Here is a 243,549-nt window from a genome sequence, read left to right as displayed (position 1 = left end):
CATGGAACCCAATGCATGAATATACCTCTAGGGGCATCATTCAGTTTGTGTGAATATCCGGGTGGAGGCATTAAGGGGTTAAAGGTGTATGACAAAGATGTTTCACCTGACCATTGTTCATTGTAGGGAAGAGTATTTGTCCATTGAAATACTGTACAGATGGTGCTATTCCTAAGATAGGTGGAGAACATGTTTGTTCATGTAATGCCAGTAGATGCATTTGATTATGTATTTTTACGATAGTAGGTGCAATAACAAAATGCTGAGTAAGTGTTCACAAAGGATCCTCATTTATCCTAGTTCCACAGATGTATAGGAATTGTGCATTGAATGTTCCCATCTACTAAACTAGCTATTATCATTACTCCCTTCCCAGTTTGATAAGATGAATCAACAAGGACATCACACTCACATAATCTTAAACCTGTACCCCATGTGCTGGTGAAACATTGATGTAACACATAAAATGTGCTTTTTATTTTTTCTCTTTACATGTCAATTGAGACAAGTCTTCAGTCACACCATCCCTATACACAAAATGCTCCCACTGATCTGATCCTCTCTCCCATAGCACAAATGATTATCAGTCGAAGTGCCCCAACAAATCAGTGAGCTGCAGATGCATTTCTGATGTGCCAAAAAAATTTAAACATGGTCATACAGCATTTTTTTTCAGAATGGCACAATTACAACAGCTTTTACTGTTATTGTCATCATATTGAAATGCCTTATATTACATAGATGAAACACGCAAGAATCTGGACTGTCATTGCTTGCAGAAGGCTGTGGTATCCATGCTGTGCCACTGTTTTCAATTGATACATCTAATACCCAAGTGATTCATGTGGTGGTGATGCTCAAGCAAACTGCCACATCACCTAGGCAGCCAATATGTATCTAACCCCATACTGGTAAAGTTCACCCATTTTATAGATGCAACTGAGAATGTGTTAGGAAAGGTATATGAATTTCCTCTCCATTACCAAATCCCTTTCCATCATCCACATTTCAACCTGTACCTTTCCGGCCCAAAATTCACATCATAACTACAATCATTTTTCATTGTGCACTATCATAACTTTGACCACTGTACAGTCTTCTCTATTGTCTCAACAATTTCACATTTTTTTGTATTTGCCATGATTATTTTTATCTTTATTTCCTTTGTAACTGAACCCCTAATGACACTTGGCTGGTATATACCTTATTGATGCTGGTAGATATCATTGACAATGAAATGGTGGTGCCACACTAATATGATGAATAAGTTTAGTGGGCCTTAAAGAAGGTTTGAATATCATTGATCAATTTTCTCATTACATCTTTCCTTTTCTTTCATCTGATGTCCTGCTGTTTATCTTCTTGACCAAACTGACTTTTGCCATGTGTTTTATGTTACTTTACCATCCCAAGGGACTTTCATGTATTCGCCCTTCTAATGACTTCTTAGCTCCACATAACCTTACATTTTCATTCTGTCTCTCCTGATTCAACTTATGCTATGCAAATTAGCCATCTCTTACGCTTTGATTTTTTCTTATCCTGACTTTCACACTCTTGGTTTTACTACCAGACATTAGCTATGGGGAAAATTTTCCTCTTCAGCCTCAATTTTTGTCCTTTGCATGATGTCTTCAACTTCAGCAATCTCACAGTCATCCCTATTAAACTTCACTCCCAGATATTTAAACACATTCCTAACTTCCAGTTCTTCAGTGACTTTGCAAATTAATTCCACAATTACAATCTAGATCCCATCCCTTTCAGAAATGAGCATCTTACCATTTTTCACTTTCATCAGCAACTTGTTTTAACAGACTTTTTTTGGAATGGTTACACCACAAATGAAAGGTCACCTTCAGCAATGTTTTATCATTGTTAGTGTATAGAAAGGACCTATTTTGAAAAGGGTTATAGAGTTACTCCAGGACCCCTTTTCCGGGAGCTCCTGCAGCTCCAAAACAATGCTGCTTCTGGTAGCAGGGAAATGATGGATTCCCTAGGAGCGACAAGTTCTTTGACAGTGCTGTTCTTCCAATGATATAGCCTCACAAAAGGTGGCTATTCACTTGCAGTGCATCTGGCAGCTTCTTCGTTGCATCTACAACTGTGTATAGGGGTTAGTGTGGCATCTTCCCTGGCAAGTGTGCAGACAGTAGATAGGACTTCCTTTTCATATATATTAGTAAAGCTAGAGGTTGACAGATGTAAATCACTGATGATTATTGAATTAGAAGATAGTATTTCAGAAAAAGAGGAAAGGGAGAAAGAATGCTGATCAAGAGTACTGGAGGCTTAAGAAATGTTAGGTGCAGTGTCTGTGAAGAAAGAAAGAATAATTGAGATATAATCAAGAGATAAGGAGATGACCAGTTTTGGTTACATTCATACTATGAGTCATATAGCCAGGAGGTACTAAAGCAAGGACTGTTCTGGACCTCATATAGGGCTGAATGGTTCCATCCCTCATTTGAATTCATAACTGATATATGACCACCTCTTATCCTCAAATGTCACAAGGAGTATGGCACAACAGGAAAAAGTCACACATCTTAGTTGCCCATAGATTTTTAGATTCATATTTCTTCATGGCCGGAAGCCAGGTTTATGCACACAATATTGTCATTTATAAACTTTCATTTTAGTATTTATATTTTTGATAAAAGTCAGGTATTTATTTTCATTTATTTGCATAAATATTATTCTGTTTGTGTAAATGATATTTGTTTAGCTCAATAACCATATAGTGAATTAAGAATATATACAATTAAAGAATATGCAAATATTCATGAAATCACACCTGGAAAAATGTATAGAGAGGTAAGTAATGTTTATAGGTGTATGATGAATGGAATTATTCCTGGAACAAGCCATAATTATTGAATACTTACATGAATTAGGAGTATCCATGCCACCAGATAGGGCCTTCCTGCATCCACTCATCATCGTCTCACACCAGTTAGAGGAAAGTATGGTACTTTTCTGGGAACTTTCTTCTATTGCATGTGATACAGAATTATTCTTTAAGGAGACAAATTGTCTTTTTTTTTTCACACTGTGGGAGTATCCTTTCAGATGAATTAACACCTCAAGGGTTAAGAATAAGGTGAAAGGCAGTGGGATGTTTATCAGATGTGATAGATCAAGGAGAGGAGAGACATCAAATGAGTTAAGAGGACGAAACAGCCCCACCAGAACCAGCAAGAGGTCAAGAATGTTAAGCAATGGAATTGTCAAACTGAAAAGTACACAAACGTGAACTGTTAGGAAAAGGCGAAGAGGTAGTATTCATAGACTGATATAGAGATAATGTGCCTTCTGTTAATGGGGTTCTGGAAACAAAACTTATTTAAAGGTATAAGCTGTAAGATTTCAACTGTTCTGAGGAATGCATAATAGTAAGCAGGGAAAGAGAAGTGGCCTTTCTAATAAAAGAGCTTTCAGATTCAAGAAATTCCGGTTTGTATCCCAGGGATTTCATACAAAACCTGATGGGGAGAGAAACTCTAGGAATGAAGAGCTTAGATATGTTAATGTATAACTTTCCAAAACATTCAATGAACCAAAGAAAATGTATTGATAGCAATGAATAATTATTCAGTGTGAAGCAAACTCAAACTTATCATAGATGGTAAAGCATTAATAATGGATTTCAAATAAAGAGATTGACCCCAATGAGACAGACTCATGGTGAAAAGTTCTTACAGGATGATTTCCTCTACCAGAATGTGACCAGGTACTACTAGGATCAGGGGACTGATAAACCTTCAATACTGGATCTTATCTTCTTGTTTAGTAGCATGAATAATACATGTATCACAATGGTATACCAATAATTTGGAAGTGATCATGTAATGCTGGAGTTTGATTATGTGGTAAATTAGTACAAAAAGAGCAACAATGAAACCTGCCTCAATGAGAATGTAAAATTGAATTTATACAGAACCATGGCTTTGTGTTAAAAAGTTTTGTGAACTTTGCAAGGAAAGAATAGGAACAAAGGTACCATTGACTTCATGCAAAGTCAAGGGAAGAAATTATTCAGTATAAGATGTCAAAAAGCAAAGGAGCTTCTCAAAGTGTTGTAGAAAGATACAGTATAGATCCAGCCTGCCAACATTCAAAAGGTACAATAGCAAGAAATGACTATTGCAGGTTAAGAAAGGAGAAAGAAATAAACTGCAGAGATACTGTAGATAAAGAAGGAGACAGTCCTAAACTTTTCCACAAATTCTTCAAGAGAAAATTATCAGTTAAAAAGCATCTAATAATGCTAGGGGATGCACAAGATAGGGCTGAAGAATATATAAGGATATATGAGGAACTTAATGACAAGTTTATAAGTGTTTTCACAGTGAAATGTTCTAATGACCCAGCCCCAATGAGATGAAACGATGAGACCCTAGAAAGCAATGAAATATCTAGAAAAAACAAATAGGATTGTAAAGTGTCTCTCCCTATATAAGACTCATGGTCTTGATAAAAATTCTACATATGTCTATCAGAAGCTCCTCACAACTCTCGCCTCTCCTTTGATGAACATACTTGGTAATACTGTCACATCCACTCTTTCTTGGAAACCCCACATTACAGGAATAGCTAATTCTGCCATAAAGGAACTGCATTTGCTGTTTAGATTTTAGAATTTCTTCCCTTCTGAACAGTTGCTCTGCTTAAACAAGGGATTAGTTCATCCATATATGGAGTACTGCTCTCACATTTGGAGTGGTTCTATCTCTGTATCCTTACTTGACATAGTTGAGTCAAAAGCAGTTCAAAATAAAAACCTGTCCCAGGCTAATTTCCAAATTTGACCCCTTGCTGTATGCCACAATGTTGGTTCACTTTCCCTCTTCTATAGGTATTACTTTGGTTTTTGCCCCCAAGAGCTGGTTCCTTGTGTTCCCCCACCACTAGCTAGACCACTCAATGCTCTGCAAGCAGCTGCCTCAGACGATTATTGTGTGGCCCTGGGCAACTCAAGTGTGGGCCGTTTTGATACCTGCTTCTTTCCTTACACATCAAAGCTTTGGAACTCTCTACCTTCTTATGTCTTATCCAATTCCTATGACCTAGCACATTTCAAATGACAGATTTCTCACCTTAGAAATTCTTAAGTACTTTCCTTTGTCATTTCTTTTTCCACTTCATAATTGTCTTTATTTGAATTAAAGCCCAGCTTTGATGTGGACTTTTGTCTGTGACTGGAGCCTTCTACATGAAAAAAAATGGATGAACTTCCTGTGGAGAAGAAACTACCTAAATGAGAGACTACAGTTTCAAGGAAAGAAATCTTGTGTGGTTCATTTTAGACTTACTGAGAAGGCTGGGTGGAATGTTTGTATATTGACTGCTAAAATGTATTTAAAAACACTACCACATGGGAGAAAAGAAGTTGGATCTCCAGACATGAATAAAAGGAAGACCACTTTGTTGGAGAGATTGTATTAAAGGCTACAAAGTATGCATGATAGGAACCTCAAAATGGCCTCAACTCACCAGTGACATGCTACAGGGGACTGTTCTTGAACCATTGTGGTTCTTGATCTACATAAGTGACTTGCTAGAAGGATTTGACTTCTACTTCAATATATTTGTGGATGATCCCAACATCCTAAAGGAAGTAAAAAGTTAGGAGGATTGTGTCCACCTACAAGGGAACTTAGACAAGCTCTTAAACTTGGCCTGAAATTCAACTCGAGTAGATTCAAGATATTTAGGATTGCCTAGAGTGAAAGATGGCTTCATTATGATTATTATCTGAATCATAGTTCTAGATTATTAGAGGAGAGTGATTTATAAGTAGTGCAGAGTTCTGGGATATGAAAGAATAAAGATAAAACATCTATCTAGAATTTCACTGCAAGGGTCTTTGAGTCAGAAGGACTTGGTAGTTGACATCGTCCCTGTCACCAGAATCCCAGTCAGGAGAATAAGAGAGGGGATGAACTGTTTTCTGGCAAATATTAGAATAGCTATGAAGTTGATGGATAAAGAAATGCTCAACAAGCTGTCCACATCCTAAATTAAGGCAAAACTAAATTATGCTTAGCATGTTTGATCAGTGCACTTAAAAAAAACAAAGAACTACTAGAGGAGGGAAACAAAGATGATACCAGAATTATAAGAGTTGCATTACAGGAAAAGGTTAGAGACCTTAGACTTGTCCAGTGTTGGAAAAAAAAGATGGGTGACCTGATCACAGCCTATTAGTTTTTAAACCAGTGTGATGTGAAGATCCATGGATAGATCACCCAGAGGCCATAGCATGGAATTAATGAAGAAATTTGTGGAAAATTCTTAAGTACTTCTATGGCATTAGAGTAGTGGATGAATACAATAAATTGAAGGATGAAATTTTGAATAACATCATATAGAAGTTTAAAAAGTTGTTTGATTGTAAAGTTCAAGAGATGGGGGCCCTAAGATAGAAAATCCCTCCTTTTGCTGTACAAATAGGTAATTACATACACATAGGGTTAATGCAGACAGCATACATAAATTTAAGAGATTGTGTGACAGTAGATAGTTGAAAAGATGGGGCCCCTCAGGTGTAGAATGCCTTCCTTGTACAATACAAATAGGTAATTAGTTGGACTCGCACTTGAATATGCTTTCAGATGATGCAAATGTCATGGGAGAAGTGAAAAGCAAGCAGGATTGCATCAGATTACAGGAGAACCTAGACAGACACTGAAATTGGCTTGGTATATGGTTGATGAAATTCAACCCAAGCAGATTTCAAGTAATGGGGATAGGACAGAGTTTAAGAAAGCTTGATTTTTATTATCCTTTCATTGAAAATAATTGTCAGGATTCTGTGTGAGGCCTTCGGAGTTGACAATGTTCCGCATTAATAGTAAAGGAGGCAAACTGTTTCTTGCAAATATTAGAATAGCTTTCAAGTATATGGATAAGGAAATGTTTAACAAGCTGTTCATATCCTACTTAAGGCCAAAACTAGAATATACTTATCATGTTTGTTCAACATATCTCAAGAAACACTAATAACTGAGTTGTGTGGGGTGGCAACAAAGATTATACCATTACTAAGGGAGCTGTGTTACAGGGAAAAGCTAGAAGCCTAAAAATGTTGATTGATCATCTAGACAGTGAATAGTTCTTCAAAAAATGTAGATATTGAACAATCAGAGGACATCCAGAGTAATTTACAAAGATTTTACCTCCAAAATCCTCACACTTTATCATAAGGTACCCTGTGGAGCAGTTTTTCTCCAATCCTCTTAATTTTTTTCCCAACATGACCTCCCATCACTTGCAGACCATGGTTTTTAAAGTCAACCCCATGTGCAGACAACGTCACGGCCATATCACAGCACCATGACCCGACCCAAGCAACAACAAACATGCAGCACATCATGTAATTAGAACACTGACTCACTGAGAACAGAATATATGGATCCTCTCGGAGATCCAGTTCCAATTTCTTATCCTTGGACAGACATGAATCCAACCTACTCTGTCACATAACCTTGATTGGTTAACCTCTCCCACTCAGCAGAACGCTAACTATCATAGGTGTCACATATAACATACATGAAGCACACCTCATACCACCCACATCAACACAAAGGCCATAAACAAACTAAATGACCTCAGAACAATTACTAGCCCTAGTTTGGAACCTCAGAACAATTACCAGCCCCAGTTTGGAAGACAAAAAAGACTTTTAGTATTCATATCGTTGATGTACTATGCCCTTAAGTACATCTCACTTGCCTGGTCAGCCACCCTGTCAAGAGTAAATACATCAGAGCAATACAGCACAAAACAAAGTACACAGAACAATTATCAGCTGCTTTGGCAACCACTAACATACAACAACTAGGTAACGAAACAGAAATACCTCCAATACAGTCTCACCCCCCAGTATGCATAACACATTTCTTTGCAACAGCATTAAACTTTTCCCACCCAAATTGCTCCTTAACCAACCAGTAACTCCCAAAGAAAATGCTTTTCTTGCTTCATTCTTAAGCACCCTATACTTACAGATCCCCTTTTCCCAACAAACAGGTCATAGACAAAACACACACCATAATAACATGTACTAACCATCCTCCTTAACCCAGTCTTAAACTCCACTACACTAGAGATACACCTGCTTTAAGCAATATTTACTTGGTATGTATAAGTTATGCTTCTCACCTGCATTCTGGTCATGACCACTCTCCAAAATTAGAAACACCAATTCAATATATTCACAAGATTCGTAATGCCAAAGATGCAATTTCCATATTGAAGACAAAAAACCCACTCCTCTATTGTTCTGCACTCATCCCATGCAAACATACACACATCACCACATGACATGTGGTCCCACCCAGTGGATGTGGCCATCTTCCGGAGACTGTCGGTGTCTCATAAAAGAGAAACTGGGGTAGGAAAGAAGTAATTGAATAAATGTCCTGGTTTTGGTACATTATTTTACATGACAGCCAGATGGTGGATGTATGCTAATGTGGCCATTGTTTGTTTGTTTGTTCCTGACACTAAATAACTTAGGCAGGGGAGGAAATTGTTGAAGGATTGTATGATTAGTTTAGACAATAACTAAGATGTGTGTTATAGCAAATTGGCTAATACCATTCATGAGATGTGAGGATGTCAAATGGATGATAGAAACAGAAACTTTGTGGAGAAATCCAAGTGAGTATGCACGCATCTTTTTTGATGTACAGTAATAAAAGTGTAGAACACTGTATATCTCCCTTGATTCACAGAATGGGAGATGTTTTAATTGAAGAGAAACTGCAGTAGATAGCTGATTATGTATTTATATATATTATTTTTTTTTGCTTTGTCACTGTCTCCCGCGTTTGCGAGGTAGCGCAAGGAAACAGACGAAAGAAATGGCCCAACCCACCCCCATACACATGTATATACATACACGTCCACACACGCAAATATACATACCTATACATCTCAATGTACACATATATATATACACACCCAGACACATACATATATACCCATGCACACAATTCACACTGTCTGCCTTTATTCATTCCCATCGCCACCTCGCCACACATGGAATACCATCCCCCTCCCCCCTCATGTGTGCGAGGTAGCGCTAGGAAAGACACCAAAGGCCCCATTCATTCACACTCAGTCTCTAGCTGTCATGTGTTTTTTTTACTTTGGTGTAATAGTGATTTTTCATAAAGTATATGCTCAAATATGTACATCATTGCAGCTCCTCCTAAGGGTGATAAGACAGAGAGAGATCACTCAGGAGAACCAAGAGAAGAGACATCAACAAAGCAAGAAGAAGATTTCTTGGGATTTTCTCCAACTCTAGACAAAGTAGGTATATGATACATAGGTATCCAGTTAATCATCGTAATTAAACAACTCTAGGACCTCTTTTATGGGGCTCATGAAGTGTGACAAGTTAGCTTTAGTGAATGGGATTGCATTTGAAGTTCTCAAGAAAGGGGGTGAGTGTTGTTGATTGGTTAGTCAGTTCCTTCAACGTATGTGTGGCTCAGTGTGAAGTATCTGAGGAGTAGTAGGATGGCTTTGTAGTGCCTTTATATAAAGGCAAGAAAGACAAAGGTGAATGATTGAATTACCGAGGTATAAGTTTGATGAATGTACTGGTAAGCTGTATGGGAGATTGATGATTGATAGGATGGTCTCATGCACAGAGAATCAGACATGGGAGGAGCAGTGTGGTTTCAACTGTGGTAGACATTGTGAAGACCAGGTGTTTACTTCAAGGAATTTGAGTGAAAAGTACTGAGAGAAAGAGAAGGATTTGTATGTCGCATTTATGGGTCTGGAGAAAGAGGGATTTGTATGTGGCATTTATGGATCTAAAGAAAACATAATGGGGTTGATAGAGATGATTTGATTAGGATGTTATGAATGTCTGATGTGGGAAAAAAGCTAAGAGAAGCAGTGAAGAGGTTTTATCAAGAGATTAAGGGTCTACGAAGAGAGAAGGATGAGTATCTCTGGATGAAGGTGGGTCTGCAGCAAGGATGACTGATGACACCAGGATTGTTCAGTCAGTATGGATGGAATGGTGAGGGAGGTAAATTTATGATGATCTTAGATCTAAGAGGGGTGAATCTTCAGTATGTTTTGGATGGAGGGCTGGGAGGTGAGGTAATCACTTTTTGGGGATGTTTATATCTCTTAGAGCAGACTTGAGAAACTGTAGAAGCTGTTCTCTAGGTTTTGATAAGTGTTTGAAAGGAGGAAATTAAAAGTTTATTCAAATAAGAATAAGGTTATAAGGTTTGACAGAGAAGAGAAACAGGTTGGTTTGAGTGTGAATTTGAATGGAATGAACCTAGAGGAAGTGGGGTACTTTAGATACCTGGGAATGGATGTTGCAATGGATGGAACTACAGGAATGCAAGTGAACATAGGAATGGGGAGGTAGCGAAGGTCCTTAGTGCATCAAGGTGTATGCAGAAAGAAAGGTCACTGTCTGTGAGGGCAAAGATGAATATGTTTGATGGTATTGCGATTTCGACGGTGCTCTGCGGATGTGAGTCATGGGTGCTAAATGCAAAAGACATGAGAGGGTAAATGTGTTGGGAATTAAGTGAATCAGAACAATGTATGGTGCATGGAGGATTGATTGAGGAAGGAATGGCGATGAGAGAGGGGTGCAGTCATAAGTAGAGTATGTTTGAGAGAGTTGAACAGGGTATGTTGAAATAGATCGGACATATGGAGGAGATGAGTGAGGAGCAAATGACAACTAAGAGGATGTACTTGTGAGAGATGGAGGAACAAGGATAAGTACCTACTGCCTCCATGTACCTACAACAAGATATAGCCATAATGGCAGGGCTAGCATGAAGTTCTTACCACCCATCTTGCTTGATGAATAAGAATGGAGTGAAAGATGCTTTAAGTTATTGAACCCTGAACATAAAGAAGGGTGTGAGACATGAGAGGGATAGAGCAAATTGGCATGATGTGGTACACATTGTGTGTTAAGATATCAGTGGGCTGAACCAAGGTATATAAAGTGGTCCAGGGAAGCCACAGGAAGTTCTGTAGGTCTTGGCTATGGAAAAGGAACTCTGCTTTCGGTATATAATACATGATAACAGGAGTGGTGAGGAGCAAATGAGGCCATTCTTTTTCTGTTACTGTTGCTACATTGCTAACACAGAAAATGGCTAATTTGTGTAAAAGAATTATCAGTATTTTTAATATTATAAGTGGTAGTAGAAGTAGGACAATATTATAAATGTCTTTAGAGTATATGGTGTGGGAGGTAAGTTGCTAGAAGCAGTGAAAAGTTTTTACCAAGGATGTAAGGCATGTGTATGAGTAGGAAGAGAGGAGAGTGATTGGTTCCCAGTGAATGTCGGCCTGCGGCAGGGGTGTGTTATGTCCCCATGGTTGTTTAATTTGTTTATGGATGGGGTGGTTAGGTTCTGGGAGTGATGAAGAATGTGTGGAAAGAGAGAATGTTATCTGGGAGAGCAAAATTGGATATGTTTGAAGAAATATTTATTCCAACAATACTATTTGGTTGTGAGTCATGGGCTACACTAGATAGGGTTGCACAGAGGAGGATGGATGTGTTGGAAGTGAAATTTTTGAGGACAATATGTGGCGGGAGGTGGTTTGATTGAGTATGTAATGTAAGTGTGAGAGAGGTGTGGAAATAGAAAAAGTGTGGTTGAGAGAGCAGAAGAGGGTGTGTTGAAATGGTTTGGACATATGGAGAGAATGCGTAAGGAAAGATTGACAAAGAGGATACATGCATAAGAGGTGGAGGAAACGAGAAGTGGGAGACCAAATTGGAGGTGGAAGGATGGAGTGAAAAAGATTTTGAGGATCTGGGTCTGAACATGCAGGAGGGTGAAAGGCATGCAAGGAATAGAGCGAATTGGAATGATGTGATATACCAGGATGGACTTGCTGTCAAGGGATTGAACCAGGGCATGTGAAGCATCTGGGGTAGACCATGGAAAGTTTTGGGGAGCCTGGATGTGGAAAGGGAGCTGTGGTTTCGATGCATTATACATGACAGCTAGAGACTGAGTGTGAGCGAATGTGGCCTTTGTTGTCTTTTCCTAGCACTACCTCATACATGTGTGGGGGGAGGGGGGTGTCATTTCATGTGTGGTGGGGTGGCAACGGGAATGAATAAAGGCAGCAAGTATGAATTATGTTCATGTGTATATATGTATATGTCTGTGTATGTATACATATGTATACGTTGAAATGTATAGGTATGTATATGTGCATGTGTGGATGTGTATGAATATACATGTGTGTGTGGGTGGGTTGGGCCATTCTTTCATCTGTTTCCTTGCACTACCTCGCTAATGCGGGAGACAGTGACAAAGCATGATAAAAAGTATAATATATAATGTATGTATAAAATATTTTGCAGTGATTGAGTGTAATAAGTATTGGCTTTATAACTCATAAATATGATTGTTGTGAGTTTTTGCTTAACATAGTATTTACTAGTACGTGAAATTGTTGAAATGGTTGTCTGAAAATTTTCGCTTAGTATTAGATAACAGGGATCATGATTTTAGGTGTAATAGGTAGCTGTGTTGCTGGCAGAATACATGTACTCAAAATCTAAAATAGCAAATTTTGAATTATAACTTACAACTGTTGGGTTGATATTTATCATTTGAGAACTAAAAAGAATTTGAATTTTTATTCTCTTTCCCTCTCAATATAGTGATTTAATGACTTGTTCCTGACTATGATCATTGTTTTTGTAAATAATGTGCTGAATCAGTGTGTTGCTAATTCTCCTTGGTCACAAACTTGAACAGTTATCCTTTAAGTTATGAGTTTTTAAAATTTTCTATATGGTTTTTCTCTGAAGTTTTTTTCAGCTGCAGATATTAACCCAGTTCCCACCCTTGTTAGCTTACCACATTTCTTTCTGCATCCCTTTTAGATAAATGCTAGATTCTTACTCCTCAATGTTAACATAGTGACATGAGATTTTCTTTCAGGTAAAATCAGATGTAATGATCAGCAGAGCTGATGTAGCACAAGCCAATGCTATGGCAAGACAACTTCATGTGTACAAACCTGGTATCGACTTTGTCCCTGGAGCTAGACTAGAAGTGCTGGAGTCAAGAGATAATAACTGGTAAGACCTATTAATTCAGTCAGTGGAAGTTCTAAGATAAAGAAAATATAAATTAATATGAAAGAGAAAGCTATGCAGTCTGTAGAGGATGAAGGGGCCTGAGAGAAGAGTCATTGTTGTTTGCTGATGACTTACTTGGCACTGGTGGCAGATAAGGGTGAGACATTCAAAAATTTGTATCTGAATTTGGGAGAGTGTGTTTAAGAAGAAAAAGTTGAGAGTAAACGTGAATAAAAACAAGGATATCAGGTTTAACAGTGTGAAGAGACAGGTTTCTTAGATTAAGAGCTTAAATGGAAAAAACTTAAGGGAAATGAAGTGTTTTACATACCTGGGAGTGGACATAGCAGGGTATGGAAACCATGGAAGCAGAGGTGAGTCACAGGGTGGGTGAGGGGGGGGGGGGCAAAGGTTCTGCACAGGATAGAGTGAATGGGGATGATGTGCTGTCATTGGACTGAGCCAGAGCATATAAAGCAGCTGAGGAAACCACAGAAAGTACTTTGGGGCTTGCCTGTAATCAAAAGGTTGTTTTTTATGCCTTACACATGATGGCTAGAGAATTGATATGTACATATGAGGCCTTTTCTTCATCATTTTCTGACACTAATGCAGGAAACAGCAAACAAGTATCAAGGAAAGATAAAGAAAGGATGAAAGGAAAAGCAAGCCTATTGTGGTCTGTATCTTTCATTCATGGTTAATAGTCTATTTGATTATGACTACATTAAAACTATGCTTAACCCATTCTCTGGCATTTTACTACATTAAAACCATACTTAACCCATTCATTGGCATTTTCTCTATAGCTGCTAGCCCATTTTTTTGAAGGTTATTTTGAAAAGTTAGAAAAATCAAGATACCTGTTGTTTACTTGTAATCATGATATGAGTCTGAATAATGATTGCAATAAATACTCAGTAATGCATTGGTATAGTACATGCCAAGGACAGAGCTGCAATTTCTTTTGGATTAATAAAACTCAGTCATGTACAGATTGGCATAGCCACCAGCTATGGAGCTCTCTCAGGATCCATATGAATGGTTTATGTTACCCCTGAATTAAGCAAAATCAAGCTTACATTTTTCATTTTCATGGGAAATGGCAAACAAGTGTAAAGAAAATCATATATTTTCCTTTTTTGTTATCTGCTCTTACCTACATGTTATGTAAATAGTCATCACTTGAGCAGTGTTGTGATAACTAACCTATATTTTAAAACTTATTTCCTCATCATGTGCATTACGACTCAACTTCCAATAAGATTCACATTGAGAATTGTACTATACATTTAGAAATCATCCTGTTATATTCATAGAAATTGAAATATTGATAAATTCCTGTACTGCCTCTCTATTTTCAGGTACCAATGCAAAATAGTAGAAGTAGACTGGGGTGAACTGGATATCTTAGTTCATTATGAGCGCTGGTCCAATAGGTTTGATGAATGGTTGAAAATGGACTCCACAAGAATTAGGCCACTGGTCCGCAGTTCTCAAAGGTACTATAAAAGTTACATCTTATTAATTGGTACAACTAACAATTTTCTTAACCCTTTGTTGTAGCTTTGACCTTAGCCTGCCCATTTCCATTAGGTAGAAGCCTTTAAAAGCTCTACACTGTTAATGGTGAAGCAGTAAAGGCCAAGAAGTGGGGGTGGAGTTCACCATATATGAAGACTCTTTTGCCATGGCCACTCCCCTGAGGAAGTGAAGTGGCACTGGATACAGTTATAGGACTATTACTCTTCTTGCTCTCTCTTCATGATTAACCTGAAGAAATGGACTCCTGCTTTAATATGTTTAAAGATGATGCAGATCTCATAGGGGAAGCATTATATCAACTTACAAAACCTAAACAGACTCCAAAGTTGATCTTATTCTTGTATGATGAAATTCATCTTGAACAAATGTAAAGTAATGAGGATGGGACAGATTAAAAGAAAACCTGTGAATGATTGTTATCTATCAAGACATAGACTTCAGGATTGTTTGTGTGAGAGAGACTTGGGAGTCAAGATAGCCCCAGCCTGTCACCAGAGTCCCACATAAGAAGAACATTTAAAGAGGTAAACTGCCTGCTGGCAAATATCAGAATAGCTTAGAAGTATATAATATTTTTTTTTTTTTTTTTTTATTATACTTTGTCGCTGTCTCCCGCGTTTGCGAGGTAGCGCAAGGAAACAGACGAAAGAAATGGCCCAACCCCCCCATACACATGTATATACATACGTCCACACACGCAAATATGCATACCTACACAGCTTTCCATGGTTTACCCCAGACGCTTCACATGCCTTGATTCAATCCACTGACAGCACGTCAACCCCGGTATACCACATCGCTCCAATTCACTCTATTCCTTGCCCTCCTTTCACCCTCCTGCATGTTCAGGCCCCGATCACACAAAATCTTTTTCACTCCATCTTTCCACCTCCAATTTGGTCTCCCTCTTCTCCTCGTTCCCTCCACCTCCGACACATATATCCTCTTGGTCAATCTTTCCTCACTCATTCTCTCCATGTGCCCAAACCACTTCAAAACACCCTCTTCTGCTCTCTCAACCACGCTCTTTTTATTTCCACACATCTCTCTTACCCTTACGTTACTCACTCGATCAAACCACCTCACACCACACATTGTCCTCAAACATCTCATTTCCAGCACATCCACCCTCCTGCGCACAACTCTATCCATAGCCCACGCCTCGCAACCATACAACATTGTTGGAACCACTATTCCTTCAAACATACCCATTTTTGCTTTCCGAGATAATGTTCTCAACTTCCACACATTCTTCAAGGCCCCCAGAATTTTCGCCCCCTCCCCCACCCTATGATCCACTTCCGCTTCCATGGTTCCATCCGCTGCCAGATCCACTCCCAGATATCTAAAACACTTCACTTCCTCCAGTTTTTCTCCATTTAAACTCACCTCCCAATTGACTTGACCCTCAACCCTACTGTACCTAATAACCTTGCTCTTATTCACATTTACTCTTAACTTTCTTCTTCCACACACTTTACCAAACTCAGTCACCAGCTTCTGCAGTTTCTCACATGAATCAGCCACCAGCGCTGTATCATCAGCGAACAACAACTGACTCACTTCCCAAGCTCTCTCATCCCCAACAGACTTCATACTTGCCCCTCTTTCCAAAACTTGCATTTACCTCCCTAACAACCCCATCCATAAACAAATTAAACAACCATGGAGACATCACACACCCCTGCCGCAAACCTACATTCACTGAGAACCAATCACTTTCCTCTCTTCCTACACGTACACATGCCTTACATCCTCGATAAAAACTTTTCACTGCTTCTAACAACTTTCCTCCCACACCATATATTCTTAATGCCTTCCACAGAGCATCTCTATCAACTCTATCATATGCGTTCTCCAGATCCATAAATGCTACATACAAATCCATTTGCTTTTCTAAGTATTTCTCACATACATTCTTCAAAGCAAACACCTGATCCACACATCCTCTACCACTTCTGAAACCACACTGCTCTTCCCCGATCTGATGCTCTGTACATGCCTTCATCCTCTCAATCAATACCCTCCCATATATAAATAAGGAAATATTTAGCAAGCTGTTCATATCGTACCAGCCATTATAACCTATAGAAGCACAAAGAGCAAATAGAGAGAGTCCAAAACAGGACAACAAAGATGGGACCAGAATTAAGAGAGCTAATGTATAGGGAAAGGTTAAAGGCTTTAGATTTGTCAACCATGGAAGCTAGAAGAGTGAGGGGTAACCTGATCACAACATTTAATTCTTTTAAGTAGATCCATGATATGGATAGTGAGCAGTACTTCAAGAGGTGTAGGAATAGATCAACTAGAGGACATAACATGTATTTGAGCCAGAATCTTCTTAAAAAAGATGTGAATAGATACTTTTGTAGTACAAGAGTGGTGGATGAATGGAATAGAATGACTGAGGGCATGGTTAATGCAGACGTAAATAAATACTTTTATAGTACAAGAGTGGTGGATGAATGGAATAGTGACTGAGGGCATGGTTAATGCAGACAGTGTACCAAAATTTAACAATCTGTATGATAGAAGAGAATATTCAAGAGACTGTGACCCTATGAGTGTATAATTCCATCCCTGTACAATACAAATAGGTAATCATTACAGTACTTCTGTAACAGAGTCTTATAGGCTACAGAAAATGTTTCTGAGCAAGTCTCCATACTCACTGATGATAAGTTACCAGATATGATAGCTTCTATAAACTGTTGCCACTTTTATCTTAAAAACAAATACAGTACCCACAGCATATGATAGCTACATTATTGAAAAAAGGTGGTTGTAAGCATGAAGGTATATGTGTGAGCCATAGTGTGATGCACATGTAGCAAAGGTATACCTGCTAGAGAATGCTATGGCATTAGTAGCACTTTCTGGACAGTTTTGTGGTTGATTTAGATTTGTGGACTTGAATTTTTTACATTCAACATCAACATTGTTATCTTGATTAGTCACTTGGTCTTTTTATTGGTGTAATGCTGTATTTCATCCTGAATTTTTTTTTTTGTCTCGAGAACTTTATTTTCAAACTTACGAATGTCTTGTTTAGTTGTTTTAAGTTGTACAAAATCTGCAGACATGAGTAAGTTAGCAGTGGTGTATCTTCCTTAGTCATTAGATAAAGATTGAATTCATATGAAATCAGTCATGCATATGATACTCTTTTTTGGTGTATTTGCATAAGTCTTGTTTTTACATTTGGAGTAGGGGTTTTCCTATGTTTCTGAGTTTTGATACCATGGAAGTTAGTTGCATTTGTTTGTTATGTATTTGATGAAATAATCAAGACATACTGTCAACCTTTTCATGATTTCGAAGATTATTTGTAAAGGGCTGATCCGGAGAAGTAATGGCATTTGAAAGGAAAGAGTGAAGATATAGATTTTGTAAAGCCATATAGAGTGAGAGAAGAAAATGTACTAAACTGTGTTATAGATATGGAGGGAGAAAGACTGGAAGAGGTGGCAGAATTTAAGTATTTGGGAGCTATCTTGGATAGGTTTGGTGATATGGAAGGAGAGATAAGGGAGAGAGCAGTACAAGATAGAAGAGTCATTGGGTCACATGATAGAATAATGAAGGATAGTGGTGTAAGCATGGAAGTGGAGTATTAAGGGACAGCATAGTCCTCCTGACCCTGACCTATGTAACCAATAAATGGACATGGATTGAGTCACAGAGGTCGAGAATCCAGGCTGTGGAAATTAATATTTGAGAGGAGGAAGTGGTATGAATAAATAGATTGAAGAAAGTAATGAGAGAGTGTATATAAGGTTTGATATGACGGAATGCAGAGTGAATGAATTGTGGAATGGAAGAGTGGGTGGAACTTAGTACTTTGAGGTGGTTTGGTAATGTGCAAAGAATGCAACATTGGGAGTTTACAAGGAGAATGCATGCTAGTACGATTAAAGGGGTTGGTGTGAGAGGAAGACCTCCTGTGACATGGAGAAATACTGTGGAAGAGCACTAGAGGGAGATAACTAGTGGAAGAATGTGTGGAATAGTGTATTCACAGGAGGCATGTAAGGAAGGATAAGTGGAAACTCTTTTGCCATGGGCACCCCCTTGATGGGAGTTTCCAGAGGGAATAGACGCTAGAGATATTAGATAGATAGATAGGCTGATAGCTCCATAAGATATAATGCCTGGGTTAGAAACAATCTCATTGATACTTGAATAGAAATTGTTCACTACTAATTTGTCTGTTTGTAGTCATCCATCCTGTCAATACAACTGGGAATCAGCCCTGGAATGCAAACTCTCAAAGACAGGAAAATATCCTTAATATATGATAATTTGCAAGTGGAATTGGGTTATCCAAGATGCATATATCACGAAGTCCATTCCTGTTAATTTTTAGTGGATGGAGGTTCATAAACAAGAGCATATGTAGATCCCCATTTGGTCCTTCCTGAGTAGGGTACTAAAGGCATATGCAGGTATTCCCAAATCACTCTTAATTGCACTCGTTTGATGAAAAGATCCCTTATGATTACAACTTATCAGAAGTATTTTCTGTTGATGTTGCACAATTGATAGAAAACTGTGGTTGAATTTATATATTTTTTTTCATTCTCTTTAGGAAAGATAAAAGGAGCAGTCACTTTCGTGTTGGGGATAGAGTAACTGCACGCTGGGCTGCTGATGGGAAACGCTACCAGGCCAGAGTTACAAAGATATTTGGAGATGGTAAGTGTTTCCCTTTCTGTACTGAAGTTAGCATGAAAGATTGTGAACCAGTTGCAAATTTCTTTACAAGAAATGCATGCGGAATTTTATCTTTTTTCAAGATGCATGAAGTGAATAGGATTTGGATGATATGAAGTAAGTGCTGACTGAAAAGATATTTTTATATTTTATTTTTTTTATTATACTTTGTCGCTGTCTCCCGCATTTGCGAGGTAGCGCAAGGAAACAGACGAAAGAAATGGCCCAACCCCCCCCATACACATGTATATACATACGTCCACACACGCAAATATACATACCTACACAGCCTTCCACGGTTTACCCCAGATGCTTCACATGCCCTGCTTCAATCCACCGACAGCACGTCAACCCCGGTATACCACATCGCTCCAACTCACTCTAGAGTTCTAAAAATATTGGTCTTTGAAAAGAATTGTTGTATTGTACTGTAAGGAGCAAGTTAATAGTTAGAGAAGTGCTTGTTACTCCAGCCTCTGAGGTGAGGGAAACTGATAGGGTGAAGAAGCTTCTGTTTTTGGCTCACAGGGGAAAGAAATCTTAAGAGAATAAAGACTTTTTGGACACACAACAGTAGCACAGATCCAGATGACCTCATGCCATGCCTAACTACCAGCATACATTTTGATGTGATTTGATGGTATAGAAAAGCCTTTTCTGTATGAGACCTTTCACCAAAGAATAAGAAAAATCATATATGACCTAATTATAAGTTTATGATTATGAATCATAAATACAAGAATCATTCATGGTTTATTTAGTCTGCAGTTTAGAAATTCCTCATGTATTCACCTATATTACGAGGAACCACATGGCTAAGAAGATTGACCAGTTCCTTCCCACTTTAGATGTTGATCATCCTTCCCTTCAGCTAATTCATCCAGGCTCATATGTCCAGGAGGAAAAAGCTTCTCAGAACCTAAAAAGCTTTGGAAAAATAAGTAATGAAGAACATTTAAAGAAAATGCAACTCTTTGATGACAATAGTAAATTGCAGCAAGATATATTTTTAAAACAGCTAAAAATTGTGTTTCATGGAAAAGAAATAGAATTGTTTTTATGCTTTAATTTCATGAACTTGATGTATCTAAAGTTAAGTAAGTAAAACAATAACTGCAAAGGGTACTGAGGAATGTGTCCAGCACTGTTTGTACTCACTGAGACTTGTTCCATTTTTCGTTAGGAATTCTTTGTTTTTCATAAGGAGGGCCTTTTAGCCACATTCTGAGTTAACATTGTTTCTTATATCAAAGAGCATGTGAATTTGATTAAAGTAACATTTCTTTGAACAACATAAACCCTGTTATAAGTGTTATGGAGATGAAATGTGAAGCTGTAATCTTTACCCATTAATCAGACTTTAAGTATATCTATATAGTCTGCTAAAATAGACTGCATGTAGATCTGCAATTTACGCTTTAATGTCAACATTCAAATTTCAGCTGATATATGGTGGTGGTGTGAGATGTCAGGCCTCTTTATACAAATGTTACACATGAATTCTTCAGTTATCCTTCAGCCATGGTGTGGGCAGAATGTAAAAGTAGAATGCTGAGTGTAGAGGACATCAATCAATAATTGTTTAATTGTAAAAATTTATTCGTTGAAAGAAAAAAAGAACTAAGTGCATTAGAACCCTACATTAATGAGGTGTTGACAATCAAGATTGTCAACATTATGCTGTGTAGTATTTAAACCTGGCTCAGCAGTGTGCTCCCACAGAAGTTTTTATTCTCTTATGTTTCACCTTAGGAAAGTTAAGGCCTATATCACTTGTTTTTCTTTGTTTTTTTATTTATATGATGTTCTTTTATTTCATGAGATTTTTTTTTTTTCCTTTTTCTTGGAAAACATCCATTTTTGAGGAAGCACATGAATTTCAAATGCCTGCTCAAGGGGTGAAGGAACTGATGCATCAAATTTGATTATTATGATATGGTTAAAGTAGGAACACATGCCCCAGAATTGATTCCCACAAGATATGTTTGCAAGTATGTCTTTGATCAATAGAATTCAAGAGAGGACAAAGTTGAAGATGGTAGATGTAGGAAGTTATATTATTTGAATATATATGATTTTAAGGGTAACTTGAATATTAACAATAGAAATGATCATATCCTGCTTTAGACATCATCAATGAGTGATCTTCCATTCAAAAAAGCAGTTTTGATACTTGATTGATTCTTTTCATTACTGAAGGCCCCTTTAAAATGAATACCTCCATTCTTTTCCCTATAATGTTTTACTACAATTCATTGATCAGAATCCTTATGATATTTGTAGGGTTGAAGCTTTATTTTGCTGCCTGTGCCAGCTATGTGTCTAATTATGGAATTGCATGTGAGCAGTTTCTTTGTTCCCATTAATATTCATTCATGTTTTTTGCCATGATTTTAGGGTTCACTAAGCCATTCTGTGCCTCATCTAACGAAGGACTAAAGCCTCAAGTGATAATTTGTACAGTTAGAAAACTGCTTTTCAGAAAAGATAATAGCATATTTTTTTTTTTTTGTCGCTGTCTCCCGCGTTTGCGAGGTAGCGCAAGGAAACAGACGAAAGAAATGGTCCAACCCACCCCCATACACATGCCTTGATTCAATCCAATGACAGCACGTCAACCCCGGTATACCACATCGCTCCAATTCACTCTATTCTTTGCCCTCCTTTCACCCTCCTGCATGTTCAGGCCCCGATCACACAAAATCTTTTTCACTCCATCTTTCCACCTCCAATTTGGTCTCCCTCTTCTCCTCGTTCCCGCCACCTCCGACACATATATCCTCTTGGTCAATCTTTCATCACTCTTTCTCTCCATGTGCCCAAACCATTTCAGAACACCCTCTTCTGCTCTCTCAACCACGCTCTTTTTATTTCCACGCATCTCTCTTACCGTTATGTTACTTACTCGATCAAACAACCTCACACCACACATTGTCCTCAAACATCTCATTTCCAGCACATCCATCCTCCTGTGCACAACTCTATCCATAGCCCACGCCTCGCAACCATACAACATTGTTGGAACCACTATTCCTTCAAACATACCCATTTTTGGTTTCCGAGATAATGTTCTCGCCTTCCACACATTCTTCAAGGCTCCCAGAATTTTCGCCCCCTCCCCCACCCTATGATCTACTTCCGCTTCCATGGTTCCATCCGCTGCCAGATCCACTCCCAGATATCTAAAACACTTTACTTCCTCCAGTTTTTCTCCATTCAAACTTACCTCCCAATTGACTTGACCCTCAACCCTACTGTACCTAATTACCTTGCTCTTATTCACATTTACTCTTAACTTTCTTCTTTCACACACTTTACCAAACTCAGTCACCAGTCACAAACTTATACCTCTGTAATTTGAGCACTCACTCTTATCCCCTTTGCCTTTGTACAATGGCACTATGCACGCATTCCGTCAATCCTCAGGCACCTCACCATGAGTCATACATACATTAGATAACCTTACCAACCAGTCAATAATACAGTCACCCCCTTTTTTAATAAATTCCACTGCAATACCATCCAAACCTGCTGCCTTGCCGGCTTTCATCTTCCGCAAAGCTTTTACTACCACTTCTCTGTTTACCAAATCATTTTCCCTAACCCTCTCACTTTGCACACCACCTCGACCAAAACACCCTATATCTACCACTCTATCATCAGACACATTCAACAAACCTTCAAAATACTCACTCCACCTCCTTCTCACATGCAAAGGTTAGTAATGTGGCAGTTGAGGGAATAATTGGTATACATGGGGTGTTCAGTGTTGTAAATGGAAATGGTGAAGAGCTTGTAGATTTATGTGCTGAAAAAGGACTGGTGATTGGGAATACCTGGTTTAAAAAGCGAGATATACATAAGTATACATATGTAAGTAGGAGAGATGGCCAGAGAGCGTTATTGGATTACGTGTTAATTGACAGGCGTGCGAAAGAGAGACTTTTGGATGTTAATGTGCTGAGAGGTGCAACTGGAGGGATGTCTGATCATTATCTTGTGGAGGCTAAGGTGAAGATTTGTATGGGTTTTCAGAAAAGAAGAGTGAATGTTGGGGTGAAGAGGGTGGTAAGAGTAAGTGAGCTTGGGAAGGAGACTTGTGTGAGGAAGTACCAGGAGAGACTGAGTACAGAATGGAAAAAGGTGAGAACAATGGAAGTAAGGGGAGTGGGGGAGGAATGGGATGTATTTAGGGAATCAGTGATGGATTGCACAAAAGATGCTTGTGGCATGAGAAGAGTGGGAGGTGGGTTGATTAGAAAGGGTAGTGAGTGGTGGGATGAAGAAGTAAGATTATTAGTGAAAGAGAAGAGAGAGGCATTTGGACGATTTTTGCAGGGAAAAAATGCAATTGAGTGGGAGATGTATAAAAGAAAGAGACAGGAGGTCAAGAGAAAGGTGCAAGAGGTGAAAAAGAGGGCAAATGAGAGTTGGGGTGAGAGAGTATCATTAAATTTTAGGGAGAATAAAAAGATGTTCTGGAAGGAGGTAAATAAAGTGCGTAAGACAAGGGAGCAAATGGGAACTTCAGTGAAGGGCGCAAATGGGGAGGTGATAACAAGTAGTGGTTATATATATATATATATATATATATATATATATATATATATATATATATATATATATATATATATATATATATCTTTCTCTTTCTTTCAAACTATTCACCATTTCCCGCATTAGCGAGGTAGCGTTAAGAACAGAGGACTGGGCCTTTGAGGGAATACCCTCACCTGGCCCAATTCTCTGTTCCTTCTTTTGGAAAATTAAAAAAAACGAGAGGGGAGGATTTCCAGCCCCCCGCTCCCTCCCCTTTTAGTCACCTTCTACGACACGCAGGGAATACGTGGGAAGTATTCTTAATCCCCTATCCCCAGGGATGATATATATATATATATATATATATATATATATATATATATATATATATATATATATATATATATATATATTTCATACTATTTGCCATTTCCCGCGTTAGCGAGGTAGCGTTAAGAACAGAGGACTGAGCCTTTGAGGGAATATCCTCACTTGGCCCCCTTCTCTGTTCCTTCTTTTGGAAAATTATAAACGAGAGGGGAGGATTTCCAGCCCCCCGCTCCCTTCCCTTTTAGTCGACTTCTACGACACGCAGGAAATACGTGAGAAGTATTCTTTCTCCCCTATCCATAGGGATAATATATATATATATATATATATCTTTCTTTTTCTTTCAAACTATTCGCCATTTCCCGCATTAGCGAGGTAGCGTTAAGAACAGAGGACTGGGCCTTTGAGGGAATACCCTCACCTGGCCCAATTCTCTGTTCCTTCTTTTGGAAAATTAAAAAAAACGAGAGGGGAGGATTTCCAGCCCCCCGCTCCCTCCCCTTTTAGTCGCCTTCTACGACACGCAGGGAATACGTGGGAAGTATTCTTTCTCCCCTATCCCCAGGGATAATATATATATATATATATATATATAGGTTTATATATATATATATATATATATATATGTAGGTTTGCGGCAGGGGTGTGTGATGTCTCCATGGTTGTTTAATTTGTTTATGGATGGGGTTGTAAGGGAGGTAAATGCAAGAGTCCTGGAAAGAGGGGCAAGTATGAAGTCTGTTGGGGATGAGAGAGCTTGGGAAGTGAGTCAGTTGTTGTTCGCTGATGATACAGCGCTGGTGGCTGATTCATGTGAGAAACTGCAGAAGCTGGTGACTGAGTTTGGTAAAGTGTGTGGAAGAAGAAAGTTGAGAGTAAATGTGAATAAGAGCAAGGTTATTAGGTACAGTAGGGGTGAGGGTCAAGTCAATTGGGAGGTGAGTTTGAATGGGGAAAAACTGGAGGAAGTGAAGTGTTTTAGATATCTGGGAGTGGATCTGTCAGCGGATGGAACCATGGAAGCGGAAGTGGATCATAGGGTGGGGGAGGGGGCGAAAATTTTGGGAGCCTTGAAAAATGTGTGGAAGTCGAGAACATTATCTCGGAAAGCAAAAATGGGTATGTTTGAGGGAATAGTGGTTCCAACAATGTTGTATGGTTGCGAGGCGTGGGCTATGGATAGAGATGTGCGCAGGAGGATGGATGTGCTGGAAATGAGATGTTTGAGGACAATGTGTGGTGTGAGGTGGTTTGATCGAGTAAGTAACGTAAGGGTAAGAGAGATGTGTGGAAATAAAAAGAGCGTGGTTGAGAGAGCAGAAGAGGGTGTTTTGAAATGGTTTGGGCACATGGAGAGAATGAGTGAGGAGAGATTGACCAAGAGGATATATGTGTCGGAGGTGGAGGGAACGAGGAGAAGAGGGAGACCAAATTGGAGGTGGAAAGATGGAGTGAAAAAGATTTTGTGTGATCGGGGCCTGAACATGCAGGAGGGTGAAAGGAGGGCAAGGAATAGAGTGAATTGGAGTCATGTGGTATACAGGGGTTGACGTGCTGTCAGTGGATTGAATCAAGGCATGTGAAGCGTCTGGGGTAAACCATGGAAAGCTGTGTAGGTATGTATATTTGCGTGTGTGGACGTGTGTATGTACATGTGTATGGGGGGGGGGGGGGGGTTGGGCCATTTCTTTCGTCTGTTTCCTTGCGCTACCTCGCAAACGCGGGAGACAGCGACAAAGTATAAAAAAAAAAAAAAAAAAAAAAAAAAAAAAAAAAAAATATATATATATATATATATATATATATATATATATATACATAAGCTCGGACCATAACTTGAGTAAAAAAATGAAGCAGTGCAGCAGCTAATCCTCAACTTTGGAAATTCATTGATAGTTTTAGAAATAAGATTATACTGCTGACAGTAAGAATTGATGGAAGAAATAGCATTACTCTGGTTTATATTTTTGAAGAAATGACAGAACATAACTTTTAGGTAACATTTAAAATATTTTCAGATCAATATGAGGTCCTGTTTTTTGATGGTGTGACAAAGGTTGTCCGCTCCGGAGCTCTTACAAAGGTTGAGCCAAAGGTACTGTGAATTTTATTTCCACAGTTACAACTTCATACAATTGTCATGCTGGACATGTCTCTTTCTGTATGTTTGTCTTTATGTTGTTTTATATGTTAATGGACATATATAATTTGCATCTCCTTTGTAGTTACCACTCACAGAATTCAGAAAATTTTATACTTCTGAGGGAGATAACTGGTGGCTATATGGAATTGATGCTGATCTATTAATATTTGATTTTAAAGAAATTTTGAATGAACTCATGCATCAGGAAAAATTTACTCTATGAATTACCTCAGTAACTCAGGTTGTATGTCTGAATGTTTTCTTTTATATATCATTAGGCAAGTGTTTTGGGAGCAGCTGAATGAGTGTGTTAGTGGTTTTGATGCACGAGACCGGGTTATAGTGATGGGTGATTTGAATGCAAAGGTGAGTAATGTGGCAGTTGAGGAAGTAATTGGTATACATGGGGTGTTCAGTGTTGTAAATGGAAATGGTGAAGAGCTTGTAGATTTATGTGCTGAAAAAGGACTGGTGATTGGGAATACCTGGTTTAAAAAGCGAGATATACATAAGTATACGTATGTAAGTAGGAGAAATGGCCAGAGAGCGTTATTGGAATACGTGTTAATTGACAGGCGCACGAAAGAGAGACTTTTGGATGTTAATGTGCTGAGAGGTGCAACTGGAGGGATGTCTGATCATTATCTTGTGGAGGCTAAGGTGAAGATTTGTATGGGTTTTCAGAAAAGAAGAGTGAATGTTGGGGTGAAGAGGGTGGTGAGAGTAAGTGAGCTTGGGAAGGAGACTTGTGTGAGGAAGTACCAGGAGAGACTGAGTACAGAATGGAAAAAGGTGAGAACAATGGAAGTAAGGGGAGTGGGGGAGGAATGGGATGTATTTAGGGAATCAGTGATGGATTGCGCAAAAGATGCTTGTGGCATGAGAAGAGTGGGAGGTGGGTTGATTAGAAAGGGTTGTGAGTGGTAGGATGAAGAAGTAAGATTATTAGTGAAAGAGAAGAGAGAGGCATTTGGACGATTTTTGCAGGGAAAAAATGCAATTGAGTGGGAGATGTATAAAAGAAAGAGACAGGAGGTCAAGAGAAAGGTGCAAGAGGTGAAAAAGAGGGCAAATGAGAGTTGGGGTGAGAGAGTATCATTAAATTTTAGGGAGAATAAAAAGATGTTCTGGAAGGAGGTAAATAAAGTGCGTAAGACAAGGGAGCAAATGGGAACTTCAGTGAAGGGCGCAAATGGGGAGGTGATAACAAGTAGTGGTGATGTGAGAAGGAGATGGAGTGAGTATTTTGAAGGTTTGTTGAATGTGTTTGATGATAGAGTGGCAGATATAGGGTGTTTTGGTCGAGGTGGTGTGCAAAGTGAGAGGGTTAGGGAAAATGATTTGGTAAACAGAGAAGAGGTAGTAAAAGCTTTGCGGAAGATGAAAGCCGGCAAGGCAGCAGGTTTGGATGGTATTGCAGTGGAATTTATTAAAAAAGGGGGTGACTGTATTGTTGACTGGTTGGTAAGGTTATTTAATGTATTTATGACTCATGGTGAGGTGCCTGAGGATTGGCAGAATGCGTGCATAGTGCCATTGTACAAAGGCAAAGGGGATAAGAGTGAGTGCTCAAATTACAGAGGTATAAGTTTGTTGAGTATTCCTGGCAAATTGTATGGGAGGGTATTATAGAGATGCTCTGTGGAAGGTATTAAGAATATATGGTGTGGGAGGCAAGTTGTTAGAAGCAGTGAAAAGTTTTTATCGAGGATGTAAGGCATGTGTATGTGTAGGAATAGAGGAAAGTGATTGGTTCTCAGTGAATGTAGGTTTGCGGCAGAGGTGTGTGATGTCTCCATGGTTGTTTAATTTGTTTATGGATGGGGTTGTTAGGGAGGTGAATGCAAGAGGTTTGGAAAGAGGGGCAAGTATGAAGTCTGTTGTGGATGAGAGAGCTTGGGAAGTGAGTCAGTTGTTGTTCACTGATGATACAGTGCTGGTGGCTGATTCATGTGAGAAACTGCAGAAGCTGGTGACTGAGTTTGGTAAAGTGTGTGAAAGAAGAAAGTTAAGAGTAAATGTGAATAAGAGCAAGGTTATTAGGTACAGTAGGGTTGAGGGTCAAGTCAATTGGGAGGTAAGTTTGAATGGAGATAAACTGGAGGAAGTAAAGTGTTTTAGATATCTGGGTGTGGATCTGGCAGCAGATGGAACCATGGAAGTAGAAGTGAATCATAGGGTGGGGAGGGGGCGAAAATCCTGGGAGCCTTGAAGAATGTGTGGAAGTCGAGAACATTATCTCGGAAAGCAAAAATGGGTATGTTTGAAGGAATAGTGGTTCCAACAATGTTGTATGGTTGCGAGGCGTGGGCTATGGATAGAGTTGTGCACAGGAGGGTGGATGTGCTGGAAATGAGATGTTTGAGGACAATGTGTGGTGTGAGGTGTTTTGATCGAGTAAGTAATGTAAGGGTAAGAGAGATGTGTGGAAATAAAAAGAGCGTGGTTGAGAGAGCAGAAGAGGGTGTTTTGAAATGGTTTGGGCACATGGAGAAAATGAGTGAGGAAAGATTGACCAAGAGGATATATGTGTTGGAGGTGGAGGGAACGAGGAGAAGTGGGAGACCAAATTGGAGGTGGAAAGATGGAATGATAAAGATTTTGAGTGATCGGGGCCTGAACATGCAGGGGTGAAAGGCGGGCAAGGAATAGAGTGAATTGGATCGATGTGGTATACCGAGGTTGACGTGCTGTCAGTGGATTGAATCAGGGCATGTGTGTATCAGGGCATGGATGTAGGTAAGCAAGTATGAATATGTACATGTGTATATATGTACATGGCTTTGTATCTTTAGTAAAAGCCTTATAGATGTAACCTCAGAAATATGTTTAACAGTCTCCTCGAGGATTAAATGAGGTAGATGGAGGTCTGGATGATTCCAGTAGCAGTAGCAGCCCTTGCAAGCATTTAGGACCAGATGATGAGGAACTGATGCTACTGTCACCTGCTGCTACCACTGCTAGTTCCACAGATTCAAGATCATCAAGTCCAGAACCAGATCAACACTGTGTTGATACCATTAAGGGTGTGTGATACTTACCTTTGTAGATATGCTGGAGCACATGTTATCGAGTGCTTGTTTGGTTCTTCTTCATTATGTGTTAGACTAATGGTAAGAAATTGAGTAAGGGATATGTGAGGAGTCTGCACAGAGAAGCATTTGTTTCTTTCTTATTTTCAGATGTGATATTTTAGGTTTCCAGCACACAGATAGGTAAAAAAGGGCAATTGATATCATTAACCTGAGAAGCAATGTGAAGTTTAGTTGGGGGGAGAGACATATGGTTCAAATGGAGAGAACCTGGAGAGAGTGTAGGGTTTTAGACACCTAGGAATGGACATGGCAGCAGATGTATCTAAGGAGTTGAAGTGAATCATACAGTGGACAAGGGGACAATAGTCCTGGGTGCATTGAGAAATGTGTGGAAAGAGATATCAGTGTCTTTGAGGGCCATGAATATGCTTGATAATCCCAATCTGCATGTGTGAATTTGAGTAACAGACCCTGATTAAAAATGTATGAAAGAGGGTGGCTATGAGGAGGGAAAGTAATAAGATCATAAAAGAGAGGTGTGTTAGTAAGCTAAGTATGACTGAGATAGCTATATGGGGTATGTTGTAATGGTTTCAAGACATGGAGGGGATTAGTGAAGAGAAACTGACAGTATATGTATCTAAAGAATATCCATCAATCCAAACAGCATTGGCATGTTGTAATAGACTACTTGCAATTGGCTCTCTTACTATTAGATGAATTAATTTTCTCCAAATTTCATTGTTCATTTTATAATCTTTTACCCAACTGCTTTTACGTGAAAAGTATGTATCATATTTGTCATTTAGGTTATTGAGATCAGTGTTATCTAATATTGGTTCAAAGACTTTAAGTTTCCGTTCTGCAGACTACCAAGATCATGTGCTTGAGCTCATTTCAGTCAAAGGCTATATAATGATTCAGAATATGGGTTTTGGGTCTTTAAATGCTGTCCTTAAAAGCTATATTTTCCCAGCTCTTGAAATGAAAATTCCTTAAGCATTGCTGAAAGACATCAAGTGTGCATAAAATCTTGTATCACCTCATAATCTTGAAACCTTTGAGATTTCAACACTTACAAAGAAATTGATGGCGTTGTCATCATTATATTTCGTAGGTCATATACCCATTTAATGGATTAAATTATCTGTTCTCTGCTGTAACTATTGTATCTTGGTCCTCTGTTGGATTAAAAGAAGGGTTTTATCTCAAAAGAAGACTCATTTTGAACTTAATTGAGTACTAATCAAGGACATCTCATTGACGCTATATATGTATATATATATATTTGTTTATGGATGGGGTTGTTAGGGAGGTGAATGCAAGAGTTTTGGAAAGAGGGGCAAGTATGAAGTCTGTTGGGGATGAGAGAGCTTGGGAAGTGAGTCAGTTGTTGTTCGCTGATGATATAGCGCTGGTGGCTGATTCATGTGAGAAACTGCAGAAGCTGGTGACTGAGTTTGGTAAAGTGTGTGAAAGAAGAAAGTTAAGAGTAAATGTGAATAAGAGCAAGGTTATTAGGTACAGTAGGGTTGAGGGTCAAGTCAATTGGGAGGTGAGTTTGAATGGAGAAAAACTGGAGGAAGTGAAGTGTTTTAGATATCTGGGAGTGGATCTGGCAGCGGATGGAACCATGGAAGCGGAAGTGGATCATAGGGTGGGGGAGGGGGCGAAAATTCTGGGAGCCTTGAAGAATGTGTGGAAGTCGAGAACATTATCTCGGAAAGCAAAAATGGGTATGTTTGAAGGAATAGTGGTTCCAACAATGTTATATGGTTGTGAGGCGTGGGCTATGGATAGAGTTGTGCACAAGAGGATGGATGTGCTGGAAATGAGATGTTTGAGGACATTGTGTGGTGTGAGGTGGTTTGATCGAGTAAGTAACGTAAGGGTAAGAGAGATGTGTGGAAATAAAAAGAGCATGGTTGAGAGAGCAGAGGAGGGTATTTTGAAATGGTTCGGGCACATGGAGAGAATGAGTGAGGAAAGATTGACCAAGAGAATATATGTGTCGGAGGTGGAGGGAACGAGGAGAAGAGGGAGACCAAATTGGAGGTGGAAAGATGGAGTGAAAAAGATTTTGTGTGATCGGGGCCTGAACATGCAGGAGGGTGAAAGGAGGGCAAGGAATAGAGTGAATTGGAGCGATGTGGTATACCGGGGTTGACGTGCTGTCAGTGGATTGAATCAAGGCATGTGAAGCGTCTGGGGTAAACCATGGAAAGCTGTGTAGGTATGTATATGTGCGTGTGTGGACGTGTATGTATATACATGTGTATGGGGGTGGGTTGGGCCATTTCTTTCGTCTGTTTCCTTGGGCTACCTCGCAAACGCGGGAGACAGCGGCAAAAAAAAAAAATAATAATATGTATATATATACACACACACAGACATATACATATATACACATGTACATAATTCATACTGTCTGCCCTTATTCATTCCCATCACTACCCTGCCACACATGAAATAACAATGCCCTACCCCTGCATGTGTGCAAGGTAGTGGTAGGAAAAGTCAACAAAGGCCACATTCGTTCACACTCAGTTTCTAGCTGTCATGTATAATGCACCGAAACCACAGCTCCCTTTCCACATCCAGGCCCCTCAGAACTTTCCATGGTTTACCCCAGACGCTTCACATGCCCTAGTTCAATCCATTGACAGCACGTCGACCCCGGTATACCACATCATTCCAATTCCCTCTATTCCTTGCACACATTTCACCCTCCTGCATGTTCAGGCCCCAATTATTCAGCATCTTTTTCACTCCATCTTTCCACCTCCAATTTGGTCTCTCACTTCTGGTTCCCTCCACCTCTGACACATATATCCTCTTGGTCATTCTTTCCTCACTCATTCTCTCCATGTGACCAAACCATTTCAAAACACCCTCTTCTGCTCTCTCAACCAAACTCTTTTTATTACCACACATTTCTCTTACCCTTTCATTACTTACTCGATCAAACCACCTCACACCACATATTGTCCTCAAACATCTCATTTCCAGCACATCCACCTTCATCCGCACAACTCTATCTATAGCCCACGCCTCGCAACCACATAACATTGTTGGAGCTGCTATTCCTTCAAACGTACCCATTTTTGCTTTCCGAGATAATGTTCTCACCTTCCACACATTTTTCAATGCTCCCAGAACTTTCGCCCCCTCCCCCACCCTGTGACTCACTTCAGCTTCCATGGTTCCATCTGCTGCCAAATCCACTCCCAGATATCTAAAACACTTCACTTCCTCCAGTTTTTCTCCATTCAAACTTACCTCCCACTTGACTTGTCCCTCAACCATACTAAACCTAATTACCTTGCTCTTATTCACATTCACTCTCAGCTTTTTTCTTTCACACACTTTACCAATTTCAGTCACCAGCTTCTGCAGTTTCTCACCTGAATCATCCACCAGCACTGTATCATCAGCGAACAACAACTGACTCACTTCCCAAGCTCTCTCATCCGCAACAAACTGCATACTTGCCCCTCTCTCCAAAAGTCTTGCATTCACCTCCCTAACAACCCCATCCATAAACTAAGTAATCAACCATGGAGACATCACACACCCCTGCCGCAAACTGACATTCACTGAAAACCAATTACTTTCCTCTCTTCCTACTCAAACACATGCCTTACATCCTCGATAAAAACTTTTCACTGCTTCTAACAACTTGCCTCCCGCACCATATATTCTTAATACCTTCCACAGAGCATCTCTATCAACTCAATTATATGCCTTCTCTAGATCCATAAATGCTACATACAAATCCATTTGCTTTTCTAAGTATTTCTCACATACATTCTTCAAAGCTGCTACACCACAGAAGTGTATCCAATCTGCTGCTTAGCTAAACCAGGGCCAATGCCTTCTGATGGTAACCATGAGATAGATGGTTCCATGTCATGGCAAATATTTCACTGTGACAGACTTTTGTTTATGTAGTGTGTTGTTGGCTAACCATCTGCAAATAGTTGTTATTGGTAATAATTGAGGCCACCATGCTGTATTGTAGGGCAGATTTCTGAATAATCATATAGCCTGATAAAACTGAATGGGAAGCCCTAGAGCAGCTGTATCCATGGTATGATCTGACTAAGATTGAAATAAGGATTTTCCAGAATTAAAACTCATTTTCTCAGGCACAGATAATTATGACATTTCAGCTGAGGAACTCCTAGAGATAGAGACAACAACTCCAATTAAGAAAAGTATATTTGATGTAGAAATAATTGACCAGAAGAGAAAACCAAAGAGAAAAGCTGCCGTTGAAGAGCTCTTCCAGTCACTGAAAAAGAAGCGCAAATATGAGGTAAGGAATAGTTGAAGTGTTTTATGTTAGGATTTGCCTTTTCTGAAACTGAAAGCCTTTACTTTGTGTATCGGTGAGTTAGGCATATTGGTATTTAAGAATAATGATTCTATACTTTTATCATGTATAGTGCTATTGTACAAAGGCAAAGGGGATAAAGGTGAATGTTCGTATTACAGAGATATAAGCTTGTTGAGTATTCCTGGGAAATTGTATGGAGGGTATTGATTAAGAGGGTGGAGGCATGTACATAGCATCAGATTGGGGAAGAGCAGTGTGGTTTCAGAAGTAGTAGAAGATGTGTGGATCAGGTGTTTGCTTTGAAGAATGTATGTGAGAAATACGTAGAAAAACGAATGGATTTGTATGTAGCATTTATGGATCTGGAGAAGGCATGTGATAGAGGTGATAGAGATGCTCTGTGGAAGGTATTAAGAGTATATGGTGTACAAATAAGTTGCCAGAAGCAGTGAAGAGTTGTTATCAAGGATGTAAGGCATATGTACGAGTAGGAAGAGAGGAAAGTGATTGGTTCCCAGTGAATGTCAGTTTGCAGCAGGGATGCATGATGTCTCCATGGTTGTTTAATTTGTTTATGGATGGGGTTGTTAGGGAGGTGAATGCAAGAGTTTTGGAGAGAGGGGCAAGTATGCAGTTTGTTGTGGATGAGAAGGCTTTGGAAGAGTCAGTTGTTGTTCGCTGATGATACAGCGCTGATGGCTGATTCAGGTGAGAAACTGCAGAAGCCAGTGACTGAGTTTGGTAAAGTGTGTGAAAGAAGAAAGCTGAGAGTAAATGTGAATAAGAGCAATGTTATTAGGTTCAGTATGGTTGAGGGACAAGTCAATTGGGAGGTAAGTTTGAATGGAGAAAAACTAGAGGAAGTGAAGTGTTTTAGACATCTGGGAGTGGATTTGGCAGCAGATGGAACCATGGAAGCAGAAGTGAGTCACAGGGTGGGGAAGGGGGCGAAGGTTCTGGGAGCATTGAAGGATATGTGGAAGGCAGGAATGTTATCTCAGAGAACAAAAATGGGTATGTTTGAAGGAATAGTGGTTCCAACAATGTTATATGGTTGCAAGGCATGAGCTATAGATAGGGTTGTGCGGATGAGGGTGGATGTGATGGAAATGAGATGTTTGAGGACAATATGTGGTGTGAGGCAGTTTGATCGAGTAAGTAATGAAACGGTAAGAGAGATTTGTGGTAATAAAAAAGAGTGTAGTTGGGAGAGTAGAAGAGGATGTTTTGAAATGGTTTGGTCACATGGAGAGAATGAGTGAAGAAAGTTTGACAAAGAGGATATATGTGTCAGAGGTGGAGGGAATGAGGAGAAGTGGGAGACCAAATTGAAGGTGGAAGGATGGAGTGAAAAAGAATTTGAGCGATCGGGGCCTGAACATACAGGAGGGTTAAAGGTGTACAAGGAATAGAGTGAATTGGAATGATGTGATATACCAGGGTTGACGTGCTGTCAGTGGAATGAACCAGGGCATGCGAAGCGTCTGGAGTAAACCATGGAAAGTTTTGTGGGGCCTGGATGTGGAAAGGGAGCTGTGGTTTCAGTGCATTACATATGACAGCTAGAGACTGAGTGTGAACGAATGTGGCCATTGTTGTTTTATCCTGTGTATGTATATTTATGTATACTTTGAAATGTATTGGTGTGTATATGTGCGTGTGTAGGCGTTTATGTATATACATGTGTATGTGGGTGGGTTGGGCCATTCTAACATGTTTCCTTGCGCTACCTTGCTAATGCAGGAGAGAGCGACAAAATATGATAAAATAGATGAACATTATAATATCCCTGGGGATAAGGGAGAAAGAATACTTCCCACATATTCCCTACGTGTCATAGAAGGTGATTAAAAGGGGAGGAAGCAGGGGCCTGGAAATCCTCCCCTCTCGTTTTTAATCTTCCAAAAGAAGGAACAGAGAAGGGGGCTAAGTGAGGATATTCCCTCAAAGGCTCAGTCCTCCATTCTTAACGCTACCTCGCTAACATGGGAAATGGCGAATAGTATGAAAAAAATTATCTTTTTTTTTTTTCATACTATTCGCCATTTCCTGCATTAGCGAGGTAGCTGATATATATCTATAAATATATCTATGTATTTGAGTGGATGGGCCATTCTTTGTCCGTTTCCTGGCGCTACCTTGATGACGCAGGAAGAGGCAATCAAGTATTCATTTATTTATTATGATTAATAGATTCCATTTCATTATTGACTTTCTTTAGCCTCATTGGATTTTTTTAAACTTTAATTCATGCTTTGCATTATGCAAACTTCTTTTAAATTGTAATTTTTGTCTGTTGATTTCTTTTTGCATACTTAATGCCATTTTACAGTTTGCGAGGTGGCATCAAGAATAGATGAAGAATGGCTTTATTTGTTCACATCCAGTCTCAAACTGTCAAGTATAATCTTTATAATCAAATATGGTCTGTTTAATTCTGAAAGGAACCCTTATCTGGTCATTGATTTTTTGTATCCCCTGTAAATGATATTGTGTCATTATAGTGGCAGTTATCACCGTTAGTTTGAGCTTTCTTTTATTTTATCCAGTTTCATGGAAAGAAAGAAGATACTCCAACATCCCCCAAATGCCCACAATCTTCTCGCACCATATCGTCATCCCCAAGATATCAACATTCAACTCGTTCTATTCATACCAGAAAAACATCAGTCTCTAAAAAAAAAAGTAGAGACTCGTTATGTGGGACTGAGGAAGAAGGACCATTACTAAAGCAAACTGAGGGTCCAGCCTCCTCTGAGACACCTGAAAGTGGGGCTTGTGATAGTCCCATGCCAATGCAGTGTAAGCTATTATCCATAGTTTAGTTATTGAAGATGGAATAAGTATAGTATTAAACCATTGACTACAGCAGAATCATTGTGTACCCCAGTGTGGCACTTTTCAGTGAATATGAAAACAATATGTTTTTGCCTTTTGAATCAACAGATCTTTTTTGTTGTGAAAAAAATTATATGTTTATGTGTCAGAATAATGAAACTTTACTTTCATGAATTCCAAGTGAATAAATGTTCAGACTGTGATTCTTCCAAACATATGATGTTCCTCTCTTTACATCATAATGTATGCACATTTAACAGTTAGTTATGTTATGATTTACCATTTTCAAATGATATGTGTTTCGTCATTTATATACATTTGTTATAATTAAAATTTTCTATTTTCGAATGATATGTGTTTCATCATTTATATACATATGTATACATTATTCATATAAATCAAACTGCTTTATTTATTGGAATTTTTACAAATTATTAATGTGTATTTCCCTCCTCAGTCATTTACGTAATGGATGTTTTAGACTGTAGATTTTCATATTGCAGATCCTGTATGAGAGGTTTAGCAAGGACAAGTGTTCTTAAGTTCTAGAATCAGGAGAAATATAAACTGAATGAATTTATTTGATGATTAGGTTTAATGAATTTTCAGTGTCACTGCTTTTGATATTAGACAGAATTGTTAACTTTTCTCAATCCATGTTTTTCAGCCTCTAACCATGTGACTGTTGAGCTAGAAGATGGCTGGAAGAAGTGTTGCACCCGCCGCACTCATGGGACAACTGCGGGCAAGTGGGACATGTTTTATATTGCGTAAGTCTTGAATACATCTTGCAGAACCTTTTCCGTGTAATTTACTGGGGTAGCATCAAAACTTTAATGAATTTTTTATTTCACTAAAATTTTTCAGGATAGATGTAATGAATTAGTCTGTCCACATGAATGGGACCTAAATGAGACCATTGATAGCCATAATTTTCTTGCCACAAGTAAATAAAAGTAGACAAAGGAGCTTTTGAAAGGATTACGTGAAAAGCAGATTGAAGGACAACATAAAGAATATGGACTTAAAGCAGTAAACCTTGATGATGAACAGAACTGTGTGATCTTAAACTTTGGAGCTTCAAACATTCAGCTGGGGATCACCGTAGAGCCATTATCAACTGATATATATATCTTGCTACAAAGAGAACTTGCCTAAAAAGCAAAGGAAGAACACAAAGAGAACTTGCCTAAAAAGCAAAGGAAGAACACATCCTTGTTGTCTCAAGGAAACAAAATGAAAATGTGCTTGTGGCCAGACTAACCTATATGAGAAATCTTTGAGATCTTGCACGAGAGATGATGACAAGAAAGTTAGGAGAACTTCTATAATCATTCATAAGTTGTACAGGAATATCACAAGTTGGGCTGCATTTAAGTTGAACATATAACGTGTGTTCATCGTTTCTTCTTCTTGGAGGCATGTCGTGGTGCAGACTGTCCCGAAGAAAGGATGCTGTTCTTCTCATGCAACTAATCTCCAAAGCTTTCACTTTTTCAGTCCCCATAGTCTTTGAACTTTTCATAGCCCTCACTTTCTCATTTTCTGATTTAAGATCACCAAGATAGCTTTTGTGGTGCAAAATCTTTTGGTGATATCTCAGATCCTCATCTTTCAGGATTTTAATTAATCTTTGTTGCCATAAAAATCTACATAGCATTTGACAGTGTGTGGTATAAGGCATTGCTTTCAAAATTTCCCTCCTTCGTTGGCTTGTTGCTCCCAGTTTTACAATTCATTGTTTTTTTTGTAGCCTTTCCATATGTGATAATCATTGAAAGAGCAACCTCTCCCTTTTATCTTGTCAATGGTGTTGTCCTTCATGATTTTGTCCTATTGCCTATTCACTTTCTGTTCATTTTAAATTATTTTCTTTCTTCAGCCTCTAACTCTGTTCCCTCTAGTGCCGATGATGGCACTCTACATGTTTCAACTCTACCACTCCTCCCCTTCCTACTTTCTGACTCATCTCTCATTCTTTTCCTTACGCTGAGCATATTTCCTCTCTTTATTCAGATTTTTGTAGCATTTCAATAACAGGAAGGCAATAACCTGGCTAGATAACGCTTTACTAAGGGCTATTTCTATCTATGTCTCTTTCTAAATATCTCTCATTTCCTTCTATTAGATTTTAAAGCACTTTACAGCACTGGACCCATACTTCAGATGACAGGCTGTTGCTTTCCATAGTTTCTGTATAAAAACTAACTTTTATGAGGATTGACTTATGCTGCCCACTCCTTTCCTCAGAATTTGAAGCTGTGGGATTCTCTTCCTTTCTTATCTTTCCCTCTTCCAATAGCCTTTTTTTAGAGTCTGGTCTGCAAACATCTACGAGCTCGAATTAATTTCTTCAATATTTTCTTTATATTCATCAGTTTTCCTTCATCTAATATGAAAAATTCAGTTAGTTTGAAATTTGATTACTCATATGAGTGTTTTGCCTCTTGAGCAAATGTAGAGTGATTGTATTACAGCCCTAAGAGCTCACAGTTGGCAGAGTACACCAAGGGAAGGGAAGGGTTGTTTACATCCAATCACCTTAGATGATTTACTTAAGAATCTTTTCGTTGATTTTGATTATGACCTCTTAATGTTTTGAGGTTCCTGCCCACTTGTCGAAATCTGGAAAGTACAAGCCAGTTAGTTAAGATTTACACATGGGAAAGATCTGTTCCCTGACCATATTGCAGTATATTTCTTCCATGGTATTGATATACAGTTATCCAAGTTCTTATGACATTCTGTTTAAATCCATATTTATAAAACTCATAAGCTTATGTATAAGATTATTAATGCACTTTGTATTTTATTTTCTTTAATAGATTTTACCCTCTTTTTTTATAATGCATATTTATCATATTTGTTCAGGCCTGAGGGGAAGAAGATTCGCTGTAAAAATGATCTCATTCGATACTATGAAGAGACAGGACTTCCTCCTGAGACAGAAAAGTTTGATTTTTCTGTTAAGAATATGAAAGGTAGGCCATTTATATAGATGTTGGCCTTGTTGATTTTCTGTTTGCAAACTCTAGATCAGTCTTAGAATTACACTAATTATGAAAAACTGTTTAGTATATTCATAATTCAAATCTCTGACACTGAAATATGTTGAGGTTTATGCTGTAGCCTTATTTATTTTGTTTATTGTACTTAATCACTGTTTCCTACATCAGCGATGTAGCGCCAGGAAACAGACAAAGAATGAGCCATCCACTCATATACCCACATATATATATTTATTATTTATTATGCTTAATCACTGTCTCCTGCGTTTGTGAAGTAGCACAAAGAAACAGACGAGGAATAACCCAACCCACCCACATACACATGTATATAGATAAATGCCCACACATGCACATATACATACATATACAAAGACATATACATATATACACATGTACATATCCATACTTGTTGCCTTCATCCATTCCCGACACCAGCACGCCACACACGAAATAGCACACACACACACACACACACACCCAGCGAGGCAGCACCAGGAACAGTCAGAAAAGCCCACATTCATTCACACTCAGTCTCTAGCTGTTATGTGTAATGCACCGAAACCACAGTTCCCTTTCCACATCCAGGCCCCACAGACCTTTCCATGGTTTACCCCAGACGCTTCACATACCCTGGTTCAATCCATTGACAGCACGTCCATCCTAGTATACCACATTGCTCCAATTCACTCTATCCTTGCACGCCTTTCACCCTCCTGTATGTTCAGGCCCCGATCGCTCAAAATCTTTTTCACTCCATCCTTCCACCTCCAGTTTGGTCTCCCACTTCTCCTTCTTCCCTCCACCTGTGACACATTTGTCAATATTTCCTCACTCATTCTCTGCATATGTCCAAACCATTTCAACATACCCTCTTCTCCTCTCTCAACCACACTCTTTTTATGTCCACACATCTCTCTTACCCTTTCATTACTTACTCAACCAAACCCCCTCACACCACATATTGTTCTCAATCATTTCATTTCCAACACATCCACCCTACTCCGTACAACCCTATCTATAGCCCATGCTTCACAACCATATAACATTGTTGGAACTGCTATTCCTTCAAATATACCCATTTTTGTTCTCCAAGATAACATTCTCTCCTTTCACAATCTGTATGCCTCAGATGGATGAAAAATACTTTTAGCCCTTGATCCACCTTTTTAGATAGGAATGGAGTTAATTATAATGTAGACAGAAAGAGTGTTTAGTTCTCTTCAGGTATGCACCAGCACATCAAACAACTTCACAACTGATATGGTTAATTCAGTCAATTTTTGTTTGTAACATCCACCATTTGATGGTTTTTTTGATGAATAGAAAACATATGTGGGAGTTACTTCAAGTCATTCACTTAAGATGTTTGAATTAATTCTGGTCATAATATGTTCCATAAATCCCATCATTTTTGCAATAAAGTGCTTAGGTCGAAAATATACCAGAGGTTTGGTGGCAATTTCTGTTGACGTAAGAATACTCCACATTGCTTACAATAGCACAGCCAGCAAGTGTCAAATTATCTCATTGTGTAAATTCTATCTGTCAATATCTCTTGACACCTGTTCCCACCTCAAGGGGGTGGCCATGAATGGGTTAATACTGTTGATCGTGACATTTGCCTTTAGTGGTCTTTTTTCTATTATCTTTTCAGAATAAGAGATAAATGAAATATTCCTGATGTATTGACCCTTAACCAGGATGAAGTTATAGTCAGATTGATGACTGGTGGTTAGTTACATTTTTCCTGTGGAAAGATTAGAGGTAATTGTTTTTGCATGATAATAATCTCCTCCCATCAACAAAGTGCCATTAGGATTTAGATGATGGACTTCCATGCCCATTTTAACTGCAGAAAATAGCTTACCTAACCTAATATCACACATTTTGATGAGAAGCACTGTTGGGTGTTCTTTGCATGCCTTTGCAATCTCTATTCCTCTGGAATTCCTCTCCTATGGATAGCCAAAACAGAAAAGTTTCTTGTCTACCCTACCTGAACACATTTCCTAAGCATGTTCCATCCCTCTCACACCTGGGTCCTCTCCCCAATATTTTCCATTGTCTTCCCTTCCAGGATGCTGGATATTTTCCCCTGTATATATTTGTGAGGCTGTCTGTCATCAAGCATCCTCACCACTCATCTAAACTACTTAAAGGTGTTTCATTAAACTACAATGTAACAACATTCCATGCCTTTCTCTTGTCAGATATTCACTTTAAGACACTCCATCTTTTTAAATTTCTCTTTTCTCTCCATAAGCAGTATCAAATTATCTGCAAATAAGCCAATTCTCAATGACCATATCATACTGTCCAACTTTTCACCTCTGTACCAGCATACATCAAAGCAATACAGATTTTCTCCTTGTCACAACAATTTTTTTTTCTTTATCAAAATCCTGTCACTTTGTATAATGTTTTCAGATGTCATTGAGGCTCATTTACAAGAAACAGACTTCAGAGAGGCTCACAAGGCTCAGACATCAGTTAAGGACCAAAAGGAACCATCAAAAGATGTGGGTCCTGGTGAGGTATGAGCTGAGACAAGTTATTTTTTATTCAAGAGATTTGATTTTATTCTTTGACAAATGAGTGCTCAGACAACATTAGCTTCTCTTAATATCATTCATGGGCTTATGATCTATTACTAATAATCTTATAAACATTACCACCACAGTTTCACTGGTAAATAGTTCAACAAACATGGAGCTAAGAACAGTAGCAACACCTCAAAGAGGGCTGACTACATAAAGTCTGGCATGACCATTTAGATGATAACTTTATGCAGTAAGCACTTACTCAACTTTACCCTTCCTACACTCAGGAGGTCATGACCAAGTGATGAATCCAAATGACGATACCTAATATTGAGTGTAAAACAGAGTTTTAACCCCCATTAAGCAACTGCTTTCTTAGGTATTTGTAAGGCTCTGACTATGATTGAGCAATAACCTTTCATCCTTCAAATCTACATTTTTTATTGCAAAAGGGATTTTTTTTAAGAACAGAAATGTTAAGTATAGGTAGCTTGTGCATCTTCACTCTGTCTTTCATTGTTATTACCTTGGATAATTTCATCCCAGATGATGAATATAGAGATGGCTTATATGTATGGTATTCATTTTAGATTAAAGAAGAGAAGATTGACCCAGATGATAAAGTTAGCATCTTGGAAACAGCAGAGAACAGCAAAGCCTCTGCTGTAAAAAAGACCGAAGTGAAGAAACCAGAGATTAAACGAACTGAGGTCAAGCTGAGTGACTCCCCAAGAATGAAAATAGAGATTCCCATAATACCAAAATCGGAGAATATAGGTACGTTATCATCATCACTACTGAGCTCTACAGCCAGCCCTTGGTCTCCCACTATGTCCTCAGCACTACCCCGATCCTTCTCTGCTTCAGCAGCTGCCCAATCAGGTATTCATTTTATATTTTGTTGTTTTTTTATTTATTTTATTTTTAGTAACGCAGTTGGCAGAACTATTCCTTTGACCTAAACATCCATCTGTCCATTGTTTGATGTTTAAAAGCTTTTCACTTTTCAGAAGCCATTTGCTGTGTTATATGAAACATGATATGGATGCACAGTTGACTGGTTCCACTAAATAGCTCATGAGATCTTTACCCACATTTTTATCAGTTTTTGCATTTTTTTTTTTTTTTTTATAAAGAAAGCAGCTATCTGAGTTCTTGATCATCATTGGTGTCTTGTTTTTCCCTCAATACCATTCAAGTTTTTTGTGCATGACTCAAATTGCTGCAAGACATGCCCTTTTGTGCTTCCTGGTGAATTGTGGTGAACTCTAGATAGCAGGCCTTACAGTTTTGTTATGTCACCTGTTTAGCATGGTACTTAAGGAATGCTTTGTCATTGTCATCATTTTACTAGTCCGTCCATCTTTCTGTCCATCATCCATCCATTCATCCAACATCAGGAGTTACACTATGACATGCAAATTAACCTTGATCATGATATCAAATGTCTTAACCAGATAATCATGAAACTGTACCTAGTTGTTTCCAAGCTTTTGAAAAAGTGAATGGCATAAGATCCATGAATCTGGTTAGATTTTTGTCAGAATTATACCTCATATGCCATGGAAAGGTCTGTAGGGCCTGGGTATGGATAGGAAGCTGTGGTTTTGGTGCATTGCACATGACAGCTAGAGAATGTTTCCCGTGTCTGTGAGGTTGTGCCAGGAAACAGAGGAAAAATGGCTCATCCACTCTTATACACATATATATACATAAATGCTCATATAGGCACATGTACATACATGTACATTTCAATGTTTATTTATTTATTTATTTTGCTTTGTCGCTGTCTCCCGCGTTAGCAAGGTAGCGCAAGGAAACAGACGAAAGAATGGCCCAACCCACCCACATACACATGTATATACATACACGTCCACACACAGCACATATACATACCTATACATCTTAACATATACATATATATACACACACAGACATATACATATGTACACATGTACATAATTCATGCTGTCTGCCCTTATTCATTCCCGTCGCCACCCCACCACATAATAAAATACTTTGTTGCTATATATATATATTTTCTTTTTCTTTCAAACTATTCGCCATTTCCCGCATTAGCGAGGTAGCGTTAAGAACAGAGAACTGGGCCTTTAAGGGAATATCCTCACCTGGCCCCCTTCTCTGTTCCTTCTTTTGAAAAATTGAAAAAAAACAAAAAAACAATAATACTGTCCAATATTTATATTTATTTATTTTGCTTTGTCGCTGTCTCCCGCGTTTGCGAGGTAGCGCAAGGAAACAGACGAAAGAAATGGACCAACCCACCCCCCTACACATGTATATACATACACGTCCACACACGCAAATATACATACCCATACATCTCAATGTACACGTATATATATATATATACACACACAGACACATACATATATACACATGCACACAATTCACACTGTCTGCCTTTATTCATTCCCATTGTCATATATTAATAATAACATATATATATATATATATATATATATATATATATATATATCTTTCTTTTCTTTTAAACTATTTGCCATTTCCCGCGTTAGCGAGGTAGCGTTAAGAACAGAGGACTGGGCCTTTTTTGGAATATCCTAACCTGGCCCCCTCTGTTCCTTCTTTTGGAAAATTAAAAAAAAAAAAACGAGAGGGGAGGATTTCCAGCCCCCTGCTCCCTCCCCTTTTAGTCGCCTTCTACGACACGCAGGGAATACGTGGGAAGTATTCTTAATCCCCTATCCCCAGGGATAATATATATATATATATATATATATATATATATATATATATATATATATATATATATATATATATATATATATATGTGGAGGATGGAGAGGATGAGTGAGGAAAGATTGACCAAGAGGATATATGTGTCGGAGTTGGAGGGAGCAAGGAGAAGAGGGAGACCAAATTGGAGGTGGAAAGATGGAGTGAAAAAGATTTTGTGTGATCGGGGCCTGAACATGCAGGAGGGTGAAAGGAGGGCAAGGAATAGAGTGAATTGGAGCGATGTGGTATACCGGGGTTGACGTGCTGTCAGTGGATTGAATCAAGGCATGTGAAGCGTCTGGGGTAAACCATGGAAAGCTGTGTAGGTATGTATATTTGCGTGTGTGGACGTATTTATATACATGTGTATGGGGGGGTTGGGCCATTTCTTTCGTCTGTTTCCTTGCGCTACCTCGCAATACGCGGGAGACAGCGACAAATTATAAAAAAAAAAAAAAAAAAAAATATATATATATATATATATATATATATATATATATATATATATATATATATATATATGATCCCTGGGGATAGGGGAGAAAGAATACTTCCCGCGTATTCCGTGCGTGTCGTAGAAGGCGACTAAAAGGGAAGGGAGCGGGGGGCTGGAAATCCTCCCCTCTCGTTTTTTTTTTTTTTTTTTTTTTTTTTTTTTTTTTTTTTTTCCCAAAAGAAGGAACAGAGAAGGGGGCCAGGTGAGGATATTCCCTCAAAGGCCCAGTCCTCTGTTCTTAGCGCTACCTCGCTAATGCAGGAAATGGCGAATAGTATGAAAAAAAAAAAAAAAAAAAAAAAAATATATATATATATATATATATATATATATATATATGGACATGAGGATGGGTCTTTCTTTGACTCTTTTTTGGTGCTAACTAGCTAATGCAGGTATAATGAAAAATGAAATAAGTTTAACCTATGACTTTACCTTGGTCTAAGTCACATACTCATGAATCCTCTTAAAGAGTTGTTTCCCACCATATGAAGAATCGAGTAGCATGATACTCTTAACCCTAGTTTGGATTTTGCTTGAGTTGTACCCCTTAGAAAATTGGTTTAGCCCAAAACTTATGCTAGTTCTTAACATGAAAATTCCACCATTAACTGTGGAACTTGATACAAATATTTTTATATCTCATACATAGTGTCCATCTGTTAGTTCTCTGTCTGTTCATTCATACTTCATCATTGGCAGTTATTCTTTGATTGCAACATGACTTTCCCTTAACTTCAAATGTTTGTATCAGATATTCATGCAACTTTAAACAATTGTTTTCCACCATCAAAGGAATTGAGTGGCATAAGACGTCTTACCTTACTTTGAATTTTGTCTGTTATGCCCTTTAGGGAAAGGTTTGTTAAGGAACTTGAACCATATTTGTCTTAAAAATGCTATCTTATTGATGTGCTTCTTGAATTCCAGTTTCTCATTCATAATAATTTCTAGATCTTTGTCATTTTTTTCAGTCACTATTTCTTTTATTGTGGTGCTCATGTAGAAAGATGCCAATATATTGTTGATTTTTCCATAACTGAGAGATAGGTAGAAGGATGAAGTCAAAGAAGCTTTGGAATATTGGGGACTGAACATTTAGGAAAGTAAGAGGCATTCATTGGATAAAATGTATTGGATCAGTGTAATGTATAAGGGAGAACGTGCTGTCATTGGGCTGAACAGGTGTATTTATAACAGTCACTGTAAACCATGGGGCTTGGTTGTGGATGGAAGACTGTTAATTTGGTAAATTATACTTGACATGTAGAGGTTGGATGGCACCACTGTCCTTTTGCTTCTGACTGCCTTGCTAGAGCAGGAAAGACAATTAGGTTTGAAAGGAAAAGTTATATCTATTCATGCTAGCTATGTTCTTACAGAGGAATCTGTAAAAGAAGAACCATCCACTGTAGCAACAGAAACAACAGTAGCAACAGATCTATCAGGAGGACAGTCAAAATTAGAAGCAACACCTCCTGCACGTCAAAAGCATGTCCTGAAAAAGGAACCTGTCCGTAAGTAACACCTTTCTTTGATTTCTTAATTGATTTGAAGACCTAGCACACATGTTTTTAGTAGTAAAGAGTCATATTTCCTCTTAGAGTTTATAGAAATGATTTTGAAATTGTAAATGGTCAGTTTGGATAAGGGTTATGAACTATATATTTCATAGTATTGTCATAAGGAATGTTGGTGATGAAGATGAAATAAGAAAATATTTAGTAATAAGCAGTAGCTCCTAAATCATTTCAGAGCAGATTCAGAGGAGTTTTCACATTTCCCATATTTCCTCAGAGATCATGTCCTCTTCTGTTATTTCAAGGAGTATAGGAGATATCAGAGAACAATTTGTTGAAACAGTTTGGAATTGTAACACCTGCTTCATCCAGCTTTATCATTTTGTAACTTGACCTGAGCTTGTATTGCTTCAAGTATCCTAACTTTGTAAGATAATATAGGATCCTCCAAACTAGGACTATAACAACATAGGATCTCATAGTCTGAAACGTAGTATCATGATATAGGATCTCATTACCTGAAACGTAGGATCACATAAACCTAGTGTATATAAATAACTTACCAAAGGATCACATAACCTAGACATAGGATCACATAGCCTAGTATATATAAACAACTAACAAAATCACATATCCCAGTACAAAGTAGGTAAACATAGGCAGCTTAATATAGCCTATTTTAGCATAATGTATTATAGGCTAAATTAGTGTAGCCTGTCTCACCTATGAAAATAGTATGAGTTTTATGAATGAAGACTGGTCTCAGTTGATGAATTAGCATAGTGTATAAAGTGAAGGGCTTATCCATGTTTCACTTTGAAATGCTGGGCATGGGTTGAGGGTGTGCTTTAGTGATGTTGAAGAGGCTGTATGTACCTGATCCACCCCGTCTAATTGGATATGGAATAATGATGATATACAGATGGATATAGATAGATGATATACTATTTCCTTCACTTGTCAAACCTCATTAAGCACATTTTATCCAGACTAGACTTTGCCTTGTTTGTTCTCAGTTACCAGACTAGTTACATTGCCTCAAACTAACCTAATTTACTTTCACCCTACTTGACCAAACATACCACAGCATAACTTATTTTGACTGGTTTTAGGTGAGAAATTGATGAAAGGCATTTTCTTTTATGCTCCTGAATCCCATCCTCTTGAAAGTAAAAGCCCTCCTTCATATGAAAATACAGCATTGAAATTAGTGTTTGTCTACCTTATAAATGAATTCCTTTACTGCATGTCACTTTTAGGATTATCTGGTCCATTGGAATCCCAGTTTTGTAATTCTCTATGCCTATATTTGAATGATGGTTTTTCTTCCCACCCATCTGTTTCCTTTTTCATTACACCATGGTTGGGATCTGTTCCCTCACCAAGTATGGTTATAAGGAATGGAACTGTTTCTATGTTGGAAAACATACAAATCCTCTAAAATCTTATGCTATATTTCCAACCCATAGAATTTTCTCAGGTAAAGGGAAAGTCCATCTAGGTTCTTTTGACCAGACCAAGACAGAGTGAATAATGAACAAATAGAAACGTGTTGTTGAGTTGTGGATAAAGTAGCTGATAAAGTATGAGTTACTGAATAAGGTATATATTGTGCCTGCCTTTGAAATAGGTGCAAGGGGGCTGCGGCACGATGATCAAGGATAAATGTGAAATAGAATCCTGAAACTGTATTCATCCCTGACTTGTACTTTATTGGTTTCTCTTTCCTCTTTAAATTCTCTGTGAAATAATCAGGAATGGAAACATCAAGGTTTTGAAGCCATTTAGGGTCCAACTTTGTGCTCATTTCACAATTGGCCTCCTTCAGCTTAGGCAAAGATGAAGTGATCCCGATATGTAATTTTGTTTTCATGAGTGCCCACAAGTTTTCTATTGGATTCACTTCCTACGAATTACCAGGTCAATTACTGAAAAAGTCCACTGCACAGAACTTATGCCTGTCATTGACTAGTTTGACAGTATGGCAGGAAGCTCCATCCTGCATGAAGACTTCAGCCTTGCACTTTTTGAATGAATCCGAAGGATGGTCACACAGTAGTTTAAGGTAAATATGTCTGTTCATTGTTTCATTCTTTGGCAACACTACAAGGTACCCAAGACCATAATGATTGAAACAGTTTCATACCATAAGGAACTTTTAAAGTGCATGCAATGTACTTAGGGTCAGATGGGTCACAGCCTGGTCGACTGTATACACTTCCACCCTGATCACCTGACACAGAAAAAGTGGACTCATCACTCCACAAGACACTTCAGAACTTAGTTGTATCCCACACTACACATTTCTTACAAAAATTGACTATTCTTCTCGTGCCTACAAGTTACGAGTGGTTTGTAATGCAGCCTGCAGCCCCCTGTACTTCAAGGTCCTTGTACAGTGTAAGCATTGCTGCATTGTCCTTACGATCACATCACTGAACAGCTTATTGTTTTTTACTTTCAGTTCTTTTACACTCAAGCATGGATCTGCACCCACTTGATGTTTAAGAACATTCAGAGTATGTGGAGAGAGTTTTTCTGGTCTTCACAGGGCGTTTCACATGGGTTGTTTAAGCATTGCCACTGCTTTCATTACATTCATTCACCCATCATTGTACTGATCTCAAGTTCACATCAGTAATATTAAAAATTTCTTAAAGTGGCTTATTTCTCTTTGTAAAGTGCTACTATAGAAGCTATTTTGTCACTTACAAGGTGAGTATTTACAACCACAGTAGGTGACAGAAGTATGGAAAGGGAAAAAGCAACGAAAATTCAGGGCATGAGTGGGGAGCACTACAAGACATTCCTACCTCGTACAACAGCTAAACTGCTACTTAGGCAAGCTCATTTGGTATGCCAGCACATCACATAGTTGCCACTGCTCACTAGAGGGTGCCAACTTCACTTACGGGATAAAGTGATTTGCATCAGTATAATTGCTGTGGGCCTGCTTGTGCTTACTTCACTGGCAGGCATTATATAATGTGGCACATTAAATTTTGATGTGGCAAGTGATAGTAATAGTGCTCTCCATCTTGTCTCTTAGGAAAGATCTCATTACTCAATTTTTGTTAGATAATATATATACGTTATGTAATAAGTTGAAGACAACTAACCTTCTTCTATTTTTCCTGCAAGGTGACAGACCCTCTGGATATGGTAAGAGATTTACTTTCTTGTGATATGCATTTTCTTCATAACAGGTGTCAGCTAGTGAGCAAGGGGGAAGAGGGAGCCCAGCTGTTCTGGGGAATAGTTGGCACATTTTCACTAATAACCAGTGGTTACTTCCACCATCTGTCTTTGAGGATATGATCACTTTTCACAAACTACTGCTTGCCACCATCTCCTCTCAAGGAACAGTGTTTACGTCATGAGCTCAAATGCAGATGTATAAATCACACCTAATCCATTCCCCACTATACATTGCATATATTCCCCACTTTGCACTCAGCAACAACCTCTGGCTTGTTTCTTAATATCATGCCCTTTTTTCATGTACAATAGACGAATGATAGTCTCAATTGCTCCCATGCATTTTCTAGCTATAATATATAATGCACCAAAACCAGAACCCCAGTATCTACAGCCAGGCCCCACATGCCTGTCCATGGTTTCCCCTAATTTCTTCATATACTGTGGCTCAGCCCATTCATAGCACATTGCCTTCTTTATACCTAATCACTCCAGTTCACTTTATCCCATACATACCTCACACCCTTCTGCATGATCAGGCCCTGATATCTCAAAGCAACTTTTACTCAATCCCTCCATCTCATCCTTGTCTTCACCTTTCTCCTTGTTCCCTCCACTTCCGACATGTATACTCTGTTAGTCAGCCCCTCCTCATTTATCCTCTCCTTATATCCAGACCATTTCAAAATACCCTCTACAGCTTTCTCATACATACTTTTCTTACTAACACATCTCTCTTCTTCTGTCATTCCTAATTTGATCAACCCTCCTAACACGTGTCTTTTTTATTCATTTCATTTTTAACTCATCCGCATTCTTCAACACTTTATCACCTATGGCCCACACCTCATTTCAGTACAACACCATCAGAAGTACTGTACCATCAGTGCATGCCCATCTTTGCTCCTCAAGGCACTTAGGACATTTTGCCCCCTTACCCACCTTATGGATTGCTTTAGCTTTCATGATGCTGTGTACTACCATGTTCAGTCAAACTCATGCTCCAACCAGCCTATCTCACTCCCCTGATAAATTTAATAACCTTACTTTTATTCACATACACTCTTAACTTCCTCCTTTCATACACTTTTCCAAATTCAGACACCATCTTCTGCAGTTTCTCACTTAAGTGTTCCATTTGGTCCGTAACAGCAAACAGCAACTGACTCTCCTCCCAGACACCTCATATGATATATAATGAATTTACTTTTTTCTAGTCTGTTATCTTCACACTGCAATTTATATTCAGTTGAAACCAAGTTCAGGTATTTCAGTCCATGCAAAGTGTGCTCTCTTTAATTTGTACATTAAAGGGATGAAGCTGGGTTAACATATATTTTGCTGTTTTTGTATTAAGATAACTGTTAAGATATGGGGTAAAGGATGTGATAGTATCAAAGTCAGGGGGGGGGGGGGATAAAGTATAGCCTTATTTAAAACTTTTACATCACTTGCTTATGTAAAAGGTGATTAACCATGCAAGTGAAAATTACAGGAACAGTTGTGATGTGCTTTTTTGACAACTTATTTTGCAAAATGTTTTTCTGCTTCTCGCTGTGTTCTTTTGGGCTAGTAGAACTTACATGTGCTAGTTGATTTATCTTGTAATTCATACTTAAAACTGGATTATGCATACTTCAGTATCTCATTTGATTCTCATGTTGATCATAACTTATAAGTCATTAAGTACAATTTTACTGTAATCTCATAATAGAACAGAATGATATTGTCAGTATCTTTATCACAGTCGCACCAAATGAGTTTGTGGTGAGGGCTGAGCACAATGAACACCAATGCCCCAAGGATGGTTGTGGAAAAGGCTTTCGCAAAGAAAACCTCCTGCAGGTGAATGATGTTTTACATATTTGACTTTTTGGATTGTGATTTGGATTTTGAGAACATGTTTAGCTTAGATTTTGATGGTTGATGATTTCTTGATTATGATTATCCATACAGATATGAAAACATAATGGATGCACAATATAGAGGCCAGTACCTTGCATATGAAATGTCATATTTCCATGAAAGTTTTTGGTTTTACACTAGTTTAAGATTAGTATTCTAATTCTGCATTGACAAAGTAACTACATTTAGATATGTGGGTTATGCAAGTAGATTATTTTCTCACTTATGGAACTGATAGCTTCTTCCCATTATTGTACCTCATCAGTAATCTCCTAGTTAATTCAGTAAGGTTCATTGACAAAGAAGAACTTGCTATTTAAGCACATGTCTTGCATTCATTTACAGTATTATTTATTGTAAATACTTTGCAGAGTTTAAATGTTCATATTTTTCAGGTTTGTAGAATATGCCAAAATAGATTTCACATTATGATTAGCATCCATTAAGATTTAGTGGATAATGAGCTCCTCTTTACTTAGGAAAACTGTACCAGTTATTACTCATCATTATGCTTTTATAAAGGTTGTTTTCATTTACCTGTCCACATCCAGACCCCACAGTACTTTATGTTGTTCACCCCAAATGTTTCACATACCCTGGTTCAGTCCATCGATGGTGTGTTGACCCCAGTAACCACGACGCTCTAATTCTCTCTATCCCATGCACACCTTTCACCGTCCTGAATATTTGGCCCGTTGCTCAAAATCTTTATCACTTCATCCTTCCATCTCCAGTTAGGTCTCTCCGTTCTTCTTGCTCCATCTGATGTATATCCTCTTTGTCAACCCTTCCTCACTCATTCTTTCCATATTTCCAAACCATTTCAGCTCACCCTCCTTGGAAGGGAACAGGCATCACATGTATAGATAGTTAGAAAGACATATGATTTGATGATTTCTTAAGAATACCTGCTCAATTCAGAGTTGCATATCCTCCTTTGATACTGTTAAGATAAATACCTTGCCCTCTCTACCTAACATACTGTAAGATATGTGTTAGTACATTCTTCTTGATCAGGGATGTTTAATTGCTTGATAATTGATAAGTAATTTTATTGCTGGTAAGAGTGAATGAGTAGAAACAAGGCATTTACATCCAAGTAGAAGAAATAACTTGAATGGCCTTTGTTAATGGAAGGTTAAAGAGAGAACAATTTGTCTGATATTGGAGCAAGGTATTTAGATGGAACTGTGAGCCTGTTTTAATTCAGTAATGATAGAGAGTGTCTTTTATCTTCTACATAGGAGGATAGTCACCCAGTGTGTCCTTGTGTTTGTTTCTACTGTTAGATTATTTTTTTTTTTTTTTTTTTTTTGCTTTGTCGCTGTCTCCCACGTTTGCGAGGTAGCGCAAGGAAACAGACGAAAGAAACGGCCCAACCCACCCCCATACACATGTATATACATACGTCCACACACGCAAATATACATACCTACACAGCTATTGACGTTTGTGTAAATAAATTATACATTTCCTTTTTCCATAGCCAGAGGTTGAACCAGTATGTGACATTCATTTTTCATTTCATTTCAAGCTAGAAGTTTCAGTTTTCTAAATTGTTTCTTACATTTTTCATATGTATATATATGTATGTGTGTGTGTGTGTATATGTGCGTATGTGTGTGTATGTGTGTGTATGTGTATATCATTTATTTATTTTTTTATTTATTATACTTTGTCGCTGTCTCCCGCGTTTGCGAGGTAGCGCAAGGAAACAGACGAAAGAAATGGCCCAACCCCCCCCCCATACACATGTATATACATACGTCCACACACGCAAATATACATACCTACACAGCATTCCATGGCTTACCCCAGACGCTTCACATGCCTTGATTCAATCCACTGACAGCACGTCAACTCCGGTATACCACATCGCTCCAATTCACTCTATTCCTTGCCCTCCTTTCACCCTCCTGCATGTTCAGGCCCCGATCACACAAAATCTTTTTCACTCCATCTTTCCACCTCCAATTTGGTCTCCCTCTTCTCCTTGTTCCCTCCACCTCCGACACATATATCCTCTTGGTCAATCTTTCCTCACTCATCCTCTCCATGTGCCCAAACCACTTCAAAACACCCTCTTCTGCTCTCTCAACCACGCTCTTTTTATTTCCACACATCTCTCTTACCCTTACGTTACTCACTCGATCAAACCACCTCACACCACACATTGTCCTCAAACATCTCATTTCCAGCACATCCATCCTCCTGCACACAACTCTATCCATAGCCCACGCCTCGCAACCATACAACATTGTTGGAACCACTATTCCTTCAAACATACCCATTTTTGCTTTCCGAGATAATGTTCTCGACTTCCACACATTCTTCAAGGCCCCCAGAATTTTCGCCCCCTCCCCCAGCCTATGATCCACTTCCACTTCCATGGTTCCATCCGCTGCCAGATCCACTCCCAGATATCTAAAACACTTCACTTCCTCCAGTTTTTCTCCATTCAAACTCACCTCCCAATTGACTTGACCCTCAACCCTACTGTACCTAATAACCTTGCTCTTATTCACATTTACTCTTAACTTTCTTCTTCCACTGACAGCACGTCAACCCTGGTATACCACATCGCTCCAATTCACTCTATTCCTTGCCCTCCTTTCACCCTCCTGCATGTTCAGGCCCCGATCACACAAAATCTTTTTCACTCCATCCTTCCACCTCCAATTTGGTCTCCCTCTTCTCCTCGTTCCCTCCACCTCCGACACATATCTCCTCTTGGTCAATCTTTCCTCACTCATTCTCTCCATGTGACCAAACCATTTCAAAACACCCTCTTCTGCTCTCTCAACCACGCTCTTTTTATTTCCACACATCTCTCTTACCCTTACGTTACTTACTCGATCAAACCACCTCACACCACACATTGTCCTCAAACATCTCATTTCCAGCACATCCATCCTCCTGCGCACAACTCTATCCATAGCCCACGCCTCGCAACCATACAACATTGTTGGAACCACTATTCCTTCAAACATACCCATTTTTGCTTTCCGAGATAATGTTCTTGACTTCCACACATTCTTCAAGGCTCCCAGAATTTTCGCCCCCTCCCCCACCCTATGATCCACTTCCGCTTCCATGGTTCCATCCGCTGCCAGATCCACTCCCAGATATCTAAAACACTTCACTTCCTCCAGTTTTTCTCCATTCAGACTCACCTCCCAATTGACTTGACCCTCAACCCTACTGTACCTAATAACCTTGCTCTTATTCACATTTACTCTTAACTTTCTTCTTCCACACACTTTACCAAACTCAGTCACCAGCTTCTGCAGTTTCTCACATGAATCAGCCACCAGCGCTGTATCATCAGCGAACAACAACTGACTCACTTCCCAAGCTCTCTCATCCCCAACAAACTTCATTCTTGCCCCTCTTTCCAAAACTCTTGCATTCACCTCCCTAACAACCCCATCCATAAACAAATTAAACAACCATGGAGACATCACACACCCCTGCCGCAAACCTACATTCACTGAGAACCAATCACTTTCCTCTCTTCCTACACGTACACATGCCTTACATCCTCGATAAAAACTGTTCACTGCTTCTAACAACTTGCCTCCCACACCATATATTCTTAATACCTTCCACAGAGCATCTCTATCAACTCTATCATATGCCTTCTCCAGATCCATAAATGCTACATACAAATCCATTTGCTTTTCTAAGTATTTCTCGCATACATTCTTCAAAGCAAACACCTGATCCACACATCCTCTACCACTTCTGAAACCACACTGCTCTTCCCCAATCTGATGCTCTGTACATGCCTTCACCCTCTCAATCAATACCCTCCCATATAATTTACCAGGAATACTCAACAAACTTATACCTCTGTAATTTGAGCACTCACTCTTATCCCCTTTGCCTTTGTACAATGGCACTATGCACGCATTCCGCCAATCCTCAGGCACCTCACCATGAGTCATACATACATTAAATAACCTTACCAACCAGTCAACAATACAGTCACCCCCTTTTTTAATAAATTCCACTGCAATACCATCCAAACCTGCTGCCTTGCCGGCTTTCATCTTCCGCAAAGCTTTTACTACCTCTTCTCTGTTTACCAAATCATTTTCCCTAACCCTCTCACTTTGCACACCACCTCGACCAAAACACCCTATATCTGCCACTCTATCATCAAACACATTCAACAAACCTTCAAAATACTCACTCCATCTCCTTCTCACATCACCACTACTTGTTATCACCTCCCCATTTGCGCCCTTCACTGAAGTTCCCATTTGCTCCCTTGTCTTACGCACTTTATTTACCTCCTTCCAGAACATCTTTTTATTCTCCCTAAAATTTAATGATACTCTCTCACCCCAACTCTCATTTGCCCTTTTTTTCACCTCTTGCACCTTTCTCTTGACCTCCTGTCTCTTTCTTTTATACATCTTCCACTCAATTGCATTTTTTCCCTGCAAAAATCGTCCAAATGCCTCTCTCTTCTCTTTCACCAACACTCTTACTTCTTCATCCCACCACTCACTACCCTTTCTAATCAACCCACCTCCCACTCTTCTCATGCCACAAGCATCTTTTGCGCAATCCATCACTGATTCCCTAAATACATCCCCTTCCTCCCCCACTCCCCTTACTTCCATTGTTCTCACCTTTTTCCATTCTGTACTCAGTCTCTCCTGGTACTTCCTCACACAAGTCTCCTTCCCAAGCTCACTTACTCTCACCACCCTCTTCACCCCAACATTCACTCTTCTTTTCTGAAAATCCATACAAATCTTCACCTTAGCCTCCACAAGATAATGATCAGACATCCCTCCAGTTGCACCTCTCAGCACATTAACATCCAAAAGTCTCTCTTTCGCGCGCCTGTCAATTAACACGTAATCCAATAACGCTCTCTGGCCATCTCTCCTACTTACATAAGTATACTTATGTATATCTCGCTTTTTAAACCAGGTATTCCCAATCATCAGTCCTTTTTCAGCACATAAATCTACAAGCTCTTCACCATTTCCATTTACAACACTGAACACCCCATGTATACCAATTATTCCCTCAACTGCCACACTACTCACCTTTGCATTCAAATCACCCACCACTATAACCCGGTCTCGTGCATCAAAACCACTAACACACTCATTCAGCTGCTTCCAAAACACTTGCCTCTCATGATCTTTCTTCTCATGCCCAGGTGCATATGCACCAATAATCACCCATCTCTCTCCATCAACTTTCAGTTTTACCCATATTAATCGAGAATTTACTTTCTTACATTCTATCACATACTCCCACAACTCCTGTTTCAGGAGTACTGTTACTCCTTCCCTTGCTCTTGTCCTCTCACTAACCCCTGACTTTACTCCCAAGACATTCCCAAACCACTCTTCCCCTTTACCCTTGAGCTTCGTTTCACTCAGAGCCAAAACATCCAGGTTCCTTTCCTCAAACATACTACCTATCTCTCCTTTTTTCACATCTTGGTTACATCCACACACATTTAGGCACCCCAATCTGAGCCTTCGCGGAGGATGAGCACTCCCCGCGTGACTCCTTCTTCTGTTTCCCATTTTAGAAAGTTAAAAAAAATACAAGGAGGGGAGGATTTCCGGCCCCCCGCTCCCGTCCCCTCTAGTCGCTTTCTACGACACGCGAGGAACGCGTGGGAAGCACTCCCTCACCCCTATCCCCAGGGATAATGTATATATATATATATACACATACACACACATACACATACATACGCACATATACACACACACACACACACACATACATATATATACATATGAAAAATGTAAGAAACAATTTAGAAAACTGAAACTTCTAGCTTGAAATGAAATGAAAAAATGAATGTCACATACTGGTTCAACCTCAGGCTATGGAAAAAGGAAATTATGATTTATTTACACAAATGACAATAGTAGTTCTCATCAATTTAACCACTGTATCAATAAGCTTCAATGTCTAAGCTACATTTTTTCCAATTTCACTATTTTCTTGTCAAAGCACCATGTATGAAAACTATCACTCCAGTAACACAACTATAAACATTTACTTCCCCTTTAAAAAAAGTTCTGGGGAAGTCTGTCTCGATACACTGTGGGACACTCTACCACCTGGCGAGGTTTGTGTTGCAATGGTTCTTGATTCACAAACGTATTGTTCCCACAATAAAAGAGCTTTAAATCATAACCTATTTTTCAGAAATTTTTGGATAATTTTACCTTCTTTTCTGCCATGCTGTCTATTCGATTTTTTGTAAAAAGTGATCAAGACCTTTTATAGAGAAAAACCTGCTCTGATTCAGTATAGATGATTTCTTTGTGCAAAGATGTTTACATTTAATGTGGCTTGTTTTTCCAACAGGGTTTGTCTTTCCTTCCCTACCATTTTGGAGAATTTAGTTTAACTTACAAAGATCATTGGATTTGTGTTGACCCCTAGGAAAGACTTCTAGTGCCTATGAGAAGGAAGGGAAAGAAAGTTTCGTGTGTGCATCTGTAGGTTTCTTCTACTCTGTTATGTGCTTGTCTTGCAGAAGGAAAATTCTATCATCTGATCTTGATGGTTCTTTAGGCATTGTTAGAACTAGACTATCCCTCTATCTGTCGTAGGTTGGATTTTCCATCTATTACTCTCCTTAACCCCCAAGTTGTTTGCCTGTCTTGCAGCATCTTCTTTTGCATCTAAGTTTCCATTCCACTGTCCATATGGAAAGTATAATCAGATATCAAAACTTCTGTAACATCCCAATTTTCCATCTTCAAACCACATCCGACTCCAGTTCCCCATTTTACAGAGGCAGCCACCTTATTCTTATATGCTTGTACCTTCAGTTCTGTAAACATATTCAGACTCAATATCCAACTGTATTTCACCCTTCTGGTACCTATTTCGTAGATGTGACCACCTCATTTTTAATGTATATTCAGTTCTGTTTGCCAAAAAAAGATTTTTAAAGTACTTTGCCACAGTCTATAAATCTGTATGTGTTTAAAGAACATCACTATCATTTACATAATTCTGTTACATGCTATAGTAATCATTATCTTTCAGTTTTCTCTGAAAACATTCCTCACATCAGATATTCTTAAAATGTTATATTACATCTACATAAACTCAATCATTGGTTTAACTTTATCAGTATGTAACAGACATAAGGATTGCCTTTATTTCAATCTGATTATATCAGTAAACTTTACCATGTATATGCCTTCATATAATGAGCCCTCTCTCCTACTTTGCAGATGCATATCAAGCACTATCACCCAGAGATCCTAAAGAAAAGCAGCAGCTGGGCACCAAATGTGGCTGACTTGGCGTATGCTCGCACAGTTGGAGATCATTTAGATGTTAATGCATCTCCCACACATGCATCTCCACCTGCAGACAAAGTGTTAAAACCAGAAACTTCCTCAAAGAAATTGCCACGTGGAATTGTAGCTGGGAGTTCAAGTGAGGCTCGAACTAAGGTAGGAGAGAAGAAAAATCAAGGATCATTGAAAGGGGCATCAACTTCCAAAGAAACCAAGAAAAAAGATGTTATAAAGACAGAATCTGAAGTGGTAAGGAGCTTTGCTTGAACTACATTTTTGTGTCACCTGGGCAGTTTGATAGACATTTAGGAATTGCTTTGCCCATTATTGTTTTCATATATTCTTCCATCCATCTTTCATTCATCCATCTTTTAAAGCTTTACTTTAACCTTCAGTGTAACTTTGGTCATAAAAAGCTAGAATTAGATGCTAGTCTGTAGGGATTTCTGGTACTGTATAATCTGTGAGAGATTTGTTTATGTCAAAGTTTTACTTGTAGCAAATGAAGTTTACTTTACCTTTAGGCCAGGTCTGGAAGTGATTTATATTCTTTGCAATTTTAACAGACAAAATCTCTCTCTGAGGATGAAACAGAAGTAAAAGAAGAAATAACTGACTATATAGATGATCTTGAAGAAGAAGGACCAGTCCTTGGGGATGTTGTCCATGCAGAGGATCCAGATTATGTGCCATGTGAAGGGGAACTGTCACAGAAAAGGAAAGACAGAAGGGAAAGAAGGAAAACCCGAGGAGATTCAAAGACCAAGAAGAGAAAATCAGGTGGGCTGATTGTCACACCAGAGAAGGGGGCCAAGTGAGGATATTCCCTCTAAGGCTCAGTCTTCTGTTCTTAATGCTACCTCACTAATGGGAAACAGCAAATATGTACGAAATTTGTTTTTCTATCATATTTGAATTTTGTTTCCCGCTTCAGCGAGGTAGCGCCAGGAAACAGGCAAAGAGTGGCCCATCCACTCATATGCACTTATATATACATAAACGCCCATACACACTCATATACATATCAACATATACACATACATATACATACACAAATATATACGTATACACATATACATATTGATACTTGCTTAGCTTCATCCTTTCCTGTCGCTTCCCGGTCCCACAGGAAACAGCATTGCTGCCCCCTGCTTCCGCATGGCAGCACCAGGAAAAGAGACAAAAAGGGCCACATTCGTTCACAGTCAGTCTCTAGAGTTAGGGAAGGGGGCAAAGGTTCTGGAAGTGATGAAGAATGTGTGGAAGGAGAGATCATTATCTCAGTGAGCAATAATGGGTATGTTTGAAGGAATAGTAGTTCCAACAAAGTTATATGGTTGCGAGGCATGGGCTATAGATAGGGTTGTATGGAGGAAGGTGGATGTGTTAGAAATGAAATGTTTCAGAAAAATATGTGGTGTGAAGTGGTTTAATTTTGTAAGTAATGAAAGGGTAAGAGAGATATAAAAAGAGTGCGGTTGAGAGAGCAGAAGAGGGTGTGTTGAAATGGTTTAGACATATGGAGAGAATGAGTGAGGAAAGATTGACAGAGAGGATATATGTGTCAGAGGTGGAGGGAAGAAGAACAGGAGACCAAATTGGAGGTGGAAGGATGGAGTGAAAAAGATTTTGAGCGATCAGGACCTGAACATACAGGAGGGTGAAAGGTATGCAAGGAATACAGTGAATTGGAACGATGTGGTATACCTGGGTCACCGTGCTGTCAGTGGATTGAACCAGGGCATGTGAAGCATCTGAGGTAAACCATAGAAAGGTCTGTGGAGCCTGGATGTGGAAAGGGAGCTGTGGTTGTGGTGCATTATACATGCCAGCTCGAGATTGAGTGTGAATGAATGTGGCCTTTTTGTCTTTTCTCAGCATTACCTCTCTTGGGGGGGCTGTTTCCTGAAATATAGAGAAGATTATGAAAGGGAAAAAGAAGAGACAATGGAAAGTATTTATGAATTTTGGAGGAAGCAAAAAAACGCTTTTAAGTTGTGCTGTATCATAGTCATTAGGAAAGACATGAGAGGACAGAGAGTTCCAAAGCTTCAAGGTGTAGGGAAAGAAACAGTTATCAAAATGGCTAGATACAAGAAAGTAGTCTTGAATACAAGTACAGTACCTATAATGTGACAGGTGTGAGCTACGGAAACTGTGATTACTGTCCTTCACATATTGTATGTTTGCTTAGTCTGAACCATGTCAGAACTGATAGTCAGTGTGTTATATGACCTAAGACTGGTATAGCACTTTAGCAGGAGGCAAGGTGGTTGGTTATTGGTGGATGGTAGTCACTCTTTCACACATGCTGCTCTGATTAGGGTCCTGTTAACTATTCATAAGGCTACCCTGAGAGATCATCTATACTAAAATTTCTGCTGTTAGCATTTTATAAGTTAAAGAAACAAGTCTTTCTTAATAAGAACAGTTTTTCTAGCCCATCATTTCTGTTGTAACAGCTCCCTCAGAAAGTATGAGTGAGGATGACCTGCAAGAAACCAAGGCAGCAACTAAGTACAGATACAGCAAACGCAAAGGATCTGCACCATCCAAAATGAATGTTTCAGCCTCTCATGGTAAGATAGAAATGATAATTTCATATCTTCCTTTCTGTTGATCACACGGTATTTTTATTTTTGTACTTTTTCTAAGCATGAAAATTCATTTTTTTTCTTATCCGCATAATGTTTTATCTTAGCTATTTGTTTTCATTGTTCTGGCCTCATTTGTTGTCAACAAAGAAGCAGGGTAGACCATGCATTAGATGGTAATATAGAAAAAAGTCATATAAACAGAACTAGTACACCAGCCTTAAGGAATTATTGTGGAATTTTTTACTACCCTGCTTCATTACACCCCATGAATGGTGACGCACCATCAGTACTGTAACAGAGTAATTTCATCCATATTACCTGATTCATGTGAGAAACTGCAGAAGCTGGTGACTGAGTTTGGTAAAGTGTGTGGAAGAAGAAAGTTAAGAGTAAATGTGAATAAGAGCAAGGTTATTAGGTACAGTAGGGTTGAGGGTCAAGTCAATTGGGAGGTGAGTTTGAATGGAGAAAAACTGGAGGAAGTGAAGTGTTTTAGATATCTGGGAGTGGATCTGTCAGCGGATGGAACCATGGAAGCGGAAGTGGATCATAGGGTGGGGGAGGGGGCGAAAATTTTGGGAGCCTTGAAAAATGTGTGGAAGTCGAGAACATTATCTCGGAAAGCAAAAATGGGTATGTTTGAAGGAATAGTGGTTCCAACAATGTTGTATGGTTGCGAGGCGTGGGCTATGGATAGAGTTGTGCGCAGGAGGATGGATGTGCTGGAAATGAGATGTTTGAGGACAATGTGTGGTGTGAGGTGGTTTGATCGAGTAAGTAACGTAAGGGTAAGAGAGATGTGTGGAAATAAAAAGAGCGTGGTTGAGAGAGCAGAAGAGGGTGTTTTGAAATGGTTTGGGCACATGGAGAGAATGAGTGAGGAAAGATTGACCAAGAGGATATATGTGTCGGAGGTGGAGGGAACGAGGAGAAGAGGGAGACCAAATTGGAGGTGGAAAGATGGAGTGAAAAAGATTTTGTGTGATCGGGGCCTGAACATGCAGGAGGGTGAAAGGAGGGCAAGGAATAGAGTGAATTGGAGCGATGTGGTATACAGGGGTTGACGTGCTGTCAGTGGATTGAATCAAGGCATGTGAAGCGTCTGGGGTAAACCATGGAAAGCTGTGTAGGTATGTATATTTGCGTGTGTGGACGTGTGTATGTACGTGTGTATGGGGGTTGGGCCATTTCTTTCGTCTGTTTCCTCGCGCTACCTCGCAAACGCGGGAGACAGCGACAAAGTATAAAAAAAAAAAAAAAAAAAAAAAAAAAAAATTACCTTTTTACCAAGATTACTGACAAACGTGGAGGACATATAATGAAATAAGTGCATATTGAGGCACACATCCATAGAATATAATAATACCACCAGTGAGAAATGAACCACTTGGATAGTGAATGGCATGGTACCAACCATGCTGCAGATGTGCCTCCCTCTTGCCATGTGAATGGTGGTTCCAGTCTCAGTGGCAGAAGTGTTTTCATTTTCTGTTTATGTGTGCATTATCATTCATTTATTTTTTAATTGTATGTTCTCTGTGATTGCCTGTGAACATGGTAAAAAGGTGTTATGAGGTGTAGGGACTGGCCCCATCAAAGACCCATGTTATCTAATAGGGTGAGTGGATATGATGTAGGGTATTCCATTAGTTGAATAGAATGCTTCCCTTAAATGATATACCCAATAGTGGCTTGGTTGATAGCATGCCTACCTCTCGCCACATAAATTGTAGTTCAAATCTCGCTGTTGGAGGCATTTGTATGTTCTATAGATGTGTGCATTGTTATACTTTTATTTCAGGATCATATTTCTTGTCTAAACTTGAGAAGTTATTACTGGGTTGTTGGGTGTAGGGATAGGCCTCATTTGAGACTCACATTAGTTATAGGATAAATGGGAAATCAGGTATTCAAATAGACTTTTCCCTTTTCTAGCCTAATCAAATAGGCTTTTCCATTTTGTAGCCTAGTATCCTGGTTGGCAGCATGCCTACCTCTTGCCATGTGAAGAGCAAAGTCTCACTGGTGTGGGTGTAGAGGAAGAATAATGTGGCCTCAGGAGTGGTAGAGGGTTCTGGAACAGGTATTTGTTTTGAAGAATGTTTGAGAAATTCTTTCAAACTATTCGCCATTTCCCGCATTAGCGAGGTAGCGTTAAGAACAGAGGACTGAGCCTTTGAGGGACTACCCTCACCTGGCCCAATTCTCTGTTCCTTCTTGTAGCATTTATGGATCTGGAGAAAGCCTATGATAGGGTTGTTAGATATGCTTTTTGTAAGGTGTTATGAATATATGACGCAGGAAAAAAGTTATTAGAGGCAGCGAGGAGTGTTTATCAAAAGGGTATGGCATGTGTGCAATAGGCAGAGAGGAGGGTGAGTGGTTCCAGGTGAAGGGAGGTCTTTGATAGGGGTGTGTGATGTCACCATAGCTGTTTGATTCATTTATGAATGGAGTGGTGAAGCTTGTTAATACAAGGGTCTTGAAGACAGGGAAAGGAATGCAGTCTGTATGGGTTAAAGAGGCCTGGGAAGGGATTCATTTGTTTGCTGATGGCACAGTAATGGCAGAAGATTCAAGTAAGAAACTGCAGAAGTTGGTGTCTGAGGATTTGAAGCCAGGGCCTTTTCTGTGGTATTCAGGATCACTAGCCACATGACTGGCTGTTAGAGGGTACTATGTGTTCTTTGGAAGAGCACTTTTGTATGCAGTATATTTGTGTTCATGTATCTCAGCATTTGTGCAAGGTTCTGTAAAATGCTAACTGCTGGTAATGTAAGCCTGATGGGATTTGACTGGTGTAGACCCTGTTGCTCATGGATGTGAGATGAAGGGTATTCTATTACATGTAATCAAATATTCATTTCCCTATTAGGGGCAATCATAGCCTAGCTTTTAGTGTCCATGATACCATGCAAAAGGTCCTGGGTTCAAATCCTGACTGTTGAAGAGTATTGCATGTACTATGGAAGTGTGTGTTCATATGCACTATATTCAGGTATATACATATACATATCAACAGGAAACAGACAAAGAATGGCACCATCCATTCATAGTCACATATGTATACATAAACGCCCATACAAGTACAAATACATACACATACACATACCAACATATACACATATACTTACATATACATATATATACATATAAACGCATGTACATTTTCATACTTGCTTACCTTCAATCCATTCCTGGTGCCACCATGCCCCACAGGAAACAGCACCTCTACATTGAGACTACAACCATTGCTCACATAAAAAGAGACAGATAAACTTTTTTCTGAGTGGTAGAATTCGAGTTCTTGGAAGCTCTCTTGATAATTCAACTGTACCATTCCCTGAGCTTTGCTTGTGAATTGTTTCTGAATTCTTTCTGAATTCTTTCCCCTGTGTCTTGATGTTGACCACATAATGCAGCAGTATTCAAGTTTGCTTTTGATGTATCTAATGAGCCTCGTCATCAGTGCTCTCTTAAGTTGAATGTTGTCATTTTCATTACTGGAAAATATAATTTCTTATCATAATTTTGAGCTTTTTAATTACCATAATTCCCAAGTCATTAATTGAGTCTTTTTAACAGATTTCCTAGTTTGCTAGGAAAATTTCCAGCCCCTTTTAGTTATCTTTTGTGACATACAAAAGATAGAAAGGTTCTGTTCTTTCTCCCATGTCCTAAGGGATATAAAGTACCTTCATTCCTCTGTTTTCTACAATATTTTCAAGTCAATTTCTCAAAACCCACTTAATCTGCTTATTCCCTATTATTCATGCTTATGCCATTGACCCACATTTCACTTTCTCACTTTTTTAAACAAAGAAGTTATACACCAATTCTTTTTTATTGTAAAGTGTATTATGTGCTACTGCATGTGAAGAGCCTCAAAAACAGAAGACTGTGATGAGAAATGAATATGCAATATTAACTATTCTTCATCCTTATTCTGAATGCTTTCAGATTCTTTTGTATCTGAAGCCAGTGTCTCAGCTTCCCCAGTCAAGAAAGCTCATAGTTCTGAAGGTAAAAATACTCATCAAAAATTTGGATTAGGATAGGGGTACAGTTTTGGGTACATTTGAAATTGCAACTGAGTCTTACTGGAGAGATTGAAAATCTCTTCATATATAATGAATTGAGCAGTGTTTTATATGGAAGATCTATTCATTACATAATAGAAATATGTATTAAAGTTTCCTTGTTTCCCTTCTTTAGAACCTCCAAACTTAGAAGTAGAAGAGGACACTACTGATACTTGGGCTGAAGGAGCAGAGAATTCATGTGTTCAAGAGTCTTCTGCAGAAATCATCAATTGTGGCTGTGGATCTACTGAGGAGGAGGGACTCATGCTACAGGTGTTTTGTTTACCAGATTAACTCATGTTATAGTTAGGAAAAAAAAATTTTGATAAAAGTTTGATACACCTTTATATCACCACAGCATCTTCATATGAATGATAAGACTTTATTACTACCATATGTTTAATTCAGAAGTTCGTCACTTATTTCATACATTTAACCCTGTAGTGTGATGTATGTCTGTGCTGGCAACATGGTGCTTGTTACAACATAGTTGGGGAAGACCAGGTACCAGACAAATACATTTGCTCCCTTTGTGACCATCCAAAGCTGGAACGATCCTCACACAAGTTCAGGCATCACCAGGACTGGCTCAAGGAAGGCCGTCTACCAAGGTTAGTAGAGAAAGGTATTGTACAGTTAACAATGGTAAGGATTTTTAACCCTTTAATTTCTTAGAACATACAAGTTTGTGTGCTTGGGAAATGCCATGAATGTACTTTTACACACCTACATTTCTTGGTACAATTTCAAGACAGAATTCTTGAGAAGAGTATGGATGGGGTTGACACAGATATGGGTATTGAATGTCTCCATAACACATATCTTTTCAAACTTTTTTAAGTCACTCTCAAGACTTCAGAGAGAGGAAGTATAGTTCTAATGTTGGTGACATCACTTCAGATTTCACCATTTTATATGTCATATTCTTGATAAAGTATATTCATAAATTATGAATTGATTTTATTGTTATAATAGAATAAATACTAAATAATAATAATTCCATGATTTAGCAAAGGAGCAGGATGTATTGGTTTGAGCATGAGTCTGTGAAGAACCTGGAGGAAGTGAAGTGTCTTGGGTGGACATAGCAGAATATGGTACTGTAGGAAGTGAAGTAAACCACAGCGTGGATGAGGGAACTAAGGGGACAAAGATACCCAGTGGTACAGTTTACTGTGCAAGAAAAAGAGATAGTCCTAAATTACACTTAGTTCTGTTCCCCTACTGAAGTATGTAATTCACCCAGGCATATGATCTCCTTACAGTCCATACAGTGTAACAATTGCTGATTTTACTTGTAAGTGTATAATGCATACTGATGTGACTTTTGGTATTAGTATTAGAAATTTCTTATTCTTGGAACTTAGAAATATATTTACCCAAACTTGTTCTTCAGGTTTTCATTTTCTCGAACCCTTGGTGATGCCCGGTTGGAAGCCTGTATACGAAGGGGTCATGAACTGACTGCCAATGTGCTGCAGTTATCACAAATTCTGCATTCCCTTAGACTTAAACTTCATATTGCTAAGTATGATTTATGATATATTAATGTTCTTACACAATTTACCATAATACTTTATCATGATATATAATATTCAAGAATCCTTTCACACCAAAATCATTGCTTTTAGAGGGTGTTGGGTTAATGGATATATATGGTTTATTAAGAAAATGCTTAGATGAATGTGTGTCATTTAAATGAAACAAACATACAAAAGTACTGTGAGTCTAAATTATGAAGGAATGTATTTGTGTTATTTTCCTAGGTATAAAAGCTTAAGAGTTTGGAATGATTACTAATCCACCATCATTGAAGCATATAAGGGATAAACAGTAACAAAACTAGTTTTTACAGAATCATTAATGAGTAGTTGTTGAACAGCAATTCTTTTTTTATACTTGATCACCTTTCCCACCTTTGCAAAATAATGTATGTTGATTTTATTTGCTCATCCAGTCTCTAGCTGTCTTGTATGATTTACCTGAATACAGTAGTTATAATTTTGAAGTTTTAGAGAATTAAAAATGGTATTATCAATCTTAGAGATATCCATTAAATTATTTTTTTTTTTTTATTATATTTTGTCGCTGTCTCCCGCGTTTGCGAGGTAGCGCAAGGAAACAGATGAAAGAAATGGCCCAACCCCCCCCATACACATGTATATACATACGTCCACACACGCAAATATACATACCTACACAGCTTTCCACACACGCAAATCCATTAAATGTCTGGTGATTTTTTATTGATAGCAAGGATGCAAGTATTGACAGAAAGTGTATGAATATTAGTGAGTAATAGATTAGATCCTTTAAATTGTTATTTTGAGCTGTTAAACTATATGTTGTATATTATCTTCTGCTCCATAGTGTTTATCCTTAGAACTCAATATTTATTATTGAGGTGTTGCAGATTGATATTTTTTCTCCGTATTTTAGGGAAGCAGACCATCCCAAGTTTGTCATGTGGCACAAGAAGTGGGATGAAAAGAAAGAAGACAGTGATCAAAATAAAGGAGCATCTACATCTGTTAATGCAGACATAATGGCTCCCCTGCATGAACTAATGAACATAGTTGAACATGATGGTTCAAATCTAAATTCGGCACTAACTAACCCAATGATGGCAGATCCCAACATTATGACTGGAGGTATAAGCAGTGCAGATGTGCCTGACACCTCACGCACCAGTTCCCCAGTAGAGAGTAGCATAAAGCCTAATCATTCAGGAGTTTGGGATACATCTGGTCAGATAGTCAATGTGGAACAGTTTTCTGTTCAGTCCGATGTCCTGAAAACTGATGATACTGATTTACCCCAAAAAGGACACACTGACATTGTCATTAAAGTAAACAATGATAAGCAAAGTAAAGAAGGGGGTGTGATGGATAGTGTTAAGACAGATAATACTTCATCTGAGACTCCTATAACAGATGAAATGTCTGATTTTGAGGAGCATGCACCAGCTGCCCATTCACTAAAACAGATCAAACAAGAAAAGGGTGATGTTAAGAGCAAGACAGATGATATTCCTGTAACTGATGATGGATGTCAACCTGTTTCATGTGCTGATCACAGAGATATATCCACTTTATCTCATGATCAGGTAAAAAGTGACATAACTGATACAAAAAATGCAAGTGAGACCAATGTAGATTTCAGCTTAATGAAAGATAGTGGAAGAATTAGTGATTCCCCAAAAGAAAGCTTATATATCTCTACTGCAGCAGAAACAGAAAGTGGTCTTGGTGAAAGTAGCAGTATTTTGCAGACTAAATCAGAATCAGTAGAGTCAGAACTAGGAAGTAGAACAGACAGTGATATAGAGCATAGAGAGAAAACTGAAGATGGCAAGAGAAATAACTTAGTGAAGGTATCTGCTGAACATGCACAAGAAATCTCAGTAGATATAGCAGAAAATGATAAGACCACAGAAAAGGCAGCAACTAGAGAGACATCTCATGAGAGTCAGTCTGCTTTAGAGTCTTCACAGCAGTCTCAAAAGTTGGCAACACTTCCAAATAAAGAACCAGGAGAAATTGCCCAAGATCCATTGCTGGATAATGTTGATACTATTCTCTCAAAAGATTGTACTCATGAGAAAATGGACACAGAAATGAAAAGTGAGGTTATATCTAAGGAAGAAACCATGAATGAGACAAATATTTCTTTGCAAAAGAAGCTTGAAGCAAGTTTTGACTGTGGAGATGAAGAAACAGTGTCTGCTTTTAAAGACGGAGCTTCTGAGGGAGATTTTGTCCTGAAAGATTGTAAGGATGAGACAAAAATTTATAAAGAGGAAGAAATTAATCAAAGAAGTATTTCAGAAGATAAAGACAAACCAGACGCAGAAAAGAATGAAACAGATAATTATGAGGGCGAAAGTAAAATCATGCTTTCATGCAAGGAGGAAAAACCTGAGGCAGATGTTCATGAAGATAAAACAAAGATTAGCAACGAAAACAATGTAGTCAAGGGAGATGATGAATGCGAAACAAAAGACTCTCTTAAGAATGTTGATGCTATAAAGAAGTGTTCTCCTGAAGGAAGTGTGGATGAGAATTATGATACTAAAACCACTCATCCTAAAACAGAAGATGAAACTAAAATTGCCCACCCAAGGGAAGAGGTAGAAGTTAAGATACACCAACCAAAAGAAGCAAAGAGATCAGTTATGGAATCTGAAGATACAGAAGATAAAGAGATGGGCCAGAATAAAAGTATTGAAGGAATGGAACTCTCTCAATCAGCAGTTATAGATGCAACAGACCTTTCCCAGCCAGAGGATATGGAGGGAGCAGGAGGTGCCTTAGATGATGATGATACACAGTTGGATGATGGTGATGACCTTGCACTTGACCTGGGAGGATTAGGAGCAGCAGGAGAGGGAGGTATGCCAGGTGGTAGTGACCTAGCAGCCCTCCTGTCTTCACAATCTGAATTAGAGCAGTTAGCAACTCAAGCAAGCTCAGCCCTTGCTTCTCATGTTCCTTCTGCTGGTATTGTTCAATCTGGTATGTTTATTTTCCTGAAGTTAATGCAGCAGTAAGAGTAGTATGAGTTTTCATTTTTAAGGTTGGAAAAGGTTTTCTACATCAAATTTTTATTAGTAGATGGATGGTCATTGACAGAATAATTTTGAGAAGATTTAGCAATGGACATTCTTTAGTGAATATTAAAAGAGGCTTGCATTAGAGAAAAGAGCAACATTTTATGTGAGATTAATATTGTGAGAGGATATATAAAAACAATGGTTCTTTATGTGATATACTGAGTGAAAAATATGATTTACTGAAAGGTATGAACGTAACTGTATGAAATATGGAGTACATACAGTGTAATGGATAGAAGAATCATTTAAGTATTGTATCTGTAGATACTCAAGATGTTTTGAATTATTTATAAAGCAAGGCAACACATGCCAGATCTTGCTAAGAAGTCTCATATGTGGGAAGAGTGCAAGTAATTGTAAGGAACACCCAAGTGAAAATAATTGTCCGTTAGGAAATCTGCATTCATTTTTTATGAAGGTAAATAAAAGCATAGCTTCGTAAACAAAGTATTAAAATGTGAACTTTGGAAAGTCTATCAAGTAGGAATACAGTCTTCAAAAGTGAGTGTTTATGCATGCATATGCTTAGGAGAAAGAAGAGTGAAATAACAGCATGAGAATGATGCCAAAAAAGAAAAGTTTCCCATTTAAAATGTTGTGACTGGTTAGGGATGCAGGTTTGCCTTATGGACCTGATTGTCTCTGTTCCTTAACAGAATGTGGGGTTACAACCCCACTACTGGAAAATTAATTCCAAGAGATGATGCATGCTTGCGTAGGATTCATTCATCCCAAGTAAATGGAGTTGCTAATAATAGATAGATATACAAATAACCCTATCCATCCATCTTTATCTCTGATGTCTGTATCCTTTGGGAATTCCCATAAGGGGATGGCCATGGCAAAAGAGTCTCCATAACTGTTGAACTTCCGTGCCACTTGTTAGTCTTTAATGCCTCACCTTTAACAGGCCACTGGCAGAGGTCAACTCTAGTGCAGTGTTTTTAGAGGTTCCTGCCTAATGTTCCTACCAACTACTTCTACCTGTCTTTGATTCAGATGTTCTTGCTTAATGTTATTGTTAACTACTTCAACCTATCTTTCCCATGGTATTTCTTCTAAAGTTAAATGGGATTAGTCAAGCTAAAACTTTATATATGATAAAACATTTGTTTTATTTAGAGTTCTTTTTACAGTGCCTGCACCTATAATTCCTGAAGCAGAGAGGATTGAACCAGTCAACTGTAAGCTTAACCTTTTGGAACATGTACAAGTCGTTCAAACAAAAATTACCAAGCGCTTTGACCAGATTGAAAAGCAGCTTGAAGGTTTGACCATTTCTTTTTGTTAGAAATATCCAGAGGATAGAAATATATGTGATATGCATATAAATGAATTACAGTTTGATTTCTTCCTGTAGCTTTGAAAATTATCTCCTGCTGTTGTCATACATTCTTATATATATATGTTAGAAGCAGTGAAAAGTTTTTATCGAGGATGTAAGGCATGTGTACGTGTAGGAAGAGAGGAAAGTGATTGGTTCTCAGTGAATGTAGGTTTGCGGCAGGGGTGTGTGATGTCTCCATGGTTGTTTAATTTGTTTATGGATGGGGTTGTTAGGGAGGTGAATGCAAGAGTTTTGGAAAGAGGGGCTAGTATGAAGTCTGTTGTGGATGAGAGAGCTTGGGAAGTGAGTCAGTTGTTGTTCGCTGATGATACAGCGCTGGTGGCTGATTCATGTGAGAAACTGCAGAAGCTGGTGACTGAGTTTGGTAAAGTGTGTGAAAGAAGAAAGTTAAGAGTAAATGTGAATAAGAGCAAGGTTATTAGGTACAGTAGGGTTGAGGGTCAAGTCAATTGGGAGGTAAGTTTGAATGGAGAAAAACTGGAGGAAGTAAAGTGTTTTAGATATCTGGGAGTGGATCTGGCAGCGGATGGAACGATGGAAGCGGAAGTGAATCATAGGGTGGGGGAGGGGGCGAAAATCCTGGGAGCCTTGAAGAATGTGTGGAAGTCGAGAACATTATCTCGGAAAGCAAAAATGGGTATGTTTGAAGGAATAGTGGTTCCAACAATGTTGTATGGTTGCAAGGTGTGGGCTATGGATAGAGTTGTGCACAGGAGGGTGGATGTGCTGGAAATGAGATGTTTGAGGACAATGTGTGGTGTGAGGTGGTTTGATCGAGTAAGTAATGTAAGGGTAAGAGAGATGTGTGGAAATAAAAAGAGCATGGTTGAGAGAGCAGAAGAGGGTGTTTTGAAATGGTTTGGGCACATGGAGAAAAATGAGTGAGGAAAGATTGACCAAGATGATATATGTGTCGGAGGTGGAGGGAATGAGGAGAAGTGGGAGACCAAATTGGAGGTGGAAAGATGGAGTGAAAAAGATTTTGAGTAATCGGGGCCTGAACATAAAGGAGGGTGAAAGGCGGGCAAGGAATAGAGTGAATTGGATCGATGTGGTATACCGGGGTTGACGTGCTGTCAGTGGATTGAATCAGGGCATGTGAAGCGTCTGGGGTAAACCATGGAAAGTTGTGTGGGGCCTGGATGTGGAAAGGGAGCTGTGGTTTCGGGCATCATTGCGTGACAGCTGGAGACTGAGTGTGAACGAATGGGGCATTTGTTGTCTTTTCCTAGTGCTACCTCGTACACATGAGGGGGGAGGGGGATGGTATTCCATGTGTGGCGAGGTGGCGATGGGAATGAATAGGGGCAGGCAGTGTGAATTGTGTGCATGGGTATATATGTATGTGTCTGTGTGTGTATATATATGTGTACATTGAGATGTATAGGTATGTATATTTGCATGTGTGGGCGTGTGTGTGTGTACATTGTGTATGGGGGTGGGTTGTGCCATTTCTTTCGTCTGTTTCCTTGCGCTACCTCGCAAATGCGGGAGACAGCGACAAAGCAAAAAATATATATATATATATATATATATATATATATATATATATATATATATATATATATATATATATATATATATATATATATATATTCTTTTTCTTTCTTTTCTGAAACTGGAAGCATAGTTTCAAAATGTTTTCACTGTAATATATATATATATATATATATATATATATATATATATATATATATATATATATATATGTATATGTATATATTACAGTGAAAGCATTTTGTAACTATGCTTCCAGTTTCAGAGATGCATATGAAGTTTTATGCTGCTTCAAGTCATGATTTTTGTAGAGAAAGTTTCAATTTTTATGAATGCTATTTGTTTGCTTTCATGCATTTAACTCACTCTGATATTTGTATTATCATTCTTCTGTTTTGCAGAGTTAATGGTATAATTTTAATATTTTCAGTGCTTGAAGCAGAAATGGGACTGTCTGCAGACACTGCAGATGATGACTGTGAAGAGGATAGTGAAGAGCGTGATCCAGCTACCCTCCAAGCTCGAGCCCTCATTAAGCTCATTCTGAATGATGTAAATGTTGTCCAGAGGATAGCAGAATTCACCCACTAAGCAGATAATACATTCATTTTCATTATTAGTGTACTGCAGTAGTTTAAATGTGTGGAATGAAACTAGTGTGAAATATTGCCTCTGCATTCCAAGAACCTAAAATTAGTGCTGTATTGAAGGTTAACAGGAAACTTGCACAATTTTTTCAGACTTTGATTTTGTAGCTACATCTGGTAGTCACTAAATTAAGTACTACATTTTGTAGCTGAAGTGCAGTATTGATGTACGAAACCTTTTCAGTGATGTGATTAAAGTACAAAACTTGAAAAGAAAAAATACTGTCTCCCAGTGAAAGTATATAATGGGAGTTGGTAATCTGCCACACTTTTTGTGATGTAACAGGAGATAATATTAGAAGACTACATGTATACTGAATATCCTTATGTTATCTCCTGTTAGACTCTGCTGTAGAGCAGACTGGTTAGTGTTTTGTGTTGAGATATGAAAACAGTTGTGTTCCATCATTTGAAAATGATATTTAACAAATACTTTGAGATGTGCAATATTGGGAGTTGCAGTTTCATTCTCAGTGAATCATATTACTACTAAAATTCAACAGGCAGTTTGCATAATTTTTTTCAGACTTAGTTTTGTAGCTACTGCTGTTAGTTATTTAAACCTCTCCTTTTTGTAGTGAAAGATCAATAATTAGACACGAACTTAGTATAGTGATGTAGTGAAAGTACAAAATTAGAAAAAAAAAATCAAAAGGATTGTTGTTGCAAGGAGAAATGTAAAGGAATTGTGTATATTTTGTAATGCAACAGGAAGCATAATCAGAATATGAAAAAGTTACATAATTTAATGGATATGAATTACATCAATTCATGTCAGAATATACTGTGGAACAGAGTGGTAATGGTACCAGACTGCAGACCTGAAAACAGTTATAGTTAAATAACTCAGATATAAATGAAATACATGCTGTTATATGTATTTGACTGAAATTCTATAAAAAAAAATTGCTATCTTGTAAGTGGTGCAAAAGCATGTGTGAAACACAAAAACAGATACTGTATGTGATAAATGATCAAAACTACTTGAAAAAACTTCAGTGCAGTACAAAAATTCATTTGAGATATTGGTTATTACTGAATGTGAATTTCTGAAAATATAGAGATATACACAAAAGACCTGGATTTCTTGTATTTCATAGTTTCCTATGATACCACCCACTGTGGAATGAGCTGTGTGCAAAGAAAATGTGTTTAGCTGAAATAGAGTTAGCTGGAATTTGCTAAGAGGACTATTGAAAATGATAGAGTGTAAGCATGCAGTTATCAGTATATGAGGATGGATTCCTTGAGGAAATGATAAATCTGATGAGTTGAAATTTAAGAAAGTATTTTTTCCAGTGTGATATGGAAAGACAGTTTACTGCTTATTCTACCTGATACAGATAAGTTCACTTTTCATTAATTACATAGGTCTGAAACAGTTGTGAAGATGTAAATGATACTATTAAATATACCAGAAGCAACTAAATCTTAAGAAGACACATAGTTTTACTCTGAGTAGACTTACATTTTCTTGTACCAGTAATATGTAGCTCCTCAGATTAAAGATTTATGAGGACACTGTGCAGTGACACTATGAAGAAAGTCAGACACAAGTCTATTGTGAATGACATAAGTATGCATCACAAGAACAGTATTGTGAACCTACCTTGGTGTGAGTAACCCTCACCTAGTGTATAACTTGTGTAACATAACCTTATCTGTTGTGTAAATTTAAGGTTGAGTTCAAAACTCATGAACATTTGATTTAATGATTACATGAATGAAACTTTCCCTAATGTTTTTCTTAATGGAAGACTTAGGGTGACATAGAAGCCTCAGAGGTTATCATTAATGTAATGTTGTAAAATGAAAGCAGTATTTATTTTATTTCTACACCTTATATCATGTATTTGCTACAACTTTTTTATCTAAGTATGTCTTTCAGTTAAGACTTTCTATCCCACATTCTGTGAATTTCTTAATTAGAATGGATCACTTTTAATTCTTTGGTTGAATAAAGTAAGTTGCCTTTCATGATATTATTCTTTAGATTTTGAAACTACAGTCAGTAATTGTATTGTAATTTTAAGGTTTTCTAGGTAATGTTTATCAATATTCACTGAAGTGAATACTAAAGATCACCTTTTATAGAGTATCTGAAAGAATACCTGTTGAAATATTGTAGTGTAAGTATGAATAATACAGTGAATTTCTTCAGTTTTTATCCTCAAGTTGCTTTGACTGCTTAGAAAAATATTCATATGTACTGAGAAATGGTCTTCCCTAATGTTGCTTAAAGTCCATCATTTCATAGCAGTTACATTGTACTTTCCATCAGTTCTTGAAAATGTATCTTAGTATGTCGCCATGTAATTAATGAAAAGGAAAATTCTAATCTTTACCTCATTGCTACCTTAGTGGCTCTGCAGTCCAGCCTTAAAGATGATATACACAGTCACTAACGGTGTTGCTTCATTTCACCAACCAGCAACTCAGTTTTCTGTAGCTTTATTGCAAGTGATCAGTGAAAGTTCTTACTGATATGACTTTAATCATAGAAATTTTGGGGTTGAAGCTTATGTCAATTATCCTTGAGCAATGCAAGTTTGGAGGTGAATGTGATTACTTTATTAAAAAAAAATTTAAGACTATAGGTCTCAAACTGCCAAAATGGTTTTGTCATAGTTTTCATAAGCTTTGCAGGAATCATCAGCTTGGTACATCTTTACTTCAAGCCTCAGGCTATTCATTCGTTAATGCAGAGAACCAGGAAATGACATAGCTGCCACTATTTAAACATTTTTTTTCTTTTTTTTTTCATACTATTCGCCATTTCCCGCATTAGCGAGGTAGCGTTGAAAACAGAGGACTGGGCCTTTAAGGGAATATCCTCACCTGGCCCCCTTCTCTGTTCCCTCTTTTGGGGAAAAAAAAAAAAAAAAATAAAAGCGAGAGGGGAGGATTTCCAGCCACCCGCTCCCTCCCCTTTTAGTCGCCTTCTACGACATGCAGGGAATACGTGGGAAGTATTCTTTCTCCCCTATCCCCAGGGATAGGGGAGAAAGAATACCTATATTTAAACATATAGATATGATTTAAGTGATGCACAAAACCAAGACTAATAGGAATTTAGATGCATCTTTTTTTCATGGAATAGGGTCAGACATAAAACCTCCTATAGATTAGGCCTTGAAAATTTCATAAGAATTATGGAGAAAATAAAAACCATAAGATTTTTTTTCTAAAAGATAGAAATCTTGGTTTTTTGAAAAGAGGGAGTTTGTAGTTGAGGAAAAATGAGAAACTAAGTTCCAGAGTCTATTATTAATGGGAAAAGAACAAGTGTCAGTGTTTAAACCTTGATATGCCAGCACAGTCATCAGTCATGTGATTCAATAGTTTGTCAAGTGTTGCATAGTTTAAATAATGGTAGGCACATCAGCAGCCACATCTTGTGAGTGGAAACTAACACAGTATCCTAGGAGGGAAAGAGAAAGAACATATTGGCATAGGAAAGATGGATAAAGTTTTGGAGTGCTTTAGCCTCAATTTAAGATGAGAGAGCTATACTGAACTCCATAAAGGATGAATCAGTCCTTCATAGAATGGGATCAGCTATTCAAACGAGAAAAATCCTTGGCATTTGAGTAGGACCTCTTAATTAAGCAATTTATCTTCACACTCTCGTACCAGAATAATATGACATGTTTGCATACATAGTCAACTTTTCCCCACATTAAATTTTTCTATTAAGATCAATCTCGGTTTTATTGCATTCAAACTTGAGATATGAAAAGCTTGAATATAAAAAAGAAGGTGAGTTTGCCAAGAGAAATAAAATTAATATGAATATATGTTTAGAAAACACCTGAGATTAAATATAACAATGAACTGATACATTCAACATAGGTTAATAGAATTGTCATACATGAGACTACTACCAATCACACGTAAATACAATGTAACTAGTCTGCATATCATATAACATTAACACCCTCACTGGAAAAAAGTGGGATTTATAGTTATTCCTAGTTTCATGACTTTATAGCTGCAAAAAATTTCACAATATTCTTTTTTTTTTTCCATACTTGATCACCATTTCCCTCGTCAGCAAGACAGCACCAGGAACAGACCACTTAAGGGGAAACCATGTAAAGGTCTATAGGCCTGGTTGTAGATGGGGGCTCTAGTTTTAGTGAGAAAATGGCAAACATACAAAAAAAAGAGGAGTGATTCGTTCCTAGTGAATGTTGGTCTATGGCAGGGGTGTGTGATGCCATCATGGTTTAATTTGTTTATGGATGGGGTAGTTAGGGATGTAAATGCAAGAGTTTTGCAGAGAGGGGCAAGTACGCTGTCTGTCGGGATGAGAGGGCCTGGGAAGTGTGTCAGTTGTTGTTCACCGATGATATAGCACTGGTGGCTGATTCGAGTGAGAAACTGCAAAACTTGGTTATTGAGTTTGGAAAAGTGTGAAAGGAGAAAGTTGAGCGTAAATGTGAATAAGAGCATGGTTATTAGGTTCAGTAGGGTTAGGGGACAACTTAATTAGGATGTAAGTTTGAATGAAGAAAAATTGGAGGAAGTGAAGTGTTTTAGGTATTTGGGAGTGGACTTAACAGCAAATGGAACCATGGTAGCAGAAGTGAGTCACAGGGTGGAGGAGGGGGTGAGGGTTCTGGGAACAATGAAGAATATGTGAAAGGAAAGAACGTATCTTGGAGAGCAAAAATGGGTATCTTTGAAGGAATAGTAGTTTCAACAATGTTATATGGTTGCGAGGCATGGGCTATAGATAGGATTGTACGGACAAGAGTGGACATGTTGGAAATGAAATGTTTGAGGACAGTGTGTGGTTTGAGGTGGTTTGATTACGTAATATAAGGGTAAGAGAGATGTGTGGAAATAAATAGTGTGGTAGAGAAAGCAGAACAGGGTGGGTTGAAATGGTTTGGACATATAAAGAGAATGAGGGAGGAAAGATTGACGAGAGAGGATATATGTGTCAGAGGTGGAGGGAACAAGAAGTGGGAGAAAGAAGAGAGAGTATTGAAATGGTTTAGTCACATAGAGAGAATGAGTGAGGAAAGATTGACAAACGGGATATATGTGTCTGAGGTGAAGGGAACGAGTAGAAGTGGGAGACCAAGTTGGAGGTGGAAGGGTGGAGTGAAAAAGATTGTGAGCGATCGGGGCCTGAACATGCAGGAGGGTAAATGGCGTGCAAGGAATAGAGTGAACTGGAACGATGTGGTATACCAGGGTCGACGGCATGTGAAGTGTCTGGGGTAAATCATGGAGAGTTTTGTGAGGCCTGGACGTGGAAAGGGAGCTGTGGTTTCGGCGCATTACACATGACAGCTAGAGGCTGAGCATGAACGAATGTGGCCTTTGGTGTCTTTCCTAGCGCTACCTCGCGCGCGTGCGTGGGGAGGGTGCCATTTCATGTGAGGTGGGGTTGCGACGGAAATGGCTGAGGGCAGTAAGTATGAATATGTACATGTGTATATAGGTATTTGTCTGTATGTATGTATATATATATATATATATATATACACTGAAATGTGTATGTATATGTGCGTGTGTGGGCGTGTACGAATATACATGTATATGTGTGGGTTGGGTCTGTTACCTTGCGCTACCTCGCTAACGCGGGAGACAGCGACAAAGTATAATAATTGAATAAATGGATAGATAAATATATATATATATATATATATATATATATATATATATATATATATATATATATATATAATGTGTGTGTGTATGAGTTCCTGGCGCTACCTCGCTGATGCAGGAAACAGCAATTAAGTATAATAAAAACTAATAAGATATATATGGTGAAATCGCACTTTAGTAGGAGTTCATATAATTTCATTTAACATAATTTTTCTACACATGTGGTACATGTTTTGTGGAGACAATCCACCTCATCAGGTGCCACTACTTAAAGTTATTTAAATTCCGACATTACACTTTAGTCCCGCCATCCAGTACCAATCTGTATTCGGGATTTTCGATTGGTATTTACCAATTGACGTAATAGCCTTCAAAATCCTGGCACACATTGAGTCTAGTACTGAAGAGCCATATTTACACTGAGAGCGTGTATGGTCTGAGAATTTAACTGAATGCCTGAAAAAGGTGTTCAGGGTTTTCCATTGTTTATAAGTATAATATTGATGGCCGACCTTAATGACCCTAGCAGGCAATAGGCCTAAAGCCCAAATAACCAATCAACCAATCTTACGTTAGCAATTTTCTATTATGGGAAAGATATAAACTGACTTGCCATAAACTTGGATAACGTTCGCTTTAATTCTCTAGCCCCTTGATAACGAGTAAGAAGCTGATGATACAAACGGCGGAACAAAACAGTGGACCCTCAATCCCATAAAGGATTTAGAAAGCCACTATCCTACAGTCCTTGTCTCAGTGTTGATAGATACAGTGATGTGCAAGATATGCGGCGCTAACCACTCAACAAAACTCCTGGTGAGACAGATACGCTGATGATGCACGTCAGTAAGTCATCTTCATTCATGTGTACCACCCACACCTTGATCTTTCTCCCGTTTCACCAGGCACGTTTGTGGAATATCTATCACTGTCAAACACTCGTATTTTTAATCAGTATGTCAAAAATACAAATTGGCATTAAACGTGGTACGCAGTCGCGTGAGAACACATATGCTCACTGAAACGCAACATAAGCTCAAGCACAAAAACACATGCACGCAAAAAAAAAAGAAAAAAAATGCATTTAAACACTGGCACAGACAGGACGGCGAACACGTGCGAATGTTTAGTGAAGCGCCTCCTTCCCTCTTTATACTTGTCTTGAAAGCTTTAAAGCACAAGTGTAAAATACATCTGTGTAACGTGAACATTATGGCATTGCAACTGATGAGGCTTGTAACTTTTTATATGTCATCATTACCATGAACTCATTTCTGTGTACGCGTGCATGGTGTGAATTTTGTGCATATAAGAACGTATATATGGAATATATCAGCACTGTATGGTATGTCGGAAAGCTGTCAATGGTCAGGTAAATGTACGAAACACTGTGGAACAAATTAATGTATGGAAAGGGAAGTTCATGTACCTTTTGATTAATCCCTTAAACCTATGCTAAAGTGTAATCGGACTCTGCCTGTATTATGTCACATCACGTGTGAAAAATCACGTTGGTAGGGCTGTATCACCGGAACTACAGTCTCGCGAGAGAACTTACTCCAAAGAAGTCCACATTTCCCTGCTAATGGAAGCAGCGCATCCCTGAGCGGAAGGGACCTCTTGAAAGAGGACCTAAGTAACACCAATATTTTTTTTTTTTTTCTAGAAGATCTTAGGGTATTCATGTATGAGCAAACCCATAATGATGACGCATATGTGGTAAAACTTCACCTCTCGATAGTATTCAGGTATTGCTGTGTACACAGGGTAGGTCTGGGGCATACAGCCTCTCAGTTCTCATATTCTCCATTCTTAGCCCACTGACGTAATTGATGTCTCGTTGCTGTTATTTAGAAACTAATTCTATTCATTCAGTTTCGTATAATACGTCACAAGCATTTCTAATCTATTTACACGTCTGTTACATTAATTCTATATATTCACAGACAGGTAATATCCCTGCATACGACCCTGTAATAGAAGTTCTATAGATCATGAACATATTGTATTTCACATTAGTTTGAAATGTTATATAGATTATTACGATTACGTATCGTGTATACGGTGTCCGTATATATACTACCTGTTTCTCATACTAGCCAGAATTCCTTTAACTATGGATTAAAGAAAATGTTTACCTCGACAACGTATGACTCTGGCCCTTACCATGTTTACGAACATGATTCCTTATTTGTGCTAATGCCATCGCTATTTCAGCCTTCTGTTTACATACTCAGCCATTTTTACGATGCAGCGTGAACAGTTATGACTTCCGCTTAACAAAAAGGATTTAGACTGTTAGAGAAGAATTCAGGTCTAGTGTTTGACCGTAACACATAAAGAGCGCCTGAATTGTCATAGCACTAGTTCCAAGGTTTCTTTACATTACGAGAAGGAATTGAGAGAGACGGTGGGAAAAAATTAGCTAGATTCCAGACACTACGCAGGTATACTCATATTATATTGCTTTACTTATCTTGCCCAGTCGCAGCCGTCCAACAACTGGTAGCGGAAGCTTCGCTAGTATTGCTATACTTTAGTACACTATTATGCCACTCACTGCAAGATGAATATACGGTATGTCAGGTAGGTAAAACACAGGGAAAATGGTGGATAGTTAAGTTAGGAATAATGCATCATTCACTTGAGTAGTTTAGTGGTGTGAAACTTTATGTTGATAATGACATCGACAGGTGAATTATCGTTTCATTAACTGCTTGTACGTCATAGTTCGTGAATTATCGTTTGAAAAGATACACAGTTTATTGGAGCTATCAATGTATATCAACTGACTGTTATATTTCTCTCTTGTGTCTCCCCTGATGATTTGATTATTACACGAAAGTGCACTTGGGAACTTTTCGTGTTTCATTTTCCCCGTGGACTCATAGGAATATCTTGATCACGCGCAAAATTGTGATCCTTTCCAATATATATATATATATATATATATATATATATATATATATATATATATATATATATATATATGTATATATATATATATATATATATATATATATATATATGGATCTGGAGAAGGCATATGATAGAGTTGATAGAGATGCTCTGTGGAAGGTATTAAGAATATATGGTGTGGGAGGCAAGTTGTTAGAAGCAGTGAAAAGTTTTTATCGAGGATGTAAGGCATGTGTACGTGTAGGAAGAGAGGAAAGTGATTGGTTCTCAGTGAATGTAGGTTTGCGGCAGGGGTGTGTGATGTCTCCATGGCTGTTTAATTTGTTTATGGATGGGGTTGTTAGGGAGGTGAATGCAAGAGTTTTGGAAAGAGGGGCAAGTATGCAGTCTGTTAGGGATGAGAGAGCTTGGGAAGTGAGTCAGTTGTTGTTCGCTGATGATACAGCGCTGGTGGCTGATTCATGTGAAAAACTGCTGAAGCTGGTGACTGAGTTTGGTAAAGTGTGTGAAAGAAGAAAGTTAAGAGTAAATGTGAATAAGAGCAAGGTTATTAGGTACAGTAGGGTTGAGGGTCAAGTCAATTGGGAGGTAGTTTGAATGGAGAAAAACTGGAGGAAGTAAAGTGTTTTAGATATCTGGGAGTGGATCTGGCAGCGGATGGAACCATGGAAGCGGAAGTGAATCATAGGGTGGGGGAGGGGGCGAAAATCCTGGGAGCCTTGAAGAATGTTTGGAAGTCGAGAACATTATCTCGGAAAGCAAAAATGGGTATGTTTGAAGGAATAGTGGTTCCAACAATGTTGTATGGTTGCGAGGCGTGGGCTATGGATAGAGTTGTGCGCAGGAGGGTGGATGTGCTGGAAATGAGATGTTTGAGGACGATATGTGGTGTGAGGTGGTTTGATCGAGTAAGTAATGTAAGGGTAAGAGAGATGCGTGGAAATAAAAAGAGTGTGGTTGAAAGAGCAGAAGAGGGTGTTTTGAAATGGTTTGGGCACATGGAGAGAATGAGTGAGGAAAGATTGACCAAGAGGATATATGTGTCGGAGGTGGAGGGAACGAGAAGTGGGAGACCAAATTGAAGGTGGAAAGATGGAGTGAAAAAGATTTTGAGTGATCGGGGCCTGAACCTGCAGGAGGGTGAAAGAAGGGCAAGGAATGGAGTGAATTGGATCGATGTGGTATACCGGGGTCGACGTGCTGTCAGTGGATTGAAGCAGGGCATGTGAAGCGTCTGGGGTAAACCATGGAAAGCTGTGTAGGTATGTATATTTGCGTGTGTGGACGTATGTATATACATGTGTATGGGGGGGGGGGGTTGGGCCATTTCTTTCGTCTGTTTCCTTGCGCTACCTCGCAAACGCGGGAGATAGCGACAAAGTATAATAATAATAATAATATTCTGCTTCACACTGCAGTTACATCTTTTTAAACTATGTAAAAACATCTGACCACATTTAGATAACAGTAAAATCAAGAAAATACTTTCATTTAAAAACCATTATTTTCAAATGAGCAAAATGACACTCGTAAGAATATTGTTACAAATCACTGCTGAATGTCTTTTCTTTTCAAATACTTATAGGCTTAGAACTTCAGTCAACAGCTTTTTTTGGATACTTATAGATTTAGAACTACAGTAATCAGCTTTACTTTCTCCCATTTTCGGGAATGAGTGAATAAGGAAGTGATGATACACTACTGTATTCCACCGAATTTCAGCAAGGAGCAAGTGGTTAGCTTTATTGCAAAGTAAGGTAGGCTCTATGTTCGGGTTTGGCCCGACTAAATGAATGATACAAATGACCAAGCATCTCTGTACAGAGATCAACATGCACATCAGATAACTTGACCATCTCAGGCTTTGGTAGTCTCCGTTCTTAGGGTGTTTCTGTTTACGAGGAATGTATATGGTGGAATGTATATGGTTAATATGAACATGCGCGTGTGTTGCCCGGCACCTATACGTGACACCAGTGTAAGTGAGGTTTGCTTGCCTCGCCCTGCGCTGTGATGGGCGGTGGGTGGCAGGCGAAGAGGGCCCGCCGCAACACCCTAGCCCAGTCGTGTATTTGCCGGCGGGGAGTTAGGCCACTCTCCACGCATCACATCGCTCTCACTGAACTTCATTATGGGGACCCTGACACCACTTTTTCAGTATTTTACCCTGAGTGATATGTAACCATTTGCGTAAACGTCAGAGTAAGTTTTGAAGAACAAACTGCATATCCTAGAAAGTCAAGGAATTCAAGTTAACGGAAATAAACTTAGACAAGAGGCATCTTTGATTACCACTAGTGAGCAGCTCAACACGTCGTAAGTGTGAACTCTTCCCATTCCTCTACAAAGGTGACCCCTTTCCATTAATTCCTGCCAGTGTGTCTATAGTTCGCAAAATGCATCTTCAGTTAACCTCAGAATTACTCGGTATTCCTTTCAGTTTTCCTACGGTTGTGATATTCATTTTGTCTTGTGTGCAGAGCTACTCGCAGTAACATGATATAAATGAAAATTAACTTGCGAAATCATTTGTGATGAAACTCAAACCAGTATATGACTGACGATTCTCGTTTGGTGATATCAAAGTCCAGATAAGCAAACCTCACGTTTTTCTCTATTGTTTTCCCTCTTATTGGTCACTATTTGTAAGCGGAATGGATGTTTCTTTTTCTCTTTCTCATAAAAGAAAAAATGGGTGCGCTTGATGGGCGTCCGACCAACTTTTCTGGCCACAAGGAGTGCCACTGATCAGTATCGTGCTGCAGGCAAGACGAACTAGGATACTCCCGCCCCAGCACGTCGCCCGCCTCGTCTGTTGTACACCGAGACCAACACTTCACACACCACTCACTGCTCTACAGCCCTTCCTCTGCCTGCTAATCCAACTGACAACCTCCTTCTGAAAGCTGTTACGCTATAACACTTCTCTCATTACCTGTATGTATGGATCTCCACGTGTGTCCTCGTTGCCTTAACACTTGTTTCCCCTTGTCTTCAACCGCAGTCTCTCCACTACCCTTTAATCTCTATTCTTTATATCGTGTTTCTTCACGCCCACCGCCTACATCATGCTTCACGACCAGCCATATATCTCAGTTGCCTGTTCCTAGTGGCACCAGAATATTCTAATGTTCTTTTTCTTTCGAATTCTGATATTCCGTTCCTTCATTTTCATTCTTATGGGAAATTCTAGCATGTAAGCGCGTAAATGTACATATTCTTTATGTTCTAAAGGCGCATAGTTAACGTCTATGGAAGGGGGGGGGGGAGAAAACGTAAAGGGTGGCGATGAAACACGTGTTATCAATTCATTTAGGTGTCACATGTGGAACTTCGATTTAATGGCAATATCTTTGTCCAAAGGGCCTCATTAGATACGCCTTAAAATGTTTCAAACATGCATGTCAAAGAAGCCTTGCTTAACGTCCCCTAATCCAACTTTATGAGCGTAACTTTATGCTCAATTAATGTGACCTAATCCAAGCTATGTATCTGAAGGCAGCGCGATGGATGCCTTTGGGTGAAGTTGGCAGATATTTCTTGTTACACAGAATCTGTCAAAAGTATTTCACAGCATGGAGAAGTAAGTAACTATATTTTACATATCGACAGATAATTTATTCATATAGAATCTTAACACAATAAACGTAGACAGGTAGGGTGAATATGATCTTTTGAACATAATCTTTCCTTCCGTATCTGATCCATGGTATAATCAGATCCGGGTTAAGAGTTTCGTTGGGCTGGCTGCGGTGCTCGAGGTGTTGGAGTAAAGTGGGCGGGAGTCGGTTAAATATAGGGGCAGATGATCAGTGGTGTTGCCCGTCTAGAGTGAGAACCCTAACTGTCCTTATGGTTTAATATTTATAAGATGTTCAGTACAAAATTCTTCAGCGATGTACTGTTGAGATGACGTCGCTTCTTGGTTAATGTCTACTCGTAGACTAACATTCAGTCTATGACAGTACTGTCCTGTGAATATCTAATTGACAACGTAAAACATAACTAAGTTCCCTATGGACAAGGCATTAGTGACGATCATTTTTGATACTGGAAGCCAAATACTTTATCATTTTTCAAGAGGACATTTAGATTTTTAGGGGGTCCGATTGTTTAGATTGACACGTCGTGCATGAGTCCTGTTTTGAAGCAGAATGGTAACAAAAAATGTTTCTCTGTGAACAATTTAGCTTTTAACTGCGTCTCATTGAACTTTGAAATGAATCACATGTTAAAAAGTTTAAGTAACTTGTGACGGCGAGAGGGTAGCAGGGTGCCTGGAGCCAGGAAACCTCTCTAAACTGCTCCCACCACACACACACACACACACACACACACACACACAACACAACACTACTTGTCTGTCAGACTCAGGTGGTCGAGATGACAACGGAGAAGGAGGGGAGACAGTCAACACAGACTTGTGGATTCACGTAGATGTAAAATTTTTGGGCTACACATCGTACACACAGAGTGTGTGACAGTGCACAATAAATCAGACGAGTTTGTGGCAAAAAATGAAAAAAATGTTACTCTCTCTCTCTCTCTCTCTCTCTCTCTCTCTCTCTCTCTCTCTCTCTCTCTCTCTCTCTCTCTCTTATATTTGATCGCCGCTTCCCGCGTTAGCTAGGTAGCGTCAGGAAACAGACGAAGAAAGACATCCACTCACGCGCTATACATATACGCACCTACACGTACACATACGAATATACATATGTATATATTCATACTTAGATGCTAGGATATCATGAATTATGTGCTTACAAAGGTGTTTCCGCAGTATCTTGGGTCAACGTTGGCGCACTCTACCGGATCTCAAGTATGTTTATATTCTTGGTCACTTTGGGATACTCAAGATATCTGACGTCACGCACATCCATGTCTTTCTTTTCAGGTCAGTTTGAACAAAACATCCGTGAAATATTGAAATACATGTTCATGAGACAATAGGTCGGATATAGATACAGTAAGACAAGGAAATACTGGAGACGCACAGTGAAACATACACGTACGATATTTGGCCAGGTAGAATAAAACGCTGAACGATAGTACTTCGTGCCGCTGAAAGCGAACCCACGTCAGCCAACAACAACAGTACGCTACCACGAACCACCACACGTTGGTTTCCAAGGTTCAAGCGTCTCTGAGTAAAAGGAAGATTTCTTTGCCAGCAATTCACCAGAGATTGTGAACATTTCCGGAGGGCTCAGCTCTCAAAACATTCATCTTTCATTTTTCAATATATTTGTATGAAATTGTGGCCTGATATTTCACCAAGAATTTGACCGACTTCAGTGATCTGATATGCTAGTGGCAGGGATTGTTTTTCTTGTGAAAACGTGTAGTCAGCGCAAGCAACCTGCGCTGTTTTGTGAAATCGCAGTGTTTGTCTGACGCTGATAGAAATGTTGTTGATGACGGTTGGAAAACAAGTTTTCATCGTTGCATATTTACAAGTTACTAGCTATGGGTCTTTTCTTTTCCTTATGATGAGTGACCTATCACCTTTCACAGGGCGTGTCCAGGTGGCTGTCCTGCACCCTAGATTGTGTACCGATACCTACTCTGTAGTCCTAGGAAGTATCCCGGTAAAATACTGTCTGTTGCGCGTCTCAGTGATGCAACGTTCCTAGCAAGATGAGAGTTAGGAAACGTGCCAGGCTGAATAACTTTATTAATTGGTTATTTGATTAAGCATAGAAGAAACGTATGCTGGGAATCTAAACCAGGTGGTAGTTCACAGGATGAAAGAGTCAGCAAAACACGGTTAATGAAGAGAATCTGTCAATACTTGAGGAAAACCCTAGGGAATTTTGCTGATGACACAAAATCAGTACACGGTAAAGCAAGCCATGTTAGGTTTCACAGCTAAAAACATAAACTATGAGACAACGCCCCGATCAGACCCCATCTAGAATACGCTGTTCACTTCTAGACGCGAGACTTGGTTAAAGAGGAAGAAAAACTGGATGAATAGAGCAGAACAACAAAACTATTCGTTGCTCAGGCATCAACCTTACGAAAAGACAGAGTTCTTGAATAACGTACTAATGCAACAAACAGCTCAGGTTAGCTCCAGGGAAATCTAAGTTTCTGAAATAAAAATTCTTGACATATCACTCTGGAAATTTCATCACATCAAATAGAGGTTCAATAACAACAAATGATAAGATGTGATGATACAGAACATATAATTAAACCTAACTCTATTCATACATAAAAATCTGTGTCATTCAACACTTCTGTCATATTCGTCATGAGTAAATAATCTATGCGTGAGTCTCTCCCGAGAGAATTCCACAGTCATTTCATGTCCTGTTGAACTCGGTGTGTCCTGGGAACAACCAGTTGCTCCCAGGACGTATCCCGCGGTGGACAAACACGTATCGTAACATTCTCACCGCTGATTGACGTCACAGATGGCCAGCTGCTCAGCTGGCACAGCTGCCGACCAGCTGACTAGTGCCTTTTTGACTCAAGCCTCGTGCCACGTTTCCTCCTGTCATGGAATCAGTATTTGCCTGCTCCTACAAAACGGGCTTTAAGTCATTAGTTTTCGCTTCAGATATTTTTTATGAACCTTCAGACGTACTTTCAAGAGAAAGACATTTTTACTCAAGTTCTGTGGATAATCAATTTACAGAAAGTTCGTTGAAGAATTACTGTATGAACATGTTTTGCTTTGAACGTAAACACTTGTGTATTCACAGTAAATGATGCTTATACAATAAGTCCTTGATTTTGTGTAGACTATTTAAGAACAGAACTAGACTAAAGGGATTCCCTCTGAAAACATACCAGAATGCATATAACAAAAAGTTATCTTTATAGAGCAAGTCTTTGACTTTGTGTTAAATATATAACAACAGAATTCGACCAAAGAGATCTTTCTTCTTGAAGATATACCCGAACGTTTAAGGAAAGCACCTGAAAGGAGAAGTAGTCCTCGTAAGCTCCTTTGATGGGATCATGAGGTGAGAAGTGTTGTTAGTGGGTGGTGGAGGCTGGCGGACGTGCTCCTGCTGGGGAGGTGTTAGTTCTCTCTCTCTCTCTCTCTCTCTCTCTCTCTCTCTCTCTCTCTCTCTCTCTCTCTCTCTCTCTCTCTCTCTCTCTCTCTCTCTCTCTCTCTTTCTGGGAAGGTCATCAGTTAGGAGGTTGGTGGGGGAGGGAAGCTGTCTGGGGGCGGGGCAGTATGCAAGGAGACCTGGCGTTCCTCAGGTCACGAATATGTTGAGGATCGTGTGTGTAGTGTATAGTTCGATGTGCTGGGAGGGGAGAACATATTGGGAGTTGATAGTCTAAGAACTGAGTCCTTGTCAGGGTCAGTTTATGACCTGTATTGTAAGACGTGATTATGACCGTGAAGTAATGATTTATGATCAATGACCGTCTTTATCCTATATCAGTATATAGTTAATTAGAAAAGATACTGGTCTTTACCGTTCAGCCAGTGAACTGCATCTGTATTAAGTGGATCTGAATTTTAAAGAGCGGTTTGATTTCTTCGTTATGACATACAATATCGCTGACTGCAGGAGATACAGTAACGTAGCAAAAACGAAATCATTAGTGTTTACTGATGATTATATGTGTAACTATGCATAACTAATGATAACAAGCACAAACACAAGCATATAGTCACAACTACAGTGGTACGCACGCGCGCGCACACACTCAAAATAAGTGATTGTCGCTATGGGCGTGTGCATGTGTGTGTGTGTGTGTGTGTGTGTGTGTGTGTGTGTGTGTGTAAGTTTCTGGGTTTATAATTCTAAGTATCTCTACAATGTACGTGTCTGTGCATGTGTATCTAGTAATTGCCTATTTAAATAGTATGGGGAGAGTGTTCTACACTTGTGAGTCCTCATATATTGAACTTTCTTTACTAATGACGAAATTGTACCTTAAAGGAAGGCTAGCGTGTATCACTCACCGCTGGGGTACTTAAAGGTAAGAATAAAGAGACGTGTGAGATGGGGAAAGTGTTTGTTTATGGACTGATTACCAGCAATCCGCGTGTGTGTGACAGAAAGACAAGGGGAGCTTGACAGCCAAGATAGTGCGGGTTTACTGTTGCCTAAGTAGCACTGAGTCCTGAGAGAGAGAGAGAGAGAGAGAGAGAGAGAGAGAGAGAGAGAGAGAGAGAGAGAGAGAGAGAGAGAGAGAGAGTACAATTGAGGACCTTTAGCGTGGTGCGGAGCCCATCTTGAACATCTTCAATAAGGTAGAATCAAGCGTCACCATTGGACAATAGCTCACCTCTCTCCTTACCCTACCACGTTGTCTGCCCTCTCACCTCTCTCTAACCCGTCTCAGGTCTCCTTCGCCCCTTTGTCTCTCTCTCCCCTTTGTTTGTTGCTTCTTCATCCCTCTTTACGTTGTCTCCAACTGCTAGTAATCGCACCCAGCACGTGCTAATCTGATAGTCACATTTTACTAATCGTGACTTTCATTGTTCGATTATCATGTTATTCACCATCGACTAATACTATTTACTCACTAATGCCAACTCTCGCACAATGTTAATCCTTCTTTTTTCCTTCATGTCGATCCTCATCACTCGTTATGCCTGGTATGTGCCGTAGCCACTCGATAGACCTGACTCCTTGGCAACTGACCACTCGATAATCCTAAGGCTTACTAATCTCAGTCCTTACTATTTATCAATCCCAACCTTTACTAGTCGCTAATCCTAACCCTTCCCGCTTTCCAATCTTTATCCTCTAATTACAAACTAAAATGCCAAAATAAAGTTATCTTCACCAAAGCCAGAGAATTCCATATCTTTCCCACACAGAATTTAAATCAACTAAATCAAATCCGTCAATCCAGATGTAATCTTTCCTCAGTCCTTTTTATATTACAAACAATGAATGAGGTTCCCCACCTTTCACTTTCTCCTTCCATGTCTGTTTTCTTCATCCTATCAAACAGTTTCGTAGATGTTTATTATGCTTACATATGCCTAAATCTCTGTCGAGGGCTAATTCCCTTTCCTCGGTAGTGGCAGGAGCCTGAAGTTGATGGTTGGTTGCTTATCTATTTAGGCTTCAGGCTTGTCAACCGCCAGGGGTCATCAAAGCCGTTAACGTCAAATGACAACTACCAATCGAAACATCTTGAACTCCTTCTTCAGGTGTTCAAGATGATTCGAAGACCATGTACATCTTCAATACACGTATGGTCCTTGCTGAAACTGTGCAGTATTCATAGCTACAGCTGGGCCTGCCTTTTCTCCTGTGTGCACTAACAAATGCCAGACAGCATTTACTTTCGGGTTAAGATTCAAAGGAATCTTGTTCTTTACGAGGCTGTACGATGCAAAGAATCTCGTAATTTTCAGTTTCCTTATTTGATTTGCTTCAGCTCAGCTGTCCGTGTACTTGTATATTTTGACACCTTTTCCCATTGTTACAGAGAGTGTGTTGCTGGTCGCTAAGTGGTGACCTGTGCCTGCAGTTTGAGCGACCCAAGTGATGACCTGACCCAGTTCGGTGTGGGAAGAGAGTGACACCATATACTCCATTAGGACCTGGACACCTGGGGTAAATGATGGCCAGAACTTGTGTACAGTAAGCCCACGACACTGAATCGTGGACAAGTCTATTGCTTAACATTCCACTTACGCTGGTACAGTACTGACTGAAAGAAAACAGATTGAGAACCAAGTATTATTGAGTTTTTACCTCTGTGGTTTAGACAAAGAAAAAAAATCGTCGCTCCTCTCTCAGTGACGTTTGTGGTTAAGAAAGTATTGCAAGTTTATTTCTAAAGCAAACTGGTGTTTAAACTCGAGAGGAGTAAGTGTATGAGAGCAGCTGGTGATATGTGTTGAGGATGATTGAAAGGATCCAACCCTGAGGCAGCCACGCTCATGTTGTCCGTTCAAAAGGACTCGACCATATCCTCCAAGATGTCTGACTACGACAACGTCCCCGTCCTGGACAGAAACTACCACAACCACACAGGTCCCACGCCAGGCGGGGGTGGGGAGTACCACCACACCCACCTTAACCACACCGACTTGGTCCCCGACGGAGACTACCACAACCACATCAACCTGAATGATCTGGCCTCACCCATGACAATCTTCAGTGGCTTCCTGGATGACCCTCCTTCCTCTGTGAGCACCCAGCAGGTACTCCTTGCTACCCCCAGCCTGCCCCAGCATTGCCACCACCACCACCACCACCACCAACACCAGCAACAACAAACAGCTTCACCGCGACCACTACCATTCCCTACGGAGGAGAATCAGGAGCTGGGTGGCGGCCAACAGCCACTAGAACAGAGAGGGTATGGCACCCTAGACCAGGGCGGATCCCTCCACCAGCAGACCACACCACGGACCATCAAGACCCAGCTTGAGATACGAGAGTGAGTATTGATATTTACTGCTGGTTGTAACATTTAGGAATATTTGATTCATAGGGAAGTCTGTTGTTTTACGTTGACCGTTGAAATGTTTCCTTCCCCCGCTACTCCTGTTTTGATGTGGCAGTGAATTTCCTATCCATTTTATTTTGACGAAGTGATTTATTTGCAATTTCCATGTTGGTTGAAGGGATTTAAAACGACTTATTATGGCAGGGAAATTTCCCACCTATTTATTTTGACAAGGAAAATCACTGCCCTTTAGATTTTAGCAGGGATTTCATTCCGTTTTTTTTTTTTTCTTTTTTCATTCTGACAGGACTCTGGTTCATAATTTGACAAGGGATTTACTTTTCTTTTCGGCGAGGGATTTTCTTTGCATTTTGACAGGAAGATGTGCTTCTTTTATCATTTCGGTAGAGGGATTCACTCATTCTTATGTATAACCAAAAGGACCCCCTTTGGGGGTTTTGCCAGTTTTGAGGTTGCGCCCCAAGCGGGAGCAGGATAAGGTGGCCTCCTTTTGAGTCAGAAGATCCTCGAGGACGATGTCTGAATCTATTTTTTCCCAGTCCAGTAACAGCCTCGTTGAAGGTGACTTAACGTAAGTGAAATTTCACATAACTGAACGTGTATACTTGCTTATGACTATTTGCATATAACTTTGCATAAAAGGGCAAACTGCAGAAAATATAACTGGGATAATGATATATCTCAGTTACAGGTGAGTGGTGAGGGCGGCCGATGTGGGCGGGCGTGAAGGCCGCCCACATCGTCGCCGGCTCGCCACCACCTTCCTCTCTTCATTAATTATTCAGCCAAAATTATTCCGGAGTATAGAGAACTATTTATATCTACGTTTCTGCTGATCTGCCTCAGTGGAATAACTTCCATCTATGTCACTATTATCACTGGAAATGTCTTGTTTGTGTGTGTGCATTTGTGCAGGTATTTTGCACTACGGCTTGATTACAGTTCGTCTGTTTACGTTTTAGAAATACGAGACGTCAGTCTGTGACGTTTTATAAATGCAAGCTCAACCTTGGACGAAAATGGACTTTCATGCAAAACAAAACCACCCCATGGGGAAAATTTGCTGTAATAATATATCTGCAGTTTTGGTTTTTGTCGTAAGAGAAGTGATAGTGCTTACCAACGAGAGAATGAATGGGTGAGGTTAGCCTGTCAGCCATGACAGGCTTGGACGCCCACCTCTCACAATGTCAGCAATGATCACCTCCGGCGCTGCTGACCACACACACACACACACACACAGGGGGTAGTATGCTTTATTGCTTCTAAGCCAGACAGATCTGTACATATCTATACTTTACTGACCTAAAGTTTATATGATCATTTCTGTTTTTAATTGACTGAAGGACTTCATCTAAATCATTTTCGGTGAAAATAAAGATTGACCCAAGAATTCATTCGATGTGATTATTCTGATTCGCATGATAGTTTTGAAACCTCCTTCTACGTGCTGGTCAACCGTCTTGGGCCTAACTCTGGCGTCGGGTGTGCGTTGACCGAAGATTTTCCCATTGCTCCAAAAATGAGATGATGTTCAATACATTTACAGTTACTTCAGTATTTTGGTATCTTTTCAAGTAACGTACTAGCTTTGGTTGTTCATGTATCACATTAGACCGTTAGTGTCCTCTGGAAGTTTTCATTTCCATCAGATCGTTGTATACCGTAAATTAGGTTACTTGTTTTATCTGCATAAATCAGACGACATACAAGGTGTGAGGAGGATGAGGCATGTTGAAAGCGAGAGTGGGCTGCCTGCCCTTTCCTGACTCCCTGGCAGTTCACCACAACGTCACATGATCACCACAATAAAGCATGCATTATTGACACCATCATAGAGCTAAGTAATTAGTGCAGAGCTCTCTGATTATAACAGAGCTTAACCAGCCACTGGTTAAAAATGAATTGTTGAAGAATTCAGAGCTTTAGAGTTAGAAGACTTTTATCTCATTTTCATTGGTTGGTCCAAACGTCTAGCAGTGAAGATGAGGGTGCAATGACGAATAATATAGAGAACATGGCCGAAGGCTGCCCTTGAACCTAACTTAGTGAAGATAAGGGTATCTGAAGATGAAGGTGTAATTAAGTATAGTGTACTAGGTTTCAGACCGACCTTGAACTTTGTAAAGATAAGGGTATTGAAACAATGAGGATGTGATGTGTATAGTAAATACAAAATAATCCAATCTCAGTCAAAAACCAATGAAAATAAGAGTATGCTGAAGATGAGGATGTAATGAGGTGAAAAAATGATCCAAGTTAGGTTCAGAGCTGGCCTTGGACCTAGTCTAGTGAAGATAAGGGTATAGTGATAAATGTCCTTAGAAGTAAAGATGAGGATGTAGTGAAAAATAGTGAACACAAAATGATCCAAGTTATATTTAAGGCCGGCCTGCCTCCGGCTTTGAGCATAGTCTAGTGAGATAAGGATATCGTGAAGAATAAAGTTGTAATGAAGATGACGATATAAAAGATAAAGGTGTAGTGGCGATGATGTAGAGAAGATAAAGGTGTAGTGAAAATGAGTTTGTAGGGAATGTAATGGTGCAGTGATGAGGGTGTTGATAAAAGTGTGTAGATGTGAGTTAGTGAAGATGATGCTGTGAACCTGGTGCGCGGTCCGGGATTCGAACGTGCTGCTGATGATAGCCCATTAGTGTTATTGCTAACCAGTGCACCATGGAGGTTCATGTGTGTGTGTGTGTGTATGTATCTTTGTAAGTGTATGTGTGTATGTTGAATTCTGGCTAATCGCCACCGTGTTAGCAATACAACACAGCTGTAATGTGTTACTAATACACATACAACATACGTCTGGCAGAGCAAATCGAGTCGCTCACAGTGAGGGTTATTTATGAAGGATATAGGTAGAGAGATTATAGTTTCATAGAGTAATACATCAATACGTCACTTACATATATATCTTAGGTTTACCTTCGACTTCCCGAGAATAAGTTATCGTAGTATAACAGCATTAAAATCTCGTGTAGATGACGGACGTGGGAAGGAGCCTTGTCTCGCCTCTTGGCTCTTAGTTTGACCTTACAATCAGTGATAAAGTAACTTATTGTCAAGTTGATACAATTTCATATAATCAACAAAACCATTATTGTTACCAAACGTTGTGAACCTATGAGGTTCGAATGACTGGAAAATAGAAATGACGTTAGGCAACTGAGGAGACGACAACGAAACTGTTTCGTGGGTGCTAACTCTGCGGGCCGCTTATTCAGTGTGTGTCAGTGCTTTGGTGTGGAGTGTGAAGCGGGGTAGGACTGTAGTGGAGTTTTTGTTGTAGCTGGTTATATTGACCAACGTTACGTCAGGATGGGGTAAGTGAAGTGACATTTATTATCATTAGAATGCTATCAAAAATTTACGTCAAATGTTTATCTGTTAAATGTATGAACTATGGAAACATGTTTTCTGCCAATTATCCATAAAGTGGATCACGTAAGCGGGGTTTGTAAGTACAAGTGTCAATTTCTTGTCCTTTTTTGAGGGAGGCAGTGACCTTCCAGAAGCACGTGTACGACCAGTTGATGTTTTCACAAAGATAAGGGTAAACACACATCAATTGTGAGGCCGCACCGTGTCCCACCTCGCTCCTCAGGTCAAACCAACACACGTATCATTATTAAGGTCAGACCACACCCATCATGATTTAGGAAAGACGTTTTCATGTGTTATGGGTAAGGACAGGCCACAACACCAGTCATCACTGAGGACAGACCACCACACCGGTGTTGTCACCAGTGAGAAGTGACCACTTCAAAACAATTTTCACTAATGAAGTAAAAATTCATGCGTTTTACTGCAACTGAGACTTCACCTATGTATATGTCTATATCCAACAGTTTACAAATGCAAGATTACTTTCAAATGACTTTCTTAATTTACTTAGCTTTCTCCCCAGTGCCCAGCATTATTCTTGCACGGGTGTAAATATACGATGGCCAAGTCTGCTTTCGGAAAGTTGGCTTTTGTGTTCATAATGTGTGGTGCCCACGATAGAGGAGAGGATATTTAGGGAAAATGAGGCTTGGTGACCTTTTCCAAATCTAATTAAGATTTAGCATGCACGTATTAACATTTACAAAGTTTTCTTATAAATCAAGAAACATTTAGTTCTGTTTACAACGGTGGATCTGTTTTATGAATCATCGGATACGGGAAAATATAGCCAAGGTGGTTGGTTAATGATGTTAGGCGTCAAGCAGAATCACCGAAGTGTAAATCCCTGACAGGAGTGAGGCTTGTAAGGCTGGAAAAGTGCCACTCTAGGAACAACCCCACTCAAATATTCGCAGAATATTGCTCCCACCCCCACCATGGTCAAAAACACTAGGGAATTAAAGCCTTCATGCTTTTGCATGTACAGTCCCTCTCCCTGTATATTCCATGCTTCGTTTTTTGTTTTTCTTTTATATAGTGACCGGCATAGCTTGGACAAAATATGCCCCTATCATGGCTCCTTCGGTTGAGAGGCAAATAGGGTATCGGTATCTGGTTAGAAATTGGAGAAATTAATCCGAGCTCTACAGGTGTTTGTAGACCTGATCCTCAAAGGTAGAAAGGTTGCAGGAAGAGGGAAAGACGAAAATGGATGAGGATTCTACACGTTCGATGCTCAAAGAAGAATTTATCGTAGCATTCAATCCTCGTGTGTCAAGTCTCCACACAGAAACAACAGAAAGCAGCAGAAAAAAAGCATAGCGCGGGTACAAACATTGGTATCAGGGACACGCTCAGACAGCTTACAAAAGCAGTGACCGAAATAATACCCGCAGAACAGGGAATGGGCGGCAACATTACAGCGGACCCGGAGAAATGGGTGGAGAAAAGTGATGCCTGGAGAATGAATGAGACAGAAGGCTTTTGATTCATCTCTGGCTAATAAGAGAGGTGAAGAGCCACTTCATACTGGGATGAATGAAACTGTTGTACATTTGAGATATATGCTTAAAAAATGCTTTTGGAAAGTCAGCTTTTTTGTTGTCAATAATGTGGTGTGTTCATGATAGAGGAGAGGATATGGCTATGCTTAGTACGTTTGTGTTATCATAAGGATGAACTGTTTGTTTTAAAATTGAACAGAGGGATACAAGTGGCAAATAGAAAGAAAAATAGGAGGATTGCATTTTGAATGTAACCAAGTTACTGCTTTCACACCCAGAGATACAGCTTAAGTTCAAATCAAACGGATGGCGATATGTTAAATGCGAGAAAACGAATGTTCTAGTGAGGAGATGAGGGATTTTAAGTTAAGCGTAAGATTGAATAGGGTTAAAAGACTGAAGAGAAAAGAAAGAGAGTAGGTGATAAGACACAACCTCGAGGGAGACCACAGTTGATAAGATAAGAGGAGGCAAGTCGCAACATCCACTATTGCAGTGCGCCGATTGTCGAGGAATGTGTCATAGCATTATAGAACAGAGAGAAGCAGAAAACCAAAAAAGTAAAGTCAGAAAACAAAAATTTATGGCACACGTCCATATGTTTACAATAGATGTTAAAGATCGAGTGTCGTCAGCTAAGTGGTTCATGTTCCGACAGATACACAGAAAAAAAAAAGAAAATCTTTACACTTTCAGAGTTAAATATGACATTAATACGAAAAGATCTGAGAGCATACCAGTCTCAAAGTTACCAGGTGATCATTATGAGACCACACGTTCACTGGTGTAAAGATCATTCTTGTGCCGTGTGTACTAGATTGAGAAAGCGTGGTAGTCCCTACACTTCCCTTGTTGTAAGCCGGTTTAGTACCTACACTTCCCTTGTTGTAAGCCGGTTTAGTCTTTTGTTCTGCCGATATCAGCGTAGGGTTTTAACTTGCAGAGGTTTTGTCACTGTTGTTTACCCAGTATCTAAAATCAATGATGTGATATTCCTCATTGATATGAAATAATGTTTTAAGTAAGGAATGTATGGGCATAGCTCTTGAGCAACGACTTGCACTTGTAACACAAAGATGGGTCTCTGATGAAGAAGGAAATGTACAACCAACAAATATATACCAAGTATATTACGAAGACATTGTCATCTCAACAGTGAAATTAGTCGAACTATATCCCCACTAGTGTTTGTCTTTCGCATCACCATCCCCAACAGCCTCCCCAGTACCGCAACCAGCCTTCACCATTCCCCTCCTCAACTTTGAGTCACGGATCAATGTGTGTAATAGCGAGGGTCTCGTCCTGTATTCCAAACTCCGCTGTTTCGAGTGTCGGAAAGACGGCCGCATTGGGTTAGGCTTCATTGTAGCATAACAAATTGTGAGGCGGAGGGAATATAGCCAGTACATTCCCTCAGCCACACACCAAACACTGGGAGACTTGTGGTGGAGGAGGAGCAGGAGAAAGGTTTAGAGGGTAATGAGTAGTCTACAGTCCGGGAGGGTTTACCGGCAGGCCCTCGGGCAGGGGCTTGGATGTTATGGGTGGGGGTATCCGCAGTCCACATCAACTGTTTGGCATCTTCCACTCTCAGCCTCCATATAGAAATTTCCAGGAATATAAACATCCGTTATAGCAGAATTCAACGTATTTTATTAATGTCACAGAGGCGTACTAAGGCGTATGTTCATATGCTGAACTTTAGGTGTTGAAAAGGACTTGAGTATGATATAAACGAAGACGTTTGTATCAATGGGGCGGTGGTTGGTGGTCGTCGAGTATTGACAGTAGATTATATGTACAGTTTCTAGTTGCCCCGGCCCAGTCCACTTAGTTTATGTTCCATATAATTAGCGCCGAGGAATTTTGATTGCTCTGGTAAACATTAGCGGAGACTGTCTTGGAAGCCTATTTAACATTTGTCGATGCGCAGAGAAAAGTATCCTCATTTCTGTAAGTCAACAACGATATGATGAATGTAATTCGAGCGGTAAAGCCAAGTCCCGAGGCACATCTTCGGACGGCGGTGTTGGGTGGAGGCTATGCTACCAGGCTCCGACTCTCTTAACACTTACGTTGGGAACTTGTGACGTACGTAGACTCCTTCTTCCAGGCATTGTGAGGCCATTTCCACCTTGCCCACACTTATGAGCTCACTTTTTGCTTTATGATAATGAGAACAAGACCAGCCTCTGTGAGCATGACAGTCTTATCGAAAGTATGACTCCAAATTGCAACTTTTGGTATGAAACTAGCTTCGTGACATTGTCATTGCTTAAACTATATATCAGAAATGTATTACAGTAGCGTGAATGAAAAATAATGTAAGTTGAAAAGCACTGTTTACACTTGAATCTACAGGGGAGACCACTACGGGAAGTAAGTCGTATCTCGTATTTCAGTTCCAATGTTGAGTAACAGATTAACATCCTTACATCACCGTACTTGGCATTTCATAATCATTTCTCTAAAGCTCATATTTCCTGATGCACTACACTGTAACGTGTACAGAGAAAAATGTGAATAATGAGACATTAGAGGCATTAGCGAGGCGTAAACAGTGTTTAGGGTGCGGCCTGTCATGGTGTTGCCATCGAGGGACACGCTGCTGTGACAGACGTCATCCGCGGTGTTCATGCTAACTTACCTCTACTCTGAGGGCCGTCAAGCGTCAGCACCGCTCGCTCATGGCTCTCAGATCATCACCCGGGAAACACTGGGGTTCTTTTGTTTTGATAGGTTGTTCCTAGGTTGCTGATAATGCTCAGCTGCCTGAGGGGAAATATGGTGCTGAGTTCTCTGATTACATTTGTGAAATAGAAATATAACGTATGTTAGATTATAATATCGGTAATTAGTTCTTTGGGTGATGCTGGATAAGGAAAGGTTACAGTGCAATATCTTCCACGAAAATTCGCCAACGATTTAGTGTCCCACTTACCTTCAGGATCAGATAGACACGACCATCAGTTGTGTTAGACATATGCTGATGTATTTTAATCTCCATGTGTTAAGCAGTGGAAAGCCAGCCTTTTCACTGGCTCATTTGTGAGCTGTCCACAGGTTATGGAACGGTGAAAGTGTAAATAGAAGAACCGGCCCTGTAGTGTAGCTAGGTCAGCGTTTTCTTTAAACATAGTTGCTCAAACGTTAGCAAGCATATTTACTATCGTTTACTTTGTTTATATTAATACTTAGATGACAGTATATTCTTACGTACTCAAGTTCATCGCCATGCAGTTGTATGTTTTAAACCTGCTTTCTCATGATCATATCTTGTTTATTGCTAACCTATGGTAGCATGTTTACCTCAAGACTTTGGTAATAGTCATAAACTGATGTTCCGAGATCTTCGAGATCTGAGCATCGTTTGTAGTGATTTTATTTCTTTTCAAGTCTATTGAAAACGTTTTATATGATAACAAGATCAGATTATGCCAGATCTAGTGAAAAGCATAGTGCATGATGCCATTGGTCTGAGAAATGTAGTCATCTTAGGAATTTCTCTGCGAAGGAAGGGTGAATTTAAGTCAAGGTGAGATCACCATCACAACACCAGTGTCATGGTTGGCAGGCAGGGAGTGGAGGGATCAACGCCACTGGTGTGGGTGTAGTGGGTAATTACCTGAAGGCTCAAGGTTCAGCACTGGAGGTCGTGACAAAGCTGGTGTGTCTGCAGTGGTGGTTCGTAAAGAGGTAGGTGTTGCTTCGCTGGTAACATTGGGAGGTCGTGAAGAGACTAGTGTTTATGCACTGGTAACACTTGGGGAGGGGGTGGAGGGTGTTGTTGCTGCACAGGTAACACTAGGGGTCGTTCTGTTGTTAGCTGAGCGATATTTTCGTACCATCGTTACGACCGTCGACCAAGTGGTATCAGTTGAACCTTTCACACTTTACAACTTCAGTGTAGTACCACCGTCACAACTCACGACCCTCTGTCAGTCTTGTGATGGCAAATGTTACCTCGTCCATCACGTGTTATCACCATATGGTTGGTCTTGTGACGTTGATACGTGACGTGTGTGAGAGAGAGAGAGAGAGAGAGAGAGAGAGAGAGAGAGAGAGAGAGAGAGAGAGAGAGAGAGAGAGAGGTATATGTTCACTTGATGAGCTTTAAGTCGGCTGCGTTTGAGGTTGTTGTGGGAGTTGACGGCTTGTTACAGTGTGAGTCAGGACGAGTGTCCCCAGTGTGATCTTTGACCCGGCCTCTTCCGTTGTTAGCACCCGCCTGACCTTTGACCAATCCTGTGCGGTTCTTAGTACCCTCATGACTTTGATCCTGCGTGTGCTGCCTTTTAGCCCCTGTACGAGTGTCTCGCTCGTTGGTGACTTAGTGGTCATGATGTCATGTTGCTTGGTTGTTAGGTCGTGACCCTGTACTGTGTGAATCGTTGTCTCATCATTCTCGTCCTGGCTGGTCGAGCTGGTCAGGGTTGGTCATCCTCGTTTGTGGTTACACTGAGACGTAACCTTCGATGATGCTGCATCATCGTCACTGGACGGGAAAGTAATACAATCTCGTCGAGGAACTTCTCATTCCAATAGGAGTCCATCATTTCCCTGCTCCTGCGTGGAGCGTAGGCTTGATGTTCAGAAATTTCCCCTCATTGTAAACTTAGTTTATTTATAACCCAGTTTCTTCTAGTGAAGTTTCTTTTTGATAGATCGGGAGATAATGGTCGTAAGTTTTTTTTATATATAGAGCCAGACACCGGCGCCAGTTGTCAGTCCACCTTACAGTTACCAGCATCCCTCAGATCACAGGTAGTGTTGGTATACTGGAATGTGTAGTCTGAAAATAGAATCAGACAACGTTCAGGGTCGACGAACGGTACCTGTTTCCTGAGGTACCCAGGCTGGCTTGTAGTGGGCGGCTACCCACCCACCCAGGGCCTGTGGTGGGCGGCTCACCAGCCCACCCACCACCCACAGCTAGATGGGAGGCTATCCGTCTCGCTAACTTCCTGCCTCTTGTTGAACGCTCTTGCCCAGCTGCCTGGATCCCCTCAGATATTATACCTTATTGTTGTCCTTATCAGAATGAATCAATTACTTAGCATATTTCGCATAATATAGTGCATACGTGTATATTTGATGAGCAAGACTGTGAAGCCCTATTCAACGACCGTATGACTGCGGTCAAAATCACTGTTTAGCTGTGGTCAAGCTTCTTGTATAGCTGTGTTACAGGTCCCTGTATAGGTATGGTTCTCGCCTTCGTGACTCTTCCAAGAGATCTGAAATATTTTCAGGGAATGTAAACATATTTGTGGATATGGTGGTGAATCTTGTATTAGGTGTCTTAGAACGTCTGTTTGTCCATGCATCAGTCTATAATAAATCTCATTCATGATGAGTATTTTCAAAATTGATGAAATTTCTCATCTCAGTTTTCAGATATAACAGATCGTTTGTCATGTCGCCCTCCGTATTTGTATGCTGATCTCAGGTTTCCAATTACAAACGTTGCTAAATCATGTTGTACCTTGATCAGGTTGGTCATATTACCTACTTATGTGTTCGTCGACTCATGCCTGAGAATGAGGCCGAATCATTCATGTCCACTTATAGATGAAAGTGGAACGAACATAAATACATCATCAGTGCTGAGATACTAGAGCGGCAACTAGCAGGGAGAGTTGGGTCATGATGGTAGTACCAGAGAGAGAGAGAGAGAGAGAGAGAGAGAGAGAGAGAGAGAGAGAGAGAGAGAGACTACGATGTTAAGAAAAAAAATGTAGGCAACTTCCCTCTTCTCAACATCTTAATTACGATGTTACCTGCTGAGAAGAAATTAGATAAGTCAGCTTCTTAAAGTCATTCGTCTTACTGTAATCAGACGAAGGTAAACAAAAGCAAATTCAACATGTTACTGGTCGACAGGAGGTGTCCGGGTGACACCAGGGTCAAATTTGATTTACGAGAAGGAACAACATTTATTTCTTTTTATTGAAATTTTATCTTCATGAGAGATCCGCCTTTATAGGTCTTAACCCTTATGATTACGGTGATATAACTTTATTTTTTTTAACGAGGATAACTAAACTGTTTTTAGCTGTCCAGAGCTGGTTAATTACTGCTTAATTGGCTGGCGTCCCTGCTTGCTCCTTCATTGGCTACCCTCCCTGCCTACTTCCTCCATCATTAACACCATGTGTGAGGTTCTCCTACATCAGCAACCCTTGAGAAACACACTGGAGTGGCACTTCCCGGGATAACTGTAAACAAGTGTGATGCGCGTCTTCAGGACTCACACTCATGTAAGCCCTCAGATAATTCATGAAGTGTTGTAGTTCTTGCCACACATCCTTGGGTCCTCCTCAGGTGCCATAATTATTCCCGCTGGAAACTTTACATATTATAGGTGACAAAAATTTGCTTTACACTGTAAACCAACTTTAAGTAGACTTCATAGTTTACCATATTCATTTATTTACGATTACTCTGGGACCTTTTTAAAGTTTTTGCAGCCCAAACTGCGATTATTGCAGTAGCAGGGAAATGTAGACTACTCTGAAGTTCAAAGTCTTTAATTGAGACAGCACTACCAGTGATGCAGCGTCGCCAAAGGCTGCTGCTTGTACTCACCCAAGATGAACTTTGTAGTTTATGTTCGATGTCTAATTACGTATGTTAATACGGTCACGGGAGCCCGAAAAAAACTTGACCTCTGACCTGTTGGTTCTGTGAATTTAGTGGCGGTGGGAACACCGCTTGTCGAAGGTCCAGACGGAGAACTCATTCACTAAACACCGTAATTCTAGACTCGATAGAGGATTTCATTCCAAATCATCCAGACTTACTTGTGAAGACGGGTACTTGCACGTAAACAAACACACAACATATACATGTACACCCAAGTTTACTCATACACTTGCAAATAAAATACAGTCACTTCATTCATGATTCTCTCTCCTATATATATATATATATATGTGTGTGTGTGTGTGTGTGTGTGTGTGTGTGTGTGTGTGTATTGATGACTGAGGAACGAGGGAGCCAAATATACAGTCGTCCGTGTCGTGCAGCTCCTGGCTGGCTACTCCATTATCAACGGGTCGTTCGGACCCACTCCTGCTACCCCATTGTACCTTGGTCGTGTACCTCGGATTATATTGATAATCCGGTTTACCGTTTGGTTGAAGTCATGTTCAGGTGTACCGTTTGGTTGCGTTCATGTTCCTGTGTACCGTTCAGCTGGTAGGGTGACCTCACGTCTGGCTGGCTGGCTAGACAACCTTTCTATTACTCAAGTACTACATAATGTTGCTTGACTACAACTTGTTTTTATCAATTTTGGGTAGTACTGTCGTGCTCCAGGGTCGCACCGTCGTGCTCCAGGGTCGTACGTCAAGCTCAAGAGTATTTTCAATTGGGTTTTCAGGAGAGAATTACATAATTTCCTTATATTTTTCTGCCTTGGTCATAACGTGTGGTGCCAGCGGTCAACTTGATCTCTTCACTCACATAACTTCTCAAGTATCTCTTCTCTGTTGTGTTTGGTTGTGAAAGTTACATCATACACAAAAGGAAGCTACTGATGTCAGGGACTCGATATGATGATAATGAAAAAAATAATTATAATAATTTTGATAACAATAATACTGATAACGATAACACGACAGCCAGAAACGAATGTGAGCGAATGAGGCCTTTTCTTCGTATGTTCCAGGCTCTACCTCGCTTACGCATGAGACGGTTAACACGTATGAAGAAAAGGAAAAGAAAGAATGATCATGATGAAAACATCATTGATATTGTAGTGAGATGAATGAATGAAACAAATAAAGGAAGAAATGAATGAAATGAGTAGAAAGTAAGCAATGAATGGGTCAGTGGTGTAGTGGGTCACCCCCGTCCCACTCCACCTACCAGACAAAATCTCTCTCTCTCTCTCTCTCTCTCTCTCTCTCTCTCTCTCTCTCTCTCTCTCTCTCTCTCTCTCTCTCTCTCTCTTTTTCTCCATCTATCTATCTATCTTTCTTTCTTTATGACTTATTTTTGTCCATTTTCTGTTCTTCCTTTGGGTTTCATTTGACCGTTTCATTTATTTCTCTTTATTCGCTTTCTCATCAGCCATATAACTTACCCCCACTGTGGTGGAACGCCAGGGTCACCTTCTATACACAGTGGTGGTGGCCAAGCTCACCCACCTCCCACTGTGGTGGAACGCCAGGCCCACCCAATACATGAGAGTGTTGAGACGTTCCTCTCTGTCATGAGCATCATCTCTGGCCGTGTTCCCAGCCCCACGATGACCATGGTTGATAATGTCATCAGCATATTGATGGTGGTCCCGGTCGACAGCCTGAGCTATGGGTCGACTGTATAAATCTCTGAAGCTGAAATAGGAAATCGGTGAAAGAAAGATGCACATTCCTGATGCAGTACGTCATCGTGTAAGAGTGAAGGACATGGTGGGGGTAACTGCAGCGTGTTCTGAATATTGAGAACTTGATGAGTAATGGATCAGTACTGATGTTTTGTATGATAGAAAAATTCTTTTATAGAAATAGATTTTTATGGTAGTTTCTCAAGTTGCCTTGAAAATTTACATCCAAGTTTGCCATGTATGCATCACGTTCCACCAAGCTGCGGTCATAAGTGCCTTTATATGGCACATTACTCTCGATTTCTCTCGTTCATTACACAGGATCGTCTTCATTGCACAAAACAGCTCCTAAGTTAAGTAAGACGTGATCAGCTAATTCCAGCCGTTAAACCACCAGGAAGTAGACAGTTGATTAGCACTAAACACAACGTCCTCGTTGAGGTTAAGTCTCCCTTTCAGTAACACATGATTACCTCTCGTATGGTCCCCATCCTGCTTCCCTGTTGACCTCCTGTAACCTCTGGGTGAAAGGGTTACGTAGGTCCCCGGGCTGGCATCAACGACAGTGCCACACCCGCCGCTCGGGTCCTACCCTCCTGTTCTGCCCTAAAGAGCCACCTCACTGATGACCGAGACCTTTGACTGACGGGTCGCGACACTCCGCGCTGGGCCCTCATCCTTAACCCGGCGTCGCTGTCAAGAACCCTTAGGAAAAGGCGTTTTCAAGGGCATCTTAGAGGGGGACTTTTCCGGGGGTGTAATCAGTGTACACACAGTATTGTTCAGGGCCATGTGAGCGATCCTGCTCAAGGAGGGAGTCTTTAACGTCGTCAGTCCGATATGCCACTAGATCCTGTTGGTGGGGTGCGTGTCGTGGCCGTGATGGCCCTCAAGGATCCCGCAGGAAACGATTATATTTAGTTTTTTTTATTAATGTGTGTGTGTGTGTGTGTGTGTGTGTGTGTGTGTGTGTGTGTAAAGAGGGGGGAGGCTGTTTTGGTGGCGTGCTCTGACTTGTCTTATTGTTAGAGTGTGGAAATAATAGTGATTATAATGTAGAGTGGTGAGGTTGTAGCAAAGAATGTAGGGTTTTCGTGTCGGTGGTAGAGGTGGTAAGGATGATAAGGTTACATTCTAGACAGTGAATTCGTCACTGTGGTTGGTGGCAGACGGGGTGAGTCTGTGGTTGACATAGTAGGGGTGTTGTGGTAAGTGATGGCGGGAGAGTAACCAAGGTTTTGGCTGGGATGTTGTGAAGTATCTTTGGGTTCGTTCCAAATGTAATATTTCTTCCACAGAAGCAATATGACGGCATCGGATTCAATATTATACCGCTATTTTTGTTTCCTCAGAATTCTGCTCTGCCGCCAGACTTCCAAGCCATTACTTTTTGATTATTAGTTATGATGAACGAACTGGACCCATCTGGTACCAGCAGACGACAGTCGGGTTCCCTTCTCCGTCCAGTCAACTAGTAACAAACATTTACTACTCTCAACTTGATTATTTCTTGTTTTTCATCATGATTTGTTTCTTGAGGATTACGGATAGTTATGAGAGAGATAAAGGTCATTAGAACGTAAATTGATTAGAAAAACTTCTTATAGTATTTATTTAGATGAGTTGAATTTCGCTGGAGACGTCTCTTTAGGTTTCAAAGATCATATGAACTCTAGCGGTTGACAGTGACACTAATCGTGTGTGATGGCGTGATCACGATCATGAGATAACCTTGGTGGGAGAGTGTGGTGGTGATGTATACTGATCATTGTGGGGTTAGACGTAATTCTGAGGTGCGCGGGTCACGGCCGGCCGTCCATTCCTCCCGCGTCTTATGCAGGTAATGCCGTGAGAAACGTCTTCTGTCTGGTGCAGTGACGTGGCTCATGTTTTGGTACATACACTGGAGTACGTGAAGAGGACAGATAGCGGGAGACCTTATGGTTCATGACGAGGTTATCTGCTGGAGGACTCTCATGGGAGGGGCAGATAACAGGAGACCTAATGGTCCATAACGAGGTTATGTATGGTTATGAAGGAACTTCCCTACCCACCACTCTCTCCTGCCCAGTAGTTGCCATTGAAAATGATAACAAGGAACAGCTGCTATACAGATAATTTACTTTTTATAATCTATAACTTTTATAGGAAAGAGTGAATAGGCTCATGGTAATGAAGCTGCTTCATGAGCTGGTGCGACGCCCTGCATGAAGGTCATGGGATGTCCTCCCAGGTACAGAAGTGATTGGATAAATCCAGTCCTGGACATGGTCCTTCCGGAGCTAAACCGGGGGATGATTTCGGGGCAGCTGGGTTACTCGTAGATTCTTCCTTGCGATTATATCTACGTAGCGATTACGGTGTCTCATCCCAGAAGGAAAGTTTCAAAAATCATATTTCAAAAATCATATTTCAAAAATATGGTCGACTGTGAAATCCAAACAGGCCTCAGAGATGTAGGACGAGCGGTAGTTACCAACATCTATCATCAGTTTCATATTCCGGTGAGAAAATGTTTACTTAAGATGCAGAGAATGGTAGGCTCGTTCTGTGTCATGGCCGGGGAAGTATCAGACATTCCATTCCTTCACTACGTCAGATGTAAACAGTGAATATTGGATCAGTTAGTCATGAGGTTGATTAGTGTCTCATGTAATCAACGAGAGAAAAAAGAATAGAAACCCATCCACTACCAACTGTATTTGTTCGTTTACTTTCGTTAATTCTTAGTAAGAAAAGAGCAAGAAATATTGGTCTAGGTGTCTCGCTGACACTGGTACTATCAAGGTGCGTCTCCCGACCTCGACATTCGTGTCATTGACACCCCAACTTGGCGGTACGATCTTTGTACTCTCTGTACGATCCTTGAGCACGATGTTACGACCTTTGAGTACGATGTTACGACTCGAGCACGGTGTTACGACCCTTGAGAACGGTGGTACTACTCTTGAGCATTACGGTACGAACCTCAGATATGATGGCCAGGCCTGGCCTTTGATCTGGTCCCTATGAGTAAGGTCAGAGGCCAGGCCATCATAGCCAATGGTACTGTCGGGCTTAAGGGTCGCACTGCCGTGCTGAAAGGTTGTGATGTGGCTCATGAAGCGTGACGGGCCGGCCAGTGATCAGCGCGATGAAATCGTTACTGGAGGCCAGATGTAGTTCTTCTTGAGCGTAGCAGTGCAAAGTTCCCTGTGCCTTAGGTCCAGGCGCAGTGCACCTAGACCCACACATCTCAGGGACTCGCGAATTTGGGCAACTCAATCGTCAGGCCCTTGAAAAACCAGATTCCTTGCGAGGTACTCTTGAAGTCATAAGTGTAGCGAGAACAGATCATCTAGCGCTTCGAGATCACCCAGAGATGTTTCCCGGCGTACCGAAGGAGCCATGAGTGTAGTGAAGACAACAGATATCTTGCACATTAACGTCACCCATATAGAGAGAAATCCTCACTGTTGTCGTCAGGAACGATGGTGATGGTCGTCACATCACCAGGTGCCTAAAACGAGGCTGAAAAACTGAACCCACAGTACCACCTCACCTACGACTGGCTGGGTGGTGTTGGGGCACCAAGAACGCCATGAGCACACATGTACGACCCAGAGGGTATGGTGACCTGGACCTTGGCATAATGTAAGGGTCAGGTTTAAGTCTAGGTTCTCATACCCAAGGGCCGTGCCGACGTGCTTAATAGGTCAGTACAGTGAGCGCCCTCCAACTGCGTCCAGTGAACCTCCTGCGTCACTGCCAGGCACGTTCCTGGCCGGCCAACATTGTCGACACCTCAGCACTGCAACATCACTGAGAAAGCCAGTTGTCTGGTGCTAAGTAACTGGATGAGAAATCTGTGATTCATCGTTTGAGGTTGTACTAAAATTTGCTTGTGACATTAGTCCCATTTTCCTCGACTTTCTCTTGTCTCGTTATTTCCAGTGCCATGAGAAGTTTATTCTGGATTTCTTATGTGGTGCTCGTAGTGTTTCCCTTCACTGCCGCATATATTCTCCGATATTTCCTCACTACACGCCAGCAGCAGCAGCCTTGTGGACTGACATTTGTATCTGTATTCGAATTATTACGGCTCCATGAAACGTTCTGTTGTGGTGGCCTTTAGCAATCAGTTTTTCCTTTCCCTCACAGTTTGATTTCCACATGATAACTGAAAAACCCGGTGTTTGATTTTGTTAGAATTTGGTGTGACGATACTTTGGAGGAAAACAAAGAACTCTATTGATTTTGGGGTCAAAAAGTTAAATGTCAAAGTTACTTCTGCATTTTTGAATTGATTTACGGAGATGATGTCGCTCCTGCACAGTAATTTATATTCAACTTGGTGAAATTCTCCAGCATTTATCATGAGGGTTTCCGTACTTTGGTTCTGGAGGGACTTCAGAACTTGATCCTTGTATTACCCCCGGGGTAAGAAAGGTCTCTTATCTCTTCAAAACTTCAAAGGTCAGAGTTCACTGCTGAACATGAAGATGTTTCTGCAGCATCATCCAAATTCTAATGGGTTAATGTCATTAAGACTTTCAAGATTAAAAGAATTCTATCATAACAATTTCAGTGATACAGAACATCTCGGGAATCTAATCTCCGTTTCTTTTTCTAATTTTCCGGAAACTCGCCTTCGATATGCAAAAAGCAGGTCGTTAGAGATGGCTTTGTGCCACTTAAAATTCTAGTTTTTATGACTGGAAGTTTATTGACAAATAGATACGTAATTCATCACAAATATCTGGACATATTGCTGAAGCGTTGTGTTCTAGATCCACAAGCCACAGAAATAGTGGTCATGTTCCATAAAACCCTGAAGGAATGGCGTCTGAATCCATAAACCATGTTATAGTGGCGTCCGGATCCATTAACCATTGATATAGTGTCGTACGGATCCTTAAAACACTAAGTTGATGGCGTGTAGATCCGTAGACCACTGAAATAATGGCATCTAAATCCACGCACTTCTGTTGTGGTTGATCCCGTCCTCCATAAACCACTGAAAAAGCGGACATCTGGACTAGACTCCATTGAACAGCGGATCCCTTAAGACCAGTAAACTACAACGCTCACAGATTTCAAGGAACACAGGAACTCCTCATCGTTGCACTAATATTATGACGCGTACAGACTTGTACACCCACTGAGCCCGGCCATACCAAGGTGTAGGCTGCTCGCGGGAAGGTACACAGACGATTTGCTAACAGTTAAGACTTTTTGGGAATTTGACACATCGCGGGGAAAGTGTGTCAAGTGGAACCACGTTGGTCATGACTCTTGTTATATATGTGAGTTTTATGTTTAGTGAATATCGGGGAAAAAAAGTCGAACCATCCGTGAGCAGCTGATGATTTACAGCCAGACGTGAAAATGGGTTTTGATGAGCAAGAGAGGGGGCACTCTGTGTGTGTGTGTGTGTGTGTGTGTGTGTGTGAGTGTGTTTGCTTGCACTCATTTTATGTGGCCAGTTGAAACTGTTTTATGATCATTCGTACACTGGCAGGAAGTGGCCAGGATACCTGTGCTATCCAGCCCATTGTGTGGGAAGTACTGGTATCGGACCCAGTCCTCCCAACTGCCACCGCCATGCATGGGTGCGACATCGTACCTAAGGCCATCTTTGTCATACTTCTTAGTCGTATGATGACGAGAGGAGTCGCTTGGAAGGTTGCTGGAGTTATCATGAAAATCTGAAACGGTGGCGTCCAGGTTGGTTCTCTCAGTTGGACAGAGTAGGGCCACCGACTCAGGGACGAGACCCTCGCCACACTGCCCGCCGTGTCCTCCGGCGGGAGAAACTTTCTCTGTCATTAACACGGTCTTCCTGTGGCCGGCCCTCATGGGGATTTGCCTTGGGCGTCTCCACCATGACGAGGTGTCTTCACGCTTCATCACTCTGTGGGATGTAGTCCTCCTATGATATATATGTATATATATATATATATATATATATATATATATATATATATATATATATATATATATATATATATATATATATATACATTGTGGTGTCAGTTTGGTGTTTGGCGGACCACAGGGGGGGGGGGTTATTGACACGTCCAGAATGCAGCAACTCTCTTCCCGAGGTAACTCTCGCCATTGTAGTCGACAGAACACTTGGATTGTCATGACCGTTCTCTTTCCCGAAGGGGTTCGTCTGAATGAGGAACTTTCACAAATAAAACCAGAAGCCACGTACTTTCACCTGATATCAATTTCCTCGTATTCTTTTTCCTGCTGTTCGCTTGTGATAGTGAGAGGGTGGGACAGAGAGACCGTCAGAACAACAGACTGGATACCTGTACATACAGTCATTGATGGGCAGTAGACTGACTCGAGTGGACAGTAGCTTGGTAGCTTGAGTCCATGGTTAGCAGTGGTGTGACTTGTCTCTAGTGGGCGTTCAGTAGAGGTAAAGCTCAGTTGAATCCATGGTGAACAAAAGTGGCTGTGTTCATTGCGAAGAACGCGTTGCATGCCGCTAATGACCCGAGCAATGTAGGCGACGGTTGTCTAATGTCCCGTAATTCCTGTGGCACAGATTAGCCCTCCTGCCTGTGGAGGACGCACATGCAGCACTGCTCATTGCGTTGTTTACACAAGATTGAATGGTAAGATTGAGGTCACCCGGTGAAGATAGTGTTCCTGGACGTCACCTCGTATAAGTATGGGGGGCGAGTGCCGTGGTCGCAGCCGACTTGCCTGTGAGAGGAGTCAGCAATGTTCCGCAGGTCATTACAATGTCGTGAAAGCAGATCACCCCCGAGTCTTGGTCTGGCATCACAAGCAGTCAGAGAGAAACTTTTGGATCTTTTGTTATACGGAGGCCAGAAATATTACGAGAATTATCATTGTCATTTGGCTACAGTTCACTGAATTGCTTCTCCATCTTGAATAAACAATATCCGTACTGGTATTGACGAGCACACAGTCCCTGTTTTTACCATGGAAATTTAGTCTACATCCTGATATGTATCTATAGAAGACAAATTCGCTGGATCACAGGGCCAGAATGCTTTAATTAAGTCTGCCTACTGCACTTGACTTAATATGCCATAAAGTAAACTGCCCCATGTTTCACACCATTAGCAATCCTCTGAGCCAGTTCGTACTTGGAGCGTTTGCCATATAGAAGATAGAGTATACATCTGTATGATATAAGCACAATATTAAGAGTGTACATCTATATGATATAAGCACATTACTAGCAATTCTTTTTTAGTTTCGTCGGGAATTAGATTTTCCAACACCACAGGAAGTCTAGACCGTGTAGCCTGGTCGACACCGAGCTTTTCCTGTGCCACGGAAACCTCCTTTATATTTAGTTATAAATCATCTATAATAAGGACGACGTTCACCGTGAACTTCCTGTCATGTATCGGTACCTTCTTTGATGGATTGCTAAATGTAAGTGAAATTTCTTGAATATAAGATGGTGTGTGAAAACTGTGTACAACCTAGCTTTGAGGAGACTGTTATGGTAACTTCCTGTGGCCGAGGAGTTCGAACTTTTTATCCTTTCTTTTCAAGACATATATAATTCATCAGCATGAGATTGAATCGTTCTTTTTCTTGATTTGCAGTTATATTGTAACGTACATTTTTGTAGAAGAAAATGGGGCTTATGATACTTAGCTTTTATATGAATTGTGTTAATATTCATAGGAAATGAAAAAATTTCTTAAGTCCTTGAGCAAGACGGTCAAAGGTTAGGCTATCAGCTCAGTCGTATGGGTCCTTCACAAGACTGTTCAATGACCAAACTGGAGGGTAAGTGCAGGCAATGTGTGACCTGGAGACGGCAGGTCAGATGAAACCAAAATGACCTAGCACATGGAGGCTGCAGTTTAGGTGGAGCCAGTGAATGACCTGAAGGCAGCAGGTCACATGGAGCCAGTAAATGTATTATGTGAATGCTTTTTCTAAGCATATCCAGAATGTAATAAACTCGAATTGTAAAGAAAACTAAGAACACATCTTTCCTCTGTACCCAACCTTCACAGCCCAGACTTATTACCTGATATACCTGAAAACATGACGAATGCATATGTGTTACATATTTTATTGGCTTAATCTAGCGGTATCTCCGGCCACTGGAACTGATGTATAGTGTTTCCCGTTGCTCCCAAAAGTGAGTACTGTGGTTGTGCGTTTCGATGCACCAACTCCCCGCTTGGTAAGCAAGGGCAAGGGATATTTCTGCAAGACTGCTGTAGCATGACAGCATAACTTGGCTTGTACGGGCGAGAGTGAGCTCAGTAGCACAACAAGGCTGGGGATTTAAGAGAGACAGCTGTGTGTGAGGCGTGACAGGTGTGACCTTGGCCAAAGAGGCAGCACTGACCGACCGATTGTGTACCTCGCTGCCAGGCGTGCGGGTAGGTGAGACAGTCGGGGCACAAGTCAGCTAACGGAGGGTACGCTGGGGCCCGCGAGTCACATGACTAGACCATTGGGGTGGCAGTGGTCGGGAGGAAGGTAGGGAGGGACGGCACAGACCAGCCCAGACTCCAGCTGCTATTTCCCATCTACTAGAAGTCACAATAGAAATTAGAAACCTCCTCTGGGGCTATGTGTTGGTAGGGGAGACTGCGGTACACATTAGATTTCTTCGAAGATCAATTATTAATCCAGAGAGCGCATTCTCTGATCTGCGGTGTTATGTTCACCTGATAATAGTTATGTTTTTATTTTAGCCATCCAACCAAGGATTACTTAAGAATCTACTTGATACATAAGGTATAATTTGAATCGAGTATTTTTTTCTTTGTGTGTGTGTGTGTTGTGTGTGTGTGTGTGTGTGTGTGCTTGGTAACACGTGAATTTAATCTTGACAGATGTTGTATGGACCAACTCTCTAGGCCTTCCATCGCTATAAGGAACCAAATGTGACTGACCAAGTTATACAGAAATTTATAACAGAGAGAAAGTCTTAATGACGGAAAATGACATGGACAAATTTGTTACTCTCAGTGAGTACGGCAAGTTAAGGGCAGCGAGCGTGTAGCGAGACGCGGCCTCCCACCCACCCCACCCCACCCGGAAGCTTATTTACTCCAAGATACACAAAGACCAGTCTTCACGTCTGTTTACTAAATACTGTTTGAGTTGGTTTAGATATTTTTTCGTTGTGATATATGTATTAAAGTTGCTATTGTTGGTTAACTTGAGCAAAGGCGTAAAACTTAGTATGTATGCATGTTGATGGATTTAGGTCGGTAGTCCTCGAAATTTAAGATCATTCTCTCAGACTGAGCTCGTGCTTATATTGTGGGAAAAACTAGGGTGTGTGGGGGGAGGAGGAGTATCTCGCGAATGGGAGAATGCCGCCCATCCACCCGCATGGGTTTATTCCCACTCCCAGCCGCCTTTGGAGTGTGTTCACCTGCTTTTGTCTAATTTGAGTTTCAGGATGTGGCCACTGATAATCTTTGTGTTGAGTGTGTATATGGTTTGTTGTTGTCATTGCTTTGAAGCAGATAATAATGTTCCCGTTCGCATCTTTTGTCTCACTTGGTGAGCTACTGTCAACAAGTCGCCATCGTATGTTACGACTGGGATATCGAATGCATAAGGAACTGGCCTATTTGATCCTAATCAAGTCCATATTGATCCTGTCGTACAGTGGGTCTCAGAGGGGCAAGTCATGACACCCCTAATGCCTAAGATGCAACCTTCATATTTGAGACAACGGATGCTTACTCCTCGTGTGCCCTCCACTTATTTTACCAAGACAAACACACGTCATCCCACACTTCTTGACCCGTGCTCCCGGCTGGTGGACTTCCTGAGCACTGCGTGAATTCATTCAAAGGAGGTCTTGAGGCAAAATAAGTAAACAAGGTATTCAGTTTCGAAGATATATGCCAGTGCGATTAAAACATCCGGTAATTTAATCGGAATCGGATTATGAAACCCATTTCCACAGATCATTATAAGGACTTAAGCGGTAACAATACCCTGTATGGACATGTCTTTCGAAAAAGTGAACCAGTGAGAGCTTGATGTTCGTCGGGGAAGACATATCTACAGGGAAGAGGAACGTACCAGCAGGACCTTACGGCAGGGAGGGGTGGGCGCACTTATCCACACTAGGGAAGGACGGCGCGGTGCGACGCGACGGAAGAACCCTGATTATCGTTGCCTGGTCATGAGGAGGTAGGAGCGAAAAAGAACACAGGCAGTTGGCTGGCAGTAAGGGCATTATGTAAAGACTTAAACAATGGAGAGAGGTCCTTGGCATACTGCTGTGCTGGGAAAATAATGCGCTAATATGCTATTGTACGGAAAACGATGACGTGGCGTAGGGCTAGGCACCGTTGCTGATGGAAGATTATTACATCATAAAATATTTTGCTTGATTTGGAAGTGGAGAAAAGTAAGTACTTGAATACTTTTACGAATAGAAATGATTTGAGTATATCATCTGGGAGGAGAGGATGTTTAGAGACGCCAGAGTTGTGGGAGATCGGTCAGGGCGGGCAGATTGGCGCCGGAAATCTGGTGAAGGCTGACTGATGATGCCATGCGGAGCGCTACTGTTGCTGGTGTTCGAATCGTCGGGTATTCTTTTATGTGCCACAGTTGTATCCTAATTAGCGCATTTCATCGAAGTTATGAAACAGGCACTAGAATAGCAGTGAAGGCGTTTGCGGATTGGCGCAAATTGCGATCGTTGACTATGTGGACGTACTCCATTGACTAGATTATGTGACCTGACTGTGTGACTGTTCACGATGAGGGTGGATGTATTGTGACTGTTAACTGTGTGGGCGGGGGCGGGACCGCTTCCGCCGGAACTACCAATATCCATGGGCAGGTAACCCGGCGTCTGCCTGCTGCCGCGCCGTCACACGCTCAAATGATCAAGTTCTCGTACAGGACGGCGGCTCGGGTACTACGGTAGGCAATCTTCACTACCATAGGTGTGCATGGCAGGCTAGTGTTCTGTATCTTTGTCATCATAGGGCAGTAGAACGTATATGCCAGGAAGGGAAGTAAGTTTTAGGGTATGACAAGGAGGAACGTTCATGGGGTTAGAGAGGGCGCTTGGGTCGGTGGTACCTTCAGCAGGCTGGCGGGGCAGGGTATCGCCGGAGGTCACAGGCTGGAGGCCTGCTTTCGTCCGTGGCCATTTCTTTTGTCCATAAACAGTTTGATGAATATTAAGGGCTAAACCTAAAGGCAAGAGCGGTCCTTCTTGAGGAGGTTCTCAATCAGTGCATACACATACGATGAGTCCCTTCCCAACATTTTCCTCGACATATTTAGCGGAAGATTTTGGCCTCATATCCAGGTGATTTATAAACTGTGAAAGAACTGTGTTGGGAACCAGTTTTAGTTCCCTCCCAGGCAGCTGAACCTCGGGACGTCGCCGCACATTCCAGGACTTCCCTGTCCTTAGGACTCTCTGCGGGTCTGGGCCCCGCCACCAAGCTCCAGGACGGCCAGGAGGCTGCGTCTGGAAGACACATAATTGATTTTTTCTCCAATCACCGAACACCAGAACTGGTGATCAAGCCCGGGTAATTGCATCTGGATGATAATGAATTTTGAACTGTATTTTTGTAACTTGTTTCCGCGAAAGACTATTCAGCTGCGTTTTGCCTGGCAGACAAGATACACACGCCACCACAATTGTTGTCGTTTTCGAGGAAGACGAAGAAGCGACGAAGCTCGGGTCTCCCTGGCTGGCCGCGTCACCACCGGCCTCGGGACTTGAAATAAAAGTACAGCCACTGGTAACCTGAGCCAGAATCTCTTACCTGACGCAGATTTGATTTGTTTTTCTTTTTTATGGATTGAAATATTTACGACAGCAATAATTGCTAAGGAAGACTAAATTGTCGTGAGGTCCCTCAAGGAAACCAGCCTAACGTAGGTGAGGTTTGGATTGATGAAATTATTTTGGAATAAGTAGAGAGTGATGTGCTTATCCTTCATGAAAGATACTGAAGCTGAGTGGGAAGCAATGGCTATCAGTGATGACGTCGTGAATTTAGGCGTACCCGTTTGCTGCCGCTGATGCGTAAGTCCGATATGGCGTAAGGAAATACTGATGAGTTGACGCAGACTCGACTATAAGTGCACGCCGTCGTAAGCGCTTTCCAGATACAGTATGACTCATGATGACGTCTCGCAAGCACCGATCATGACGTGTTGATGACGTCACTTCTCCCAATACACTTGTTGCATAATGTAGACTATCAAAAAATAATGCTGTGATGACGTCACTGTCACTATTGTGATACCAGTAACCAAGAGGAAGCCTGCGCCCTCTGCTGGCTGGTTGGTACCTTGGCCTTCTGAAAACAACGACGCACTTTACTCCTAGGCTGGCAAGACGTCAAGACATAAAGATGAGGCAGCGTTGAGATCAGAGATGGAGAGAGATGATGTCAGCCGAATGACCAGGCACACAGAGGCAACCTGTAGTTCAGGATATGCTCGGCATATCTTGAATCCTCATAACGTTGGTGCGGCATTTGAGCACGACAAGACGATGACCCTTAAGCATGACGGTGGACGCTCGAGTACGACAGCAGAACCCCTGAGTACGACGTCACGACCCTTGGGAATGATGGCTGGGCATTTCACCTGACACTTAAATATAATTATATTCCGACTAAAAGACTTCGTCATTCTTGAACATAACTGATGACTTTTGTTCTGTGTGTTGGGTTTTATTCATCACTTGACTATACATCGAGGTAGGGAGCAGGAGAGCGGACGCAAGCTTCGAGCACAGTAAGCTTCGTGCTTGAGGACAACGGATAGACGAAGGCGCCAAGCACATGAAGGCAAATGCTTGAGGGCAGTGGGCAGGAGAGACCACAGCTCCATCCCTGGAGCGTGACTGGACACAGGGGTCTCGTCCACAGTCCGGGCAACACACACACACAAATGTCAGGTGCCTCATTTCCTCCGGTATTTCCTAAGGTCACTTGGGCTGTGTGTGGGGGGAGGTGCTGCAGTGTGGGAGGCTGTTGGGGGAGTTCTTGCACTGTGGGAGACTTTTGTAAGCTGTCGGAGAGGTGCTGCAGCGTGACGGAGGAATTATTGTGGGATTTGGGAAATTCAAAGCAGTGTGATAGTTAGAGGTGGAGCTGTTTGGGACGGAATTGTATAGAATGTTGTGGGAGGTATGTGGTAAGTGTGCGTCATGGATGAGGTTGGTGCGTTGTGTGGGAAAGTTTGAGGTGTACAGTGTGGGAAATAAAGTTGACGTCAGTAAGGTGGGTGAAGCTGCTTGGACACCGCTGAGGGTTGGTGTTAAGACAACACTGGGGCAGGTGTCCGTCGGGCAAACGATACAATGTTGGTCAATCTCACGCCCTGGTTTGTGACGCAGTTTGTATTTCCGTTTAGTGGCAGTTATGAAATACTTTGCTTTTTTGAATTCTTAATTCACTCTTATCTAAAAAAAAATTTGTGCAATTCGATTAATTTATATTTTACACGTCGTTATTTTAGTTCGAAGCCTGTTCGTTCAGTCCTCCGGCGAGAGAATGAGCAGCAGCGACAACAGATCCTACACCGGTAACAACAGTAAAATTACCCTCAACAAGTCAGCCTGCGGCGTCTGTGGCCGCGGCGGTGGAAGTCAGACATACACACTTAACGTGCCATAATTTGCACTTACAACACACATTTACAACATATCCACACTTACCGCAGACTTACACTTGGACACACCCAAGCGAGCCCCACCTTCACACACCTTTTGTAAAGGTCTCACGCCAGTCGCTACGTTCAAACGACTGACCATATATATATATATATATATATATATATATATATATATATATATATATATATATATATATATATATATATATATATATATATTATTGAATCATTCGTTTCATTTGTCTTACCTCTTGTTTTGGGATTTCAGATAAGTTTGTATAGTTTTATGCAAAATCTAGGGGTTTCGGATGAGTTTGTAGGATTTATACAGATGTAGAGGTTGGGGGAAGTGTGTAGGTGATACACAGAGACACCACAGACCAATGTATCCACCGGGGGTACAACAGACGAGGTAACATGGTCGCTACAGACTTCTGTACGTACAACAGATGGGGCACTATAGAGACGTTACAGGGGTACTACAGGTGTGGTAACAGACACCACAGACCGGTGTACCCACCAGGGGTACAACAGACGGGGTAACATGATCAGTTGGAGGAAGCGTGTGTCGGAGACTGGTACCCGCCCACTGGGACCTATCATGTTCGCGGGCCGCTGGTTCCTCCTGGTGGCGGCGGTAACGCCGAGGCCACAGGTTTGACCCCTCCCCCGGTGTCGCCTTCGGAAGGAAGTGCGACGCAGTGCCGGTACTCGACCCCAGGCATGGAGCTCATGGCTCAACAGCGCTTCACGACCGCGTCACGCTGCGGTCGGTGACGAGATGTAACCACGATGAAGTAGGAGGCATGGAGAGGCCCGCGACGATGAAGGAGGAGGCAGGGTGGGGTAGGGTCGAGGGGTTGGGTGCTGGATTGGATGGGGGTCACGTAGCTGGGGAGGTGGGACATGACCGAGCATGGGTTGGATAAGCACTACCTCCCTCCCACATAGGGGTGTCATGATCTCTTCTTCCGCTTTATTTGTAACATCCTCGTTATTGGCGGGTCCGATGTAGACAGTACTGAGAGACTTCTATGATCATAAGGCCTCACCTCGTGAACCTTTTACAACATAAGTGTAGTCTTTTAAACCCTTGTAAACATACACACTTTCCTAGTTTAGAGTCTTCCAGCCAACCACCACACTTGCTGTAGAATCATACTACTTGCTCGTGTTGTTGTTAGTTTTAACTCCTAACTTATAGTTGATACCTAACTTAACAGTATTTTCTACATATCTTTGTCCAGGATGGTGGAAATCGTTAACTCACTCCACACTCCCGACCAGTAGCGTGTCCCCATTCGTGCAGGCCTTCCTCCTCCTCCCTTGTTAAATAAATCCCTTTCTCCCCGACTCATTCTTGCTCTAGGCTGCTGTGATTTTCTCACGGTACTGGCTGCCCCTCCTTCCCTCACACTGATGCAGGTCGTACCTGTGGGTCGTGGCTACCACTGGATGAGGGGTAGCCTCACCCTCAGCGTCGTCCGAGGCTGAGCCAAGGACGCCCACCAGCCTGCCTGCCTGGCGTCGGCACTCCTGTAGTATCCTTCACGCCATCTTCGACGCGTTTTTTGCGCGCCACACCTCACAGTACAGAAAGATAAGCTGATCGTAATTGTAACAAAATATGGAATTAGTCTTCGCATTTCTCCTTAACTTCTGGGCGTAGTAGGTAGGATAAATGTTTATTGTCATCAGGTGACAGTACGGATACTTTATTACATTAACTAATATGACAATTTGTGATTATAACATCAAGATTACAGAATTGAATTAGATCTTTCCAGGAGAATACTCTTACGTCATGATTCCTCTTCTATGGAAGTTTGGTGCCTTCATCCGGCTGACGGCTTGATGCTGGCGGTAAAAGAAGTTACAGCATTTAGGGAGACGCAAAACCGGGACGTTGACGACGGTACACGTGTATAACAAGTAAGGCAGGGTGGTTACTGCCCTGATATATCCATCCGTGTGAGAGTTCGTCTCGTTAGCCGTGTGTGTGAGGTGCCAGCCGTTCGTTTAAGAGGCAAGATTGTCAGCAGCCTATGTAAGGTTACCTCGCCTCACTCCTGAATCATCGTTGCGTCACACGTCTCGAGAGGAACACACGTCATCCTAGTGGTTAACCACAAAGCTCAGCCGGTTATTAACACTACAGGTTTACCCGTACATAACATGGCTGAGAGGAGAACTACAGGCACGAGAAGAACATGGACCCAGAAACCCCAAGGCTCGTATCTCGCATATATCATCTTAGATTTTTCCATCTCTCTCTCTCTCTCTCTCTCTCTCTCTCTCTCTCTCTCTCTCTCTCTCTCTCTCTCTCTCTCTCTCTCTCTCTCTCTCTCTCTCTGACCTCATGTTAATTCTGTTGTGTCACACGTATTCAGAGATGTTTGGGAATCGTGAAATATTGGTTCCTTTTGAGGACACTGAAAGTCAAGTCGACTCCCGTGTCTTGTGTTATTGTTGCCAGAGCCAACACCAGGGGGGGGGGGGATCATACTGCTGTCGTGCTCAAGCTCACGGGAGGGTTGCCCTCTCTCTTGCCATGGAAAACGTCATGTCTAATATATATAGACTAAGGAAAATTCTAGACTAAAGGAACTAGAAAAGAAGTATACACTTACAAAAGATGTGAAACAGAATCTCATATAGATGTTTTATGTTCGTGAGGAGAGAGATAATGATGTTTGATGTGAGTAGACTCAGAGGTATTAATTCCTCACCATGGCCGTGTAAAGACTTTGTTTGCTCTTTGAAAAATAAGCGTTATGTTTACATCGGGATACATTCATGCGATCTTTTCGTTGGAAAATTCAGTGGAAATTTCTCCGATGAGAACATGCAGGTGTGACCCAGGCTGAACACTGGCCTGAATGTTGACCAGAAAACCTGCTGATGATACCTGTGACCAGAAACGGACTAACATAAACGGACAGCGTTATAACCGCCAGGACGTTGACCTAACATGATGATATAAAAACTTAACCTGATTAGCAAGAGGTCATGTAAGGTTGAGGTCAAGAAGAATGTGGTTGTTGTGCCACGCTAATGATTATAGTTGATCCTCTGCCCCTGGCCAGTCCTGGAGGGAATATAGTGTTAAGTCATACTGATTGATCCCAGGTTTCGATATGTTCGGTCCTCCTCGGCTCACATTCGAAGCAGCCGATTCGACAGTTCCTACCTTACGTTGATACGTTCGCCTTGACCTCTGTGTCCGATCACTTACCTTCCCACATGATAATGAGTGTAGCTCAGACTCTGAGTTTCAATGATTTTTTAAACATTTTCTTCAGTGAAGCTAAATAGTACATCCTAACCTTCGTTCACTCGTAAACGAAGATGGATAGTGAACCTCAATGTCCTTTTTCATATACGTCGAGAAGTTTCTGTTCCTGTCTATGTTTCAGATCTTTGGTTCTCAGTCCTTAGTTTCCATAAAGACCTCTTACAAGAACTTCACCTCGAGAGGGACTTAATAATACCACATTAGACAATGTTAAAACTAGTTTCTTGATAGTGACATTTAGTCTGATACCCCTAGTCCCTCGAACACACACACGGACCAGTTTTTCTTTGATATGTTTGAACCAGTTTCACAACACACAAGTCTACTTCTTGCATACTGTTCAGTCACCAGTTAGAAACTGCATAGTTGTATGTCCTCTTCTCCAAGGGCCACATGTTTAGTGAGAACGCGTTTGGCCTTAGATTTATCTTGAACACTAGAGGAAGGTGTTCAAGTTCTTTGGATTGGTGGTTACAACCTGACGTTGATGGCCTTACTGACCTTGGTAGTTGAGTGGTTTAAAAAAGCAGGTAACGAACACCGTTTCGATGCACTGGATTAGGTCAACTGACATCTGACTTCTCACTCTCAGCTTTTATGAACGAAGCCAAAGTCGATGATGATGATGATGATGATGATGATGATGATGAATTACATCCCTCATGTGAGTATTGAAGGTTGTCGTACAAGGACAAAACGCGTGTACAACTCTTTCCCTGTAACACACAAGTAACAACCACATTTTGGCTCACTAATGATGTAACGACGCACATTAAAGTTTGTGGTCGTTGTTACATCCTGTTCTGAGTTTCTGATGATACCCTTCATACACCCTTGTTTACAGTACACACACAAACACTCACACACACACACACGCGCATGTACAGCATCCCAAAGAAATCTGAAGTGTTCACTATTATCGATTTAAGTCTGGAATACGTAAGTATTTTTCAGAATCGTCATAAACATATAACGTATAAACAAGTAGCCACTATAAGCAGTGACTAACGTAAATTTACACACGACCAATGTTAAGCAGATGAATGGTATTGGTAAACTAACGTTATAGCAAGTCATTTGCATAGATAAGTATAGTCAGTGAGACGAATGGTCGATATGAGTATGGTTCAGTTATACACAGATTACTGCTGTACGTATATTTCCGTTGTAAACAGTATGTCACTGTAGCCAGGTGACCGCCAAAGCTGAGTTAACAGTAAACAGGTAACCGATGTTGATAGTTTCTCGTTCCATACAAGTGGTGGGTGTAATGAGGGGCCTTTATAACGGTATGGTAAGAACCTTATAACAGAGTGACCGTTAAAAGCGGACGGAAGAGGGTGGTCTTTTTGTACGTCTTTTTGGAAATGGAGTTAAAGTCAAGATTTGGCTTACCTGAAGGTGTTGCTGTGAGGCGTCTCTCTGAGTCTCTTCATCTTGCTTGCCTCTGTGCATCTGTTTAATATCAGCTGAAGCCGTTATCCGGCATTTCAGTGTGATATACTTTATCGTACGTTTTACTTCTTGGGTTTGACAAGGTCTTCTTTTCCTTCATTTGTTACTTTTTGTCCCCTTATCTGGACGACTCACATACACCTCATGAGTGTTTTATGTCCCTCTCATACGAATGTGTTTTTCACAGCCTGGTCGCCACGTCCTTCTGCCATCACTCTATAGTACTTTACGCGTACTGGACATATTTTGGACGTGTGCTCGGGGCTTTCTACAAGCAATCACGTCTCTGTAGTCTTTGCAGTATTGCGTACAACAGACTGATATGGTTTTCATAGGCCTGGCATTGCGCAGTAGATACTTGCCCTTCAAAACTTAGGTTTGGCAAGTGCGCAGTGGACATTTGTGCTGCAGACTCCTTAACATTTTACCTTGAGTTTATCTTTATGCCTTCTCGTGGAATGTGTTGGGATTTAATGCCTTTTCAGTATGAACCAGGTGTACAGTATTATATAAATTGCTTTTGTAAAGCACGTGTGTATTAAGAAGTCTATTGAGTTTATATTAGTTTAAGTGTACTCTAAATTCATGGGCAATTTTAATGAAATTCACTAAGTTTACTCCGGGTGGTGGTACCTCTGAATTCTGTCTGGTCTCGTCAGGTTTAGGAATAGACAGTAATGTTCCTCAGTCATGCGGGTCAGTAGCTTAGGAACGAGCAAGATGAGACCCACTCTGCCTCCGGCATCGCGTTCGTTCCCAGGTTCCCACACAACCCAACCACTGTTCCCAAACTTGGCCGCAAACTGTAAAAGGCAGGATCCACATTGAACCCAGTTTAAAATGTGTGTCTTACAAAAATAGTTTTGTCTTGCACAAACGAGGTAGAATGGAGAATAGTTAGGTTTCCAGTGATATGACCTGGCTCCCGGCGGGGTCGTGGAAGTCCCACGGTGCTGCTGCAGGGGAGAAGGTCGAGCTGGCACCGCCAGTGTTTACATCACTGCTTCAACAAATGGATCGTCTGGGCCACAATGGACTTCTGTGTTTGATCCCACGGAGGACTGAGCTGTACCGCTTTCAGTGTTGAGTTTTATGTCAACAAGAAATTGGATGAGACATTATTTTATTACGCCATTGTGCTATGATTCAAAAACAGTTCTTGTGGAAAACGGACATTTTGTTTAACAAGAGGAAGCGTCAGACTGATCAAACTTGGTCAGCTGAATAAAGTTGGTCTTTATGAATTTTTGACATCTTTCTTCTGCAGGAGAAATAAGATCTAAGACTGTTCGTGGTTATTTCAGATGACATTTGATATGTTTGTTAAGAATGTAGTTGTTGTTTGTGTGTACATGTTGAGAGTTAAGGAAGTAGGATCTTACGGACGCTGAAGTGACCAGGCAAAGAGTGAAGAGAGTCCTAGAGACGGTGTAGAAGACGAAAGCATCCCTCAGTCTTATTTCCTTGGTTGTCTTAGTGTGAGCGCATCTCACATCCCTTGCCCACCCTGGCAAGTTTGAGTGGGAGTGAGTGCGTAGTTAGCACGGGGGGGAGGGGGGGGGGTACATGGTAAAGACGTAAATCAAACAACAGAAACCATGATGGTGTTTTATGAGGTTATCTGCTGGAAGACAGTCACGGGTGGAAGGCAATACAAAGGAAGTACAGATAAGTGACCTGATGGTCTCAAACGAGGTTAACTGCCGTATGGAGGACAGTAATACTTTCCCAGATTCCTGATCTATATGAATGGAAACACAATAGTAAAGCAGAAGGTCGAGGAGGGGTAGCTATGGAAGTGACGGGGTACCTACACTACCCTAGAAAGGTTCCATCCTAACATTACGCTGCTTTAAGCCTTCATCAGAACTCCTTTATTTTTGGTCAAAGAATTACAGATCAATTACATGGTAGTAAGACTGTCTGTACATTGGATGAAAGAGGGATACAGGATGGCGTGATAAACCACCTATAAATTCCCAACAGGACTCAAAGACTTTGATGTCAACCAGTACACTGAGGACAACGAGGAATCCAACACAAAAAGACGGTATTAAGGCGTGAATGTGAGCAGGGACGTCAGGAAGTTGCAAATGTTAGGAGGAACGTCAGGAAAGTTTAAGTGTGAGGAGGAAGGACGTCATGGAATATTTCTACAGCAAGGAAACTGTGGACGTGAGGAACGACCTGCATAAAGATGAAATGAGGACAGGCTTGGGAGAAATGAAGTTTTTTTTATGTGGATGAGATTTCAGACTTGGAGCCCCATGAGTGAAAAGCTGCCTCCCCCCAGATGTTACATATGCACGTGCATATATGTGTGTGTGTATATATATATATATATATATATATATATATATATATATATATATATATATATATATATGGCTGTAAACCTAAGCCTTGGAATTGTCTTAACTTTCACTACTCGGCCCTTGGCTTTAACCACTGGCTGAGAGGGGCCGGTGTTCGGTGCGTTGGCAGGGAGGGAGGGAGAGATCCCCCCTCCCCCCTTTCTCACACACACACACACACACACACACACACACACACTGATGACTTTGAAACTCTCGCAAGAAATTTTTTTTCCAGCCGGCGTCTGGTCCTGGTCTTACCAGGTACTTGTTTCACTGGTTTTTCGTCGCCTTACAAAAATACAGGAAGAAAAGTGTTTTGAAAGCTGAAATGTGAAAAGAAGAAATGAAATGTCTTTACAAAAACTTTTAGATAAAGTTTTCTAACTGAACAACATCATTGTGTGTACAGTTGTACTGACAGTAAGTATGATGTTGGCTGATAACTACAGCTGTTCCTTTCATCAGTTTTCTTGGTGTTTTCATCAAACGTTTCCCTTCTAAAGACTATGGCCGAATCTTTTGTAGTCATACAGATAATATTCTTGATTTCTTGAAAAATGTATACATAAGATTATATCTATATTTATCTATCTGTTTACCTATTGATCTATCTATCTATCTGTCAATCTCTGATCATTACGGTCATTGCACAGGTCAGGCTATAGCACTCAGAGGGTCGTATCGTCGTGCACGAGTGGTTCAGTACTTCTCACTTTGTAATTAGTCGTTTGTGACGGTGGCGTGACGTCATGTAGCACTGAACAAGGCGTCATGCACAGGAGTCCAGATCATGAGCCATGACCTGTCGCAAGGCGCAACACATGAGTCTCTGGTAGTGTACCCCCGACCTGTGAAACGACCAGGACACGACTGGTCATGAGTCTTGACCAAGGATCGTTCTTTGCTAATCTTTTAAGGATAGTGGTACGACCTTTGAGCACGATGATACGACCCTTGAGCACGACGGTACGACTCTGAGGTTCGATGATATATCCTAGGGCTTAACGTCACTACCACTGAGCACAACTTCATGGCTATTAAGCTCAACAGGACGACCATTGAGCCTAACCTTACACCCAGCTGACCCTTATGTCTTTCTGTCTTCCTCCGATAAACGCTCCATGAATTTCCGTAGCTTGTACTGAGACGAGGCAAGAGTTGTGCCCCCTTGGTCTGGGCCTCTTCCTCAACTCAGCCTTGACCTCGTTTGACACCCCTTGTGGTGATCCCGGGGCCCAGGCTCTGGTGTCATTGAGGGTAGTTGGCTCTGCAATGAGGTCACAAGTATTAGGTGTCAGGTCAGGTATGGCATGGTGGGATTGTTGATGTTTACCACCGTTGCTGACCCTTGTGTGTGTGTGTGTGTGTGTGTGTGTGTGCGTGGTAGGAACGGTGTTGGCTACCGTGTCTAGTGTCATGGGTATGACTTCAACACACCTACCCGACCCTTGAGCTCGACGTTACGGCCCTTAGGTATGATGGCCTGGCCTTTGACATGAACCTTAAGGGTCATATCAAAGACCAGACCATCATATACCCGAGGGTCGGACTGTAGTGATCACGAAATTGAAATTTATGAGAGAAAATGTGGAGGTTGCTGTGCACTGCAAGATGCACTGGATGTTGTGCTCTTGACTTGTAAGGAACGAGACCTACTGACGTGTGGGCGGGAAGACCACAGTGTCACTTTCTCCACTGTGGGCGGACGAACAGTGTAACTTTCATCACTGTAGACGGACGAACAGTGTCACTTTCAATACTGTGGGGGGACGACGATTACGTCACTTGTCACTTTAACGATAGTAAGAGAGCGTCCGCTGACATTTTTATCAGTGTAAGTAGGTGGCTGGTGTCACTGTCGCCACTTATTTTTCAGTGTAAGTAGGCGGCTGGTGTCACTGTCGCCACTTATTTTTCAGTGTAAGTAGGCGGCTGGTGTCACTGTCGCCACTTATTTTTCAGTGTAAGTAGGCGGCTGGTGTCACTGTCGCCACTTATTTTTCAGTGTAAGTAGGCGGCTGGTGTCACTGTCGCCACTTATGAAGGGTCGATCTCGTGTTTTCACATGTGGACGGACGAACACAACGTCACTTCACAACTGTACTGTGGGCGGGGCACACAGGAAATTATCCTATTTTTTTTTTTTTTTTTGTGCCAGTCCAAGGAATGAAGACGATCATCATAATCTTTTAGGGATGGAATTGTTTTTCATTTGAATTTTCGTAGAGTTTTTGATACTGTTGTCAGGAAGTAATAAATGAATTACCCCAGGTTTTAACTATTGTTCTCAGTGAACCTTAATTACAAAGTTTAGTCAAGTTTCTAAGTATTTTTGAAGAATATATCGTAGAGTGGCCAACCACATGTAGATTTTACGCCAGTGAGTTTAGTGCTTTCCTGCACTGTGGCTGCTGAAGGTAACCTTATTCTCATATATATATATATATATATATATATATATATATATATATATATATATATATATATATATATATATATGGTGGCCTCACCAGCTGTTCTCAGTTACACCAACAGTTGTGGTGTGATGAGGATGTGTGCGGCGGGTCCTACCTGTACATCAGGGACAACAGGGAAGCCCTTTACTGAGGCATTACAGACTTAACACTGGATGATCTGTGATTTAGTACATAATGCTTAACAGCGAATGTCTGAGATAAGTTACCCATTTAACAATGAAGAAGACGGGGAAAACAAAAGTGGTGGAACTAGGGGTCAAGTTTCTGATATTCAAAACTTTCTCTGAGGCGTGTGGGGCTGCTTGCCAAGCGCCCGGAAAGGTAACTGTGTTATTGAGGTAAACGTGGGCAGGGGAACGAGATGGGGAGAAACTATCGGGGGCTGGTTGAGTGGGCGGTAGGGAAAGGCACTAAGATGTACCATGCTAGGCTGTAAAGGCTCTTGGGAGGAGGTGCTTCAGGCTGCCAGATCGAGGGTTCCGGTGTCAGGTCGCGTATCAGACGCTAGCTCTCGGTGGCTGCACTGCGCGTGTGCCAGAGTTCATGTTTCACGTGAGGCCAGAGTCAAATGTATCCTATTTAAACTTTCACAAGCTTCAAACCTTCCTAATGTTAGGTTAAGAGAATACGCTTCACGAAGCGTGACTATGATATGTATTTCATCAATTCTACTGAATCATCGTTTTACCTTCATCACTTCCACCTAATCTTTGTAACAGCTTTAAAACTTTAAGAAAATCCTACAAATTAACCTCCGTGACTTGGCCCGACGCACATGCGTAGTATAATGAATGAAAACGTTGGAGTACACCTAAACCACTGGTTCGCCTCACAGACGTAGGTCAAATTTCATGTTTTTCAGAATTTTTCAGCCCCATTTAGACAATTTTTGGACCCATTTTTGCAAGAGGCTTAACTTACGCACAGAATACAGTTCTTGATCGTTCTATGGAACTAACATGTTACCATCAGAGCATTAGATTAAAGATATATTGTTTCATAGTTGAAAATATGCGTTAGAAAAAACAAGAATGTTTTACAGAAATTTAGAGGATCATCTCCCAGGGTGATTGTCAGACCAACAAATGTCAAGTTTCAGACCGTTGTTGAGACTATTTAGGCTGTTTTTCTTTCTATACTGCAATACTCAGGCATTTGAAGACCTTTTATGAACCCCGTAAGTCGAACCCCAGCCCGTTGTAGTCTGGCTAGACTCCACCGGTGGTGTGGTAAGACATCGTACCCTGGCATTCTTATCTGTGCTTTAGTCTGCCACCTGCACTGTTGTTTAATTATGTTTAAAAGGATAAATATTTCCAGGGTGTGTTTTGGCGTTTACCAATTTCATTTTAGTTGTGTAGATGTGGAAGTGTTCATCCCACAGTCTTTTTTGTTTTTTTAGGATGGAGTAAGAAAAGTTCAATTTTATTTCTAAGAAAGCTTTTGTTCATAAATTCTTATCTGTATTCATATTTAATTGATCTGATTCACTCACTTTTTAAGACAGATACATGAACGCTCTTGTGAAGAATACAAATTGGTATTGCAAGGTACAGACTTAAACCCTGGTGGTGAACGGTACAGTTAACCACTATGGTACAGGTGGAATGGGAAGGGAGAGCGAACCAGATGGGTACGTCACCACACGGGGAGGCGGGGCACCAACATCCGGAGGCAGAGTTAAAAGCAGAATTAACGTGGGAGGCACAGCAGTCCCGCCTGCTTGCGTGGGAGAAGGCGGCCGCTGGCGGTGGTGGTACAGGTGGTGTAGAGAGTAGATACATGAGGACAAGGAAGTGAAAGTGAAAGATAAGATAAAGATGACTGAATATGAGAGTTTTTGATAATGATGATGATGATGGTGAGGGGTGGCTATTCATGACGGATGTTGATGATGAAGGTATAAGTGAAGAGTGGAAATGGAGAAACAAAAAAGAAAAAAATGTAAGTGAGAAGGAAAGCGAAGATAATGTTAGAAGAGCTCAGTAGAAAGTCATTGGAAGGGGAAAGGGAAGAGAGACTGGTGGAGAGAGATGGAGGATCATCTCCACCACCACCATCGTTACGATGACCAGTGGGAGGTATGGTGGAGAGAAGTGTTGGGGGGTCATTTCCATCATTACTAACACCATGATCATAGGGGCAGGGGAGCGGATATGATACAAATACTGAGGGTTGATTTCATGGTCTAACTGGGGGGAGGGTTTGTCTTGGAGGTGGGGGAAGTTATGGGGGTTGACCACTGCTTGAGGGATCTCTTTCTCGGCTCACCACCAACCTCGCCAACCCCTCACAGCACATACTGTCTATGTATTCCTTATTTGTGTTCTGGCAACCTCGCTAGTTCCCAGGTGTCGCTATACTGTTCGCTCCTGGGGTTTATAGTAATGACCTGAGAACGATGTTTTCCAGGTCATGAGTGAGAGTGCAAGGCGGGAGATAAGCCAGGTTAGGCCATGACCTCGTCTCACCGGGTCAAAAGTCACGCCTTTCTGTCGTATACGTGAGCACCGTCGGGCCTCCCTTGGCCTCCTCTCTGCTGTAGGAACCTTTCCTTGCCGTATTAACTTCAGTAACAGTGTGTTACAGGGGGTTACCTCCTTACAGGCCAATAGGTCATCTGTTACCTAACCTGTGCAGAGTTTTTACTTTATTTATGTGTTCTCTCTGTCTGTATACTCTCTGAGTGATCTGTGTCTCTTTGTAGAAAACCGTAATTCAACAGAATCTAATATTATTTTGGCAACCCTCAGAGGTGTCTGGTGGTCGTACATTCGCTCTGAAGGATCGTGCTGTCGTTCGTAAGGTTGTGTCGTCATGCTCAAGGGCCGTACCATCGTGTTTGATAATCGTACTGTCGTGCTTTAGGATCATACCGTTGTGCTGAAGGATCGTACCGTCATGTTCAAGGATCGTACCGGCATGTTTAGGGACTATACCGTCATGCTCAAAAGCTTAAATCTTACCCATTTTTTCTAATCTAAATCTTTACATAGATTCAGACACATTATGTAAAAAGGAAAATGGGGTCCACGCGTTATCAAGCCACATTTGTTTGGTTACACTGCTCACAGAACAACGTTAAGTGAGCAGCATTTACCATCATCTACTTAGATTCACTTACAAGCACTGAGGAGGCAGCGGTGGCCTGACTCATCGATACTAGTGAGTTGTGTTCTCTGGGGGTCTTTGTGGAGGTTATTGTTGATCATGTAAGTGTTTACGGCGCAAATAGACTTATTATGTGACTCAACTGTTGCTGCTGCTGCTGCAAAATGTATTATGTCGTGAAGACGAGGAGATGCAAAAGAAAAATTATCGATTAGGTTTATGACGGAAGGAGATAGACAATGAGTTTAGGATGATAGATATAGTGTTGTAAACAGAAAGATAGACGAGGGTGCATTCATCATGTGTACGTTAATATCACACAAGTATAGTTCTAGTTGGGTATAGACTGGAAGTTATATAGTACCCATGTTGTGCTGATGAAGATATAACATCAGTATTGTGATGAAGGTATAAATTGAAGCCAGTAAGACGGTTCGGTTGGTCATGAATTGTTTATGGTGTTCTTGCCACTATTGATGTATATCAGCTGTTTAGGAGGAGATATGTTTCTTTCACTAAATCAGTTCGTGTCTATTATAGTGAGTGAGCCCTTGAATACGTCGGTAGGAACCTTGGTCATGATGGAGTAACCTTTGACCTAACTGTCTTTCAAGGCTAATATTAAAGGCCAGGCCATCATAGCTAAATGTCGTACCGTCTTGCTCAAGGACCTTGAACGTGGGGAATGTAACTGGTATGAGAGAAACAAGCGAAGCTGAAGGGAACGACCAACTTCTGCTTGATGGAGGAACAAAAAAAAAAAAAAAAAAAAAAAAAAAACGGGGCTGCTGCTGCTGCTGCAGGACTCGGCCCTCACATACAATCGAAGGACTTCCTGGGGTGTAGTGCAGGTGTTGGGTGGTGGGGAGGACTGCTGCTGCTGCTGCTGACGCTGGTGTGGTTACTATTTGTATGTTGGCAGAGAGAGAGAGAGAGAGAGAGAGAGAGAGAGAGAGAGAGAGAGAGAGAGAGAGAGAGAGAGAGAGAGAGAGAGAGAGGTTTACACTTGTGTTTCCCCGCATCTTGATCTTGTTTATATGTACAATGCACATATACATACCCCAGCCTAAGCCAGGTATCCATTTATCGACCACTCCCGAGGGGAGGATGAACTCCTTGAATGGATGTGGATTGGCTGCCTCGCCAAGGATTCGAATCCATGTGAGTCCTACCCCGAACTGGCCCGTGCTGTCCCATGGTCAGTAACTCTAACCACTCCATCATGGAAGCCCGTGGTGGAGGACTTTTTTGGTGGTTTGGGGGAAGGCTGACGGTGATTATATGGGGGACTGAATGGTGTTACCGTTGTTGTTGTTGGTGTTGGTGGTGGTGGTGTGTTGAAGGCTGTGGTGGGAAGGGATCCATTGTACAAGCATACTGTTGTGTTGGACGGTGTTCGATTACGCCGCACTGCTCCTGCCCACCTCGAGTCCAGATTGATGCTTGCTATACAGCTTATCTACCCCTCGCCACCACTCGCTTGCTCATATATTCCTCTTATGTTCTTCCTCGATGACATTCTTATATTTCTCCTGTTAATCATTCTCTGAGAACTCTTTCACCATGTTTGTTATTTCCTTAGTTTTGTTTCCTCAGTATCTCCAGCTCCGTCTCCGTTATAATTCCGTCTTTCAGTTCTCATCTTTCGCTCTTGACTGACGTATAATCTTATCTGATTTTCCCAATGCGGTTCAAACCCCTTCTCTCCCTCTTTTCTGTTCTAGTAAAGTCAAACGTATGGTACTGCCGTCTGACAGAGCTGACACTTCGTATTTGTTCGTTATCAGGTGCTGACATTTTTATAATCTCCCGCAACCTAAAAGAAAAAGTTTGTAAATTGTCCATCACAGACTTTTGTGGTTTTAAGATCGCGAATTAATTCAAATATTACTTTATTGCTTCGTCAGGATCATATGTTTGTACACCATGACCGCAAATGTGGCACAAATGACCTGGGAAATCTGTTATATAGGTTATCTAAATATAAAGCAAGTAAAGTAAAACAATCAAGTTTTGAAACTCTGAGATCAAAACCCATAGGGCTAACCATACGAGCCGAAGCCTGGCATTGGTAACTGCTTGTTAGCAATATCACTAGACCCATAATATGTACATGGGACAGCTTGAAGAATATTTTGTGAAGAGAATTTGATGTTTGGGACGGATGCCCAATCCTTATTGTGAAATATGTACATAGAAAGTCCTGTTGGCCGCTCCTGTCATATAAAGAAAAACTGGATACAAATACCAAGATCCAAGCAAATTTTTTCTCTCGTTTTCTTCCTCTTCTTAGCTTAACATTATTTTGTATTACTCAGTATATTTTTTTTTCAAACTGCAACACTGCCGTACTCTTGAACTGGAATAGGAAATCGCAGTTATTTTTCAAATAAGTTTTGTTGAATGATATTTTCATGTCATTCTGGGAAGTTCAAGCGAACTTTCAACTGAAGGGAAATACTGTAATTACTAATATAGTAGATATTACAGCTACAATCTTTTGTAGAGATGATCGTGCGAGTGCAGAGAACACCTTACATCTTAAAGATACTATTTCGTTCATCTTGGAGGAATATTGTACATCTTTGACGTAGAATATCATATATCTTGGGCAAAAAGTATTGTACACCTTGGACGTAAGCTATCATGTATCTTGGGCATGAAATATTATACGTATTGGACGTTGAATATCGTACGCTTGAAATAAAATACCGTGCAACTTTGACGTAAAATTTTGCTCTCATTAGACGTGTGGTATTGTAAACTTTGGACATAGAGTATCCTACACTAGACATAAGGTATCGTACATTTTGGACGTAGAATATCGTGCACTGTGGACATGTAATACTGTACTCTATGGACAGAATATCTTATACCATAAATAGAAATGTTGTACACTTTGGAGGTAGAATATCTTACACCGTGGACATGAAATATCATACACCATGGACACGGAATATTATGCATCTTAGAATATCGTACACAACGTGGACACTTAGAAGTAAAATATCGTTCACCCTGCCCTTGAAATATTGGGCACCTTGCATGTAAGACATCATACACTTTGGATATAAGATATCATACACTGTGGATATGAAATATTGTACACCTTGGAAGCAGAATATCGTACACCTTGGGTACAAGATATCGTGCTCAGCGAGAGTCGTAATTGCGGTGTTGTACAGCGGAACATGCACTTGACTGATGGACCCAGGAGGCGTGGCTTGACAATAGGGACCTGATCCTTGAGGCACGTGGTTGGCTCAGAATGCGTGATTGAAAACGTTTATGTCACTGGGTGTGGTTGTCGGAGGACACGAGGCTGACTGAGGACGCGTGGTTGCCTAAAGGAGGCGTGCTTGACCTTTGGAGACGTGATTGACTGAGTAGTTTACAACTTCATGATTTCATATTGCATCTACATCTGCTAAAACGAGAGCTGTGGAAAAGTCGAAGAACAGCAGACGCTGTCTGATAGGTGAAGTGAATATAGCAGAACGACCTAGATTTCATTTCTTGATTTCATGACATCAGATGCATGCAATAGGAGCAACAAGGTGAGGTAGCAGGGATAGTACGTCGATTGTTGCGAAGACTATTTTGTAAAGTGGTAGTTTTGTGTGGACATTACCCCATTCTCTCTCTCTCTCTCTCTCTCTCTCTCTCTCTCTCTCTCTCTCTCTCTCTCTCTCTCTCTCTCTCTCTCTCTCTCTCTCTCTCTCTCAGTCAGCCAATCGCTGCGGTGTTACTTCACAGGTTATGAGGGTGGCTTTGTGTGTCTTACATCCTGTAAGGGATACTGTGGCCTCTGAGTGACGACGAATCAGTATTTATAAACCTAAGGATTCCAGAGTATTTGTTTAAATTATACGAGTATTACAGTATAATTCATTTATTTACGATAACATCCTATATAACGATGTTATCCTCCTACGTTCAAGATTTTTACTTGTGAAGCTCAGTTTTGTTGCAAATGATGATGATGGCGCGTGTGACGATCCCTCCTTCTCTGGCCAGCAGTTAAGGAACCCCCCAGGGCTAACCCTTCTCCATCACTACACAGTTGACCACACTCCGCCACATTCACTCTCACCACCGCACCCTCCTACAACTCTACTACTTCACACTCTGTCGCCCAACATAAACGTATTTCAGGCAATGGCAGTCACTGGGTCATATAATGCCTGTGTTACATCACCAATCCAACCGTAAGTTTGTGCCTTGTCAGTTGACTCCTTCACCAAGTGCTTCCCCTCACTACACATCGTATCACTCGTCTAAAGTCCTTAATCTCCTCAGAATACGTAGACAGGTTTCAACCGTTTACTGAACGCCCTCGAACCGCTTCACTTGTCTTCTACGTACTTTCACTCCACACACGTAAACCACTACACCTTCATCACTCACGGCGCTTCTTGTATATTGATTGATTCTTTGCCGCAAAATCTAATCACATTTTAGTCTCTCAGGCTTGTACTTAGTATTTTTTTTTTCTTTCGTGGTAATCACGCGACTTACTTTCTTGCTTGGCCGACCCATTTCCTCTGCCCACACTCATCATCCACATCGTCAGCACAGGTTGTGTGGAGTCACTGATTCAAGTATTTTCCACACCGGTTAGACGGCGCTTAGGACTGGTCCTCCTGTGTTACAGTGTCAGTTGTCGAGATGCATAGATTCGCATCTCTCTCTCTCTCTCTCTCTCTCTCTCTCTCTCTCTCTCTCTCTCTCTCTCTCTCTCTCTCTCTCTCTCTCTCTCTCCCCCCCCCCCCCCTAGAAATGTTGTCATCGTGAATAGAATTACTACAGCCGATGATGGGACTTCTACATCCACGCACGCAGCGCCTGCCAGTGTGGAGCAAAGGTATGCTTGTAGCCTTATCTCGAGTGGATATGTTGCACAAGACGGGTCCAGACCCCAGTCCTGGCACCACGCGTGGCCACAAGTAATTGACATTTCTGTAGCAACCTTGTCTAAGGTGTGTGAGTGATAGTGGTCACAGGTGGTCTGGAGTAAGTGGGTGTCAATTGATGATAGCTAAGTGGACGAGCTGCCAGGACGAACTTGATGATGGGACGGACGGGGTGGGTATATCGATGACCCCAGTGGTGGGCCGGACGGGGTGGGTATATTGATGTACCCAGTGGTGGGACGTAGGGCTGGACAGCTGCAGGTTCAAGGATTAAGGGTCAGCATTACAGCACCAACCAAAAGATCACTGCTGGAGAGAACATAGAAACAATCTTAGCCAGCGTGGACGCTCTTTAGTCTAGGCCTTGGTCTAGAGGCGAGCGTGACGGCCGGGGTGTGACGCTCATGTAACGGTTGTGGTGATGTTAGTGGGGTAACGGTGTCAGTGATGCGACTTTATGTGTTGAATGATTCGGTGACGCGTGCAGCCGAACAGCAGTATGGAACAGGTTCGTCCGTGACGACGCGAGACACAGCTACACACGAACCTCAAGCCGTCGACGCTTGGCAGGAAGTCGCTTCCTCCTGCCTTCCACCGACTCCTTCCCACCCGCTCCCCTACCTAACCCCCCGGAACATGATCAGGTTCTCAGGTCGTGACACAGTTAATGCCAGGAACGGAAGTCGGCCGACCACAGAAGGTAGTATCACGGTCGGGCGAGACGGCTACAGCCTAGCTCGTATCCGGACATCAGCTCCAACTGGCCCACTCACCACCACCCCTCACGTTACTGCCAATACCAACGTGAACCTTGCCTTTCTCACCTTTCGTTAATACCGATATTCTCCACTTTCATGCACAAATGTTCACGAGTCCTACATCAATACTTTATACTGTATAAATGTACACAGGTACTACGTACTATCCCTTTATGCCAGCTTAGATAATGTTTTCATTTGCGTGTACTTGTGTGTGTGTTGAGCTGTGTTTACTGGAGTGTGTTGTGGATTCGACTCAATATCCTATTACAAGTAGAGGAGGTCTTCAATCTCACCTCGAGGAACTTAGTAGCGACGCTCTCCCCACGAGACACAGCCACACTTCCAGGCACCAACACCTGGTAGGTATGTAGAGGCACAATTTGAGACGGCGACCACCAAAGTCACCTAACGCCCAATGTGTCACAAGCTCTACTAATGGTAAAGAAATATTCTTATTTTCTGTGTGAGGAGAGAATTTTACGCTTTAGAGGCAAGAGCAGTGTCTTGTTTGGTGCGGGACACTGCCGGACTGGCTGAAGTGTCTGTCTGCCTCGGGTGGTGATTGTAGCGCCTTGATTTTGCCTGTTTTGTAAGCCATGTCAGTCACCGGGTGTACGGAGGGTCGTCCTCCAGTCACAGAGTGTCGTCGTCGTTTTCTCTACGGTGGTGGTTGTCGTCCGTCCTGTTTTCTGTCCCTGGTGAGCACAACCTCGGAGGAAAACTATGCCGTTAACATACATGTGGTTTCTCTCTTGACCTTGCCTTTGACTGTAACATCTCAAGGACAGACATACTCTGTGTACAGAAGTTATATGGAAAATGCATTGCTATAATAGTACCAGGTTTCCTGCAGTGTGTTGTCGCAGTAAATGTTGTAATGACTCTGCAAATAACTTGCCATCAGGACCAGTTGACAAAAGTAGAATATACAGGGTTTCATTGGTCCTCTGACGCACGACCAGCTGTTATGATGAATGATAAAACGTCGTCAATTAGAAAATAAAGCGCTCATGTGCACTCAGGCTGACTAACAATTCACACTTACAGAAGGATCATAAAACAACACCGTCCAACTAAATGTAAGGTTTTTTTTAGACACTCGAATCGTGTTGTTATTGGTAACTTGATCAAGACCTGACTCCTGACTAAAGGCAGCGTTAAGGTTGCGGGTAGTATGTGAGAAGCGACTGATGCAGGACGAGCAATGATGCCCCCAGACAAGTCACCTCCTTCTGTACCGAGGAGAGTGGTACAAGTACCTTCTGATGTCACCGGACAAGTGGTATAGTCTCCTCCTTAAAAGGAGGATGTTCATCAGATCATTACGCTGTGATTACCCCATAAAGACGGCTTCTGTCGGAAGAGATGCGGCATGACGCACATCCTCACGCATGAACCCTAATTTAGGGATTATTAGCCCCGGCAATGCTTAATTATCCAGCGGTACCGTCATAAGCGAGTGTATTGGCTAAGTGACCATGAGCAATGTTTAGGGGTGAGATGAGGTCGCGAGCTGTGAAGAGACAAGTCTGAAACGAGACTGTAGCGACACGAATGAGGCAAAATAAAGAGATATGATCACATGATTATAATAGTACATAAAGAATTCTTCTTAGTTACGTGATGTGCCACAGAAGTTGCTTTGGTCTGTTAAGAAAATGTTTTCTCTGTTGGGTGTTGTAGTTTAGCATGAACTTACACGTTATAACTACCACACAACTCACAATACCTCTGATTGGATGCACATACCCAGATCCACACACACACACTGGCGTTACAATGGAAGACAGGACGCACCATGGAGGCAGCTGTCACACTGTAAGAGTTATCCTGAACCTCATATTACAACATTAGCCACTTGGCCAAATTACAGGGAGGTTTTCTGATGGTGTGGTGTGTGACGGTTCTCCGAAGCTCGGTGGTTCTCCACTGCTGTGGTGAGTGGCCCTGATCTGAGACTAGTGGTTGTCTACTGGTGTGCTGAGGCGGTACCCTGAGATCAGTGGTTCACTGCTGATATAATGTATAGCAAATAATAAGTGTATGCTAATATCAAGATTGAACGGTTCTCTGTGTACATTAGTAGTCAAGAAATGTATTAATACTGTAAGATTGAATGAAAGGATAGATACTGAGAAACTGAATGGCTATACTGATAGACCACGAGTAAACAGAATGATATGATTTGTGAAATGAAAGGTTGTGTAGTTATATAGAATGAAGAGATGAATGAATAGTGTATGTGAACCCTGAGTAGTGGGTTTATGAGAGGAACAGCAATGAGTATACCGAGACTAAATGGATGTCTAAACACACGAATGATATCTCTTACTGTGAGGTAGAATGGCGAAGGGACTAAGTGTACAAATAGCCAGTAGATAATGATGGGTACATATTTGGAACCCCCAAGATAAAGATAGTTACGTGGATGACGAGGCGTTAATGCGAAGGGGGAAAATGGTCTGAGCTGAGTACAGGACAGATTTTCACCTCAGAAACTAAGTTTTTTTCCTGCAAGTTCTGGCCTCGATGAGGATTTTCCCTTTGACTGGAGCTTTCATCTTCAAGATAAAGCCACTAAGAGTCATCTGATAATGAAAATATAAGTTAAAGAAAAGGAATCCAGGAGCCACGGGAGTACAGAGACAACACACGGAGAAGGTTCTGTTGTCCGGCGAGCTGGCAGGAGCAGAGAATTGGCAAGTCAGGAAGGAATGACGCTGGTGCTGGAGTTGAGGTTAACCCAAACCATGTCATCCCATGTGATGCCGACCTCAGACTTTGCCCGTCGTTTCTCTTGCCTTCTTCTCAAGGCGCTGCTCCTAACTTGTTCTTGATTATTAAACTCTCCAGGTTACGTCTTGCCTGAGGCAGATGTGGTGGGGACTGCCCTTTCTTAGAGGTCAAGCTATAATTTTGCTATATGTTGACGGGGGGAAAGGATTAGAAGTCGACGAATTTAGAAGAAAAGTATGAAAGATAGAGACGTAGTGTATCGGTTAGCGTTCCTAACCGTGACGCATTCACAGGCCGCCCATGGTCGAGAGCATAGGTTCGAATCGTTGTTGTGGCTGGCGGTCCACAGTTTACCCAGCTGTTCATCCACCGTCAAGAATTGGTCGATAAAATGGATATATATATATATATATATATATATATATATATATATATATATATATATATATATATATATATATATATATATTTGAAAGGATCACAATTTTGCTCGTGATCAAGATATTCCTATGAGTCCACGGGGGAAATGAAACACGATAAGTTGATAAGTCCCCAAGTGCACTTTCGTATAATAATCACATCATCAGGGAAGATACAAGAGAGAAATATAACAGTCAGTTGATATCCATCAAAGAGACGAAGCTAGAGAGATGCTTTCAATGTAGTCATTACACAGAACATTTCATCATATTTTTTTCTTTTTTAGTAGCGATTATTTACTCCTGTCTTGAGCGTGGTCCCTTCTATGTAACTTGCATCTCATGCAATGCTTCCTTCATAGGTTTACACCTGCCCCGGTCTTAAAGTTTCTCCTTTTTCTGTAAGTTCCGTCCGCGCCGCTGTGGAGTTTACTCTTCTCTCCACGCTTACCTAGCTCGTAAGAGCAGTTCATTTTCAATTAGCAAAAAATTGTGATATTTGATCGATATGCTTTATGTGTGTCGTATCTTTAAGTTAATACAACATTATTCAAGCGCTCCCAACTCTGGCTCTGTTCCGATGCTTCGTCACTTGACGTTTGATATCTTATTCATTGAGAGATGGATGTACGAAATTAATGTAACCATTGTTTATACAAAGATGGATATACGAGATGTAACCTAAGCTAACCTATATCTATTGAGAGATGGATATTCGAGATTCATCCTAACCTAAACCATACGTACTAAAAGATGTATGTATATACGAGATCTACTTTAGTTAGATACTGACCTTCACTGTCTTGCTCCGGAGTCAAACAGGAGCCGGTATTAACCATTCGAAATTATTCTGGTCTGACCACCAGTCAAGGTGTAAGCAGTTGCACCGGTACACTCTCTCTCTCTCTCTCTCTCTCTCTCTCTCTCTCTCTCTCTCTCTCTCTCTCTCTCTCTCTCTCTCTCTCTCTCTCTCTCTCTCTCTCTCTCTCTCTTTTACTTTCCTAATGGAGCATGTACTGTTACCAGTCTTGTGTCGTTTCCATATGTGTAGCCGACTACATCCTGGAAGATGTCAGACAAAAATCGTAGAGGAATAACAATCTCATGATCATTGATTTTGAAATATTTGAAGACTAACTGATAAATGTTGTAAAATGTGCATTTTTTTGTTACGATTTGCTTTAAAAGAAATCAGAATTTGAATGTATGAAATGCAACTTTACTCTGTGATCTGTGTTTTGAAAAACTTTATACGTGCTCTGTTGTGTGGTTGACCCGACTTGACCAGGTCATCGTTCGTGACCACCACAGAGAGAAAACCGGTCCTGTCATATCTGACGCACGACCTGCGGCCTCCGGGTGACCGCTCCACCACCTCATCCAATGTCCGAGATTTTTTCCACCTAACACTGTAGGTTGTTTTCAATTCTGACCCACCATTCTGAGTCTTTTTTTTTTTTTCGTAACGCAATTTCTGGTTATCTTTTTCCTAGACTTATCTTAGATGGGTTCATACGTACCTTCTCACTGTTCTCAGCATGTGATCTTTGGGATTATTCACCGACCTTTGGTTTTAAACGTGATCTCAGCTTTCTTCCGTTAACATGTCTGCTGTTGACTTGTTTTCGTAATATTATTGCTTTCATTTTCCGAAATAAACTACATGACGTGGTTAGCAGTGAGCTGTACTCACATCAGGAAGACTCAGGATGGATTTTGCTACAGAATTCAGCGAACTTTTCCATACTTGCAACATCAGCTGTGACGGATCATCTGGCATATATAACTTTCCTTTTGCACGTCTTACAATTCTTTTATATGCACTTTATTTTTTACTTTATTCTTCATTACGTTTAGGTTTCTTCTCGGTCTACTGTCTCTATAGTGCTGATTAAAGCGTTTACGTGTATAGTTTCAGGTGTATTTTCATACTATTATCTTTGGCAACATGCATAAGAAACACTCCAGCATATGTATGTACACCAAGTCTCTCGTTTCATCAGTTCTTCTGACCCCATAATTTTTTTCTATCATCATTTGTGTCACATACAAGATATAGTTTATCACCTTATTAACCAGGTAGGTAAGTATTTGTAAGTTTTCATACTTGTCACGTATATATGTTAGGTATTACACTTTTCGGGTATATATGTAAGTTGTTGTACTTGTTGTGATGTTATTGATGTGGCTTATATTTGTGTTTTGTGTTACAGGCGGTCACACCGCGACAGTTACGGTGGGGAGATGAGCACTGGGTCGTCCATTGTGTTTTACTTCCTAGTATTCCTCGCAGAGATCCTCATGTTCGGCCTTCTGAGTCTCGTGCTCTTCTGGTCAGTATACTACCGTGGAGGGTTTGGGTGGCGCGATGAGGTGCACCTGGAATTCAACTTCCACCCTGTTCTCATGATATGCGGCTTCGTCTTCTTCTTGGGTCATGGTAAGTCAAGACTTGTTTTTCTTTTCTGGCCGGCGTCTGCCGCTAGGAGTAGGTGCGTCGTAGTCCTTGGAGTGGAGAGAACTTGGACTTCAAACTAATTTCATGGAAAAGTGCATAGCTCCACCCTGTGTATTTGACTCTCTCTCTCTCTCTCTCTCTCTCTCTCTCTCTCTCTCTCTCTCTCTCTCTCTCTCTCTCTCTCTCTCTCTCTCTCTCTCTCTCTCTCTCTCTCTCTATATATCTATATATATATATATATATATATATATATATATATATATATATTTGTTTATGGATGGGGTTGTTAGGGAGGTGAATGCAAGAGTTTTGGAAAGAGGGGAAGTATGAAGTCTGTTGGGGATGAGAGAGCTTGGGAAGTGAGTCAGTTGTTGTTCGCTGATGATATAGCGCTGGTGGCTGATTCATGTGAGAAACTGCAGAAGCTGGTGACTGAGTTTGGTAAAGTGTGTGAAAGAAGAAAGTTAAGAGTAAATGTGAATAAGAGCAAGGTTATTAGGTACAGTAGGGTTGAGGGTCAATTCAGTTGGGAGGTGAGTTTGAATGGAGAAAAACTGGAGGAAGTGAAGTGTTTTAGATATCTGGGAGTGGATCTGGCAGCGGATGGAACCATGGAAGCGGAAGTGGATCATAGGGTGGGGGAGGGGGCGAAAATTCTGGGAGCCTTGAAGAATGTGTGGAAGTCGAGAACATTATCTCGGAAAGCAAAAATGGGTATGTTTGAAGGAATAGTGGTTCCAACAATGTTGTATGGTTGCGAGGCGTGGACTATGGATAGAGTTGTGCGCAGGAGGATGGATGTGCTGGAAATGAGATGTTTGAGGACAATGTGTGGTGTGAGGTGGTTTGATCGAGTAAGTAACGTAAGGGTAAGAGAGATGTGTGGAAATAAAAAGAGCGTGGTTGAGAGAGCAGAAGAGGGTGTTTCGAAATGGTTTGGTCACATGGAGAGAATGAGTGAGGAAAGATTGACCAAGAGGATATATGTGTCGGAGGTGGAGGGAACGAGGAGAAGAAGGAGACCAAATTGGAGGTGGAAAGATGGGGTGAAAAAGATTTTGTGTGATCGGGGCCTGAACATGCAGGAGGGTGAAAGGAGGGCAAAGAATAGAGTGAATTGGAGCGATGTGGTATACCGGGGTTGACGTGCTGTCAGTGGATTGAATCAAGGCATGTGTATGGGGGTGGGTTGGGCCATTTCTTTCGTCTGTTTCCTTGCGCTACCTCGCAAACGCTGGAGACAGCGGCAAAAAAAAAAAAAAAAAAAAAAAAAAATATATATATATATATATATATATATATATATATATATATATATATATATTGATACATGTGTGAAGATCACTGACAACTGCAAGCAAAGGTCCAGTTTCAATTCACCCGTTAGTTATAATTTTCATATGGTTGCCCTTTCCTTTTTTTAAATGATTAAAATGTTTCTTTTCATACTGGTTCCTCTCCGATATTGATATAATACGTGAATACAAGACTCAGGTATGTAAACCAGGGTAGAGGATGTTCGCGGTATCAGTTCCAGTCGTTAATAAGTCATGCAACAGTATCAAGCGTTAGTGAGTCATGTGTATCACAGCATCAAATGTTATTGGGTCATTGTCACAGGCTCCGAGGCTCAGTGTTGCTAGTGCTTCAGGACACTAATAGTGTAACTAGACATTTATTCTGTGCTATGAAATCTGGTTTGAAAGCGAATAAATATATTTTTGACGTTCTACTAGCAAATACATGAAGTCATGAATCAGCTAGTGAAATAATTCAGGAACTTAGACAAATGATATTCAAAATATTCTTGATTATTCATAGCCTTGCAAGGGTGTCATCATACTCCGGGATTTATGGAAGGGTGTCCAAACTCCAAATGAAGTATGGTAAGGTGAGGACTTTGACCATTCACTAAAACCTGATCATGTATTCATTTTTTTTTTTTTTTTAGGGAAAAGCCATAGCATATTTTGGCTTATTTATCCATGTTACTAACAGAAAGACTAACAAGAAGCAGAATAAAGCTAAGCGTTTGATGAAGTTGGGATTTGTTTCTCTGTAGCATTCAGGAAGAACTGGTTGGCCTTGCCACGTAGTGTTGCACATACTTTCATATACGCTGCTTATACACGCGCATACACACACACACCACTCTGTCGTGTAGTGTTTAGCGTTACTATCCATGAGTCAACATGGGCTCATCCATGATCAAGCCCGTTTGGGTTCGAATCCCGGGCACAGCAGTTGACGCACTGTCAATCCCACCTGTTCATCCTTCCTTTGGGGTTGCTGGTAGATAACTGGATACCTGATAGGCTAGCGTTTGAGTGTGTGTGCATGTATACATAGCAGTAAAAACAGGCCTTACACACACACTAACACGAACTCACATACACATATTGTATATAGATAGACATAAACCTAAAGAGAATAGGATGGCATGCATTGTTAGGCTGCCAACTTGGAACACTATGATGCTGTAATCTTCACCTCTAATTTATACAAAAGCAACATGGCTTTCTGACCTTTGTGCACAGTTAGACAAAATGACAGTGAGTGTCCATAGCTAGAAGCAATGGTTGTAGGCATTTGTGCACACTCAGGAGAAATGGCAAACATTTGTGCACTGCCAGACAGAATGGCAGTCATTTTTGCTCAGTCAGTTAGAATGGCTAATATTTTCAATATTGGCCAGATCTGTTTTGTAATTTCATTTTACTGTTCAGAAGACAGAATGATTGGCAGACCATTATGTAGTGCATTTTATTTCTCTACAAATAAGGTGATAGTGATGAGGGTAATAGAGATGAGTAAGGTGATAGTGATGAAGGCTGTAAAGATAACGATAGATGTAAGGCTGATTAATGTAACAGTGGATGAAACAATAGTCAAAGATCAATAGACCTAATGAAAATCTCATTTAATCTCTCATACATAAAAGGGTTGAAGCATGAATAGTCATGCATTGCAATAATTACTGCTAAAGGAGAATATCTAACAACATGAATATGCCTTCTTTCTAGGATGAACAATTGTATACCCTGCTGAACTGCATCTTTGGAGGGATTTTAGCAATGTGAACATTGATATGGGTTCTCTCTTAAATGAATATTCATGTCATTAACTTAAGTACCCCATTGAGAAAGGTTCTATTGGCACTGTGAACATTCATGTAGCTTCTCGCTTGTATGAATAACTGTATAGGTTTACCTCAAATGATGATCAACATTCAATATTCTTTAGATTGAGTGGAGCATGACCCTAGGGTCCTTATGACATGAGACACATATTAGTTATTACTATTCTTTATGCTTAGGGTACACTGACTGCATACATGCACTGAATAACTTGTCCATCCACACTTTTATTCAGTAGTAGGAACTGTGCTTTACTATTAAATGGTTTTCTTTTACAGCAATGTTGGTGTACCGATTGTTCCGGTGCTGCAACAAACTGACAGCCAAGATCCTACATACATTCCTCTGCTTGATGGCAGTTCCATGCATTGTGGTTGCCACTATAACTGTTTTTGACTCCCACAACCTTCGTAACCCCCCAATCCCTAATTTGTACTCCCTACACTCATGGCTGGGCCTGATTACCATTGGACTCTTCACTCTGCAGGTAACACACACGGTGAGATAGCAGCCCTACCTAGGCCCCTCCACACCACAGCCACCAACACTGAGTGACAACTTATGATTCACAGCAAGAGTTACTTTTCAAGAAAAATATGTTAGCTACACCTAATCATAATAAGATTTCATGTCTTAAGGATTTGTAAGAAATTGTGCTCCAGTATGACCTAAAGTAACATTTCAGTCCAAAGTAAAGTTTGAATTTAAAACATTCCATAATGTTTTCATACATGTTCACTGTTTTCTGCATTAGCAAGAGAGCAACAGGAACACAAAGAAATGGCCTCATCCACTCACATCCACTCTCTAGCTGTCATGTAATTCACTGAAATCACAGCCTCCTATCCACAACCAAGCCCCAAAGACCTTTCTGTGGTTTCTTGTGGCCATTTCATATACCTTGTAAATATGATAATAAATTCTATAAAATTCTAGTTTCACTAAGTGGAATATTGAGTGTCCTGGATATTTACAGAATTTTGACTTACAACTGGCTTTGTATGTTAGTAAATGTTTAAATTATATTTCGTGTTGTACATACAGTTTTCAGATTTTTCTTGGCATACAAGTTATCATATTACAAAGAGGGTATCAGATTCTTGTGTTAAGGGTATAAACTTACTATTACAGTCTAAAGATTCTCTTACCCAATAACACTAATTTGCTTAGAATTTTAGACAATTTTGGCAGATCTTAGCATAAGAATATCCTTTTGCTGAAGACCATTTGAAGATATTAAACACATTTTGACATAGTTAAGGTAGTAGCTTACAAGATACCTGCAGTAAAGCAGTTATTTCATGGACACTGTAAAATTTGAATTATTCTTTGGCCCTAAAGTATCCTGTATGTACCAGCATGTGGAAAGTTAACCTGCATTTGGTAGTGCCCATTGCCAATCATTTCAGATGCATGCTAACCACAGAGTATGATCTGTATTATATTCTTAAATGATAAATCCCCCAGAACAAATAAGCATGAAGTTATGAGAAGCAGTAGATGATCAGTTGTGGATTATGTCATTTAAAAGCCAAACCTGAAAAGCATGAATACCCAAATCTCTTCTCATGCAGGAAAAATTAAGTAGATATCTTGCAACTTTTAAGAGAAATTGTTGAAATATCTTATCATATTGGAAATCTATGAAGCATAATAGGTTAAGCATATGGTTTTTCTAACATAGTCAACAGGGTTATGTGATGAATTAAGTAAAAGTATTCTGGGTTTCATTTACACATACTCAATATAAAAACTTCAACTACAGTGTACAAAATACAAGGGAGCCAAGGTGGTGGCTGCTGTAATGTTTGTGTTTATAACACACACATATGTACATTTTATATATATATATATATATATTTCTTTCTTTCATACTATCCGCCATTTCCCACGTTAGCAAGGTAGCGTTAAGAACAGAGGACTGGGCCTTTGAGGGAATATCTTCACCTGGCCCCCTTCTCTGTTCCTTCTTTTGGAAAGTTAAAAAGAAACGAGAGGGGAGGATTTCCAGCCACCTGCTCCCTCCCCTTTTAGTCGCCTTCTATGACACGCAGGGAATATGTGGGAAGTATTCTTTCACCCCTGTCCCCAGGGATAGGGTGCAAGAGGGTGGAAGGCATGCATGGAATAGAATGAATTGGAACAATGTGATATACTGGGGTCGAAGTGCTGTCAATGGACTGAGCCAAGGCATGTGAACCATCTCGGATAAACCACGGAAAGGTCTGTGGGGCCTGGGTGTGGATAGGGAGTTGTGATTTCGATTCATTACACATGACAGCTAGAGACTGATAGTGATGAATGTGGCCTTTTTTGTCTGTTTTTCTGGCTTTACCTCACTGATGCAGGGTGTGGCAATGCTGTTTCCTGTGGGGCAGGGTGGCACCGAGCATGGATGCAGGCAAGTGAGTATGAATATGTACGCATGCATATATGTCTGTTGCTGTGTTTGTGTATGTATATGTGTATATATTGATATGTATATGTATATGTACGTGTATGTATATATGAGTGGATGGGCCATTCTTTGTTTGTTTCCTGGCGCTACCTCGCTGATGTGGGAAACGGCAATCAACTATTATATGATAATTAATATAATGTATATATGATGTTTCATGAATTATCAGTTAAAAAACATTTACATTAATACTTATGCAGTGCATCCAGTGCTTCATACTTACATCTATCTGCATCTGCATGAAGGAAGATTTAGTAAGAAAAGGTTTAATCTTGTTTTTTTTTATATCACGTTAAATATAAGTACCTCATTTTTATGTCAGAAATAGTATGATTATATCATGCTTATAAGCTTATTGCATTTATGGTATTTTGTTCCTAGTCAGCTATACTCATGGTCAGTTTTCACACTGACAGTATTTACTGAACTTCAAAATCTTACAGCTGGTAGTTGGATTCTTCAGTTTCTGGTTACTGCTCTGCTGTGAGCAAGGAACAGCAAAGTTCCGTTCTGGTTTGGTGCCTGTCCATACCACCTTTGGAATCATCACATTTATGCTTGCTATTGCCACTGCTGTTACAGGATACACTGAGAAGGCCTTCTTTGTACTAAGGTTAGTCAAGACTTGCCATTTCCCCAGAGACATTCAATCATTGCATTTGTTTAAAGTTTAAACCACTGAAGAGTAAAATAATGCAAGTAATAAAATCAAAGCAGTTTGACTACAGATTAGATGTGAAAGAAAATCATTTCACTTTATGTTATTTTACTGTGGCAAAAACTTGACAGATACACTTTGGATGTCAGAGAAAAGTCCAATTTGTGGATTACAATGCAGATCTACCATAGATATATACAGTTTTGATATTCTAATTAACTCTAATTGCATGCTACTTTTCAGTACCATCAGAAGCTTTAGACATTTGAGTTTAGTATTTGGTACTTTCTCAATCCAGTGTACTCAGAAGGTATTATTCAAGTAAATTTTGGTCACATATTACATGTAATTAAAAGCTCACAGTATTTGATTGATATATTCAAAATACTTCCACAAATTTTCATCAATAACCAGCAGAGTATTTGTGGGTCTTTAATCTGTGACCTTGGTCTAGTATTTGCTAAGATTATTCATGGATGACTTCTGCCCATTATGGTATTTGAACAAAGTAAGATTTAGCTAAATAGGCACTCTGCATATAAATACTGAAAACACAAACTAAACGATTTGTCAAACCACAGATATATGAGTAGACGTGCTGAAAACCAATTTTACCACTAACTACTGGTAGCAGTTTTTACTTCAGGCACTGCCAAAAGAATTTGTAAGCCTTTCCCTGTATAATTAGTTTTCAGGAGGTGCCTCAAAATCGTCTGTTGAAAATGAAAGCCCTTACTTGCTATTTCTCAATTTTTCTAATTTTATCTTGACCTTGAAATCATTTCAAAGCATGAAAACTGCAGGTTTGAGAAAAAGATTACTAAAAATCAAATCTGTTACACTTATCTGAAATTGATGAGAATGATATCAAGGTGAAAGTATTCTACAAATATATTGAAGCAAATAAAAAGAATACACAGTGAACTCTTGAGTATTGGTGAAAATCTCGCAGTATAGGAGAATGCTTTCTAATATATGCAGGAAAGGCATAGGAATAAATCTGAATGTTTCATTCAAGGGAATATCACTGCTAAAGAGTTAAAACATATATACCTCTATGGGTCTCCTGCAGTGCCCAGAAAGCAGGACCACACAAAGGATGAGGGGACACAGTGTGTGTGTCTTTATGGGGTAAGCATCAGACAACTAGGCAGTAGGAGTTCAGTTACTTCTGAGTAGAAGTTGCATCTTGGGCATGAAGGGTCTTGTGATATTTTAAATTGGTGTTTGTACAAGGTGGTATTTACAGTTCGTACAAGAATTGTTGATAAGTAGTTTATGTCTGGAGTGTATAGTTTCAGATGAATATATGTCTGGTGAGTGGAGCTTGAGACTGGGTTGGCAGGGTGGTTGTTTAATGCATTCTATATCATTTTCGTTTGTAAATGTTTTGTCACTGTCATGTTTAGTGCAGGGAGGGGAGCTGTGAGGATATTGGGATGGTTTGGAGAAAGATTGCAGTTCTGTTTCAAAGAACTGAGTGCTAAGCATGCTAAAGTGAGATTGCTTTGGAAGTATTATTGTAGTGTTATGATGGTATTGGATGCCTGTGTCTGTTTAGGCAAATGGTGATTGTTTGTAGTGCTCTGTTTTGTGTGGTTTGCAGTTTTATTATATTTGCTTTTGTTAGTGGATGACTAGGCAGGTGAGATTTAGTTTAGGGTGGAGTAGATGAATTGTTGTTGTGGATACTAAGGGATTCTTTTTCGTCTAAATTTGGTACACGTAGGTTTTCTGAGTGTATTTGTTTTTTATGGCCTTTGTGTTGATGTTTGTGGTAGAGAAATGAACGTTGTATGTGTCATATGTGATGCCCACTGTGAGTGGTATTTAAGTAAGATTGGTTAACAAATTAAAATGATGGGAGGGAACAAGTTAGGTTCATATTTTTCAGGGGTTAAGAGGATGACCGTAGTTTCTTTAGGGATGAAGAGATTCTGTTTTGAGTGATCTAATTTTCTAATTGCATGATTTTGTGTTGCATGTTTGCTGTTGCTCAGGTAATATCAAAGGCTGTGATGTGACTGTGTGATCATCTGTATATGAGAGGACTTTCACATTTTGGTCTGTGGGGTGTTCTTGAGGTACGTTCGGCAAGGGATGAAGAGGTTAGGGAAAGAATCGCTCCTTGAGTAGTTCCATTTTATAGTTGAAGATTTTATGTAAATGAATTGCACTTTCTTGTCTTCATTCTAGATGCCACCCATATGTTCAGCATTAAAAATACCAGTTCAACATATTACACAGTCCCTCATGCCCTTGGTCCAATTTCCATTCATCACATTTATACACGTCAAAACACGTCTTGACCTGTGTCCCACGCAGTGTATATGTGTCTAGCTCCCTGAGCAATGTAGGAGTCCCTTAGAAGGGTATTCTGGGATAGAGAGGTAAGCCATACATGATAGTTTAGTTATAAAAATCAGGGAGTTTTAGCGGCCTCTGCTACTATACACCAAGTGCCACACTAAAAAATTTATATGCATTATATTTTAGGTAGTTCAAATTGATTGATTTTATAAGATGTAGGAGAACCTTCAGCTGTTTTGCTTATTTTCTGTTGAGGAACTTATTACAAAACCAAATTGTAATGAGTAAACTTTCACAGTTTTCATTATTGTACATAGAGTTATTTGAATAGTTCACTCTTGGATCCAGATAAATAAACTTTTTAACTTTATTAATTTCAGATTTAGCAATTGTATGGTTTTATCACAGGTTTGGATGTATCAATAGCGACAAAAGAAATGAATTCGAACACATAAGCAATGTATCTTAGGGGGTCTAGCTGTTTTCATATTTCTAATTATTGTTATACCCAATAAAAGCAATCAATTCAGAGAAGTGATATAATTCTTTATTGTGCAGATAATATGGACTGAGTATAAAATATCTGACAAAGCAATTTTTTTTTATATTAAGTTGTAGGGTATGGTACTTTATAAATCACTCATGACTTACTTTACTGCATCACTGAGTCAACAATAGCTTCTGGTAAGTATGATAAAGTTTACTGTTTGCATGAAATTTTACTGGACCGTTGCTTTCCAGTATTAAAATAACTAATAAAAATGACATGGCATACAGCATATTGACTTAAAAGTTAAGATGTACTATCATCACAATATGTTTACTTATAGAATTTTACTATGCATAACTCCAAATGACTATTTTGAGGTTTAAGAAGGCAGTGACTTCATTGCTTTAGTTGTTCTACTACAGATGATCTAGTTTGATCTTCCTAATTCTTTGATAACTTGTTTATGTAAGTATAAAGATTGAAAAGTCTGTGTTTCTCACTACTGTAAATCCAATATACAATAATATCAAGGATCAAATGAACAAAGTATATGACTATCCCTTGACAAAATAAAATTTTTGATTTTTCACAGGTTGGCTGTTTGGATAATGGAACTTTGAAAATGATAAAATCAAAAGCATTTTCATTGACTAATTTACAGTAATAAATGATGTTCCTTGCGCTCACTTTCACAAAATCCTTTAGTAATAGTAAAGTTTGGAAGTGTTAAACCCAGGGTAAGAAGCTGATTAGGAAAAACGTATTATTTTTATGAAAAAAATTACAAACCATGCCACAAATGAAAGTAATAGTAGTTTCCTTTGATATTTGCAATAGCTTCTGACGACTTCTGTAGGTGTTTACAAACATGATTGTGTTGCTGTTATTCCTTTCTCTTCTGTTGTTTTTTTCTGAATTCTTCTGGAGCACATATGTAGAGGCAGTGGCAGTAAATTTGGAAAGGACAGTGAATCTTTAATCTCATCAGACCATAATTCTTTTTCTTCCCCTGTAGCACAAAAGAGTTAACTATGCTGGTGAATGAAGCATGGGTGATCAACGCTCAAGCTGCAGGTCTAGCAGGGTTGGCCATTGTGATGGGATTTCTACTGTACTCATCTCGATATGCCCGCAGCAGCCATCCTGTGGCTATTATTGATCCACCTTCCAATTCTCATTATGTTATGACTCAGAAGTCATATTACTACCGAGACCATGAGTAGAATAATCCGTAAATCAGTATTATGCTTTTTCTATATACTTGAATGGAAGTAAGGATCTGTTGTGGTGACAATACAGAATGTGATAAGATTAGTGCTTGAGCTTTGATTTGCTATAGTGGTCAAGAATGATTTTCACACAGGTCCCACTTACTGATGACCCTCTTTCAATGACAGTATGTAGAAATATGTGATTGAAATTTGTAGCCATGACTGGGAACAGCACTTTGGTATGTACAGCACTCTTATATGTATTACCTATTGTAAGTCTATCTGTGCCATCATATATATATATATATATATATATATATAATATATATATATATATATATATATATATATATATATATATATATATATATTTTTAAACTATTCGCCATTTCCCGCATTAGCGAGGTAGCGTTAGGAACAGAGAACTGTGCCTTTTTTGGAATATCCTCACCTGGCCCCCCTCTGTTCCTTCTTTTGGAAAATTAAAAAAAACAAAAAAAAACAAGAGGGGAGGATTTCCAGCCCCCCGCTCCCTCCCCTTTTAGTCGCCTTCTACGACACGCAGGGAATACGTGGGAAGTATTCTTAATCCCCTATCCCCAGGGATAATATATATATATATATATATATATATATATATATATATATATATATATATATATATTATCCCTGGGGATAGGGGAGAAAGAATACTTCCCACGTATTCCCTGCGTGTCGTAGAAGGCGACTAAAAGGGGAGGGAGCGGGGGGCTGGAAATCCTCCCCTCTCGTTTTTTTTTTTTTTTTTTTTTTTTTTTTTTTTCCAAAAGAAGGAACAGAGAAGGGGGCCAGGTGAGGATATTCCCTCAAAGGCCCAGTCCTCTGTTCTTAGCGCTACCTCGCTAATGCGGGAAATGGCGAATAGTATGAAAAAAAAAAAAAAAAAATATATATATATATATATATATTTATTTATTTTTTATCTAGCTTTGTCGCTGTCTCCCGCGTTTGCGAGGTAGAGCAAGGAAATAGACGAAAGAAATGGCTCAACCCACCCCCATACACATTTATATACATACACGTCCACACACGCAAATATACATACCTATACATCTCAATGTACACATATATATACACACACAGACATATACATATATACACATGTACATAATTCATACTGTCTGCCTTTATTTATTCCCATCGCCACCTCGCCACACATGGGATAACATCCTCCTCCCCCCTCATGTGTGCCAGGTAGCGCTAGGAAAAGACAACAAAGGCCCCATTCGTTCACATTCAGTCTCTAGCTGTCATGCAATAATGCCCGAAACCACAGCTCCCTTTCCACATCCAGGCCCCACAGAACTTTTCATGGTTTACCCCAGACGTTTCACATGCCCTGATTCAATCCATTGACAGCACGTCGACCCCGGTATACCACATTGATCCAATTCACTCTATTCCTTGCCTGCCTTTCACCCTCCTGCATGTTCAGGCCCCGATCACTCAAAATCTTTTTCACTCCATCGTTCCACCTCCAATTTGGTCTCCCACTTCTCCTCGTTCCCTCCACCTCCGGCACATATATTCCCCAGTTTTACTTTTCCAAAAGAAGAAACAGAAAAGGTGGCCAAGTGAGGATTTTTTAATCAAAGCTTAGTCATTTGTTCCTTACGCTACCTCGCTATCGCAGGACATGGCGAATATGTATAAAAAGAAAAAAGTATATATATATATATATATATATATATATATATATATATATATATATATATATACACTGTTTTCTTTTTATGTAACAAGAGAACTAAAATTTGACAGATAAGACGTGAATTACTTATAATCTTATGATAACTGGTTTTAAATTCTTACCATTTCTTTATGCAGAAATTTGATTTCTCTGTACAATATTATTATAGATGTCTATTACAGGCTGTGAAGCTTTGCCTAGATATAATGAATAAGTTAGCATAAGATATATAGATATGTACCAGTCATTAATTCCCAAATTTGGTCAGTTACCCCCACTTTATATTTCTATGAAAGAAACATTAAAAGCCATCTTCTGGTTTCCAACTTATAGGATATGATGATTGTGTTCAAATAGGAAAAACAAACTCAGTGTCAGCTTCCAAAGGTTTACCATTCCTCATCAGTACAGTAGTTAAATACTGTATTGTACTTGAAAAATGTAGCTTTGTGATTTTGACTCTACGTTCATGTGACATTTAAATAGTTCGTATATATGCACCCATAAGTGTACATATAAATTTTTTTAGCAATATGTTAATGTAATATCTATACAGTGTTAACTAAAAATCAGTCACATAAAACAGTAGAGTAAAAGTAAGGTAAGTTTTGAATTGCTTTTAGGCTTGGTGTGATCGTATGTTGATTGATTTATTTAGCTAGCTGAAAGTCAGAATTAAAACTACACATGAAAAGTATCAGCAGTTGTTTGAATGCTGGGTGTAAGGAATATTTTAGGTATTTAATATTGGAGAATCACTCTCTTAAGGACCAGATTGAGATTTGTTTTCCTTAAACCTGCTGTGTTCTTGCACGTACAGCACTAAGACTATATAAAAAAGATTGGTAACTCTTGTAGGATACAAGCTTTGGAAAGATTATTCAGTAAAGTTTCATATCTGACAAAGTGCAAACAGAGTAATTAAAGTGAGATAAGTCACAGATAAATGAATGTATAAAGGCAGACAGTATGAATTATGTACATGTGTATATATGTATATGTCTGTGTGTGTATATATATGTATACATTGAGATGTATAGGTATGTATGTATGTGTGTGTGGACGTGTATGTATATACATGTGTATGTGGGTGGGTTGGGCTATTCTTTTTTTTTTTTCCAAAAGAAGGAACAGAGAAGAGGGCCAGGTGAGGATATTCCCTCAGAGGCCCAGTCCTCTGTTCTTAACGCTACCTTGCTAACGCGGGAAATGGCGAATAGTTTGAAAGAAAAAGATATATATATATATATATATTTTTCTTTCGTTCAAACTATTCACCATTTCCCGCGTTAGCGAGGTAGCGTTAAGAACAGAGGACTGGGCCTTTTTTGGAATATCCCCACCTGGCCCCCTCTGTTCCTTCTTTTGGAAAATTAAAAAAAAAACGAGAGAGAAGGATTTCCAGCCTCCCGCTCCCTCCCCTTTTAGTCGCCTTCTACGATACGCAGGGAATACATGGGAAGTATTCTTAATCCCCTATCCCCAGGGATAATATATATATATATCTTCAACCTGTTCATCCTTCCCCTTGGTTTCTTTTCCAATCCACTTCTGATATGCAAATCCTTTGAAATATACTTTCTTTACTTCTCTCCGTATGTCCGAACCATGACGGTGCACCCTGGTTAGCTTTGTCAATCAGACTTTGCTTATCAAACTTTTCTCTTGCATTCCTGCTCCTTATATGATAATCCCACCTCACACTATGTATTGTCCTCAGGAATTTATTTCCAACATGTCCACCCACTTCTCTTCTTTGACTTTCAAGGTCCAAGACTTATAACCATACAACAATGTTATGACTATCTTCAAACATACCCATAATTGTGTTCAGAGACTCTGACTTCTACACTCGTAAATGCACCCAGAACCTTAGGCCCCATTTTTCACCCAATGACTCACTTTAACCCTCTTGGTTCAAATCAGCTGTCATGTCCACTCTCATTTATCTGGATTTCAGAGGACTGCACTTCCTCACAGGCCCTCACCATTCTTGTTTAGGGGTGTAGTTGGTGTGTGCATAATTGCTGAGTAATCCTTCATAAGGATATTTGCGTGTTCTACGAGAGAAGGAACATTATGAGATTGGGTTAAAAGTGCTTCATGTGTGAGGATTAGGTTGGTGTACGAGGCATCAATTTTCTTGATTTGCCGGAGGTAGGTGCTGTTGGTTTTGTGGTTTATCGTGTTGGAGAAGAAGTGCCAAATTGCTGCCTGCCTTTCACTGATTAGGATGGTGGTGGTATATGAGTTGGGAGCTGGAAATTATCCCTATCTTTATCATTACTTTTCAAAAGAAAGAGTAAAAGGAATGAAATGAGGATTTTTCCATGAAGAATCTGTCATCTGCTCCTTATATGGCACCGCTTTGTTAAGGAGGTAGCGGCAAGTATGTATTAAATAAAAAAAGATTTATGCCTTTAGGATTTTAACCTCTTTTCCATTACACATATTCTATACACATCAGCCATCTATCTAATCCCTGTTCTCTTCAGGAACTCCTTTAAGAGGTGGTCATGGCAAAAGGGTATGCTCACCAAATCCCATTCCTCCCTATTTCTTGTTTCTTGGAAATGTCTAACTGATTTTGGGACCAAGACATGTAGCTCATTAGAATAAGCCACTTGAAAGGATTAGTTCCTCTCACATTGATAGAACTCTGCTTCCTTTGATACCAAACTCCTATTTCTTTTTTCTGCTCCTCTGAGTTGCCTTACACATCGTCAGCTGCTAACTGCAAAATATTGTGTCTGTATGTGACTTTGCTTCGCTGCTTTTGTGAATTATATGGTAGTTTATATATGATGTAAGATAAAACATAATAGTAACCATAAGATATGAAACTGCAGTATACAAGCCTCTCTGTTAAAAACTGAATGAAGAAGTTGATAAAAAATAAAATTCTGTGATACAAGAATAGTAAAAGACAAGGACGCTTGAAACTTGGTTGATTGGGACATCTTAGTTTAAAGAAAGTGTTAAATAAGATCACATTTTCTTGCAAGTGTCAATGTCTTTGATGGAATGAATTGCCTGATTCTCTTTTAATGACACAAAGAAAGTGGGACATACACATAACCCATGACTTTTAATTACATCTGCATGCTAATTAACATTTACCTATAATTCTTCTGACAAATGAATTTTTATTTGGAAATATAATAAACAGCTTGTTTTCAGATAAATTACATCTCTTGTACCTGCTAATGTTAATAACAATTATTAATACAGTATTTGTGTTTTTGCATTAAATCACTTCTTCCAAAGCCAGTGGTGTCATGCATCTTGTAGTATAGTACAGGTAGATCTCCAGTCTAAGTATCCATAATCTGAAAACATCAAAACCAAATTCATATGCATTTAAGAATTCCACCAAAATGATATTTAAGTTTTTGAAGTTGGAAATCAAGATGGTAGTGCTCTGAATATTGGTTAGCTATGTTTTTTCCCATGTTCTGTTCTTATAATGGCATTCAACCATAAGCACTTCATCTACTGTCATAATTGCAAAACTCTACATTAGTCTACATAACTCCTGTTGGAGGATGACACATGGAAGAATTTTAGTTAAGTATAATAGATAGGGGATGGATGATAAAGAGTACTGCTCACATGTCTCATCCATGTTATTGGAGGCAACTATGAGGGATGGGAGTAGAGCTAAAAATTCTTCCCTCCTGTATTTTTTACTTTCTAAATGTATGAACAGGAGCCAGGAGAATTTTTCGTCAAAGAATCTAATGTCTGTTCCTGATAGTACTTTGTTAAAGCAGGAAAGGGCAAACAGGAATGGAAAAAAAATTGAAATGTTTAACATAGTATATATTTACATATGTTACAAATAATGTTTAAAAACTGGAAAACCCCATTGGAAACGGGTTTCTATAATCCAAGGAAATTCAGATTTGAAACAATGCTCAGTCCTAAGGACTAAAGGATGGAGATCTATCCGTACTTTCAAGTCAGATGGTTAGCTGATAAGTTTGTTTCTATTATTTTGATTACAGATGAATGAAATTATATTTCTATGAACCATTCATCATTTAGAAAGTTTACTTTCTGTGTAGTTGTTTCTAATTTCACCATTAACTTGTCAGAACAGGCTCACTAAAAATACAATTCTGTGCATTTCTTAAGAGGTCTTCATCAGAAATAGGAAAATCACCTTAAATGAAAATCTTATGATCTAAATTGAAGGTCAATGTCCTAAACATTATTACTTGTGATCTTTTGAGCATATTTCCCTAGATTATCTCTATAAAACAGAATCCAACAACAGAAGCATTATATTCTAGTACAGCTGGAAATGGTTCTCTGTTTCCATTAATATGAGGTCATTTTAAAGAAAATAAAAGTACCACTGTCTCTGGAAGTAAGGTGCAAGCAGTTTACTGCCAATAGTAACTAATAATTCAGTAATCTCTTAATTCTCAGCCTGTTTCAGACTTCCTGGGAATGCTACTTTGCCAAATGCCATTTGTTACCTCTCTTAACTAGTGGGTGCATGTGTTGGTCAGAAATAATTTGAAATGATAACAATACCTCTTTTAAAGCATGTTGGGGCTACATTATTAACCCTTGCCATGACACACAGGGACCCTGAGACCAAGGAAATAACATACGCTCTGCTGGAGAATGAGGCAATCATCATCAACACCCAGGCTGCTGCATTGGCTGCTCTGGGCATCATAGTACCTGTCATGGTGGCTCTACGCCCATTCAGGAGGAGATGGAATGACCGCCTCACTGAACACCTGTGAACTGAGAGCTCTCCTAAAATCACAAAGACAGGCTTTTAATAAGGAAGAAAAAAAAGACACTCTGGGTATATGACATGCTATTTCAAGATTCATATGAGACTGTCTTATCATTAAAGATTACAAAACAGATATGATGCTGCATTTTCCATTAGAATTTAAGATTTCAAAATCAATACCGAAAATAGAAAAGACAAGTTTGCTACTGGTGATCACCTGCAGTCTAGGAAAGGCTTGTAAGATTTTAAACAGCCTTCCTTTATCCCAAATGGAAATGCATAAAATATTGACAAACTATCTTTTAAATGTGTCTATTTTATTATTATTGATTTTATACATTAAGAAATAATTCAGATTAATTGAAGGATCCTCATTTGTGTGTGTATATTTAGACTTGTAAATCAAAATGAATGAATTGATACCAGTGACTTACATATGTGAATCCTATTTACATTTGGTTAGACATATGATGACTATGTTCAGAGGAAATTTTACTATTCATTTAGGTATCCACAGTACATAGTTATAATATCAGCAAAAAAAGCCAAATACTCCTATTTTTTTTTCAGTGGGTTTCCAAAATATTAAGATAGTGGCTGTTATAGTCAATAGAGGTATTAACCAATACAAGGGTGAACTTTACTCGTAATGCATTTATAACATTTTATCTGAATACTGTTATGTTTAAGCATTATCTGCCATCAGTATTGTTGTGTAAATAGTATAGGAGATGAATATGAATCATAGACTTCTTGTACCTAGACCATAGAAAATAAAGCTGTTTTGATAAGGATAAAATCTATGACATAAAAATATGCAACTCTCATGTGGTTGTCATCTCATAAAATATATAATCCTCTAAAGCTTTAAGTTAGGGATATGTTTAGTCTTTTTCATTCTAAGCCATCATATGAGACAGTAAATTGTACATTGTGGATTCAACAGACCATCAAAGTATAAATAGTTGAGACAAAACTTTGTTATTAAGTAGGAGGGTTATTCTTACTAAGCAAAAGATTTGGAAATAATGCTGGAGTTATATTTCACAAGAAATGATGTAATTTTCTGTGGAATATTATATACAACTGAAAAGTCCAACCCCTTGTAGACACTATAATTTCCTAGGCCATCACTTTATACTATTTTTGAAATATCCAAGCATAAGCAAAATGGTATGCTTACATTTCATTTAGTACTAGATAACTAAATATAAATTAAATAAAAAGGAATGTATTACTATAGCCAAGCGTAAATAGTAGTAAAATAATCTAAAGATCATAAGCAAATTCTCTTGACATGCCTCTCCAATGGTAACAAACATAAACCAACATATTTTGGGAACTAGTTTAATCAGTATAATATATCATCTGCTACTATATTACAAGGTTATTGTTTGTGGAAGACTTTCCAACATCATTTACATACCTCTGAAAGTTATGGTGGGAAGTATTCTTAACAACCATAAGTTAATAATTTGCCTTGTGAAAGGAGTACAAGTATTAACGTCAGATTTTATGGATTATCTGTACCTAAATTGCACTCTTAAGATAGGAAATACTGTATATAGTATGATTAAAACAAAATAATTATCTTTCTAAACTGCTTGAAATGTACCTAATTTTATTACTACGAATAATGACTGTTATGCATACAATTAATTCCTTATGGGGAATTCCAATGCTCAACAGAAAGGGCAAATGTGATGATAAGTTTAGCCTTAGTGCTATTGTTTAAAAGTTTCTCTTTATTGCAAGCAGTTTACAGCTGCTTCATTACTGATAACCTGGTCTGAAGACCTAATTCCTCAGCAAATGTTTTGAGTATTACTGTGTGGTCTTTGACATTGAGGGTATGGACAGTCAGTGACTAAAATACTTTGAGAACATTTTGGATATGTCACCCTGTGTTGAATTTGTGAAACAGCAATAAAGATTTGATTGACATAGGCAAAACTGACCATTTTATAATGTAAATACTGAACTGTTAATGCATAACCATTATAAACTATTGATATGTATCAGATTTTCACTGATAGTTTGAAAACTAAGATGATCAAATACCACTGCCAGTTATATGATACACAACAGGAAAAGGAAAATATATTTGTTTCTTTATACAGGTGAAATGATAATATACTGTACATAGAGCTGAGGTACGAGAAGCATCAGTATAGAAAATTTTATTAGCCTAGATTTGAATGGACTGCTCACATGGTTCAGTTTATGTGAAGTGTGATCTGAGCCTTCTTGACTGTAGTACATGTATTAGGAGTAAGAAATTATGTAAAAACTTTTTTTTTTACAAGGAAAGTGAATAAATCTATTATTCAGTTATCTTTCTTCCTTAACATGTTTCCTTAAATTCAATATAAAAAAATATAAAGCAATAATCTAATTTGATAAGTCTAATCAGTGAATACAAAAAATGTAACCCCAAATAAGAAGAAATAATTTGTATGATTGGTACCAGAATTTTTGTCTATCTCTGTCCATGCAAAGTCTCACACAGTCCAGCAGGGTGCTTCAAATGTTGATCTTCATGCACCCTTATCATTGTTATCTACCTATATCTCTGATGCTTGTTCCACCTGGAAATCCCTCAAAGGGGTGGCCATGGCAACAGTCTCCATAGCTAAAGAATTCCAGTCCCACTCATCCAGCCTTATCATTGCTCAAAAATTACCCTTTTCAAATATGCTCTGGTGATAACTCAGGTAACAGCTATTTCATTTTAAACAATACTCATGTTATTTTATCTATCCATAGAGCAGAATTTCACTTTTACTTATTGGAAGCTATGATAGATATGAAACCAGATGATGAAACATTATGAAAATCATACAATGGTAATCAAAACTGCATGGGCACATGGAAAGATTTCGTCTTGAGTTACGGTAATTTATATATACAGTATTATTATCTTAATTTCTACTGTGTACATTTACGAAATTTTGGTGGCACTCATAACGTTGTTCAAAGACTCTGTAACAAGACTAACGATCTATCTATTTACATCTCTGATGCCTGTTTCCTCTAGGAACTCCTTCAAAGGAGGTGGATGTGGCAAAGGGTCTTCATAACTGGTGAACTCCACTGCCACTTCTTAGCCTTTATTGCCTCACCCTTAACAGGCCCAAGTAGAGGGCAATCTAGTGCAGTGTTTCCAGAGGCTCCTAACTAATGTTCCTATCAACTACTTCTACTTAATATGTCTACCTAATGTTCCAACCTACTTTTTCTATCAAATACTCCTGCCTAACGTTCTTATTAATCATTAATGACTTCTTACACAGTCAGTTTTACCTAATGAATGATTGGGACTCCATATTCGTCATTCCTTTCCTTAATAGTTACTCCCTCCAGTTCAGTTAAAACAAAGACTTTTCATTCTAGTTCATTTCACGCACAATGAGGTAATGCTGGGAACACATGAAGAATGGCCTCTTTGCTTATGTCTACTCTCTAGCTAATATGTACAGTGTACCAAAATCAGACCCCATGATCCCTACACTCCTGACATATTAATTTTTTGTATCTTTTTATTATACTTAGTCGCTGTCTCCCGCGTTAGCGAGGTAGCTCAAGGAAACAGACCAAATAGTGGCTCAACCCACCCACATACACATGTATATACATAAACTCCCACACATGCACATATACATACCTATACATTTCAACGTATACATACATATACATACACAGACATATACATATATATACACATGTACATATTCATACTTGCTGCCTTCATCCATTCCCGTCTCTACCCCACCACACATGAAATAGCACCCCCCTCTCCCCACATGAGCATGAGGTAGCACTCGGAAAAGACAACAAAGGCCACAATCGTTCACACTCAGTCTCTATCTGTCATGTGTAATGCACCGAAACCACAGCTCCCTTTCCACATCCAGGCCCCACAAAACTTTCCATGGTTTACCCCAGACACTTCACATGCCCTGGTTCAATCCATTGACAGAATGTCGACACATATAACCTCTTAATTAGTCTCTCTGCCTTCATCCTGCTCATACGTTCAAACCATTTCTTCATACTCAGTTTATTACCACACCTCTCTCTCATAATATAATTCCATTCCTGATTAGCCTTCCTCACACCACTTATTGTCCTCAAGCAATTAATTTCTGACACATCCATCATCTTCTATTCTTTTATTCTAAGATCCTTTACAGAATGTATATATGAAATTTCTCTCCCTCCCTTTTTATAGAAAGAGATGCTAGAAACTACAGTATTGTAACTACTTGGTGCTTACTTAAAGTTTGTGCTTTAGTTGAGATCACTTTTCTTACTAAAAACTTTAAAATGCACTTCATGTAAACACATCACTTTCAGTAATAAGACTTATCATTCTCCTTTTGAAAATAATGATGAAGTACATTGGTGCCCTCCCTCTTTCTTTACAAAAAGATTGTGTTCCTATAAATCATTTTCTTATAGGTTCTATTATAAAAATCTATTTTTCCCTTGATTTAGCACTCATATTTCCTAAAGTAAAATGTCAACATTTGTTTGCTTACATTCTTACATGATAATTAGATAACATGAAGAGTCTAAGGAAAAAGTTACAATCCTGTAAGTGAGGAATAGTTTCAAAATAAGTGAGGTAATCTGAAGGTGAATACTGCCATCTTTTGGTTTTATAAGCTGCCAAATACGACGTAGTTTTCAGTTCATCAAGTCAGTTTTATAGCATGAGGCAACTTAGAGATCACCTGACTGGTCAAAAGTTATTTTCAGTTATGTTACTCATGATGGTCAAGTAACGACCATCAGTTTTTAACACAAAAAGTATTTATTAAAGAATGCAAGTGTGATACCATAATCTGACTAAAATTTATTCAGTAAGATGATACATTTCTTGGGAATCAAAACTAAAATCTCACTGGAGATATGCAAAACTTTAGCGATGATGAATAAACATTGCCTGAAAATACTACTACCTGTTGGCATAATGACACTGATCTCAATCCTATCTTCCCAAGAAATATTAGATGAAGTGAATCAAGTCATCAAAGTAGTTTAGAGTCTTTTGACTAACACAAAATTTTTTGTTTAAGGAGTAATGTTTTATTCAAACTTCTATTCATACCCAGCAACGAAAAATCAAGTAAACTAGTAGACTATCCAGTAGAATCTCAAACATAACATGGGAAATTTCTCATTATGGTAAACTGAATAAACAATTAAAATTGATTACCATTATTCTTTTCTTTCTTTCAAACTATTCGCCATTTCCCGCATTAGCGAGGTAGCGTTAAGAACAGAGGACTGGGCCTTTGAGGGAATACCCTCACCTGGCCCAATTCTCTGTTCCTTCTTTTGGAAAATTGAAAAAAAAAAAAAAAAAACGAGAGGGGAGGATTTCCAGCCCCCCGCTCCCTCCCCTTTTAGTCGCCTTTTACGACACGCAGGGAATACGTGGGAAGTATTCTTAATCCCCTATCCCCATTATATGTTTAAGAATTATTTGATTTCCTTACTCACGGTTTGAAGTGTCATACAGGAAAAGTGGATTTCATAATAAACAACTAGGTACCTGTAGTTACCTTCGGTGATCCAGCATTGTTCCTGGGTTACTCTTAACTTACTGCATGCTGTCACTTTTTAAAAAAACTTTAATTTTGCAAAAAGATCCAAACATCCACTAGCAGTAATTGCACTTTGCTGAGCAAGACGAACCTGAAAATAAAAACAATATATAAGAGTTCTAATTTTGTTTATGTTATCTAAATAAAATGTTGTAGTATCTATATAGTTTAGATAATAGCTCAGGATAATTGTATATTTTCTGATATTAAATGAAAAATAAAATCTTAACTTATAGGAATGTCCATATTAGAAAAATAAGGTTTGACATACATATCTATTCAGATAAAAGGAAAACAAAATATGCTGTGTAAAATGTCTTCATCAGACAAGTGTTGAGTAACATGAATAACCTTTTTGATGGGTAAACGAATGTTGGGCTACCCTGGTAAATCAGTATTTGGAGGAGTAGAAAACCAGTGTAAGATTCCATAAATACCAGGATTGAATGTAGGAAACTAGTGATGGGTTTTATCAGTAAACCAGTGATAAATTGCATCTGTAGACTCATCATAATTCATATCAGTAAACACCATTAGCACATGCAACTTATGTTGATCCATGAGTAATATGGTATTACACCTTAGAAAGTCAGACTATTATAAGTAACACAGAGATATGGTGACCTTGTGAAGTCCTTTCTTCCTCTCATGAGTGATTCATATACATTACAGGTATTAGGGAACAGAACTCTGTATCCCATTTAATATGTCATATGTTTTGCTTCACTTTATAGATCCCTTGTGTGTCCAAGTAAAAGTATCAATGACTGCATTATCACTATTGCTCATACCATTATGATCTTATTGTATTATTAGTTAGTACATAAATTAAGTATGTATGTGAAAATCTTGGTATACCATTAGTCTTGAAACATTCATCTCACAAAAGAATAGTATATGAGAGATTACTAATGCTTGCTGTAAACACAGCTGACTCCAAAGGCATATGCATTATTTGATGCTAAACTACAATAATATCAACATTAAAGCAAACACCAAAAAAAAAATATATCTGCAAATGAACCACATATTTTGCCCTACATACCTTCTCACTGTGAGGGTTTTCAGCCATAACATCCATTTCTTCCTGCTTCTCCTGCAGAGGCTGACGGTCTCCAACAACTCCATGTTTCCCAATTAGCCAGTAGGTCTCCATGAATCCTTTACCCTGTGGAGTGAGGTTAATGATAAAAGGAGATAAAACTAAACCTTTATCATCAAAATTGGTTAGTCTGAAAGAAGGAAAGACCCTTGTCTCAACCAGTACAACAGTTCATTCTAGGAAAAGAAATTATCCAAATTATAATTATGCTGGAATAAAAATCTGCTATAAATGTGCCATATCCATTCTTGATGGCAGTGCTTGAATATAAAGTATCTTTCAAGACTCTGATCTTCATCTCCCTATATGTTTAGTTTCATGACCCAGCAAAAACACTTTAAGAACTTGTTCAATTTAGCTCAAGCCTTAGACAGGAAGGTATCTTCAGTTCTAACTTGATAAATTAAACTAAAGAGCAACAGGAAGAAATGCAGAGGCAGGTAATGCTTCCCAGAGAGAAAGGTATTGGAGAAATTAGAAAAATCAAATATTTTTTGTACTTGAATCAAGAATGTGACACCTTCAAAAGAACTTGCTTCTATGAATTGTTAACTGATAAATCAACACTGAAACAAAGTCCACAAGTAGGATGTGACTCAATTTGTCCCACATTCAAGTGAATCTACCTTCTACAACCCAATCTGTACATAATGTTTTGTGAGGAATAACTATGAAAAACATTACTTTTTTACGTAGAGACCACCAGTGTTTTCTGTCAGCAGCAATAATTATCAACATAAATTTTGTACTGTTCTTATAATCTTGGATGTAATACCAGCTACCTCGCTAACGCGGGAAATGGCGAATAGTATGAAAGAAAAAATACCAGTATCATACGGTGAAAATGTTACATAAAGATACATAAAGGAAGAATCCAATCTACTATCAGAGTAAAGTTAGAAAAAGGAAAAGGCAAAGATTACTCTGCAACATTTCTAAGAATCACCCCTGGGGAGTGCAGAAAAAGAGTACTGCATGGCACAGAGGGCATTTAAGAAGGGTGAGACACAAGGGCTGGAAATCCTCTTTACCTGTTTTACTCTCTCTCTCTCTCTCTCTCTCTCTCTCTCCCCAAAAAAAAAAAGCATCCTAACCAGAAATTTTTTCATCTAAAGGTCATTTATGCCGTGGCCTTGAGGGAGTTCCAATTAGATGCAGGCGTCAGAGATATAGATAGATAGATACATACATAAATACATAGACAGATAGATAGATAATTCATTTGTTGTTCATACATTAATTGCATTGGAAATGGCAAACAAGCAAAAAAGAAAGAAAAAATGGAAGAAAAAATGAAGAAAAACAATCTTTGTGCTGAAGTATCAAGGAAACAATCAATACAGCTAAGTAAGAAAGGTGATACTGACTTTGAAGGTAAATAAACATACTGTATTGGGTAAGATGTGTCAAAACTCCAGGAGTACGTGAAGCATCGCAAATCTTGTATTCAAAGAAGAATGAGAAGCAGTGCTCCAGGTCATGTTCAAGGTCACGATAAGAGGATGTATGTGTGTGGAGGAACTAGGTTTTGCAATATATATGTATGTGTGTGTGTGTGTGCGTGTGTGTGTGTGTGTGTATGGGTGGGTGGGTCTTTCTTTGTACGTTTCCTGGCGCTACCTCGCTGACGCGGGAAACAGCGATGTCCCCATGGTTGTTTAATTTGTTTATAGATGGGGTGGTTAGGGAGGTAAACGCAGGAGTTTTGGAGAAAAGGTTGAGTATGCAGTCTGTTGGGGATGAGGGGGCCTGGGAAGCGTCAGTTGTTGTTTGCCCATGATACAACTCTGGTGGCTGATTCGAGTGAGAAACTACAGAGTTGGTGACTGAGTTTGGATGAGTGTGTGAAAGTAGAAAGTAAAGAGTAAATGTGAATAAGAGCATGGTTATCAAGTTCAGTAGGGTTGAGGACAAGTAAATTGGGATACAAGTTTGAATGGAAAAAACTGGAAGAAGTGAAGTGTTTTAGATATCTGAGAGTGGACTTAGCAGCGAATGGAACCATGGAAGCGGAAGTGAGTCACACAGGGTGAAGGAGGGGGTGAATGTTCGGGGAGTGATGAAGAATGCGTGGAAGGAGATAACATTACCTCGAAGAGCAAAAATGAGTATGTTGGAAGGAATAGTAGTTCCAACAATATTATATGGTTCCGAGGCATCGGCTATAGATAGGGTTGTACGGAGGAGGGTGGATGTGTTGGAAATGAAATGCTGGAGGAAAACATGTGGCGTAAGGTGGTTTGCGAATAAGTGATGAAAGGGTAAAAGAGATGTGTGGAAATAAAAAGAATGTGGTTGAGAGAGCAGAAGAGGGTGTGTTGAAATGGTTTAGGCATATGGAGAGAACGAGTGAGGAAAGATTGACACAGGATATATGTGTCAGAGGTGGAGGGAACAAGGAGAAGCGGGAACCAGATTGGAGGAGGAAGGATGAAGTGAAAAAGATTTTGAGCGATCGGGGTCTGAATATATATGAGGGTGAGAGGACTGCAAGGAATAGAGTGAATTGGAACGATGTGGTATACCGGGGTCGACGAGCTATCAATGGCCTGAACCAGGGCATGTGAAACATTTGGGTAGCCATGGAAAGGCCTGTGGGGCCTGGATGTGGATAGGAAGCAGTAGTTTCAGTAAATTACACTTGACAGTTAGAGACAGCGTGAGCGGCAGTAGACTCTTTTCGTTGTTTCCTCGCCAATCCAGGGGTTGGCGATGTTGTTTCCTGTGGTGGCACCGAAATGTATGAAGGCGAACAAGTATTAATACGTACATATGTATACATATATGTATATGTATGTGCATGTATATAATCTGTATGATGATATTTGTGTGTATACGTGCGTGTATGTTGGGAGCGGGGGCTGGAAATCCTCCCCTCTCGATTTTTTTTTTCCAAAAGAAGGAACAAAGAAGGGGGATATTCCCTCAAAGGCCCAGTCCACTGTTCTTAACGCTACCTCGCTATCGCGGGAAATGGCGAATAGTATGAAAGAAAAAGATGTGCGTGTATGTATATATGCGTCTATATGAGTGATTCGGTCTTTCTTGGTCTGCTTCCTGGCGCTACCTCGCTGACGGTTACATTTTCATCTAACGACATTATATGATCACTTTTGATCTGGATGAATCATTAGTTTTCAGAAGCAACAGAAGGTGGCTGACCTTGATCTCCATCTCACCCCGGAGCTTAACGATGAAGCCTCCGACCCGGTCCAGCGCGTTTTTGGTGTCAGAGGAGATGTGCACCTTGAAGGCTGCAATGCATCATCATAATTACTTGCCATACTTGGATACAATATTGAATTTTTCATTATTCTAGAAAAACAATCATATAACTAAACTTCTAAATATTCTGATATATGACAGAAAGATACACTTTAGTAACTCTCCTACTTTCATCAACATTCTTTTTAAAGAAAACTTTTGTAACACCAATATTTTCTTGGACTACACCGAACCAAAAGACATATTTAACTGATAACTAGTGACGCCAACATTTGTATGCGAATGCATCGTCTCCCTCCACACTATCATTCATAATCATATTCATTACAGGAGAAACCTCTAAATTCATCTTCATTATACTCGTTACACCTACATTCTCTTCATCTTAAAAAAAAAAAAAATATCACTTCAGCCTCAACTGTAATAATAATACATCTACAACTTCGATAAACCTAAAATCATTTCAACCTCGAAAAGCGCATCCTCACTACATCCTTAACACCACTGGCTTTTGACCAAGTCCAAAAGGGTCAAGTCAAATGCATTTTCATTAAACAAGGTAAGGGCGTGGCCTGTTGGAACGAAAAACAACGAAGAAAGAAACAGCACTAACACGTTCTCTCTCCTATATAAGATATATAAGTTGTATCACATTTTACCATGCGTCCTTAACAACTATCTCACATGCACTTTCTGGACGACTCTGGCTTAGTTAGCTCTCGCTTAGCTTCCAGTCTCTTACCCAACTTTATTTCTAATGTGTTTCGCCCACCTTGTCGCACAAAAGGGACAATGAGACAAAACAAGATGTAGGGAATATAAGGATAACGAGAAATACAATTTACTTAAGATCCTCTCGTGTATTCCATCTATGGTTCTTTTCTGCCGCAGGATGAATAAATACATGTTATCATTGGTGCTGCTAATGACACCTGTAGTTTCTTAAACGAACTATGAACTATATTCTACACACTAAGAAGACTTTGTTCATCTATCCTTGTCGAGAAGTTCTATCTTCTCACACGTCATATTCATCAGATAGATATCGCACTAGCGTCAGTGGAAGTATATACACCAAAAGCATCACAGTATCATGTATTTATTCTGTGCTATATTAATAACATAAAGTCATCCGAAAAGCATCCTTTTCAAGTAAAAATAATACTGTCATATCTTACCATGATTCACAAGGTTTCTGCTTTAAATAGGAATTATTTTTCTCAAAATATATATGAAATGTCAGCTCGGACCTGCGACTTTCCGTACTCACGCAATCCGGTAGATTCCATCCGAGAGGCAGTGTTGACGGAGTCACCGAAGAGGCAGTAGCGAGGCATCTTAGTGCCTACTACGCCTGCAACCACCGGCCCGGAGTGTACTCCCATCCTGATCTGGATCCTCTCCCCGGGCATGTGAGGGATAATGAAGTTCTCCGTACCGTGCAGGAGATCCAGGGCCATAGAAGCGATCTCCGCTGCGTGGTCCTTACCTGATGGGAGACGAGATGGTCAGGGAGGACTGCCATGAGCAGATGAATTCTCCCCTGAACGTCACTTTTCTCCCCCCTGGTACTTTCATCTAGCCTCCTACTCACCTATTCTTTGCGGGACGCCACTAGCCACCATATAGATTTCACCGATGGTTTCAATCTTGTAGACGTCATAGAGTTCGATTCGAGAGTCGAACATCTTGTAAAGAGCGTTGAGCAGAGATATTACCTAAGGGATGAGATCCTCATGTTACCAAACTTTACTCTTAACAGCATTCCTTCCATTTCTAACGACATTAATACGTGCTCAACCATATCTACTGACAAAATGAAAAACAAAGTTGATTTGCTACACTATATAATTTCTTCCAGAGATGGTTGTACACAGAAACAGCTGTGAGTACCAACAGTTATACACATGGATATACTTTTAAACTCAGGCACCGATTAAGTGGAGTCTCACTTTAAGAGCAAACGCGCGATCATTTGTTTTTCCCATGTAATGAACAAACTTTTCGATGATGATGTTATTCATATAAGTGAACGTGATAAGGTGTATATCTTCCAGATAAGGAGAGGGTCTGCATTGTGAGGTACATAGAGAACAACCTCATAGCTTGCCAAAACTAGAGACCATTAGAAGTGTTCATTCTGCTACAATGCAGAAACCAACAAGCTGGATTCCAAACTGATTGCAAACTTTTTTTAATGCGTGTTGACAGTCAGTACCCCGTCTGTTCTACTCATGGAACGTCTCTCTCGTTCTGTGTAAGTGCATAGTATACTTATTGAAACATCTAAACTCGGTCAACATGTAATTAGCAATTATCTCTATCAAATTAACGAAAATGATTTGCCTGACTTAAATGGCACAGTCATTATCTAATACTATGTGAGGCAATATACAGATCTTACTGTATCTTTCCATGCACGACTGCTTACGTTACTGCCTAGGCAACACCCCGAGAGGACGGACTACTGTCACGGTTATATACATACAGTTTAACAATATGTCGCCTTAAGGATGAAGTGGTGTTTAGAAGAAATTATAGTTCTTCAAAACTAACAAGAGATTATAAATTTCATTCAGCAGACAGCAGAGCTGACAATCATGCGCTTTGACATGACTGCAAATCATTCAACATAATAATGCTACACTAACGTCTCACTCTGTAATCTAACTTGACCAGTCGTAAAATTCACACCTGCATGGGCGTGCTTTCCGAGGACAGTTCGGTGAAGCCAACGATGTCGGAGAAGTAGATGGTGACCGACTCGTAGGTCTCGGCCGACACCTGGCGGTGCTGTTTGAGCTGCTTGGCCACAGAGGGCGGCAGCATCTGGTACAGCAACATGTCTGACCGCTTCTGTTCGTAGGCCAGTTCGTGTGTTTTGTGGATAAGGGTATCTGAAAACGCCTGTAGAAGGGACGGTTAGTGGTCAGAGGACAGGAGAACCGTGGGACGTGTAGGGTGGGTGTAAAGTGCGGACAGGAGAACCGTGGGACGTGTAGGGTGGGTGTAAAGTGCGGATCACTGTATAACAATGATGTATCACATGGATCTACATATCTACACATACACATACGCATGCACTGGGAGAAGTACATTTATGAAACAGCAATCCACCGATTTCACTCATACTACAGTACACATGAAAAACAACATTTAACTACACAAATAAGCTAAAATAAATGGAACAAGCCAGCAGCTGATCCTGACGATTACTAAACGAGGCTTCAAATATAAATCTGATAATCTGAAGCGATTACACTTAACACCGAACAAATTACAATATCGAATGTATGTTATGTATGTTGTTGCATCTAATGGCTATCAAGAGCCAAAAGGTCAGTGAGCCAAAATCCGTGCAATGCATGAAAATAATTCACTTATAAAATCACTTGCCCCAACATCAGAATTTCGATACTAAATATATAACCGATTGGACTGCCAACAGTAATGCTTCTGGCTATGTGGACAGTCCTACGTTATTGTTACTTGTCTTACAAACAATTTAAGGCACAAGACTGTCTGACTTGGGCAGAGTAACTAATTACCAAAATCATATCAAAGAAATTGGTTTATGATCCTTGACCCAAATGGCTTATTATTTTCTGAAGCATGGTTCATGTAACACTTTTTTTGATATTAAGGAATGATCTAAATGTACAGAAACACGTAAACGTTGAAGATAAGCAGTCCCTACGAGTTACTGAAACATGAATCATTGAAGGTATAGGCAGCCCTTTCATGGTTAAGTAAACGAATCACGAGATTTCAGAGAAAAATGAACTTTGACTATTATATATTTTTCTGTATGCAAAGGTTCAACAGAAAGACAAATGATGAATTTTTTCAAAGGATGGTAGCAGTGGGATAAAGACTCATATGATAATCAGTCATGAAACATTATCTGGCGAAATAGTGTCGTAAGGTTCAAATAGCATACAGCACTCCGTAATTAATGACAGGATGATGAGCGCCACAAGCCTACAGGCTGAGGAGCATCGGTGTGTCACCAGTGAGTAGGAGTCAGGGCGTCTCACCTGCAATGTCCTGGTCATCATGCGAACCAACAGGATGATGATGGGCGAAATCAGAAGCACCACACACAAGAGAGCAATCCCGATGACGACGTGGCTGTTCGAAGCGTTCATTTCCGAAAAAAGCGTCCGCTCGATTACGTGCCTGTGATATAAATATCAAGGTCATAACACTGTGAAAAATAATGGAGCACCAAGCTAGTTGTTCAGATTCTTTCTTATGTCTTAGCTTAGAAAGTGAGCACCTAAGGTCAGATTTCACGATATATGAGAAAAAAAAAAAGAAGTAAGGCGGTGGTTTATGTCACATGATAGTAAGTGCACTCCATCAAGAAGCGCGAAATTACTTTCGAGCACTGAAAGCAAATCCAAAAGCTTGGGAGACTTTTTATGACATTCTCTGAGGCCTAAGATCTACATACACCAAGAACACAACACTGAAATGTTCCCAAAGGAAAGCTGAAGAAAACAGCTATGCTATCATTTCTAAATACCCGGGTATGGTTGCCATAAATATTAGTAGTCACTAACCAATACACTCAAGAGAAAGTAATGGCAAATTGTAAATGGGCCTTGTAGTTCGTAAGCCTAACCATTGAATAGCTAATAATACAACACTTACACAAGTATCGTGTAACATTTTTGTAGGAATAGGGAATCAGTAAAAATGGCCCATTTGTCTGTATACATAAAATCAAATGCAACTACCTTCGAAGCAATAATCATGAGAAAAAATATAACATTCAACGTCATCGAGTGAAGTTACACATCTATCGTGATCGCGAACCACAAAATATTCTCTTAAATGTTTCACTTACGTCTTCCATTTTAAAAAACATTCGCCTTACCGAATCTCGTATTGGATCTTCTGCAGAGCGTCTAAGTAGCCTAACATGGCATAAAAGTACTCTGTGGCTTTGTCGAAGTCGGGGTCGATCTTTGTGCGGCCAAGAACCTCCAGACGGCGGCGAGTGATGTTAGCATACCAGGCATAGGACTCCTGCAGGTTCTTATATCTGGAGAGGAGTAAGAGCTTGACCGCAGGGTAAATGACCATAAAGTCATGATAATTTGAAAATGAAAGCAAAGACTGAATAAACATGTACCACAAAAATTTTTCATTTGTGTTCACAACAAAGTGGCTGAGTAAACAGAAATTAGAAGAATCGCTTTTCGGTTCAAAGATTATCAGTTTACAATATAATGCAAATACATGTGATGTACCATATTCTTACAGATATTCATGGTGTACTGGCAGGTATTCTCCAGCAAAACTTACAAAACTGAATTAGTCTATTAGGTATATCGATTTTCACACTGCTCATGGATTAAGTAAGAATTTGAATGTTATTTCCTTCCTGTCTGTCGTACCTGTCAGTGATCCAGAATTCAAAATTCTGACTCGTGTTCAGGAAGTCGTAACCTAAAGCGTCATTCGTTACAAAGGCGATGTAGCTTTTTTGGTTGAGCGCTCCACGACCGAAGTATTGAAGACCGAACACCATAGAGATGCCTAGATGCTCGATGGCTCTTATCATGTTCTTGTAGGCCAGGAGGGGTCGCCACACGCCTGCCGCGTCCTTCTCGTTGATTTCACTCGTTAACTGCGAACCACAAGTATCTGTTAACTATGTCTGTAACAGTAGCAGGGAAACTGGTGATTCATTGATCCTTTAGATTTCTTGATTGTTTGAATCTGTGACTGAGAGGTTACAGTGAGGTCTCATTAATCTGTACAGCAACTTGCTACTTCTAAACCGCATACGTACTCTTTTGATATATACCTCGGAAACGCGGGAGACAGCGAAAAAAAAAAAAAAAAAAAAAAAAAAAATATATATATATATATATATATATATATATATATATATATATATATATATATATATATATGAAAAATTACTTTGTTACAATGAATATGGATAAATGCAGTATGAACAAGTCAAATAAAATAAATAATAATGACCTAACCTGATCCAGGAAGATGTAGTTAGCCTTGTTGTAGAAAGCAATCCCAGCCTCGACTGAAGGTGTGTCAAATTTGGTGATCTTGTCTCTAAAGTCGTCGAGTCGTATCCTGAAAAGGATCTTGTTATTGAACAGTTCGTGTTCCTGGCGGAACACTGGCCACTTAAGTTCATCGAGTAGCATGTTGGTATACTTGAAATGTTCTGTCAGGTTCCCACGAATGACGGACCCGTTGGTGAAGAGATAAAACGCGATCTCGGCCCTTTCCGACTGCAGCGCTTCTGTCACGTTACCGAGGCCCGTGCTGATCTGCACCTGAGAACATGCGAACCACGAAAGTATTCCTCTTCACGTCAACGAAGATTCAGTCTTATACAATTTCTATATTTTTTCTTTCTAACACATCTCAAAATCCAACTATCTCTACATGGAGCTGCCGATATCTATACATTACTAGAAATAACCCTCTCCTGTAGCTAAATGGTTCAGGATTTTGCCCTAAATTCCTCTAGTAGGAACCTGATGAATATTCCCCGATTCTCTTCTTTTTTACGTACTTCACCGCCATCACTCAACTTTTACCCGCTATTTCTTCAAACAATCTTTAGTTTCACCTTCACGAAAAAGTTTTGTCTAATGTAGGTACACGAGACCCAGACATTCAATGTAAATGAAATCTAACTTTGGCAGTTTCTCACCTGGTCAATAGTCTCTTGCATGTCGTACTGGTATTCCAAGACCGTGACCATATTGATAGAATTTTGAATGATGAGGGCCATGATAGGGATGAACGGCAGCAGAAGAATCTGTAATAAGTGAATCTGCTTCCCGCGACCCGTGGTGGGATCCAATCCGCAGCACCCCGTCTTCACCTGGTGGACAAGTCACAACTTTCATTTACCATGCTAAGAGATTAATACAATGATATATATATATATATATATATATATATATATATATATATATATATATATATATATATATATATATATATATATATATATATATATTTGATATCAGTTCTTTAACTTCTGAAGTATACGTCATTACCAAGTATCTGAAAATGTCCTTTCCAAGAACCCTGATATGATCATTAGAGAACAGTTCCTTAAACACTGATCCGTCACGATGGGATAACTGAATCACATTTTGACCTACCGAGATCGTACTCAAAGTGATGTCGGTTTCACTTATGAAAAGTTGCTTGAAAATGATATATATGAATATTCACTTGATACTTCATGACGTACCTTTCGCACTTTAAATTTGTGGGAGGTTGCTGGAAACTTCCAAAATTACATTATTTTGAACTTTTTCTGTATGTACGCACACAACACAAACATTATCACGTACCTGATAACGAATTCTCTCAGTTCCACATTTCACACACACACACACACACACACATATATATATATATATATATATATATATATATATATATATATATATATATATATATATATATATATATATATATATATATATCCACCGTTCCTCCATATCCTCTTACCTCAACCCTACTGTTTTCATCGTCGCCCTCAAAACTGATGAGTGATGAACGTCGGAGTGTGGGCGGTGGGCGGTCCAGTGATCCACCTCTACCTCCGGTTCCTTTGTTAGGGGACTCGGGCCCCACCTTGTTTTTGCGGCTTTCACCCATGAAGTCGCCTACGTTACCCTTTCTCCCTCTCTAAAGGTTATCGCTACTCACTGCTCACTTCTGTAGCCGTTTTCAGCTTCGACGTTTATTATGGACGGTCGTGCATTTCTGTCACCGCCGGAACTTCATCGCTTTCAGCTTTCAGAATTGTGCTGTGGCTTATAAGAAAGAGTCAGCAGCAACTGTGTTTGGCGTGTTTCTTCCCGCTGGAGGCAAACTCATAATAATCTCGAGGTTTTATCCAGTCGTATAATTAGAGAAGCGGAGGTAGCTGATGCGAGCGACGATATCAAGGGCGAAAAAGTCGTACACCCCATCAATTGTCCCTGGCAACATTGCGCACACGCTGTCGCTTGACTCCTCCCAAAGAAGCCTCCTGCGCACAGCCTAATCCGAAGAGTATGGTCAACTATGGCGTATCGCAGCTCTGTATCTGAAGTCTATTGTTCGATTAAACGGAATAACAGTTTCTCATCAAGATGCCAGCATGTGCTGTCGCCCAGGTACAACACGGTATGGCATGCCCAGTTCTTGACCTTACGATTTTCAATAATCTTTCGGCACTTGTGGAACGGTAATGACCAATATCGATTTATCCTTGCCCTCACCTACTCTTTCATGTCATGCATCCTAGTTTTAGGTTACGCCTTAACCTAATACAAATCTATTGGTTTATCAAACATTGATAATTACATGAAACTGACATTTAAGACTGACATACTCTTGCAATAATCACGCGACGCTCGTTGCTATATCTCTGCTATGTAATCTCCATGCCAGTTCCATCAGCATCAGTGATAGACCGACTTCATAAGCTTTCCGCAGTATTTGCGTAGTCAAGTACAAGTACATTATCTATAATGTTTTGCATATTGGCGGGACGACGTGGCACTTATGGACACGCTACAGAGAACATTCTGAACAATCAGTACGAACCAACTTTCCAATTGCCAAAACACCTTTTTCAGCAAAACACAATCTCGGTAACTACAATTGATCACCCAATGTCGGCAGCGTTTTCCTCTATGCTGGCCAGTAGCTCCTCAAATAACGAACTACAAATACCGGAATCTGTCTAAACGGAATAAACCCGCCATAGACAACAAAGAAGAGTGTACAGATTTATCATTTCAAAAACATTGTGAGATTTTGATTTGGGGTATCCAGTTGTTTTAGATGCAAGCGTACTGTTCATTTATATATATAAAGTAAAGTGTGTGGAAGAAGAAAGTTAAGAGTAAATGGGAATAAGAGCAAGGTTATTAGGTACAGTAGGGGTGAGGGTCAAGTCAATTGGGAGGTGAGTTTGAATGGAGAAAAACTGGAGGAAGTGAAGTGTTTTAGATATCTGGGAGTGGATCTGGCAGCGGATGGAACCATGGAAGCGGAAGTGGATCATAGGGTGGGGGAGGGGGCGAAAATTTTGGGAGCCTTGAAAAATGTGTGGAAGTCGAGAACATTATCTCGGAAAGCAAAAATGGGTATGTTTGAAGGAATAGTGGTTCCAACAATGTTGTATGGTTGCGAGGCGTGGGCTATGGATAGAGATGTGCGCAGGAGGATGGATGTGCTGGAAATGAGATGTTTGAGGACAATGTGTGGTGTGAGGTGGTTTGATCGAGTAAGTAACGTAAGGGTAAGAGAGATGTGTGGAAATAAAAAGAGCGTGGTTGAGAGAGCAGAAGAGGGTGTTTTGAAATGGTTTGGGCACATGGAGAGAATGAGTGAGGAAAGATTGACCAAGAGGATATATGTGTCGGAGGTGGAGGGAACGAGGAGAAGAGGGAGACCAAATTGGAGGTGGAAAGATGGAGTGAAAAAGATTTTGTGTGATCGGGGCCTGAACATGCAGGAGGGTGAAAGGAGGGCAAGGAATAGAGTGAATTGGAGCCATGTGGTATACAGGGGTTGACGTGCTGTCAGTGGATTGAATCAAGGCATGTGAAGCGTCTGGGGTAAACCATGGAAAGCTGTGTAGGTATGTATATTTGCGTGTGTGGACGTGTGTATGTACATGTGTATGGGGGGGGGGGGGGGGGGTTGGGCCATTTCTTTCGTCTGTTTCCTTGCGCTACCTCGCAAACGCGGGAGACAGCGACAAAGTATAAAAAAAAAAAAAAAAAAAAAAAAAAAAAAAAATATATATATATATATATATTGGAGGTGGAAAGATGGAGTGAAAAAGATCTTGAGTGATCGGGGCCTGAACATGCAGGAGGGTGAAAGGCGTGCAAGGAATAGAGTGAAGTGGAACGATGTGGTATACCGGGGTCGACGTGCTGTCAATGGATTGAACCAGGGCATGTGAAGCGTCTGGGGTAAACCATGGAAAGTTCTGTGGGGCCTGGATGTGGAAAGGGAGCTGTGGTTTCGGTGCATTATTACATGACAGCTAGAGACTGAGTGTGAACGAATGGGGCCTTTGTTGTCTTTTCCTAGCGCTACCTTGCACACATGAGGGGGGAGGGGGTGGTTATTCCATGTGTGTCGGGGTGGCGATGGGAATAAATAAAAGCAGACAGTATGAATTATGTGCATGCGTATGTATGTATGTCTGTGTGTGTGTATATATGTGTACACTGAGATGTGTAGGTATGTATATTTGCGTGTGTGGACGTGTATGTATATACATGTGTATGTGGGTGGGTTGGGCCATTCTTTCGTCTGTTTCCTTGCGCTACCTCGCTAACGCGGGAGACAGCGACAAAGCAAAATAAATAAATAAATAAATAAATATATATATATATATATATATATATATATATATATATATATATATATATATATATATATTTATTTATATTTATTATACTTTGTCGCTGTCTCCCGCGTTTGCGAGGTAGCGCAAGGAAACAGACGAAAGAAATGGCCCAACCCCCCCATACACATGCATATACACACGTCCACACACGCAAATATACACACCTACACAGCTTTCCATGGCTTACCCCAGACGCTTCACATGCCTTGATTCAATCCACTGACAGCACGTCAACCCCGGTATACCACATCGCTCCAATTCACTCTATTCCTTGCCCTCCTTTCACCCTCCTGCATGTTCAGGCCCCGATCACACAAAATCTTTTTCACTCCATCTTTCCACCTCCAATTTGGTCTCCCTCTTCTCCTTGTTCCCTCCACCTCCGACACATATCCTCTTGGTCAATCTTTCCTCACTCATCCTCTCCATGTGCCCAAACCACCTCAAAACACCCTCTTCTGCTCTCTCAACCACGCTCTTTTCATTTCCACACATCTCTCTTACCCTCACGTTACTCACTCGATCAAACCACCTCACACCACACATTGTCCTCAAACATCTCATTTCCAGCACATCCATCCTCCTGCGCACAACTCTATCCATAGCCCACGCCTTGCAACCATACAACATTGTTGGAACCACTATTCCTTCATACATACCCATTTTTGCTTTCCGAGATAATGTTCTCGACTTCCACACATTCTTCAAGGCCCCCAGAATTTTCGCCCCCTCCCCCACCCTATGATCCACTTCCGCTTCCATGGTTCCATCCGCTGCCAGATCCACTCCCAGATATCTAAAACATATATATATATATATATATATATATATATATATATATATATATATATATATATATATATACATATAATTCCCTGGGGATAGGGGAGAAAGAATACTTCCCACGTATTCCCTGCGTGTCGTAGAAGGCGACTAAAAGGGAAGGGAGCGGGGGGCTGGAAATCCTCCCCTCTCTTTTTTTTTTTTTCCAAGGAAGGAACAGAGAAGGGGGCTGAATGAGGATGTTTCCTCAGAGGCCCAGTCCTCTGTTCTTAACGCTACCTCGCTGACGCGGGAAATGGCGAATAGTATGAAAGAAAGAAAGAAATATATGTATATATATATCTTTTTCTTTCAAACTATTCGCCATTTCCCGCATTAGCGAGGTAGCGTTAAGAACAGAGGACTGGGCCTTTGAGGGAATACCCTCACCTGGCCCAATTCTCTGTTCCTTCTTTTGGAGAATTAAAAAAAAAAAAAAAAAAACCGAGAGGGGAGGATTTCCAGCCCCCCGCTCCCTCCCCTTTTAGTCGACTTTTACGACACGTAGGGAATACGTGGGAAGTATTCTTAATCCCCTATCCCCAGGGATATATATATATATATATATATATATATATATATATATATATATATATATATATATATATATATATATATATATATATATATTTACTATAATAAATAAATAAATAAATAAATATATATATATATATATATATATATATATATATATATATATATATATATTTACTTATTTATTTATTCATTATACTTTGTCGCTGTCTCCCGCGTTAGCGAGGTAGCGCAAGGAAACAGACGAAAGAATGGCTCAACCCACCCACACGCACATGTATGTACATACACGTCTACACGCGCACATATACATACCTATACATCTCAACGTATACATATATATACACACAGACATATACATATATACACATGTACATAATTTATACTGTCTGCCCTTATTCATTCTCGTCGCCACCTCGCCACACATGAAATAACAACCCCCTCCCCCCTCGCATGTGAGCGAGGGAGCGCTAGGAAAAGACAACAAAGGCCACATTCGTTCACACTCAGTCTCTAGCTGTCATGTATAATGCACCGAAACCACAGCTCCCTTTCCACACCCAGGCCCCACAGAACTCTCCAAACTGGAAATCTAGTAACGGTAATGTGAAGTTAGATTATAGACATTTTGCTGCCCTTCTCTATAAATCAGTAAATATGATAAACTGAAAATCACGTCTCAAAATTTAGTTTCACATGAAATGGCTAGTATGACTAACACGTGAGCTGCCTTTATCTATTTTTGATACAGTTTTCTGAAATAGTTTTTCATTTATTTTCAATTTCAATTGTGTTGATCGCCCGGTCACTCAAGCTCTCCCTAACACGTCCGGTGATATGATCTGGTGCATAAATCAATACACACACACACACACACACATACACACACACACACACACACACACACACACACATACACACACACACACACACACACACACACACATACACACACACACACACACATACACACAATTAGTAGAACTTAGATTTATCGAGTGTAATGCGTTGCTTTTTAAAAACCACTTAAACATGAGCACATGACAATAACATCCCGTTAAACAATCCAACATTCTTTAAGTGATTGTTGCAGGCTGAACAGAATTTTACCGAGTACAATGACTTCAGATTTAACTTTCGTTAAATCACTAGATAATCATTTACAGTGATACTTGTGATTAAAAATTGGACAAAATTACCAATGGAGTTCTACTGCTAGGAAGCTGAAAGACTAAAACTAATACTTTAAGCGTATACTCTCATATAGTAGTGAGGTTGAAAAAATAATTCTTGAGACAGCAGTCTACTAAATAGAATCACTTTACAAACGTGTATTCTTACCAGGGAATCGTTAATCACTTGATCCCTGATTCCTTTCGATGTACGTAATTGAAGGATCACATTTTCTTTCGTGCCTTTAACAGAGCAGCTTTAATACGTTTCTTCCTGAGTTTCACAGTCTTCTTGATTGATATAATTAGAGGAATACATAGAATGAAGGCAATATATCAACCAGACAAGCTGCCAGTATTATGACCTCTCACACCAGACAACCTGCCACTAGTATGGCCTGACACACATAGACACAAGGTTTGAGCCCTACTGATGATTGTTGGCTGATTGTCCACATGACTACTAATGCCAAACTTTATAAACTCACAACGATTTTATCTGATGAATGAATGTCTCATCAGCAGAAAAGGTGAAATGAAAACATTTAGTAAAATATAGAAAAAGCGGAAATGTGCATGTAGATATCGCATAGGGATGTACTCAAAGGATATCTACATATTTTAAATTTTCGATGGCAACGTCACGTCACTCCTCTCGACACGTCTGGAGTATAACTCTTGATCGAGTCTTTTCAGATAGCTTGTTTCTTGGGTAACTAAATGCAATATACATACATACATATATATATATATATATATATATATATATATATATATATATATATATATATATATATAGATAGATAGATAGATAGATAGGTAGGTAGATAGATAGATAGGTAGATAATCAGCTTAAGCAAAAATACCCATATCTATCGATTGAATCAAATAAGGTGCGTGTTGCTTCAGTCTGTCTTGAACTCGGTCCTGCATGGTCCAGAAGCAGGTTCAGTGACCACTGTGCTAAGGGTCTTGCTTGCAATGTATGGTATTGCCACATCATCTTCGGTGTTTACCACAACATTCATCACGTAGCAACTGTATTTTGGGCATTCAGAAAGAGTAGGTAGAGTTGGACTATTTTATTACATAAATACACATGGGACTAATATTGCTCATAGAGTCATTGGTTTTTATGTACAATTATATGTAAGTGCCAGGGAGTATAGACGCGCAATGAAAGGAGGAATGAGTAGACGAAAACCTAGAGTAAATAGTGGAGGAAAAGGAAAGGATCGAGAGTGTTTGGAGGGGGTAGGTTGAAAGGAGAGCTGGGTGCAAGATAACGGTTGGAAGACGTCGAAGTGTGGTTGAGTTAGAAATGGGAGTCTTGCAAGGACCAGCCTGCCCGCTTGCCTTAGAGGGCATACTGTCAAATAAATGTCAAATGGTAATGTCTTGATGTCTGTTGGTATAGAGGATGAGCTAATTGTGTGACCATCAGAACTATCTAGTAATATATTTAGACTAAATTGTAGCTTTGACATAAAATTCACAGTTTAACACAGTTAGTAAATGAAAAGCTTTGATAGATATATAGTTTACAAAGGAACTCTGAAAATCTAAAACAGTTACAAAGATGATGTTCCCTAATGGATGAAAGCAAGCTAGTATGAAAATGTACATGTGCATACGTATATGTTGATATGTAAATGTGCGAGTGAGGGGCGTTTATGTGTTTGTATATATATATATATATATATATATATATATATATTATATATATATATATATATATATATATATATATATATATATATATATATATTATCCCTGGGGATAGGGGATTAAGAATACTTCCCACGTATTCCCTGCGTGTCGTAGAAGGCGACTAAAAGGGGAGGGAGCGGGGGGGCTGGAAATCCTCCCCTCTCGTTTTTTTTTTTTAATTTTCCAAAAGAAGGAACAGAGAATTGGGCCAGGTGAGGGTATTCCCTCACAGGCCCAGTCCTCTGTTCTTAATGCTACCTCGCTAACGCGGAAAATGGCGAATAGTTTAAAAGAAAGAAATATATATATATATATATATATATATATATATATATATATATATATATATATATATATATGTGTGTGTGTGTGTGTGTGTGTGTGTGTGTGTGTGTGTAAGAGTGGATGGGCCATTCTTCGTCTGTTTCCTGGCGCATCCTCGCTGACGCGGAAAACGGAGATCAAGTATAATTAATGGACGAATATATATATATATATATATATATATATATATATATATATATATATATATATATATATATATATATATATATATATAGATAGATAGATAGATAGATATATATATGAACTTGGCTTCCTTTTGTTGCCTTTTGACTAAGCTGGTCATAACCAGTCGAGAACTAAACTAGCCTCAACCTAGCCAAGAAATTCCTTCCAGAAGTTCATAGTTTTCCTGAAGAAGGAGGTCTGGTGTGTGGTGGGGTCTTCCTTGCTGCGACGAGCGGCCTCAGAGTGTGGGTTGTCAGCCATGAACTCAAGGTCGTCCTCCTTGGCCGAGTACCTCCGTCGGTCTGGCAGGACCCCATGCTTCCCCGTCAGCCAGTAAGTATCCATGACCCCGCGACCCTGTCATACCATAGAAAAGACAAGTTTATTCTTTTATCTTATCAATATTAACTTCTACTTGAGAAGAAATATTTGTGGTGTCTGTCTCAGGCCTGGGGACGTCCAGCCAGCACCTCTGTCGTTGATTTCACTGATGTGATTATTACGTTATTAGCAAATCGGTAAATAAATCACAGGAGAATTTCATATAAGTTCTTAAAGATAAGTGAAATGCAAAGTAGATTTTAGACATTTCTACACTTGTTGATCTTCCAAAGCGTTTGATAAAGTGAAGGTGTATATTTATACACTCTCGTTATTAACCTGTTGGTCATCGGCGTGGATGTGTATGTACATTTGGTCAGTGATTTTTTTTCTTGTGTATGTGTACGTTTGTCTATGTAATTGCCCATTTGTACTGTACAGAGAAGTTCTACACCCGTGGGCCCCTGTCCCTTGGACTTTCGTAACAATCATGCATGTGTTTAAGTTTAGTATATCAGCATTCATGAGTTCTTCTCTGAATATGTTCCGTTCATCCATTGTTCTCACAATATGAAATTTCTTTACGTCTGAAGCAAGTTTCTTGCTTGTTTTCCTGTTCTGCTATCTGCTTTTACGTCTTTCGAAGAACTTTTCAATGTTGACGTTATCAAACTGGCATAGAAACATGAAGATGGTGACCAGGTTATCCCTAACTCTTCTTACCTCCATGGTGGACAAATCTATAGCTTGTTATAACTCGCTGTAACTCATCTTTTATTCTGGTGCCATCTTTGTTGCTTTTATCTGGACCGTCTTCATTAATTCCTATTGCATATTTGGGCACACTTATATACCACTGTCAATCACTTGTAAAATAAAGTACACTCAGATGATACTGGCTAAGCATTCTCTTGTTTACCTCACAGAACACATACTTGTGATACAGTCATTTTGCATCATCTCCTCATAATTGACCAGCATACTATTCATATAATTCCTTCTTGTAAAACGGCTACTTTACGTCAAACCCTCACACTTCGACAACAATCTCTTCATATCACACCACATGCTGGAGCAACACATACTTCATATTACTAGTCATATTGGAGCAACATACACCTTATATCATACATCATACTTTTTACAAAATACACCTCATTTCATACCTCATGCTAGTGCAACATACACCTCATATCATGCCCCATTCTGGTGCAACATACACCTCAATCATACCTCATGCTGGTGCAACATACACCTCATATCATACCTCATGCTGGTGCAACATACATCTCATATCATACAGCAAGCTGATGAAGAAATTACCTTTATTTCCAGTTCCCCTCGAAGCTTGACGATGAAGCCCCCGACGCGGTCCAGACAGTCTTTTGTATCTTGCGAGATGTGGATCTTGAAGGCTGAAAGAGAGAGAGAGAGAGAGAGAGAGATAGATAGAGAGAGAGAGAGAGAGAGAGAGAGAGAGAGAGAGAGAGAGAGAGAGAGAGAGAGAGAGAGAGAGAGAGAGAGAGAGAGAGAGGTATGTTATAATATAATTCATGGTTAAACGTACCGAAGATGTTCAAAGAATCACAATTTCTATTCCTTTTTCCTACAGTACCGAAAACTGTTATTAGCGAGGAGTGAGTACTCACGCATTCCGGTGGACTCTATCTTGGCGGCAAGGTTGACGGAGTCTCCGAAGAGACAATATCGTGGAGTCTTGGTTCCGATGACACCCGCGACGGCAGGTCCTGTGTGGATACCGATGCGGATCTTGAGTCGCTCCCCGGGCATGTGTGGTATGACAAAGTTCTCCGTCCCGTGGAGCAGGTCGATAGCCATGGCCGCTATCTCTGCTGCGTGATCCTTGTCTGCCACAGAAGCTAACACATGTCAGCAACTAGAGAGTCCAAACACCAGTGTTTATATAATCCAGTGTTTACAGATATTGAAAACGTGTTTCCTTAAGATAATATTTGCATTGTTATCTTATTACATAATAAAGTTACATCGAAAAATAATCCTGTTCTCCAAAAGTTCTGCATAAATTGCTGAAAACCTAACATGCTGAATTTGTATCCGGAGACAATAAAGTTCCATGATTTAAAGTTAAAAGTTACTACATTTTCAGCCTTTGCAGCATGGACCATGTGTCTGTGACTGTAGGTGCTGGAAAATGTGTCTTTGACTCTAGATGCTGGAACATGTGTCTCTCATTATAGGTACTGGAACAAGTGTGTTTGACTGTAGGTCTTGAAACATGTGTCTGCCATCTTACTTTCATCCCTCATATGTAGGCCTGACGCCACCATGTAGGCGTCTCCGATAGTCTCAATCTTGTAAACATCGTAACAGTCGATCCGGGAATCGAACATCTTGTACAGGACATTCATGAGAGAGATCACCTACAACCAGTGAACAAACAATTACCAAAATCTATCAAGGAGTTATATTGTAATTCATCATTCATTGTCTTCATGAATTTGTGTAGTGTAAATAATTTTTGGTATCGATATGTTAACTGTAAACTGTTTCATTAGTGAAAAGTGTCATATCGCAATTACCGAACAGACTGTGAAAGCTTCCTGCCCATAGCGTCTGCTTACCTTCCAGACACGTCTGGGAGTGCGTACATTAGTGCCTGTATCTCTCCACACCACAAAGCAATGCTAAAATATAACAACAATACTGATGAATCGTGGACTAACCTGGTGCCCAAATGTTGTTTTGTATTTTCAGTTCAGAGTAACACAATGGTGAACACTGAGGCGTTATCCATTTCTAGTCATGCGATGTTCTTTAGTTCAGACCAAAAGAATCCACAGCAATAAGGAACATGCGACTGTGCGGGGATTCGAGTAGGCAAGCGACGCAGCCGAGCAACAGCCCTGGTCTTACCTGCATGGGTGTGCTCTGGTAAGCCATTTCGGAGAATCCAACGATGTCGCTAAAGTAGATGGTGATGGAGGAGTAGGTCTCGGCAGCCACTGTCTTGTGGATCCGAAGCTGCTGCGCCACACTGGACGGCAACATCTGATACAGCAGTTTATCCGACCGCTTCTTCTCGAACCGCAGCTCGTGAGTCTTGTGAAGCAGAGTCTCTGAGAATGCCTAGAAGGGAAAAGACATTGTTATTATATCTATGATATGCAAAGAAAATTCCTGAAAACGAATGGGTTACTACATAAGAAAAGAGTAAAAAAAAAAAAAAAACTGCTGGGGCAAGTGGTACCGAGGAAGCCAAATAATGATATGGATGTGTGTGGGTGGGTGAGTGTGTGTGTTTGTGGACGCGCGTGTGTGGGCGCACTTGAGTATGTCTGTGTGGGTGTGTGTGAGGCAACTACAGAGGGACGATAGGCCACCTTGTTCATCGTGACCTTACCTGGGAGGACTTACCTGAAGGGTCCTCGTGATCATGCGAACAAGGATGATGATGACCGGGGAGATTATCAGGACGACGGCCAGGAGGGCGATGCCAATCACAACATGACTGTTGGACGCCTGCACCTCCTTAACGATCGTTTGCTCGATGGTCTTCCTGACGGAGAAAGAAAAGACGAAGGGAATTTTTTTTTTTCTACTTGATGTATCAAGCCAGAGAACGCCATTTTTCGTAGCCCAATCGTCTCCAGGAACCTTGGCTGCTTCTCATTTGTGGACCTTCTCCCTGGGAAAGGCTTGCCTGGCGCCACATCTGAGGGTATTTTAGGTTGATTTGGACAGCACAGATCTTAAGCAATCATCTTGTGATCAGTTGTCCATAATGAAGCAGGTAAAACGTTAGACTATTAAAGACACTTTATGACAGGCAATGTATTCCACTTAAATTAGAAGTTTAAAACACTGAGGGTATGTGAGATGAGTAAAAGTATAGTGTAAGATAAAACTATCCTGTTTTTAAGAACGTGGGACGCCAGTGAGTGGAGTTCCATTATGCTCATGGCGGAGGAGGTGAGTGTGAACAATCAATAGAAAAGAAAGTTCAACCTAAGAAGTACAAGCATAAGGCATACCCATGCCCACCTGAGGCATACCTTTGCCCCGAGGCCACATTCGTCGGAACGTGCTTTTTCTACTCCCGAAAACTTTGGCAAATAAACCATTACAGTCTGCTGTCATTCCCCTGAAGGGTAGGACGGTTAACAAAAAATTAGGCAAAGAAAATAAAGCAAAAAAATCTTACCTGATTTCATACTGAATTTTTTGTAAAGCGTCGAGGTAGCCCAACATGGCGTAAAAATATTCAGTGGCTTTCTCAAAATCTGGTTGGATCTTTTCCCTACCCAGGATTTCCAAGCGTCGACGGGTGATGTTGGAATACCATGGGTAGTCCTTCTGCAGCGCCTTGTACCGCGTTCCTATCCAGAAGGCAAAGTTCTGGGAAGCGTTGAGGAAGTCTTGTCCGAGGGCATCGTTGGTAACGAAGGCAATGTATGAACTCTGGTCAAGGTCACCTCTGCCGAAGTACTGCTCCCCGAACACCATGGAGATGCCCAGGTGTTCGATGGCTCTGATCATGTTCTTGTAGGCCAATAAGGGTCGCCACACACCAGACGCGTCCTTCTCCTTGATTTCTCGAGTTAGCTACAGTGCGAAAGAAACGGTGTTTTGTACATTAAGTAACTTATACTTGCCCTTATGTATGCAGTACATGAGCCCAGTCATCTACCATATGCGATATTTCTGCTAGAATAGGATTTTTGATTAGTAAATATTCATGTGAAAATAAACATTGAGGGTTCTTAATTGTCGAAGTACGGGGACCTGGTTCCTACCTGGTCCAGGAAGATGTAATTGGCTCTGTTGTAGAAGGCAATGCCTGCTTCAATGTTGGGAGTGTCGAACTTTGTAATCTTGTCTCTGAAGTCATCTAATCTTATTCTAAATAAGATCTTATTCTGGAAGAGCTGATCATCTATTCTAAAAGCCGGCCACTTGAGGTTCTCGATCAGGGAGTTGGTGTATGCGAAATGTTCGGACAGATTCCGACGAATGATGGAACCGTTGGTGAAAAGATAGAAGGCTATCTCTGCCCTCTCCGACTGCAAAGCTTCGGTCACATTACCCAGACCCGTGCTGATCTGTACCTACCGTGAAGGTAAAGAATATCTGTCACTATCTCTCTCTCTCTCTCTCTCTCTCTCTCTCTCTCTCTCTCTCTCTCTCTCTCTCTCTCTCTCTCTCTCTCTTGCCCAGATTCGTTTTTTCCTCTCTCTCACCCACACGTAGGTTATTGGCATTCATTCCACAATTGAACACTCTTCATATCACACATATCACTCGACAACACTCAACTCACACGAATCTTTAATCTCCTCAATATATTCTTGCAATGAGTGCTACGCGTTAGCCCCATCTTGTAGGTAGGTAGGTACTTGTAGGTAGGTAGGTACTCTCCCTCTTTCTCCTTACCTGATCAATAGTTTCCTGCATATCGTTTTGATATTCGAGCACGCTGACCATGTTGATAGAGTTTTGGATGATAAGAGCCATGATGGGGACGAAGGGAAGGAGCAACATTTGAATTAAATGAATCTGTTTACCCTTTCCAGTGGTGGGGTCCAGGCCGCATATTCCCGTTTTAACCTGCGAAGGTAAACTCATTTTATGCCAGTGTCCATATGTTGGGATTTATGCTCTATTCTGCAACAAAGATCAAAGATGACATGAGAATGATGATTTATCACTTGGCCCGCTTAGTCAGTTGGCGACTCTTATTAATCTTAAATTTCTAACTGCGAAATGATGGTCTCATAACCTTCATTAAATAGCAGGAATATTGATTTCGCTAGATGAGGTACCAGCTCACGACATGAGACATTAAGATTATGAAAAATGTTCAATTTTTCTGCAAGAACTAATCCGAAAGTCCATAATCACATGAAATTTAATCCATCAGTCCTTACCTCAACCATTTTGTTCTCATCTTCACTGTCAATAGACACAAGCGACGGTCTCTTCGGCATAGGAGGGAGGTCGATGTCCTTGTCTTTCCTGGTTCCTCCGCCGTCGGTGCAGTCGGGGCCTACCTTGCGCTTCTCGCTGCTCTTCATGCTTAACTCATAGAGGTTATACGGAGTGAGATACCACGGGTATTTGGAATTAGCCACCGTGTGAGCTGGGCTGGACGTGGCGGGCAAGGCCCTAGTGGTGTGTCCGCCCTGGCGCTCCGGCTACTCGCTTTGGTCACCCGTGCCTCCTTGTCCTCCGCTCTGTCGATGCACTTTGGAAAAAAATTGTTCGCAAAATTGATTATCGTTGGCTGTGCGACTCGTTAACTGATACGTGAAGATCAGTTACGATAACGTCGATAGTTTTCAACTCGATCAGAATTTAGTTCCTACGTCGCCTGTTGGTTTGTGTCTCTTTGGCTGGGTCGCCGGGTGATAGGTTCACGATCGACGAGGTAGCGACGGCAAGCTAGGTTCGTGATGAGTTGCTGGAGGGGGAAGTGACGTAGAGATATGTCCACGTGACTGCGCATGCGTTCTGGAGGCAGAATATTTGGTGTCATTAGTATTGGCCTTTGGGTAATAACTATCGATTCAGTAGATGTGATATGAGTGTAAGTGATTTAGAGTGACCCTCCTGTTGCAGGAGATATTTCTGTGCTCGCTGAGGGGTTCCTAACCCTATGGTCGCTTATTGGTGGAGTCGTAAAGCAACCGAGACTTCTCGCGACTGACAAAACATATCTATTCAAATACCATGGTCAACAGTAGCTCCCTGACTCACTGTATATTTTGAAAATGTATTTAAACCTGAGTTGTATAACTTTGTTTTTTATATTCAGTAACCCACGTTCTCTTAGCTCCCTTAGCTTTATGGTTATTATAAACAATCATAGATCAGCCGTTCTATTCTTGGATGGGCTCGTAATAAACTTGAAGAGCTAGAATGGGTCGTCAGAGAAAAAAGAAAAAACGTTTCAGAAGCACTGTTCTAATGCTTACAACAATCAAACAATAATGCACAGAAAGAAACCTACTGACATTTAAATCCATCCATACTTTCTCCTTTTAAACTTTATATATCACGCTATTATTCAAAGGTTATTTGGATCATCTCATGGATACTCCATTTATAAAATTCATTTATACAACTTATTTGTTCACGATGTTGCTTTTCTGAAGGAATATAGTTACAGCTGAATATTCTCTCTATATTATTGTTTACTGTCACAATTCTGTTAGAAACGAGTTACAGATGTCTCTCTGCTGGGCTTACTATACTGTTACCATTCTTGAAAACCTGTAAGGGTAATAGAGTCTTATAACTAACTAGATTGTGAAGAGACTAAGTAATTAGAATAAGATTTTCAGTGTTGCAAGTGTGAGGGGAGCAACGGAAACAAACGGAAACATAAACAATAAACAGTGAGAGGGGACATAAGAAAATAATTCATAATGAGTTCATTGATGCTTGGAAATCGGTGACACCAGTGTGCAACAATCAGAACGTTTACAGAACAAAGACTGAGGGTTGGGAAGATATGAGTACTGATCGCTTCCGTAGGAAGAAGTAGCTTATCACACACACACACACACACACACACACACACACACACACACACTAGGGGCCGCTGTGAAGCGATCTTAGCATTACTTAACATGTCAGCATGGGCCTACCCAGGATCGTACGCGCAAGAGTTCGTATCCAGGGCGTGACAATTGGCTCACACCCAACCCAGTTCATCCTCCCACCGAGGTTTATCAAATAATGGGTACCTGGCTTATTCTGGTGTGTGTGTGTGTGTGTGTGTGTGTGTGTGTGTGTGTGTGTATGTGTGTGTTACCGGACTCCGTCTGCTTGTGGTTACACCGTGAGTGAAGTCACCATCGGCACTGGATTGTCGTTAAGAAACTTTTCTCTTTGTTTCGCTTTGCGATTTTCTGTCAACATATATATATATATATATATATATATATATATATATATATATATATATATATATATATATATATATATATATTCTTTTCTTTCTTTTAAACTATTCGCCATTTCCCGCGTTAGCGAGGTAGCGTTAAGAACAGAGGACTGGGCCTTTTTTGGAATATCCTCACCTGGCCCACTCTGTTCCTTCTTTTGGAAAATTAAAAAAAAAAAAAAACGAGAGGGGAGGATTTCCGGCCCCCCGCTCCTTCCCCTTTTAGTCGCCTTCTACGACACGCAGGGAATACGTGGGAACTATTCTTAATCCCCTATCCCCAGGGATAATATATATATATATATATATATATATATATATATATATATATATATATATATATATATATATACATACATATTATTTATTATACTTTGTCGCTGTCTCCCGCGTTAGCGAGATAGCACAAGGAAACACGAGAGAATGGCCCAACCCACCCACCCACCCACACACACACACACACACACACATATATATATATATATATATATATATATATATATATATATATATATATATATATATATATATATATATATATATATATGCTGACAGAAACTCACAAACGATTTACCAGAAACAATTAAATAAAATTTGCGAGTTACTGAATGTTTAATGATGGGCGTGATACACTCCACTCGTACGTCCGAATTTCACATCCAACTGGAACTTTGAGAGAAATTTGTCTGTGGTGATTACCTATGATACCACCAGTTTATGGTAGTATCCTTGCAAAAGCTGTACTCAGCCTAGCACCTACCAGGAAACCAGAAAATATTGATGTATTGGTTAAGGTCACCGCGCGCCTGGGATCCTAGCGGAGAATTCCAGTTACTCATGGCATGAGGATTCCTTCGTTGATCAAGGGGTGCTCCTCCTCCCTTGTAATGACCCCGCTGATGGCCGCTAACCTGTTCCCTGGAGATCGATAATGGACCTCTGCAGGCTAAAATATAGGACAAGGGTCACTTAGAGTTACTTTTCACCGTATAATCAAGCTTGCGATAATTCCATTCATAATGAAAGTAAATTTGATAAGGTGGTTATGGTTACGTAAAGTGTATATGGGATTTTTATACCACGTATGTTTGAATTTAACTAGGTTAGGTTAGGTTTTGTTAGGTTACGGGAGCATTTTCTTATCGCCTATGGATTCGTCACTCCGACTGATGCCGTAGAAAGCGAACGAAGCAATATCCTCCGCTAATTCGTACCGTCTTTCACTGGATGATAAGTCAACCAATTTATGTAAAGCCAGGGGAGGTTGGTTTCAGTAATTGCTTGGATGCAGCTGACTTGATTTCGCACACAAGTTATTCATTAACGTAAGTACGCTTACGTCTGGTAGATAACAATAACTAAATTAGTAAATTCTTACAATGTATTCCATACTCATGTAATATTTACACGAAGCCATTTACTGAAGCTGTTTCCTCTTTCTTCTTTTTGTCTATAATCCCTCTCCTCTCTCATCCTTTCTTTAATCTTAAACAGAGATTTCGGAAGTACGAGGGAGTCTCAGATATCTGGACCCCGCTCCTCTGGAGAGAACTGTCGAAAACTTTGACAATATATATATATATATATATATATATATATATATATATATATATATATATATATATATATATAGTGGTAGAGGTGTTGGTGAAAAAAGTGATGGTAGAAGGAATGGCACAGGTGGTTGCATAGGTTGCTGTATTAGATGGCAGGGGTATTGACAGCGATGGTGACAGTGGTACTGATTGGGTTAGTGTCAGAGATGTTGGTGGGAATGGTGGCACAAGTAGTGGGAATGGTAGAAGTAGGGTGTTGACGATGGTGGTGGCAGAAGTGTTACTTGAGATGACATTAGAGGTGGTGGCAGAGTTACCTTTACTACTAGCAACCCTTTGATTACTCAGTTACACGTATAGAGATACCTGCATTAAGAAGTGAAGAACCGCTGAATGCAGACATCAATCCACATTCAGATGAAAACTGTCTATACATTAATGGAAGATCTATAACTGCACAGTGTACTGAGTTAAATTTTTTTGATCATGTTTTCTCAAGTCTTAGTACGGACTTTTTCCGCAGGAGAATGTTATGCAGTAAAAATTTGAATTATCTAATAACAGAAAAACATTCGATTAGTTTGGGTAGATGCTTATCTGCAGCAGATGACGTGCCTCTCTGGCTGTGCCTTATGATTTTTCAACATTGTATCATATTGCTTACAAAAACAACTAATGTCGAAGTAGAGTAAATTTCCTGTAATCTGCTGTTTTCCGTTTAACTATGATCGTTTCTAAATAACAACATCAACAGCAGCAACAAATTCAGGTAAAAAGTTATCAACATTTGCCCATACCATTAACGCAGTGTGTCGTACTTACCCTTCCTTGTTTGTTTTTGTTTTTCACAAATTTTCAGTAAAATTGTTACATGAATGAATAAATTATGCTATGATTTTTCGTTATGGCGAAATGACTTTTATATTCAAATGATTCAATGAGTTAAGCATGTTTTTCAAAGGCGTTAATTTCTAAATGTAAACTGTGAACCAATAACGTGAATAAATGTGCATCAAACAACCATTATGGCGAAGTGATTGGTCAGCGGTGATTGGCCGACCGTCCCATGACGTCAGTGTTGGGTGGGCTAGCATGGTCGGGACATGAGACCAGTCGACGGGGGACACCTCACGCTAAGCATCTCTCCAGATTGCTTTCCATTAATCAACTTCGTTACGACGGACTTCCTGTCACAGACGTCAAACCAATACAAGGATGCTGCCACAGGTCTGACAACGGGTCGTTGTTGGAGGATCCTGCCTGGGATCCTTTGAGTGAGACCAGAAGGATATAGGTGACAATATGGGAGGAGGGGCTCAGAAAGGTGACATGGAGCGGCGCTCCTCTGTCCTCTCCTTGGACTCCGAGGATGAGAACAAGTTGGTTGAGGTGAGAAATCTGTTTTATTTTCATAATTGTATTAGAATAGAATGATATCTTCCAGATACAGTATTAGGGAAATTCTTTTATACGTTATGGCCTAAATGCACCTATCAGAACAGTGAGTGTGACGTCAAAGTACATTTCGTACATGTATTTTGCAAAGCGAGGATCCGCCTTGGTACGCAGCACGCTAGAGGGGCTTCGTTTTACTTCCCACAATGACCTGAAGGGTTTCTCTTAGTCTACCTCTCTGGTTCTCCTGCTGTATCGATTTTATGTGCTCTCCTCAATCTTTGGGTGCATAAGCTAACAACTGTTGTCCCAAGGGTCTGAATCATGAAATGAAATAACTAAGAAACAAAAATCTTATCATTTTCCGTTCATCTCCAAGTGGCCTGAGTCAGGTCTAGGCGGTTCAAGACAGGTCCAGGTGGATGGATGCTAGTCCAGGTGGCTGGAGACAAGTCCAGTTGGCCAGGAATAGGCTAACGTTACTAGAGACAGACAGGTCTAAGTGATTGGAGGGAGGTCCAAATGGTTAGGAACAGGTCCAGTTGGATGTTGACTGTTGCCTGGAGAGACGGGGTTTAGGAGCCGAAAACGTTGGAACAGACTTGTGAACGGATGGTTCGTGGGAGTTTGGAGACTTAGAAAGAACCAGAAAATGAGAAGAACGGTAAGTGTGCAGATCTACCCTAGGGCTAAACTCAATTGTTTCACTGCCGATCAGTCAGGATTCATAAGTTGACACACCTTCGTTGGGAGATTCGCCAGGTCTAAACTTGGGAAAGGTTATTGCTTTATGACCACTTGTTATCCGTTTGTGAGTTGTATTTCATAAAAACGTCCTACGATGAGAGTCTCTACACAGGAGAACGCTCTTTGTTTATGACCTACGGTGAAGAATGAAGCAGCTTGAGAAGTGAGTGCTCATAGAATACAAATATATTTCAGAAACAGATATGTTTCCAGTTTATTTTGTGGTCCATAAAGTGACAAATGAACACAGGAGACAGAGGGTAAACCAACAGAAAAAAAAAATTAATTGAGTAAAATGTCATTATCAAATGTTTGACATACTGACGCAATTCTCGCTTGTGTCGCCCCTGACAGCAACTCTAACTTGCCTTGAACCGTTCGTCTTACTAATATTGAGTAATATAGCATGACATGGTCATCCAGGAAACCATATCTTTTAGCAGCTAATTTCTAGTTTGAGTGGTTAACTCGTCACCTACCTACCCAGAGGTAAATAGGCAGGATGGTAAGGTTGACTTCACAGCCACCTCTAACCACTGAAGGAGTCTACTAATTAGACTGGCCGGCCAGAAGGGCTGCAGTGGGTGTCCTGTTAACAGGGAGAGATGGTGTTGACTGTGTCCTTTCAGTGGACTTGAATAGTATTTGACGTGTTAACAATACTATATTTCCTGTTGGGAAATCATCGTATGTTATCGGTGACATTATATATATTTTTGTTTGATCTGCCAGTCTTTTATCAAAACTAAGTTCTCTCGGAAACCCTGAATGAAGAAGAAAATTTCTCCGTTTAAGAGATTGGAAAAATATTGTGAAGGAGAGAGGAAAAATTAGGAGGAAGGGTATGTGTGTGGCGTAATGAACGGAAAATATATAGGCTCAATCTTAATTTGGCCAAATATATCGAAAGACCAAATGTCCTGACAGATAAAGATGGTTCTGAGCATCACTTAACACTCCTCTAGTCAACAGTCTGCTTTTCAATATAAAGAACGTGATGCAAGTTTCGAAATGCCATATACTCAACTGTCTTCGATCATTTACACTTGAGCCAAGCGGTACAAATTAGCTATTATTTCTTTAAATCCATTTCTATAAGTTTGTTTTTTCTTTCTCTTTACAACGTATTGCCGTCACTTCCTACCCAGTCTATAATTCGGTTATAATTCTTAAGACCTAGAGGGTCATGATATGAGAATATATCATGTTTCAGTACCCATAGATAATTTGACCAATTTTCTGAGTTACATATAAAAACATGGATGTCTCGTGACAGAGTGGTAGCGACATATGCAAACTTAGCGTACTTGAAACTATATAGTTGGATGAAAATTCCAACCTGTGTTGTGTGCACATCCCAAAATGAAGGCCGAGGTTAATCTACTCTTCTTTTTTTTTTTTCAAAAATGACTAAGCTTAGTGACTGCTGTCATGTCTGACATGGTTAATTATTCAGGTGAAAACTGGTTGTTGTGGACTGGACCCCACGACGGGTCGAGGGAAGCAAATCCACCTGGCGCAGATGTTGCTGTTGCCCTTCGTTCCCATCATGGCTCTCATTATACAAAACGGCCTTAATATGGTCAACGTACTCCAGTACCAGTACGAGATGCAGGAGACCATAGACCAGGTAACGCCACACTTTCTCAGAAAAGTCTAATTGGCATTTCTCGTAAGGAATCATTAATGTTTCATGTTGCAGTCCAGAATTTTCATATGAACTTTTTATAGATTAAATCATTATGACCGTTTCATCACAATTCATTTTCTTTTATCTATCTGTTCTATTAGCACTTTTAGTATGATATGCGTATAGTAGATTCTTCGAATTCATTACTGGCATTTTCCAGAGTTTGCTTCTTCATAGGTCTCTGCTTTTCTTCTGAATAGGTTCAGATCAGCACGGGACTGGGAAATGTGACAGAGGCGTTGCAGTCGGAACGCGCCGAAATTGCCTTTTACCTTTTCACAAACGGTTCGGTCATTCGACGGAATCTGTCGGAGCATTTTGCCTACACAAACTCCTTGATTGACAACCTCAAGTGGCCTACTTTCCGTATTGAGGACCCGCTCTTCAAGAACAAAATCCTCTTTCGCATTCGTCTCGACGACTTCAGGGATAAGATCACCAAATTCGACACCCCATCCATCGATGCCGGGATTCGCTTCTATAACAGAGCTAACTACATCTTCTTAGACCAGGTGCACTTACAGTTCAGATTTACTATTTCTCTGTCAGTATCTCCAAACGGTATCTGTGGTAAGACATATATAGAGGAATATTTATAAGGGTGTTGTGTGTACTGTAAAATAGATTATAAACCTTTCACCCTGACAGATGTAATGTCTTTAGTTAATAAATCTTGTAGCCCTGATACGTATGTTCTGTAAAACAGAAGTTGCGACATGGAATTACATGTTACTATTCATTCGTTTAGCTGACGCGAGAAATCAAAGAAAAAGACAGTTCGGGCGTGTGGCGTCCTCTCCTGGCATACAAGAATCTTATCCGCGCAATCGAACACCTGGGTATTTCTATGGTGTTTGGAGAGGAGTACTTCGGCAGAGGCGACCTCGACCACACATCTTACCTAAATTTCGTCACGAATGACGCACTCGGTCAAGATTTCCTTAACGCAAGTAAAAGCTTTGCCTTCTGGATTAAAGACAGGTAAATTGTGTTTTCCAAGGAAATGTTTGCTTTTGTAACGTAATTTGAATTCATCATTGGTGATATAATCTGCATGAGAAGAACCGCTGTTGATATACGAGTCAAAGTTTCTGGGTTGTTACAAGTATGTGATCAGAGATTTGAAGTTCAGAAAAAAGGAAAAACGTACTTATAGATTTCTATCAGGAAGAGAGAATGAAACCTAGGAGCTGCTATCTTTTCCCGCTGATAATGAATGACCTTTTCAAAACTTACTGCGTTAGTGTACAGTATACATGTGATTCGGGACATGAAGTTACATTCTCTCATGCCAGGTACCTGCAGCTGCAGCAGACCTACCCCTGGTACTCCAATATCACGCGTCGTCGTCAGGAGATCATCAACAGGGTGAAGATCCAACCAGACTTCGACAAGGCCACCGAGTACTTTTACGCCATGCTAGGATACCTTGATGCCCTGCAAAAGATCCAATACGAGATTCGGACTAGGATTGAAGAAACCATCCTCTCGGAGGTATTGCTAAATCTCCTCCCTCTCTCATGTTTATAAAGGAATATGTACTATGTCGTCTCTGACAGGCCACCCTTATTTCTAATGTTGTCAACCTTATTTCTAATGTTTTGTTTATGCATGGTTCAGGTAACATCCTCAAACAGTCACGTGGTGGTTGGCATTGCCATACTAGCTGTGGTGCTCCTCATCTCCCCTGTGATTATCGTGCTCGTCAGGATGGTCACCAGGACCCTGCAGGTCAGTCACGTCAGTGTAGGATCTGTCACCATGGGGGGACATTTTTTGGATGTCCAGTCATTTTTGACTGGTGGAGTTAATGGGATAAGCGTTGCATTCTGGACCTTTATAATTCAGAAGCATCACTAATCAGACACATGAAAAAGATGCTTTGTATTGATGATATTACGGAATAATACGGTGACCCGGAGTTTTTGATCATAATTGTTTTGGGACGCACGTGGTTAATGTAAATTGAATTTAGTGATAGCTGACAAAATACCTAACCCTGTATAGATATCGCTGTCTTGAATCTGATACGACCCTGGTTAATTTAACCTCAAACGCGTTGCACCACTCTGGCTGAAGTCTTCCTAGGTAAGTAGTAACATATAATCTCTCCTTGATAGCAGTTAACCTAGCTCCTCACTGTGGCAGGCATTCACGGAGACTCTCCAGTACAAGACATACGAGTTACGGTACGAGAAAAAGCGCTCCGACAAACTTCTGTATCAGATGCTGCCGCCAACCGTCGCCCAGCAGCTGAAGCAGCGGAAGCAGGTGTCAGCCGAGACTTACGAGTCTGTTACTATCTATTTCTCCGACATTGTTGGGTTTACGGAACTGGCGTCAGAGAGCACACCCATGCAGGTAAGATTATTATCATTGTCGTAAAAAATTCCATATATGCGTACAGAGTTTCCCCTTCCAGTAGGAAGCGTTCATTCACACACCCTCAGACGTTTGGGGTCAACACCTTTCTCAAATCAAGGGACTTTGACTATCCTCTGTGCCACTGCCTGTTTATTCGACTCGCAGATAGTACTTAGTAGCACACCTAAGGTTCGACAGTGTAAATGATATGCGCATTCAGACAAGCCGATGTTTAGTTCCTGATCACTTAGATCTTTACAACTATCTTAGATTGAATGACGAACTAGGAAGAGTAATATTATCAGCTCTTAGCTCTGAAATTTTATGAATGTAGTTTGAAACGAATTTTGATGAGGCATGTCTCAAAATGAAAGATATTTGATTCTGTTGATGTAATTAAACAATACGAAGTAAAGTTTACTAGCCTTGAGGTAGGTCTACTTTAAGACACTTGGTGACTGCCAGTGTTATCCTACATTCTGGTATTTCTTCATCGAACTGAGGAGAGGTCAGGGCAGCTTGCAGTCTACACCCTAATCAAAGTCCTACTTTTCAGATTGTGAATAGTTTGCCCAATACATTATTGTTTTCCCAGGTGATCTCGTTACTGAACGCTCTCTACAAGATGTTCGACTCGCGGATCGAGCTGTACGAGGTCTATAAGATCGAAACAATTGGGGACGCGTACATGGTGGCGTCGGGTCTGCCACAGCGAGGAGAGGGTAGGCTATATCATTTATTGTTGACATTCAAACACACTCTTTACACGGACCTACTATAATTCTTTCATATTACATAACACTGAAGACTGCGTGTAGGCAGCTGCATTTGCGCCAGAGCACAAGGTTATTCAGTAAATTGATAATATGAATCCCCTCCCCCTTTTTTTTTTGCCAGGTGATCAGCCTCATTATCACATGTACCTACAGAAACAAGAATAAATCTGTTCACACGTATACATGAAATGGTATTTATTCTTTTCTGTATGTACTTACACTCTGCTTCCTACCGAGACGAGTAGATACCCTTAGTTATTCATTATTCGGTATTGTCAGGTTTACTTGTTGCTTTTTGCCCTTGAATCTTTAAGGTATTCATCCCTCTAACCTTAAGTTATGTATGGTAATTTATTTTTGATCAGTAAAGTACACTAAACACTAACCACACGCTACCTCGCTAAGGTGGGGAAACGGCGAGAAAGTAAGAAGAAAAGGTCAATTCTTATTTGATTTTAAATTGTGTTTTGTTCCACAGCTAAGGATAGGGTTTGGAGGGTTTATGAATCATCATTGTCATAATCATCTTTTACATTAACGATTCTGAAATTTTTAGTCGGTCAGAATTCTGATAATGCACGAGTTCCCCTGGTGATCGCCTAGCACCATGTTCACGATGCTAACATTACATGAGTAGCCTCATGGCAGTTGCTTATGAGAACAGGAATGATTGAGCGATGCAATTCACGGTATATGTATATATGCAGCTGGTCAGGTCCCATTTGCCGTTGCTAAGTCGCCTGTAACAACTTCTTATTTTTGTTTCCTCGTTAGAGACCAACAAATATTTGGCCATTACAAGTATGATTTAGTTGTGGTAAAAATTGAAATATAAACTAGAAAAATGCTGAAGGCAATTAAAGATACGAAATAGCTTGTTAAAGAGTTATTTCTGCCGGTGTGAACATGCAAATGGCGAGCAAGATGGCATGGTGGTTATCATCGTACAAGCCAGAGGGAGAGACGGTCAGAACAGTTACACTTGAGCAGTGGCGGTTGAATCGTTATTACCCAGATGCTGGTGAGGAGCTCAGCTTGATCCTTTCTTCCTCTAGACCCCATCCGGGAATCATCCAACCTGGACCGCCTCATATACACCTCCCCTGTCTACAAAATCATGAGCCACACGGGTCTAGGTAAATCATGAGCTGTTTCTGGTGACCAGAGCGTTCGAGTCTGGCAGGGTTTGGTGAGAAATAAGTAAAAAGAGAATCACAAGAATAGTAATGTAAATTAATATTGCGCTGTATTTTTGTGGTGTTACATGTTTCTTTTCCAAGAATACCTACCGTGTCCCATGCTTCCGCCTGTCATGTATAGTGATAAATACAGGAATGTGTCATGTCTCACCCGAGCTGCAAACTCGAACGCAAAGGTTACCTGGTCTGCCTCCCTGATCTTCGTCTGATTTGCGATGACAATGCTCTATAAAGTCAATCGATCGCTCAATCATTTCAAAAGTTCCTTCCTGCTTTGTAGAGATAATCTGCATGTTGGTGATGATCCAGACAACGCATTGTCATCAGCAACTCCTCTCATTCCTGTAGTCACCTCACAAACCTATCTAGTTCTCACAGTTGTAACTAGTCCTCACAATCCTTATCAGTAATTGTGTATTTCAATACAATGCACCAAAGGTCCCTGAATGTTAACTATTTCGTAGTTGTTGCTTTTAGATATTTTCTTTCTAACATTCAAATTCAACTTGGCTTGTAGTTAGCTCAGCTTCCACAATTAGCACATAAAGACTTACATCTTGGTATATCTATCATACTCAATAGCAAGTTTCGTATAATCCATTAACTTCTGAATAGTAAGTTGCTAGGTTAATCCACTGGTTCCCACCTTAGGTCATGAACCTCCAATGAGTACGTGAGGATACACTTGGAGGAGCACAAGGTAGAATGTCACTGGCAGCTGTTTTGTTTACTCAGGACAATGATTTGTCATATAAGTTAAGCACAAACCTGCATCATTTTGATAAGATTATCAGTTTTGATATAAAAAAGAATATACAAATAAATTCTGAGGTGTATGTAATCCCTCACACTGAGGCCATCATAGGATACACCAGCTGACAGCCGAAAGATAGGTTGCGAACCACTGGCTTGACCCATCGACTTTACACGTCCAGTCTTATAAAGTTTAGCTTCAGTAGCGTAATGTAACTCTGGCCTCTAATGATAACTCTGGCACCAGGTAAGGATCACGCAGCAGAGATCGCCTCCATGGCCCTCGACCTCCTGCACGCCACAGAGAACTTCGTAGTTCCCCACATGCCCGGCGAGCGCCTTCAGATCCGAATTGGCATCCACACGGGTCCGGTGGTGGCCGGAGTGGTCGGATCCAAGATGCCTCGTTACACGCTCTTTGGGGAGTCCGTGAACATCGCCTCCAAGATGGAGTCAACAGGACTACGTATGTATTATGTGATTAAACGTAAAGTATTTCATACATACAGCAATGTGAATTCTACAAGCTGACTAGGGTTTCATTCGTATGTTTTCACTGCTTGAAACTAATGATTTCAAATGATGGTGAAGTGGATCGGTAATCTTCCTAGTGAAGGTAACATGGTTAGTAATTTTACGTAATTGAATATTAGTGAATGAACTCCATCTTCTGCTGAAATATCGGATATGCTACCATGGAAGTAATGATGGACAGTTCAAACATCTCGTCCAGTATAAGGTGTGGTTTACTTAGAATTCGAAACGCCAATGTTTTGAAATTCCAGGATACACTGGTTCTGTGTCTACGGAAGCACATACGTTTTTGTTATAGTCACTGTGTCATTTATACTTTTTCATGAAGCAATGTATTAGATTTCATATTTTGCCTCACTCCGCTAACTGAGTTAATGTTCCGAAAAATTAGCAAATATGACAATGGTCATATATATATATATATATATATATATATATATATATATATATATATATATATATATATATATATATATATATATATATATATATATATTAGAATTGATATCATAGTCAGTCTGCAAAAATATGCAGAGAATGAATTATTTTTCACTTCGGTGGAAGACGTCAACGTTTCTCTGCAGCGATGTGCCACAAATGTCGTTATGTTACAGTGTTGCTGTAAAACATTCATGGATCAGTATTTCATTGCCATCATAATATTCTATGAGTCGAGTATGTTGCGAAGTTCTAACACTGGGTCACTGTCAATAGCCTTCAAGATCCACATCACCGCCGCCACCAAGGAGGCGTTGGACAAGGTGGGCGGGTTTATTATGAAGCTCAGAGGCGAGATGGAGATCAAGGTGAGCTCGTCAGTCTGTATGGTAAGTGAAATGGATAACTACTTGGTAGATGTAGCAGATGACTATTTGAAGAGTTAATGGCAGCATTACAGTTCAGGGTATAGTAGCAGAAATTACAGGTGGCTCAAGGTCCCTGTCTGTTTATTGACGGTGGTGGTTAATAGTTTCTTGTAGTACAAAAGCATTTCACTATTGTGTGAGTAATGAGAAGTCGTGTCAAAATACTGCTCTGCAGTGAGTCTTGGTTTCCTACTTGATGGTTCATGTGAGACCACAACTGAGCGGGTAGTTACTGGGAGTGAGTTTGATATATATTGGTAATGTAATTACGTTTTGTGGTTTGCGAGTCTGCTACTTTACCTGAAATTTTCACTATATCTTTTATAAGAAATAGATTCCCAAAATCTCATTATAGATCACATTTTACATGCTGAACAAGATTCCGAGGTCTACGAGATTTCATCTTTATTCAGTATCTGTGATTAATTCCTATCTGTCGTCCACAGTAAGCATTATAGAGTATTCTGTTATTATTTCATTCAAAGAAGCCTTTCATTATGTCCTATTATGATTATGAAACAATAGATTTCTAAGCCCTAAATATTCTCTGTATCTTTAGTCATTTATCTTTAGAAAATAGATTTCCTTCATTTATAACTGTAGGCCATGTTTTTCGTGCTAAGTTAATCAATGGTTCAAATATTGTTGTGGGATCATTAAGCTCTGTAATTAAGCTGTGAAATAATAATTTCAACATATTTCAGGATCATTTGCAGCTGAATTTCATTCGCATTTGTCGGGCTACAGAACCTTAAAGAATATTCTAGGTTATCTTTACGATAAACAAGTCGTTCATTATGATGCACTCCAATTTTGAAATTGAATGCTTGTTGTCTATATTTCATAGAAACAATATTTTCTTTAAGATTTTTAGTATATTCCAAATTTTGCAGAGTAAGTATTCTAACCCCTGTAATAATCACTTGTACATATCAGTATTTATTCCAATTCGGTATCTGTTGGCCCTGCAAAGCATCATAGAGCATTTGTTTATTTTTAGTGGAAAAAGGAAAAGGTATTTGGGGTCAGATTATCGTTTTGAGACCATTAATATCTATAATCACGTTTTGAAATATGTTGAATCATTACAGAAGATTTTACATCGACATTTGAAAAGTTTGATATCTAAAATCTTACCACAGATCATATATTTCAAGCTAACCAAGATTCTAGGATCTATACGTTGTTTTAGGGCAAGTGTTATCTATCTCGTCTAATGGCAGATAAGATCTTGTTTGTCACACACATTTGCCATTAGCCGTGCCACAGACTCTCCTTGCCGCAGGGCAAGGGCTCTATGGAGACCTATTGGCTCATCGGGAAGCACGGCAAGTTGCCAGAGCGGCGGATGGAGTCCGATAAGGAGGAGGAGATTGATGTGATGGCCGCCAACCCACATACAGACGCCCGCCGCAAGCAGAGAAAGGCGCAGAAAAAGAAGGAGCGAGAGAATAAAGAGAAATCAACGCTCCGTCGAGCCATCGACTCTGTCAAGGAACACTTGCCCAAGTAAGTTTCCCTCTCCACACTTACTGATACTTATATCTTATGTATCAGTTCAACTTGCATGATCCTGACATTTGGCTAAATTTTCGTAAAGTCAAAAATATCAATTTCGTCATTTCACCTGTGTTTATCTATACGGAGTAATTCATGAAGATGTTTGATGTTTGTGAATATCACTGTGTGCACTAGCTCGACCTTGTCAATGTTAGTAACAATCAGTGTTTCAAAAAGAAAATGCTAAAGAAAAGTGAAAACCGGTCATTCTATACCCATATATATATATATATATATATATATATATATATATATACACACACACACACACGAAGAAAGTGCATATGAACTCACCTTTATATATATATATATATATATATATATATATATATATATATATATATATATATATATATATATATATATACATATATATATATATATATATATATATATATATATATATATATATATATATATATATATATATCCCTGGGGATAGGGGATTAAGAATACTTCCCACGTATTCCCTGCGTGTCGTAGAAGGCGACTAAAAGGGGAGGGAGCGGGGGGCTGGAAATCCTCCCCTCTCGTTTTTTTTTTTTTTTTTTTTTTGATTTCCCAAAAGAAGGAACAGAGGGGGGCCAGGTGAGGATATTCCACAAAGGCCCAGTCCTCTGTTCTTAACGCTACCTCGCTAACGCGGGAAATGGCGAATAGTTTAAAAGATCGAGTAAGTAATGTAAGGGCAAGAGAGATGTGTGGAAATAAAAAGAGCGTGGTTTTGGGTTTTGAAATGGTTTGGGCACATGGAGAGAATGAGTGAGGAAAGATTGACCAAGGGGATATATGTGTCGGAGGTGGAGGGAACGAGAAGTGGGAGACCAAATTGGAGGTGGAAAGATGGAGTGAAAAAGATTTTGAGTGATCGAGGCCTGAACATGCAGGAGGGTGAAAGGCGGGCAAGGAATAGAGTGAATTGGATCGATGTGGTATACCGGGGTTGACGTGCTGTCAGTGGATTGAATCAGGGCATGTGAAGCGTCTGGGGTAAACCATGGAAGGTTGTGTGGGGCCTGGATGTGGAAAGGGAGCTGTGGTTTCGGGCATTATTGCATGACAGCTGGAGACTGAGTGTAAGCGAATGGGGCCTTTGTTGTCTTTTCCTAGCGCTACCTCGCACACATGAGGGGGGAGGGGGATGGTATTCCATGTGTGGCGAGGTGGCGATGGGAGTGAATAAAGGCAGACAGTGAATTGTGTGCATGGGCATATATGTTTGTGTCTGTGTGTGTATATATATGTGTACATTGAGATGTATAGGTATGTATATTTGCGTGTGTGGACGTGTGTGTATATACATGTGTATGGGGGTGGGTTGGGCCATTTCTTTCTTCTGTTTCCTTGCGCTACCTCGCAAATGTGGGAGACAGCGACAAAGCAAAATAAATAGATAAATAGATAAATATATATATATATATATATATATATATATATATATATATATATATATATGTATATATATATATATATATATATATATATATATATATATATATATATATATATATATATATATATATATATATATATATTGGAAGGGATCACAATTTTGCGCGTGATTAAGATATTCCTATGAGTCCACGGGGTATATATCGATGTATATATCAACTTACTCTTATATTTCTCTCTTGTGTCTCCCCTGGTGATGTGATTATTACACGAAAGTGCACTTGGGAACTCAACGTGTTTCATTTTCCCCGTGGACTCATAAGAATATATATATGTGTGTGTGTGTGTGTGTGTGTGTGTGATGCAAAAAAAAAAAAAAGTGTGTATAACATATGCCTCAGAAAGTACAGGAACAGATAAGGAAAGTTTACGAGATCTTTCGTATATTACATTTTCAGAGGCAATGAAATTTTAGCTACATTAGACACAGTACATAAGCACAATGTGCAGACACAGAGATTATGGTAAGGTCATGTTAGGTCACCCTGGGGTCTGAAAGGTCCCACATAATCTAACCCATCAACCTGAGATCAAAGCAGCAGATAGTTTTCACTGATTAAATTTGTCATTAAGATATCATGTAAAAGCACAAAGCTTAAATTAATGATAATAATTATAATAATAATATTATTATTATTATTATTATCATTATTATTATTATCATTATTATTATTATTATTATTATTATTATTATTTTTTTTTTTTTTTTTTTTTTTTTTTTGCTTTGTCGCTGTCTCCCGCGTTTGCGAGGTAGCGCAAGGAAACAGACGAAAGAAATGGCCCAACCCACCCCCATACACATGTATATACATACGTCCACACACGCAAAATATACATACCTACACAGCTTTCCATGGTTTACCCCAGACGCTTCACATGCCCCGATTCAATCCACTGACAGCACGTCAACCCCGGTATACCACATCGCTCCAATTCACTCTGTTCCTTGCCGTCCTTTCACCCTCCTGCATGTTCAGGCCCCGATCACACAAAATCTTTTTCACTCCATCTTTCCACCTCCAATTTGGTCTCCCTCTTCTCGTTCCCTCCACCTCCGACACATATATCATCTTGGTCAATCTTTCCTCACTCATTCTCTCCATGTGCCCAAACCACTTCAAAACACCCTCTTCTGCTCTCTCAACCACGCTCTTTTTATTTCCTCACATCTCTCTTACCCTTACATTACTTACTCGATCAAACCACCTCACACCACACATTGTCCTCAAACATCTCATTTCCAGCACATCCATCCTCCTGCGCACAACTCTATCCATAGCCCACGCCTCGCAACCATACAACATTGTTGGAACCACTATTCCTTCAAACATACTCATTTTTGCTTTCCGAGATAATGTTCTCGACTTCCACACATTCTTCAAGGCTCCCAGAATTTTCGCCCCCTCCCTCACCCTATGATCCACTTCCGCTTCCATGGTTCCATCGCTGCCAGATCCACTCCCAGATATCTAAAACACTTCACTTCCTCCAGTTTTTCTCCATTCAAACTTATTATTATTATTATTATTATTATTATCAAGGGAACCCACGATTAAATTGAAATCAACATCATTTCTGAATTTCTAATGGTGGAAATGTGTTCCTGGTATGAATAGGCTTTCTGTTGGGTTGGAATAAAAATCTATTTTGTCTGTCTGGCTAATGTACGACGTGAAAATTGAAGGTTGTAAGATGTTGAGCACGGTGGCGTCTGGTGGTAAACACAAAATGTTCTTTACTAGAGAGTTTTTGTTGAGTTGTGGTGTAACATTAGCGTGTCAGTCCCAGTAGATCATATAGCTTTTGTTTCGAAACCACTTCTTACTGCAGTTAGTTAACAGGTTATTGTTTCATCGCTGCTATATTATGTCAGACTTCAACATGCTAAGCATATGAATTTAGTGTTACTGTTTTTAGGATTCCTTTCTCACTTTCGGTTAAAAAAGATATTTTCTGTTGACACTATAGATTTTGAGACTATAGATTTTGGAAATAGAAACATTTCGTAAAGTTTCTTTACTGTGTATTTACATATACTTGTTATGTACAGGAGCCTTTCTCTCTGGGCAGTCATTTGTTTTCATACGTGTAGTTTTATTTTTCTGCAACAAAACTTGGATGTTTGTGCTTTTGATGTGTCATATCATTAAGTGTTTATACTAGATGAGTGGCTAGCTATAGAACCTTTGGTCTTTAGTATATCTACAGTTGCTTTCTTCGCTTTGTTTTCCAGCCATGAATAACCCTAATGACTGTAGAATCATTACACACTTGGATGTTGTAAGTAGAGCCATTAATGTTCTGTTTATGAATTTTATGATCTTGTATACATAATCAAATACGTTATGAGTATCTATTTCAAATCAAATTATAAAGCCATAGCTTACATATTCTGTGTGACCAGTTCATGGATTCTCACTGCTGCTCATGTAGAACGTTGACAAAAAGAAACCTGTTCTCTAATAGATAATGATCCCTTGAAAAAAAAAATGACAACGCTGGTATGTAAGATTACAACGAGCAATGTAGAAAATACTGAGCTGTGTTAGCTTCATGTAATAAGAGTAGCGTCATTAGTATGATAGGGAAAAGCATTTGTCATAAAGGACAATACATATGTTCCTACAACGCTCGAAGAACCCAAAAGATCCTGAGAAGGTCTTTGAAAGACCATGCACCTTTTACTTTGGTTCTCACGCGTAGCCTGAGTGTAGCAGAGAAACAATGAACTGATCTGAGTATGTCAGTACTTTGTCTGAATTACTTGAATTAACTTTTCCCTGCCATTACAGCAGTATGAGCTAAGACATCAAGTAAACGACGAGGGAACAAGAAAAATCATAGACAATGATACTAGTAGCCTGAGTGTGGCTGAGGAACAGTTAACTGGTCCAGTGTGTTCGTTAGTACTTTGTCTGACGTGCATAGATTATCTTTTCCCTGCTGTTACAGCAGTATGAGCTAAGACGATGACGAGGGAACAGGACGAATCATAGAAAATGAAATACTGATAATGGTTATATAAATGAAACATTCTCAGTTTAGAGTTGATGATTGGTTGAAATATAAGAGGAGACGTAGAAATATAAGAGGAGACGTAGAACATATATGATTTTGTCTTTTGTTGCAAAAGAATCCTGTAACTTCAGTTCTGTAACTAACAATAAAGAGAGTATTCCTTCTTTGCCTTAAAGTTAGGCCTGCTGCTTGTTTGCAAGGCGATTCTAATTGTAGAATTCATGTAATTTAGTTGACTGTCGTGACTTCAAATTCCAGAGGAAGTATATATCACTGTAGCTGTACATAGCACACGTTTCACTATCATTCTTATATTCAATCTATGTTTATATGGAGATGGCAGTTCTGTGAACAACTTCCTCAACATAGGAAGCAAATTACATACTTAGATTTCGAAGCTTAGATAGTGTCCTTCGTTTAAGATGCTGTATTGTCTTTTGTTAGTCATGAGACTCGGATAGTGATAGTTATAACAATTAGTTTATGCATTTATTTATGTATATATAATTGTATGTCTAGCAACGTAGAGATGTTAGTAATTACCATTACTAGTCTAGGAATGTAGCTAGGAGTATGCCAGCTCATTTTTGCAGTTATATCTTAATTTCAATCTCATGATGTCATTACCTGATTATGACAACAGTTTCATCTGTTACTGACATCATTTTCATCATATCACTCCAGTTTCATAAGATGACAACAAATCAGTTTCACTTGATAACTCCAACAGTTTGTTAATATTTCAGAAGTGTGTTTATGATATTTCATAAAAATCTCTTTGAAAAATTTGCTCATGATTATGCTCTGTAGATAAGATTTCCACATATTTCTTAAGATCATGGCAATTACATGGAATTGTGTAAACATTTTATGGAGTAACATGTATTCTATGTAGTTGATGATCCTTTGTTTTATTAATACATTCTAAGGGAGCAGGATAGAACAGTGGACTAGAAAATTTATTAAATGTGTCATTTTATTCATTTCCGTCGCCACCCCGCCACACATGAAATGACAACCCCCTCCCCCGCATGTGCGCGAGGTAGCGCTAAGAAAAGACAACAAAGGCCACATTCTCTAGCTGTGGCTGTATTCAGACTCATTACATGGTTGAGTCAGAAACTACAGCATGAATGCCTTTTCTAGCGTTATCATTTCCCAGCCATCCGGTTTCATCAGCATAATCTTTTTACATTCAACCTCCGTTGATCTATTTCATCTCCCGTTGTCTTTCGCTCCATGGTATTATCTCAGATGATAAGGCCATCAGAAACCTTATCAACAGACAAGTTCATCTTATCTTGTAGTGCCCCCCCAGTGATCACACTCCTCAAAGCTGTCTACAACTGTAACATGTGACTGACAGGTGTTTACCCTTCTGTCAGTCATATTCAGGTTTCAACTGTGTTCTACTTTCATATACGCTGAAGTTCTGGTGATTATGTAAGACAAATACTAATACTACTGCTGTATATGTTAATGATTTCCCGGGAAACATCTGTAGCTGTTTTCTCATATATCAGTGGAAGGATATTTTTGAAGACCATAGAAAATTTCGCATCCTCACTAATTCGATAGGTCTTAGTATTTGACAAGCGTGTCATAAAGACACTAATAAAACAATGATTCTAAATGAGGCTGCCGTATTCACCTTGGGATAATACATTCTAATAATGTATATAATGACCTTGTATACTTGCCATTCCTAGATAAACATCTAACCTAATTTTACTGCTGATCTCCATATCAGGCACCACAATCATATGCTTATTGATGAAGATCTTTTCAATTTACAAATATCTATTTAATTTCTACTTATTCCAAAGTTGACTGCTATATCTAAAACGGTGTCAGTATATGGCCAAATTGCTAATTCAATCGTAGCTGAAAAGTGATGATGAACAGGTTTGAGCTGGAAAGATACTACACAGCCACACACCATGGCAGTTAGCAATAACCTGGATTATCTTCCAACTCTGAATAGGGAACAAATACCACCATCCCTCCTAAGAATGACTATTACGTTATCATACCAGAGCTGCAATTCTTGGGCGGTTGGTCAGTGGCTTATTTACAGTCGATCATCATTACAATAAAGTGAAAACTTAAAAAGAATGAACCATAATTCCACAAACCTTTGGTTTACAAACTGAACCATGCACGCCAAGAACTATACCTTTAAACACCAATACTTGAAACTGAAATCATTTTGTTTTCGTGATTACCCTTCCTGTACTGTTCTTCGATAGATTCGTTTGCTGTCATATACAGAGGGAGATAACCATAGGAATCTATCATTACTCAAAAGAGGAGAGTTTGTGTATTTATTTCGGCCTGAGGCGTATGAACTTTTACAGTCACTAAGGCAGTCGATGTTAAATATATATGAAAAAATGAGGGACTAGTTGCCACATCATTCTGTCTGACACCTTGTAATGTTCTGCAATATATTATTCCAAAAAATACGTTTAACAGCTGCATTATTCTAGGTTTTAATAGTTTTAAGTAAATCATTGAAATTAAAGCTATCTGGTTCGGCCCACTTATATCTATTCTATTACATCACATTTGTTCTTATATTTGTTTTCAGTCACACAAATATCTCTGGAAATCGACAGTTAAGTTTTTAAACTGTACAAACGTCGGAAATTTGTCACACCGTAAGAGCTCTTCTGACACCAGAGGTTTGGGAGTCCTGCTGCCTATCAGCGATTCGTCTCCAGAACAATAAACACCAGTCCAGAGCATGAGAGATAAGCAGCAGCAGCTGTCCATCAGAAGCGTTCCCATCACCAACCACTGAAGAAGTCTGGGCAGATAAGACTATAAAGGGTAGGAGGGTGGTGACAAGCCTTATCAGGTGAGCTGCCTTCTGGGAGCCGTCAGGTGATTAGCAGACTTAGTGTTAAGCCTGGTCGCGCTTAGGTAGGACTTCCGACGCCGCCGGAGCACATTCTTCTCTCGCCACGGTTCGCCATCACGTCCGCAAACATACTGTAGGTGAGACAAGGATCTTGAAATATATAGGATGTCGTTCGTTTGTTAGATTTTACACAAGTTTCGGCCATTATTAACGGTATTTCTATCTGCTTTCATACAGTCAAAAAATATATGGTGGGAATTCAGCTTGGACGATGCCTGAGAGATATCAATTGGATTTTGTAAACTTCTGTTGGTTGCACAACGCTAAAGTCGGAGCAATGTAAGCCATCCTGCAATTAAACACATATCTGGCCAAATGATGGTAATACATCTTACGTGAGAAGGAGGACGGCGGTGTGTAAACACATGCAAGACAGCAACATAACATTTCCCTCACTAGACATGACGCTGCACTACTGTGGATGCTCACGGAGATTGAGACAAGATCATACTGGTGTTCGCTGAAGACCCGCTCCTGTTTTGGTAAAACACCATATAAAAACAAGCTCCAGGACACTAATATTAATTTGCCAGCCTGGCCCAACGCTTCCCACTGCAAGCGACTCGTGTGCTATAATGTTTCCGGTGTTGTGGGAAGCCTCTTCCTTAGACTGTTGTTGTACCCGAGAGAAATCATTACTTTCCTCCAGCCGGTTCGAGACGTAAGGGGCAAATTATCAACTAATGAACTCATATATATATATATATATATATATATATATATATATATATATATATATATATATATATATATATATATCCAGCAGTACACTAGAGACATCGTTTTAGCATATCCAAAGACCCTTCTTGCCCGTGATGCAACTACCATAAAAACACCAAGCACCAATTGTCCTGCGCTCTCTTGCACGTAGACGTACACACACTTTGTGACCTACAAGTATGGTACCGAACGGTAGACTTGGCCAGTTTCCCGAGCGGCAGGAGCTACATTCATCCGATAGAAAGGACTCCTGAGGAAGGAAGAATCCATCAGTAATTTGAAGTTATGACATTGGCATTTGATACGTCAAATTCTGAGACAAAATTTTAATTAGAGTAACATAATAAAAGCAATTACAGTGACTTTACAAGTGATCACATATGCGAAAATAATTATGATGCAGTCAAAGCTTTCATCGAATATTTCTGAAATACTGTGCTCAAGGTAAAGCATGAATTTCTTTTGATAATCATAACAAACAGATTACGCAACACGCAATTTTTTCGTACTTTAATTGCTTTATTCTACCGACAGGAAACCATAAACAATTTAAGCTACCTAAAGAGCAGTTTTTATTTCTGGTAAGAATCTGATTAAATCATCGCTACTTGATATATATATATATATATATATATATATATATATATATATATATATATATATATATATATATATCGGTTAGCGTTCCTGGCATTCACGGCCCGCCCAGGGTCGAGCGCATAGATTAAAATCCTGTTTACAGCAGTCGATCCACTCAACCCAGCAGTTCATGTACCCCTAGGGGTTGGTCAATAAAATGGGTAGCTAGCTCAGGCTAGGGTATATATATATATATATATATATATATATATATATATATATATATATATATATATATATATATTTTTTTTTTTTTTTTTTTTTTTTCTGTCGCTGTCTCCCGCGTTTGCGAGGTAGCGCAAAGAAACCGACGAAAGAAATGGCCCAACCCACCCCCATACACATGTATATACATACGTCCACACACGCAAATGTACATACCTACACAGCTTTCCATGGTTTACCCCAGACGCTTCACATGCCCTGATTCAATCCACTGACAGCACGTCAACACCGGTACACCACATCGCTCCAATTCACTCTATTCCTTGCCCTCCTTTCACCCTCCTGCATGTTCAGGCCCCGATCACACAAAATCTTCTTCACTCCATCTTTCCACCTCCAATTTGGTCTCCCTCTTCTCCTCGTTCCCTCCACCTCCGACACATATATCCTCTTGGCCAATCTTTCCTCACTCATTCTCTCCATGTGCCCAAACCATTTCAAAACACCCTCTTCTGCTCTCTCAACCACGCTCTTTTTATTTCCACACATCTCTCTTACCCTTACGTTACTTACTCGATCAAACCAACTCACACCACACATTGTCCTCAAACATCTCATTTCCAGCACATCCATCCTCCTGCGCACCACTCCATCCATAGCCCACGCCTCGCAACCATACAACATTGTTGGAACCACTATTCCTTCAAACATACACATTTTTGCTTTCCGAGATAATGTTCTCGACTTCCACACATTCTTCAGTGCTCCCAGAATTTTCGTCCCCTCCCCCACCCTATGATCCACTTCCGCTTCCATGGTTCCATCCGCTGCCAGATCCACTCCCAGATATCTAAAACACTTCACTTCCTCCAGTTTTTCTCCATTCAAACTCACCTCCCAATTGACTTGACCCTCAACCCTACTGTACCTAATAACCTTGCTCTTATTCACATTTACTCTTAACTTTCTTCTTTCACACACTTTACCAAACTCAGTCACCAGCTTCTGCAGTTTCTCACATGAATCAGCCACCAGCGCTGTATCATCAGCGAACAACAACTGACTCACTTCCCAAGCTCTCTCATCCCCAACAGACTTCATACTTGCCCCTCTTTCCAAAACTCTTGCATTCACCTCCCTAACAACCCCATCCATAAACAAATTAAACAACCATGGAGACATCACACACCCCTGCCGCAAACCTACATTCACTGAGAACCAATCACTTTCCTCTCTTCCTACACGTACACATGCCTTACATCCTCGATAAAAACTTTTCACTGCTTCTAACAACTTGCCTCCCACACCATATATTCTTAATACCTTCCACAGAGCATCTCTCTCTCTCTCTCTCTCTCTCTCTCTCTCTCTCTCTATATATATATATATATATATATATATATATATATATATATATATATATATATATATATATATATATATTAACGGAATGGCCTTGATTAGGGCCTCAGTTGCTATGGTTTGAGGACCATTACCTATCAAAAATCATTTAATGCATCAACATAGATACACTTGATTAACGTTTAAAGAATCCCTTTGTTTCAAAACTCGAGTCACTTTTATCTTTAACGTAAAAACACATCAATTTGTCATACTTTATTCATAAGACTTCAGTATCTCAACAGTAGTAAATTGTTCATGTGTGAGATCTAATGACACGTAGCACACACACACACACACACACATATATATATATATATATATATATATATATATATATATATATATATAATATATATATATATATATATATATATACTACTATTGGCTATCTCCGCAATGACATATACCCAAATGTATGTACCTTTACCTATTGGAATCCTTGTTCCCTTGAAAGGGGTGGTAGTTCATTTTTCGCTAACGACTGCATTATAGACACTTTTGCTCAGTTTATGTTTTGCTGTTACTCACCGTGGTTCGTGTCCACTTTAGAGGCGGATGTTGAGTTCCCGAGCTGCCGCCTTCAGCGTGCAGGCGCTGCTCACCAGCCCAAGCGAGGAGAGTAAGGCAGGTGAGCAGCTCCAACACCAGGTGAACGAGGACGCACCTAAGGAGACCCCTGCAGAGGACGCCGCTACTGAGGACACCCATCCCATGACTGAAACGCAAAACACTTGTGTGGAAGTAACCTCGCAAGAGAAGCAGCAAGCTGCAATGTTGGAGAGCAAGTTTGGGGCGACGCCGACGTTGCGTCGGACAAACCCCAGTGTGTTGACAAAACAGGAGAAAAACCTTAGCCACTGGGATGCAGGTGTTTCCCAAGTAGCGCAGGTTGCAGGGGATGGTAGAATGGTACAGTCATCCCAGGCATCCCCAGTCAACGACGAGTACACAGACGATGAGAGTTGGTAGTGGACGTTGAGAGTTGTAGTAGTAAGTCATCGCTTCCATCGTGTCTTCTGGTACGATAATTGTCAAAATGTAATACCTTTTATCTTTTTTTCTCTGTATTAAACCACAAACTTCTTTCGATTAGCAAATTTACAGTACGTTTATCCTATCAGTGAAAAACTGAATATTTAGAGACAAAGATTATAAAATCAAACATGGAAGGTGGAAATGCCCAGTTATGTAATGCAACAACTCCCTGACCATTCGGACCGGCCTGTTCCACAGCGTCGCCACCACCCAACCCAGAGGAGGGAGCAGGACGGGTAAGCTTGTCGCACTCCTCAATCAGCGCCATATGCCAAAGCAGGTGTCGAACTCCAGTCCTGACTAACACCGACAACCCAGCAGCCCCACTTCCTCAGCACCATTTCAGGGAGGAAACTTTTTCATCCAAGTCGCCAGCAGGAGTTGCGGAGTGGCAGGTTAGTAGTGAAATGAACATATCAAAACAAAAGGTCGAACACAATGGAACGGTAGTTTAACCCGAGGTGTTTAGTGCCACTAAGTCGTAGCCTAAGAAACTTTGGTGCTGCGTCTGTTCTAGGAAAAAGCACTTACAAAAAGAAAATACTTATTTGAATAATCTCTTTAGCTTATCTGAGATCGATTACTCTTCGAAATCATCACAAGTTGCTAGAGACCGTCATCTGCAGTAGCAAAAATATTCGTACGACGTCAGCTTTGCGACTGGCAGCCGGGTGACGGGAAGGCGAGCAAACCGCTACTGCACATCATTTGGAACGACGTGTCACTGATTTTTTGAGATTGCTCTAAATTTCTGGGAATGTCGACTCGCATAGACCACATTCATGGTCTTTGACGTGAAAGAACTAGCTATGGGAGGAGTCTAACAATACACTAAGCACTGAGACACTTCCCTCATCGTAAAGATAATCTTATTACAATGTAGTTATTTCACAATGTTCCTATTAGTGGTAAATTTATCATCTGAAAATAATAATTCTATATTCAGTCTTCATTTGTGTAGGCATGATAAGAATGTATTGAAAGAAATAGTGTAACGGCAACCATTACTTCTAAGAACGCGAATGATTTCAAGAAAATGGTCTTTGTAAGAGATCGTTTTGCACGTATGTATATTTTCATAAGACCCATGTTGTATTTTTCATAATCGTCTGTATCGTTTGCATTGCGCTACTTGTATTTTCTTCATTAGTTTGTACAAAGACCCGTAGACATATTTTGTACTCGTAAACTGTATCATAGCTTTTAGCATATTCTATTTTGGTGTCACATGTTTATATTTGAGACCGTAAGTTTAGTGGGTAATGAATTAACTGAAAGTATTGAAAGCCATCACAAGTGAAAATCCTCAGACCACATTGTTAAAATAGTTCTCTTTAATGTTTGATGTAAGAAAACCCACCTTTGCCTCTTTACTGTTTCCAGGTGTTCCCGCAGGCGGTCAGCTTGGGCGTCGGATGGGCTGGCCAGGAAAGCGTTGCGGAAGGTCGAGACAGCCATAATATACACCTCCTTCAACAGGAGCTGTGGACCAAGTTCCACCTACTCTCAACAGAGATGATCATCACAAAGAATGGCAGGTGAGTCAGAGTTTTTTAAGGCATCAAAACATAACGTAGCCGATACAATCTGGAATTAGGTAAACACCCAATAAAAAGGTTAGGTTATATTCGGCATGTTTCCATGAGTTTAGGCTATTCGATACCATTTTTTTTTTTCCTATTTCGCAATACCGATGCTTTCGGAATATTATAGGTATCCCTTAATATCATGATAAAAACAGAAATGTGTTAACGGAAACCTCCTTGGCTGACATTCTCTTCATCACCTCCGTCCGTCGCCTTCCATATTACTTCCCGCTCGTCAGTCGTTACCCGTCACCTTTCACCGGGTATCCTTGCCCGTCAGGCTTTACCAATGGAACACGCCCGTTAATCTCTCCCAGTAATGTTACGCATGTTATTTCCCGCCCGTCGACCTATACCCTTCACATTGGGTCCGTCATTTTCCTGACTAACCTACCACTCATTTTCCATTATCATCATTATATTATTACCGTGATTTATATGCTCATGTTCACAATGAATATGCAGACATTAATGCAGCTGGGCGTATGTTTTCCTCAGGCGTATGTTCCCAGTGGTCAAGGTGAGGCTCCGCGGCCTAGACCCAGAGAAGACTTACATGGTCTACCTTGATATGGTGGCCGTCGACACACGCCGTTACAGATACGTCTATCCCAGGTCAGTTCACTGTTCCTTTGTCTCACCCTTATTTATAATCTTAGTTTGCACCATGTCCATCTCCCACAGTTTATGAATATCTAGCTATCTGTATATCCAGGGCTATGTCACCAGGCCTATGATGGTAGATGCACATTGTCGTTTTCTTACCATAACTTAGTTGTACTTTCTCATTGATCATTTACTAAAATCATGTATGTGGGTAAATGGACACTATCTCTGGGTTTATCTTTCACTATGTTCACTAACGCTGTCACATTGTTGTGATTACCGACAGTTCCCGTTGGATGGTTGCTGGAACGGGTGAGCCAATGGGTGAGCAGCCACCTTACATCCACCCAGACTCACCTGCCACAGGCGTACAGTGGATGGCCGCCCCTGCTGTAGCCTTCGACAGGCTCAAACTAACCAACAACAAAACGCGCGAGACCAAGGGTCAGGTAAGAACGAGGATATCGTCTGGGAAATTAGTTTTGCTACGGATGCTTGCTGGCGGGTGTTTTTTCCAGTGTCGTGATTTGTTCGTCTAATCTTTGTTGCGACTGCAACTTGACCATTTGAGTATCAAAGTTGTCATGTCTACCATGTGAATCCCTGTATAACTGGTCTGGTGTACTACATGAGAGTCGGAACATCGTATGGGAAATTGCGATAATAGAGCGAGTGTCTCATCAGGATAAGAGGACATCGAGCGCATCCAGTCATACATACGCAATCAAGCAGTTTGATTAGACTTTATAACAGGCTAACTTGCATCAACAGCATGCCGTTCGTTATAGACCTGCACGCCGACTGCTTTGCATGTAGACAGAATGTCGAGATTTTGTCTTATTTCAACAACAACCAAGCATGATCAGATTGGTTCGGTCACACTGGTCTAATATTCTGATAGTTTAGTTAGGGTAACCCAGCCTAACTTGGTCGCTGTAACTACTTTACAAGGGCAGTAATGTTTGTCTTGCACTTAAATCCTATTGGCATGAGACTCTTGTGTTTTCGTCTCGTTCAGACGACAGAAAGGCTCATATAATAGTATAACCTCAAATCTGAATCGGAAATGTTTTTAGAAGTTACAGATCAATCTGTCCTAATTCGAACATAATGATGTTTGTTGGTGACTTAAATCTTACAACCACTGTCGTTCTCCTATCAAATATTATACAGCTATACGTATCCCTTAAACCCATCCGTTTTGCTTTTCAGTACTGAAATTGCATTATCTCATGAACCCGTGTTTCCTCTACGCTGCCGAAGTTCTTATCCATTTTTTTTTCTCTCTCTCTCGTGAGGTGTTTGTTATACTTGTATAATTCACTGTGTAACAATTTTTGTTCTTGGCTAGTAAGTGTTATTTCCTAGTTGCCTATGCGTTAAAAGTAGAGAAAAATGCTATCATTCCCTTCAAACTTTGCTTCTGTGACCAGGACAATGATATTTTGATATTCACCTATTTCCGGTTGGACAACGGGAGTACTTACACATTTTCATTCATAGAAAAATAACATATGAATCAAAATTAACATGTATTTACACTGATGTTAAACAAAAGTGATCACAGAAGATTTAAATGAGTAGTTTTTCGAGATTTACGATTACACTGTAAATCGCTTTCACGAATCAGACTCCAAATATAATCTCCCATCATGTTCCCGTTATATGTTCCTAGTAACGGCGTTCAAAGTCCAGAGTATCCTGGTGGAAGCGCTCGCCTTGCTTCTCCGAATACACTTCCATGATCTTGAATTTATCAAGATGACCGTCAAAGATGTGGACTTTGAGGGACTCCCTGCAGCCCATTTTGCTGTAGTTCTTCACCATAGTCTTAACCAGCTCCACATAGTTTTCGGCCTTGAGATTGCCCAGGAAGCCTCGAGCCACTGGGACAAAGCTGAACAAAGTTGCTGTCTCCTTCCTTCCTACTGGGGAATTCCTTGCACTCCAGGATCTTTATCTGTGGTCCGACGAAGACACAGGCTTTATTTAACCTTTGCCTCAGACAGCTTAAGGAAAAAGTCTTGAAGGTACTTGAAGGCTGCAGGCTCCTTATCTAGAGCTGTGACGAATTGTTTCATAAGGCCTAATTTTATGTGCAGTGGTGGCATCAACGCCTTCCGGGGTTCCATCAGTGGCTCCCACTTGACGTTGTTCATTCCCATGGAGAATTCGGTCCGCTGTGACCAGACCTGCCTGTGGTAGTGCGCCGCGGTATCCCTGCTGTCCCAAAGGCAAAGATAGCAAGGAAATTGGATAAAACCGCCTTGGAAACCCATTATGACTGTCACCATTTTGAAGTCTCCGATAACCTTCCAGCTGTATTCATCATACTTCGAGGCGTCTAGCAAGGTCTTGTCACTGTTGTATTCTTTGAGGTGCACCGAGTGAGCCAGGGGAAGAGACGGGCGCTTGTTCCCGTTCTGGAGCAGCACGGCTTCGAGGCTCCTGTATGAGCTGTCAGGTCAGTAGAGACGCCACTCGTTCGGGTTACAGGTGATTCCGATTGCCTCAAACAGACTGGTTACACTGTGTGCAGAAGCAGAGCCCATCTTGATGGGCGAAGAAGCTGGAAAAACCTAGGTGACTCTTCACCTAATCTGCGATTTGCACACTCGTCCAAGTTCTACTGCTTGAGCCTAGACATCAGAAGCTCGGCTTTGGACTTTCAGACCAAGATCTCTGATCAACTCGTTGAGGTCTTTTTGATTAGGGTAGTATGAGTTTCTCTCCTCAGCTGCAACGCTGAATGTAATCTGGATCTACAACGTTTTCCACCCTCTCTACTATCTGTATTACCGGAAACTTTAGAAAATTCTATATCAGCTACTCGGCATTGAATCTATTTAGAATGTTCTGAAAAATAAGTAAATTTCAAAATATCACTGTCCTGATCATAAAAGCAAAGTTTCAAGAGAATCACCCATTTTCTATACTTTTTAGACAATCGATGAGAAAATAACACCTATTACCCAGGAACAAAAAAAAAAAAAAAACTTACACAGACAAGTTCAGAACTATCGGAATATTATAGTCATTACAATGCTCTGGGGCAGCAATGAGGTGTATTGACTTGTGGAACAAATCTGTACAACTCAGGTCAGGACATTAGAACCAAGAGGTTGTTTTATAATCAGGCTGAGAAGTCTGTAGTATGGGCCAAAACCATACAGACCTGGGACGAGGCTATATTTCCTGAAAGAATTCTACAATATAGACCTGTAAGGTCTTACAGTCCGCCCGGAGGAGTGGAGAGGTTAGATTGCCTGCTATCGGCCACTTGAAAGCGCCTTGCTTAGAAAATTGGATTTTCAATAGATAATCACAGATATCAGCAAGTCAAGAAAAACTGCTTAATGTATTTGACAAGTGAGTGATGCCAAGTTAGCGTTGATCTCATTGACTAGGAAGAGCAGGCGTAAGGACAAAGTTCAGGATGTGGCTACAGTATCGGGGAATGAGCATCCTTGTAAGCCATTGGCCATAGTGCGAGCTAATATCAACAGTGCAGGATGATAGCCACAGTATAAGTGGCAACTTTACAGGCTGATGGTGGTCGCACAACAGAACGAAGACCCTCCTCCAGTGCTCTCCGATGGCCGCGCTGCAGAGTAGTGGTCACAGTTCAGGTCGATAGCCATTCTGCATACAGGTGGCCACCTGCATACCAGCCAGTCATCGGGGTTCTCAGCGCGGCTCCTTACAGACTGGGCTACTATCTCGCAGCACCCGACAACACATAACTTTCCCACACACCCGCGACCGAGACCAACCCAACCTAGCACCCCAAACCATCACCTCCCTCACAGCATACGTAACAATCTCAAATACTTGTTAATACCTTCGTTACTCATTGATCTTAGAGTCAGGGATGGCCAACAGTGACTGAGGTGATCTTGACCTCGGTATGACCACTCTTAGTCACGAGGTTGAGCTATCGCCAATGTAACAATCTTGGGGTCAGTTATCAGCAGAGCGAGATAAGCTCTTCGGGCCCCAAGCGTCAAGGACATGATAATTAGTTCGATTTACCAATTTAGTGTTCGACTTATCAAATTACCTTTCATAATCCTAGCCATGGCATACCTACGAATGCTGTCATGCCTTTTGCTGGAGAAGCTCTACTGTTGAACTGGGTCCCTTAACTTTAAGACCAACTCTAACCAGACTTGGAACTGCTCTCTTTTTAATCGTATGCAAAATGGATTATATCAGGCAGGCAAATAATTAGATAGTTAATTCCACGATATAGGAACTTTCATCATTCTAGTTAGTGTGAGTTAGATTAAGCTCGGTGAGGTAAAAAAAAAAAATTCTTTGGCTAAGGATGAAATCGGAACCAAAAATCTCGAATTATTTGCTGTAGATTAGGTAAATTTTGTATGAGTAGGTTGGCAAAATATTAAAGTCACTTTCAAACGTCAAGGTTTTTCATAACATTCAAATAAGACTGACAGCTAGAGATTGAATGAGGGCAAACGAGACCATTCTTTGTCTCTTCATGACGCTACCTCGCTGCGCGGGTCTTCATATGCTTAATTCATGTCATTTTACTAAAGAGAAACAAGCCATCACCACGCATTCAACTCTACCAAGAGTCAATTAGAGCTATCACCATACCCTGACTAACTGCTTTGAGCCACCTGCTTGTCACTCAGAACAGTTAAAGCACTCTTTTAGATACTCAGGCCATCAATACACTTACCGACCGAGACAACCCAAACATGTCACCATGACAGCACTTCCATTCATTCTCCCAACACGTTTCTTGTTTAGCGTAAACTAACGTCCTCTTGTGTACGGCGTTCATATGTTTGTGGTATCAACAACACCGAATGCCTGACGGAGGTGTGGTTCACACTCCCAAAGACGGGTGTTTATCGACGTCCAGTTGAAAACTTGTCATATCAACAGCATCCGTTATCGATCGGTATCGCCTACACAGTCCGCCAACCTCTGCCTCGCAGCCTTAGTCGTCGGGTTTCCGCACTCCGCTCGGCCGACCTTCACCTGTAGCAACAAGTCCATGTTGCTATGTCCAGGTTTCTTTCGCTTTCTGGGTAAAATAGTAAGTTGAATAACTCAAACATTTCTGTTTAAAGGACAAACATTAAACCAGTTTTGCTTAAAAGGTCTTACCGTCTTGGTATTTAATGATATTTTACATATTTGCGGCAAAGCAATGGATATACATTCTTGGATCAAGAAATACACATCATCTATAAACAAAGTGAATCTTACCCATTTTGCGGCAAAGCAATGCATATACATTCTTGGATCAAGAAATACACATCATCTATAAACAAAGTGAATCTTACCCATTTTGCGGCAAAGCAATGGATATACATTCTTGGATCAAGAAATACACATCATCTATAAACAAAGTGAATCTTACCCATTTTGCGGCAAAGCAATGGATATACATTCTTGGATCAAGAAATGCATATCATCTATCAACAAAGTGAATCATGGGTAAGAGATACCGTTGCAAATTCTGATCATCAAATCCTACAGGAGAAACAATAACAGTGTAATAACATTCTGCCTCAGTACTGTATATTTTTCTGATTATTCATACTAATCTTCGTTGGTGCTGTTGTTGGACATGAACACTCCTGGTTTAAACTTCATTCTCGTTGAGTCACTTATCGTGTCTTAAAATGTAAATGAAAGGCGTCTCTGCCCTCACTGCGATGTACCGAATTTCTGTTCCTTTAACTGGCATTTCAAATTTATCCATTTTGACATAACACGAAGACGGGATCTGAGGATGACGCATTTCCAGAATAATCACCGACATCAACAAATATGATTTTCCCGTTGAAACTTTATTGGGCGTCGTTAGAACACGCTTGCTTGAAGAATTCTGAGCAACTTGCGTTTTTGTCTTATATTCCCCAATGCGTTTTACAGTGTCTTGCATATACCAGACACACACCATACCAGGAGTTATGAAAGTAGATTTCACATGCGCCGTAACACTTAAGAAATCTTTCAAACATACCTAAAAAAAAAAAAAAAAAAACCAGACCTACAGCTCTTTGACACCTTACCGCGCAGTTTGCAAGTCACTTCGGGATCCTCCGGCTAAAGCCAGACTGAAATCTATCTATAATCTTCCTGGCCTGGACTAACCTAAACTAACCGGAAATGGAACAGCATAAATCACTATCACGATGTTTCTTATATAATCGTCCGACGACAATAATGAGGGTGAAGGGGGACAGGTAGAGATGGTCAGCGATAGGTTGGCACCCGCCAGGCGCCATGGTAGCAGCCAGGGCGAGGTTCACACCCTCAGCTAGACATCCGTATCTCACTCTGCTGCAGCAGCCATTAAGCCGAAAGTGTCTTATCGTATCCTCAGTGTTTTCACCCTAGTAGTGTTCACAGGGAAGGCGTTATCTGCTCCCGTTTTTATCGTTATCGTACACGGTGTCACCATACCGCTATCAGCTGTTGGAATAAACACACTCGCCTTCGTAAGACCCAAGAAGGAGCAAACAGAACCAGACTTTAAGCCTAGCTGGCTACTGCAGTGACTTGAAATATTAGATTATAGAGCTCTTGGTCGCATAATGCCTTTGAAATATGTTAAACAGAAGTCCGAACGAAAAAAAAAACAATTACCGTCTCCACAGATTTCACAACTTCACCATTGAGAAGCTGGCGTGAAATGGTTTCTTCAGTTCAAGATTCTCTGACACATGATGTCATTACTGATTTAAAAAGTGAACAAAGATCCAGGGATTATTTTTGTGAACATTTCTGAAACTGAAAATAGTGCTTGATTGTATAGACTTAAAAGGAACGATGCTGCCAAAGTGACGGCGAATCTTTACTAACAGGAATGATTCTAAGTGCTGGACTCCATCTATGTAGCTGTAAACCTGGATGAAAAGGAAACTATCTATGTTAAGATCCTTAGCTGTATGTAGTACAGTGAATTCTGGCAAGCGGTTACCTATAACCAGAGTAATATCTGCTTTGCAGTAAGCTCGTCACTGATATATTTTTGTTTGCTTCCCATAGTTTCTGTTTGACGACTTGCCACACGAGAATCGAACGTTATAACTTTCCCCGAAATGCGAATCTGTGGAATTTCGTTCTTTCCCTCATCCTGTTGCCTTTCTTTAACAAACACCATCTTTATTTATTTTTTCTGTCTTTTTATGCTCTCGGCCGAGAAGCCATGATTAGGGCATTTGTCCATGCCGTGCCGGTCGCCATATAAAAACTTTATACAACGATAAATTCTGGTAAGCAATAAGCTTCTACGAGCAGATAACTATATTGTCAATTGATAACTGAAATACCCTTTAATCAACAAGTTGCCTATGAGAACAATCATTTGTAGTAAGTCCCCTGTACTAAAGAATAGTGTAAACAATCATTGGCTGTGAGTAATGAGGTCAGTACAAATTCAATTTTGACCAACACGAATCTTCTCTTACTAATAGTGCTTGTATCTGGTTAACGTAAACTTCATCGAGGTAAAAAATGGCTACAGATAGATATTTTTGGTCGTAGGTAAATTACAAGAAGCAGATCAGTCACCAAACAACATATTTGTATACCTCAGCATTTTCATCTTGCTTCAAGATTTGTTCCTACTTTTACCTTTTTGATTTGAAATTTCATAAAAATGGGAATACAATGTTATGTTAAAAGTGATATCATCTCTTTATACTTATAAATGGAGGAATCCGTCTCGCGTGCACTATAGGTATCTGAGAACTTAAATTCCCCTCATTGAAGTTGGGAATTACAATTCCTACTTGAGAAATGTAACTGATGTTGGTAATCTTATGAAATGAAAGATTAGCCGTTCATCCGTCATGAAATAAGTCTGGACATGTCTATAAGCGTAGGGAATGATTTAGGGTCATTTAAGATGTTTGATAACACAAGGGAGAATGTTTATGGGTTTGGAAAATGCTTATCAGCTTGGAGAAATGTTTCACTTGGGGAATGTGTATGATCGCTGGGGAAAATGTTTAGCATCGTGAGAAATGTTCATGAACCTGGAATTGATTATGAGCGTAGAAATTTTTGTGTACATGAGGGGTAATATTTACGAAATCTGAAAAAATCTGTGAGTTCGTAATAATGTTTATGTGCGCGGGATAGCGATTACGATCGTAGGATGTTTATGGGCAATGATGGGTGAGTAAACAAGTGAACATATGGTGGGTCGAGGTAGGGGTAGGTCAGACCTGAAAACATGAGATGGAGATGCATTATGACATAGCGGGGGAGAATCTTGTTAGACACTTAAGTAAAGAGTATTGGTAGGCCTTTGCTGCTTCTTATACACAGGATGTCGGTGGTGTGTGGCACAGCGTGCACGTAGTCAGACCTGGTGATAGCGCCACTTGACATCACCTGACCTTCCTGTGTTCATCATCTGACCTCCAGAAGTGTACTGATTTTCAGATCTGCAAGGTCTCCTACCACTCCGCTTGGTAACCTAAACTGAGATCTGTATCCTCGAACCTAATACAATATTTTCACTTGTACCAGGATGAAGAACCAATGGAGAGAATAACACTCGGAGAAATCATCAGTAGAGACGATGATACACTGGAGAACAATAAATGGGAGTGTTTGAACACCTATTCGTTGTATTGATAAAACAAAAAGTTTATATGTGATAATTCTCAATTCAGAAACCTTTCCTATCATCCCCAAGGAAACGTAATTCTTTCTCTACCATACTGGTAGATCGTCCGTACCAGTGGTGTGTGGGGCGGTGAGTGATGGACCACCGGCCCCCACACAACACTGGCAGATCCCTGCCTCCTTATCGCTCCTCAAACGCAGCCACTTGAGGAATGACCCCGAGACACCTGGAGATCGTTCTTTTACAGTTTTCTAATACCATGTCTGTAGATGCCACCGGAATGATTCATTTATATCACCGTCGGGGAGCATTACTAAGGGGACAGCTAAGGTATCCCTCCCTGCTTGGCCAACCCTTGCTGAAAAGGTAAAGTTTGAGCATCTACACTTTCCGTAGAGACTGGGTGTCTTGGCTGCTATCTGTAGGCAGACTTGACGAGCGCTGCTGGCCGCCACGTTATCTGCAGAAGCCTCATTAATGTCAGAGGAGCGAGGATGACAGGTGCCGCTGATGAAGACGACAGATAAGCTGGAGACTTCAAGATAGCAACAGATAACAAACCTTTGCTACGTCTCACCGACGGTTCTGTAATTGAGGATTTTTTAAGAATTATGATACTGTGAAATCTCATTATTATGGCGCTTATTTTAAAGTTTAAATCTGATAGTTGTGGCGTGTTGGTGTGGGCTTCAGAAAGGGGTGGGAGCAAAGGTGTTTACATGACCAACTTTGAGCCCTTACCTCTGCTAGGGTCCCGTTCGCGCCAAAACCATCAAGTTCCTCCTAACGTACGAAAATCGTCATTTGTACGTTCCTTGAGTGACGGCAAATAGACAATTTGTAAGATCTTCATCGCACTTTGCGGTAGAGAGTGCGGATCCTAAATGCAAACATATTTAGCTCCACAGTTTCACTGTGATTATAAATAGTACTTGGACCATTGTCCTTCCTCTTTTCCTGGACTTGAGAGACCCAACATACTTATTGCGTGTTTTCTCTGAATGATCAAGACTTTTCTGCCCAAAATTACCAACGCTCTCCATTCAATAATCGTGCGCTACATTTATTTCCTATTAATAGTTTCCAAAAACGGTTACTTCTTTATGCATAATCTTTGTTAATTTTCTCATCTTCATCATATCTTATTCATTAGATTCTTTTCTTTAGTTCATTTCTTCTTATCAGCAGGACTTCATCCATGTTTTCAGCCGAAATTCGTTAAGCCCTTGGCGCACTCTCCAGGATGTTTAACTGTATCAGGCTATGGCTACAGTAGCCACTGTGAGAGTACCTCTAAACCTGGTACCCCTCGATCTACATGGATCTTAACGCGGTGGTGTGGTTTGTGTGGAGCAGTGATACCTTGAGCTATGGCAGAGGGGATTTTCCTTTCCCTGATAGGTTTAACCATGCTGCAAAGGTCAAGCTTAAGCTCTCAGACGAACACATGTAGACTATTTTTTCTTCTATGCTTTCCGTTCTTTCCTTCTTGGTCTATCACACCTGGAATTGGTCATTTGTGTGACTTAGAATTAATTTCTATGATAGAATATTCTAAATTGTATTAAGAGCGCTGAATACCCTTAGATGCTCGAGTGCTTGGCTTATAAGCCTAAATATTATAATCCAATCCAATCTAAGCCTGGTTATCTGTGTGTCTACAGATCGTCCTTCACTCCATGCAAAAGTACGTTCCGCGGGTGTGGCTGCAGGAGGTGGACGCGGGCGCCACCTGGACGGAGCTGCCGCGCCTCGTAGACCCACGGCGATCCCTCCACGCAACCTTCCCTGAGACCACCTTCATCACTGTAACCGCCTACCAAAACCAGCAGGTTAGTCGGCTCAGCCGTTGGGACGTAAGGCTCGGCCGATGGCAGTACCGCTCTAAGTATCTAGGCCACACTGTCAACACCGCCATGTCCTTTACCTGAATAGTTGAACTTATTATAATGCTGACCTTGAGAGACGTTTCTGGATCCCTTAGAAGCTTGAACATGTGTGTCTGACGCTCCACAAGTGCTGGTTAGAATTCTTACTCCCCCGCCAACAGCCATTTGCCTCGGATAGCCTTCTTCGTCGTCTCATTCTTTGTTTATACGTCGATAACCTAACCCTCTACATTTTCTAATTCTATATCCTTTGTTTAATTCAAAAGCTGACTGGTTAAAAGAAAAAAAAAAACCACTCACATTGTTGATTCTTCTTCATACCCGTCCATTTCAACATGATATACCAACTTTTTATAGATTATAGTACCCTTCATTATTACCGATACTTCCTTGATCGGTGTCTCGTGTCTCCTCTGTGGTGGAGGCCAAGCTCGGTCTCGTGTGATAGTAGGGAGAGAGAGAGAGAGAGAAAATTCTCACAGTCTAATGAAATACTTGTTTATAGGTTGAGGTTTCGAAGTAATCTCGAATCATAATCAGAGCTTAAGCAAGTACTGATCTGCCAACATCATTGTAACGAAATTGACTTTAAATACGGTGAGTTGTTTTTTCTTCATACCGTAAAACTCTTATACAGCCTAAGGATGAGGGACATCGACGCTGACAGACCTGGGAGGATCGTTTTCTAGCGAGATATTGCTGGAGGGCGGGACCGGTTCCAGTTGAGCGACCGAAATGCTCTGCAGTTCGAGACGTGTGTATATTACCAATATAAGATTCCGCACATTAATGACATGTGTATTCATATATATGAGACACTTGGAGATCTCTGGCAAATGCATCTTTCGTTTTATATATACTTTTGATCTTGTTCTTGGTCTTTGATATTACTCGTTGAATAGACTGCGGCTCTGTTGGTTACTATGTTCAATACGAAAGTAAACCGCTGCCTTAGGCAAAGTAGTCACTTAAGGTTTTGGTTGACTAACAACAGATCAGTAATGATTTTACATCTCTAAATGTCCTTAAGATTACGAAGGTTCAAGGGAAGCCATTCTAATGTGAACGTTTACATAAAAGTAACAATTCATTAATGAATATAAGATGATCTGCACAACTTTAAAAGATTTTTACGTTAACATCTGGATAAAATTACATCTAAAATTAAGAGCAATAAGAGAAGGAAATTTTGCACATAACCCTGTAATCGCAGCATCCAAGAGACACGTTTCGAACGAGTCATTCAGTCATTTTTTAATCCCAACCGCCATGCCGTTGATTTTTTGTTTCATAAAAGAGGTTTTCGTTTACTTGTGATAATCATAACTTTCATCTGTATCTTATTATGGCCTCCAGTTAGCTCTGGATCCTTTAATAGATTGCTAATGAACATTCTTTATTCTCTCGGCCCTGAATAAGGAACATAATAATTTCGAAACATCATTACACAGAATATTTCATGGTTTCATATGCAGTGATGTGTCTTGTCATATATATATATATATATATATATATATATATATATATATATATATATATATATATATATATATTATTTATTCATTTATTTTGCTTTGTCGCTGTCTCCCGCGTTTGCGAGGTAGCGCAAGGAAACAGACGAAAGAAATGGCCCAACCCACCCCCATACACATGTATATACATACACGTCCACACACGCAAATATACATACCTATACATCTCAATGCACACATATATATACACACACAGACACATACATATATACCCATGCACACAATTCACACTGTCTGCCTTTATTCATTCCCAATCACCACCTCGCAGCACATGGAATACCATCCCCCTCCCCCCTCATGTGTGCGAGGTAGCACTAGGAAAAGACAACAAAGGCCCCATTCATTCACACTCAGTCTCTAGCTGTCATGCAATAATGCCCGAAACCACAGCTCCCTTTCCACATCCAGGCCCCACACAACTTTCCATGGTTTACCCCAGACGCTTCACATGCCCTGATTCAATCCACTGACAGCACGTCAACCCCGGTATACCACATCGATCCAATTCACTCTATTCCTTGCCCGCCTTTCACCCTCCTGCATGTTCAGGCCCCGATCACTCAAAATCTTTTTGACTCCATCCCTCCACCTCCAATTTGGTCTCCCACTTCTCCTCGTTCCCTCCACCTCCGACACATACATCCTCCCGGTCAATCTCTCCTCACTCACTCCCTCCATGCGCCCAAACAACTTCAAAACACCCTCCTCTGCTCTCCCAACCACGCTCTTTTTATTTCCACACATCTCTCTTACCCATACATTACTTACTCGATCAAACCACCTCACACCACACATTGTCCTCAAACATCTCATTTCCAGCACATCCACCCTCCTGCGCACAACTCTATCCATAGCCCACGCCTCGCAACCACACAACATTGTTGGAACCACTATTCCTTCAAACCACACGCACACACACACACACACACACACACACACACACATATATATATATTTATATATATATATATATATATATATATATATATATATATATATATATATATATATATATATCATTCGCTCAGTTGTGATCCTTTCCATGGAAAGTTTTGTGGGGCCTGGATGTGGAAAGGGAGCTGTGGTTTCGGTGCATTACACATGACAGCTAGAGACAGTGTGAACAATTGTGGCCTTTTCTGTTTTCTCCTAGCGCTACCTCGCGTTGGGATGCTATTTCATGTGTGGCGGGGTGGCAACGAGAATGGATGAAGGCAGCAGGTATGAACATTTACATGTGTATATATGTATATGTCTGTGTATGTATACGTTGAAATGTATAGGTATGTATATGTGCGTGTGTGGGCGATTTTTGTATATACATGTGCATATGTGGGTTGGTTGGGCCATTCTTTCGTCTGTTTCCTTGCGCTACCTCGCTATATATATATATATATATATATATATATATATATATATATATATATATATATATCCCTGGGGATAGGGGAGAAAGAATACTTCCCACGTATTCCCTGCGTGTCGTAGAAGGCGACTAAAAGGAGGGAGCGGGGAGCTGGAAATCCTTCCTTTTTTTTTTTTTCATATTTTCCAAAAGAGGAACAGAGAAGGGGGCCAAGTGAGGATATTCCCTCAAAGGCTCAGTCCTCTTTTCTTAACGCTACCTCGCTAACGCGGGAAATGGCAAATAATATGATATATATATATATATATATATATATATATATATATATATATATATATATATATATATATATATATATATATATTCAGTTATTTTCATTCTCTTCACAGATCACAAGATTAAAAATCGACAGTAACCCCTTCGCGAAAGGCTTCCGCGACACAACGAAGCAGAAGTGAGTGTTTAACTTCATAGAGTACTTTGTTTCTTTCATTAAGTTGGCTTCGCTTTCCAGTATTGTTTGCCTCTGCATCATTCCATTTCCGGATGTTTTCCCTCTGTTTTGAATTCGCCTTCGGAATCACAACTTGACAACTGCCGATATGTTTCATTCTTCAGGTATTTATCTATACTTCTGTTTTCGGGACAAACATGTTAGGTCATCTCGTTGTGACTCACAAGCAAATACTCTTGAGGCGTTCCAGACACCACATCTCTCTTGGAAATGAGACGCTTTTTTGAATAGAACTCTATAGTTTTACATGAGTACTACGGAGCAGTAGTGTAGCAGCCAAAGGCTGTTTGTACAGCAATAAACAGACGTCATCAGACTTAGCAGTTGAATATCTTCTGCCATCATATGAGAAGCGAGCACTAAGCAGTAGAAACTTTTAACACCAAACGCGTCAAGCAATGAATAATCTAAGCAAAGAACACTCTCATTAACTATGCACTCGTAAGCGAACAGACTCATTTGTCAACAGTCTCATTAGTGAAGGCCTTCATCGTGAACTTTCTCAGCAGCGCAAACTTTCTTGGTGAACACGTAGAGTCAAGCCCTCAACGAATTCATTCAGGAGCGTTTTACAGTAACTGGATCCAGTATCCTATCCTTTTAACAGACACAATTAAGCAGCAGCACTAATTTGAAAACGCCTTAAGAAACTCAAACACCCGCATATATATCTATAGTGTCAGCAAACAACACCCATCGTAACACAGTGAACAGCCTACACAGATGCATAAACGTTCATAAGACGCGACTACAACAGGCAACCCTCAGCCTGCAATACTCAACACGCAACCATCAGCTTGCAAGGCTCTCGGACAGTCAGGCTCACACCGTGGCACATTCGGAATCTATCTCTCAGCTGACCAGCCACCATTCAGGTATCAGGCCACCAGCTTTGGTAAGATCATTCCTTCCATATCAGGATAATGTTTAGTCACTTTCTGTAAACGAGTGGTGTTACAGAATTCCAACTGCCTGTGGTTACGCTGGTCGAAGGACTGCTCTTAAGTAATACATCCTTTTCCTGCTACTAATGATAGGGTGGCCTTAAAGTTGCAGGAACCCCTGCAGAAGGAGTCTTGAGATTGAATGATACTGTTAAAGATGATAATTATGATAATAACACAAGCAAATGATAATATTTGCTTAATCATGGGTGCGCTTCTATGAACTGATTTTTTTCTTATCACCGATAACTGCTATCATGCAGAAGACTCTTCGGCTTTGGTGTACCTCGTGGGGGTAGGGGGGAGTAACTGTCAGCAAAGCTGTAGGCCAAGATAACGTTTCAGCCTCTGTTATCGTTACTACCAAGCCGTCAACTGTTACTATTGTGTTATCGGGTAACGGGTAACGGGACTTATGTAACGTTAACTTGACAGCCAAGAGTGACGGCGTGATGTGAAAATAATGAGAATGATAACTAAAAAGTGCGTTTACCACATCGAGCACGGTCGTAAACCTTTGACGACGAATACGACCCTTGAGCTGGTGGGACCCTGGGGTATGTCTTTATAACAGTCGTGTGAAAGACGATACCAGCCAGGTAAGTCTGGATGACTGACATCTGATTTTGTCCACGTGCAAAGGACCACCTGATTCGCCTCATACAGTGGATTTATTTGCTTTACACACACAGATACACACTCACATTATCTTGTTTGATAGTAAAGATGGGTCAAGAGATGGGGGCCTCAAGTGCAAAAGCCCTTCCCGTTCAGTACAAGTAGGTACCATAAATGTTAAATATGTGTTCATTACGGATGTGTGTGTGTGTTAGAACAATATATATGGCATTACTTGGCTAGAATGAGTTTTACTGGACTCCCCTTGTCTAAGTAAAAAGTCACCTTCGGGAAGGTTGGATCATCGTCGACTGACAAAAGTGCGTACATTCTCGTCAAAAACGTTCTCACGCCAGAATAGTCTGCCCTTTTCCTGCTACTGATTGTAACGCAGCCTTGAAGCTGCTAGAGCCCCGTAAAAGAGATTCTGGGGCTATAATAATAATAAAAAAGAATTGTTTCGTGACTTCATCGTGATTCATTTTTAATCAAGCTATGCCATGGAACAGAGCTACACCTAGGAGGATGTTACACTCTCTCCCCCCAATCCAGCTTCCTCCGGGTCAGGGTGACCAAACGGTAAACCATCACGTACATATAACATTTTCATCAGCAGGAACCCTTTAAGCTACATATTGTTTCTAATAATTACATTTGGACCAGAGCAGAAGGTAGAGCCTGAGGACAAGACCCCCAACCCATCAGTATCATCGGGAGGGCCGGTCGCGGATCGTCCCAGCCACGGGCGCCAGGCGACCGTTTATCATCGAGAACACTGCCGCGGGGAGGGGGTTAGGGAAGTGCTTACACCAGAGAATTATCGTTATATATAAATGATTGTCAGCTTCATCACTTAACACTATGTTTATGCAGACTTCCATATGAGCCTCGCATGTGTTTTGTGGTTCTTATACAGGATGTCTTAAAATGGTAGCTAATGGATATGTTTTTCACCAAGTAGTTCGTCGTCACATAATGTGATCTTACAGTCTTCAGTGGGTAAGAAATTAAAAATTAGAGGCCACGTTCATATTCCGGCGGATGTTCCAGCATTTTTCATGAATTTTGTGGTAAGAATCTATGTTGTATCAGAATGGACTTGAGTTGCGCGAGTTTCACTATTTATCAATCTATCGGAACAAGAAGGTACCAAGCGATGATTTTATTCATATTAAGGCTCGGGCATCAGATTTTAAAGCTAGTACCTTGACCACATGGTGAGAACATATATGGTGTGTGTATATATATACACATGGAAAGTTTTGTGGGGCCTGGATGTGGAAAGGGAGCTGTGGTTTCGGTGCATCACACATGGCAGATGGAGACTGTGAACGAATGTTGTCTTCCCTGCGATATCTCGCGCGCACGCGGGGGGAGGGGGGGATATTTCATGTGTGACGGGGTGGCGACGAGAATGGATGGAGGCATGAATATGTACATGCGTATATTTGTATACATCTGTGTATGTATACGTTGAAATGTATAGGTATGTATATGTGCGTGTGTGGCCGTTTATGTACACACGTGTATGTGGGTGGGTTGGGCCATTCTTTCGTGTTTCCTTGCGCTACCTCGCAAACGCGGGAGACAGCGACTATAATATATATATTTCTTTCAAACTATTCGCCATTTCCCGCATTAGCGAGGTAGCGTTAAGAACAGAGGACTGGGCCTTTGAGGGAATACCCTCACCTGGCCCAATTCTCTGTTCCCTCTTTTGGAAAATTAAAAAAAAAAACGAGAGGGGAGGATTTCCAGCCCCCCGCTCCCTCCCCTTTTAGTCGCCTTCTACGACACGCAGGGAATACGTGGGAAGTATTCTTTCTCCCCTATCCCCAGGGAAAAAAAATAATATATATATATATATATATATATATATATATATATATATATATATATATATATATACACACACACACCCACACACACTTGATCGCCGTTTCCCGAGTCAGCGAGGTAGCTCCAGGAGACACGAAGAATGGCCTATCCAATCATATACACATATATACATAAACGCCCATATACATACATACACATCATATACATATATACTTATGTACATATTCATACTTGCTTTGTCTTCATCCATTTCCGGCGCTAGCTCGCCCCACTGGAAACAGCATTGCTAACCCCTGCTTCAGTGAGGTAGCCTCAGGAAAACGGACCAAAAAGCCTACCTTCGTTCGCACTGTCTCTAGCTGTCATGTGTAATGCACCAAAACCACAGCTCTCTCTATCCCCATCCAGGCCCCCCATACCTTTCCATGGTTTAGCCCAGACGTTTCACATGCCCTGGTTCAGTCCATGAACAGAACGTCGACTTCAGTATGACACATCATTCCAGTTCCAATTCACTCAATATATAACCCTGCACCAAGGCCCCATTTCATGGGGTTATCCACATCCATCAGCAGAACCGCAGTTCAAGATATGATTCAAGTGATGGTGTGAGTTTGTCTTAGAGTGGTAAATGCAGGACAATTGATGAATAAGTGTTGAATGTCTTTTGTGTAGAAATTGCATGCTGGGCATGATGTTTTTCATGTGAATCTTCAATAAATGTTTGTAGTAATGAAATTATGGGAGATGTCTATAGCACAAATGAAAAAGCATAACTCGTATATACCTAAGGAGCGTAGTTTGATATGTGTTTTGGGATGGTTTTTAAGATTGGATTATAAAGAGGGATGTTTAGTGCTTGTGAGTCGATATGAATAAGTTTTGTCAGTGTGCTATTTACTGGGAATGAGGGGATCTGTGAATATAGATTACTGAAGTGTGAGGTAAGGGTAATTGTTTTGTTTTTTGTTGGAGCTCATGGATGGTAATGGAGTAGCTTTGATGGGAGGGTTCTAACACTGCCGGAAATAATTGGATACCAAGCATACTGAGGTTGGATTTTACTGAAAATATATTTTTTCATGCAGGTGATTAATGTTTGTGGCTGGGAAACAACTGATTTTTTTATCCTTACTCTTGAAAGTATGGTTGACATGGCAGATGAAGCATAGTTTACTTGAAGTGGATGAATTGTATGTAGAAAATACTATAGTTTCTTTTTCTCCTGAAACTGGTGCCATTAAGTGTTTTGTGTGCGTTTAGTTTGCTTATAGCTATTATCCTGATGACTGTAATGTCGAAAATGAATATTGTGTCGTCTGTGGTGCCGAGTATGGTTGAGTTTGGAGTGATTCATTATTTAGTAATGTGGGAGGATGCAGGTTAGCTTCAAATCTGTCTGGATTAAGGAGACTGGATTTCTTTGAGGTTGCAGAAATTTTGTTCAGAGCAAATCAGTTTTCTGACTGCATTTTGTAGATCTGCATGTTTGTTTTTGTGTCAGCACTGTGGTGAGATTACACGGTCATCATATGAGAGGACTTTCACACTGAGTTGCGAGAAACAGGTCATATATATATATCATCCCTGGGGATAGGGGAGAAAGAATACTTTCCACGTATTCCCTGCATGTTGCAGAAGGCGACTAAAAGGGGAGGAAGCAGGGGGCTGGAAATCCTTCCTTCTCGTTAATAATTTTCCAAAAGAAGGAACAGAGAAAGGGGCCTAGTGAGAATATTCCCTCAAAGGTTCAGTCTTCTGTTCTGAACGCTACCTCGCTAATGCAGGAAATGGCGAATAGTATGAAAAAAAATATATATATATATATATATTTGGATGTGTGGGCGTGTATGTATATACATGTGTATATGGGTGGGTTGGGCCATTCTTTCGTCTGTTTCCTTGCGCTACCTCGCTAAGGCAGGAGACAGCGACAAAGCAAAATAAATATAAATAAATAAATAAAAATATATACATTGAAATGTATAGGTATGTATATGTGTGTAAGGACGTGCATGGATATACATGTATGTGTGGGTGGGTTGGGCCATTCTTTCGTCTGTTTCCTTTCGCTACCTCACTGACGTGGGAGACAGCGACGAAGTATAATAAATATATGTGTGTGTGTATTCACTTTTAGCTTTAAATCTTTTTTATAACAACCATGAGAGCTTCAGTGGTGGTCATAAACCATCCACATCGTCAAAAAGGGAAATATTTCTTACTGTGGGAAGATATGTATAATCTGCTCTTTACATCTCCCAGGACAGAAGATCCTGACTTTCATTTAGGATGATCAAGATATAAGATGGGACACCTTGATTGCATTCCAGAAGTGATAAGGCTCGTCCACACGGGTGATACTGGTGACAAGTGGAGGGCTGTCTGCTTCACCCTTGTCTCCTCCCAGATTAACTTATCATTGGCTTTAAATATTGGTGCATGAGGAGGGGGTAGAGGGAGGCAGCATACTGGCTGGTGGTACCCTCCACATACCAGTGTACCTCCAGGTGATGGCACCATCAGCCAACCCACAGTACTGGTGGGGATGAGGGTTCTGTGGGACCCATGGTCCAGCTTACATTTAATGTCTACCTTTTATATGGAGACATGAAATAATGAAAACATGCTCATCAATGTGTGTATCAGGTTTTGTATGCATGTCTTTCCTTCTGTATGGATATACATCCACGTACATCTTGCTGTTCCTCTCGTGTAGATCTTTAATCCGGAATTCTTGGGAGCTCCATCTTGTACGAAAAAGGCATTTAGAATTTCCTGGCAGTCTCGCATGTACTGTTCCTGAATTTAGGGTTGTTCCATATGTCCATTACTTTCCAATATATTCATTCATTAGTCCTTTCTTATTCTGTTCTTGCCTTGTTTCAGGTTATCATATCTAGTGGCCAAACTTTTAAATTTCCAAGGCTTTTTGGTTCTTGGGTACCTTAAGATGGTTATTAGCTATTTCTGTTCTTTCTGTCAGACATGTAATCAGAATATTTTAAAAAATCTTCATCTAAACTCTAGCATTACCACCATGTATAGCATATCAGTGCACAGTCTTCCTATATGACAGACCTACAGTCTGGGGGACATATTGTTCATCTTTTCAGTACAGACCTTTTGTGGTCGGCTTCGAAATTTGTCTTCCTGTAAGCCCATCATTAAAAGAACTGACACTGATTTATGTTTCTGTGCATCTTAAAGAAAAAATACTAAGATTGAAGATTTACCTCTTGCTCCTAGGTTAGGAACAAAAGAATATCTATTGCACTTGCCAGTCGTAAGTATGTAAGTTTCATTCATTCAGAACTTTTTATAGGTATTCTTAAGTGTAGAAAAACTATCAATACCTTTATCTTTCTTATGGATTAAAAGAGAAGCCTTTAAGCACTTAAGAAAAACATTACCATACTAGCCAATCCTAAGTTTTATGTGGGTGGGGAAGTAGCAGGCACCACAGATGCAGCGAGTCCCTAGAAAAGGCCCACAACTGCTTACAATGGTCACTAGTAAGTTACTAAGGCATCCAAGCAACTCCAGTGAATTATGCTTTGTTTATGTTTTCATCTATGGCTAGCTTATGGCGCACGCTGAATTCTACTTTTGGCATGGAAGCACAAGCCTTAACGAAAACATCGCCCTACTATGTTTGCCTCAACCAAGGAAAATAACACTATAAGGGTCAAAGACACTCTCCATGATTCTTAAATTTAGTTAAACGTTTTACTTGTCACTTTTTGTCGTTATGTGATGTACATCATTTTTTGTCCTACTTAATTGCTTTCCATATCCAATCAACTGCTGTCTTATGTTTTTTTTTTTTTCATTTTTAAGATACACTAATGTCTCCTTTCTCATCCTTTGTAACCTTGTCACTGTTTTTCTCCAGTTATGTGGTGTACCTCATTTTTTGTCCTACTTACTCACTTCCATATCCAATTAACTGCTGTTTTATCTGCATCATATATTACAATGCTCACCACTCGTTTTTTTTTTTTTTACTTCTAAGATACACTAATGGTCTCCTTTGTAACGTTTTCTAATTGTTTCAGAGAGTTGGAGAGGCGCTCTGTTTCGACAAGCAAGCCTCAAGAGACAGCAATGATAGTACCCACCACACTAATGCTGCCCCTAGGGGTGCCTGCCTCTTCCCACCTTCAATATGCTACTCCCTTGACAGGCTTCCCACCACAATACTCAGTGGCTGGGCCAGTTTCTCCACCTGTATCACCACTCTTGCTGCCCCCACATTGGTTGTCAGGGACACTGGAGGGTGGTGACCGGCCACTGCCCTGGTTGCCTGACCTCAATACTGCACCCCTCCTACAAGCAGCTCCTCCTGGGCTTCCATTCCTCCTGCCCTCTTTCCTGCCAGCCCTTCACTCTCAGCTACCAAACGCACTTGATCTTTCCAAGCGAAAGGATGACACGTGACCCTGGCCTTCTAGCCACTTATCTTACTGCTGTATTTTCTCAGTGTTGTTTTCTCCAGTATTCAAAATTTTATTCAGATGTTTGAATAAACTGTCTTCTTTTATATTCAAGCAGAGTATACATTCATTTCTAAGTGGCTTCACTTCATCCTTTACTGATGAGAACATTGACCAGAGATCCTATTCTTGGTCATCTCCACATCCAATAAATGAATAAGGTCTGACAACCATGATAGCATAGAGCAACTTTCTGACAAAAGTCCTGCACACAACACATTTAATTAGTATCACATATGTTCATCCTACTGTGATGAAAAGACAAGCTTGATTGGAAAGAACTTTACATTACCAGCACTGCAAGTAAAATAATGGCAAAGAGCAAGCATATTAAAGAGCCTTAAATTTGAATTTGTGAAACTGTCCCCGCTGCATTACTTCCAAACACTTCCTCAGCTACAATACCTTTCCTCTGTCTTATATGGGTAAAAAGTAGCTAACTTGTCTACATCAATGCCTTCCAATCTAAATGTGGGCAGGAAAACTATACAAACACATCTTTAGTCCAATTACCATCAGCTATACAAGTAAGCCTTCAGTATTGAAAACGTTGGTGCACTATGAGCATCAGCCCCCTTCCCCATCCTTTGACTTACTTCAGCTACCATGATTTCATTTGCAGCCACATCCACTCTCCACTTACTGCAAGTATTCTCCATTCAAACTTTCACAAAAAAAATTGTCTCATCCACTTGCTGCATTTCATTACCTTA

The 243,549-nt window shown here is 40.2% G+C and overlaps 6 protein-coding genes across 18 annotated transcripts; 4 read left to right on the top strand and 2 right to left on the bottom strand.

Annotated features, from left to right (window-relative positions):
- The first annotated feature begins 9,186 nt into the window (after window positions 1–9,186).
- Window positions 9,187–76,463, top strand: LOC139760063 (uncharacterized). Of its 5 annotated transcripts, none has more exons than XM_071682842.1 (25): window positions 9,187–9,327; window positions 12,981–13,120; window positions 14,485–14,622; window positions 19,257–19,363; window positions 26,269–26,345; window positions 29,230–29,419; window positions 33,601–33,746; window positions 36,317–36,569; window positions 37,273–37,375; window positions 39,477–39,586; window positions 42,041–42,147; window positions 42,744–43,035; window positions 46,795–46,929; window positions 50,074–50,094; window positions 51,878–51,975; window positions 59,274–59,591; window positions 59,909–60,122; window positions 61,805–61,921; window positions 65,900–65,962; window positions 66,155–66,294; window positions 66,466–66,632; window positions 67,418–67,549; window positions 68,461–70,535; window positions 71,770–71,901; window positions 73,909–76,463. In XM_071682842.1, exons 1-25 carry the CDS (start codon window positions 9,202–9,204, stop codon window positions 74,067–74,069), a joined length of 5,562 nt encoding a protein of 1,853 aa, XP_071538943.1. In that variant the 5' UTR covers window positions 9,187–9,201; the 3' UTR covers window positions 74,070–76,463. The 5 variants fall into 5 exon arrangements, with proteins under 5 accessions (XP_071538943.1, XP_071538940.1, XP_071538944.1 ...); XM_071682839.1 differs by having other exon boundaries at window positions 33,577–33,746; XM_071682843.1 differs by lacking the exon at window positions 50,074–50,094.
- An 8,260-nt stretch (window positions 76,464–84,723) lies between these two features.
- On the top strand, window positions 84,724–162,998 carry LOC139760061 (plasma membrane ascorbate-dependent reductase CYBRD1-like). Of its 6 annotated transcripts, none has more exons than XM_071682833.1 (6): window positions 84,724–84,985; window positions 92,087–93,046; window positions 143,673–143,899; window positions 147,333–147,553; window positions 149,956–150,125; window positions 153,986–154,492. In XM_071682833.1, exons 2-6 carry the CDS (start codon window positions 92,544–92,546, stop codon window positions 154,191–154,193), a joined length of 1,329 nt encoding a protein of 442 aa, XP_071538934.1. In that variant the 5' UTR covers window positions 84,724–84,985; window positions 92,087–92,543; the 3' UTR covers window positions 154,194–154,492. The 6 variants fall into 6 exon arrangements, with proteins under 6 accessions (XP_071538934.1, XP_071538936.1, XP_071538937.1 ...); XM_071682835.1 differs by having other exon boundaries at window positions 84,726–84,985; window positions 147,333–147,541; window positions 153,986–154,490; XM_071682836.1 differs by lacking the exon at window positions 153,986–154,492 and adding an exon at window positions 160,505–162,998 and having other exon boundaries at window positions 84,729–84,985.
- Window positions 162,999–166,294: 3,296 nt separating this feature from the next.
- LOC139760202 (uncharacterized) lies at window positions 166,295–178,570 on the bottom strand. Its single transcript, XM_071683135.1, has 12 exons — window positions 178,121–178,570; window positions 177,306–177,479; window positions 176,611–176,922; window positions 176,011–176,243; window positions 175,488–175,655; window positions 174,643–174,784; window positions 173,300–173,512; window positions 172,200–172,323; window positions 171,876–172,094; window positions 170,543–170,634; window positions 167,324–167,446; window positions 166,295–166,369 (listed from the first exon to the last, which is right to left on the bottom strand). Exons 1-12 carry the CDS (start codon window positions 178,268–178,270, stop codon window positions 166,295–166,297), a joined length of 2,025 nt encoding a protein of 674 aa, XP_071539236.1. The 5' UTR covers window positions 178,271–178,570.
- Window positions 178,571–185,282: 6,712 nt separating this feature from the next.
- LOC139760060 (uncharacterized) lies at window positions 185,283–192,524 on the bottom strand. The gene is made up of 10 exons (XM_071682832.1): window positions 192,007–192,524; window positions 191,513–191,686; window positions 190,876–191,187; window positions 190,284–190,684; window positions 189,497–189,638; window positions 188,996–189,208; window positions 188,376–188,502; window positions 187,750–187,968; window positions 187,424–187,515; window positions 185,283–186,136 (listed from the first exon to the last, which is right to left on the bottom strand). Exons 1-10 carry the CDS (start codon window positions 192,151–192,153, stop codon window positions 185,927–185,929), a joined length of 2,037 nt encoding a protein of 678 aa, XP_071538933.1. The 5' UTR covers window positions 192,154–192,524; the 3' UTR covers window positions 185,283–185,926.
- Window positions 192,525–196,676: 4,152 nt separating this feature from the next.
- LOC139760057 (uncharacterized) lies at window positions 196,677–213,570 on the top strand. Of its 4 annotated transcripts, none has more exons than XM_071682823.1 (14): window positions 196,677–196,972; window positions 199,182–199,355; window positions 199,616–199,927; window positions 200,164–200,396; window positions 200,711–200,909; window positions 201,036–201,146; window positions 201,564–201,776; window positions 202,375–202,501; window positions 203,611–203,691; window positions 204,755–204,973; window positions 205,756–205,847; window positions 207,193–207,416; window positions 211,153–211,199; window positions 211,712–213,570. In XM_071682823.1, the coding sequence occupies exons 1-13, from the start codon at window positions 196,886–196,888 to the stop codon at window positions 211,160–211,162; spliced, it is 2,082 nt and encodes a 693-aa protein (XP_071538924.1). In that variant the 5' UTR covers window positions 196,677–196,885; the 3' UTR covers window positions 211,163–211,199; window positions 211,712–213,570. The 4 variants fall into 4 exon arrangements, with proteins under 4 accessions (XP_071538924.1, XP_071538923.1, XP_071538926.1 ...); XM_071682822.1 differs by having other exon boundaries at window positions 205,756–205,868; XM_071682825.1 differs by lacking the exon at window positions 203,611–203,691.
- A 1,228-nt stretch (window positions 213,571–214,798) lies between these two features.
- LOC139760058 (uncharacterized) lies at window positions 214,799–242,890 on the top strand. The gene is given in 10 exon segments (XM_071682827.1): window positions 214,799–214,933; window positions 218,338–218,743; window positions 218,746–218,778; window positions 219,022–219,218; window positions 220,207–220,361; window positions 220,908–221,024; window positions 221,302–221,464; window positions 231,303–231,470; window positions 234,815–234,879; window positions 242,399–242,890. Coding segments are annotated over 9 exon segments (1,680 nt in total). The 5' UTR covers window positions 214,799–214,933; window positions 218,338–218,343; the 3' UTR covers window positions 242,781–242,890.
- The last annotated feature ends 659 nt before the right edge of the window (window positions 242,891–243,549 follow it).

This window comes from Panulirus ornatus, chromosome 35, assembly GCF_036320965.1.
Source record: "Panulirus ornatus isolate Po-2019 chromosome 35, ASM3632096v1, whole genome shotgun sequence".
NCBI lineage: Eukaryota > Metazoa > Arthropoda > Malacostraca > Decapoda > Palinuridae > Panulirus > Panulirus ornatus.
This window is presented reverse-complemented; position numbering and strand designations above follow the sequence as displayed.

Bases quoted from the DNA above. Each gene is read 5' to 3' on its own strand.
- LOC139760202 (XM_071683135.1), bottom strand. From the start codon at position 178,270: ATGGGTGAAAGCCGCAAAAACAAGGTGGGGCCCGAGTCCCCTAACAAA. The intron at 173,513-174,642 runs GTGAGACGCCCT...TCCCTTCTACAG, and splicing joins TGATGACCAGGACATTGCAG to GCGTTTTCAGATACCCTTAT. The intron at 167,447-170,542 runs GTCAGCCACCTT...CTCACTCCACAG, and splicing joins GGGGTGAGATGGAGATCAAG to GGTAAAGGATTCATGGAGAC.
- LOC139760061 (XM_071682833.1), top strand. From the start codon at position 92,544: ATGTTGTCCGTTCAAAAGGACTCGACCATATCCTCCAAGATGTCTGAC. The intron at 147,554-149,955 runs GTGAGATAGCAG...AAAATCTTACAG, and splicing joins CTCTGCAGGTAACACACACG to CTGGTAGTTGGATTCTTCAG. The intron at 150,126-153,985 runs GTTAGTCAAGAC...CTTCCCCTGTAG, and splicing joins AAGGCCTTCTTTGTACTAAG to CACAAAAGAGTTAACTATGC.
- LOC139760063 (XM_071682839.1), top strand. From the start codon at position 9,202: ATGTACATCATTGCAGCTCCTCCTAAGGGTGATAAGACAGAGAGAGAT. The intron at 9,328-12,980 runs GTAGGTATATGA...ATTTTCTTTCAG, and splicing joins TTTCTCCAACTCTAGACAAA to GTAAAATCAGATGTAATGAT. The intron at 37,376-39,476 runs GTAAGTCTTGAA...ATATTTGTTCAG, and splicing joins TGGGACATGTTTTATATTGC to GCCTGAGGGGAAGAAGATTC.
- LOC139760060 (XM_071682832.1), bottom strand. From the start codon at position 192,153: ATGAAGAGCAGCGAGAAGCGCAAGGTAGGCCCCGACTGCACCGACGGC. The intron at 188,503-188,995 runs GTAAGACCAGGG...CACTGGTTGTAG, and splicing joins ACCAGAGCACACCCATGCAG to GTGATCTCTCTCATGAATGT. The intron at 187,969-188,375 runs GTAAGATGGCAG...CTTCTGTGGCAG, and splicing joins CCTACATATGAGGGATGAAA to ACAAGGATCACGCAGCAGAG.
- LOC139760057 (XM_071682822.1), top strand. From the start codon at position 196,886: ATGGGAGGAGGGGCTCAGAAAGGTGACATGGAGCGGCGCTCCTCTGTC. The intron at 204,974-205,755 runs GTATGTATTATG...CACTGTCAATAG, and splicing joins GATGGAGTCAACAGGACTAC to CCTTCAAGATCCACATCACC. The intron at 205,869-207,192 runs GTAAGTGAAATG...TCCTTGCCGCAG, and splicing joins TGAGCTCGTCAGTCTGTATG to GGCAAGGGCTCTATGGAGAC.